Source organism: Megascapheus bottae, chromosome 14, assembly GCF_031878675.1.
Source record: "Megascapheus bottae isolate mThoBot1 chromosome 14, mThoBot2.hap1, whole genome shotgun sequence".
Classification (NCBI taxonomy): Eukaryota; Metazoa; Chordata; class Mammalia; order Rodentia; family Geomyidae; genus Megascapheus; species Megascapheus bottae.
The window spans coordinates 29201860-29459431 of NC_143522.1; the positions used below are offsets into that span (position 1 = coordinate 29201860).

Consider the following 257572-nt stretch of genomic DNA (forward strand, 5'->3'; position numbering starts at 1 on the left):
GACACCGGCCAGGTGCAGGGAAGGGGAGACGTGGTGAGCATTCTCTGACCACAGCAAGCCACCCCGCACCCTCACTGTCTTCGGCAAAGACCCTGGGAGAAGAGTCGAGGGTGCGCAGGACTCCACGTGCCGCCCGCAGTCCCGCCCGCCTGGCCCCGCCCCCTTCCCTTCTCTTCCAATCTCCGTGCTTCCCTCTTGACTCCGCCCCTACGGACTCCCCCTTCATAGCTCCACCCCTCGACCTTCCTCTGGGTCCCGGCCCATCCACTCAACACTATCCCTTCCCTCTAGGCCCCACCCTCTTCCTCCGGGACACGCCCACTGCCTCCAGTGCCTTCCGCTCTTCCCGGCTCGGCCCCGCCCCTCGCAGGCTGGGGCTCCGCCCTCCTAGAGGCGCGGACTGTAAACCCCGCGCCTTTTGTGTGGAGCTTCAACGCCGCGCGCGCTCATTTTTTTTTTTTTTTTACCTCAGCGGCCCCCAGGCCGGCGCGCGAGTGCGCGCAGTCCCTCCGCACACGCAAGCTTCAGCTCCGCCGGCGCGCGCGTCCCCGACGGCCCGACCCCCTCAAGCTCGCCCCCTCCCCGGGGCTCCGTCAGCCGGACGCCGGGCACGCGCACGCGCCGGCCCGGGCACGCGCGCCCGCCAAGATGGCAGGGGCCGGGGCCCGGCTGTCAGTCGCCGCCGCCGAGGCCCTTCCCCGCAGCTAGCGGCCCCGACGCCCGCCCGAGAAGATGAGCCCCCGCCGTCCCCCGCAGCCCAGCCAGACGCGGAGCCGTCGCGCCCGGGGCCGGCTCCCCCGTTAGCGCCCGCCGACGCCGCCGCGCCGGGTCGTTCCCAGCCCCGCGCCCGCCCCGGCCGCGACAATGAGGTGAGTCGGCGTCCGCGCGCGCGGGCCCGGGAGGCAGGGCCCCCGGCCTGCCGGGGCGGGCGGGCGGGGAGGCGGCTTCGCGGAGCGCGGGAGGGGCGCGAGGCCGCCGGGGCCCGGCCGGGAGCGCAGGGGCGGCGCCGACCCGGGGCTGGCCGCCCCCTCCTCCCCCTTCCCGTCCCCCCCCCCGTCCTTCCTGGCTGCACGCCCGTCACTCACCACCCAGAACCGACCCGGGTCCGGCAGCGACACCTCCCCGGCGCCAGTCGCCACGTTCCGGGTCGTGACTTGGGGGGGCAGTCGGTTGCCTTTTCGACGCAGTTTGCCCTCGAACCACACGTTCCGTGTCCATTGAACCGTCTCTAGATGCAGGCTGGCTGCCTGGTGAGCTCTGCACCCACGGGAATAGAATAGATGGTCTTTTGTCCGCGGCGTCTTTCATGGGAAGAGTGTTGGGGATTTCTGTCTTCCGTAAGGAACCCCCGCGCCTTCCATCCCGGGAACAGGTCCTCGGGCATCCATTCCGCTGTGGGTAGATCCTGGTGTTCTGCTAGCGTTTGGTGTGTGTGCAGCGCTTCACGGCGCGTCCATTTCTCTTGGGTCTACGTACCTGACAGAATTTTTAGGTCAGACTGTATGCATAGCGTTCAGCTCTAGCGGATGACAGCGAGTGTGAGTGGCGGTAGCATTTTGGAAACTGAAATTTAGTGCAAATCTAACGTGATTTGCACAACTGCCACCAAGTTAGGGGAGAGTCCTTTACCTCCTCGACAGCACTTAGTGTTGTCTGCCTTGTATTTTAGTCATTCTGGTGACTGAAGTGGGATATCACTGTGGGTATGAATTTGTGGTTCCTTGTTGGCTGATGAAGCTGATCCTTTTTTTTTTTTTAAATGCTTATTTGGTACCCTCTTTTATGAAGTACCTGTTAAAAAGATCCTACCCATGTTTTTACCTGTCTTCCTAGTTTGTATTTGTTTCTATTCTCAAATAAAAAAGAAAATGGTTTCCTAGCATACCTTCTAGAAACCTCACCGTTTTGCCTGTCTCATTCAGGTAGATAGTCCATCTGCAATTGATTTCTAGTGTGGTATGTGATTGTTTCATTTCTACCCAACATTATGTATCCATCACTATTTCAGAAAGATCTTTTCCCCACAGTTCCCAATGCCACCTTGTCCCCTTCCATTCTTGCATGGGAGGTCCCATATTCTTTATATTGAAAAAGTATCTTTTTGTATTCTTTTAGTGGGGGTTCTACTGGTGACAAATTCTTGGTTCGAAAATGTCAGTTTTTAGCCTTCATTTTTTTCTGCTTTGTAAACAGACTTATTGAAATGTAATTCACTCCATAAAATTTATCCATTTAAATATACACTTGGGGTTCAAGCATAGCTCAAGTGGTAGAATGCTTGCCCCAAAAGATCAAGTTTATTATTTATTTTAGGATATTCAGATAGTTTTGTAATCATTATGACAGTCTTCATTTTAGAACTATTTTTTTTCTGTTTTTGAACTGTCATTAGTTGCAAGATTTATGATTTGCCACTATTTTCTTTTAGCATTTCAAAGCTACCTTGTGGTTTATAAGTTTGCCATTTCTGTTGAGAAGTAACTTTAGGACTCTTTTGTTCCTTGGAAAGTACTGTCTTTCTCTAGCTGCTTTTAAAATAATCTTATTATTGATTTTCAGTATTTTTTTCTATGAATCTGTATGAGTTTTTAAATTTGTGATTAAAGTTCTTAGGGCTTTTTGAATCTGTGGCTTCATATCTTTCATTTGTTTTTGCAACTAGTTAATTAATGCTTTTCCATTTTCTTCTACTTTTCCTTCTGTGACTACAGTTATACATATGTTTCTGTCTCTTGAATCTTCCTCTAGTGTTTTTCATTTATCAAATTGATTCATTCTAAAGATATCACTCATCTCTCTTCTGCAGTATGTAATCTCATTAAAATTACTTACTTTCAGTTAATTTTGCTTTTAATTTCTATTTGGCTGACTTTTATGGTTCTTAGTTATCAGCTAAAATTATCAGTCTTGTCTTTTATCATGTTGAATATGCACAGTTATTTTAAAGTCTGCTTCTAATAATGGCAAAATCTGAGTTGCCTGGCCCTGGTGGCTCACACCTGTAATCCTAGCTACTCAGAAGGCTGAGATCTGAGGATCGCAGATCAGAGCCAGTCCAGGCAGGAAAGTCCAAGAGACTCAGCTCCAATAAACTCCCCAAAAAGCCAGAAGCGGAGCTGTGGCACCAGTGGTAGAGCCATAGTCTTGAACAAAAGAAGCTCAGGAACAGCATCTGGGCCCTGAGTTCAAGCCCCAAGACTGGCACACACACACACACACACACACACACACACACAAATAAAATTTGAGTCATTTCCATGATCTGTTTCTTTGCAGAGTCTTATTTCTCCTCTCCTTCACCCCCCTCCCTCTTTCCCTGTTACCCTCCCTTTCTCCCTTTTCCCCTTTTCTCTTTAAAAATATGTGCTGGCGGTCTGGGAGTTTGGCCTAGTTGTAGAGCACTTGCCTAGCATGCATGAAGGCCCGGGTTCGATTCCTTGGTAACACATACATAGAAAAAAGCCAGAAGTGGTAGTGTGGCTCAAGTGGTAGAGTTCTAGCCGTGAGAAAGTCCAAACACAATGCTCAGTCCCTGAGCTCAAGGCCCAGGACTGGCAAAAAAAAAAAAAAAATGTGCTAGCTATTATATTTACTACAAAATTGTTTGTAGACATAATTTGAGGCCTGAGATGCTGTTTTTGTTTCCCAGAACAATTTCACATTTGTTCTGAAATTTCTCCATTCTATTTTAACCCTTGTGTGCTTATTTTCATTGATTTACTGTACTCCATAGAATAAAACATCATTAATTCATGTTTTGTTTTGCCAGTCCTGGGGCTTGAAGTTAGGGCCTAGGCACTGTCTTTGGGCTTTCTCAAGGGCAGTGGTTTACCACTTGAGCCACAGTACCACTTCCAGCTTTTTCTGTGTCTGTGGCACCAAGAAATCGAACTTAGGGCTTCGTGCATGCTAGGCAAGCATTCTACCACTAGGCCATGTTCCTGGCCCCTAATTCTTTTTTTTTTTTGTTGGTAGACGCTTGAGTTGCAAGTCAGGGATGATCACTTACAATCTAGGGTCACATCAGTCCAGTTTCACAGATTGAGCTCTTTGTAAGATGAGCTTCACTACTTGTGAGGCCATGCCTGCTCTTTTCATTTCAAGCTGGGTGCTCATGGCTCAGGCCTATAATTCTAGTTGCTCAGAAGGCTGAGATCTGAGAATCTCAGGCCCTGGCAGAAACATCTATGAGTCTTTTGTCTCCAGTTAACTAGCTGGAAATTAAAGCATGGCCCATGTGGAAGAGCAACACCACGAGTGAGAACTTGAGGTTCTGAGTTCAAGCCTTTGCATATAATGGTAGGTAGGTAGGTAGGTGGGTGGGTGGGTGGATGGATGGATGGATGGATGGATGGATGGATGGATGGATGGATAGATAGATAGATAGATAGATAGATAGATAGATAGATAGATAGATAGATATTGAGTCCCTTCAGAGTTGCCAAATAGTCCTAGGGAAATTAACCTTTCTGGCTTCTGACATGCTCCCCTAACACTCCCAAATTCCCCCCTCCCCACTTTCTAATGGTGAACTATAGCAAGGAGATATTTGTTACTTTTTTGTCTCCAGCTTTCCTAGTTCTCTATAGCTAAAGAATTCTGATTTACACAGTCCGTAGTTACTAGAGAGAAAAGTCCCTGAGTTTTGCATTATCAGGGATAGTTTGACCCTTTATTTAATCTGAAGATTTGTGGAGACCTGTGACTTTTTTTTTTCTGGTGTTCTAACTGTATTAGACTGCCAATTTATTAAAAGTTCATGGATAATTTTAAGAATAAATCTTTAATTCTTTTCAATACATAATTAATTGAAAAGTGATAGTTCAACTTAATCATTGTAAATCTAAGGATTGGGGGGGCAGATGCCCTTTTCTCTCTCTCTTGTGCTCATTTATTTCTCCTGTTTGGGTTTCCTTAATAGTTTATATGATTTTTTAAAATGACTCTTTAGCCTATCCTTTGCAATAAAATATTTAATTTTTTGACCAACAGCAGCATGATTATAGAAATAAAAGTTCTTAAATGATTTTTCTAGAGTAAATTATTCATATACTTTTCCCTTAAGTCATTTTTTATACAGATTTTCAAAAACACTGCTAGCTGTTTAATTGGTTCTTTGTTGAGACTGCTTATAGTTAGACACCTATCCATGTATATTTACTTTCCATCTGAAGTGTTTGGCTTTGGCAGATGGTGAACAAGTTCAGGAAATATATTTGTTGTCCCTGTTGTCAACTACTGATTTGATTTGATTACTTCCAAGTGTGGGAAAACAAATTTTATTTCCTCTGCTCTCATCACAACAGTTAACACCAAAGAACTGGCTACTGTGGCATACAACTATAGTCTTTGCTGTTGGGGAGTCTGAAATGGGAGAATTGCCTGAGTCTAGAAGTTTGAGTCCACCCTAGCCAACATAGGGAGACACCATCTCAAAAAAAAAAAAGAAAATAGCATTTAAGTGGTAGAGTGCCTGCATTCTGGCAAGTGCCAGGCGGAGAGTTCAGTCCAAGTGCTGACAAAGCAATAGAAACCCAAAAAGAAATAGCGAAGACTTCTGTGACCTGAAAAGGTATAAGAGTTTCTCCCCTCCAGCAAGCAACCAGTTCTGCAAAAGTGTGCTCTAATCTAATCCTATAGGCTAAGAGCTCAGTTCCCAGGACTCTTCCTCCCACTCCCCCCCCCACACACAAATAATCACATACCTAAAAGATTTATATAGAAATCTATATGCTATCATTTCTGTACCTACTTTTAAAAACCTACCTCCTTATACCCAATACAAAATGAATTTCGGCTTACATAATTTACTCATTTATCTGTTAAGAACCTTCTGTGAACACTTTTCCAGTTGTCTTTTCTCTTTAAAAATTTAGTGTATAAATTAAATTTTTAGCCAGGCTGGTGACTGTAACCCTACCTACTCAGAAGGCTGAGATCTGAGGATCATGGCTCAGAGCCAGGCCAGGCACTAAAGTCTGAGAGACTCTTTTTTTTTTTCTTTTTTCTTTTTTTGCCAGTCCTGGGGCTTGAACTCAGGGCCTGAGCACTGTCTTTGGGCTTTTTTCTCAAGGCTATCATTCTGCCACTTGAGCCATAGTGACATTTCTGGCTTTTTCTATGCATGTGGTACCAAGGAATCAAACCTGGGTCTTCATGTATGCTAGGCAAGCACTCTACCACTAGGCCAAACTCCCGTCCAAGAGACTCTTATCTCCAATTAACCACCAGAATACCAGAAGTGGAGCTGTGGCTCAAGGGGTAGGGCTGTAGCCTTGGGCTGAAGAGCTTAGGGACTGTGCCTAGGCCCAGAGTTCAAGTCCCATGACGGACCAGAAAGAAAAAAGTGCCCGGGATTGCCTGGGCTAGCTTTGAACCGCTATCCTCAGATCTCAGCCTCCTGAGTAGCTAGGATTGCAGGTGTGAGCCACCTCGCCCTGCAAAAGATTAAATCTTTATGTGATTAAATCATTTAGGATAGCATTATTCTAAAAGTTTGCCTATTAAATTTTTTTCTCTATATAAAAACCTTTGAAGATGTGTTGCTCAAACTGTCTGCCCTATGAGGTAAGGAATGAAATTAAGCTTTTCCTTAGAATTGCTGGTCAAATAATTGATGATGTCTATAATTTTACTTCAGAAATTATCAGCAGTATTTTCTCAGTTAGATGGTAGTACAAATATCTACCAAAATCCAGAGATGCAACAGATGATGTCGGAGTTAGTGAAGATCATTTCTGATCATACAGCTGAATTACCCCTGCCAGGGACAGCCTACATGCGTAAGGCATGGCCAGTCTAGCCTGATGTGCCAGGAAACCACTTTATCTGGACCAAGGATACTTTATCAGTTTCAATTATACAAAATGCAGTGTGATGATAGAGTACAGTATAAGAGGCATAGGCACAAACAGTCCTTGTTGATTACCCTGGTTCTCCCCTCTTTACCCTCCATCCCCTTCTTCCCCTATCACAGTTGACCCCAAGTATGTTTCTGAACCTGTTATTGTAGGTGGGGCATAGGGGAACATGTCTTGAGATGGTTTTGGAAGTTGTGTTAAGACTAGTGCAGAGGCCAAAGGGCCTCTGGATATGTATGTGTATTTCTCTTGGCTCTACACCTGTTGTAGTACCAATATTATTTATATTACCTTGTGAACAAAGATTTTTTAAGCTACTACCACCATATGCACATGTGTAGCATGTAGAAGGGCTCTAGCTTCCATCCTCAACATTGTACAATAAGTAAGTAAAACAAAGGTTATAAGTAATCTCACTTTGAATTTTGCTGGTTTGAGGGTTTTGTTTGAACTTAATACACAGATTTCTTTGTTTATCTAGTTCTATAACAAATAACATTTAAATTTAGTTTTTAATTATGTGCAAATATATATACATGAAATAAACTACATAATATTGTTTTATTAAGGATTTTTCCCCTTTAAAGGGAATCTGTCTATCCCCCAGGTTAGTGAACCATTGCAGTAACCCATGAACTTAATGAAGAGACTCTGAGTTGTTAAGTGAGCATATTGTAAGTATTGAAATAAGGGCATAAGTAAATTCAAACTAAGTCCTTCTAGTTAACAATATTGGAGTGCTAAGGTAGCTTTTTCAGACAACTTGAAGTAGAATTTCCTCCTTCATAGTATATAAGGAGAAGCTTTTCCTGGAAATAATTTTCTGGTAGAAAATTTTTCCTGCCTTTTAACAAATGGCATTCTTTTCTGATTTAAATATAGTATGTGCTGAAAATTCAGAATTTGAAAAGAGAAAGGTATGAAAAAAATGATAAAAACCAGCATCAATCCTGTTATTAACAGATACCATATGAAATATGATGGAGTTCCTTTATCTTTTTCACCTGTAAGATAACATTTTCACAAAAATGATAGAATATTATTTGTCAGGCAGTTTACATTTTACATATATTTTCCATTTGACATAGATGTATTTCCTCTTTGAATAATCTTTAGAAACATTTGAAATCATACAACATGCATAACATATTTATTTACCAATACCTCAACTTTAAGGCAACTTGTTTATTTTTTATTCTAGGTGATAATGAAGTCAGGGTGTGACACTAATCATTTCCTTAAGATAAATCAGTGAATAATTTTACTTGGTACCAAAAGGGTATTTACACATATTATCAGAATGTTAATTTTAAACAAAATTGAAAGAGATAAAACTAATGAAAGATAGTTAAGTAAGATAGGTAAACTTGGAGCTTATTCCCTAAAAAGCCAAGGAAGAGCTAGGAAAGACATCAGAAAGGAGAAATAAATGGAGGAAGAAAGGAAAGGGGGGGGAGTTTGTTTGTTTTGGGGTTTTTTTGTGGGTCATGGGGCTTGATCTCAGCCTGGGCACTGAGCTCTTCAGCTTTAGGCTACCACCCTACCCTTGAGCCAAGCCCCACTTGTGTTTTCTAGAAGTTAATTGGAAATAAGAGTCTCAAGTCCTTTTGTGTCCAGGCTGGCTTTGAACCTTGATCCTCAGATCTCAGCCTCCTGAGTAGCTAGGATTACAGGTGTGAGTCAACACACCCACCTGGCATTTCTGTTTTGAATGGTGTAGTTGTGCTGGGTGCCAGTGGCTCTTGCCTGTAATCCTAGCTACTCAAGAGACCCAGATCTGAGGATCTCAGTTCAAAGCCAGCCCAGGCACAAAAGGCTGTGAAACTCTGATCTCCAGTTAACCACCAGAAAACAGAAAGTGGCACTGTGGATCAAGTGATAGAGCCTTGAGCTGAAGAGCTCAGGGACAGCTCAGACCAAGAATTCAAGCCCCACAACCAACCAACCAAAAAAATACAAGCAAAAAAACCCCAAAATCCAGAATTGTGTAGTTGTATCTGTTCACCATGGGAGGGAACCCAGTTCCCCATAGCTGTTGTCTGTGCTGATGGACTGTCTTTTTAGAACTCTGTGAACAACATCTATTCTTATTTGCAGTTCCATTGTTATGTGAGTGAACTTAATTTTTTTTGTTGTTGTTGTTTAGACTTTTTAAGTTTTGAGCTTTATTTACCCCCTGTGTTCTCTCTTCCCTCCTCTCCCCCGCAAATCAGTCATGGGGCTTGAACTCTGGGCTTGGGTGCTGTCCTTGAACTCTTTAGCTCAAGACTAGTGCTCTGCCACTTGAGCCATAGTACCACCTCCGGTTTGGTGGTAGTTAATTAGAGATAAGAGTATCAGGAACTTTTCATGCCCAGGCTGGCTTTGAACCTCAACCCTCAGATCTCAACCTCCTGAGTAGCTAGAATTACAGGTGTAAACCGTGGGCACTCAGCTTTTAACTCTTGTATTCTAAGCATCCTGAATTTTAAAGTCAGACAGACCTGGATTCTGCCCTTAGGTGACTAGCTCACTGATTTTGTTAGCAAAGTGTGTGTGTGTGTGTGTGTGTGTGTGTGTGTGTGTGTGTGTGTGTGTGTGTGTGTACGTGTGCATGTATATATGTGCGTGCATGCAGGTACTAGGGATTGAACTCAGAGCCTAGGCCTTGTCCCTTAGCTTTTTTATTCAAAGTTGGTACTCTACTCCTTGAGCCACAGCTCCACTTCTGACTTTTTGTTCGTTTTTTGGAGATAAGAATCTTGTGGACTTGGGGCCGGGAGTTTGGCCTAGTGGTTAAAGTGCTTGCCTAGCATGCATGAAGACCCGGGTTCGATTCCTCGGTACCACATACATAGAAAAAAGCCGGGAAGTGGTGCTGAGGCTCAAGTGGTAGAGCTCTAGCCTTGAGAAAGTCCAAGGACAGTGCTCAAGCCCTGAGCCCAAGCCCAGGACTGGCAAAAAAAAAAAAAAAAGAATCTTATGGACTTTATTGCAGTTCTTAAATCAGGGGTTTTGTTGTTGTTGTTGTTGTTGTTGTTGTTTTCCATTTTGTAGTACCAGTCCTGGGTCTTGAACTCATGGCCTTACACTCTCACTTGGCTTTTTTTGCTCCTGGTCTGGCTCTCTAAAACTTAGCTGTAGCTCCACTTTCAGCAAATGGTTAACTTTTGTGATTCTCTATTTTTCTGGAATTCGAATGAGGACAATCCCACTTCCTTTCCAGGGTTTTGATCAAATGAGATCAGTGAGAATATGTGAAAAGTTATTAGTTTACATCTGATGTTTAATGAAAGTAGTTATTTTTCCCCACCCCTGCCCCAATTTGTTCTATCTGTGAGGAACATATCTAGGATAATTCTGATTTCCAAGACTCGGCACTTTTATCAGGTCACTATATAACACTTTCATACATGACCAAATATTTTAAGTTTTGATTGTAATCACTATTGATGCTTCAAATTCTAAAAAAAGGATTTCAGGACATTCTCTACCAAAGTCACAAAATAGAACTATTGAAATAATGATAAAACAGGAGATGTTATTTCAGAGTAGAGAATATAATTGAACTAGAAGCGTAGATGATGAAAATGTCACTGGCCAGCCCGCGGTAGGCTCACACCCATAATCCTAGTTACTTGGGAGCTAGGGATTAGAAAGATTTTGGAGTTTAAGACCAGGCTGGAAAAAAAAGTTTATGAGACTTTCATCTCAAGCAATAAAAAGCTGGTGCATGTACTTGTCATTCCAGCCAGCTATCCATGGGAAGTATAAATAGAAGGAACATGGTTTAAGTAGCAAAAGTACAGATATGAGACCTTATCTGAAAAATAAGCTGAAAAGGGCTGGGGTGTGGTCCAATTAGTAGAGCATCTGCTAGGCCCTGAATTTAGCTCCAGTACTGCTCCCTCCCTACCCCCCCCCAAAAAAATGGTTACTATAATTTAACATATTTTAGCTGTGAAATTCATAGAAGCCACAGCCAAAAAGGAAGCATGAGTCAGTTGTGTGAAAGAGAGACATATTTTGGGACAGTGAATGCTGGCCTTACAAGAGCTTGATATGGCAGTCTCTGACACAGCTCTAGTCCTCTTGGCCTTGTCTTTAAAAGCCTTGACTTTTTTTTTTTGGTGCCAGTCCTGGGCTTGAGCTCAGGGCCTGAGCACTGTCCTTGGACTTTCTCAAGGCTAGAGCTCTACCACTTGAGCCTCAGCACCACTTCCGGCTTTTTTCTATGTATGTGGTACCGAGGAACCGAACCCGGGTCTTCGTGCATGCTAGGCAAAGCACTCTACCACTAGGACAAACTCCTGGCCCTCTTCACCCTTCTTTCTCAAAGACTCCTTAAGCAAGAAAAGCTCTGATGAACTAAATCATACCATTGACCAGCATCTCACCACTTCTTTTTCTTTTTCACATTGCTTACTTCTTAACCTTCAAATCTGAGACTAAACATGCCTTCCTCAGGAAAGCAGTCCCTACACCATAGCTTAGGTGAAGGCCCTACCCTGTTAACTGCCTCTGTGCTCTCTCATTTCCTTTTCTGTAACTGTTTATGTTTAGTATTCCCTGCTACACTGTCAATTCATAAAGGCAGGGATTATGCCTTTTTCTATCTTTTCTGGCTTACACAATAACTGACACTTGGTAGATGCTTAATAAATATTCATACTAATGCCTATAAAGTGGGCTTACAGCCTTCATTCTATGGTGACTTAGGTCCTTCAAAGTATGACATTCCGGGAAACTACCCTGAATTGGTAGAAGCTGGCACCCAAGATGAAAACTGTTTTAATGTACTTAGTGAAATTAATGCATTGCTGGGGCAACAAGGCTTTAGTCAACATTTTTTTTTAATCAAACAGTTAATTGATTTTTTTTTTGCCAGTTGTGGGGCTTGAACTCAGGGCCTGAGCACTGTCCTTGGACTTTTCTCAAGGCTAGAGCTCTACCACTTGAGTCACAGCACCACTTCTAGCTTTTTTTTCCCCTTCCTATATATGTGGTACCAAGGTAAATTGATTTTTTATTGCAATCTAGAAATGAAACTTCTCAGCATTACTTTCCCATTATATTATTCTCCAAGCCATGGGAAGCGCTAAGGAAGAAAAAAAAATGAACACATATAAAAAGTTGATGTCCCTCACAAAAGATGTAAAAAAATCATATCATATTTTATGTTAGGCTTTCAAAATTGGGGAACATAATTACGCCTCAAATTGTGAACATTGTTTGATTGTAATATCTCTTTTCAAGTAGATTCTACTAATTCCAGATTTAGAAAATTAAAATGTGTTCATAGAAGCGAACAGAGCAAAGCAGAAGAGAAAAAAATAAAACCTTAAAAGCTACTTGAATGGATACCTTTGGATCTGTGCATATGAAATACATTATTAAAAGGGGGTTGGGGGCGCTATTCTACACTGTTTTTCTATACAGCTGTTGTGAGCATGATTTGTTTGATGATGTGTGAATATTTTTTTTCCTGTTGTTCTTTAAGAATATTGTCCTTTGTAAGGACTGTAACACTCAGTATCCCAGATGTTCCTTTAATGTGTGTGGCAATTGCTGAAGCAAGGCTATGTCCATGTGTGTCCTTCCAAAATAGAGATCCTACACCTTATCCTTCAGAAGGGAGGAATCGATTGAGATTTTCCCCCTGTCTCTGACCTTAGTAAACCATTTTAGAATTGTAGAGAAATTGAGCATGAATTAGAGAGTTCCCATGTACTATCCCATAGGTGGTTCTCTACTGCTGATATATATTTATGATATATTATCATTGATTCATTATAACTAGTTATATTACGTAGTTTATTAAAGTTTCCTTTGTTTTTAATTAACCTACGTTTTCTGTTCCAGCATGCTCACCAATACTAAATTACTTTAGTTGTCATATCCCTTTGGGTTCCTCTTGACGCAAGAGTTTCTCTGATTTTCCTTATTTTCATGACTATATGACTATTTTGGAGAAATACTGATCAGGCATATTCCAGGACCTCCCTTTATTGGAACCTGATCATTTTCTCATGATTAGACTGGGTTATAAGCAGGAGGAGGAATATCACAGAGGTAAAGGGCCGTGTTCATCTGTTACCTTGAGGGTACACTATCTATGTGTGACCTATGATATTGACCTTGATTTGGCTGAAGTACTGCCTGTTAGGTTTTTTTCACTATTAGGCTACTTTTCTACCTCTTATTGTACTCTTTCGGAACAACTTATGGTGAATATTTTTGACATGTTAAGATCATGTATTTGTTTTAATGTGTATTAGAGAAAACCAGCTCATCAGGTCCATGGTGTTTTCTAAAAAGCTGTACCTAAGACCAGGGCTTATGTGAGAGAAGTTTGAATGGGAGTAGTAGTTTAGGAAGCAGAAATGAGGGAAAAGTAGGGAAACAGACTAAGAAGAGCCAATACTAGCGTTTGTGGATTAGGACAACTGTAGAAGCCAACCTGGGCCACAGGCCCTAATATCTTGAAAAAAAGAAGAGGCAAGAATGCCTCAGCTTCAGGTCTGGTAGTTTGGCCTAGTGGCAGAGTACTTGCCTAGCATGCACGAAAACTCGGGTTCAATTCCTCAATATCACATACATAGAAAAGCCGGAAATGGTGCTGTGGCTCCAGTGGTGGAGCACTAGCTTTGAGAACACCCAAGGACAATGCTCAGGCCCTGATTTCAAGCCCCAGGACTGGCAAAAAAAAAAAAAAAAAAAAAAGAGTGCCTGAGCTTCTGTCTACATTTGTCCAAGGGAGGACATTGACCACCTGAAGATAACAAGGGGGCAGGCTTGACAGAGCAATAGTAGAGAAGACAGAGCAGGTTCTTGGAAGTAGTTGTTTATTATTGTTACTAAATAAGCAGTGGAGCCTATGGCTCACACCTGTAATCCTAGATAGTCTGGAGGCTAAGATCTGAGGATCAAGGTTTGAAGCCAGCCCAGGGAAGAAAAATCTGTGAGCTTTTTCTTTTTCTTTTTCTTTTTTTTTTTGGTCAGTTATGGGACTTGAACTCTGGGTCTAGATGTTGTCCCTGAGCTCTTCAGCTCAAGGCTACAGCCCTACCACTGGAGCCACAATACTACTTCCGGTTTTCTGGTGGTTAATCGGAGATGAGTCAAACAGACTTTAGTGCTGGACTTTAGTGTCTGAGCTGACTCTGAACCACAATCCTCAGATCTCAGCCTCCTGAATAGCTAGGATGACAGGAGTGAGCCACCACACCTGGCTGTCTATGACATTCTTACTGACCAAAAACCCAGAAGTGGTGGGATGGCTCAAGTGATAGAGGGCTAGCCTGAAATCAAAATGCCAATAAGAGCTTGAGACCCTGAGTTCAAGCCCTAGTGTCAGCACCAAAAAAATAAAAAAGGAAAAACATTTCCTTATGTTCAGTCCTTTCATTTGTTGCTTCTCAATTTCCCAATGTATCTAGAAAGTTTTTCCACTTCCAGGTTGAAGTCAGCATTTCCTTAATTGTTATATGTTTCTTCAAGCATTTATATTTATTGCTCATTTGGAATTTAATATGTGGCTTGAGAGATGGGTTCAATTTTTCAGTTCTTTCTCATGTGATTATTACAGTCAAGGCAGCCCTCTGCCCTCACTTTGCTTAAACATGTACATACATACAAGTATGAATTAAACCCCATCCCCTAAAGCCAAGGCCCTACCTCAGGTATTTAATCATTCTAAGGTCATACGTTAGTTTAAGTTTCCAGATACTTAAGTGTACAGCCGGAGTTTAGGATTTCTGACCTAGACCTAAGGCTAATGCCCTGATGGATTAATTCAGTGCTGTAGTTCCGCATCTACTCCTGTAATCCTAGTATCAGAAAGCAGAAGCAGAAGAATCAGGATGTTAGGGCCAGCTTGGTCTGTATGGAAAGTTTCAGGCCAGTGTGAGTTAAATAGTGAGACTTTGTCTACCTTGTCTTAAAATTCTTTTTTTATCTTTTTTTTTTTTTTTTTTTTTTTTTTTTTTTTTGTGGCTCATAGGGCTTAAACTCTGGGCCTGGGCGCTGTCCCTGAGCTCTTCAACTCAAGGCTACAGCCCTACCCCTGGGCCTGGGCGTTATTCCTGAGCTCTTCAGCTTCAGGCTACCACACTACCCCTGGAGCCACAGCCCCACTTCCCATTTTTTAGTGTTTAATTTAGTGCCGGGCTGACTTTAAACCATGATCCTCAGATCTCAGCCTCCTGAGTAGTTAGGATTACAGGCGTGAGCCACTGCTTTTGGCTTCTTTTTATCTTTTTTGGGGGGTGGGGGGCAGTCCTGGCCTTGAGCTCAGGGCCTGAGCACTGTTCGTGGACTTTCTCAAGGCTAGCACTCTACCACTTGAGCCTCAGCACCACTTCCAGCTTTTTTCTATGTATGTGGTACCAAGGAATTGAACCCAGGTCTTTGTGCATGCTAGGCAAGCACTCTACCACTAGGCCATACTCCCGGCCCTCTTTTTATCTTTTTTAAGAATAATTTTATTGTTATTACTAAGATATATAAAGGGGTTACCATTTTATAAATCAGGCAGTTGAAGAGAGTGGTCTTTAGAACTCTTATCTTTTAATGGGTAATGCCATCGCGTCTTCTAGCCATACATGACATAACCTAACAGTGGCCTTTTTGAAGACTCTTCCTTCCACTAAACCTGCTAAAATCTATAAGTAATTGAGAAATGGTCATTAAAGTTTTATTTCAAGATGCTCAGACAGGAGGATTGTGAATTTGAAGCCAGGTTTGACTACGTAGAGGTTGAGTCTAGCTTGTGCTAAATAGTGAAACTGACTCCCTCTTCTGTGCCTCACCTCCCACCCCAAAAATCAGACAAGCCAAAAAAAAAACCCTAAGACTTTGTCTTGAACAGAGTAAGATATTGGTCCTGGCACACAAATGAAACCCTGTACACAAAGCAGAAACTCACCATACTTTGGAACCTATTGGCCCATAGATCAAAACCAAATTGTCCACTGGCACTGTTTTCTTGTACAGCTGAGATTCTAACTGAGCAGCCTCAGGGGCCTGTTTATAAACATTTCCTTTCCTGGGAAGAAGGAAATTGCTTCCTAGATTTGTGTCACTAAACAACATAGAACTGTAAGCAACAGACTGATCAGATAGAGCGAACCAAATGGAAGAGCAGCACTAGAAGGAGACCAGCTGGTCCCTTCCCAAGAGCAAGAGCGATGTGCCTTCCAGTGTCAAGTCTATGGGTTGATGAGACAGTTTCGTTTGAATCACACAGATGGGCCATGACTCACTAGATATTTATTGACTTCATTAAGCTGGTTCCTCGACTGTGCATTGATGACACGGTTCTATTCCCATGTAGCTCAGTCCAGGGAGGTAGAGCAAAGGGACTTCAGGTTCCACATGTCTAAAACTAGATGCATTATGCCTACACCTGAGCAATTCATTTTCAGCTAGGGAACCCAGACAATTAAGTAGGACAACAGAGTATATACATACAAAATAATGAAGATTAAACCCCTTACCTCACACCATACATATGTAAAAGTGAATTATAAACCTAAGTGTAATAGCTAAAACTTCAGTGCTCTGGTAGGAGAAAATATAAGGGTAAATTTTGTGACTTTAGATTAGGTAGTAGTTTATTAGAAATGGCACCAAGATAACCAAAAGGAAAAGAATAAGACTGGAGGATAGCTCAGTGATACAACACTTGCATAGCATGTGTGGGCCTTGGATTTGATCTGTAATACTGAAAGGAAAAAGGTAAATTGAATATTAGTGTTAAAAAGTTTATATTGCAAATCAAGAAAATGATTTTAAAAAACCTTGTAATAGGAATAAATATCTGCAAATTATATTATCTAATAAGGGATTTACAGCTAGAATGCATAAAAAGAATTCTCAGTACTTGCTGTGGTCTGAAAGTAAGTCTGTTAGGAAACCCTAACCCCAAAGTGGTGTTTTTTTTTTCTCTTTAGGTGTTATTCAAACCCAGGGCTTCATGTATGCAAAGCTAGTACTCTACCACTAAGCCATATTCGCAATCCCTCTACTTATTCTTGGTTTGTATTGGCTTCTTGGAAATTATTACTGATTGATCCAAGTTTCATATAGCTAAAATAGCACCTGAAATTTAGACTACCTCAAGCAGACTACAAGTCATCTCTGCCCTAAGCTAAACACAGCTCATTTGAGCTTAATGCACTAGTTTGCCAGTGTTTCTTACAGTCCAGATGTATGATATGATCAGTGCAGAAAACGGGGTATATCTCCTCTCTTTCTGATATAGCAGTCCCAATCTTTGCAAAAGTCAGTGTCAGCTGGGAGCTGGTGGCTTATGCCTATAATCCTCGCTACTCAGGAGGCTGAGATCTTAGGATCAAGGATCTGGGCAGTCTTTGAGACTCTCATATCATATTTGTTACTTCTCTGTGTATTTGTCCTTTCCATTTACCAATTCATCCTGTTTCTTTTATAAAAGTTAACATTTTTAATGACTTTGTAGTACTTTATTGACAGGATACATCTGGATTGCTAACCTAATGCTCATCGTTGAAATTTTATTACGCTTTGCCTAAATCCTGCTTAGGAAGATTTTCTCTTATGTCTTCTTCTGAAAAGTTTATCATTTTAACTATCAAACATAGTCTATGATCTACTTGGAATTCATTCTTATGTATAGTGTTAAGTAAAGCTCTTAAGTTCATTTTTCAAAATGAATTTCCAATTACTTCAGCATCATTTGTTGAAAAGATTTCCTTCCATATTGAACTATCTTGGCACCTTTGTTACATTTTTACTACAGCTAAATCTCTCCTTTGTGTTTTATTCCTGATGGCTTCACTCAACAAAGCATTTTAAAGTCTACTTCCCATGTAAATAAATTTCTTTTTCTTTTTCTTTTCTTCTTCTTCTTTTTTTTTTTCTCTTTTTTTGCCAGTCCTGAGCCTTGAACTTAGGGCCTGAGCACTGGCCTTGGGCTTTCTCAAGAGCTCTGCCAATTGAGCCACAGCATCACTTCCAGCTGTTTTTCTATGTATGTGGTACTGAGGAATCAAACCCTGGTCTTTGCGCATGCTAGGCAAGTATTCTACCTCTAGGCCAAACTCCCGGCCTCCAAGTGAATAAATTCTTAATTGTTGTTAATAAACAGCATAGAAGGGGAATGTGGAGAATCAGGAAAATATAGACATGAAAGTACCCTGTTCCTATTTTTTTCTCTTTCCCAGCCTAGAAAAGTAAATGCTAACTAGATGTTTAATCAATGAAACCTTCACCAAAGTGGTTGAATAGTTGCTTTAACTATGAAAGAAACATATCTGATCTATACTAGAATATCAGCAAAATTTACAATACTTTAAAATGAATATAAGCTGAGCACCATGGCTCGTGCCTGCAATCCTAGCTGCTCAGGAGGTTGAGATCTGAGGATTTCAGTTCAAAGCCAGCCCAGGCACTAGTCTGTGAGACTCTTTATCTCCAGTTAACCACTAGGAAATGGGAAGTCACACTGTCCTTAGGTTTCCTAAGGCCCTGAGTTCAAGCTCCAAGATTGGCAAAAAAAAAAAAAAGTTAAAATTCAAAAAAGGGGCTTAAGGTAAGGCTTAGTAGTAGCCTGCTGCCTAGTAAATATAAGGCACTGAGCTCAAACCTAGTACCACAAAAACAATTATGATAATGATGAAGAAGGTGATGATGATGATGTTTGATCATAAAAATAGAAAATCATGCTATAGTCAAATGAATAGATTAAAGTTCTAGAAATTAAGCCTAAAGAAGCAGAGATAGATGAATTATCAAAGGATTGCTCAATTAACTGAAACGAGCATAGATATATAGCAAAAATAAAAACAAGAAAACAACATAAACAGTAAAAATATTAACAAAGAGAAAGTATGACTAACTAATTAAATTCATGAAGGGTTGAAAGCAAGGGAGAAAACCTCATAAGAAAGATTCAAAAGCAGACTTAACTAGGCAAAAGAAACATAAAGGTGATCTCGAGATATTTCAACTTATTGGGTCAGAAGGGCAAGAAGAAGCTGGGCATGGCAGTGTAACAGCCCTTAGGAGGTAAACAAGAGGATGAAGAAACAGGTCGGGGAGGCCGGGAGTTTGGCCTAGTGGTAGAGTGCTTGCCTAGCATGCACGAAGACCCGGGTTCGATTCCTCGGTACCACATACATAGAAAAAAGCTAGAAGCGGTGCTGAGGCTCCAGAGGTAGAGCTTTAGCCTTGAGAAAAATCCAAGGACAGTGCTCAGGCCCTGAGCTCAAGCACAGGTCTGGCAAAAAAAAAAAGAAACAGGTCTGCCTAAAGCTACAAAGTGAGGCCTGTCTCAAAAAGAAAAGAGGTAGGTGGTGGGCAAGAAGAAAAAAGAACAAAGAAAAGAGAGTACTGTCAGACATCAAGCCCAGCTTAGAAAGGTTTTCTCATTGCTTCGTTTTTTTGTTTTACTACTTAATCTTCTTGTTTATCTTCCATGAATTTTGCTACAAGAATTTCTTTAGGAAAAAATGTAGTCTACCATTACTAGAAATGGGAAGTCACTATTTCTTTTTTAAGACTACTCTTTTTATTATTTGTTTGCTTGTTTTGGTGGTTCTGGTGTTTGAACTCAGAACTTTCTGCTTGCTCAGCTTGTTTGAATTCTTTAAGTATGAGACATTGAAAATAGTTAAGTATTCACTTTTTTTCATGGTAGAATATACCTTTCAAAAAAGACTCAGTTCCAAATGACCAGTGACATTAGTTATCCATTAGATCTTAATCATTTTATCTTCATCCTTATCCTTGTTAATTTAAATATTCTTTAAGAATTCTTTAAGAATGAGACATTGAAAATAGTTAAGTATTCACTTTTTTCCATGTTAGAATATCTTTCAAAAAAATCAGAATTCCTAATGGACAGTGACATTAGTTATCCATTAGAAGGTCTTAATCAGTTTATCTTCATCCTTATTCTTGTTAATTTAAATATGGTGGTAGTAGGTTGGGTGTTGAGACTTTTTGTGAGAAGTAATATAAACAACACTAAAAGACTGAAGGAGGTGAAATACAAATAAAGCTCTTTGGGGAACCAAGAATCCAGTGCTATTTTGGTGAGGAAAAATAACCACCTTCTAAGTTGGGTAGGTGCAGTAGCTCACGCCTGTAATCCTAGCTACTCAGGAGGCTGAAATCTGAGGATCAAGGTTCAAAGCCAGCCTGGGCACAAAAGGACCTGAGACTCTTATCTCCAGTTAACCTCTAGAAAATGAGAAGTAGGGCTTGGCTCAAGCCTTGAGCTGGAGAGCTCAGGGACAGTGCCCAGGCCCAGTTTAAGCCGCATAACACACAAAAAACAACAACAAAAACTGCCTTCTACATTTTAGTAGGAAAGCAGAAATAGAGAAGCCCTGATTATCAGAAGTGGAATGTGAGAAAGAAAAACTGCCTTCTGAAGGAATAAAACATTTATTTAATGCAAATTTCTCAAATCACAACTCTCTCAAGCCTATATTTGCACAATTCCTATTTTGGATATTTTAAAATTTTTATTATTGAATAGTTGTATAAAGAGGTTACAATTTCTATAAGTCGGGTTATAAGCACCGTGCATCTTGATCAGTGTCACCCCTTCCATCATTCTCTCCCCCGTTTTCTTCTTTTCATCCCTTCCCTCAAGTCATATAGTTCAGTTTTTACATAATGTACCTTGACTGTGACTGCATTTTACTCACCCTTCCTCCCTCCATTTGTACAATTTCTTTATCTTTGTATCTGCCTTTCCTCATTAAACTCCTTCTGCAGTTAGAGCATATCTTAGTGTTTGTGGATACATGTCAAGTATCACTGTGTGTCCTAACCTGGCCTCAAACTGGTAATCCTTCTGTTTCTACCTCCTGAATACATACTGGGAAGACCTTAGACATTCAAATAATAGGAACTAGTGCTCTCTTCAAGAACTGTATAGCTCCCTCAAAATTGTGTGGTCGCATAGATTCAATAAACTACTCAGAAAAATCCAGGAGTGGCACTGTGACTCAAGTGATAGAGTACTAGCCTTGATTACAGAGAGGCTCAGGGACACAGCCTAGGCCCTGAGTTCAATCCCCATGACTAGCCAAAAACAACAACAAAAAAAGTAGCAAGAAGTTCAATGGTCTTTATATCGCAGTTGATGTCACACATTCTATCTTTAATTACTATGTTGTCAAAAAATGCCTACTTTAAATACAAATATCAAGTTTATTTCTCTTTAAAAAAATGTGTGGTCTCACTTCAGATGTTCTTATCAGTACTGCTACTTGACTTCCCTACCTTCAAAATAACACTGTCTTTTCCAGTACCCTGGTATATGCCTACAGTCCCAGCTACCAGATAGTCTGAGGTAGGAGGTTCAACTTGAGTCTCACAAATCGGACACCATCCTAGGATAGCATTGTTAGTTTGACTTCTTCCCATCTCAGACAAAGTATCATCATCCTTCTCTTGCCAGTAGATACCTGAAATTCCTACCATGTTCTTTCATTTGATCTTTATTTCTAAAAACTCTCACTGAGCTAGTCCCCCCAAATTTCCTTTCCTGGTTGATTTATTGAAAGGCATTTTAAAAAGGCTTTGAAATCTACTCAGTTTTCCAATTTGTTAGGTTTAATTGTTTATGAAATTATTCCAATTCCTTAGCCTCTATGGAAAATACAATTATATTTAAGATATACTCTGAACCTTCTTTGGTTCTATATTTTTCTGGTTAGTGTAAACTAGATTTATTTGTGCTTCTGAACATTATTTTTGTGTGTGACTTCTAATAAGTATTGTTATATTAGGAAGGGGTGACATTGGATTCATGAAAACTAAGAAATTAGCATTGGTTATGGCAAATGCCTTAGAATAATCAGAGCTCAAGAAGTTTAGGAGACCTATGTTCATAGATTTCATTTTTCATCTTTAGGGACCCATAAGTGAGATAGAATAAAGAGAAGTACCAAGGATTGAAACTTTTGGAAAATACCATTCAATCCCAGATTTCAAGATGATCTAAGAAGGCTAAACAGTTATTTGTAATTAACTTCAGTCATTTGAGAGATTTTCACAAATAAAGACTATAAATGAGACAGAAGTAAAAATGAGCCAGAGAAGAAAGAACTTAGTGAGGAATTCACTGGAATAATAAACTATAGTTAGCAATTTTAGTTATATTTTAAAAAAGTTCTCTAAAAGTTGGGGAAAGGCAAAAATTTTATTTTGTGCCTTCATTTGTGTAGCAAGCCCACTGGAAAGACAGAAATGTTCTTGGACAAGTAATAAGTCTTACTTTTGATTAGCTGTAGACTCTGTGTAGTTAGATGGTAGTTCGTAAAAATAATAATAATAATAATTGATAAAGTAGCTAGGCCCTGGTGGTTCACACATATAATCCTAGCTACTCAAAAGGCTGAGATCTTAGGATTATGGTTCAAAGAAAGCCTGAGCAGGAAAGTAAGTGGCACTGTGGCTCAAAGTGGTAGAGTACTAATTTTTATTTTGTTTTTGCTGGTTCTGGGGCTTGAACTAAGCACCTGCTCACTGTCCCTGAGCCTCTTTGTGCTCAAGGCTAGTGCTCTGCCACATTGAGCTACAGCTTTGTCTGAGTAGTTTACTGGAGGTAAGAGTCTCACAAACTTTTCTGCCTGGGCTGGTTTGAACCACAATCCTCAGATCTCAGCCTCCTGAATAACTAGGATTACAGGTGTGAGCCACCAGCACCTGGCTAGTGAAATGGTACATTTGAATTGAAGCAGAAAGAAGAGCTAAGATTACTGCTAAGTAGAAAATCTAGTGGCATGGCTTCAGATACCTAACAGGTTGATTTATCATGGATATCCTTTTAGTTTTGTTAGCATATGAGATATGTTGTATTTTCTTTGCTATGACAAAATATCTGAGAATATCAACTTGAAATGAGGGAAGATTACTTTTGCTCAGTTTCAGAGGTTTCAGTCCACGTTCACCTGACCCCGTTGCCTTTGGCTTGAGGTGAAACAGTATATTTAAAGCTAGGTGTAAGTGGTTCGTGTCTTTGATCCTAGCTACTCAAGAGGCAAAGAAATGAGGATCATGGTTCAAAGCCAGCTCATTAGGAAAGTCCAAGAGACTCATCTCCATTTAAAAAGCTGGAAGTGGTAGAGCACCTTGAGCAAAAAGGCTAAGAGATGTCACTGTCTTTAAGCAGAGCCTCCTGTCACAGAGAGACAGGGACAAAATATAGACAAGCTCCTTGCCTGAATGTAATACAGATGGCCCCTAGTCCAGTTTTCAAGAGCTCTCACTTCCATCTGAAGCCTTATCTGCATACCATTTTTCTGCATTCCTATCCCTTTTCTTGTCTTCTGAATCCTCACAAGGATTGACAATTAATCTCTGATTTATAGCATCTTATGCTTTGTCTAACCAGCTTCTACAAAAAAAAAAAAAAAAGTCTTTTCCATCCTCCTGCAATCCAATTCCAAAAATTTCTGAACTAAAAGATCAGGTCTAGTCACAACAATGATTTTTCTTCTGGTTCCAGTTTGCCTTGTTATCTTTCCATTACTGTGACAAAACCATATGAGATAGCTAAGAGGAAAGAATTGTTTTGACTCTGTATAAGGTTACTTGGTTCCATTACTTTGGGCCATAGACAGCACAATATACCAGTAGAAGCATATATAGTGGAAAAGGTGAGAGTAGGAAGAAAAAAAGAGCCAGGTTCCCAATATCCCTTTTAAGGACAAATCCACAATGACCAATGTCATGACCAAGCCTTGAACATATTATCCTTCAGGAGACATTTATGACCTACCACCATATCATGGTATCTGTTGCTAGCTGTTGGAAAGGTGTGGAGCGTGTCTTCCCTCCCCATTCAGGCATATAGCACTACTAGCCTTATAGCAGGTGTTCAGTAAATAATGTTATTTTATGTGTTCTATATTATTTCATTTTGCTGACTCTCCACTCTATTCCTAAACCCATTTTCTCGGCAATTTTTATTCTATCAGAGAGACAGTGAAACAGCCATACTTGCTCATTCAAAAGGAAAAGATAATCTGCCCCATTATTTGATGTGTCCACTGGAAACAGAACTGCTGACTTAATCTAATTTCTTCTTATGAAGTCTCTAAGTGCACAAACCTGATTGATTAACTCACCAGATTTTTTTCATCTGGTGTATGCTAGGCCTTGAGACTATGGCAAGATGAAATACACTTCCTTTGTCTTCTTGTAGTAATGATATTTTTAGTTTTTCTAAGAATATTTAGAAAAAAAATTAGTCTTCCCCTTCTCTATTAGTAATCTGAGAACATCATGAAACAATTGAATGTGAAAAAGATTCTCCCCAACACATGCCTGCTATTCAGCAATTGCCTTATATGTGGCTGGGTCCTTGAGTCCAGACTCACTCATCTGTTCCCTGAATTTCCACACTAGTTTATAAACTGGTCACTCAATTTCGTTCTCATTTTAAAAATGAAGATCAAATTACATTATTCCCCTACCTGATATCCTTCACTGGCTTCTCTGGCCAATAAAGCCTTGCTTACCTTTCTGTCTTCATCTCCTCTGCTCTCCTCACTTTGTTTAGTCCACCTTTTTCCTCTTATTTGAGACTATTGTATTAGCTATTTCTTCTGCCTTCTAGTGATTTTTCTCTGATATTTGCATATCTTGTCCCTTGTCATTTAAATCTCAGCTTAAATGCCACTACTTTAAACAGTCCTTTTCTATCACCTATTCTAAATTTACTATCCCATACTTGCTGTTTGGTACATAGCCTATTTTATAATCTTATTTATTTGTCATCTTACTTTTTTCATTGGAACTGAAGCAGACATGGTAGTACATACATACGAACCCAGGACCAGGAAGGCTAAGGTAGGAGGATAGTGAGTTTGAGGCCAAATTGGGCTACATAAGGAGTTTCAGGTAAGCCAGAGAGAGAGAGAGGGAAAGGGAGAGGGAGAGGGAGAGGGAGGGAGGGAGGGAGAGAGAGAGAGAGAGAGAGAGAGAGAGAGAGAGAGAGAGAGAGAGAGAGAGAGAGAGAGAGAGAGGGGAGAATGAAAGAAAAAATGGTGATCACTGAAACTAAAGGCTTATGCTCATTCACTGATCTTGGTATCACCTAGAATAGGTATTTGTGGAGTAAATAAAGGGTAATTTTCAGTAAGATGTTTCTGTAAGATGTTTACAGAGTACTAATTTGATGGAAGAAATTGTTATAGACTGAAATGTAGAGATTACTACCAATAAACTCCTTTTGAGCAATGACAGATTTAAAAATGTATTCTAGTTATGTTTGCTTTATAGTCGATTGCTTCTTTTGATAGCTTAGTTTAAATATATTTCCTCAAAATAGAGGTAGGCCATGGTTTTATTTTAAACTTGCATTTCAAGGTTAAATATCACTCTAGAAGTTGGAACTACGTAAATTGGAGAGAAACTTAGTTCAGAGTGCAGAATTCACGCATTTCTGTTCTATTCAAGGTATGTTTTTGAACTTTTAGAAAGGGTAATTCAACTGGAGTTCAAGGACAGTCAATGAATTCAAAACATGTCAAACCAGAGATCTCCCATAGCAATGTTCTATGCCTCTGAGAGTTTAACCAGGACTTTAAAACAAAAACAACAACAAAAAGGGTCATGGTTAGTAGCTATTTCAAAATAAAATTTGGAGATGGCCCCAAATTATAATGGATTTCTCTTGAACATGTATTTGCACAGCAATTTGCTATCTGTGTGTTTTCCTGTGATAAGGACCAATGTGATATGAGTTATACAAAGCTGAACTGTTCGGGCCTCCACATCTATCCCCTTTAGTCCCATATCCAGTAATACCTATTCAGTCAGAGGCCTAAGGTATGTACTGGACTAAGTAACTCAACACATTCAATACATAAGATATATTTTTTAAAGTTGTGGATTTCTTATCAATTTCGTGGTGTTAGAAATCAGTTGTAAGCTGGTTTTGGCCAAGAGGACAATTCAGTGGTGGTTTGAAGCACATGTGGGATTAGCTGCCATTAATTGTGGTTACTGGGTGCCAGGTATTTCACCTCTGCAGCATCCCCACAAAATATGCTGTGAAGGGAATATGGCTTGGCCTGGTAAGAATTTGCCCAAAGCTTTTCAAATGGATAGCAATAGACCTAGATTTAGAAGCCCTCCTCTTTACAACGTCTTGAGGAAAGAAGGCAGAAAGCATTGTAGACAGAGACCAAGCCAGTTGAGGTACTATATAAATCAGGGGCCTAGTTTTGCAGCACTGGAAAATTCAGGTTGGCAGGTGGGAAGTAACTGAAGCAAAGAACAGTAGGATTGCCCACCTGGGGAACTGAGACTTCATTCTGCAGACAGTGGAAAGGAACCGTTGGGTTTTGAAGGCATAGGGGTTTGAATTCGGCTTCTTATGTTTCCTAAGCAGATGCTTTACTAACTACTTGAGCTGTGCCTCCAGCCCTTTGTACATTGGTCATTTTCAAGTTATAGCTTCATTCTATACCTGAACTGGCCTGGATTCTGGATTTTGAGTCTCCTAGTTATGCTTCCCCATGTTTCTGGGGATAACAGATTCATCCCAGTGAAGCTAACCTAGCCATTGTGCTGCTCCATAGCTGAGATAACATTGTGTACCTCTGTGCATTACCATTGTTGAGATGAAATCTTAGGAACTTCTTTTTCCCCCTGCTGCCTTGAATTGTGGTTGCTCAATCTTCATTTCCCAAGCAGCTATGATTACAAGGTTTGAACTGCCATGCTTGGTGTTGTTGGTTTTTAACTAGTTTGATATCTGTGGACAGGGGTATGAAAGGCAGGGAAATGAACAGGATCTTATTAGGCTGGCAAAAGTAAGACTAGAAGAAGCAGGCTTCTAAGGATACTAGTAAGTGCTTCTTAGTCCCCTACTCACTGGAAACATCCTTAGTTGGGCCATGAGAAAAATAGTTTTAGTCGTAACTATAGATGGTTTCCATTTATGTCTCCTATTTCATCTCTACACAGGTCGCTAGTAAATGTGCATATCTATAAACATCAAAATAAAATTCTTTTTTTTTGGCCAGGCCTGAGACTCGAACTCAGGACCTGAGCACTGTGCCCTGGGCTTTTTCTTCAAGGCTAGCACTCTACCACTTGAGACAAAGCACCACTTCTGGCTTTTCCATTTATTTGGTACAGAGGAATCAAACCCAGGTCTTCATTCATGCTAGGCAAGCACTCTACCACTAGGTCAAACTCCCAGCCCCCAGAATAAGATTCTTGTCTTGCTTGAGTGATACATCAGATTCTGTTCATATGTTTAATTCTTACTTTGTGGCACATACATTGGGGCTATGTGCCTACAACAAAATAAGTGGAAAAGGAAACAGTTGTCCTGTCAAATCAATAGGACATCAGATCTAACAGTGTCCATTTGTCCATCTCCAAGGATTTATATTGAGATTGAGTACCAACAAATCAGAAATTTGCTTTCTTAGAAAACTGACCGTTGCATATTGACGGGGTGTGTGGCGGGGAGACACACAACTAAGATGCATCTTAGCTACTGAGGAAGCTGAAAACTGAGGATCACGGTTTGAAGCCAGCCCAGGCAGAAAAAATCCATGAAATGCCAATCATCCACCAAAAACAAAGCACAAATCAAAACAGAAGTGGAACTGTGGTAGAGTGCTCAAGTAGTAGAGTGCTAGCCTTGATTGAGCACAAAAGTTCAAGGGCAACGCCAGAGTTCAAGCCCTAGGACCAGAAAAATAAAAATAAAAACCAAACAAAACCCAGGAAAATTCATGTTAGGCTAAGCACACTTGTTTAAAATAGTCTCCTTGAGCTTTTGTAAATTGTTGGGGACATTTTCTCTTACAGCTTGGGTTTGTATCTAGCCTTTTACGTTTCTTCTCTGGAGCATTCTAGGAAGCTTGGTGTCCAATGGCTGCAGAATAATCCTCTGTTGACAGCTATGACCAGTCAGGAGGTTTGTAGTCTTTGGAAAGAAACTAGAAAAAGGAAGGGAATCCAGATTAAATGGGCAAGGGAGAGATGATGACTTCTAGTATGGGGAGCCTTCCAGAAATAAGCACTGACAGAAATTGCCAGAGTCATGTAGGCCAGACTTTCAAGGCTGAACCTGGTCTCTGTCCCGGTGGAAAGAGGGAATCCCCCCACAGCAGACTCTCTAAGGGCTTCTCTACTTTTCTTCAGCCAGAACCTTCCTGCTTTTATGTTTTTCTTTATGTTAACACTTCAGTTGAAATGTAATTTTCAAAAAGTGAAAAGTTATAGGTTAATGCACCTCTCCCTTCATAAGTTTTTGGGTTTTGATTTGTTTTTGGTTTTCTGGTGATGCAGTAGTTTAAAACTCCAGGCCTGTGCTCGCTTGTCAGGCACCCTTAGCCTTGCCTATTACTTCCTGGTACAAAGAGGAATTAAGTCTCAGAATAAGATGTGTTGTCTGAGCCTAAAGTCTTTGGTAGGTGATCTGGAATGACTTTTATTTTTGTTTGTAAGATCATGTTTCAGAGAAGTGCCCTTTTGAGGCCAGGAATGTGGCCTAGTGGTAGAATGCTTGCCTAATAAGCACAAAGCCTTGGGTTCGATTCCTCTGTACCACATACACAGAAAGAGCTGGAAGTGGTGCTATGGCTCAGTAGTAGAGCACTAGCTTTGAAAAAGCTGAAGGACAGTGCGTAGGCCCTGAGTTCAAGCCCCAGGACCAGCAGAGAGAAAGACTATGAGAGATAGTCCTAGAAACTCCTGACCACCTGTAGTCTTACCAAAGCCCATGGCAGACAAATTTCCCCTCATGGAATCTGCTTCTGGCCTGGGAGAACAGTTAGGCTGGATAATGCCCAGACATAAGCCACCTGCCAGACAGCTATCAGCTATAGGATCAAATGGAAGAAAAGTCCAGTTACTGATAAAAACTGAAAAATGCTGGGGCCGGGGGTTTGGCCTAGTGGTAGAGTGCTTGCCTAGCATGCATGAAGGCCCTGGTTTGATTCTTCAGTACCACATAAATAGAAAAAAGCTGGTAGTGGTGCTGTGGCTCAAGTGGTAGAGCTCTAGCCTTGAGAAAAGTCCAAGGACAGTGCTCAGGCCCTGAGTTCAAGCCCTATGGCTGGCAAGAAGAAGGAGGAGGAGGAGGAGGAGAAAAATGCTGAAGGCAAGAACGAAGAAGTAGGTATGAATGATTGAGGGGAGATTGGCCTCAAAGGATCTTTCTGAAGTAGATTCACAATTAGTGACTGATTATATTTGCAGGAAAAGACAAATGACTCACATTTTTATTTGAGATCATTCTCCCTTATTTTATAAAGTGTTACAAGCCATGTGTTAGCTTTTCTTTCATGGCAAGCTTCTGTGGACAACCTCGGTCTACTCGCCAAATCTTGCCAGCCTGGGCTTTACAAACTGGTAAACATCTCTCTTTTTTGGCGGGCATCTCATTTCCTTTTTTTCTTTTCTGTTCTGAAAGTATTATAGGTTTTTTTGGGTTTTTGCTGCTCAAGAAACTGATGAGAGCCTAGCTCATGATTTGAACCCAGTAAATGAATAATGAAATAATCTTAACAGTGGACACCTACAAGGTCAAAGTAGCGACATAAACTGTGACCTTTGTGATGCTGGTACAGCTTTTACATAGATGTGCATAAATAATGTTTGGTAGTGGACAGTAAAATACTGGATTTGGAGGAATTTTTCAGTACTCTGGATGGCCATGAAATAACTGAGCTATCTGTATACACTCTGCTCATTTACAACAGGGTTAATGTTGGATTGGATTGTTGAAACAGCAAAGACTAGAGGAAGATGAGGTCATTAGCAGATCACAATAGTTCTGGTTACATTCTCATTCCTTTAAGCCTTCTGCCATTTGCTCCAACCTATGCTATTCTAGCAGAGGGTAGGATGTGTTACGTGATTTACCCTGGATCCTGGGTAGGCGTGCCCTGGGTTCGACTTATTTTTCTAGCTTAATCCAGCATCCAGCCTGGAGCCTAAGCATACACTGCATTAATCAGACTTGCTGGAATGATCACATGGTTTTCTAGCTGCCTCCCCTGTTAGCTGCCGCTTGTCAGCAGCTGGCGGAGCTGGAGGCTGCAGGCCCCTGTCTGCAGAAAGCCTTTTACTTCAGAATATTGGGGGGTGTGAAAACCCCGCCTCTTATTTTCTGCACTTTGCAACATCTGACTAACTAAATGATTGCCTCTCGTACCAAAAAGGCTACTATACAGTCTAAGGAAATTGTCTCTGACTAGGTCATGTTTGCATTTGAAGAATTCAGGTATGTTCGGGTTTTCTGTATCAGTCTGCTGCTGGGTTTTTGTTCTCGTTAGGTTTTTGCTGTGTAATGACAGCTTAGGCTCTGGCTGTTTTTCATACACACAAAAAATGGTTCTTTGGCTGCATTTGGTGGGGTTTATCCCAGTCAAGGGAGCTGTGAGTGCAGAGATGGTGCAGGTCAGGGGTATTTACTGCATTTGAAAGTGCAGTGTGGATAATTGATTTGATTGTGTATTAATTTGTCGAGGACCCCACCTTGTGCCTCATATGAGCTGCTTTTGCTGGTATAGAGTTATGAATACAAAATAGCAACTGTTTTTCCAGAATGAGTCTCTTGCGGTCTTTTGTGGTTATTTTTTCCTTTGTCAAACTCATGCAATCTATTGCTCTTTTATAAAACCAAACAAAAACATGAATTATAGCAGTGAAGCTGCAAAATTCTGCAGGTCTATCTGCATAACTGAAATTTGATTTGGGCTCCGATTTTGCTCATTATTGTTATAGCAGTCAGTAGCTGGGTTGATTTCTGGGAAGCGCCTTGATAATGTTTTGTTAACATGGTTCTTTGCTTTCACAAGGTTTTCAGCTGGTGTAATTATTAATGCTCCAAATTAAGTCTTTGTGAATCTTATTTCTTCTGCTTCCTCCATCTCTTCTTCAGGAAGCTGTCTCTGAGTACCCATGTGGGAAGGGACATTCCAACAGAGATATGTCTAAAAAATAAAAATAAAGGAGGTGGAACTGAAGGCGATCAGATCATTCTTGTGTCTATTTCCACCTTTTGGGGGCATATGGACAAGAGAGACAACGATAGAGAAAGAGAGAGACAGAGAGAGTTTCTGACCTCTGACAGCTTCTTAATTTTCAAATGAAATTTCTCTACATTTTAGAACCGAGCATTAATGCCATGTTGATAGGCGGGCAGTGATTGTTCAGGACCTCATCTCTAGCTTTCCAGGCCTTTTAGTTCCCTCTAAATGCAGTAGATATTGAGTGTTAGGAGGCATACCATCCTTCATTATTTACAAGATAAACTAGAAACCTTTGAGCCAATCAAGAGAGTAGATGGGAAGACCATTTCCACAAAGACAACTCTGGCTAGTCCCCGCCCTTTTCTGTAAACTTGATGCTTTGGATCCAGGAAGTTATCCTTTGTTCCAGAGCATATCACTGTGTTGTTTCTAATGGAGTGGCCTTGTAAAAAGAAAATTTTTCCCTTGTAGTAACATGCTTTAGTGATGTGGGGCCTGTGACTTTTCAGAGTGATCAGATGCTGTTTTAGAGTAGCTTCATTAAGGAAGAGGAATTTATTTAATGCTTGTCCTGTTACAGTACATATGCTTTTAGTGAATTAACTAAGAGTCCTGGATTTTAGCCTTGGTTTCAAAAGTAGCTTCTTTGTATCCTGTGAGAGTATGGGTCTGTGAATTGTAGAATAGAGTACAATTTGAAGTTTGTATTTTATTGTTAGCACTTTGCCTAGATAGAGTAAGCCTTACCTACCCCATTGAGCAGAGCTTGGAGTCTTTTACTATGTTTCATAGTTAGGGAAGTAAGATATATTTACAAACCTTTTTTTGGTCCAAAAGCCAAGAGCTGGTTGTGATGAGATAGAAATTAGAGACCTTCACATTGATTACTGAGAAAATGAGGACAGCATTATGGAAAGTAGAAAAGAAGTAGGAGGTCTGTTGTCCCCTGCTGCAGACAATCTGCCCAGATTGGCCCTAAAGAATCTTTCTGGATTGCATTTTTTGCTGCTGCATAGTACAAGACAAATGACTTCTTTAGTCACAAGGTTTGTGTGTGTGGGAGCTAGCTGATCATGGTGACACAGACTAGAACATTGCTTTTCAGCTTAGTACAGGATGGTTCTCAAGTTTTACCATTACCTCAGAAAAGGATGGAGGCTGAGAATCTACATTCCTTACATATTCCCAGGTAATTTTGATGTTGCGATCTAGCGAGGAGACTTTCAGAACCATTGGATTAGGAGACACAGACAGAGGGAAGTAGTTCAAGTGCAGTATCCTTCCTTATCCACAGGTGGTTGGTCCTAGGAACATGCTAAGATACCAAAATCTACAGATGCTCAAATCCTCTGTATAAAATTGAATCATTTGCACATGATCTTGGCCTGTGCCCCTGTATACTTTGCATGACATACAATGTCTAACACAGTATATAGGTTACAAAGTAGTTGTCGCACTGTATGATTTAGGAAATAACAAGAAGGAAAAAAAGCATGTACATGTTTGATTCAAATGTAGTTTTTTTCCTTATTATCTTTTCACTCTAAGATTGGTTGACCCATGGATAACCAGCTATATAGGCAGACGAACTGGAGCCAAGCATGAGGAAGAGGACTTGATTAAACTGTGACCACGTTTCAATTAGACACATAGGCCTCCTTCCCGAGGAGGTTGTACAGAGAAATATTGGGATAAGAACCAAAGAACTTGGTTTATAATTCTGGGACTGCCTTATATCACCTATATGGGTTCATTACATCTCTGGATCTTTTTAGTGTCAGTTTTTTCAGCTGAAAAATAGGAATACTGATTATTGTCAAGAAAATTTATAATGTTTTAAGAATTAAGTGGAATAACAAATTTTACAAATTCCACCAGACTTTTTTACAAGAATATAAAGGGGAAAAAAGTGAGTCTGTGACTGTGGCTTAGCAGTAGAGTGCTTGAATGAAGCCCTGGGTTCAAATCCTCACTATCACATAAACAGAAAAAGCTGGAAGTGATGCTGTGGCTCAAGTGGTAGTGTGCTAGCCTTGAGCAAAAAGAAGCTCAAGGGCAGTACCCAGACCCTGAGTTCAAATCCCAGGACTGACTAAATAAATAAATGAGGGTGGGGAGGAAAAGTGGATTCTGGGGCAATTCCATTAGGTTATCTACACATGCTTTTAGGCTTCATGTGTGGACACATGCATACCAAGAGCCACATTCATTATAAAAGGAAAATATGATATGGATACCCAGTGTTAACATACCATTACTCTTTTTGGGGACTATTAATTGCTTGAGAACTTATACAAATTGTGAATATGTGCACACATGCGCCAAGCCTAAGGTTTGAACTCAGGCCTGGACACTGTCCCTAAACTTTTTCACTCAAAGCTAGCACACCACCTTTTTTTTTTTCTTTTTTTTGGCCAGTCTGGGGGCTTGAACTCAGGGCCTGGGCACTGTCCTTGGACTTTCTCAAGGCTAGAGCTCTACCACTTGAGCCAAGCACCATTTCTGGCTTTTTTCTACGTATATGGTACCGAGGAATCGAACCTGGCTCTTCGTGCATGCTAGGCAAGACTCTACCACTAGGCCAAACTCACGGCCCCCACACCACCATTTTTTTTTTTTTTTTTTTACCAGTCCTGGACTTAAGCTCAGGGGCTGAGCACTGTCCTTGGATTTTTCTCAAGGCTAGAGCTCTACCACTTGAGCCTCAGCACCATGTCCGGCTTTTTCTAAGTATGTGGTACCAAGGAATCGAACCCGGGTCTTCGTGCATGCTAGGCAAGCACTCTACCACTAGGCCAAACTCCCGGCCCCACCACACCACCATTTTGCCTCAGCTCTGCTTTCAGTTTTCTGGTGGCTGATTGGAGGTATGAATCGCAGGGACTTTCCTGCCTGGGCTGGCTCTGAATCAGGATCCTCAGATCTCACCCTCCTGAATAGTTAGGATTATAAACTTGAGCCATTGGTACTCAGCTTCATAGATCTTATACTCATCTCTATGCCATGCATATGGCAGTGTGATCTCACTGTGAATGCATTCTGTATGATGAGTGAAGATCAAGGTTATCTTGGTCACTTTGTATCATCACCAACTGGTAGCATGCTGTCAGCTCTAGTAGGTAGTATTGGATTATTGCTAACAAAATTTGAATTAAACAAGCCACAGCTGCTAACTGTGAGGAGCTTGTTATGGTTATTCTCTTTGATCCCCTAGAACCTTTTAGAATGTGCAACTTCAGGGATCTCAAGGAGGTGACAGTAGGAGCATCTGGTTGGAGGACTTGGGGGCCGGGGGACATAAGACAGAAGAGCAAAGAACAGAGAAGGATCTGCAAACTTCATTGACTTAACAGGTTTATTCATGTCTGTCTTACTACTGAGTGCCATTTTTTGGCAACACACAAATTAGCTGGCAGGTTGGCAAAGCAGAAAATGCCAGTGTATCCTCCATTATTAAAAATGTATCACAGTGCTTGGTGAGTTTTACTTAAAGAGGCAATGTTGTAAATCTGGAATCCAAAAACATCTGTGACCATGAATAAGTCATTTTATTTATCTTGGCCTTGATTACCTCTTTTATAGGAAAAAAAAAAGACTATTTTGAGGAAATGTATGAAAGAAGTATATAAACAAAAAAATATTGCTATGCTTACATATTATATTTGGATATCAAGGCAAACTTAATAACGTTTAGTTGGTTCAAATGTTACTTTTTTTATTTTGCCAGTCCTGGGTCTTGAACTCAGGGCCTGGGCACTGTCCTTCAGCTTTTTCAAGGCTAGTTCTCTACCACTTGAGCCACAGCACCACATCCAGTTTTTTTCTATGTATGTGGTACGGAGGAATCAAACCCAGGGCTTTGTGCATGCTAGGCAAGCACTCTACCACTAGGCCAAACTCCTGGTCCTTCAAATGTTTCTTTTTAGAATAGTCCATGGCAGGTACTATCTCCATTTTTCTTTGCTTAGTGTAATAGTAGTCTCTTATGTTAGAAACAGTAAAACTAAGAGGGAAGAACATAGCTGGACTCATTGCTTTGAGGAATGAGGTGAGTCCTAGAGCATTCTAGAATATCAATATCACTTTAGGACTAGAGGCATAGTTTTGCTGTAGAATACCTGCTTAGATGGAGGGTGGGGTGGGATACACACACACACACACACGTACACACACAAATAGAATTCTACTTTGGATCCATATGACTCTTGCTTGTGACTTAAGGGATAATTCTAGAATTATCTTTAGTTATGTGAATTCAGAAAACTGGCTATGACTTTTTTGTGGTAGTGGGGTGGGGGCACCGGGTATTCCTGGGGCTTGAGCTCAGAACTCAAGCTATGTCCCTCAGATTTTTTACTTAAGGCTAGTGTTGTGCCACTTGAGCCACAGCTCCACTTCTGGCTTTTTGGTGGTTAATTGGAGATAGGAGTCTCATGGACTTTCCCACGGGGGCTGGCTTTGAAATAGGCCTCAAATCTAACACTCTAGAGTAGTTAGGATTACAGGTGTGAGCCACCAGTGCCTGGCCTGCATATAAATTTTTGGAAGTGAGAAGGCTTTTTGCTATTAATATAGCATTCATGAAACAAATATTTTCTAAGCTACTATTTTCTAAAAAGCTACAATTAAAAATGCATGTGCAGCTCTACCTCCAGAAAATTACTACCTTAAGAATTGCTGAATAATCAGACTAAAAACTGGGGTGGGGAGAAGCCAAAAGGAGAGGGCAGAATATAAAAGTGCTAGGCTGGAGAATTAACAGGGATGATGAAGAGGAGGTGTGTCCTGATGAAACCTGAGGAAGACAGATTTTCTTAACCTTCTCAGTGTGTGGCCCTAGTTTGTATTATCTTTTCCTATGACAAGTGACTTCTCTCTGCCCTGAGGTTCACTGTCTTGTACAGGCAAATATTTTTGTGGGGGTGGAGCGTGGGATGGATCATAGGGCTTTGAACTCTGGGCCTAGGTCCTGTCCCTCAGTTTTTCAGCTCAAGGCTAATCCCCTACCCCTAGAGCCACAGCCCCATTTCCGAACTGGAGATAAGAGTCTCAAGTTCTTTAGTACCCTGGCTGGCTTTGAACTATGATCCTTAGATCTCAGCCTCCTGAGTAGCTAGGATTATAGGTGTGAGCCACGTGCCGGCTAGAGGCAAATAGGTTTATCTTTAGAAAGTAGTCACCAGAAACCCTGCTAAATGTTTTCTAGTGCTAGTAACTTCCTTTTGTTTCTTTGAGCTAAGTTATTGAAGTTCCTCATGCTTTAGTTTCCCTATCCATAGATGGGACTGTACCTACCTCTAGGGTGTGCTTAAATGAGACTACTTACATAAGTGAATAGTTTAATAGATACGTGGAATTTAAAAGACACTCAATAAATTAATTCATGTAATTTACCTAAAGCATTAGAGCATTTCCTTAGAAATATCCTGTATTTGAAAGTATTAAAAGTATACAGAATTTCTAATAGCACTCCTTTCCTGAGTGGCCAGATTCAGAATGTCAAAAATCAGTTTTTGAAAGGTAATCCTGTTTGCTCCTGAAGTATTTATGACACAACAAACCAAACATTGGGTGGCCAGAGAGCTTGGATCTTGGCTTTGTTAGCATTTTGATTCACTGGTCTGAGAGATTAATTAGGTTCCCCGAAATTAAAGTAAGTGGATCATATAGAACTTTGTGCTCACAGTACATCCAGAGCCTACGATCAAGGGTTCATGGTTACTGCAGCATACCCTCAAGGAGACCTGAGTCTGCAGTAAGCACTTGATACTCAGTCCATTTTTATCTCCAGAGCCTGGTATCATGAGTAAATGTCCAGTGAACTAATTTGGACAGCATTAGACAGGTATGAGATGTCTTCTATGTATGAGCCCTTCCAATAAGAAGAAACTATCATATACTTTTTCTTTTTGCCAGTCATGGGGCTTGAACTGGTGCCCTATCACTTGAACCACAGTATCACTTCTAGCTTTTTCTGTCTATGTTACCAAGGAATCCAGCCCAGGCTTCATGCATGCTAGGCAAGCACTCTACCACTAGGCCACGCCCCTGGCCCCTATCATACTTTATGTGGTAGTTTTTGCAGACAGCAGGAGGAGCTACTGAATAACTTTCAAGAGTAACCTTCAACTTGGGAATCCTTTGTACTTGTTCTTAACTGGGTGAACCATGTTCACCTAAATACAGTTTCCCCACCCTAACTTTCCAAATCCATGCATGTAGGGTGGAAGCCAAGCTTGTACACTTTTTAAAGCTCCATTGATCATTCTGAGGCACTCCCTTAGTTAAAAGTGTTTGCCGGGTGGGCACGGTGGCTCACGCCTGTAATCCTAGTTGCTCAGGAGGCTGAGATCTGAGGGTCACGGTTCAAAGCCAGCTCAGGCATTAAAGCCCTGGAGACTCTTATCTCTTAATTAACCAATAGAAAATGGGAAGTGGCACTGTGGCTCCAGGGGTAGGGTAGTAGCCTTGAGCTAAAGAGTTCAGGGACAGTGCCCAGGCCCAAGAGTTCAAGCCCCATGACTGAAAATAAATAAATAACATAACATAACTTGCCAAATGCCAAGGCAGATCTTGTGCCTTCTTGGAGACTAGCTTATCCTCCATCTTTATCATTCCAAGTGTTGAAAGAGAGAAAAGAATACTACTTTCACTTGTTACTAGAGCCCTGGAAACTTAAAACTCTTTCATCTTGTGTGTGTGTGTGTGTGTGTGTGTGTGTGCGCGCGCGCGCGCGTGTGCGTGCATGCGTGTGTGTGTGTGTGTGTGTGTGTGTGTGTGTGTGTGTGTGTTCATTGGGCTGGGCGCTGTCCCTGATCACTTCGGCTCAAGGCTAATGCTCTACCACTTGAGCCACAGCGCCACTTCTAGTTTTCTGGTGGTTATTTGGAGATAAGAGTCTCACAAACTTTGATGCTTGGTCTGGCTTTGAACTGCAATCCTCAGATTTCAGCCTCCTGAGTAGCTAGGATTACAGCCACTGGCCTCTAGCTAGACTCTTTCATCTTGAATGATCTCTGGGCTGTAATACATAGGTTTCAGAGCAGGCATACCACAAACAGCACCAGGAGCAGGACTAAGTAGATGCCCCTTTGCAGGACTTTATTGCCCAATTTTTTAGGCAAGAAAAATGTGGCTCTGTATTCAGTAGATTAGACAGCTGATTATAAAGTCTAGATAGGGTCTCTTAAGGGAGATGAGGAGGTAGATAGGAAAATGTGATAAGGATGAATATATGAGCAGGACAAAAATCCAGTGATTTAAAGAATTATATATAGTGATGAAATTCCTTCTCTTGGAAAGAAGATACATTTATAGTCAAAGGCTCCTTCAATCACTTTCAAAGCCACAAAATGAAGGCTGCATGGTTATTCTTCAGTTTATTGAAAAGTAAAGTGAGTAGAGATTCCTACAAAAGAGGCAGACATATTTGCTACAGTTTTTAGAAATTCTTATTGGTTATTCTGGGCTTGGTTGAGACATTTATGGTTATATCTCTGGAAAGAGCCAAGTATGAATCAGCCCATAAATGAAATGTAAATACACCTTGCTTCACCAAAAAGAGAGAATGGGAAGAGTGGATCTTGGTACTTTGGGAACCGCCCTTCCTCAAGTTATGATGTTGAACAGTCCTGAGAAGTCCCAATTCAAGGCCACCCTGAGCTATAGAGTTGAGACTTTGTCTAATGACAAACAGAGATCCCATTTTAGCTATGGATCTGCTCCCTATCACTAACCCCTTGTTTTTCTTAGTCCTGTGCATGAACAAGACTTCAATAAACATTTTCCAGCCTCTGTAACTACATCTGTTTATCCTTTCTCTGATTTCAACAACAGGAAATATGTAACATACAATCTAATACGTAATTTTTCTCAGTCTTCTTAACTTGATTGAGGATTATGGAAGACTATAACATTTCACACACTTGTATTTCAAGTCACTTGAACAGAGCTGGATACATCTAGATTTTACAGTGGTTTTTGTTTACTCATTTGGTTGCTTTTTTAAAAATCTCTTGCCATGTGCCAGACACTGTAGGTCCTAGAAAGAGAAATGACAGGAAAGGGAACAGTTGTTGCCGTTTTGATGCCTGATCATGCCTAGGCATTGAATGTCTTTGGGGGATTTTGATTGGGATGCTGAATTTAGTGAGCAAAACCTGTTTGTGGATGGGCAGAATCTGTCCAAATTATAAGATGAGCAGAAGAGTCTATATAGGCTGTTTGGTAGATTTTCAAAGCTACAGGAATTTACAAAAAAGGGTTTGAGTTGTAAAAATGCATGTGACATTAAAAGTCTTTGAGTTTAAATGTAGCCTCTGATTCTTGTGTGTAGGTGTATCCATTGTGTTCCAGATATATGTTATCAGAGCTAATTTTTATAATCCCTGTGAGCAGCAATTAAAGGCAGATTCCAAGGTTTGCTGGTTAAATTGTTATCATTTTATCTACCAGATACCTAAAGTTCAGAGACCTTGAGTCTGTCTCAGAAACATACTGCTTAAATAGCAATCCTGATTTGAATCTATCTTCTAACTTAAAAAAGAAAGAAGTCAATTCTAATATATCATTTCATTTCTGCCTCCCACTCTAATTTTATAAAAGGAAAATCTGGTATGTATTTTAACATTTTTTGTTTTATATGCTATCTTACTGAATAAATGAATTTCTCATACTTGTTGGCCCTTGTCTGTGCTCAGTGTAACCTACTAGGCCCTTTGAGTACTTTTGTCCTAAGAACCTAGGAAGTAACTTCTTTCAGATGAGGAAACATGTATGCTGGTTGAATAACTTATCTAACATTACTGAGAACTGGAATTTGAACTTAAGACCATCTTGATTCAAACTTGTGCTTTTGACTGGTCTCTTAGCCTCTTTCAGGAAGCTTCAGGGGGTTAAAGTTAGGTGTTAAATGGTCAGTATTACAAAATCCCAATTCTGTTTTAAAAAAAAAGAAAAGGACAGTGCATAACACACTAGTATGAAGGCTCTCAGAAGAGTTGCAAGTGGTGGAGCTTTGCTTCTTGGATTTCTCACATATATTCCATGAATTAACCTTTTATTGCCTAACACTTTTTTGCCTAACACTTTTTTTTTGTCTGTCATGAGACTTGAACTCTGTGACTGAGTGTTGTCCCTAAGCTCTTCAGCTAAAGGCCACCCCCCTACCCCTTGAGCCACAGCTCCACTTCCCATTTTCTGGTGGTTAATTGAGATAGTCTCATGGACTTTAGTGCCTAAGTCCTAAAGTCCCCCGGCTGGCTGGCTTTGAACCTGGCTGGCTTTAAATCACTCTCCTGAGATCTCAGCCTCCTGAGTAGCAAGGATTACAGGTGTAAGCCACTGCACTGGCTTCCTTATTCTTTTATTGAGGCAGTATAAATTGTTTTATTCTTGCCTCATCTGTCATAAGGCTGTTGTGAGGGTGTGTGTGTGTGTGTGTGTGTGTGTGTGTGTGTGTGTGTGTGTGTGTGTGTGAAAGCTGCCTTGTAAATAGAAAAGCTAAAAGTTGCCTTTTGAAGTTATTTACCAAGGTTATTTCTGCCCTATTATCTGGTATTGCATTTACCAGCTTTTAAGGGCAATTAATATATGAATAATTTGGAGCTTAGGATACCATTCAGTCATAGAATACTTGTCTAGTGTGTTTGATATACTGGATTTCATTCGCAGGATTTTTGAAAAATTAATAAGAATAGTACAGTTTAGGAAATGGATGAATGAATGAATTTTGCTTTCTATAGTTCCAGGTTCTTTAGCAAATATAGTGCTGATTAAGACACTGTCCCTGAGCTTTGGAGCTCAAGGCTAGTGCTCTACCACTTTTAGTTCTGGTTTTCTGATAGTTAATTGGAGATAAGGATCTCTTGGGACTTTCCTGCCCAGTCTAGCTTTGAACCATGATCCTCAGATCTAAGCCTCCTGAGTCACGAGGATTACAGACAGATGTAAGCCAATAGCACCCAGTGTGGGGGTTTTTTGTTGTTGTTTTTTTGTTATATTTTCTATTACCTTGTTGGAACTAATTTAGGACCTGCCATACAGGGTTTTTCATAAAGTCATTCTGGAAACCAGTGGCTCACACCTGTAATTCTAGCTACTCAGAAGGCTGAAACTTGAAAAATATGATTCAAGGCCAGCACAGGCAGGAAATCCATGAATCTCTGATCTCCACTTGTCCAGAAAAACCAAAAGTGGAGCTGAGGCTCAAGTGGTAGAGTACTAGTGTTGAGCAGAAATTCTGCTCAGGGATAGTGTATAGGTCCCAAGTTCAAGCTCCAGGACTAGGACAAAAAAAGAAAAATTATTTTTTAAAAAGTTTCTTTCAATGACCAGATGGGGATGCCAGTGTTGAGAATGGAAATGAATACCCAAGGATGTACAGGTTAAAGCAAAGATGAGAGAGTTCATGTCTCCTGATACACTGATCAGAAGCCCTTCCACTTCCTTGTCCCTTCTCACAATTCTTGTACCTTATCAAAGCTACATGATAAAGTTAAAAGAATACCTCCCAAAGGTTCACTCTTACTACCTGTTTAATGAAACCAATAAAAGAAGTAGTGTAAAAGACAGAAGAAGTGAGGGGTGAAACTGAAAGACACTTTCTGGCATGAAGGTATGTACACTTAGACTAACATCTTCAAGAAATAAAAAAAGAAACACAAAAGACCTCATATATATATTTTTTTCTTTTTTTTTTTTTTGCCAGTTCTGGGGCTTGAACTCAGGTCCTGGGCACTGTCCTTAGGCTTTATCAAGGCTATCATCCACCACTGGAGTCACAACACCACTTCTAGTTTTTTCTGTGTATGTGGTACTGAGGAATTGAACTTAGGGCTTTGTGCATGAAGCACTGTACCACTAGGCCATGCTTTCAGCCCCCTTCTTATATTTTAATAACTATAGTTTGTGTCTGCTACTTTCCATGACAGAGTAATCATAATGACTTTTGACAAAAACAATTATGAAAATGAACATGGTATACAAAGCAACATATGTAAGAACATAGAAGTTTGACAGAATAGTATTAATCACCTTAACCAGTTGACCTTTTTTTTTTTTGCCAGTTCTGGGGCTTGAACTCAGGGCCTGAATGCTGTCCTTGGGCTTTCCTCAAGGCTAGCGCTCTACCACTTGAGCCACAATATCCCTTCTGGCTTTTTCTGTGTATGTGGTACTGAGGAATCGAACCCAGGTCTTCATGCATGCTAGGCAAGCACTGGGCCAAACTCTCAGCCCTTAATCTTTTTAGAACACTGCTCTCAGTTTCGGAATACACATTATGTCCTTGTGGCCATGTTACATTCACCTTGGTAACCTTCTAAAACAAGTTTCTAAATGTAAAAAGATTGCCTTCTCATCAGGAAACATATAAGGAGCTTCACTGATCCCAGGAAAATTAAGTGAGAAATAAATCTCAACAGTAGGAAAACAAATATTTTGAAATCAGAATTAAATAACAATTTCTTGATCCATTTGTCCATTGAGGGGCATATGGGCTGATTCCATTGGACCTTGAAGCACTTGAATAGTGCTTCAATAAGCATGCTTGTGCAGGTGTCTTTGCTGTATCCTGATTTATAATCTTTTGGTAAATGCCTAAGTGTAGAATTACTAAATCTTAGGGTAGGTCTATGTTTAATTTTTGGAGGAACCTTCATACTACTTTCCAGAGTGTTTGAACAAGTTTACATTACAGTGTATTAGAGTTCCTTTTTTTTTGGCTGCATTCTCATCAGCATCTGTTACTGTTTGTTTTCTTGATAATGGCACTCTAACTTCATGGCCAGAAATGTTGAGCATCTCTTCATGTGTCTATTGGCCATTTTTACTTCTTCTGAAACGACTCTCTTTAGCTCAGTAAATTATTAACTGGGCTGTTGGTATAAAGGGGGGGGGGAGATGGAGGGAAGGAGGGAGAGGAGAGAGAACATGTCAATACTTGTTGGGAGCCAGAGTGGAATCAAACTGTACCTTGACTTGCATCAGACGATGGCTTTATTGTCTTATTGTTTTCTGGCCCTATTCTATGTAAATAACCTGAGAATTACCATATGAATGTAACACCTGGAGGTTGCCTGGGTCTGGAGGAGGGAAGAAGTGGGAGTGAAAAATAAACGGCAGTCTTTACCTGGACTGCGGACCCGGTGTGTCTGTCTCTCTTCTATTTCTTCCTAGTCCTTGCCCCCGATTTCAGGAACCCCAATCTGCGAACCCTGGTTTGCTGCCGGTTGGCCCCGGCAAATACTGAAGGTTTAAACTCACTTGTTAAGCTGGCATTCTACCAATTGAACCATGCCTCTGCATCTGCTTTGCACCCAGATGAGTGCCTGAACCTTGATCCATCTACTTTGGCTTTCCTGTGTTTGAATCACATCTTCCTTCCATGGAGATGGAGTTTTGAGGACTTTTCTGCGCCCAGGCCATCCTAGAACCATTATCATCCCAAACTTAGCCTCCCAAATAGCTTGAGAAGACAGACATAAACCACTGTGCCCATCCATGTGTTGAGAAGAGATTTCCTGCTCAGGCTGGCCTCTAGAAATGATCTTTCCATTCTCAGCCTCCCAGTTCACCAGGGTTACAGGTGTGAACAACTGGTATCCAGCTCAGATCTTGCATCCTTTTTATTTAGTTGGTTGTAGGACCTGAACTCAGAGCTTATGTGCTGTCCCTGAGTTTTTTCACTCAAGGCTAACATTCTACCACTTTGAGCCACAGCACCACTTCCAATTTTCTGGGGGTTAACTGAAGAAGAGAGTCTCATAGGGACTTTTCTGCCTGGGCTGGCTTTAAATTGCAGTCCTCAAATTTCAACTTCCTGAGTGGCTAGGATTGCAGGCATATAGCCACCAGTACCTGGCCCAACACCAGATCTTTCTTTGATATTGTGTTTTGCACAGCTGCTTTTCAGTATTTCAGCAATAACATTTTAATGTACCTACCTACTAACAGATTTATCTCTCCCTTTTTATTTTTAAACACAGAGTCTCATGCTATAGCCCAGGCTGGCCTGAAACTTGGAATCCACCTGCCTCCACTTCCAGACTGCAGTGTTGGCAGGGGTATACTATTACCATGTTCAGGGGCTCTCTTCACTTCTAAATTGTGAAAGCACTGTGAGGACAATTTCTGCCAGTCCTCAATGTTTTGTTTCTCATTTCTAACATAATACACAACTCTTGTTTAGTTTTCAGCACATTTAAAAGACAGATTGGGAATGATTTTAATCTTTCTGAGATTTCTGTAGAGCTGGGAAAAATAATTACCCTAAGCAACAAAAGAGAAAACAATAGAGCAAAATGTAATATATGCATGTCGGAAATACCATGGCTAAACACAACAAGAATGACAAGGAAAAAGAAAAATCACAGTAAAACAAGCAGACTTGAATGGAGAGAGAAACATGAAGAAAGGCAAGAGTGAATGAAGAGGGTGAATGAGGATCAGTATGAAGATCATGTTTGAAAAAGGAGTGATGGAATGTGTTGAACTCATTTTAAGAAGCAGGGAGCGGGATCTCGAGTAATAGAGAGGGTGAGATCGATTGGAATATGTTGCATACCTTTGTAGAAGTGTCATAGAGAAACCATCTGTACAATTAATGCTGGTTTAAAAAGCAGAGGGGAAAAAAGAATTATTAACCTCATTTTGTAACCAAGAAAATTCAGTCTGTATACTCACTTAATGAATAGAGATAGAGCCAAGTTTCCTATAATCCTAAAATGTTTCCTCCAGTCTCTAAATTATTGGCTGAAATATCCATGAGAAAGAAACATGTGTGTAGAAATATAGATTTTTACTCCAGAGTCAAATGTTCAGCCTTTACCAGCAATCAAAACACATTATATTAAGGTCTGTTCTGGGAAGATCAACCAGGACTCTCTTGTATGCTTGCAGCCTTCTCATGGGGGCCTATAGGAAGTCATCTGTGCTGACCCTGCAGCTTCTAAAACAAATGACCAGACCTAAACAAATTGTGGCCAGACCCTTAGCTGCCTTTGACCTAGACAACACTAGCGCTACTAGACTCTGGTGGAGCCATCACCATGGCCTGGTTCTCACCTCCAGCCCAGGCTTCATGCTTTGTTGCCCTTACAGGAAACTCTTAGAGCCTTAGGTTTTGTGCTCTGGGGGTTTCAGGCCTATGCAATGCTCTGCTCTCTACCACCCACACTGGGGCCCTGCCCTGTTAGCTTGTTGCTTCTCTATTTTCTACCTAGGGTTTCAGTTTTTAACTTGGGTTTGTTTCCCCTTTGTCTCTGGTTCAGCTTCCTTTTCCTGTTTGGTTTTAAGTAGAATCTAAAAGTCAAGTCAGTGCCTTCAGAGAGTCTGTGGTCTTCTGATCTAGATAGTGTGTAAGTCTAGGACTCATTTTCTCAGGGTTCCTGTGCTGCTGCCTGTCATGGCCCCAGGGTGAGTACTGGGACCCATAGGGGACAGCGGGATGCCAAAAGTAAACCTAAAATCTTAATGGTAGAGTGACTATCCCAGGCTGGGCACTGGTGGCTCATACCTGTAGTCCTCTCTATTCAGGAGGCTGAGATTGCAGGATCACAGTTCAAAGCTAGCACAGGTGGAAAAGTTTGTGAGACTCTTATCTGTAAATAACCGCCAGAAAGCTAGAAGTGGAGCCTGGAGCCGTGGCTCAAGTGGTAGAGCACTAGCAATGAACAATAAAAAGCTTAAGGACAATGCCCAGCCTCTGAGTTCAAGCCCCTAACTTGGCACCAAAAAATAAACAAAATCCATCCTTGGTCCCCTTGTAAAACCAGTCAAGGATTAGAAAATTAAAGACCCGAGGGCTAGGGACTTACCCAAAGCAAGATTGTGACGTTACTCTTCATCTGCTGATCTTTCCATTCCAAGATCTCTTGGATGGACTGGAAGGGTGTTATTGGGCCACCTGTATGACAGAGGCTATTTAGGCTCTGAAAAGCTTTGGGCTTGATCAAAAATGCCCTCTTGATTGAGAAAGGACTAGAACTGCAGCCCCGTGTACCTTGCCAAAAGATTTTCCTGAGACACCAATAGGCTTGTGTGTATGTGTTGGTTGTGGGACTTGAACTCTGGGCCTGGGTGTTGTACCTATGCTCTTCAGCTCAAGGCTACTGCCCTGCCCCTTGAGCCACAATGCCACTTCTGGTTTTCTCATGATTAACTGGAGATAAGAGTCTCACAGACTTTAGTGCCCAGGCTGGCTTTGAACCACAATCCTCAGATCTCAGCCTCCTGAGTAGCTAGGATTACAGGCATAAGCTACAATACCCAGCCACTAGGCCCTTTAGACTCATTTAGTAATCAATTGCTAGAATTGGCACAAGTAGGACCAGTTTGGCACAGGTCTCATTTCCTAGTGGCATGCAGTTTCTGCCAAGTGCTAAGTTTATTGCCTCTAGACTTGCAGTTCAACTGGGACAGAAAAATAACATCAATTTTGTTGTTTAGGTGTTTCATGGTCTATTCCTGTTTGTAGCCAATTATGTGTTATTTTAGTAATTTCCCTTTAGATTTAAGGGATTTGGTAAAACTGTGGAAAACAATGTTGTTTCAGAGGCATGTTATTTTAGGCTGTGAAATGTTCTGGGTAAAGTTGAGGCTGGGGAGGTAGCTCAGTGGTAGAGTACTTGCCTATCATGGGCTTAGTCTTCAGCACATACATTTAGGGCTGGGATGTAGCTCAGTGGCAAAGCGCTTGCCTAGCAAGTGCAACATCCTAGGTTTGATCCCCAGTACCAAAAAAGAAAAGACAAAAAAAATACAGTTTAAAAAAAAAACATGCATACATTTAAACATCTATTGGCAGTTTACTGATGACACAAACTAATATCAAAAGTGAATTCAGAGGAAGCATAGCATTCTTTTCAAAGGTCTTAAAATTTAGACATCTGAGCAGTCTCCATCTGTAAAGAACCTTGGAGACCAGCTACATAAGTCATCCAGATTAATAGGTCCCCTTATTTACCATTTCTGCCAGAATAATTCTGCTTTCAGTTTTTATGTATTTTCCTGTGTTTTATTGGGAAAGAGCCTTTTGTATTGCTGAGGATGATGAAGACTGAATTTTTTTTTTTTTTTGCCAGTCTTGGGCTTGAGCTCAAGGCCTGAGCACTGTCCTTGGACTTTCTCAAGGCTAGAGCTCTGCCACTTGAGCCTCAGCACTATTTCTGGCTTTTTTCTATATATGTGGTACCGAGGAATCGAACCTGGGTCTTCGTGCGTGCTAGGCAAGCACTCTACCTCTAGGCCAAACTCCCAGCCCCTGAAGCTGAATTCTAAGTCTTGCTTCAATACAGCTTTTATCTAAGTGTTGGATAGAACATGTCCATGGAGAGTAAGATAAAAGCCCAGAATTTCTAGTGTGTTCCTCCTATATCAAGGCTGTGTACACTGTCCATGACAGAGGCCCATGGGCTGATACTGTGGTGGCCATGGGGAAGAGAGGGAAGCAGAGTCCATGGAGCTGTGCTACAGCAGTTTCCGGGAAGTGTGCCCTTCATGTGGGGATGTAGTGATGTCTACAGTCCCAGCTTACCATAGTGCCTGTGGTTTGGCTCCTAAGAGCTTCTTACCATGGAAATAACTCAAGTCACCGGCTGATGAAGAAGTCTTTTCTGCTGGACACCAGTGGATCCTGCCTGTAATCTTAGGTACTCAGGAGGCTGATATCTGAGAGTCAAAGCCAGCCCAGGAAGGAAAGTCGATGAGACTCTTCTCTATAGAAAAAGCCAGAAATGGTGCTATTGCTCCAGTGGTAGAGTGCTACCCTTGAGCAAAAGGAGCTAGGGACAGGGGCCCAAGCCCAAAGTTTCAAGCCCCAGTACTGGCAAAATAATAATAGTAATAATAATAATCATCTTTTCTAAACACCTAAACAAGAACAGAGCTGGAATTCCCTTCCACTTATGGTAATATATAGAACACTGTCACTAGCATTGCTTTCCATTTCATTTTATTCTTAAAGAGAAGGGAGCCCTTCCAGGGCTCTCCTTCACTCTCCACAGGTTGGAAAGTGAGCCTCTAAAAAACTGACAGTGGACAGATTAGCAGAAGAGATTTACTGTCATTCACAGGGGTATAACATGAAGAAAAGTAAGCACCCAGTATCCAGTAAAACTCAAAGGTTTATATGTCATCTTCTCAAGGGAAAGAAGAAAGGGATACATAAGCCACCTAGGGAGAATAAGTAATTCCAGAAGGAGGATGCATAGCTCCCTGGGCCAGTTGTGAGTCCAGCATCTTCCCCCTGTGGCATGTTGAATGTCTCTGATGGGAATCCAGGCAGGGTTATCCAGGACAACTGGTTTTGATGGACAGCCAGGGAGATCGCCCTCTTACACATCTGCTTCCCTGCATGTCATCCATGAACCAGGGTGGCGTGTTGGAGGATTATACAGCTCCTGAACTTCTTTGTGAGTATTTGTTCACAAGTACAGTTAAGTTTCATAAAGAAAGAAACCAAGATAACTAAGAGAAGAACTTAGAAAGAAACATAGCCAGTGAGGGATAGACCCAGGCCTGGACTTAGTAGACAAAGTAAAAACACTGCACTCTTGGAATGAGAGCTGGCATCTATCCTTAGGCAGAGTAGGGGAAACAGCAGTTAGAGAAGTGGAGTGTGAAGGAGACCACATAGCATAGATAATAAGCGTAGACAGCAAGAGCTGGAAAGTTGAGGCTGTCAGGAAAGACTTCAAGAAGTATGTAGACTCAGATGAACTGACAGGGAGAATTTTTTCTCATGAGGGACAAAGCAGGGCTTTCAGTTATCCTGGGGCTGTTCTCCATCCTAGAGACAAAGGTAAGACAGAGGGACAGTCTCATCCCTAGGGTGTCCTGGGGGACACATAAAGAAACCAAACTAACGCTGCAGTAAAGATCAAATAGAATGCTGTGGCAGAAAGTGGCTGGGCCACTGATTTAGCTGTCCCTTCGAACATTCTCTTTGAGACCCAATGTTGACATGAAACACTGGGGAACAGAGAGGGGCAACAGATGTCCTAAAATGAGATCAGAGAAGGAACAGGGAGGACCTGCAGCCCGAATATGGGAAGAGCAGAGAGAGGGAAGGACAGAATGATTTACATCTTTATCACATAAACTAGTTGAAGTCTTACAGAACTGTGGGAAGCCTTTGGTGGGGAAGATACCCAAGAGCAACCTGAGAAGAGTTACCCTAGCTGCTGTGTGGGTAAGGGTCAATAGCGTGACAGGAAGATCCCTTGGAAGGTTGCCCCAGCCACCCATTTCACAGGTGGTTCAGACCAGACCAGCTATGGAGTAGTGGCAAGATAGAAGGGGTCCCTAGACACAGAAAGGACTGGTGAGTGTCCATGTTAGGTGGGAGTAGTTCCTTTTGCCACTGGAATAGAGCTGGATACAGGCAGGTGGGAAGCTGGCTAGAAGAACGAGGGGGAGGCAGGTTAGCCTACGTAGAACAGCTCCCCAGTGACTGTCAAGTGACTTGTCTGACTTAAGAAGGACCTAGTCATACACAGTGCAGCCACAGAAACAATATGGATAGATAACTCATTTGTCTACCTTGATGTCAGTCCCTTCTGTAATCTCCCCATTGTCTTTCTCATCTTTGAATTTTTGCCTAAAGGCACTCATCATTTGCTAACATGTAACTTATTTTTGTATTATAGACATCTGTTTTCTAATTTACTTTATTGTTGTTTTAGAGGTAACATACAGCATTATTACCTTTATATGTGTCAGGTAATAAATACGTTGTCTTTCACATCGTATCATCTGTTCCCTCATTCCCTCCCTCCCATCTCCACCCATGAATTGCATAATAGTTCACTTTTGTCAATGTCCAGTGCAGCCAGTGTGCTCCAGTGCTGCACTTTTTCACCCTTTTTCCTCTGATTCTGTGCTCTCCCCCAACCTTCTGACAGATGTGTACATGAATACACCATATATAAGGTAAAGAATACAGGGTCTTCCAAAAAAGAAAAAAAAAACTAAGAAAAAAGTCCTTTGTTTCCTATCTTTAGAGTTCTTTTCAGTATCTATATTATTTTACATACATATGAAAATGTACTCGGGTATTACAACTTTTCTGATTTTCTCCTAAGACTACCTTCTTTTGGTCTCACTGTGTGCGAGTTTCTAGGATCCTGTGTAATTTGTCATACCCAGTGCATTTTAGATCTAACTTCTTCATGTCAGGGAGAACGTGCACTGTTTGTCTCTCTGCTCTTGGCTTACCTCATTTAACATGATTTGTTCTAGTTATATCCATTTCCCTGCAAATGACATTATTTTATTCTTTGTAATGTCTGTGTAAAAACAGTACCACTCTGGTGCCAGGAGTTTGGCCTAGTGGTAGAGTACATGCCTAGAGAGCATGCACGAAAACCCGGGTTCGATTCCTCGGTACTACATATATAGAAAAAGCTGGACGTGGTGCTATGGTTCGAGTGGTAGGGTTCTAGCCTTGAGAAAGCCCAAGGACAGTGCTCAACCCTGACCTCAAGCACGGGATTTGGAAAAAACAAACAAGAAAAAAAAACACACTACCGCTCTTTTTAGATCCACTCATCTATTGTGGGACATCTGAGTTGTTTCCATATCTTGGCTATGGTGAGTAGTGTAGCAGTGAACATGGATGTGCAAGTGTCCTTAGCATATCCTGGCTCATGCTGGTTAGGGTGAATGCCTATGAGTGGTATGGCTGGGTCTATGTTTAGCTTTTTGAGGAAACTCCAGACTGCTTTCTAGAGTGGCTATATTAGGTTACATTCCCACCAGCAGTGCAGTGGGGTTCCTTTTTCCCTCCATCCCCTCCAGCATTTGTTGTGGTCAGAATTCAAAATGTTGGCCAATCTAACTGGGGTAAGATGCTTTTTGTTTTTTAACCAGTCCTAGGTTTGGACTCAGGACCTGAGCACTATCCTTGGGCTTTCTCAAGGCTAGAGCTCTACCACTTGACACACAGCACCACTTTTGGCTTTTTTTCTATGTGGTACCAAGGAATTAAACCCTGGTCTTCATGCATGCTAGGCAAGCACTCTACTACTAGGCCAAACTCCCAGCCTCTTCTGGTGTTTCTCTTGAAATGTTGTCCTATATCTGAGCAAACACTGGGATATTATGTCATTCTCAGAGCATACTTCCCTAGATATGTAGTTGAATCACTTAGAAAAAGTCAGAACCTTCCTCCTTCTCCCTTGCTCAATCTCAAATGATCCAGGGGGGCCCAAGTTGAGAAACTCTGATGTAAAGATTCTGGGTTACTCTCAGGAGAGCATGTTAGGATTCTCAGGTACCAGACACAAAGCAGTTGAGAAGTAGCTAAGCCCTGTGACTCACTTTGGCAACTGGATCCACAGAGCAGGTATAACAGCTGCCGTTTTATGAGTGTTTGGTGTCCAACATTATGCTAGCTACATGGTCTATGATGGATGTAGTTCTCATCCTCTGAAGTGCCGAGTTCTTTCTGCATTTAATCACACATGGGCAATGAAGTTAAGAGGCTTGCTCTAGGTCATGCTAGTATTATTGCTTGGTAAAGCTGAAGTGTGAAGCCATCCAGGGTCTATCCTCTTAGCTATAGCTTCTCAAATAAACTTGCCCAAAATTTCAGTCAAGAATAGAATCAGAATGAATCTCCATCATTAGATTCTCCCCATTACAGCTTTGCCCCTGTTGCCCTTGCCTCTTGCTCCTTTCCTCCTGTTCCCCCTTTCCCTTCCCTTGTGTCACTTGCACCCCCTGCATGCCTCCATCTTGTGCAGGTTGGCAGTATCCTGTCCCCAAATAAACTCTTTTCTGCCTGAAAAAAAAAAAAATAGGATCAGAGGCTTGGTAATATGGCTTAGTGGTAGAGTGCCTGCTTAGCATGCATGAAGCCCTGGTACCACATAAACAGAAAAGGCCATAAGTGGGACAAAAACATGAAAAGGTGTATCAATGTGTGAGAAATAATGTTTCCACTACCTGACTAATGTAACTGTAATCCCTCTCTACATTACCCCAACAATAAAAGAAAAGAAAAAGAAGAAAAGGCCAGAAATGGTGCTGTGGTTCAAGTGGTAGAGTGCTAGCCTTGAGCAAAAGAAGCTCAGGGACAGTGCCCAGGCCCCTAAGTTCATGCCCCAAGACTGGCAAAACACACACACACACACACACACACACACATATGTATGTATATATTACAATATATAATGTATTACAATATATATGCAATTATATACTATACATTATATATATATATATATTAAGGTTTGCCAAAAGGAAATTCCACACAGTTCAAGAGAAGAGGGTTTATTGAAAGAGGGAGAGAGAGAGGGAGAGCGCGCGTGAGCGAGCGCGCGCGCAAGAGAGCGCACAGACCTCCAGCCACAAAAGATGAAGTCAGGTAGAGGAAGAGAGCTTATGGTGGGAAGTAAGAGATTATGTAGGGGGAGGGGTATGGCCACAGCTGAAGCAGATGTGATCTCAGGATGGGGAATTACCTCAGACTGGGGGACCTCCTACTGCCCCCAAGCATGCCACTTGCCAGGGTTACAGGTGCTGGGCAGGGATTTCCAGGGTGCAGGGGGAGAGAGCCAAGGGAAGAAGTCATTTCTTCCAAGCGGACCTAACGTGTGTGTGTGTGTGTGTGTGTGATCAGAGCCTCCTAATCTGTTTTAACAACCTGTCTTTTCACTCTGTAACTACCTCAGAGACAAGAAAGAGATTTCCCTTGAGTTCCTGTAGTATCTTTTTCATATCTATCAATGATATGTTTATTCCAGATCTCCTCTTTCAGCCTATAGAGCTTTTTGAAAGCAAGGCACTTGTGTTACTTACTTTTATCTCTGTCTCTAATACACAGTATGTAATTGTTTCAGTGTAGTTAGTCATTGATATGAGCCTAGGAAGTGGTATGTGGCTTTGCTCGAAATGATATGATATGACTGCACATTTCCCAGACTATGTGGCAGGATCAAAAAGAACCATCTTCTCTCTCACAGGCTAGGAGACTAACATAGAGATTCCCTATATTAAGGCCTGGAGTGGTCTACTATCTCTGTAGTGGACCTTCATGACAAACCCCAGTTGAGTTCTTTCTTTTTTCTCCTTGAAGTTGAAAGAACAAGCAGTAAAGACAACTCCACAAGTACACACAGAAGGCCGCATCTCAATGACTCCACCTAGAGGCTTACTGTATGTAGATCTGCATTTATTCACATCAGCCTTTTCCTTGTCAGTAAACCACTCTCTGGCCTATCTCCTCAGTCTTATTTGCTATCCAGTACATTTAGAAGATAGTTTGGGGGCCAGAAGCACGGCCTAGTTGTATCATGCTCACCTAACATGCATGAAGCCCTGGGTTCAATTCCCCAGAACCACATACATAGAAAAAGCCAGATGTGCTGATGTGGCAGAAATGTCCAAGGACACTACCCAGGCCCTGAGTTCAAGCCCCAGAACTGGCAAAAAAAAAAATTTTTTTTTTGTTTATAAAGCTTGACTTACCTCCCAGGATCCAAGGTTGTGAGTTTCTTCCCTTCCTTCTTCTGTCTATATGACAGCGTTTTAAGTTACCTCTGCCTAGACCTTGCTTTCTGGTGCCAGCCATATTTTTAATGTTTTTTTCTGCCTCACTCCTGCAAAAGGCACTAGTCAGAAAAGGTGTAGTTTAGAGAGGAGCCATGCTAATGTGTGGCAGGAGCCAATAGGAAGCTTGCAAATGGTAGGCCAAGAAGAAGGGAACAAGAGCAAGTGTGAGATCTTAGAGGAGGCAGCTAGAGTAGAATGATGAAAGGACCAAAGGGATCATTTGAGTATGAAGTGAGAGGAACAGAAGTAAAGGCTTCCTCACAGAGTCCCAGTGCCCATTTTCTCCCAGTATTGCTACCTACAAGTCAGAATGAGATAAATGGATCAATGACCTCAATTGTTTTGTTTTTGTTTTTTGTTTTTGTTTTTTTGCCAGTCCTGGGACTTGAACTCAGGGCCTGAACACTGTCCTTTGGTTTTCTCAAGGCTAGAGCTCTACCACTTGAGCAACAGCACCACTTCCAGCTTTTTTCTGTGTATGTGGTACCGAGGAATCAAACCTGGGTCTGCATGCATGCTAGGCAAGCACTCTACCACTAGACCAAACTCTTGGCCCCCCTCAATTGTTTTGACTGCCCATGAAATCACTCAGGCTTTCACCTTACTGTGTGTGTGTGAGAAAGAGACAGACGGGTTTGGGGGGGAGACAAACAGAGAGGAAGAAGGAGAGACAGACAGACAGACAGACAGACAGACAGACTGAGAAACTCCTGTTTACTTTCCCATAGCTTCTTATCCTGGTTTGGCAAGTGAGACAGCCACTCAGCTGTGACCTGAAGCCACCTAAACAGGCTTTAGGAGCCTCTGTGTTCTCTGTGAGGCTGCTCCTTATTGATGGTCTCAGACACTTTCTGAGTTCACTAAAGTTACTTGTATGTTGAAAGTAAACAAGTCATGGCCTCAGGAGTCTGGATTTGTTTGTTTGTTTAATTGTTTCTTCTTGGCTTAGGAACCCTCTCTAGGCCCCCTCCCTGTTCCCCCCTTGCTGATTTCTTTGTTGACCACTGTGCCTAAGCTTCTGGGTGAGGGCTCAGATGAGGCCTACCCTCAGGATGCTTACAATCTCAGGAGGTGGATAGACTCTCTAAGTAATTTTCATGAAAGTTCCAGAGTGATCAGGAGCCAACACAAACCTACTGCTGTGAGTGCAGTAGTCAAGACATCACAGGGCTGGGAATGTGGCTTAGTGGTAGAGTGCTTGCTTAACATGAAGGAAGCCCTTGGTTCAATGGAAATAGTTCTGTTCCACAAGTGATGGAGTGCTAGCCTTGAGCAAAAGAGGCTCAAGGACAGTGCCTAGAGCAGCAAAGTTCCAGGGCAGATAAGTTTCCTGAGATCAACATTGGGATATGCCCTGTTGTCTTGGACCTCCAAAGGTAAACCCAGTGGGAAGGAATTACAACCAAAGAGCGCTAGCTACACATCAGGGAGCCTGTCTGGATATCATGACCTGCAGGCATTTGGCATCCAGCAGAGGGACAGTTGTGGCAGTACCCCTCAGAAGGAGTGACTGAGAGGACACCTGGAACATAATGTGGAGGTGGTTGCAAGTCCCTTCTGGACACCTGGCATCAGTGACTTCCTGTAGTCAGCCCTCTTCCATTCTATGCAAAGTCCATTTGCCCGTTAGGAATTTCCTCTCTGCAATGTTTTGTAGCAAATATGTTGAAAAGCCTGAACAATGTCCCGGAGTTTAAAGAGATGCCAGGCAGCTGTGCACAGGAAAGAACAGGGCTGGGATGGATCTGAAAAGCTCATTCCTGGCTACACAAGAAAGGGTGGTAGAACGAGTGCTGGACTGCTGCACTTGTTCAGGAAGATTAGAGATACCAAAGCTGGCTGTAGAATGCCATCACCACAGGGCATACACTGTAGGGAGTTCTTTTCTGTCTTTGGGTTCTATCCCTAAATGCATTAGTGAGTGAGTTCTTAACTTTGGGAGCAGAACAAGCCATGCTCAGGTGTCAGTTGTATGCAGAGTGTGAGGTATGCTTTGTGTTTATTCCTTCTAAAAGAACAATTTTAATAGATAAAGTAGTCTACGATATATGGTCTAAAAAAGTTAACTGACCAATCAACCATAGACAAAGTCTGTGCCTTCTCCTTTCTTCTTTACCACACCTTTGCCCTATGCTAGGCATAGTGGAAACTCAGCCAGTAATACTCACCATTTGTCAAGGAAATTGTGAGGTCAGAGGACGTCCCTGAAAATACAAAGAACAACAACAAGGCCCAGCCACACAGTATTTTTCCGTGAAGCTGACAAAAGTACAATCTAAAAACTTGTTTGAGTTTTATATCACAGTGCCATTCAGAGGAAATTACAGGTTCTTTTTTCGCCTCCTTTCCAAGTAGGACTTGATAAGCTATTCTGGGTAATGTTGGAAAACCGTCAATCATATTTATCCTCATTCCTCTTTCTCCTCCCACTGATACCCATCCAACAAAAGACAGAGTCAGAAATTTTATACAACTACAAATACCCTAACGTGGGTCAGAATAACAAAGGTGACAGTGGAATTGTGTATTTGTTCTAAAAGATCCTTCTCCCAGGATAGAAGCTCTAGTTGGACATACTTCTCAGATCAACCTATAATTTTCCAGGGGAAAAAAAAGCTCATTGAGGTGGTAGTTTAACACCTTACAGAATAAATTAAACCATATATATTTGACTGAACACACACACATTGAAAGTGATTATTATGATCAACTTCATCTTTCCTGTCCAGCTTCATATGGTTAATTTTCAGACAAATAGTTTTGTTTTGTTGCGTACCTGGGATAGAACCTGAGGTCTTGTACATACTGGGCAAGTACTCTACCACAGAACTATATCCGATTTGGATGGTTTTCATCAAAGCCACAACGTGGGGAGCTGAGACCCTGTGCACACAGGCCTAGCTTATACAGGACTTCTTGGGAAGGAAATATAAAGTCATTTTTATTTAGTAAAAAGTTTTGTATTTATGTGCTTTTAAAAATAGCCATGCATCCATTTATTCCATAACTAAGGCTTTTTAAAAAGACTTTCAGATAGAGCTCCAGCCATGAACAAAAAAGCTAAGGGATAGCACCCAAGCCCTGAATTCAAGCCTCAGTACCAGAAAATAAATAAAAAGACACTTTCAGATTTTCACAAAAGATAGCTGACTTGAGCACAGTGTGTTTCTGATGGTGTCAAGTGAGTGTGTCATACATACAGTTTTGAGTGAAGATGCTGAGAAGACAGTGGAACACATCCAGCTCAGAAATGGTAATAATTTGATAGCAGTCAAGATTTTATTAAAACAAAACAAAAACCTCCAAAGGGATCATCCTAAGTTAGCAAGAGTGATCTTAAATAAAATCATGCGTATTTTTTTTTTACATTTGGGTTTTATAAATGGAAATATAATATGAAGGAACAGATGAATACTATTCAAAAGGTAATTGTGTCAGTGCTGAGTGTGGGAATCCAGGAGTTGTGGTTAACCACAAGTTTAATTTGAGTCTGAAGTGTTAATAAAAAAAAAAAGAACCTGTTGATTATAATTGCTATACCCAAAATAGCCAGCCATAGGTGTTAAAATATCTAGAAGGTGGCAGCCCAGAAGGAGGTGTTATCTTCTCTGTTCCCAATACCTCAGAATGGTATGCGGAGTGCCCCCGGGGTATCCTGCACTGCCCTTAAGGGACTGCAACCCTCTGTTTATCCTGTAGTTCTTGCCTCTGCCTCTGTCTGGGCTGCCTAGCTCCTCTGCTTAGAACCCACATCCGCATCCTCACTTGTCTAGCCGTTGAACTTCATCTTTAAGATCAAGCAGCCTTTTTTCTTCAGAAAGTCTTCCCTGGCTTCTCCAGCCCCTCCTGGGGAGGGAAGGGTTGTAACTATTTGTCTTAGCTGTGAGCTCCCTGTCTTGAAACTGTAGTTATCCACACTACCCCATCCACAATACCTGAGCAGTAAGGAGGGGTGAGGAAGCTCAGCCCTGTGCAGTGCTTTGGAACTGACTACATTGATCAAGTTTCGATCTGGGTCAAATCACTGAGGACAAAGCTTATAAAGCCAGGGGGAGCAACAAAACTGGAGATAGGGCTCTTTCCCAAATCTTGTGGCAACATGAACATAGGGTGACTTTCCCACCTACTTGGGCCCATTGTGAAAACTGTCCATTACCATTCACATGTGGCTCCTGTTAATTACCCCTAAATGCTTGAAGTTTGTTTGCAGTTCATCATTGTCTTTATGCTGCCTCCTTTTCTGACTAATGCTGTTCTCATTCTTGGCAGTGTATCTACCTTCAACAGCACTTTGAACATTTGGGGCGGTGGGCCAGTGTTGGGGCTTGAGCTCAGGGCCTGAGCATTGTCCTTGGGCTTTCCTTGAGGCTAGCACTCTACCATTTGAGCCATGACAGGATTTCTGGCTTTTTTCTATGTATGTGGTACCAAGGGTCTTTGTGCATGCTAGTCAAGCCCTCTACCACTGGGCCAAACTCCTGGCCCACTTTGTACTTTTTTTTTTAATTCAGCAATCCTGATTTACTAGAGGCTAGGGGGTATTTAAGATTACTGGGTTCTTGTATAAACAAAGAGCCAGCAAGCTCTAAAAGACCACCCCCAATACAGAAATCATTCTTTTTGTCTATTAATTTGACCTTGCTGGGACTTCCCCTGTTTTTCTATCATATTCTAAGCAGAAGTTGTTGCTTTACTATGTAAATATCTTCAGGAAAGTGAGATGCAGACATCTGTTTATTCTAATGTATGCTATTTTGTTGTTAAATTGTCTAACCATTTCATGATGTGTGTAGCTTATTGTCTGTAACTTATCTGATGCTACCCTGTTAAGCTATCATAAATTTAGCATTGCATTGAGTACTACAAAGAAGATTCTTCATGTGATATTCTCTAGTTAGACAGAACTGGATGGAAATCCCAGCTTCATCAATAAATATTTAATGGTATGAACTTACAACAGTCTTTTCAGTCTCTTAAGTTACTCCTTTCCTATCTATTAGAATGAGATTAATAAGTAGTGACAGATAGGGGCTTTGAGCATTGGCTTATTTAGCATAGTGGCTTACTTCTGTAATTACACTACTCAAGTAGGTAGAGACCAGAAGGATTACGGTTTGAGACTAACTGGAAGGAAAAAGTTAGCGAGACTGTTCTCAATAAACAAATGAGGTAGGAAGACATATGTCTGTGACCCTAGTTAAGCAGGAGGTATAAGTAGGAGGATTGCAGTCTAAGGCCAGTCTTGGAGAAAAAGTAAAGACTATCTGAAAAATAAACAGGAATGGGAGCATGACTCAAGTAATAGAACACCTCCTCGTAGCACAAGTCCCTGAGCTCAAACACAGTACCTCGAAAAATAAGACAGTGCCTTAAATATTGTAGCTACTTGGCAAATTGTGTAATTCCACTCTCATTCGGACTCCCTTTCCAAACAAAAAGAGGAGTCTTTTCCAGTCTACTCACACTTTCTACACAGAGCCTCCTTTTCACCTGTCAAGAATAAAAATCATCAGCTTTTAGTGCAGCCCTACTATATAGTTGGGAGTTGTGTCAGATAGAATTTCTTTATGTCAAGTAGCCTTTGGCCTATGATTCAGAAGAGTCAAGTCAGCTCCTCTCTCAAATGGCTAAGGCTGACACTCGTCTTTTCCCCACTCTGCAGTGAACAGAGTATCTGCCAAGCCCGGGCTTCCGTGATGGTCTATGATGACACCAGTAAGAAATGGGTACCAATAAAGCCTGGCCAGCAGGGATTCAGCCGGATCAACATCTACCACAACACTGCCAGCAACACCTTCAGAGTCGTCGGAGTCAAGCTACAGGATCAGCAGGTTAGTTCTGGAGTCACAGATGGCACCTTTGGGTCCTGACCTTCCCTACATGTGCACAAGGAAAAAAGGTCTGAAGAAAAGGTCAACATTTGGAACTAGAGATTGGGATTCCAATTCTTTTTTGTAAAATTATACTTTTATTATCTCTAAGTAGCTATACAAAGGAGTTCTCATTCAACAGATCCATTCATAAGTACAATACATTTCATCATTCCCTCCATGGATTCTAATTCTGGCTCTGTAGTGTTATACTCTTAAGATGTGAGACCTCAAGTAAACTTCTATTCTAGACTTCAGTTTTCACATCTGGTCATATGGAGATGATAATCTAGTCCTGCCTAGGTCACTATTATTGTCAAATTTTTTTAAAAATAATAATAATGGATAAGAAAAGGCTTTGAAAGGGGCCGGGAATTTGGCCTAATGATAGAGTGCTTGCCTAACATACACGAAGACCCAGGTTCAATTCCTCGGTATCACATACATAGAAACATGGTACTGTGGCTCAAGTGGTAGAGCACTAGCCTTGAGAAAGGACAGTGCTCAGGCCCATGGCTCAAGCCCCAGTCTGGCGGGGGGGGGGGGGGGGGGGAAGGCTTTGAAAAACATATACAAGTATTTTCATCTTGATCTGTATTTATACTGTCTGTATGTAATTTGCTGTTAAGAATTTTTTTCCGGGGGGGGTGGGGTGGGGTGTGTCATGGGGCTTGAACTCTGGTCCTGGGCTACTGTCCTACCCTTGAGCAACAAGACATTATATTACAAATGACTGACATGTAACTAAGCCATACTAGTCTGATGTGATATACGTTAAAATCAATTTGCAAGCTGGTACAGTGGCTCACGCCTATAATCCTAGTAAGGAGGCTGAGATCTAAGAATCAAGGTTCAAAGCCAGCCTGGCACAAAAGGACTTGAGACTCTTATCTCTAACCTCTAGAAAATGGGAAATGGGGCTTGGCTCTGGGGTAGGGTGGTAGCCTTGAGCTGAAGAGCTCAGGGACAGCACCCAGGCTAGAGTTCAAGCCCCATGACCCACAAAAAAAAAAAAAAAAAAAAAAAACAATTTGCAGAGAACTAGATTAGCTATCTGCTAAGACAATGACCTTGTGAGATCCCCAGCACTCCCTCTAGCCCTCTCCTTAGTAAGAGAGGGTGGCCAGGACACTTTTAGCAATGAAGTTAACAGATGTTGTTCACTGTTTATGAAAGTCTATTTTAGCTGGACCCCTGTAATTCTAGATACTCAGGTGACTAAGATCTGAGAATCAAGTGTGAAGAAATCTCTCCATAAATTTTGCCTGCTTCAGATACTATATAACAACAAAAAGTGACCTAATACACGAATATACTGCTGAAAGATACAATGTGAGCCTATAAGACTAGCTAGTGGGGGCCAGGAGTTTGGCCTAGTGGTTAAAGTGCTTGCCTAGCATGCATGAAGACCCGGGTTCGATTCCTTGGTACCACATATATAGAAAAAAAAAGCCAGAAGTGGTGCTGAAGCTCAAGTGGTAGAGCTCTAGCCTTGAGAAAGTCCAAGGACAGTGCTCAAGCCCTGAGCTCAAGCCCAGGACTGGCAAAAAAAAAAAAAAAAAAAAAAAAGACTAGCTAGTGAGAAAATTCTAAGAAACGTTCTATCACTGGGTAGCAATTTGAATGAGATGATGCCTTAAAAGTTTTTATCAGTCTATTTTATGATTTTTGGATCCAAATAAATACATAATAAATATAAATAAATACCAATCTAAAGAGTCTGAGAAATAGACAAGCTCAAAAGCATATTTAGAGTATCTGAGCATGCATGTAAGTAACAAACTGAACAAGTACATAGTAATGAGTTAAGACATAAAAAATAGGAATAATTTTTTTTTTTTTTGCCAGTCCTGGGCTTGAGCTCAGGGCCTGAGCACTGTCCTTGGACTTTCTCAAGGCTAGAGCTCTACCGCTTGAGCCTCAGCACCACTTCTGACTTTTTTTTTTTTTTCTACATGTGGTACCAAGGAATCAAACCTGGGTCTTCATGCATGCTAGGCAAGAACTTTAACCACTAGGCAAAACTCCCGGCCCCAGGAATAATATTATTAACCAACTTGACTAACATATATTTGTAGAAACTGCAATTAATAATTCTACAGTGTAGTCTTCTCAAGTGCACACTCTCAAATTTAAAAAGATTAAAACCTTAAAAAGTATGTTCTTTGACAATAGAGCTCCCTCCAACTCATTTACATTTTTATTTCTTTTTTTTTTTTTTTTTTTTTTTTGCCAGTCCTGGGCTTGAGCTCAGGGCCTGAGCACTGTCCTTGGACTTTCTCAAGGCTAGAGCTCTACCACTTGAGCCTCAGCACCACTTCCGGCTTTTTTCTATGTATGTGGTACCGAGGAATCGAACCCGGGTCTTTGTGCATTCTAGGCCAGCACTTTAACCACTAGGCCAAACTCCCGGCCCACATTTTTATTTCTTTAAACAAATTTCTCTTTCTTTACTCCTGTAGGTTGTAATCAATTATTCAATCGTGAAAGGGCTGAAGTACAATCAGGCAACACCAACTTTCCACCAGTGGCGAGATGCCCGCCAGGTGTACGGCTTAAACTTTGCAAGTAAGGAAGAGGCAACCACATTCTCCAATGCAATGCTGTTTGCCCTGAACATCATGAATTCCCAAGAAGGAGGTAAGCTGGGCTTTGTTTTGGCTTGATGCCAAAACCCTCTCCTGTTCTGCCAATGCCCCACATCTCTAGCTGTCTGGCATCCTAGCACTGTCATTTCATTGAGTGACATTACATGGGTCCTCAGGAAGCCTGCTGCCTGGCTCTGGGTTTAGAGATACTAACCATGTGAAGGAGAAACAATGACTGTGTGTTTTTGCCAGCTGTGATAGCAGTTCATACCAACATGCTCTGAAAGCCATTAAGTCCAGGTCTGTTTCATGTTGTCCTCCTTCCCTATCTAAAACATGCATTTGACAGGGATGGGAAAGAACAATCAATAATTCCTGAATTCACTTTCTCATATGTTTAACAGATGTTAAATATTTACTAAACCTAAGGGGACCAGCTAGGTAGAATAGATAAGTAGAGCATCTCGACTACTTCAGACATAGTCCTGCAGTTGTTGGTGACAGTTTGACCTCGGTAGAGCATGGTGGTTAAGAACTAGGCTTGGAGCCTGACTGCACAGTTCAAATTCTGGTCCAACTGGGGAACCACTGGACAAATTACTGAAGTTTTCTGTGCCTTGGTGTCTGTGTCCATAAATGGGGATAGATAGGGTTGATTTTACATTTAAGTGATCTAGAAATCTGGCACTTTATCATCCTTGCAAATTAGAATTTTGTTTCTATTATTGTTGTTATTGTTACGTCTGTTGTTTTAATATATTATTTCAGTATCCAGTCCCTAACACAAAAGCTTCTAAGGTCCTTGGGGTTGCTAGCAACCCTTTTGAGGCCTGAAAGTTTAGCTCAGCAGTAGAGCCCCTGCCTAATATGTGTGAAGCTTTGAGAGCCAGCCAAGTGAGAAGAATTAGGGAAGTCAGTCACCAAGGTCTTCTATGTAATTTGTCCCTGATGGAACCTCCTTAAAATGTAAACAAAGCGGGGGTCAGGAGCACCTGACCACAGCTGGGAGAGTGATGCAGCCCAGTCCATGGAGAAAAGTCCAGTTCTGTAATTAACCCTATGTACTTTCCATTGCTATTCGTTTTTGTCCTTTATAATTAGCATAGCGTTGCCCTGGATAGTATCATTTATCATATCAAATCATTAAGATGAAGGAGGAGACATGTGGGCAGTTTGTAGATGAATCAGATAGCGTGAGTAACCTGGTAGATACTCTTAATGACAGATAGCTTCACTTTATCCCTAGATCCAAAATATTTCTATTGCACCACTGTTTGTGCTGCCAGCTTAATATGGCCATTCTGTAATCATCTCTCATTCTAGAAGAGCAGGCCCCAAGATGGTGGCATTGGCTTCCAGGTAAAAGAGAATTGTAAAGAAACTTGTAAAGGCACTCAAGCCTTTCCTGGTATAGATGAAAAACTAAAACTGGTGAGGGGAGAAACTACACAGGGCTACAAGAGTCCAGGCAGAGCTTGGCCACACCCTAGGTTTCCCTACTCTTCCAGGAAATATAGGTGAATTAGAAATGAGGTGGTTCTCCTGGCCTCTTAGAACACACAGTGCTATGCCTTTCTCTTACTTGTCCTCCTTGTGATAAAATCATTGGAAGTTTCAAGGTATGACTCTACTAATTAGTGGTGGATGACAAACGTTTGTTCAGTTTCTCCAGACCCAGCCATCTCCTTAGTCTATGCCAGTGATCCACTGGCTACAACATGAGAAAGAACCTAAGAAGGGGACTTCTAGATATAGAGTAAGTGAAAAATGGGCCCATTCTGTTTCTTCATTGAAGAAGGCAAAAGCATTGCTAAGCCTCTGTTCCTTGGAGTTGGGCTGAATTTTATTCATAATAAACCTCTTTTTGTGGGAAACTATCCTTTTACCTCCAGAGAAAAAGAAATACTAAACTATCTACATCTCCCTGGCTGTGAAACTGATAACACCCTGAATATGCCTGTGGGCTTGGTATAGGGAAGGTCACAGGTTGCTCCAGGCCTCCTTTCCTCCAAGTCCCCAAGCCCCTGGCAGCCATCTTCCAAACTCAAGACACATCTGTCTTCTGACTGACCTCTGTTCTTGAAGGAATGTGATGTTCACTCACAGACTGCTGATTCCGACAGGGCCTTTAGACTTTTAAGTGCCAGTAGTTAAACAGATCACTGGATTCTGTTCAGGCTGTTTTTATCTTGAACGCCTTTGGCTCTTCATTTTTCCCAATACATTCTTCCCTACCGTACCCATACTAAGAGTTGAACTGAGTGTTCACACTTGCTCAGCTTGCTGGCTTGGCTGAGGCTCTACCATTTAAGGTAAATTTCCAGCCCAGATTTGTGCTGGTTATTTTGGTGATGGAATTTAATGGACTTTTCTACTGGACTAGCTTCAAACCACAATCCTCCAGATTTCAGCTTCCTGAATAGCAAAGATTATAGGGGTGAGCCACCAGCACCTGGCCTCCCCCACACCTTGAAAATTATACTCATCTCAGTGTGTTACAGAGTTGTCTTTTTGCTTCTACCTTAACAATGTGCACCACTTGTGCCTGAATTCAGTCAGGCTGGAAATTCAGGAAGTGTCCTCCTTATCTCTAGAATCTCAAAAAACCGCTTATCTAGTCAGCTAGGAGACCAGACCATCACATAAGGGCATGTGAGGCCTAGAGCTTGTTTTCTGGCTCTGCCCCAGGCCCCAACTTTATTTCAAGTATTTCTGTGTATGTTGAGGCATGTGTGCTGAGTTGTCCTGGGACACCTCTGCCATGTTATTGTCTCCTACAGTCACTACCTCAGCCCCATAAGCTCACCTCCCCTGAAGTGTCGAAGCAGTACTAACTACCCAGCTTTCCCTTCCCTTCTGTCAGGCCTCCCTGCTGGTGTGAGCACCCCCTGCCTGGATCTGCCTTCACTTAGGTTTGTTTCATGCCTTAGGGCTACTCTCTCACCCCTCAGCCAGGCTGCCCTAGCAGTTCCTGGGCCTGTCTCCTGGCCTGTTAGTGGCTCGATCTTTTCATGGCTGTTCTGAGAGATCGTTGCAGGGGTACAGGGAATAATTCTGTGGCCCAGACTCTTGGTTGTGTCGTCGTGACTCTGTGTTCATAGGGAAAGGTGCCTTTTTACATCTGCGTATCACATCTTTAGAAGAGACTGCTGTGTGAGCATATTAGTATGCATGAATTCTCCCCCTCATTCAGCCTGTGTCCTGGTGTGTGCTTCACATGCCTGGTGCCCCCTGCTCTTATACCCTCCTATACAGAGCAAGACAGAGTTCCTGACCCAACACCACCGCTCGCCAGCCAGCCTATGACATTGGGCTCAAGGTGAGGGGTGCTATCTGTGATTGAGGGACATGGTCAATGGAATTGTCTCACACAGAAATCGCACCCGTCACCTTGGCCTGCTGATCGTCGCTGCAGACCAAGGACTCGCCTCCATCTCCCAACATCCCTAATGAAGGACCATCAGCTGTTTATGTGGGTGCTGCAGAAGGAACTTCAGATGTGGACCTAGACAGATCTGGGGTCAGTCACCTGTTGGCCTAAGAATATGCCCTGGAGTGGGTCACAGCCTGTCCGAGACTGTTTTTCCATCTGTAAACTGAGTTTTCATACCTAACCTCATAGGATATTATGAGAGCATAAAATGTTTGTAAAAGTCCTGTTTTCTAAAAATAACCTTAGCAACTTAAAGTTACACTTTAAACCCCAGAAATGACCTGCGGAGGTAACATCAGCTTCCACTCCTGTGGCAGTGCCGAAGGAGCTGGAGGAGGCAGGATGATAGGGAGGGCTCTGGGAGGGGAGTCTGTGGTAAGAAGCCAATCGTGGGTAGGGGTGAAACATGAGGTCTAAGGAGAGGTTCTGCCTGGTCTTTAATGTGTCTCTCTGAAGCCACTGTGTTTGACTCAGGGGACTCTGGTTTCTGAACATTTCACCCTTGTCCTGCTACTGTCACCTTTTGTAGTTTACATTCAAGAAGAAGAAGGGCCCCTCCTGCCACCAGCCCAAGGTGCTCTTCCCAACACTAATGGCAGCATTCTTTGGTGACTTCATCTTCCACAGTACAGCATGGACCCCATCTGCCCTGTTAGGCTGCAAGAAAGTGAACAATCACTATGGAGAACAGCCGCTGTAGCATCTGCCTGATGCATTCCTGGTGGGATGCTGTCCCCATGGGACTGGGCAAGCAGCCAGCCCCAAGTGCCACCTAGATTAGCACAGGTGATGCCAGGGGCATAGATTGGAGATGAGATCAACGCTAGCTATACTTATCTGCTCCACATTCTGCCGTGTGTAGCAGATGTGAGACCTAGAGTAAGCCATTTTCTCATGCTAAGCTTTAATTTCTCACCTTGAAAATAGATATAATAACCACCTCATAAAGTTGTTGTGAGATTTGAAGGTATGATAGATGAGGATATGACCTGTGGAACTAGATGTGTGGCTCAGTTCGTAGTAAGCCCAAGGTGCTGACACACCTTGATAACAAAAAAGAAACATGAATTTAAATTGTGTTGTTCCTGGAACACGGTGTCTTAAGACACTGGCCTGGGAACTCAGCCATCAGCACACTTCTAGAGCAACACCCCCAGAGCTGAGTTACTACTCCTTAAAGAAAAGAGTAAGCCTCCCTCTACATGCCGGTGTACATGGTGCTTAGCTCCCGGAACCTTGACAGCATCACCCTAAGATTGTCAGGAGACACTGGATATGTTGGATGAAATAAGTCTGCCTCTCAGTAAGGTGCTGGAGGCTCACATCTTTACTCCTAGCTGTTCAGTAGACTGAGATCTAAGGATTGCAATTTGAAGCCAGCCAAGAAAGAAAAGTTCATGAGACTTTTATGTTCAGTTAACCAGCAAAAAGGCAGAAATGGAAGTATGACTCAAGTGGTAAAGTGCTAGCATTGAACAAAAATGCCAAGCTAGAATATGAGGCCTTGAGTTAGAGCCAAAAAACAAAATACAAAAAAAGACTGCCTCTCAAAAGATATTCTACTTGACTAGTAGTCTGCCTGATGTCAACCCAACTTGACCAGAATACATTATGAATATATTCCTATCTTTGTAGGCAAATACCCAATGAAAGTGAATGAAAGATTCATATATGTCCATATATTTTTCTTTCATAATCCCTAAAGAACAGTAATTTCACTGGGCACCAGTGGCTCAAATAGCAGAGCACTAGCCTTGAGCAAAAAAGTATCCAAGGACAATGCCCAGGCCTTGAGTTTAAGCCCCCAGGACTGGCCAAAAAAAAAAAAAAAGCCATCTCTGGTAGGAAAGTCTATGAGATTCAGCTCCAATTAACCACCAAAAAAAGGCAGTGGAGCTTGTGGCTCAAGTGGTAGAGCACTGGTCTTGAGCAAAAAATCTCAGGGACAGTACCCAGGCTCTTGAGTTCAAGCCTCAATCCTAGTACCTTTTAAAAAAATAAAAGTGGAGGGACAGGAGCATAGCCTAGTGGTAGAGTGCTTGCCTAGCATGCACGAAGCCCTGGTTTCTATTCCCCGGTACCACACACTCAGAAAAAGCTGGAAGAGGTACTGTGTGGCTCAAAAGGTAGGGTGGTAGCCTTGAGCTGAAGAGCTCAGGAACAGCGCCCGGGCTAAATAAATAAAAATTAAAGTTGAATTTAAGATCAATACATTACAGTTCCATTCCTGGTCTCAATTATTGCACACTTTAGCACATACAGGATAAAAGCCAACTCAAATAACCATCTCTAGGACCTAGAGAGCTAAGGGTTGAATTAGAGATGAAACTTTTATTTTCTGGTATGGACAGGGAATGTGCGCCTAAGGCACTATCCCCCACCTTTTTGTCTGCTGCCTGCATTCATCCATTTAGGTATCCATTCCACAAACAACTGAGTTTTACAACAGTTGCCAACTCAGTTTGCCTGCTTTGACACTTAGCCTTCTCAAGTTTCTTCTCTCCACAGCAAGCAAATCAATTTTCCTAGGGCAGTCCTTGCTCAGCTTTCAAGGACTTCAGTTTTCCTCAGAAGGAAGTTCATTTACTTTCTGAAGCCTGTATGCCCCGCTGGGTGCTCCGGCCTGGCTGCCTTGCTGACTTTGCTTCTTCCTACTCTGCTTATGCTTCTTGGTTTCTACTCATACTGGCCTCCTCACCATTTCCCAATGATGCCTGGCAGGTCCTGACTTGGGCCTGCTGTCCCTTATGCCCTCACATCTCCTTCCCTCACTTCAGTGGAACCTCTACGTCACCTAATCAGTTACTCTGTCTTAGGTAGGGCCCTCACTCAGCCTACCAAAATTTGCTGTTTTTCTTATGTGCTGTGTCTGTCTACCCTCTGTAGATTGTAAGTTCCAAGGAAGAAGTTTGTATCCATGGCCCATAATTCTTATCACAGTGCTTTTTGTTTGGCAAATGAATGAGCGAGCAGCATCTGTGACTTACTGAGCATCTATTCTGCACTTTGCACACAGATATGACTAAGATTTGATCTCTGCGATCACAGATACAGGGTGATGCTATAATGGAGGGAATTATGGTACCCACCAAAGCACAGGCTGTGGTAAAGGAATAGGTCCTTGGGAGAGCTTTGGAGATGGGCATGTATGTTTATTTTTCTGCCACTGAGACAAAATACCTGATGAAAACAACCTGGAGGAAGAAAGGTTTGTTTGGCTCACTTTGTCAGAAGTTTGGGTACACAGTCACTTGGCTTCTGTGTCTCAGCACATGTTATGGTTGAAGCAGATGAGAGCTGCTCACTTCAGTGCATGCAGCTGGGATGGGATGCAGGGTACAGGGGGGCGCAGACATACTTCTCAAAAGCACATCCCAGCAACTTTCTCCTTCCTCCAACTAATCCCTACCTCCTAATAACCCACTGCCCTGTGAAAACTGCTCAATGGATGAATCCATTGATGAACTAGAGCCTGTGATCCAGACACCTCTTAATAGCACCAGCAACTGGGAGTAGGCCTTCAATACACGAGCCTTTGGGGAGATATTTTATCCATACCACAACAGCATGGCTTATTTGAGTCTTTAAGGATGGTTACAAGTTAGTGAGATTTAAAGATTAGTACAAAAAGAAGCAGCAAAGCATCATAAAATAGCAGTGATATGTTGGAGCCTCCTGCTGCCCCTGGGAGCACTGATGATGCTGGCACATGTGGGAGGGTCGAGGGGAAGTGTGAGGAGTAGACAGGATCAACCTGGAAAGGCAGGCTTGCTTATGAGATTCTAGGGCTCAGAACTTGTGGAACTTAAGTGAGGTTGAAGAGTACCTGATCGATCAAAGGTGGGTGCTGCTCTGCACTTCACCATCTCCCTCATGCAGACCCTGGGGCAGGAAGGTTAAGTCCTTGGGGGGTGAAAAGCTATCCCAAGAGTACAAACCCAGTAGGACAGCTCTGTGGACCCTGCAGGGAGAAATGCAGTAGGCAGGATAGTTATGAGCTCCACGCAGGAAAGAAAGCAACTCATGGTCAAAACTGGAGCTGGGGTTTCCTTTGAAGTCCAATGAGGTGGCTGGGGGGGAGCTGTTTGTTTTTTGGTTTTGTGCTGTTTTGTTTTCACACATATTTGGGATATTTGCAGTCAGTTCCAGAGAAGTGTGGAGAGAACAGTATGTTCCTCTGGGAAAAGACTATAGGCAACTTAGGGTCACTTAGGAAAGAGACAGGAAGCAATGAGACCAGGCCTGGAAGTTGGCATTTAGTTGTAACCTCTCAAGGTAAGGATTTCCCATACAAAGTAAGAACGGCAGGAAGAGCTGTTCTCTCTGTTGTTTAACTTGTAAGCACAGGCTTAAGAGGATGAGCCTAAAACAAAGAAACTTAGTTAGGGGCTGTTGGAAATCCCCCAAGTAAGTATGTGAAGCTCAGATCTAAATGGACCAGAGAGGATGCACTGAGAGAATTTTCAGGAGAGCATTTTATAGTATACTAGTAGAGGCCAAGAACAAGAGAAACCCAGGTTAGATACTGCCTTTGAGAGCAGGTGTTAATTTGGCATTCCCACACACAATTTATTCCAGGCCCTGTGCCAAGTGTGCAGAGAAAGTTAAGACATCTCTAGGAACAAGTAGAAACTCTTAATGTGGGTTGGGAGCAGTGACTTAGGTCATATGCAGAATTCTACGATGATGGAGAGGAGAGAGAACAATTACCATGGCTTCTTGAGGATAATGGAAGATGCCACAGGGCAAAGAGCGGTGTGCCCAGGGTTTTTTGATACCAGGACTTTGTCCATCATTAGGTCACAGACTAACCTTGCACGTAGAAGGCATGGTTACTGCACTTACAGACATGATGACACTGAGGTCCCAGGATGTGCTGCCTGCCAGTGGCAGGGGGCCAGGGTGGTGAGAGAGGAATGCTTGCTGGCAGGTCCAGGATTGATCTTACTTAAAACTTGGAATTGATTTGCCTGGGGAAGAAAGTAAGAATGGCAGGAACAGTTAGGAGAGAAAATAGATGTGATGGTGAAGAATAGGAAATAGAAGGCCAGGAGGCCTTTGAGGACAGAGAAGAACAAGTGACTAAGCTGCACAGTGCCCAGGAATCTGTTTGCTTGGCCAACATGCGTCCTCTGCCTACCCATCTATCCTGGTTCCATCCCCTTCTCCCAAGGTGAGAGGAGTGCTGTGGTGGGAGGCCCTTCTGGCAACACCTGGTGTTTCCAAAGCTTGTGGGCTGGGCCCCACAAGGGGTCTGGGTGATCCTCCAGGTCCCCCAGAGCTTGAGGGAATCAGATAGCTAGGGGTGTTCTGATAGGTTAACTGGGGAAGCTTCATTAAAGATTGATGGGTAAAGCCCATCTGACAGAGGGACAGCATATCTGTTACCACTGCACCAGCCAGGCAGCTGAGGAAGAGGAGGTAAGTGGGCAGGATGCAGAGGCGCCTCACGGAGTGTGTCGAGAAGCCCTGCCCGTCATGGTCAGCAGGGAGTGGACCTTCCACTGCTTCTGCTTCTGCCACTGTGCCTGCACCATGCTTTGCAGAGTGACCTGTAGGTGATGGAGCGCCTCCTCCTCCCTTCTGCTCCTCCCAGCTTCTCTTCTCCCTCCCACCTGTTGGGGCAGGGCTGGGGCGGGGGTGTTGGATCTTGCGGGTGTCTCTCATTGCTGATGGCAGGGGCGGCATAGAAGTAGCAGTCTCAGCTAGCATTGGGAGGGCCTAGGCTCCAGCTGCACTGCTTGTTAGATGCCCAAGTCGTTCATCCTTTTTGAGGTGAGCTTTAGTTTCCCCATCTGTAACGTGAAGCTAATAAGCCCTACCCTGAACGAGGGGGCAGGGTGATCACCAAACATTCTGCAGAAGTGCTTTGTGAGGAGGTGGGGCTGTGGCTCAAGTAGTAGAGCACTAGCCTTGAGCACAAAGAGGCCTGGGGACAGCAGCCAAGCCCTGAATTCAAGCCCCACAACAGACAAAAGAAATGCTCTGTGAACCATAAAGATGACATTGTTTTTGAAGTTTGCTCCGTTTGAGGTTCAAGATTTATGTCTTTACATGAGCTCATTAGGAAAGGAAAAAGATTTTACTAGAGAAACAGCTTGCCTGAGGAGATGGCAAGCCTGTGGGGTGGAGTGGGGCGCTGTGGTCCTGGTTCTGCCTCCATGTTGCTCCCTGTGAGTGTGATCCTGGGCAAATTTCTACCCTGTCCCTGGGCCTCAGGACCTCTCCGTGCAAGGAAGAAAGTCATCCACCGTGGCCCCATGCCTGAAGCTGTCATGGCTAAAATGAGAAGAGAGCCGTTCCTCCTTGGTGAATCATTTTTGAAGAGTAATTACAAGGGCTGAGCAGGTCTTCACTCACTGATACGTGGGCATCACCCCTCTGTGAAGGAATCTTATCATTTACAAGAGGTGTTGTTCCACTCCACGAGGCCCTTACTGTCTGTCCCAAGGTTAGAGCTCAGGAATGGGGTTCTGTCGCTGAAATTCAGTGACTGGCAAGTCACCTTGTACCATTAATGCTAGTACAGAGTGTCATCCCCCTGTTTGCTAAGTTCATCCAATAAGGACGAGGCTGAAAAGACTGGAAAATTCACACAGGGTTTCTTTAAGCAAGCAGCTGAAGCAGCATTAAAATGTGAGAGGGATGACAGTCAGGTAACTGTCAACTCCTAAGCTGATCATGGGAGATTCCTTGGCTATTTGTTTAAATATGATCATTGATGTGCTCCTAGTCTGGGAGACATTTGTCCTGGGCATTTGTCCCAAATCTGCCACCAGTTCCAGTATGGCTTTTTCCAGGTGACCCTAAGGCTAATAAGGACAGTGGCCAAACAAGAGTTGACTCCATTCCTGTGTAGACACTTGCCTGTCTAGAAGTAGGAATAGTACTTTTGAGAAAGGCAAGGCCTTGACAGAGGGGAAGGCCTACTGAAATCTATGTCCTAGAAGCTCCAGTCCAGAAGGGACCACCTGGAAATAAAAAAAGAAGCCACGGGTGGGGGTGGATTCAGGAAGCCTTGGGATTCTGCCCAGCGCAAACCAGGTGACTGCCGTTCACAGACCAGGAATTCCATCAAGCATCACCGAGCCGCTTCTGGATCCTTTGTCTCTAGCATTCCTAGGATCTCAGGTTCCATCTTTTCAGGAAGCCAGGGGATGCCTTCCCTAAAGAGATAAGCTGGAAACTTAGTCTCAGTCCCCTTGTCCCCAAGGAGCCTGAGGCTGGTGGCCCAGAAGCTTATTATATGTGGGGATGGGCTAGCAGGAGGCCTTTCTTAGAAGCAGGTATCAGCTTTGCCTCCTTTGCCTACCTCGGGCTGTCTAAATTAAGATGCAGTGTTTCAGGTAGGAGCCCTAAGGCCTCATGGGAGATGCAGTCACAGAGGAGCTGCCCTTTATAGGAACACTTGATTTTTATTTATTTCAAAGCTAGTTCATACCACCAGTGCATAATTTGGAAAATCCCACTGTTAACATTTGGTATGTTTCCTTCTTTGTCCTTTGATATAGATTTGTTGCTAAATGACCCTTGGTTCCATCCTCATTGAATAGGAAACTGGGGCCAGAGAGCAAAGAGACTCTCCTTAGCACTTAGTGGTGAAACTCCAGCAAAGTTCTTCATGAAGGGGCCAGATGTGGTAGCACTTGGGGGGCTTAAGACAGGAGGATTGCAAATTTGAGGTCAACCTAGTCTTTTTTAACAATACTCTATCTCAGAAAAGAAAGAAACCAAAATACTACTCTGAAGGGAATTTCTGTAAACATAAGCCAGGGGTGAGAATAGGATGGAAGGCAGTATGGAGGCGGCTGCTGGGAGGGCCAGAAGGGTGCAGAATGTGGTTCCCTGTGCCCAGAACTACCCAGCCTATAGTCCTGGTCCTCACAGATGTCTGAAGGCAACCTGGCCAGACTAGTTTCAGTCAGTAGAGAGAAAATATTCTGCCACTGAGAATTTCCCTCCCAATTAAGGCCCATCAAGCACACAAGGTCAGATCATGTGGCACTTAAGACTATGTAGAGCCCTATGTGTCATCTTTCTTCTAGGTCACCTCTCCTAGGTACCCTACAGATGGGACATGGGCAGTGAAGTCAGCAAGTGCTGAAAGACCATGACAGAGGCCACACACCTGTCTAAGGAAAGGAGCCAGTCAGGATGCCTCCTCTGTGCTCCTATCCCTTTCCTCTTCCTACCTGCTCTGTCCTCCAACAGCAGCAGCAGCAGCAGCTCAGGGTCTGGAGTGCAAGAGAAGGAGGAGGAGGAAGCAGCTCACTGCAGAAGAAAGAAGAAGAAGGAGGTGGGGGGAGAGGAAGCAACAGCAGTAGAAGCTCAGGGTCTGGCGTGGAAGAGGTCAGCTCTCAGATCACAGTGATGAGGGAAGAAGCTAGGCGTTTCATGGGAGACACATGGATGAGGAGAAATGGAGACAAGAGTGGGACTTGAGCGGACTTTATGGCAGGGGGAGACTGAGAGGTGGGCCTAGAAACCATAGTAGGAGAAGGTATCCAGGTGGAATGCTTAGTCCCTGGAACATGAGATCGGGAGCCATCTGGGGGCAGGTTTGGTAGGCCAGAGCCAAGCCTGAGGAGTCTCGACTCTTATTAGGGTCACCTGCAAGGATCAGTTCCAGAAGCCACACAAGCTGTAGTGTCCATGTACAGGGCAAATCTGGAGTCATGACATGGGCAGAGGCAAAGGGTAAACCCAGGCATGGGTCTAAGAAATATTCAGAGGCAGCCAGGAGTAGATGGAAAGACCCAGGGCTTCTTGGGGGCAGTGTCCATAGAACCAGTAAGAGTTGGTGGAGTGGGAGGATCAAGGTTCCCCTCCTGCCCATTGCCCTGCACCCTGCAGGGTCCCATCTCAGCTCAGGAGGTGAGAGGTGACTTGTCCTCTACTTTGGCCTCTAATCATATGCTACAGGGAAGACATCAGCATAGTTCTGCACTGGGACAGAGAGGCATCTGATTACTAGTGGCTGGAGAGCTTTCTTGTGTGCAGCTGCTCCTGCCTGAGAAACTGAATCTGTGATAAAGGACCACCCAGCAGTGCACTGTTGCCTGGGGCCTTCCAAGGAACCAGAGACTGCTATACAAGGATGGACCTTCTCCCGTCCCTCCTGAGTTTCTGCGTAGGGCAACGTGGGCAGTTGAGAGACAGTGGACATCGTGGAAGGCCCTAACAACGAATGCTATCTTTTCTGATCTCCAACCAACTTTGAAGTATGTCTGAAGTGTTGGATCCAGGCCTGGGAGAAGCTGAGGCTCCTGGCCAGCCTTCCCTCCTCCACTGGCTGAGATGTTGGGAGCAAGTACAGATCAACCAGAAGAATGGGGAATGCAAAGCAAGTAACTGCATCAGACCACGGGGTGGACAGCTAGCTGCTACCTGGAGGCAGAGACAGTCACACTGACCATACCAGACAACAGATGCAAATGAGCTTACAGAAGCACGTGTAGCCCAGGCATCCAAGGCCTTGGCCCTGGGACAAACCAAGCCCCAGATCAGAAGCTACTCAGTCCAAGAGGCTTAGCAGCTTTCTCCAACCCACTCTGTACTGGGGCTTGAACACCACAATCTCATATCTCAGCCTCTTGAGTAGCTAGGATTACAGGTGTGAGGCACTGATCACTGGCTGGTAGCTCTTTTGGTAGCTTGTGAGTCACTAGGTTTATTCTTCGAGCTAGTTTTAATCTGATACCACAGAGAGACTGTAAGTTAAGAAAGGGATTGTTTTTGACCAAGCATGTAAGGACATTCTGGCTCATGTCTATAGTCCCACCTGGTTAGATAGCAGAAATCTGAAGGATCACAGTTTGAGGCCAACCCAGCAAAAGATTCAAGACCCCATCTCAATCAGTAGCCAAGTGTGGTGCTTCTATTTGTTATCCCAGCTACATGTGAAGCCATAGGTAGGAAAACCTAGCTAGGTCTGAGACCAGCCTGGCAAAATTATTATCTGAAAAATACGATTTTATATATACGTGTGTGTGTGTGTGTGTGTGTGTGTGTGTGTGTGTGTGTGTGTGTGTGTGTGTCTGGAAGTAAAGCACCTAATATAATAGATACGATGCCCTAGGTTCAAACCCCAGTACTGTCCAAAAAAAAAGGGGTGGGAGGTGGGCGCCACTGGCTTACCCCTATAATTCTAGCTACTCAGGAAGCTGAGATATGAGGATTGCAGTGAAAAGCTAATCCAAACAGGAAAGTCTGTATGATTCTTAACTGTAATTAACCACCAAAAAGCCAGAAGTGGATCTGTTGCTTATGTGGTAGAATATTCATACTGAGCAAAAGACATTTCAGGGACAGCACTGAGACTCTGAGTTCATGCCACAGAACTGGCGCGCGCGCACACACACACACACACACACACACACACACACACACACACACACACACACACACACACACACACACACACACGGATTGGGGGAGGAGAAGAGAAAGGAGCCAGATGCTGCTGTTGGCTAATGCCTGTGGTATCAGTTTCTCAGGATGTTGAGATGTGAGAATCACAATTGGAAAACCAGCCCAGGCAGAAAAGATCGTGAGACTCTCATTTCTAGTTAACTAGCAGAAACATCCAGAAGTGTGGCTCAGAGTGGTACAGCTTTATTTTGAGAGAAAAAGAAAACAAGTGAAAACATGAGGATCCAAGTTCAAATCCCAGGACCACCAAAAGTGGGGTAGGGGGGCAGAAGCAGGTGGCATTTTGTAGCTGGTGTGTCTTCACCTCTCGTTATAATAAGACTTTAAACTAGTCATTTTCATTTTGGGCTTAGTTTTCTCGACCATTTCAAGTTTCCTGAATCATTCATGAGGATTAGAATTCAAATGAAGGAAGCAAATGCCTGGACACCACTGTAATAAGGCTCGTGTATCAATTGGTTATTTCCTAAGAACAAGAAGGCAGAGGCCTTTAACACCCTAAGCCTCTGAGGTGAGATGCCCACATGTCAGTACAGAGGTGTTAGCTTTGGTGTTGCTGTCACCTTAGGTTTGCCTACAATCTGTCTTCAATTTTCTGTGGTACTCTGTGGTTTCCACAGAATACCTGAACTGTCAGAACCATCAGTTCCTTCTCAGGGTTGGGACACAGAGTGGCACAAGCTCCTAGTACCAGCCCTTCTGTGAGCACAAGGTTTGACAGCAGATTGGACCTTTTAAGATGCTGAGTGAGTGTGATCTGAAAGACTCCTTGGTAGCTCAGAGTAGAGTGATGCCAAAACTTTGCTCTTAGCTGCAGAACCTAATGCAGGCAACGTGAGGCAGAGAGAACCCTCTACCACTATACCTAGACATGAGTTCTGTCACTCTGATGTACACCTGCCATAGGTGTCAGTTCTGTTCTCAAATGTGTAATAAGCAGACTGATTGGTTTTAAGGCCTTTGTCAGGGGTTGTGGGAACAATGAGGAGTAAAGAGGCAGAAATATCAAATATCGCTTCAAGGGAATGAGAGAGGTGCCAACAGCTAAAAGTTTGGTTTGGCAAGGAGTGTGATTGACTTGAGTGGGAAGGGTAGTGGACAGGTGGGGGGAGCCCACTGTTAAAGAGACACCAGGATGGGCCCAGGGTGGGAGTTGTAGTCATGGTTACTTGCAGGGCTTTCCTTCCCTCTGCTGACTGCTCTATTCTGCTTCTCTGCTCCACAGGTCCCTCCACTCAGCGTCAGGTGCAGAATGGCCCCTCTCCTGAGGAGATGGACATGCAGAGAAGGTAACTTACAACTGCCAGTATGATACCTCCTCAGAAGTGCCAAGGGGAGGGACACTTTGCACCTCTTAGGGGCACATACTATGGGTAAGGGCAACAGGTCAGACCAGAAATGAAGGGGAGTTACTATAAGTAGCCCCTCCTGGATATGGAATCCCGGGTGGCCATGGAGGTCTCTGTGTTTTATAGCGAGCATCCCAACCTCTGGTATATAGTCCTTGTGCTGAGACTGACAGTGTGTGTGTGCTGGTCAACCATCATTTAAATTTACCCTTCCCAAGTGCCAGAGGAGGAAGTTATGACCTGGAGGGCATAGCCTGCGGGGGGGGGGGGGGCAGCTTCCTGGACTGGACTATGGTCCTTCCCTTGCCTAGAAGGAACACTGTGCTATGTCCAGAGATCATAAGAGAGGTCTGGAGCATCTTCCCCAAGGAAATGCCCCCAAACCCAGGTCTGCCATCTCTAGGCCTGGTGATCTTTTGACAGCCTGTGACTCAGGTCTGAGAAAGCTTGTTGAGGGAGATGAGGCCCCGCCCAGGCTATATCCACCCAACTCCAGATGTGTGGGCCGGTGCCATTCCAGGCCTAAACAGCAAAGAGTTGGTGCCGGCCACCCATCAATTGATGTGAGATTTGACACATTCTTTTGCTTGGCCTCTCCCAGGTGCCTTAGGGCAAAGGATTCCTAAGCCTTCTTTCTCTGACATAATGTGTCATTTTACTGGGCAAGCCATTGTTCTTATCCTGTTATCTTACTTGAACGTTCTATTGGCCTTGCTTTGCCTGAGGTAAGCATGTGCCTCCTAAGGTGCTTGCCTACTTCCTAGTGTGCTTTTGTCAGTTCATAGGTGTTCACTCATCTGCAGGTGTGGCTCTTAAAATTATAGCACTTTGCAATTTAGGAAGATTTTTATTACTTTTATATTATTTTAATTCTCACATTAACCTTAGGGGTTGCTATTACTGTTACCTTTTCCGAGATAAGACAGCTGAGGCTCAGAATGGAAATGGCTCACCTCCAAACAGCAGGAGGCTGAAGCAGAATGTAGCCTGAACCCAAGGCCAACAGCCAAATCTGACTTCAATCTCAAGTCCCTGCCAGATACCGGGAAGCCTTTTCCAGAGCAGGACAAGGAGAGGCAAAAATGTAGAGAAGAATCTAGGTCCTTCCACTAAACACTCCCCAAGGTGGGAGGCAAAGAACACACACCAGACCAAAGTGGTCCCTCGTGGTCAGGCTTTGACCTGTAGCATCCAGAGCTACAGTTCATTTTCCTGGAGTGAGCTCATAATACACACAATGTCATAACTTCAGAAGTGATTTTTTTTTTTTTGCAGTCCTGCAGATAGAACCAATGTCGTATACATGCTAGATAAGTACTCAACCACTACACTACATCCACAGTTTAACACCTGATTTTTCAAGGCCCTCATTTTACTGTGGAGTGGCTCTATGGAGGAAGTTGGAATTTAAGCAGTTTGAATATGGAGCTGATGCTGGTGGGAGCTCTTTCACATACCCACATAACACTTGCAAGAACCTGTGACAGGCTATGGGCTTCGTTTTATATGCACGCCTTTACGAGGCCCATAATGGGAAATGACTTGTCTATGATCATGAAGCCATGAATCCCAGAGCAGTGACCAAAAAGCTTCTTTTCTAGATGAGATTCATGTGTTTGTCCTTCAGACAGCACTGACTGAGCACCTAGTGCATGCCAGAGACCCAGAACTCACTGTAGACCAAGGCTTCTCACTGTTGCAGAGACACAGCCTGCTTTCAGCAGAGCTGGCCTGAGGACACTCAACCCTGGGTTTCAGTAGCACACAGTGGGAGTTTTCAGGCCTGCTATCATTCCTAGATGATTTCAGAAGGCCTCTCGTGTCCACCACCTCACCCGCTGGACTCGGGGAATGTCCTTAGGGCTACTTACCTGCTGAGAATACCTGAGACCATGGGAGTACTAGGATATTGGTCCTCGTTGAGGCATATGTGTGTCATTGGACAGCAGAACCAAGTGCCCTCTAAATAGGGCTGTCCTGCAGTGGGTACACAGTGGAGATGATATGGCATGTGGCCTTTTCCTGACAAGCAATAATGCCTAAGAATTGTCCGACAGGCATTCCTAAGACAGGAATGGCTAGGGATCCCTGGCCTCAAGGAAAAGCTTGAGCAGTCTCAGTTCAGTGAATGAAATCAAGTCAGTCAGAAGTTCACCCAAGCTGTACAGGGCTCCCTGCCAGTATGCCAGAGCTCTGGAGACTGCCAGGCCTCCCCAGGTGGGCACATGAACCTGATGTGTCCCTTCTGTTTTATGGAGGCAGCCACTGCAGTGGCTGTGGGGGAGTAGAGGAGTACTGAGAAATCAAGTCTGTTTTCTTCACTGGTACAGATGGCCCAGGGCATGTTAATCTGGACACAGACAAGTTAAGCCATATTCTGTGGTTGTTTTTCAGACAAGTGATGGAGCAGCAGCAGCACCGCCAAGAGTCTCTGGAGAGAAGAACCTCGGCCACAGGTGAGAGCTCCTCTGAGCCCCCTTCCCCACCCATGCTCCATGAAACCCCTCAGAGGGGCCCCAGCTGCTCATCACACCCCGTGACCGTCACTTAGGAATGGATTAGGGAATGGACACAGATGGTTACTGGGTCTTCTCAGGCTTGTCTGGCTTTTTCTGCTCAGCCCTCTGGGCCTCCCATCACTCCTCCAAGAGGACACACATCTCCTGTGTGTCAGGCACCGTGGTGAGGGCTGGGGCACACCATGGACAGAGCAGACTCAAGTCCCTGATTCCAGAGAGCCCACTATCCAGCTTACGAAGACACACACCCTCCCCAACACAAAGTACAGGCCGTGGCCGCAGTAAGCGCAGAGGGCTGGGTCAAAAAGGACTACTCAGGGCAGTGGTCTCCAAGCTTCAGCTCTGAGTGCCAAGAGGAACTGAACCCACCAGAGAAAGGCATTTGCCACTCACTGATAGGCATAGAACTTTCTCATTGCCAAGTACCTGTACATCTCTATCTGCTTAAAATTGTTCAGATATGCTCTCTGAAGTAAGCAGGAAAATATTGTCTAGTTTTACTGATGTGAAAACAGGCTTGCTGGTCTCTGAGCGCCCTGAGCTCATGGGCTGTAGCCTCTCAGTGCCTGTGCCCGCCATTCACGCCTGGTGCACGTTGAGTCCTGCTGGTTCCAGGCCTTCCCCTTGTTCCTCAGTTCTGCTTTGGAGTACACCTGCTGCCTGCCCTGGACTCTGCTTACTTCCGCTGTGGCAAGGGGCTCTCTTTTCTACGCCCAGTCCTCACCCTTGCTTCTCCTTCCTAGCTTAATGCCTGACTTCAAGGAGGGGAAGTTCTCTGAAGAGCTTTCAGCCGAGTGGAGCCCTGCTTCACAGGCACTGCAGCCCCATGAGCCTGCTCCTGGCAGCACTTGTCAGTTTGCCGCAGCCCCTGTTCTGCATCAGTCCGTATGATATGCTAACTTGCCCCACTAACCTGTGTTCACCGTGAGCACAAGGCTGCACGACCTGGCAGCATCGAGGCTCCCACAATATCAGGTGGGGGGGTGGCTGCATGGAAGTATAATGGGCCCAGCGCTGACCCCCTATCCCCTCCCCCTGCCCCAGTACTTCTCGAGGAGCAACTTCCAGTGATTCTAGCATAGTGCTGAGTACTTAGAAGTAACTTTCTCTCTCACTGGGGGAGACTGGCTGGAGCAAGAGGAGGTTCATTGAGCTCAAGGAATGTTTAGCACTTGTGTGATGTTGAGTCCATCTGGGCCCCAGATGCTAAATAGACCCAGAACAGGGCGTAATTGTGTCAGGCCAAGTTCATTCCATGGGGGCTTCCTGGAAAAAGCAAGCCTTGATTGACCTCGTCAATTTGCAGTCCAGGCTGTCCTCTGTCCTTCCTGGGGACCAAAGGGGGACCAGCAGGCTGGGCAGCAACTGCAACCCCCTTCCCCAATTGTGTTTCAGGGCCCATTCTCCCACCAGGACATCCCTCATCTGCAGCCAGCGCCCCACTCTCCTGTACTGGGCCTCCACCCCCGCCCCCGCCCCCAGTCCCACCTCCACCCACAGGGGCCACTCCCCCACCACCACCACCCCTGCCAGCCGGAGGAGCCCAGGGGGCCAGCCACGACGAGAGTTCTGCATCAGGACTGGCTGCTGCCCTGGCCGGGGCCAAGCTGAGGAGGGTACAGCGGGTAAGAGTCCAGGCTCTGTGGGCAGGTTGGTCTCTTACTCTTCAGAGCTTCTATGCCATGCCATCAGATGCCGTCTTTGATATGCCAAGAACCAGCCTACCCCAGCTCTAGCTGACTTGTGCCAGTTGCACTGAAAGAGGTCCATAGGGCAGTGCTTTGTAAATGCTAAGGTGCCTTACATTGAACCGTTACTGTCCTCCCCTTCACCTTCAGAAGTGGAGCACACAGATCTTCCTCTACAGATGAGGAAACTGAGGCACAGTACAGTTAAACAACCTGTTCAAGTCATGCAGTTTATAAATTGCGATTTGGACTCAGGCTCCATGTCTTCCAAGTCCTTGGCTTTCCACTGCTCTAATTGTCTCCCAACTGTCCCAGCCTCCCTCCGCCCCCGCCAGGCCTTCCTTCCCCATGTGTATGCTCTTGGCAGTGCCTCGATGTGGGTCACTTTAGTTTGGTTCTTTCCCACGGAACTGTGCCTTCCCCCTCTCCTAATGTTGCCGCGGGTGCTAGTAAGGGCACTGGCTCAAGCCTGTACACCCGGGAGAGTGACCTGTTCCCTGGGTTGGGGATGTAGTTAGAGGGCCCAGCCTGACAGGGCACTGCTGCGGGGAGAGTCATTGGTGTACACCCTGCTTCCCCTGGGCGAGGGGCTGCCGTCTCTCCTGCCACCACACCACCGGCTGAGACATGTCTCCTTTATCCTCAGCCAGAAGATGTGTCTGGAGGCTCTAGTCCTAGCGGGACCTCGAAGTCTGATGCCAACCGGGCGAGCAGTGGGGGTGGCGGCGGAGGCCTCATGGAGGAGATGAACAAGCTGCTGGCCAAGAGGTGTGTCCTCATCACCAGTCTGAGGAACCCAGGGGCCCTCGGCAGCTCATGGAGTGATCCTTTGTCACCAGATTTAGCCAAGAAAGTGATAGCGTAGCTTCAGTGTTTCCCAGTCGAGGAGTTCATCTGAGGCCTGAAGCTAGACTTCTAAACTTCTCTTCCTTTTGAGTGTTCCACGATTTAATGGAGCCTTTGCTGTGTGCCAGTCCTGTTCTGATAGGGCCAGATCTGGAGATCAATTCAGAGATGCACTGGGGGTGAGGGAACCCAGCGGGAAGAGGGAGGGCCTGCATTTGGGACTACCTGTACAGCCATGTCACCTAGCTTTCTGCGGCTCATCGTGGAGGCTGCAGGAGAGGAGTGGTGAAATGGCAAGAGCCCAGGTGCTACTCTGAAGACATGAGGAGTGGAAGTTTCCTTTGTGTCATGTTTGGCTCTGAGCCTTCAGGGCCATCCACATTTCCAACCATATCAGGTATAGCTCCAGCCTGCCTGTGGCCACCAGTCTGGCTCTTCTCTCCATAGAGGAAATATGAGCAGGTGGAGAGATGGTGTGGCTCTTCTCAGAGAGGTGCAAAGCTTGCGTTTTTCCTTCTTTTCCTTCCCTCTGTTCCGACACCAGGAATGTGCTAACCCAGAGTGACTTGAGCTGTTGGTGAACCAGGTACCAGAAGGATAGGAGCAGACTCTTGCCAGAACATGCTCTGTTGTGTGAATAAAGCACATGGCACAGAGGAGCCAGGCCTGTTTCCTCAGCCCCCATTGCTTCTTAGTCTCCTGGCATTCCTGGCATCCTGGCTACCTCCCAGGCCACCCAGCCTGAGTGACCTCTGTGCTGCAGTTGCGCGCTGTTGTCCTGATCACTGAGGGAGGCTCTGTGGAATAGAGTGAGGAGGCCAAGGCCCCGGGCAGGGCAGCCTGGGCTCTTGCACAGAAGACAGGCCTCGCGTGAGGGAGCGGTGGGGCGATACACACACCTCACTGGGGCTGGGCAGACAGTAATCGCCCAGACCTAGATACCTTCACAAGGCAGTGAGTGCAGTCCTGGGAGGGATCTCGAGGAGGCACCCGAGGAGGGTCCTTCCTTCACCCCTGGAAGAGCTTGTGAGGCCAAGGGAGGTTCCTTCAGGTAAAACAGCAGAAGGGTAGAGCCGTGTTCAGGCAGGCACCTAGGAAGGCTGAGAAGCTGCTGTGCTGAGGACCGGACAGGGAAGAGAGGGCCCAGAGCTAAAGCCGGAAGGGCCTCATCTAAAGGTAGAAGGTGGGGGCACCAAGCTATCAAGTGGAAGGCCTTCAGTTCCAACCCCAGTGCTACTGAAACACACTTGAGTGTACTTGTACACACACACACACACACACATACACGCACACACAGTGCAATGTATTTTGAAAAACACACTATCAACACCTTGCCTGAGGGATCGCGTGTGTCCAACACGAAGGCAGCCAGGGGCTGATTTGTGTCTTTTTCCTCCCTGTGTTTAGGAGAAAAGCAGCCTCCCAGACAGATAAGCCCGCTGACAGAAAAGAAGATGAGAGCCAAACGGTAGGCACTTCCTCACCACCCACTCCTGAGGCTGCCCCCAGCATAAGCAAAGCTACCAGCTTTGGACGTGCATGGTGCTGTACTTCACTGGCTTGTGGGGCAAGGCAGGAGGTTCTCTCCCACTCCTCCCAGCATTCTGTGTAGCAGACAGAGCCCAGTCCTTGGAGCTGCAGCCCTGCATAGGAGATGGGCTGGGTAGAAAGGCCAGAACCACTGGGAAGTTCTGAGAGGAGCCTAGAGCTCTCAGGGTCCACCTCCCGTGTACCCCAGGGTGCTCAGACACACTGTCCTCAGCAAGGGACTTGGGGGTCGGAGTGCTGCTATAACAGGATTCTGGGCGTCGCTGGGATGGGTTTTATTTTTGTGTTATTCCTCTTGAGTTCACTGAGTACATGGGACTATCTGGTGAGCCCGGGGGAAGGGGGGGATGTATCCTGGAACTCCAGGCTCTTCTCGTTGGTGGGCATCCTGGAGGCTAGCATGCTAGCACAGCACTCACATCAGGGCATTCAGGGCAGTCTGTTCCTCTTGGTAAGCACTAGTAAGTTCAATCTCAGGTTTAAGTGCACCTCAGTGGCAGAATGAGAGAGAACACAGGGGCCAGGGAGCCCACCGCATCCTCCCCATCAAGTCAGCCAGGGAGGGGCCCAGGCTCTCCTCACGTTGTCTTGTGTGGCTACGCTGGGCCTGACCCACTGCACTTCCCCTGCCTCTGCCAACCAGCTTTGCTCAGCCTGCACTTGTATAGGAACCCTGATCCCAGAGCCAGCCTCCCGGACCCCAAGCCCAGGAAGACCCCTTCACACAATCTGGCTCTTCACCTAGGGTGCTTCTTAGCCCTACACACCGGCAGGATGCCAGGCAGACACCCTCTCCTGCCAGATCACAGACCAGAGGCCCAAGCTGGACCCTCTCAGCCACCATGGCGGGCACCCACGACAGGGTACTTACATGCTTCAGGAGCAGACAGCCACATTCCCTGGGGCAGCTGCAGTGCCCTTAGGTTGGTGCTGCCATTTCATAGTTGGCTGCTGACAGCCCCAGCTTCTCAAGCCACAGAAGAGGATCTCACAACTGAGGGATTCTGAAGCCCTCGACCCTAAGATGGAGCTCTCTCACTCATATTCCATCTTTTCCTCCTTTTTCCTTTTGCCCACCCCTCCCCCATCTCATATGACTTTTTGTCTGTTTTTCAAGCACAGTCTTCTAGGCAGCATATGCCCTTTATATGTCCTTGAACTCAAGATTGATCCTTATGCATCAGCCTTCCTATTGGCTGGGATGATGGGCATATGCACCACCACCAGCTGCCTCTTCTTTTTTAATAGGTCCTAGTCCCTGCAGCTTGTGTCTGTCTGTATCCTTCATGCCTCCAAAACATAGTCTCCTGCAGAAGCACCGTACAAGTACTAAGTGGAAAGACACATTGATGGCCAACTTATACCTTTTTTTACTTTCAGTATTTTCTGAATTCTATTCAGTGAATTATAGTAATGGAGGAAAAAAATGTATATTATATAAAAGAAGAAAGGAGCCCCAAAACTGGAGTCATGGGTGACACATGGGTGATCTTGCTGGCTGGTAGCCAGTTACATAACCACTCCAAGGACGAATTCTACCCCCATGAAAATGCTAGCCCAGGGCTCCCCAGGGTCATAGGCTGCGTGGCTGATAGGTGGGTGGTGCACAGCCTCTTTCCCAGTGAGAAGTCTGTGTGACAATGCAAGTAGGCCTGGACTGGACTGAGGGCTGAGGGAAGCTCTGCTGTCCTCTGGCTACCTCTTCCTGTGGAAGCACTGTGAACAGTGAACACAGCTCAGTGAACCCAGCCAGATTTGGGGAGTTTGTTATTTGATGTGAGACGTGTATGTTGAGATGATTTGGGATTAGGTTTGTAAATGATCCTGCCCCACGCCAAGCGGCCTTTCCAAGCAGACTAAGAACACTTTTTCCTATTTTAGGAAGAGCCTAACACATCCCCATCTCCAGGGACCCGAGCCTCCAGCCAGCCACCCAGCTCCTCAGGTAAGAGGTGCCTGCCCACTGAGGCCAGAGGTCATAGAAGCAGAACACAAGGACTCTTGGGGGAAGCTTATCTGATCCAAGTAGCTCACTTTACATGCGTGACTGAGAGGGCCAGTCCTCAGAAGCCCAGCTTCAGAGACTGCCCAGGCCTCTCCCAGGAGACCAGACAGCCAGCCAAGAGGCTGAGCAGAAGCACAAGAAGTGCCTGAACAACTGGCTGTCAAGCCAACCCTGTCCCCAGGACCACCCAAAGGAGGCCAATTGCCTGACAGGATCCAAGCATGCTGGAGATTACTGCTGGGGCTTGGGCTTGGATGGGTCTGGTGCGCAGAAGGAATGTCTGTTTGCTGTGAAGGCTTTTTTCTGCAATACTGGGGTTCAAACCCAGAGCCTCATGATAGGCAAGCACCCTACCACTAAGCAAACCCCTGACCTAAGAAAAAGGTCTAATGTCAGGATTCATGTTTCCAGTGCAATGCCAACTTAACCAGATGATAAAAGGTCACTAGTCAATCTAGTTCCACCAGAAACCCAGCCCCTGCCCTGCCCTGGTCATTCCAGATAGCTGCAGCAGAGGGGAGATGGTTAGGATAGTGATTAGATTTAGTAGTGGGAGAAGTGATCTATAATATCTGAAAAACCCTCTAGTCCTAATCATTTCAGATCTAGGACACCCAGCCTAAACCACCTAACCTGTGTCAGTTCTACAGTCCCAGTGGATCTAGCTACTGCAGAGCAGGTGGGAGGGGGGCAGACCCACTCACCCTGAGACTGAGGAGTCACTGACTCCATTGACTGTGCTCCATGGAGAACCTCGCCATGGCTAGAGAACATGAAACCCCACCTCAAGTCATGGAATGTAGAGTTGAAGATGGGGTGACCACGGGCTCGTGTTCAACCCTAGAGGGGTGCCTTGGGCCAGAGGAGCCAGATTATAGCTCCGCTCTGAGCTCAGCTCCCTCAGAATAGACAGGCACCTTCAGAGGGTGGGGCTGGCATGGCCCTGCACCCTCAGCTCTGTGGCTCTTCATGATGCACGCAATGGATCAACAGAGGCTGGCCGGAAGCCCTGGGAGCGGAGCAGCTCGGTGGAGAAGCCTGTGTCCTCACTGCTGTCCAGGTGAGCTGCCCTGTGGAGGTTCATGAGGTGACCTGGTGGGCAGAGGCGGGGCACTGGTGCACAGGTTCACATGTCTGTTTCATTCCATTGCCCTAGAACCCCGTCAGTGGCAAAGAGCCCCGAAGCTAAGAGCCCCCTTCAGTCGCAGCCTCACTCTAGGTACCGAACAACCCTCCTGCCTTCATATCTCCTGGCTCGGAGCCTGCTCTATTCCCTATCCCTGACTAACAACCAACCCAGCCCTGTCTCACACCCTGGCATTAACAGCTTGCTCTGGGAAGGGTGGCCTGTTCTCAGAGCAGGGACTGGGGAGCTGGAAAGACTTCGCTATCGATTGAGTGGGCTTCTCCTTCCTCCTCCCTATAAAGGGGAAACCAAGGGCCAGGACAGAGTTGGCATCTGGGGAGGCAGGCAAGTGGTGGCACACAGGCTGGTCGAGCTGGCTCTAGGCAGCTATGTAGACAGCTGGCACGAGGAACTCGTTGGCCACAGCTGCTGCCCTCAGCCCTTACCCAGCATTTCACCCCTTCAGTCTGGTCTTGGCCCACTTCCTCTGTCTGCAGCACACCTTGCCAGTCTTCCCACCCAGCCTTTGACCATGCTTCCCAAACCAAAAGCTTATGGGACAGCAGGTAGAACATTTCAGAAAGTTTGCCCAAAAAGTCAGAGACAAACAGTCCACAGTAATGAAGACAGGTGTGCCCGAACTACAGGGGACTTCAGAACCTACCAAGCAATGTCTCCAGTCTCCACTTTTTTTTGTTTGTAAGCAGCTCCTAGCCAGGCGCAGTGGCTCATGCCTATAATCCTAGCTGCTCAGGAGGCTGAGATCTGAGGACCGTGGTTCAAAGCCAGCCCAGGCACTAAAGAATGTGAGATTCTTATCTCCAGTTAATCACTAGAAAACAGGAAGTGGCCACTGTGGCTCAAGGGGTAGGGCCGTAGCCTTGAACTGAAGAACTCAAGGACAGCACCCAGGCCCAGAGTCCAAGCCCCACAACTGAAAGAAAAAGAAAACAAAAAAAGCAGCTCTTGTCAGGTGCTAGTGACTCACACCTGTAATCCTAGTTACTCAAGAGGCTGAGCTGAGGATCGAAATCAGAGTCAGCCTGAGCAGGAAAATCTATGAGACTTATTTCCAGTGAACCATCAGAAAGCCAGAAGTAGGGCTGTGGCTCAAAGTGGAAGAGTGGTAACCTTGAGCTGAAGAGCTCAGGACAGCCCCCAGGCCCAGGGTCCAAGCAGCTCTTGTCCCAGAGCACAGTGTGGACAGTCTTGCAGAGGACTAGCAGGCCTGGTTATAGTGGATGTGGGTGGACAGCGAGCAGTGTCATGGCCAGCCAGGGATAGTCCTGCCCCGTGGAACATCAGGGAGTCCTCAGCCACTGTGAAGAAGGCACGGAGGGCCATGTGGTGGCCACACATAGCGGCCTGAGGAAAGGGGCTGGATGGGGATGGGGCCTGCTATGTGGGGGATTAGCGGGACAGCCTCCAAACCTAAGGGACAGAGGGAATGATGCCCTGAGCCCTAACCACCCTGGCACGTTCAGAGAGAAGCCAGTGTAGTGTTGTGTTCTGTTCAGGAAGCTTGAGTACTTCGGAGCTCACAATAGCTCTAAGAGGAAAGGTGACCCAGGTCGACCAGAGGCCAGCCCACAGTCTGGAGGCGGCTGGCCTTGCCTGCTACTTCACACACTTGGCTGCCGTGCTCTAGTGCCTTTTCTTGCACGGGAGCATTATCGGGACTCTTCCCACTTGGAATGAGGTCTCTTTAGTGAAGGATGCCAGTCTCAGGAGGCATGGGGTGCCAGTCACTTTGCCAAAGCACATGAGTGCTCATCACAGTCATCTTGTTGGGTACAGTGGGAGAGGCGGGGTGGCTAGCCCAGCTTCCCCCAGGTATGCTAAGCCACAGCCTGCAACCTGAAGGGAAGGCCTCACCCGATTCAGAACCACTCAGGATCCTAAGTTCATCTCCAGAGGATATTGGGTGGGGGGGGCAGTGTATCTAGGGCACTACGTTCATCATCCACACTCCTCAGCTGCAGGGCACTTGGCTGCTTCACCAGCCAGTCCTAATCTGGGTAACTCCTTTGCAGCCAGGCTGGCCCTGCCCAGTGAATGTGTGCATGTCCCTGGCACTCCCGCTCTACCTGACTAGGGCAGTTTGTTTCCCTGGCACTGTAGGGCTCAGCAACCATTCTCTCAATGGTATTCTGAAAGACCCAACAGTTAGACAAGTATTGGGCTGAGATTTTCCAGGGAGGTCGAAATTCAAGTCAGTTGACCTTAGTTCTCAACCTTTCACATGAATGGGACTGGGAGACAGTGAAGGAACAGAAGCTCCTGTGTGAAAGGAAAAGTACACATTACCTGAGTCATGTCATTGTGATTCCTCTGAATACTCCCTCAATAATAACAGGTAAATAATGATCACAATAATAATAAAAAAAAAAAAAAGACAGAAATTGGCCAGGTTCTGCCAAAGAAAGACCTGCCTTGAAAGAGCAAACACAAGTCCCAGGACTTGTACTGAAGGCGTGAGCTACAGGCCTTTCCAGCCAGCCCAGGAATCTGCTCCGGGGTGGGGCTGAGCTTCGTGGTGTGCGTGCATAGTACCAGGAGTAAGAAGCCCACGCCAAGGAAGCTTCTGGTAGCTGCTCCCTCCAAGGAGGCAGTGGGGGCTCGGAGCTGCCTCCTGTCCCTCAAGTCAGAAGACAGCTCCTTGCCAGCCTCCACTCCCAACTCTTGGGCTGGGAAATGTAGTCTCTGTGTCTGTGGAGAGGGTGCTCACATCCATCAAGCCCTGGAAGTGGCCCAGGAAGGTCCAGGGAGAGGCAGCCCAAAGCCCTGCTGCCCTCTCCACATTGCCTTTCCTCTCCCAGGGTGAAGCCTGCTGGGAGTGTGAATGATGTGGCCCTGGATGCCTTCGACCTGGACCGGATGAAACAGGTGAGTGTCCCTCCCTCGGTCGCAAGCGTCTGTGGTCAATGTACACAGCATGCCAAATCGGGTACACATTTGACTGCCCCACAGGCAGGAAGCCAATGGTTAGAAAATTGGACACAAGCCCATCCTTGCACCATCCAGAACAGAGGCAGCTGTGCCTTTCTGGGGGTTCCCCTCCCCTGGGCAGCCGTGGTGTTAGCGTGGACCTGGGTGACAGCGAAAGCGGGGTTTCCAGAAGGGCTGAGAACCGAGTGGGAGTCCTCCAGACATCCGTCCTGTGGATACTATCCCCAGCCCCCGCCCACCCCGGCTGTCACTGGATCCTCTGCCCCGCAGGAGATCCTGGAGGAGGTAGTTCGTGAGCTTCACAAGGTGAAAGAAGAAATCATTGATGGTGAGTGGGACCACACTGGCCTGGGTACAGCCCGGGCTGCTACCAGCAGGGCTTCAAAACAAGGAGGCTACCTCAGAGTGGCATCTGGCCAGGCAGTCTGCAGTTTGAGTCGTCTTCCCACCCGCCCTAATCCCTAGCTGTGAAAACAGGCTCAGGAAAGTCAAATGACCTAGCTAAGAATACGTGCCTCCCTGAGGATGTGCCTCCCTGAGGATGTGCTTTGAGCCTGAGGTCCCCCACCCATTTCCTCCAAGAGGGAAATCGGTGAGCATCTTCTGAGTTTCTTCTGTTGCCTTTCTCATCCATTGCCTTTCTCATCCCCCCACCCCCAGTGACAGGCCTCAGAGCTGTGATAGGATTCCTGTTTCTCAGAGGTGTCAGGTTCACAGCTCGCATGATCCTGTGCGGGAGAGGGGCATAGTGCTTCCCCCACGAAAGAGACTCTGGCTGTAGAGAGCAAAGCTGTGGCCCACACATCCTATCCATGCTTCCGGACCTACCAGAGCCTCTGAGGGAGCCAGCTCAGATCTGCAGCCAGAGGAAAGGGAAGGTTTGGGCAGGGCTGGCTTGTCCAGGCACAGGCAACAGTCACCCATCCCCCTTACCCCTGACTCCAGAGGAGAGCCCATCCCCCCAGGGGGATGGAGCTGGGAACCAGCTCCCAGGCCTCCTCCCCCAACCTGGCACACCATTGCTAGCCAGAGCAACAAGTCCCTGTCAGTTAGTTGGGCTATGAATCAGGCAGGGCAGGAGAGATGGCATTAATGAAGGAGGAGAGTGAGCCAGCTAGAGCCACCTGGCAGATATCGGGACTTTCTTTTGAGCATCCCCAGCCTAGGAATGCTTTCTTCTAGGCCAGAGCCAAGTCAGAGCCCAGTTCAGGCCAGAGGCAGGGCTGCCAGCCAGATGGCTCTGTGGAAGCCAGCCAGGAGGAAAGCCTATGGTAGGAGCCATGGGTCCCCTGGTCTGTCACTGCCTGTGAGCCCTGTGGCTCTCCTGCAGCCAAGAATCCACAGGAAGGTTGGCCAGTGCCTGCTCCCAAAACACCTCTCCCTTGATAGTGGCCACCCCCTGCCTCCTGGTGGCTGCAGCCTCCAGAGATCTTTCTGGAGCAGGATAGGGGAAGCCCTGAGGGCCGGAGAGCATGGAGGGGGTGGGAGGGAAGTGTGGGAGTGGGCAGGACAAGTTTAGGGAGAGGCTGGGAGAGAGCAGGAAAAGGCTGTAGAGAAAGCCCTGCCCTTCTACAGGCTCTGTGCCACCACACAGCAGAGCCCATCCTCCCCTGTATCAGGGAAGGTCTCACAGGGACTCCAGGCAGACCTAGATGCCCACCTGTGCAGACCTGACCTGTGCGTCCAGGCAGGCCGGTGCTCACCTCCTACAGCTGCTCTGAGCCTCCCTAACCCCGCTAGCACCCCTCTGACAGGGACTGGCACAAACCAACCACGAGACCCACTAGAGCTGTCATTTCCCCAGAGGTATGTGCCAGGCTACACAGGGCTGGGCACAGAGAGAGAGGGAGGGAGGGAGCACAGACTGGGTTAAGGTGCTTCTAGGAGTCCAATCAGGGGAGGACAAATGGCAGACAGGTTGGCAGCGGAGCTCAGGGGCAGGAGGTAGTGGTCACTGCTGCTCTGAGCTCCCTCTCCCGTCTCGCCCTCAGCCATCAGGCAGGAGCTGAGTGGGATCAGCACCACATAAGGCGGCCACCAGCCATGGAGGACGGCGAGGGGCTCTGAGGCCCCGGGCCTCCTGACACACGGAAGGCTCACCTCCCGCTGAGATGTGCTTCGTGTAAGCGTCTCAACCTGTGATAAAATAGCAAAATGAGGAACAGAGTTCAACTCCTGGATTTTTTTAGCTTCTACCTGACACAGAACACCAGGTCTATTCTTTTTTGTATTTTATATTTGCTTATTTAAGTGTATGTTTTTTGGTTTATAGAGAGGACACCTTGTCACCTGTTCCATTAGATGGTTTTTCGAGTTTCTTCCTAGGTGACAGTGCTGGCACCTGAGCTAGCAGTGAGCCGATGGCATGGCGTGGCCTTCCCACGCAGCCCTGCCCCCCGGCACCATGTTAACAGTCTGTCCACACAGTGCGTGTTCTGTCCACACAGTAATAAACCGTTTCCAGTCCACACACAGGTCCTGGCTCTGGCTCTCCTTTTGTCTTGCTAGCTCCTGGATGCCCTGTGAGCCTTCGCCCGAGAATTGATCACGGTCCCAGGGGACAGAGCTGATGTCTGCACACAGCTCAGCTGCTGCAGGTCACTGGCTGACCACTGGCATTCCCTAGCCCAGCCCTCTGCCCTTCAGTCTGGCCAGATGCTCCCATCAGGAAGAGAAGCTGAGAGCCCCAGCTCTAAGTGGGCTGGCCAGGGTACCAGGTCCACAGCTTGACAGCCTCTGCTTCAGGGCACCTAGGGCTTCATGCCCTGCTCTAGACCTCCTCTACATGGCATCCTACTCTTAAGAACCGCCCTTGAGCCCAGGCTGGCTGGTGGTAAGGCTTGGACTTGGCCCTTGGGCTGTCTTTGGGGAAGGGCACTGGGACACACCCAGGAGCTCCCAAGGTCAGGGTCAGGCGTGGCAAGTGCTTCTGGGCTCTTCCCATCTGCTGGACTGGCCTGTGTTCATAGGGAGGGGCTGCCCGCCTCAGTTCCAAGTCCTGTCTCAGAATCTTCTGTGCTGTGGCACTAGTCAAGGACTTGGGGGCATAGCACCAGAGGTGCCTCCCCTGCACAGAACCCTGCAGCCTTCCCTTTCCTAGGTCAGTGCCAGCCCTGCCGCCTCCACCCGTGGCACTCATCATTGACCAACTCTGCCCTCAGCCCTGGGTCAGGGCTGTGATGACCCCTGCACAGCTGGCCTGCGCCCAGCCCTTTCTGACAGGGAGGGACTCACTTAGCACCTCACTGCTGCCTGTCCACTCTGGACACCAACCCCAGCCCAGATCCCGAAGGCTACCCCGCTGACCAGAGGCTGCTGACCAGAGGCTGCCTGCTGTTGGGCCCAAGGGCTTCTGCAGAACTTGGAATGAGGGACTACCAGCTGCTCCCAGAACGTCCCAGGTATGGAGGGACCTTCTACCCATGATCCTAGAGGCCACCATTCATTCTGGGCAGAGCCCTCAGGAGTTGGAGCTGCCTCACATCCTGGCAGCCCAAACTCCAGCCAAGACTACCCCTCAGAAGCACAGCGTACTGAGCACAAAGCTGAATTTAATCTGGGGCCCGAGAACAGCAGAGAAGCCAGTGCCGTAGAGGCCACAGGCTCGGAGCACTGACCACAGTTGGGCAGAGCCAGGCTTCGCCCAGAGAGGCTTAGAAGAGTCCAGGTAAGTCTGTGCAGATGGGACTGCTCCGGGCCTCTGGCTGCTTTGGTGGGCAAAGCTATGATGGCAACTCCTGGGGCTCAGCAGGACCAGAAGTAGCCTAGGGGCGTGAACCAGCACAGCCAGACCAATTCTGGGGCACGCAGGGTGAGGGCCACAGTGCTGAGCTGGCAGAGGGGCAGGCAGCTTCACAGGCGGTCTTCTGCCAGCTTGTACACCCGCTTCACCCTGGCATAGGGCCCCAGGGAGTCCTCAAACACAAAGTCCCAGAGCACCTTCACCCACGAGTGGTGCTGCGGCAGGTGGTCATAGTACTCGGGCGCAATCTTCCGCACCTGTGGAGAGGGGCCAAGGTCAGGGCCGCGCCTCAGCCAGCATGCCCGGTGTCGCCCGCCCCCACCGCTTACACCCCTCCACTGCTCAGGTGCCCTGAAGCTGCTGCCGGGGTTCCCCCTGCCATATTGGGGGGTCCAGTCTTGTGCGAAGGCTGGGAAGACAATGAATGGTCCGAGTCCCTCCCACAAGTGGAAGTGGAGTTTAAAACTCAGTCACTTCTTCATCCAAGGCTGAGGAGGAGCCACGGGCACCTCCCACCATCTCCTGCAGACTTCCAAGACACAGCCGGCCTGCACCCCACTCCCAAGCCCCAAGCTGCAGCTCCCAACAGTGATTCTCAGCCAGCTCCTCACCACATCTTCCTCTCTGCCTGCAGCCCAGTGCCCCTGCCAGCACCTCCCCACATCTTCCTCTCTGCCTGCAGCCCAGTGCCCCTGCCAGCACCTCCCCCCCCCCCCCCGCTCCCGTGGCTTCCCCACTGGAGAGAGCAGGATGAGAGATGGCAGCCGGGCACCAGCAGGCAGCCATCTCTCCCATCACTGGCTGTAACCATAGATGCTCTTGATGGCTGCTGGGTCCACACTCTGGCACTGCATTGCCTCCCCACAAATGCCTCCCTTCTCCCAGTGTCCCCTTGTTCTCTGTCCAGGGGGGAGGGCTTGTGGGTGGGGCCAGCACAGGGGGTCTTGGAACCATTACTAGAGATGAGTTTGCAGTGATGCACACCCCCAGGCACCCAGCCTCCCCGTGGTGGCCTCCTCTGCCCCTGTACTGCACATCTGTGCAGCGGCCAGATCCATGGAAGGGTCAGACCTGACTGGGTGATGGCTGGGGGCACCCCTGTTTTTCCTCCCCTTTCCTCCTTTCCCTCACTCCGTCACTCCAGGTCCCTGGAGCTCAAGCCAGGCCCCTAGGTTACCAGAGCAAGGCCAGCTCTGGGCTGAAGTCCCTATTGTGACACAAAAAAGCACGAATCAGGAGCCGGGAGAGAGAAGTCTTCACAGGTGTGCAGTACTCCTCGAACAGTGCCTGTGCTTCCCTTATGAAACCAAGCGCTCTGGATTCAGCCTCATTCTCCAGCCAGGCACAGGCCTGGGTTCCATGAAGGAGGAGAGGGAAAGCCCGGGGACTAGGAGGGATAGTAGCCCCTGGCCAGTTCCAAAAGGAAAAAGCAAGCTCCGCCGCCGCCCTGGGCCCCTCATCCCTGCCGGGCCCCCCCCACACACATACCAGAGGCAGGTTGCAGCCCGGGATGCTGGGGAAGTCGTGGTGCTCCATGTGGTAGCCCACGTTGAAGGTGATCCAGTTCAGGGGGCCGTAGTAGGAGTAGGTCTCGTAGCCCTTCATGAACATGTAATGCTCTGCTACGAAGTGGCCTGAGATGGGGTGCAGACCCAGGCCCAGGAGGGTGCTCGCCAAGAGGTAGACCATGGGTTTTATCCCCCAGAGGACAAAGATGGCGCCGTCCACCGCCAGCTGCACCAGGGTGTTGAGAATCTCCATGCCGGAAATCGCCTTGGGGTTCACATAGAGCGGCCGCAGTGAGTAGACAAAGGGCTGCAGCACGAGCCACATCAGCTTGCGGGCTGGCGTGCAGAAGAACCAGCCCTCCAGGTGCGTGGGTATGTCCACGTCCAGCCCGTCCCCGCCCAGGTAGCGGTGGTGGTCCACGTGGTACTTCTTGAAGGCGGTGGCATAGGGCAGGCCGATGGGCAGGTTGGCGAAGATGGCAAACCAGCGGTTGTAGGCAGGGCAGCTCGTGCCGAAGGCGGTATTGTGCGAGATGTCGTGGATGGCTAGGGTCAGAGAGTGGTTCACGCAGCCACCAAACACATAGGCCCAGAACACAAGCCAGCGCCATGCCAGCCCACGCACCAGCCAGCAGGCCAGCAGCTGGGACAGCACCATCCCTAGCACTGTCCACTTGATCCGTGGGTCTGGCCGCATCAGAGCCTTGATGGCCGGGTACTTGGCTGCAGGAGAAAAAAGGGAGCCAAGTGAGGCCAGGCACATTGCCTCTTCCTCCTTCCATTTGGCCTTCTGCCATCTGCCGTCCTGCCATCTTCCCTTCCCCCATCGTCGTCCCCCAGGCAGAGCCCTGGAAATCACTCAGCTCTTACCCAGTGCCACACCTACCCCCTCAAGTTCTTCTGATAACCTGACACTGGCCGCTCACACTACTCTGCAACTGAGGAATCCTCTGCAATCTGAGGATCATTTCCAGTCAGCTCAAAGACTCATCTCCAGTTCACCACCCAAAAGGTGGTGACCCAAAAGGTAAAGACCCAGTACTGGCACAAGAAAAGAAAACATGGACTGCCCAACAACCTGCAACAAGCCCCCCCCCCCCCGCTCCCACCACCTGGAGAGACGCCTCAGACTGTGTGCAGGGTCAATTGCCAAGAGTAAATCAAGACCATGTGACTACAGGTCCCAGCAAGAGGCAGCCACAGCTGCATGTATACATCAGATAAGCTTAGAACTCGCCAAAGCAGGACCCCAAATTCCTCACGCATCTGGGGGTGGCCAAGGAAGGAGAATGTAAAGAGGTCTGGCTTTACCTCAAGTGTTTCAGTTCTTAAAACAAGAAATGCAGGAAATACGATAAAACACTGAGCTCTTTGCTCCTGGAGGCAAGTATTTGTTACGGTATCTTTTGTACTTTTCTGTATTTTGTTTTGCAGACAATGCTAGTGGAAGTGAGCCAAGCTACTCATGTTGGCCAGAGCAGCTGCCTTACTGAGGCAGGTTGTACTGGTGTTGGGGGCTGGGCCTGGTGGGACAGCTGTGCCTTCTAGAGCCTGGTAGCTGCTCCTAGGAGGAGCTTGCAGGTTGTAAAAACAGGACAGGAGCCCCTCATGTACCCAGAGAGACAGCACCGTATCCCCTGACTCCCACAGAGGTGGAGCCAGCTGTGCAGATGGAGAAACCGAGGCTAGCAGGGCAGGGACTCATCACACAGCACCCTGGGTCACCCTCCCCAGGACTCCCAGCCCCCAAGCCAACCAGTCAGGCTAAGGTAGACTCCCCCACCATGTGTGCGTACACACACGAGCGGGTGTGAGCATGTATGTGTGTGTGTTGCAGTTTGAACTAAGTCTTAAGATCTTCCTGAACATTCAAAGCTGGAGCTCTACGCCTTGAGCAACACCTCCACTTCTGCTTTTATACTGGTTAACTGGAGATAAGAGATTTTTCACATCTGTCTGCCTAGGCTAGCTCCAAATCCTGTCCTCCAATCTCAGCCTCCTGAGTAGGTAGGATTACAAGTGTAAGCCCACTGGCACCTGGTCTGGCTCCCCTTCTGTGCCCAGGGTGGCCCTTCTCCCCTCCGCTCACAAGACACAGCGTGGCTAAGTTGTGCAGGAACTCGGAGGCCAGACAATGCAGCTAGGGCTTATCCTTAGCCAACAAGAGACGACAAGCTTCATCCTCTGGTCTCTCCAGCAACTGAAGACAAACGGTGATACCAGAGGTGACAGCAGGGTGAGGCCCAGGCCTGAGACACGTCCGCCCGAGTAGCCCTATTGGAAGGATATCCCCAAGGCCTGGGAGGGGCTGGGCAGGAAGTCGCTTCATCTACAGCCACTGGCCATGTCTTCCCAGGAAGACCTCCGAGCCTTTGCCTTCACCTGCAGCTACAGCCTAAAGCTCCACACCAAGTGAGCAGCAGCCTGAGAACACCCAGCAAGTGGCTCGATGGGCCTCATCCACCAAACAGCGCCAATGCCAGGTCCAGCAAGAAGGCAAACAACTCAAGTCAAAAATGGCTCAAAGTGCTAGCCTTGAGCAAAAGAGCTCAGGGACAGGGCCCAGGCTCTAAGTTCAAGCCCCATAACAAAATATATATATATATATATATAATATATGTATGTATCTCCCCATGACAAAAAATATATATATATAATATATGTATGTGGGAATGGTTGTTCATTCCTGTAATCCCAGCACTTGGGAGGAGGAGATAGTAGAATTTGGATTCAAGGCTGACCCTAGGCAGAAGCTTGAGTCCCTTACTATGAGAAATATCCAAAGCAGAAGGGCTGCCTAACAAATGCAAAGATATAAATTCAAACCCTAGTACACAACAGTGTGTCAACAGACATGTTCAAAGAAATAGAACCAACAAACAGTAAGATGCTCAGCATCTTACCGTGAACAAACCAAATCCAACATCAAATCAAAACCACTTCTTTGGCTTGGCCACTGAGCCAGGCCTCTAGCCCCTCTTTTGGTGGTGGCTTAATTTTAAATAGGGTTTTGCTCTCTGTCCAGGAATACACCTGGACTGTGATCCACCTGTTTTAGGCTTTTCATCACAGCTAGAGTGACAGGTGTATATTATCACATCAGCTTATTGATGATTCATCATGATCTCATGAACTTTTCCACTGGAACAGACCTTGAGCTTCCCACATCTCAGCCTCCCTCGTAGCTAGGGTGACATGCATGAGCCACCAGCATCCAACCAAGCCCAGGACTTGAAGGGCAGCCTAGACAGTAGAGAAAGCATTTGGATAATACACACACACACAGACACTCACATCCAGCTTCAGGGCATCTGGCATCAAACCCAAACCCAGTGTTGTGTGGTCTTCAGCATGATGTTGAAATAAACTATGGAGGCAAAGTTTACGTCAAGCTGTCAAAGGTGTTCACAGAAGTTCCTGGTCAATAGGATGCTTTGGGGAAAGGTGCCGTAGATAATGGTGATGGAGTATCTGATGATGTGACTTCGGGCTCTGTGCACTTTGCTTCACCACAGCCAGATGTGTGGGAAAGCCTAGCTGGTGAGAGGAAACCTGGCTAGCTCCAGGTTACCCTCCAGGCACTGGGACAAGGACACCCATTTTCAAGATGGAAGAGGGCAGTTTCACATCTGTGGTGAAAAGAATAACTGGCCCACATCCTAATCCTAGAACCTGTGCCCTCTGTCGGTGACAAGGCAGGAAAACATGAGGGGCAGGCGGCACACAGTCTGCTGCTCAGAGCACCTGAGATAGACACCAAAGGTCATGGCTGCAAGAGGGTGGCTGGAAAGGAGGAGCCAGGGCTGTGACCTGAGACAGACTGCTCCTGCCAGAGCTGCCAGCGGACGCAGAACAAAGAGCTGCAGAAACCATGTGCAGCCCTCCAGAGGCCAGGAGAGATGAGGAAATGGACTCGAGCCTCTGAAGAGATGAAGCCTATCAACCAGCTTCAGCCAGCTATCTCCCTGAAGTGGACTTACCTCTCAGCAAGTGCACAGAGCCCAGTGGGACTCAGCCCAGCCTCTGAGGGCCCCGCTGCCCACCAGTCCTGGAGGGGAACATGGGAACCCCAGCATCCCCTCTCCAGGCTCGGCAGGGCGTGGCTCACAGGGGCAGGCAGAGGCCTGGGCAATGCTGAGGTAGCTGGTGCCCCCAGTGTGGTGGAGGGAAGGGGGCGGGATCAGGCCTCACCCCAGCTTGTTGCCTCCCCAGCAGAGGCCAGAGTCCATGGGAACACCTAAGAGGAGAGCCTTTGTGCTGCCTGGAAAGACTGTGGAGACACTGGGGAGCAGACCTAGGCCCATGACAATGTCAAGGAAGTCACAGGTAAAATTCCTGTACCTGTGCATATGTGGTGATCAGGGGGAGACAGGGGATGCTCCCTTTCATGCTTTGACTCGTGGCGTCCCTAGGGCAATGACCAGCTCCTTCCCTGTCCATGCCCACCAGCAGCCTCACTAGAGCGAGCCACTGGCTTGAAGCGGCATGTGGCCCCTGCTACCCCTTGGAAGAAGGCCAAGCCTTGGGACATGGGCAGGGCTGGCCACACCTGTGTCAATCAAGCTCTGGGCGGAAAAGCCCCAACCTTAGCCCCTAGAGATAAGAGCAGCCTGTGACCTTGCACGGTGCCTCTTGCTAATGCCATCTGTTGAACACAGATGCAAGTCCTGTCTACAGGGTAGGCTGTGGAAGCAAATCAGGATTCACATGGGCACCCCTCCCACCTGCACTGGCCTTGCTCAGAGAACGCTCCCCCTCCCCTGCCCAGCAGCCCCGCTGACCTCCTCATCCCTTCACCTCAGAGGACACACACACTACATGGAAAGACAGTGCCCTTTCCCCACCCCTCCAGCCTCTCTGACCACCTAATGGGGCCACAGAGCCCCTGGAATCTCAGAGCAGCCACAGGGTGCATTCCTGTAAGTCTCCAGCTCAGCCTGGTCCACACTGGCTGTCTGTCCAGGAGCCCCACCCCAGCCTGCTGCCTCATGTGGGAACTGGGCCAAGGATTTAAATCCCCCTAGGCTGCAGAGAGCCAGATAAGGGTCCAAACCTATGAAGCAAGCACTCCATAACCTGAGTGGTCGCTGTGGTTACTGCATCCAGCTTTCTGTCTGAGGGAACCATCCCTTCCTGAGGGAGCGAGGCCTCTGCTCACAGCCACAGAGAGACCCAGGTCCCAACCATCATACTGGAGGCCACTGACAGATGGGCCAGGTGGACGTCAGCCAGCTGTCAAGGTGGTGTGACCCCTGAAGAAGGGACAGACAAGAGCCCTGAGGTGACCTGCCTAAGGACACCATCTATAGCCGAGGGCCTGGGGTCCTGGCACCCCTGGGGTTTCCAGCAGCCCCTGGAGCTGAGTCCACAGGAAGGAGAAGGAGCCTTGCCCACAGTGCATGTTCCAAAGGCCTTGAGGTGCTCCCAAAAGACTCACAGAACAGCTTGCAGCACTTAGAATCCAATGGGGTCTGGAAGCAGCTCAGGTAAAGCCCTCACTGTGCTTCCAGGGGAGTCCCTAGAAAGGCCCGGTCAGCTGCTCTGAGCCCAGGTGAAGTCACCCCAACAACACCTGGGTCGGTGGACTCCCCAAGTCCCTCAACTCTCACAGAACTGCCAACACCCATCACTTCCAGACTTCGGAGCGGCCAGCACTTGCTCAGAACGTACGCCAAGCCTTCACTCGTCCAGCTGCTTGGGGTCCAGCAGGATCAGGACCAAAAGACAGGCCAGAAGCCCACTGGGTTGGGCAGATCACAGGGAGATAGTGAGAGCCATCTACAGCAGCAAGGCAAGGTGGCTCAGGGCAGGCCGGGGACGGCAGCAGAAGCAGCCTGGAAGCAGGCAGGCCAGCTGTGTGTATGACAGGAAAGGGGAGAAGAATGAAGGATAAACAGAAGCAGCCGTGGCCCTCACTGGACACTACTGAAAATGAACTACACAACTTATGGGTGGGGATGGGAGGGAGAATCTGGGAGAGAGCAAGGGAAGAGGTGAACTGTCCACAAAGAAACGCACTTTCCGCCTGGCTTAGGTAACTGTAGCCCTCTATAGTTCTTTTTTTTTTTTTTTTTGCCAGTCCCGGACTTGAGTTCAAGGCCAGAGCGCTATCTTGGGCTTTCTAAGGCTAGAGCTCTACCACTTGAGCCACAGCACCACTTCTAGCTTGTTCTATGTAGATGGTACCGAGGAATGGAACCCAGGTCTTGGTGCACACTAGGTGAGCACTCTACCACTAGGCCACACTCCAGGCCCACAATGTAAATTTTTTAAGAAACTGGGAAGAATGATGTGGCAGAGGCGGAAAGGGATCCTGCCTGGCAGTCGAGCCCTCTTCCAGGAGCTAAAGGAAAGGCAACAGGCAACAGGTAACAAGTGAACCAGGACCCTCTGGGGCCATGGCCAGGAGTTGTGTCTCCCCCAGGCCCCGGGAGGAGTTGGGAAGCCCAAGAAAAAGACATGAACCCCCTTTCTACAGACATCAGAAACTGTGGCTGGCTAAGCTCTGAAGAACATAGTTCTAAGCTAGCCCATACAGGAAAGTATGGCAGACTCTTATCTCCAATAAACTAGGAGGGAAGGAAGGAAGGAAGGAAAGAACGGTGGGTCAGAAATGGAGCTGGGGCTCAACTGGTAAAGCACTAGCCTTGAGCAAAAGAAGCACAAGAACAGTGCCCAGATCCTAAGCTCAAGTTCCAATACCTGCACAACACAACGCAAAATGAAATCCCAGGCCCATGTGTGCCCGGTTCCATGCTGCGTAGACTACCAGGCAGACCCAGCTTAGCTGCCTATGCCCTTCTATGGGTGCCCTACTAACCTAAGGTGGTGTGAGATTCCCAAGCAGGCCTCCAGGCAAGATGGCATTGCATGAATGCCATGAGGGCGAGATCTCTCCTGGGGTTTGTGTGGAGAAGGGGAGCCTGTGCCAAGTGGAACCAAAGACAAACGTTCATGCAAATAATTTCCCAACAGAGGCTCCCAGGTGAGGCCCAAGGCAGCTAGACACATGTCCATGGACTCTAGCCATAGCTTGAACTCTCTGTGTCCAGGCAAGACAGGCAGGAGGGTGTGAAGGCCCAAGGAGGACCTGATGACACTTAGCGAAGTCAACGGCACCAAGATTTGAACTCAGCCCCAAATTCAGGCCTGCACAATGCTGGATAGCCCCTGTGCCTTCCAGGCCCACCAATACCCAACACACGGTAAGGTGTCTTCTCTGCTCGGAAAGTGATGCCGCCACCTCCCCCCATCTCAGAGATGAAGAAACAGCCCCCACCAGCGGGAGAGGCGCGTGCTGATGTCCACTGGGCCTCCATAAAGGAAGAGATGCCACCCTGCAGTTGCTGCACCCCAGGAGCCAGTGCCAAGACTGCTGTGTGTCCTTGGGCAAAGTGCTGCTCTCTCCTGCCTGCTCGAAGGCAATGGCTCTGACAGGCCCCAAGGCTGCAGCATGCGGAGCTGGGGTCTCCCCTGGGGACACCTGGCCATTGATATTGGCAGAGGAGGAGGCAGCTGAAGCGTGAGGCCTGGTGGGACACCATGAAGCAGTCCACTGTCCCAGAGAGCAGGATCACCAGACGCCCGAGCAGATGTGGTCAGCTCAGTCACTCTCTAGCTCCCATGGATATACTTGATCTTGTCCAGCATCCTCCCGAGACATCAGATTTGCCATGGTGTGTGTGTGTGTGTGTGTGTGTGTGTGTGTGTGTGTGTGTGTGTGTGTGTGTGTGTGTGTGTGTGTGTGTGTGTGTGTGTGTGTGTGTTAGATGCCAAGCAGGGCGATGCTGCCTTTTACCTGCACAAGCAGCAGACCGTCACTTACACCCTACACCAGAACCCCTGGCCAGCCGCAGGCTATGCTGCAGTCCCACGTCCCCAGGGACTGGCAGTGACATGGGTCACTCCTGCTAGCGAGCCATGACTTCTCCTCATTTCTAGACTCTACTCAGGAGGCTGAGCGCAAGCACAAAACAGTTATTCTGTGGACCCGGGCAGTGGCTTTCTCTACCACCACCACCACCCCCCAACGCCACTCCTGCATCTCACAGGTTTCCCAGCTCCCACCACCAAGCTGCTTCCCGCCCACAGCAGGAAGTAGTTGGATGGGCTCTCTGTCCTTCCCCTTCACCAGGGTCTCACTAGCCCTTCTTCATCAAGACCCCCAATGTCCTCTTGATCCCCGCCCCCCACCTGCCTTCCTCCAGCTCCGCTCAGTCCTAATGCTGTGGGGCTGTCTTCCAAGCTCCGTTCACACCTTGGTTCTGAGCCAAAAGGCCATCTTAGCCCTGGTGCATGGAAAAGGTACTCTAGGGACTCTGTTCAACACAGGAAATGCACACAGTGGTCCAAAGTGCCTTTAAGAGTCCCTGCCTCCTCCAGGCCACTTGCTAAACCTGCTTCTCACTCTGGTGACAAATACGTGCTGAAGGTCCCTACAGATTCTGCTGACGACAGAGGTGGTGGAGCAGGCCAGCCTGCAGGAATGCTGCCATGGCCAAAGACAACCAGGAGAGAGACACAGCAGGCTAGACACTCAGTTGGACGGGGCTGCTCAAGTGGAATGGGGGGAGGGAACAGCTCGAAGACTGATGGAAATATTATAAAACTGAGTTATGAACCCTACTGAAAAGCACCGGACCATGCCCCTCACATGAACAATTGCATGGCACACTAATCACACTGCAATAAGGCTGTTAAAAATTAAAGGAGGAACATGGAGTCAGGTACAGAGGCCAGGACTCAGGAGAAAAGGGGTGCAGGTGTAAGGGAGCCTATGTGAGGAGCAGAGAATGCTGGTCCTTTTGTACCAGCACAACCACAGCAGCCAAGCCCTGGGTGTGGCTGGGTGAGATCCTGTTGCCACCTCACCACCAGACAACGTGAACGGGTGGCTTTCCTCCACAGGGAGTCAAGACCGAGAAAGGCCTGTGAAACAAAGAAGACTACAAAGATGAAGATGAAGTAGCAGAATCCAGAGAAGGAGAAGCAGGAGGAGGGGAAGGAGGAAGAAGAAGGCTCCAACTTGACAAAGGACAAAATGGCTTTGTTCTGCTCCTCAGTGTCCCTCGAAAGTTCCCTGTGTGATGAGGCAGGGGAAGTGGCCTGATGAGATCTGTGGGCTCCCTCACCCCTTCTGCCACATGAGGACACAGCGAGAAGACACCATCTGGGGGATGGGAAGGTAGCCTAGCACGATGCCCTGGGTTCGATTCCTCAGCGCCACATAAACAGAAGACACCATCTGTGAGGAAGGAAGGAGATTGCAAAGGCTTTGGGAAGTATCTGCTGCCTCCATCCTGCCAACTTGTGAGGTGGCACAGGAGCAGTGAGCCAGCCGCCTGAGCATCGTGTGACAACCTGCCGCAGAATGACGCCTGGGGCTAGAGGAAGACCTGCTCCATCCTGAGGGAGAACAAGAAAGTTCACTGGGGATGGCGGCCGCATGCAGGTCCCGGGGGCTGACAGACCTATAGTGGAAGCCTCTCCCTGTTCCGCCTCAGACTGCACTGCACACGGTAGCTGGACCTGGCCCTCTGGAAGTATTTACAGAGAGCCAGTGGTTGTACCAGCATGATAGTGTGTGTGTGTGTGTGTGTGTGTGTGTGTATGCACACATGCCATGTGCTTCTGGAGAGCATTTCTTTGGAAATACTATATAAGCTGAGATCTAAAAGATGCACATGAAATGGATGAAGGAGGGACAAGAAAAGAGAATTCTAGAAGAGGTGGTGGGGGGAGAGACAGCTCAGTGGTAGAACATTTGCCTTGCATGTGCCAGGCCCAGGTTTCTGTCTCCAGCCTGAGGGAATAAGAACACTAACCAAATGCCAATGGCTCACACCTGCAATCCCCACCACCGAGGAGACAGATCTGAGGATCCTGCCCAGGCTGGAAAATCTGGAGACCCTTATTTGCAATTAAGCACCAAAAAAGCCAGAAGTGAAGCTATAGTACAAGTGGCAGAGCACTAACCATTCCTGCCCTGAGTTCAAATCCCAGAACTGGCACATATACAAAAAAAAAAAAATTCTAGCAGAGGAGTGCTTCTAGATGCCAGGGTGTGGGAAGCAGCTGGGATGTCCACCAAGTGGGGTGAAGAAGACAGGAAAAGGGGGCGGGGGCTTGGAGGGCTTAGGGGGCCAGAGCAGAGATCAGATTTTAGTGGAGGAGTCTTCGGAGGCTGTGTCAGAGGAGGGGAGAATCAGGACGGGGGAGCCGGGAGCTGCTCAGGGCCCTGTCCTGCCCATGTGGGTGGGGCTGCCCCAGCACATGGCCCTCCTCTTTTCTAGGCAGGGGCTCCTCTTGCCCTCACATAGGCCACCTCTGCTGCCCATCACAACGGCAGCCCAGAAACCACTAAACCGCTGGTCCCTGGGGTAGGCATGAAGCAGACATACTCCTCTCTACTTTCCATGACCAGAATGCCGCCCAGGCCTGGGCACCTCGGTGGCTGGATGAAAGTCTACAAATTCCCCTCATAGCTCAGGCCAGTTCTGCTCCGGAATTTTTCTGGGCCACCGAGAGAACAGTCACAGCCATTCCTTTCTGAGGCAGAAATCCAACCATGACAGAGGGCTGCTTCTGGTGTTCTTGGTTTGATTTGAATTGTCTTTAACCACGTTTGTCCTGCTTTCACAAACATCACAAAAGTATTTCTTTTCTCAGTATGGCAATTCTGCAAAAGACTAAACATAGAGCTCCCCTATGACCGGCAATCCCACTCCTTGGCATTTACCCAAACGTCCAGAAACAAGGACATACTAAAGCCACTAGCACAACAGCATAACGATGTCCACTGCAGCATTACTCACCATAGCAAAGATATGGAACCAACCCAGATGCCCCTCAGTAGATGATTGGAACAAGAAGACGTGGTATTTATACACAATGGAATTCTGTGCAGCCATCGGAAAGAACGACATCGCCCCATTCGTAAGGAAATTGAAAGACTTGGAAAAATCATATTAAGTGAAATAAGCCAGACCCAAAGGAGCATAGGCTCAATGGCTTAGCTCATTTGTAGTAATTAGTACACATCTAGGACTCTCTAGCAGAGGACTACAATAGCTCAAAACCTAGGTACATAAGGTCATATGTGAAGAGACTAAATGAAAGGATCTCTAGGCTATGGAAACAAGAGCTTTGGATCGTGTGATTGTTGTTCTTAATGTACTATGTTAGGTCTCTTCTCTTTTTTTGCCCTTTGGTGAATCTCATATTGTTACTGTATCTGACTTTGTTACCTGATATATTGTATATACATGTTTGTTTGTTTATTTGAAATAGGAAAGGGAAGAGGGGAAAACAAGATGACTGGAAGGGGGTAAGGGGAGGGAAATAGGGAAAAAAACATGAGAAGGAGTATCAATGTATGAGAAGTAATGCACCTACTACCTGGTGAATATAACTGTGACTTCTCTATATGTTACCCCGACAATAAAAAAATAAGATAAAATAATTTTTTTTAAATATTTGCTTTCAAAGTAGTACACCAAGCCCGTCGCCTTGCCTGCCTGGCTCCACACGCCTGGTTCCATCCAGACCCACCCAGTGATCAGCCCAGACCTGGGAGACCATGGCTCTTGGTGGTTTCCCTGGCACCCAGTTTTCTCGGATGCTGTGCCCTGGAGAACGCCTCCCTGGCCCAGGAAGGAGCTACAAATGGACTTTGGCCCCATTCATGGAACACCCGTAACCAGCCTCTCCTGCAGGGGCTCACTGGGCCTGGACTCCGAGATTAGGATGTTAACCAAGCACCCATTGGTCCTAGAAGCCAGTACAAGCTGCATCAGCTAGCTGGGTGGGGCCCAAGAAGGTGTGGGCACCAAGAGGCCTTCTGCTGTGTGAATCTGAGCAAGTTACTTCTCCTCTCCTATCCCCACTCTACCTCTTCTGAAAAGACATAGTGCAGTGGAGCAGAGCACCTCTCCTAGGGCTGGGAGCAGCAGAGAAGGAAGACAGCCCTGTCTTGAGATGTTCATAGCACCGCTGTTGCCAGTGTGTGTGGTCCCCGGCGAGGTGCTTCTGTCACAGATTACCAGCCAGCACCACAGGAGATACCATTACTAATCCTTTACCTTGCTAAGCTTTGGCTTCCGTATGTGTGCACTGACTCACCCATCGCTTACAAATGACTGTGGGAGTTCTGGCTAGATCAGACCCACAGTCTCAAGACCTCTGCCCCAGAGACCAAAGCACGGCCATTAGAGCCTGGGAATGGACACTCCCAGAGCAACCCTCGCCAGGGGAGCCCAGAGCCGGGCTGGTGGCTCAGGGAGTAAGGCAAGGGCCTGGCACATGCCAAGTGCACCTCAGACAGAACAGGGCACTGTGGATAGGAACAGCCTGGCCCCTGGGGGCCTGGGGGTGGGGAGACGCCTCCCTCTCCGATGAATCCTCTGAGCTCTTCTAGAGCCAGGATGGTCATAGGAGCAGTGGCTTCCCCTTTGAAAGAGTTGCTTCTGTGGGCCTGGAAACAGACACCTGTAATCTCAGCACCAGGGGACTGAGGAAAGAAGCCCGGAGCCAGCCTGGACCCCTCCGGGTTTCCAGTACAGAAAAGAGCTGGGCATGGTGGCTCACGCCTGTCACCCTGGCTGTTCAGGAGACTGAGCTCTGAGGATTGGGGTCCAAGCTGGCCAGAAAAGTCCCCTAACCACGCAAATACCAGAAGTAACACTGTCACTCAAGTGGTAGAGCACTACCCTTGAGCACAGGGGTTCAAGAACAGCGCCCTAGGCCTTGAGTTCAAGTCCCACGACTGAAAAGGGAACGAAAAAGAAGAAGAAAAACCTAGGTCCTTAGGCGTGTTCTAGTGTCCGTGGGACCTCCCCGCCTCCGCCCATTCTCCCTTGCCGGGCACCGCAGGGCAGCATCCTGGCCCTCGGGCCTGCCTGGAGCCCGGTGATCAGGCACTGATCAGGAGAGGAGGCCTGGACTCGCCCAGCTTTCTCCACCTGGGGCCAGGTGTCTGGAGAAGAGCCGGGACTGCACAGCCCCTGCCCCAGCCTCAACCCTGCCCCGCGGTGGGGGAGACAGGGGCCGACCAGGCCCCCCCAGGGCCCACGTTCACGGACGGGAGTCCTGCTCCTACCCTGAGCCCCTCACCACGGTGGGACGCTCAGCCAGGTGCCTCCCGGGTGTCAAGACCATGCTAGGGACAGCTCGGGGGGCGGGTGAGGAGAAGACCCCCACCACGAAAGACCGAAGGAGAAGGCCGACCGAGTCCGTGGCATGGGAAGCGGGCAGGCCAACGTGGAGACGCGGGGGCCACGACGGCCGCGGGAGGGGCCGAAAACCCCGCGGATTAAAATGGCAGCCGTCACAGACGGCGCAGGGAACCTGCGGGAGGAGGGGCGGGCGGCGCAGGTGGCCGCGCAGGTGGCCGCGCAGGTGGCCGCGCGCCCGGCGCCGCCGCCGTCGGTGGACCCGGGCTGCGTGGCGCGCTGGGGCGGGCGTCGCCCCCTCCCCGAAGCCGACACCCCGCGCAGCCGCCCGCGCCGGGCCCGCCGGGCTCCCGCGGTCCAGGCCGGGACCCGCCAGACGCGCAGCCTCCCCGGAGGGAGCACGGGGCGGCGGGCAGGGGGCGCGGGGATGCCCGGCTCCGGACGGGCCCCGGCGGCGCCCACCCCGGCCGGGCCCGCGGCCGCTCACCCAGCATCTCCTTGCGCCGCTGCGTGTGCGGCTGGTCGGTGTAGACCCACTCGAAGTCGCTGCGCCCCGCGCAGTTCCCCATGGTGCGGACGCCGCGGCCAGGAACGAGCGGCCCGCGGCCCGCCGGGGTGGCTCGGGGCTGGGCGGGGCGCGCGGGCGGGGCCGGGGCGGAGCCGCCTCCCTCGGCCGGCCCAGGCGCTGCCCACCCGGCCCCCCGGCCCGCGGCGCCGCGGCGGCCCCGACAGCCACACCTGCCCGGGCGCGCACACCGGCCCGGCCCCGCTCCCCGGCCGGGGCGGCGCCCGGGAGGGAATCGCGTCCTCCCCGTCCTCCCCGTCCTCCCCGTCCTCCCCTCGGCGCAGGTGAGTCAGGACGGCCGCCAACGCGGAGCGCACGTCCCGCGCGCGGCCAGGGGACCCAGCAGACGCCGGATCCTCGAGGGATAAGTGGAGGCTGAAAGGGGAAGGGGCTGGTGGAGCACTCCAGGTCCTCCCGACGCTGAGCCTGCGGCATTAAAAGTAAAGCCTGCTAAAACATGGAGGAGAGCAAGAAAACACAGAGGAGGGGGCCGGGGGGGAGGGGGCGCAGGGAACCGCAGCTGTGATGACAGCCAGGATAGCTCGCCAGGATAGGGATCATGGGGCCTGACCTCTAGCTGTCACCAACCTGTCCTTCTACCCAGGACAGAGGTCCAGAAGCCATCCCTGCCCTTCACCTGCACTGCACCTGTCTTGAGGAAACCGGCCCAGTGCTCGCCTTTCACAGACGAGGAAACTGAGACTAGAACGGAGGCGAGCTGGGTTTTCAATCCAGTGAGCGTGCCAGCGGACTCCAGTTCCTGACCAGTGTCCTTGTCCCAGCCCACAGGTCCCTGAGGTCAGCTGGGCCACGGAAACGCAGTCACCGTGAGGAGCCCGCCTGCGCCCAGCCCAGGCCTCAGAGGAAAGAAAAGCTGGTTTCCTTTGGAATCTGCAACAGAGAAACGCTGGCCGGGCGCTGCAAGCCTGCCGCTGTGAGGCTGAGAACTTGGGGACCCGCTGCAGGAAAGCTGTCCAGACCCTCCTCTCAGCCCACAGCTGGGTCCGGTCCCACCTGCCTGTGATGCTGATTAGCAGTCGGGGGCCACTTGGGTCCCACCCAAGTGGGGCCTGAGAAGTGATGTTTTTTTTCAGTTGCGAGGCTTGAACTCAAGACCTGGGCTCTGTCCTAAGCCTCTTTGTGCTCAAGGCTAGTGCTCTACCACTTGAGCCACATTGCCACTTCTGGTTTTTGAGTGATCGATTAGAAATGAGTCGTAGGGGGGCTGGGAGTGTGGCTGAAGTGGTACTGTGGCTCACGTGGTAGATCCCTAGCCTTGAGAAGGCCCAAGGTCAATGCCCAGAACGTGAGTGTATGCCCTAAGACTTGAAAAAAGTAAATTAATAAATTTTTAAAAGATTTAAAGGCCAGACACCGGTGGCTCACACCTGTAATCCTAGCTACTCAGGATGCTGAGCTCTGAGGATCGAGGTTCAAGGCCAGTCCAGTCAAAATAGTCTATGAGACATCTCTAATTAACCACCAGAAAACAAGAAGTGGCGCTGTGGCTGTAAGTTGTAGAGCACCACCTTTGAGCTGAAGAGCTCAGGGACAGCCATCAGGCCCAGAGTCAAAGCCCCATGACTGACCAAAACAATAATAATAATGATAATGTGTGTTGAACCTGGCGCCAGCGGCTCATGCCTATAAGCCTAGCTACTCCGGAGGCTAAGAGCTGAGACTCAAGGCTAAAAGGCAGCCTGGGCAGGAAAATCCCTGAGACTCTTATTTCCAATTAACTACCGAGAGAGACAGAGACAGAGACAGAGACAGAGACAAATGGGGGGTATGGTTCAAGTGGTAGAGCACTGGCCAAAGCTCCGGGACAGTGCCCAGGCCCTGAATTCAAGCCCAGAACTCACTCAGACAAACAAGGCAAGAAAGGAAAGGAGGGAGGGAAGATAAAAGAGAGAGGAGGCCAGGAGTTTGGCCTAGTGGTAGAGTACTCGCCTAGCGTGCATGAAGACCCAGATTTGATTCCTCGGTACCACATACTCAGATAAAGCTGGAAGGGGTGCTATGGCTCAAGTGGTAGACCTCTAACCTTGAGAAAGCCCAAGGACAGTGCTCAGGCCCTGAGTTCAAGCCCAGGACTGGAGAGAGAGAGAGAGAGAGAGAGAGAGAGAGAGAGAGAGAGAGAGAGAGAGAGAGAGAGAGAGAGAGAGAGAGAGAGAAGGGAAAAGGGCCAGTGAGGAAGAGACTCAGGACTACTGGGTGAGGCAGAGAAGAGAAGAAACTATAACCTAGAACTGCCTTTTTCTTCATGTAAGAACCATACTGTCCTCTTTGTAACCATAATATATAATTATGGCTTTGCCCTTCTGAAATAAATTAGCCAGGACATGTCTGTGTATAACCATGCATTGCTTAAGCTTGGGGACCAGGTCTGAGGAATACACACCCCCACAGTGACCCACACATCACACTGTCATGTAGTGTCCATGTAGTCAGCCTCCCAATGCAACAAGAGCTGCCTGGAGTAGGTCCCACAGGAGGGCAGGCCAGGACGTAGCTGGTCCTGTTCCACAGAAAATTCTGCTACAAGATTCATGAGCAGAGCCTGTGATCAGGCACCGGGAGCTCATGTCTGTTACCCTTGCTAGCCAGGAGGCTGCGAGCTGACGCTCTCCATTCAAAGCCAGCCTAGGCAGAAAAGTTCCCATGAGACTCGTTCTCCCGTGAACTACTCAGAAAAAGCAGGAAGTGGCACTGTGGCTGAAGTTGTAGAGTGCCAGCCTTGGGCACAGTGAGGCTCAGGGACAGAGCCCAGGCAGTATGTTCAAGCCCCAGGACTGGCCAAAATTTAAAAAAATAAGGGCCAAGAGTGTGGCCTAGTGGTAGAATACTCGCCTAGCATGCACAAAGGTTTGATTCCTTGGTACCACATACATGGAAAAAGCTGGAAGTGGTGCTGTAGCTCAGGTGGTAGAGCTCTAGCCTTGAGAAAGCCCAAGGACAGTGCTCAGGCCCTGATTCAAGCCCCAGGACTGACAAAAAAGTTAATGGGCCAGGTGAGATGGCTCACATCTGTAATCCTAGCTACTCAGGAGGCTGAGATCTTAGGATCACGGTTCAAAGCCAGGCTGGGCACTAAAGTCCAGGAGACTCTTATCTCCAAATAACCACTAGAAAACTGAAAGTGGCACTGTGGCCCAAGGGGTAGGGTGATAGCCTTGAGCTGAAGAGCTCAGGGACAAAGCCCAGGCCCAGAGTTCAAGCCCCATGACTAATAATAATAGTAATAATACATTTATGATGACCAAAGTTTAGCAACAGGTAGGCAGGCATACTGTACACTTTTCTACACTAGCTGCAAAGTAGGTTGGTATGGGGCAGAGCCACCAATACTGAGTTTTATTGTGACATAATGAGACTTTGTCATAATTACACATAGTGTCACTTAGTGACAGGAATTTCTGAGCTTTGTCATCTTCCTGGGGGAGCTCAGTGACAGATGCAGGCTGCCTGGGAGTAAAACATCTGAATGTGGTGCAAGACTGTGTTTCCCACAGGTCAGCCCCACCTCCCCCGAGCCACTCTCAATGCCTGAGACAATTCTGGCCAAGGAGTTGCTCTTACTAATGGTGTTCTGGTAAGAGAAGAGTGACTCAGGCAAGCAGTAAAGGTGGGATCTTCACAACAGAAGAGACCCAAGTGTCCACACTGTTGTTTTTCAGCAACATCCATCTCATGGCCCAGGTTTGTCACATGGCAAGAAATGGACATGGCTGCCCAAAGTCAAGAGCAGCAGAGGCAGAGTAGCCTAACCAGGAAGAGCCAAAGCCTGGGGCCAGTGCCATGTCCACCAGCAAGCACAGATTGACAGCTGTTTTTGTCTCTGCATGATTGGCAACAAAAATGGAGGAAATGTCAATTGGGGATGTGGAAGGACCCGGCCTGGACAACGGACAGCACAGAGAAATCCTGCCTCAATTAATACACAAAATAATACACAACAAAATGGATACCAGGAAAGTAGAAAGGCTCTATTGGGACAGGTAGGTACCAGCAGAAAAAAAGAGACTGAACAGGCGGAAGGGGGCAGTGACAGGGTGAAGTGTTTATTTGCATGCATGGAAATAGAACAATGAAACCTGTTATGCCTGGTCCAGGGAATGGCGAAGCATCTAGGGGCTGAGTTCAGCGGGATAGCATGTACGCATGTATGGAAATGTCACAATGAAATACCTCCTTACACAACTAGTGTATGTAATACAAAAATAATCTTACCATAAACAAAACAAAACCCAGCCAGCCAGGTGTGGGAATCCATGCCCATACTTCCCTGTCTTGGAGTTCAACCCCTGCTGTGCAAAGTAAGGAATCCAGAGCCACGCCCAGCACTTCCCCTCCCGCCCCTCTCAGTGCTAATGTCTGTGAGGTCTGGTCACGTAGTGTCCCGAAAGTACATACCTCAGGATGGCCCTTCCACCCTGTCCTCGACGCAATGTCGGTGCTCGACTCTCCCTGTGTACTCTTCCCCGCTGTGGCCTCCAGCCCCTGAGAACCGTGGACCACTACCTTGGCACCCACTCTCTCTCCTGACCATTTGGTCCAGCTGCAGCACCACAGAGACTCAGCTGGGTGAGGCAGCAGAGCCTCCTTCCCCGTCTGCTCCTGTTGCTCAGAATTCAACGTCACAGGGCCATCTTGTGGGCCCAGAGACACATTTTGAAGCTCAGCGTTCTGGGAGGCATTACCCAGTGGAAATACCTTCCAAGCTAGAGCTAGTCCACAGACAGAGGATGCTGGCAGGGATTAGGAGGAGACAGGTAGACTCAAGTCGCTCAGCAGCCCCCTCACAACTTAGATGTGGCCTGGGTGTCTATTCTGGGTTAAAAATGATTTCAGGTTCAGAATGTAGTCAACAATCACACATCCCTAGAGGGTCCCCAAAACCCTGAGTGTGTGTTTGCCTTCTCCCCACTCTGCCCTCACCTATTCCTGAGGTGTGGCCACGCCCCAAGCCCACAATCCCAGCACACCACATCACCGACGTCACCGGCAGCCCTCTGCCTGATGGACTGGTGGTGTTCCCCTCACAGCTGGCAGCCTGGGGGGGGTTCACCTTCCCATGGGGACAGCTGGAGATGGCACAGCACCTCTCAGTGGTGACAGGAGTGAGGAGTTATGGATGCCAAACCTGTCAAAGGGCACAGAGATTCATCACTCAAGTTTGAGTCTGATCAGCAGAAACACACTCAGAGCCTGAACTACCCTGACAAAGGTCTTTCTATCATCGGGGTGTGTCCCCACTGTAGCTCTGTGTGTGTGTGTGTGTGTGTGTGTGTGTGTGTGTGTGTGTAAGTTTTATATGTGTGTGTCTGCCTTTGTCTAAACATACCTTTGTGTGTGTCATTTTCCTGGAAGCTGGGAAGATGGCTCTCCAGCGGGAGACACAGATTACTTGTGGGACGGGATTTTCACTTTAAAACATCTGCCCTGTTTAGGTTTTAGACGTGTGAATCACTGAACGTATACAAATTATCTAATGATTATTATGTTTTAATTCGTGGATTTCTCTCACCCAGCTTCCTGGGGCCTGCCCTCTTCCACCAGTCCTGCTGCCAGTGGCCTTAGGGGGACGACGAAGCCTGGAGATTTCTACCTGGGGCTTCGGAGCAGAACAAGGGACGTCCTCGCCCTGGAAGATTGTCAAGGGGCATCTTCTGTGTCTGGCTTCCTGGGACCACACCTCAGACCTCAGCACTTAGGGGGATGACGAAGCCTGGAGATTTCTACCTGGGGCTTCGGAGCAGAACAAGGGACGTCCTCGCCCTGGAAGATTGTCAAGGGGCATCTTCTGTGTCTGGCTTCCTGGGACCACACCTCAGACCTCAGCACTCACTGGGGGAAGGTTCAGCTATGGAGGCAGACGGGGACCAGGCGTGTGTCCTGCACAGGAAGCAGAGGGACAGGGTGTGCTGCGAGGTGCACAGCCACGGGTCTAAGCTGCCCTCGGGTCTTTATGACCTGTTTTCAGGTCTTTCTGAATAAGAAAGCTAAATGACAGCGACCAAAGCTGGCAAGGTCAGCACATCTGTTTCCTGATTTGCATCTTCCAGAGTCTCTTCATAGTGGAAGAGACTCAGATCTCACCGTAGCAGAGAAACATCTGACACGACTCGCTGTTGATTAATGTCCTGTCAGGGGTCAGACCATGGAAGTAAGTATGATTAATAATGCAACACCCAATAAAAATAACAATGTTGAGTAAGAGAAATTAGGTCATCAAGAATACATAGCACTTGATTCATGATTTAGAGAAAGCAGGACACTGGACTCTTGTGCCTATTATCCTACCTATTCAGGATCCTGGCTGAGATTTGGGGATTGTAGTTCAAAGCCAGGCCAGGCAGGAAAGTCCCTGAGACTATTTTTTCCACTAAACTACCAAAAAATATGGAAGTAGACCTGTGGTTCAAGTCATGAGTGCTGGCCTTGAGCAAAAGAAGCTCAGGGGCAGCACCCAGGCCCTGAGTTCATGCCCTAACTCTGGCACATGCACACATACAAGAACAGAGCAGCAAAAACCAATGTTGAGTAAAAGGAAGCACATACACAATCCTAGTACTTAGTGTTGCAACCTGCCGTAAGGACCGGGAGTAAGGCTGGGACAGCAACCAGATTGTGAAACTAATTCGGGGAATCAGGGGGCCTGTGCTTCTCAGTAGCAACAGAGGCCCCACGACCCCATTAATAGAGTCTTTATTGATTTGGGGACAGGAGTGCACATGCTGAAATCAAGGCCACAATCTTTTTGAAGATACAGACACAGCATGTAAAACAATCGCAGGATGAAGGACTTTCTTATCTTAGGAAGCAGAGGAAAGCAGCAAAAAACCAAATTTGTATAAGCCTCTAACTCCAAGGTTTAGAAATGTTTGAGCTCTGATTAACTCACACTTAAGATAGAATCTTGGGTCTCTAATGGTAGGAAGGGCAGATCTTTCAGATGGGGCCACTCTCAGCTTTCTGAGAGTCAGAATGGCATTCCATTAGACCTCAGAGCTCAGCATTCACAGATGGCCACCACTCAGGAGGCTGAGATCTGAAGATTTTGGTTTGAAAGCAGCCTGAGCAGGAAAGTTCATGAGACTCTTATCTCTTATTAATCACCAAAAAGCCAGAAGTGGAGGTCAGCTCAAGTTGTAGAGCTCCAGCCGTGAGCAAAAAGGCTAAGGGACAGAATCCATGGAACTCAGGGGCCCTGAGTTCAAGTCCCAGTACCACTGCAAAATAATAATAATAATAGTCTAGGAGTTTGTTCTAGTGGTAGAGTGCTTGCCTAGCATGCACGAAGACCTGGGTTTGATTCCTTGGTACCACATACATAGGAAAAAGCTAGAAGTGGTGCTGTGGCTCAAGTGGTAGAGCTCTAGCCTTGAGAAAGTCCAAGGACAGGGGCTGGGGTGGGGGGAGGGAAATGGGGACCAAGACATGAAAAAGGGTATCAATGTATGTGAAGTAATGCACCGTCTATCTGGTGAATATAATGTAACCTTCTATTAATTACAATAAAAAATATGAAAAAAAAGAAAGCCCAAGGACAGTACTCAGGCCCTGAGTTCAAGGCCCACAACTGGCATCATCATCATCATCATCATTTATACAAAGTAGAAAAAAAGAAATACTCATTTATGGTAGAGTTGTTGTTAGGAGGACTTCTGAGGGTTGGCGATCTCTGAAACTTGTCTGAGTTATAGCTGCAGTCTATCTCAAGGAAATTCAACCAGTCATTCACTTAGTCTAACAATTCACATTAAATAAAAACACCAATATGCTACTATGATAGTAACATACCATGAGTACGTAACATAGGTCCCTATGTTTTCCATGCAGGTACGCTGGACTTTCCTAATGCTGTGTCCTGCATGCTGAGCCCAGGGCTCTGTCTGCCAGTCATCCATGGACTTCATCGTGTCCCCAGTTTACAACTGTGGAAATGGCTCGGTGCAACCTCGTTTTGTGTAACTCCAAAGCTCTTCCCAGAAAGCTCTGTGGATGTCCGAGCTCTGACCACAAAGCCCACGTTCAAGGAGGAGGCAGAGATGGAAGAAACCTGAGCTGCCTGCTGTGGAACCATACCAGCTACAGCTACTGTGCCCAGGCTGGAGGAGCACTTGAGGAGCTGATGCACTCCACAGGAGAATCGTGCTGAGCTGAGCTGGAGAGGATGGGTGAGGTCCAGACCAGTCCACAATGGAGAAAGGGTGGCGTCCCAGGAGGAAGAAACAGCTGTAATGGCAGGAGGGAGAAACCATTTAGGTGTTGAACAGATAAGAGTGTCTGGTTGGAGAGGAGCCCAGGAGACTCAGCCGAAGGACATGGTTCTCTCAGCTTCAGGCTGGCACCAGGCAAGGCTGGGTTCTTCCTGGAACTCTGAGATTCGAGATCGGAAGAAGGCTGAAGGCTGCGAGTTTGACCTAGTGGTAGAGTGCTTGCCCAGCATGCACGAAGACCCAGGTTCAATTCCTCGGTACCACATACATAGAAAAAAGCTGGAAGTGGTGCTGAGGCTCAAGTGTAGAGCTCTATCCTTGAGAAATCCCAAGGACAGTGCTCAGGCCCTGAGCTCAAGCCCAGGACTGGCAAAAAAAAAAAAAAAGAGGGCTGAGAAACATCCAGAATGTATTAATAAGGTAATTGCGCTGGACGCGGTGGCTCACACCTGCAATCCTAGCTACTCAGGAGGCTGAAATCTGAGTATGGAGGTTCAAAGCCAGCCCAGGCACTCAAGAACATAAAACTCTTATCTCCAATTAACCATTAGAAAACGGGAAGTGGGGCTGTGACTCAAAAGGTAGGGTGGTAGCCTTGGGCTGAAGAGCTCAAGGACAAGGCCCAGGCCCAGAGTTCAAGCCCCATGATCCCCTCCCCGACACACACTCATACAAAAAGTAATAGCAAACATAATTTGCCTTTTGAGCAAGTGTCAGGTCATGAAAATTTCACACAGGTGCTGAAGAAAGGGGAGGAACTAACAATACAGATCTGATGTCCCTCAACTACAGCCTCCTGAGTCCTCAAATCCAGAATGTCACAGTCCCAGAAACCCTTTCCCAGGTGGCCCCACCAAGACACAAGCCATTGTGATTACTGTAGACACTGAAAACTTCCTTTGGAAGAAAGGGAAAGACTAGATCTAAGTAACTCACCTTGCTTTCACAGCCATCCTGGATGCTAGCCAGGTGATGGGGGCTCTCCACCCAAATTCCAAGGCCTAGAGGTGAGACAAGCCATCCTTTGAATTGCAGATAAACCATGTAGTTTAGACTCACTGAAAACATGTAAAAGGATTTTTGTTGTTCAGTCTCAGGGAGGCCCTGCTCCTGGTGCCTCTCATTCACGTTGGGCCTTTGTCACTACCCAAATACGTGGCCTCTGTCTTTAAAAGCTCTGTTCTAGGCTGCTGGTTTTTGAGACAGGAATCTATTATACAGCCATGCAGCCTTTTAATAAAGACTCCTGATTGGATCGTCCAAAACATGGCTTCTCTGTTTTCCCACTATACAAATCAGTGGTCCCAGTGAGATCTCAGTGCCATGGAGGGTGTCTGGGTTACTTGAAGCCAATGGCAGATGGCTTTGGCAAGCTGGTTGCCAAGGAACAGAAACTTCACAGAGAAGGTGTTCCCCTGAGATGTTCCAGGACCCTGTGGCCTTTTTGCCACTCTATCAGCTGGATCATGGACACCAGACATGCCACTAAATATTTCTGGAGTCACTCAGAAATCTTCCAGAAGTCTCTGTTTCTCTGTCCTTTTGTCTGTAAGTTTTTATGGATTCTGGGGATCGATCCATCCGGAAGTTGAAGAGGTACGAGGAGCAGATGTGCTCAAGACCTACCTTTCTTCCTCCCACACTGATGAGGTAAGGAGGTTCTGGTTCGCTAAGTGGAAAAGGCCCACTTGGCAGACTCACACTAAGGAGGGTTCTGCAGTGCCCGTCTGTGGATCAAGGCCCACCCCGCTTACTCGCACACAGAAGAGGGGTTCTGGTTAGGACTCAGCTGGGGGCATATTAGGCCCCAACTCAACCTTCGGTTTTGTCTGTCTTGATTTTTGTGTTTTTGGGTTCTTTTGCCAGTTGTGGGGCTTGAACTCAGGGCCTAAGTACTGTCCTTGGGCTTTCTCAAGACAAGAGCTCTACTACTTGAGCCATAACACCACTTCTGGCTTTCACTATGTATGTTGGTTTTGTGCATGCTAGGCCAAACTCCTGGCCCTGGTTTTTTGGTTTTGTCTTATGTTTTCTTGTGTCTCTATGGAGGAAATCTTAGCCTTGTAGTCCCCTCAGTGCAGCAGCAGGAGGGTGGGGCATGGGCAGCTGAGGACCTGCTTCAAACCACTAGCTAATCTTAGCAGAATAAAGTGTAAAGTGCAAAAGACATTCTGGACATAATTGGGGCTGAGAGATTAGCTTCAAGTAACCCCCTCCATTTTTCCAACTGAAGGTATTCAAAGGCTAATTGGTATGATAATGTGCCTTGCTTAACAAACAAGCCCTGGAGAAATGGGGATGAGGGATGCTAAGGTGATTTATTAATCTGTTAGCAAAGTTTTGTCCTAAATCATGGTCATCTGCAAGAGTAAGATTGACAAAAATATCTCTTGCCACGAAAAATTCCAGAAAATGTACAACTGATATTCATAGAGTTGCTTAAAGATCTTTGTGCACAAGTGTGTGTGTGTGTGTGTGTGTGTGTGTGTGTGTAAATATGTCCAAGAAAATCTAGCATTTTAATGCATACAGCTGTTAACACTGTAATCAAGAGTTATCTGGCTTAACAAAAATGTAAATCTCCTGAGAACTTAGGGTTTATTTCCCTCCACTGTTAAATTTGGGCTAAGTATGAGAACTGTGAGTTTAAAAGGTTGTTTATCACTGTTAAAGACACTTCCCATTCTGCTTATCTATTTGGAACTGCTTTGGTTTTTATCTCAGTCAGAAATCAAAAGGAAAGGACAGGAAAAAACTTAGAATGGGCCAGTGGGGCTGTGATCCTTGGGACTGAAGGGTGATCTGAGAAGGTTCAGCTCAGCTGGCCCACACATGGTGAAACAGGCCCTGGAGGAGCCCACACAGAGTGGATCAGGCCTTACAGGACACCACACATGGTGGAAGATGGTAAGCTGGCACAAAGACAGTTCATCTAACCCTAAGGAGTGGGATGGGTATATGCCCATTCTATAGGATGAGCCAGGTGGCTCATCTTTGCTTTGTCTCCTTTCCTTGTAATCTGACAGTAAAAACACAATGGTAAAATGGGTGGTGTGACTGATATCTCTAAAACTGCCCCTTGGGGCCAGGAGTTTGGCCTAGTGGCAGAGTGCTTGCCTAGCATGCACGAAGACCCAGGTTCGACTCCTGGATACCACATACATAGAAAAACCCTGGAAGCAATGCTGAGGCTCAAGTGGTAGAGCTCTAGCCTTGAGAAATCCCAAGAACAGTGCTCAGGATGTGAGCTCAAGCCCAGGACTGGCAAATACAAAACAAAACAAAACAAAAAAAACTGCCCCTAGCGGTGATCCAAAAAAAAATATGGTGGGTCATGGGGCTTGAACTCTGGGCCTTGGCATTGTCCCTGAGCTCTTCAGCTCAAGGCTACTGCCCTACCCTTGAGCCACAGCCCCACTTCCCATTTTGTAGTGTTTAATGGAAATACAGAGTCTCACAGTCTTTAGTACCCAGGCTGGCTTTGAACTGGGATCCTCAGATCTCAGCCTCCTGAGTAGGATTACAGGCCTGAGCCACCACACCTGGCTAAAAATTTAAACAGTTTTAAAAGAGAGTTATAAAAGTTAATCTGTGATTTAATTTGGTTTCTAGGCTGTTTTGCAATTAGATGCATTTCGGCAAAAAGCAAAACAGTGCTGTGAGGTTTTTGGTTGTTGTTAAGTCTGAATTCTTGGTGCAGCGGTGGAGGGAAAACCTGCTATTTTAATTTAAAGGTTTTCTAAGAGAACTCAGGCTGCAGAAAGGAAAAAAAAAACAAACACAGAAAAACAAAAAAGTTGGCAGCTGTAAATGTTAGGAAAATGAAGGAGAACAGAAAAGGCACAGACCATACTCAATTGTCAACAGGCAAGGACTCTTTATTGCCAACCAGGGGCACAGGCTTTCCTGTAGATTTGGAGGCTGTGCAAGGGATTTGGGGGCCGGGTTTTTATGGGCCTTACCAAGGAAACAGAGTGAAAATCAGACGGTCATCACTGGGGTGCTGGGGATGGGTACTTCTGGTGATGTCCAGAGTGAAAGGTCCTGCCTGGGGTGCTAGAGACTTCTGGCTGGGCCCAGGTGGGAGTGACCTGCCCACAGGCGAACAGGTGAACACACCTGGTAGTTTGTTTCACCTAGGGAGATGGGATAAGAATCAATCCTACTTTTAAAAATGAGCCTGCCAGGAGAGAAAGGTGTTTCAAGGTTTCACAGGGTTATTCCAACCTAAAATGTAAAATGGTAGAGGAGAAGTCAGTAAAAAAAAAATTTAAAAAAAAAGAGGGGGGGCCATGGGAGTGTAGCCTCGTGGTACAGTGCTCACCTAGCATATACAACGCCCTAGCTTGATTCCTTGATACCACATACACAGAAAAGGCTGTTGTGCCAAGATTGTCCCATGTTCTGGGAATGACCCCCTCTCCCCCCTTGCTCAGGGCCCATGTACTTGAACCCCAGGTGGCAACAGCTTGGTGCTCAGTGGTTAGACACCTGAGCTCTGATTCAACCAGTGGTTTGAGTTATCAAATAGCCAATCAGGTAATTGTAATTCCCCTATAAAAGCTGTGTAAAGTTCTTGCTCAGGGCCTTTCAGCGTTGCCAGCTACGGGTACACAGAGGCCCGAGTCTAGACTCGTAAATAAACGACCCTTGCTTTTTAGCTTTGACTGTGGCCTCTGGTGGTCTTTTTGGGGTTCTAGGAATTCAGGTACAACAAGGCCAGAAGTGGTGCTGTGGCTCAAGTGGCAGGGCACTAGCCTTGAGCAAAAAGTGTCCAAGGACAGTGCTCAGGCCCTGAGTTTAAGCCCCAGGACTGGACAAAAAAAAAGGAGGGGGGGAGCTTTGGAAAGGAGATCAACAATGGGTTCCTGAATGTAAAAATGTGGAAGTAAAAATTGCCCTAAACATTTGTTTCAAAGTAGAGAAAGGAAAAATTAGGACTACCAAAATGACTTTATTTGCTATTCTAGTTTCCCTTATAAGACTTCTGTGGCAATTACAGGCAGGCCCACAGAGAGACAATGATTCTTACAAGCTTGTCAGAGGTAACTTTAGTCCTTACTAAGTTAAATCCATCCTGTTTAGTACCAGGGAGGCCCTGCTCCTGGTGCCTCTCTGTTGCCTTTTGTTTATGTTGGGCTTTTCTCACCACCCAAACCTGTGATCCTTCTCTTTAAAAAGTCTGGTGTAATTTCAAATATAATGTAAAAATCAATGCTAACAAAAATAAAGCCTCTCTTGGGCCAGGAGTTTGGCCTAGTGGTAGAGTGCTTGCCTAGCATGCATGACGTCTTGTATTTGATTTATTTGATTCCTTGGTACCACATACACTGAAAAAAAGCTGGAGCTTTAGCTCAAGTGGCAGAGTGCTAGCTTTGAGAAAGCCCAAGGACAGTGCCCTGAGTTCAAGTCAGATCGGGCAAAAAAAAAAAAAAAGCTTTATGTAAGCTCTGTTGGGGGTTGCAGGTCTTTGAGACATCTGCAGAGACTGGTGCTCCAATTTGACTCTCAAAAGGTGGCTTCTGCTTCCCTGCTGTGTAACATTCTGTTTCAAGTGTGACCAATGTTAGACCTCAGCAGAGCCTGTGGAATAGGATGGAGTTTCATTTGCATTCAAACAATTTGCATTCCAATTCCAGCCTCAAATAATTCTTACCCCAGTGGGGTAACTCCTCCATTTATGCCCCTCCTCCTAACCATCCAACCAGTTGTGGTATCCATTTATCACCACCACAGGATTAAATCAGCTTCAATTAACTGATGGGATCAGAGACCTCAGCTTCTAAGGACTTTAAAACAAAATCAGGGCGTAAAGGCGATAAAATCTTAAAACCTATGTAATAATACACACCTATAATCCCAGCACAGAAGTTGCTTAACTTCATGTAAGACTCTGCGCCTCAAAAACAACAACAAAAAAAAACCAGTGATAACAACGACAAAACACATACTAGGCTCATGTCTGTAATCCTAGCTACTAAGGAGGCTGAGATCTAAGGATCTCTGGCTTGAAACCAGCCTGGGCAAGAAAGTCCAAGAGACTCTATTCTCCAGTTAGCGAGCTGTGGTTCAAGCTTGAGTGACAGAGAGAGAGCCTTGAGGAAAAAAACAAAAAAACACGATTGATAACCAGACCCTGAGTTCAAGCCCCATTATCTAGAAATAAATACAATTTTTTTTGTCAGTCCTGCAGTTTGAACTCAGGCCTGAGAACTGTCCTTAAGCATTCTCAAGGCTAGAGTTCTAACACTTGAGCCACAGCACCATTTCCAGCTTTTTCTACATGTGTGGTACTGAGGAACTGAACCTGGGTCTTTATGCATGCTAGGCAAGCAGTCTATCACTAGGCCAAACTCCCCGCCCTCAATTTTTTATTTACATAATTATTTCAAGCATCAAGCTGTAGTCATACAGCAAAAATATAAGGAAGAGAAAACATTGTAAGGTAACTTAAGTCACAAGGTAACAGAGAAGCCACATATTTTTTTGTTTCGTTTTTTAAATTTCTATACTGCTTACAGGTTACTTGCCTCTGCCCCCACATCAGACTGCACATCCATGATAGATTCTTTTCTCTGCTAAGTGGCTTCTGACAAAACAGAAGCAGCTGTACATGGGGAGAGGTCTGGGCCCCAATTCTCCAGCCCCCTGTTCTCCCTTTCACTGAGGGTCCCTTAGAATAAAAAACCTCTAGACTAAGTGGGGAAACTGAGCCAGGAATTTGACTTCTTACTGGAAACTTATGCTATAAAACTGCAGACCCTGTTTTCAGAAGAATGTCCCCTGACCTCCTGTGGAGTAATGTGAAACTACCACTGTAAAAGTCCTTTGTTTCAAAAGAGCTGATGTTGGGCCAGGAGTGTAGCCTAGTGGCAGAACGCTTGCATAGCATGCACGAAGCCCCCGAGTTCAATTCCTCAGTACAGCTGGGCGAGGAGGCTCACGCCTGTCATCCTAGCTACTCAGGAGGCTGATATCTGAGGATCAAGGTTCAAAGCCAGCCTGGGGCACAAAAGGACCTGAGACTCTTATCTCCAATTAACCTCTAGAAAATGGGAAGTGGGGCTTGACTCAAGGGTAGGGCCCTAGCTTTAAGCTGAAAAGCTCAGGGACACCATCCAGGCCCGGGGTAGGGTGGTAGCCTTGAAATGAAGACAGCACCCAGGCCAAGTTCAAACCCCATGACCCACAAAAAACAAACAGGAAAAAAAAAACACACAAAAAAACAACCCACAGCACAGTTGTAGATCAAAGAAAGTCCTATACCATCTCTACAGCTCTTGGAATTGAGTGAAAATTCTCCATCTATTAACATGCCAAGATGGCAATGAAGACAAGATGATGTTACTTAGCACTAATATCCATATTTTAATACATAGATAACAATAAAGGGGGGCAGATAGACTTAGGATTCATCTGACTTTATTTTTTTCTTTTCCAGTCCTGGGGTTTGAGCTCAGGCCTGGGCCCTGTCCCTGGACTTTCTCAAGGCTGGAGCTCCACCACTCGAGCCTCAGCACCACTTGCGGCCTTTTCTAGGTGTGCGGTACCGAGGAATCGAGCCCGGGTCTCCCGGGCCTTCGTGCATGCTAGGCCACACTCGGGGCCCTGAGGGTGCACTTTAAAGCTGCCACTGTAGCTGGGGGAAGAAGCACCTGAAGTGCAGCCGCGGGGTCCCCACCCCTCCCTCAGGGGCCAGGCGCGTGGCCTGGAGGCCGACGGGGGCCTGGGACAGTCGGTTCCGGGACCTGCCAGGCTCCACCGCGCTCTCCCCAGGTCGCCTGGGCCTCGCCCTTCGGCGCCCCGCTGGAGTGGACCTGGCGGTGGTTGAGACTGTCTGTGGCTCCTCGCTCAACCTCCCCACCGCGGCGAGCCGCGCCGGCACACATCAGGCGCTCACGCGGGACGCTAACCTGCACGCCGGGACCGGTGCCGGGCGCGTCCTCGGCCCGCGCACACCCCGGGCAGGGGCGGCAGGCCCTCCCACCCCGACCCGCGGAGACGAGCGCGGCCCGCAGGCCGCCCTGTGCCGCCCCCTGCCGGCCGCTCTGTCAGCGACGGGAGGACCGGGAGGGCGGAGCTCCGGAACCTGAGAGCCAACCCTGCGCGCGGCGATTGGTCGTCGTCGGTCACGTGTCTCGTCGACTCCACTGGCTTACGCGGGCTGTGGGCGTGGCCCGCTGACTGACACCTCCGCTTTAGGTGGCCTGGCGGGTCGAGTGGGCCGAGACCCCGCGCCCACCCCAACCCCCTTTTCCGTTCGGGGAGGCCCCGCTGTCCCCCTCCCTCCTCTTGGCTCTAGTAGCCACGGCGTTCTGCCACAAGCCACTCGGATCTGGACACCTGCGGCGCAGATACATTCCGAGGCGCTTCTGACCGGAAGTCCCGCCCCGCGTCCTGACCCTCGACGCTTCCGGACACGGCGGGACTGGGCGGTGGGCGGGGCCGGGCGTCGTCCCCGTGCCAGCGCCGGCCGCACCGCGCAGACTCGGGCTCCCCACCCGGTGGTCTGGAGCGTCGCGGGCCAGGCTGCGCGTGCGCGTCCGTGCCGGGCATGGGCCTTGAACCCGGGCCCGTGGGCTCGGCTCGCCCGCACTCCGCCTCTCGAGCCGGCCATGAGCGTAGCTGACCTCGCTTCCTTCCGAGCTCCTTCCTGTCGATCGTGGGGCTTGAACTCGGGGCCTGGCGCCGTCCCCCTCGGGGTTTTCTGGTGGATAAGGAGGTCTGAGTCTCCTGGGCTTCACTGCCTCGACCCTCAGACCTCAGCCGCAGGCCTGAGCCACCGGGCCGGGCTCCTCCCGGCCTCTCGGCACGACCCGCAGATCTCAAGACCCCCGAGGAGCCGGGATTTCAACAGAAGAGAATGTGTGTGTGTGTGTGTGTGTGTGTGTGTGGTCCTGAGCTTTAACCGTCCATCAGGCCTGGCACTTGCTAGGTAGGTGCTCTGCCCCTGCAGCCATGGCCGCAGCTCTTCCATTATTCTTCAGTTAGGGCCTCATGTTTTACCCCAGTGTGCCTGGACCACACAATGTATTTATGCTTCCTCTGCAGCTTTGCACTGGTTAAGAAAGGGTCTTAGGAATCTTCCTCCTCCGGATTTTAGCCTCCCAAATAGCTAGAATTGAAGGTGTGAGCCACTCTGCCCGGCAGCAAACTTTTTTTTTTTTTTTTAATTTTGCTGGAAATAACATTACCAATACACAAAAGTGTATTGGGGCAGGCGGCTCAGGCTTGTAATCCCACCTACTCATGAGGCTGAGATCTGAGGACTCCCAGTTTGAAGCCAACCTAGGCAGGAAAGACCATGAGACGTCTCTTTCCAATTGAACACCTAAAAATCTCAAGTGGAGCTGTGGCTCCAAGTGGTAGAGCACTGTCCTTAAGTCTAAAAAGCTCACTGACCAGGCCCAGGCCTCGGCCCTGAGTTCAAGCCCCATTACTGACAAAAACCAGAAAAGTAGATTAAGGGGGCTGGGAATGTGGCTTAGTGGTAGGGTGCTTGCCTAGTAAGCATGAAGCCCTAGGTTCAATTCCTTGTTCACATCAACAGAAAAAGCCAGACTGATGCTGTGGCTCCAGTGGTAGAGTGCTAGCTTTGAGCACAGAGAGGCTCCGGGACAGTCCCAGGCCCTTAGTTCAAGCCCTGGGACTGAGGAGAAAAAAAAAAAAAAAAGATTAAGGAGCCTAATGAGCTTCCAGGGACTCACTGCACTGAAACAATCCCCCAAACACAGTCTTATGGGTAACTACCTTTATTTTCTTCCTTCTACTGGTGTATGTACGTGTGTGTACACCATCACTGGAACTTGAACTCAGGGCCTGGGCACTATCCCTGAGCTCAAAGCTAGGAGTGCTACCACTGCTTAATTGGAGATGAGTCTCTCAGTGTTGGGGACCGACTGTGGGGTCAGTGACCTTAGACCCACACAATTATGTACACAAGGAAGTAGTTCTTATCATGATAACTTTAAGCAATGTCAATCACTTCTTATCAAGATGACTTTGGGCAATGTTAATCTCTTCTCATTTATCCTATTTGTGACTTGATTACTGTTTTGTATGAAGGTAGCCTCTGGCAGTTCCCTAAGAAGAGTATTTAAGGTGGGAACTTGAAATAAGCTGGGCTGCAGTCTTAGGCGCAGTCTGGAGCTCGCAGCCTTCTTGGGCTGCTGACTTGGGCTGCAGTCCTCCCGAACCCCATCTGTCTGTCTCTCTTCTATTTCTTCCTAGTCCCTGCCCCCTATTTCAGGAATCCCAATCTGCGAACCCTGGTTTGCTGCCGACTGGCTCCGGCATCTTAGAAGCTAGCTATACTGGAGTCTGAAATCTGAAGCTTTCAACTCAAGCCCAGCCTGGGCAGGAAAGTCTGTTTCTTATCTCCAGTGAACCACCAGAAAACTGAAGTGGCACTGTGGCTCAAAGTGGCAGAGCACTAGCCTTGAATGAAAAAGCTCAGGCCCTGAGTTCAAGCCCCACGACCCCCCCAAAAGAAGTCTCTTAGAATGTTCCCGAGTTGGCTTCTTTCCACCATCCTCATAGCTGAGCCTCTTTGTATGCAGGCACGAGCCACCAGCATCTAGACCTGCTATACCTTTTTAATGTAAGTGAAAATGTTTGCATTCTTATCTTGAACTCAAGGCCTAGGCATTGCCCCTGAGCTTCGTTACCTAAAGGCTAGCATTCTACCGCTTCTACCACTTGAGGCACGCCATTTCTGCCCTTTTCTGTTTATATGTTACAGATGGATCAAACCCAGGGCTTCATGCATTCAAGGCCAGAGCTCTACCACTTGAGCCTCAGTACCACTTTCCGGCTTGTTTCTATGTAATGGTACCAAGGAATCAAACCCGGATCTTTGTGCATGCTAGGCAAGCACTCTACCACTAAGCCATATTCCCGGCCCCCCTCATCTAATTTATGTAAGCAATGACATAAAAAATATACAAACATCTAGTGTTTCTGAAGAAAACTCCACAAATGTAGATCATCAGTGCAGCCCTGTTGATAGAAAACCTGGGATCTGAATAACCTCCATCTCCCACACTGCAGGCTCCCTGAGGGCTGAACATGTAGACAGCAGAGATAGAGATCTTTTCATATACTTTTTTTTTTTTTTTTAAACTGAGGGCCTGGGCACTGTTCCTTAGCTTTATTGCACTCAGATTTGGTGCTCTATCATTTGAGCCACAGCTCTACTTCCCTCCTTCGGGGTGGTTAATTAGAGGTAAGAGTCTCAGAGATTTTCCTGTCTGGGTTATCTAACATGGATCCACCTACATCTCAGACTCCAGAATATCTAGGTATACAGGTGTAATCCTAGATACATGTGTGTGTGCATGTGCACACGCATGTGCATGAGTCCTGGGGCTTGAACTCAGGGCCTGGGTGCTGCCCCTGAGCTTTTTGTGCTCAAGGCTAGCATTCTACCAAATGAGCCACTATTCCATTTCCAGCCTTGTTAGTCAATGGGAGATAAGAGCCTCATGAGACTATTTTTTGTCAGTGCTGGTTTTGAACTGGGATCCTTAGATCTCCACCCCCTGAGTAGCTAGGACTGCAAGTGTAAGCAACCAGTGCCCAGCTTCCTACATACTTTTTTTTACAAGTCATTGAGGTGCAATTCTCAACATTTACCTTTCCAAAATGTCTCATTCTAGCAGGGATGTAGCTCATTGATAATGTCCTTGCCTAGCATGCCAAAGAAGATGTGGCTCATGCGTATAATCCTAGCTACTCAGGAGGTGGAGATCTGAGGATTAAGATTCAAAGCCAGCCTGGGCATGCAAGTCCGTGAGACACTTATCTCCGATTAAACACCAGAGAGTTGGAAGTGACACTGGTTCAAGTGGTAGAGCTCTAGCCTTGAGATGAAGAGCTCAGGGACAGTGCCCAGGCCCAGAGTTCAAGCTCCATGACTGAAAAACAAAACAAAACAAAAAAAAGCACCCAATTCGGTGTTTCATATCTTTACAGCTTATGCAAGCATCTCACTTTAGAACACCTCAACCATTGCTTATGAGATCAGCAGTGGTCCCCGGTACCCCATCTCCTTGGGAAGTGCTGGTTTCTTTCTTTTCTTTTTTGTTGGTCATGGGACTTGAATTCTGGGCCTGGGTGTTGTCCCTGACCTGTTCAGCTCAAGGCTACCACCCTACCCCTGGACCCACAGCTCCACTTCTGGTTTTCTGGTGGTTAATTGGAAATAAGAATCTCATGGACTTTAGTGCCTAAGCTGGCTCTGAACCTTGATCCTTCAGATATCAGCCTCCTGACTAGTTAGGATCATGGGCATGAGCCACTGGGCCCAGCAGTGCTGATTTCTTTCTAATATGAAGTGACGTATCTAAGGTCTCTGGTATGTTAATCCTGGGAAAGATGTAAAAGTCGAATTGCTGGGCCAAAAGGCATTTGACATCTTTTTGTTTTTATTTTATTATTATTATTTTGGCAGTTCTGGGCTTGAGCTCAGGGCCTGCGCACTGTCCTTGGACTTTCTCAAGGCTAGAGCTCTACACTTGAGCCTCAGCACCACTTCCAGCTTTTTTCTATGTATGTGGTACTGAGGAATTGAACCTGGGTCTTCGCGCATGCTAGGCAAGCACTTTAACCACGAGGCCAAACTCCCTTCAGCCCTCTTCAGATCTCGAATCTCAGAGTTCCAGGAAGAACCCAGCCTTGCCTGGTGCCAGCCTGAAGCTGAGAGAACCATGTCCTTCGGCTGAGTCTCCTGGGCTCCTCTCCAACCAGACACTCTTATCTGTTCAACACCTAAATGGTTTCTCCCTCCTGCCATTACAGCTGTTTCTTCCTCCTGGGACGCTACCCTTTCTCCATTGTGGACTGGTCTGGACCTCACCCATCCTCTCCAGCTCAGCTCAGCACGATTCTCCTGTGGAGTGCATCAGCTCCTCAAGTGCTCCTCCAGCCTGGGCACAGTAGCTGTAGCTGGTATGGTTCCACAGCAGGCAGCTCAGGTTTCTTCCATCTCTGCCTCCTCCTTGAACGTGGGCTTTGTGGTCAGAGCTCGGACATCCACAGAGCTTTCTGGGAAGAGCTTTGGAGTTACACAAAACGAGGTTGCACTGAGCCATTTCCACAGTTGTAAACTGGGGACACGATGAAGTTCGTGGATGACTGGCAGACAGTGCCCTGGGCTCAGCATGCAGGACCTGGCCTGAGTGTTTTTGCTGCTGTTGTTGGTGGTGGTTTTTTCTTTTCATGCCAGTACTGAGCCTGAGCTCAGGGCCTAGCCTGTGTCTTTTAGCTTTTTCACTAAAGTTATAACTGTAATCACTTCAGCCACAACTCTATTTCTGGCTTCTCAGCTTTTTGGTGGTTAAGTTGGAGAGAAGAGTCCACAATCCTAGCTACTCAGGAGGCTAAGATCTGAGGACTGTGGTACAAAGTCAGCCGAGGCAGGAAAGCCTGTGAGACTTTTTTTTTGGGTCTATCGTGGTCCCTTTGAGCCACAGTGCCACTTCTGGTTTTCTGTGATTCACTGGAGATAAGAGTCTCACAGACTTTCCTCTCTGGGCTGGCTTTGAACCTTGATCCTCAGATCCCAGCCTCCTGCATGGCTAGGATTCCAGGTGTGAGCCACTGGGCACCTGGCTAGCACAGGCTGTGGGGTGAGAGGTGGAATGGGGAAAGGGGAAAGAGAAGCCCAGGGTGGGGACCATGTAGTGGCAGGGCTCTTTGTGGTAAACTACCAAAAGCTACTGTAGTCACCAGGAGGTGACTCTCAGAGGTGAGCTGGGAATCAGGGAATCCTGACCACGAGGGTAAAGTGGGGGCCAGTGACACCAGGCGAGTTCCTATGTGCAGCTGTACAAGGAACCATGTGACCAGGGCTATATCACTGCCCCCTGTACCCAGAACACTGAGGCACTCCATGAGCTAATACTGGGAAAGTTAACACCTTATTTCAGTCTCCAAAATTGCCAGCTACTTGTTGGAACCCAGTTCACTGTGGAATTCCAGAAGATATCAGGAGAGGTGCGGTGCCTAAGGGGAACACCTTCCTGTCCAAGCAGAAGGCAAAGCCCCACTGCTTGGCTGGTACCACAAGGAAGAGAGGACTGAGAGGCCCCATCTGGAAAACAGGCAGAATTCCTTGCAAGCCAGGGTGTGGACCTAACCCTAACTTGTGCAGAGAAATGCATTAAAGCTCATAAATAACCAAACCCCAAACAATGAAAAAAAACAACTGAAATTCTTTAAGAGGACGAAAAAAGCTCAAAAGCACAGCTACTGGTTCTATTAATACCATACAAAGCCAAGACCAATAAATAGAACACGTGTGAAAATTAAAGCTCTGCTAGGAGGGAGGAGAGAGTGAAACAGAGCAGAGGATGGAAGATAAGACGAGGAAAAGAGAAAAAAGCTTGGAGAGGAAAGCATAGGAATTGGAAGAAAGATATAAAAGAAAGGAGGGTTGGGGGGAGGATGGAGGGCAGAAGGAGAGGAAACACTCTTGGGCCTGGTTACATTCAACACCAGTGGGTGTGAAACTTGTTCTTTCTCCTTGCAAGTAACTGTTCAGGTCACGCCTGTAATCCTCATTACTCAGGAGGCTGAGATCTAAGGATCCAGTTTGAAACCAGCCAGAGCAGGAAAGACCCTGAGACCTTATCTCCAGTTAATCACAGAAAAAGCTGGAAGTGGAGCTGGAGTTCAAGTGGTAGAGTGCTAGCCTTGAGAGGGAAAAAAAAAAAAGGAGCTCAGAGACAGCACCTTGGCTCAGAGTGCAAGCCCCATGACAGGAGGGGGGGAAGGAGGAAATAAGAGAGAGGGGAAGATACACTATGCTTCTGGAAGTGGTCTCCAGCTTACCTGCTCTGGGCCCCTGACATCAGAAGAGCTGGCAGAGCCAGCCTAGATGCTCCTTCTCACTCTGCTCCCTAGGGAACCAGACATACATAGCCCAGCCACGCCAGGTTCCTCTGGTTCTGAATGAACCACACACATGGGGAAATTCCACAGCCAAGTTCTGCTCTCCTTCCTTATTCTCCCCCTGCCTGGCCCGAAGGAGCCATTAGCTGATGAGTATAGACTCAGGCCCAGAAAGCAAATGAATTTGGAGGCTCAGGTGGTACTGGAAGACTAAGGTGTCATCTGATGGGGAGACGGAAGGGCCCAAGTATGCAAGGCAAGGGGTGAGGAGAAGACCTCCCAGAAGGCAGGCTGGTACGAGGCACACATCCTTGGGCCTTGATGGGCAACATGTATGACTGCAAGATGGACACCTGGTAGAGGAATTATGGATGGCAGAAGCTTGTGAGTAGAGGAAGTGGAGGCTTCAGAGCTCACTTGAGATGACAGGAGTTCATTTCAGTGGAGGATGGACCCAGATAAGGACAGTTCACCAGAAGCCTAAAGACTGCCTGAGTGTTAAGGCTGAAGGTTGGACAGGAGCAGTTGCAGGTTCTCGATTCCTACTATAGCAGACACTCCAGCACTGAGACACCCCCCACCCCGCCCCCGGCCTTCCCCCTCCCAGGCCTCTGTTTCCACAGAGTGAAGCCTAGAAAGGAGGCTGGCTCCTCACCCAGCTCTGTACATCAGCAGGGGATGCTGGCTTTGCAGGGAACAACTTCTGAGCTGGAGAAGCCAAGATTTTAGATGAGAAGACACAGGTGATGAGAAAATTCCAGAACTTACTTCTGATAGAAGGGAAGCAAGGAAACAGTAAGAGAACTTGAACTCAGTCCAGCACAAAACAGTTAACACTTCATAGTGTTATTAAAAAGGGAGCCAACATCCCCTTAGAATTTTCCTTCTCATGTGAAAAACTTAACAATTGGCTAAAGTGGCCAAAAGACCTGAGACAAATGAGAAGTGATGGAAAAGAACCCATAAATTCGAAATTGACATTTTAGCTTCCACAGTTCTCATTTAGGTTTTTTGTTTTGTTTTGATTTTTGTCAGTCACGGGGCTTGAACTGTGGGCTTGAGCACTGTCCCTGAGCTCTTCAGCTCAAGGCTATCACTCTATCCCTTGAGCCACAGCCCCACTTCCAGTTTTCTGGTGGTTAACTGGAGATAAGAGACTCACAAACATTTGCGCCTGGGCTGGCTTTGAACTGTAGTCCTCAGGTCTCAGCCTCCTGAGTAGCTAGGATTACAGGCGTGAGCCACCACGCCAGGGTCTCATTTAGTTTTTTTCTCTCTCCTTGTAAATAAATTTCGTGTATTCTTTTACACATCCACTGCCACATTGCTCATAATAGCTAAAACATAGAAGTAGCTAGTGGTAGATTTGTGAATAAGCAAAATGTGATATATAGACACAAAGAGAACGTGATTCCAGCTTTTTTCTGACATGTTACCAGACAGATGAAGCTTGGGGACATGAAGTTAAGTGAAAATAAGTCCATTACAAAAAGCCCAAACTGTCTCTCTGTCCTTCACGGTCAAAACCAGAAGGAGTATGCTGGTTGTCAGGATCATGGGAAAAGGGGGATGATGGAATAACACTAACCATTCAAGGGTTGTGTTTGGTTGGTTTGGGGGGTTTTGTTGTTGTTTTTGTCTGTCCTGGGGCTTGTTCTCTGAGCCTGAGCACTGTCCTTGGGTTTTCTTAAGGCTAGAGCTCTACCACTTGAGCCACAGCACCATTTCTGGGCTTTTTCTATGTATATGTGGTACCAAGGAATCGAATCCGGGTCTTTGTGCATGCTAGGCAAGCACTCTACCACTAGGCCAAACTCCTGGCCCTGTTTAGTTGGTTTTTGAGGCAGGGTATCATGTAGCCAAGGCTGGCCTCTAATTCACAGTCCTCCTGTCTGAGCCTCCTGAGTGCTACGCTTAAAGCCTGTACCACCATGCCTACCTTTCTAGTCCCAGTTTTACGAAAGAGAGACAGCATTATAGCTGCATGATTTCAATGTACAGAAATACATTCAAAGATGGGATAAGATGTGAATTTGTTAGGTATATTTTACCACATATTTTTTAGATGTATGTGTGAAATATTACCTATAAAATATACTGTAAAGGAGCTGGGAATGTGGCTTAGTTACAGAAGGCTCGCCTAGCATACATGAAGTCCTGGTTTCGACTACTCAGTACCAAATAAACACAAAAGACTGGAAGTGGTGCTGTGGCTCAAGTGGTAGAGCACTAGCCTTGAGCACAAAGAGGCTCAGGGTCAGAGCTCAGGCCCTGTGTTCAAGCCCCAGGACTGTCAAAAAAAAAAAAATGCCAGGCGCAGTGGCTCAACCCTGTAATCCTAGCTACTTGGGAGACTGAGATCCGAGGATCAAGGTTCAAAGCCATCTCAGGCACTAGTCTTCAATTAACCACTAGAAAACCGGGAGTGGCACTGTGGGTCAAGGTATAGGGCAGAAGCCTTGAGCTGAAGAGCTCGGGGACAGCGCCCAGGCCCAGAGTTCAAGCCCCATGACTAACAAATAAAATAGCCGGGTACAGTGGCTCATGCCTAAAATCCCAGCTACTCAGGAGGCTGAGATCTGAGGATCGTGGTTCAAAGCCACCTCGGGCACTAAAATCTGTGAGACTCTTCAATTAACCACCAGTAAATCGGGTGTGGCACTGTGGCTCAAGGGTTTTTTATATATATATATATATATATATATATATATATAAATTTTATTATATATATAAAACAAAATTTACACCCCAATTTTCCCATACCTTTTCAAAAGTAAGTTGAGCCGGGTGCCAAGGCTCATGCCTATAATCATAGCTGCTCAGTAGGCTGAGATCTGAGGATCAAGGTTGAAAGCCAGCCCAGGCACAAAAAGACCTGAGACTCTTATCCAATTAACCTCTAGAAAACAGGGACTAGAAAACAGGAAGTAGGGCTTAGCTCAAAGGTAGAGTGGTAGCCTGGAGCTAAAGGATTCAGGGACAGCACCTAGGCCTACTTCAAGCCCCAAGACACACAAAAACAAGCAAACAAAAAACCAAGTTGAGATTATACTACCTACAACAGATACTATACAATTGTGCTTCCTTATATTTCATGTGAATCACTGTGTCACCGGATGTAGTTCCCCTCGAAAGGTAGGCGCTCTTCTCATAGTCTGACTTTGACCCCAGAATAAGAATTTTTGAACTAGGGCCAGGAGTTTGGCCTAGTGGTTAAAGTGCTTGCCTAGCATGCATGAGGACCCGGGTTCGATTCCTTGGTACCATATACAGAAAAAAACTGGAAGTGGTGCTGAGGCTCAAGTGGTAGAGCTCTAGCCTTGAGAAAGTCCAAGGACAGTGCTCAGGCCCTGAGCTCAAGCCCAGGACTGGCAAAAAAAAAAAAAAAGAATTTCTGAACTAGTCATAATGGTAAGAAAACTTGGCAAAACTATATTAAGTGAGCCAGCAGCAGGCAAGCAGAGACTCTCTTAACAGGATGTTAGTGCCTTCAGACGGGGAGAGACAAAGTGAGCTCTTTGACATTAGGGGTATTTACAGGATAAAGGCAGGGGTGGCTTAAAGTCATACAGATAGGTGTTTATTTTGGGGCTTGATAATTCTTGGTGTTACCACTGTTGCCACTTGGGCTCAGGGTCTCTGAGATTGACCTGTACTATATGAACAGTATGTTTAAGCATCTCTTTTGGGAAAGAATGTATTCTGCCATGTATTTGAGAACTGGTGTGTACCCTTGAGGTAGAATGCATCCTGCCACAAATATTTACCCTTTGAGACATTCCTCCCAAGTGTTTGCTTCTCCAGCATATGTGGATTTTTAATTGGGGGTAAGAGTCTCACAGACTTTAGTGCCAGGGCTGGCTTTGAACCCTGATCCTCAGATCTCAGCCTCCTGAGTAGCTAGGATTACAGGTGTGTGTCTTTTTTATAATAACCTTTCTCCTTTTTAGGGCACACTAACTGTTCAGGGCCAACAGAAAAGGTCTGATAAAGTTGATCTTGCTCTTTCTCTCCCCCACTCCTGTACTAGTTTATGAAGGAGAACAAGGGATAAAATAGGGAAGAGAGTGCTGTTTCTGTTTCTGTCATTCACCTTATTTTCCCTAGTCTATCCTGCCTCAATGGCACCTATAAAATCTATGGTTTTAGAGGGGATAATCCCATCCAACAAGATAGGATTCAACAGCATAAGGAATCTCAATGCAGCTGCTGATCAATGGGGAACAAAGAATGAGAAAGTAAGAGGCTCACAGCTGTAATTCTAGCTATTCAGGAGGGTGAGATCTGAGGATCAAGGTTCAAAGACAGCCCAAGCACTAAACACCATGATGAGACTTTTATTTCCCATTAACCACCAGAAAACTGAAGTGGCCCTCTGGCTCAAGGGGTAGGGCAGTAGCCTTGAGCTGAAGAGCTCAGGGACAGTGCCAGGCCCAGAGCTGAAGTCCCATGACAGCAGAAAAAAAAAAAAGTAATAGAAGATTATTCTGATTCAAACATATACACTACTGGCTGGGAGTTTGGCCTAGTGGTGGAGTGCTTGCCTAGCATGCATGAAGCCCTGGGTTCCATTCCTCAGTTCCACATACACAGAAAAAGCCAGAATTGGCACTGTAGCTCAAGTGGTAGAATGTTAGTCTTGAGCACAGAAAGGTTTGGAGATAGAGCCCTGAGTTCAAGACTCAGGGGAAAAAAAACCCCAAAAGACATCATGTGTTCCACCAGGCCCTCCAATTCCACCAGGCCACTGAACTGGGCCACTAAAGAGGATGGGGATATAGGCACGACAGATTTGTTAATAACAGCCTCTGCTGAGCAAAACAGTGGAGGGGATTGTGTTAAGACAGGCAAAAACTAATTTCCTATTTATTTCTTTCCTTAAAGTACAAGAGATGGAACTCAGTATCTTACACATGCTTATGCAAGCGCTCTACCACTTAGCCACACATACCACCCCTGGCCTCTTGAAAATATTTTCAAATGACAGAAAACAGTCAGCTGGAGATGGAGCCATGAATAAGCTGTGTGTGGGGGGTGGGGTGAGGTGGAAAGCTACTTACAGGATTTCAAAGTAGCGAGACAGAGGTGTTTGATCCAAAGGTGGTTTATCAAATATATGTAGGATGAGAAACTGGGGATGCTGGTGATCACGAGGAGTTTGTAGTCTAGGAAAGAAAGAGGGATTAAAACACTAAAGAACTTGGGCCAAAATAAAGGGAGTACAGGCCATTGGTAGTTGAAGATTTCTAATGTGGTGTTCTGCGGCATAAAGACCTGGGCTGTAAATGTAGCCCCAGGTCGAAAGAGACAGAAGACCGCCTCCTTCCTATGCTTTGGTCACAAAAATCACTAGACAGACTCAGACACAACCTTCTAGCTTCAGAACACAACAGTGATGTCATTAAACAAAATAGCCCGAGGGCACTTCTAATGCATTCTCCAGGTGAAAAATCAGTTACCATCTTGTTGAGATATGATCTCACTATATTGCTACAGCCTAATTCCTAGGTTCCAGCAAACTGCCTGCTTAAGATTCTCAAAGAGCTGGGACGAAGAACAGGCCACTGTACTGGCTACAATTTTGAACATAATAAAGTCCTTCTCCATTCCATTCTTTAATTCCCAGGTTATGAGACTGTCTCACAAGATTGTCTCCTTTCCTTGCTTTGCCATTCTGGGCTTCTGTTTCTAGGTGGTGGTTGTAGAGTTCCAACATGAAAATGACCATGTAAGGGCTTTTTGGATTTACCCTGTCCAGACAAAGCATGTTTGTAGCATAGGGATAAAGGTAGTAAGACACTACTTGCTGGATTGCAGATTCAGAACCACTTCCCAAAGGGGTCCAGTACTAGTAAGTTGATTGACACAGAGAATCCTGATTCAGGACTTTAATTCTCTCATCTTACTAAGTAGTAATCTGCCTAGTTCAGAGAAATAAAAAACCATTTTACTAGCATAGCAAAACTTTTTTTTTTTTGGCCAGTCCTGCGGCTTAAACTCAAGGCCTGGATATTGTCCTTGGGTTTTTCTCAAGAATAGCGCTCTACCACTTAAGCCACAGCACCACTTCCAGCTTTTTTTGTGTGTATGTGGTACAGCGGAATCAAACTCAGGGCTTCGTGCATGCTAGCAGGAACTCTACCACTAGGTCACACTCCCAGCCCTAAAAAAAAATCTTTTTATTGTTATTATAAAGGTGATATCAGAGAGTTTTCAGTTACATAAGTCAGGTGAAGAGTGTATTTCTTTTGGACAATGTTGCATCTTCCCTGTCTCCTGGTTTTCCCCTCCCATCTGCACCAAGTTGCATGGTCCATTTTCAACGTCTATTGAGTACTATTGCTACGTTTGTTCACCTTTTGTCCCATTTCTGTGCTTCCCCTTACAATGTCAAAGTCATATAAACCAACAGAATAAGAAAACAAGAACAGCAAAAAAGGGAAAAAAAAGTTTACCAAACTTGCTTCTCTTTCCTGGAGGTCATTTTGATACATATAATTTTGTATGATCAGATGCACATAGCCATGAGCACTTCTGTTCTTTTCCTGAGTATCCTCCTTTAGTCTGTGTGTACATGCCTGGAGAACTGTATGATGTTTCTTTGTATTTTAGATTTAGCTTCTGCATGTAGGAGAAATGTGTTGTTTGAGCTTGGCTTAACTCACTTACCATGATTTGTTATAGGTCCATCCATTCATTTCCCTGTAAATGTCATATCCTTTTCTAATGGCTATGTAAAATTCTATTGTGTGTAAATACATTTTTTTTGATCCACTCATCTATTGTAGGGCATCTAGGCTGTTTTGCAACTTGGCTATTATGAATGGAGCAATGAATATGGATGTGCAAGTGTCTTTCTGGTGCCCTGGCTTGTAATGGTAGAGCTGGTTTGTAGGGAAGACCTATGCTGTTTTTTGAGGAACCTCCAGGCTGCAGTCCAGAATGATTGTACTAGAGTTCCTTTTCCCCCACATCCTTGTCTATGTTTGTTGTTTGAATTCACAATATTGGCTAATATAACTGAGGTGAGATGGAATCTCAGGGCTGTTTTGATTTGCATTTCCCTTAGACAGAGATGGTAGGCATTTCCTCCTGTGTTTTTTTTTGGCAGTCCTGGGCTTGAGCTCAGGGCCTGAGCATTGTCCTTGGACTTTCTCAAGGCTAGAGCTCTACCACTTGAGCCTCAGCACCACTTGCGGCTTTTTTCTATGTATGTGGTACCGAGGAATCAAACCCGGGTCTTCATGCACGCTAGGCAAGCACTCTACCACTAGGCCAAACTCCCGGCCCTCCTCCTGTGTTCTTTGCCATTCGTACCTCTTTTTCTGAGAACTGTCTCCTTAGCAAACTTACCCAGTTAGTAATTGGTTTATTAGCTTTGAGAGGGGTTAATTTCTTGAGCTCCTTGTTTATATTGGATATTAGGCCTTTGTTTGATATATTGCTGTTAAGTATCTCCCAGTCTACTGGCTATCTTTCTAGTTTAGTAACTATGTCCTTTGCTGTACAGAAACTTTTTAGTCAGATGTAATCCCTATGCCTTGAGTTCTAGTGTTTCTCCTTGCAGTAATTTCAAAGTTTCAGGTCTGATGTTGAGGTCTTTGATCTACTTTGAGTTGGTATTAGTATATAATGACAAACAGAGATCCACTTTTAGTTATCTGCATGTGGATGCCAGTTTTCCCAACACCCATTATGAAAGAGGCTATCTTTTTTCAAAGTGAATCTCTTGAAACGAAGTGAGCAGGAACCATAAGACTGGTCCAAGTTGGCAGTGCTAGAAGGCAAAACACAGATGTGAGGCTGACACAGGTGGACACAAGCCAGCTTAGCCAGATTGAGAAGGCTGGAAAGGAAGTGGAACCAGTTCTGGACCAGATAATACCTTGCTTCTTTCTTATTAACTCAGTACACAGCAATTGAACCATTTTACTTACCATAATTGCTCTCTATAACCTTCCCCCTGCCAAGGGCTGGCATCATTCCTTTTTATAGCTGAAGATGTGAAGAATTAAGAAGTTATAAGCTTTCTCTGAGGATCACACAGTTGATAAAGGGTAGAACCAAGGTCTGGGCCAGAATTTTTTTTTTTTTCCTGTTGATAGTAGGGCTTGAACTCAGAGTCTGGGTACTGTCTTGAGTTCTTTTTGCTCAAAGTGAGCTACAGAGCTACCTCCCTGTTTTCTGCTGGTTAATTGGAGATAAGAGTTTCAAAGAGGGTAGCTTGCCTAGCCTGCACGAAGCCATAGGTTCAATTCCTTAGTATCACATACACACAAAAAGCCAGAGGTGGTATTGTGGATCCAGTGATAGAGTACTAGTCTTTAGAAAGCCCAAGGACAGTGCCCAGACCTGAGTTTAAGCCCTAAGACTAGCAAAAAAAAAAAAAAAAAAAAAAAAGTCTCAAGGAATTTATGCCAGAATTTTTTTATGACTGCTCTTCCACTTACCAGTTTCATAGTTAAGTACCTTAGCAGCTTTCTAAGGCCTGAAACTCCAAAACCACTGACACTTTTGTTATAGTGGTAGTGGCCCCCCCAAGCCTACTGCTTACTAAACCCATGCTCCACCCACAGAGCTCTGAGCATGCCAACTCAAATGCTCCACCCACAAGGCCTTGTGCATGCTAAGTAAATGCTCCACCCACAAGGCCTTGTGCATACTAAGTCAAATGCTCCACCCACAGAGCATTGTGCATACTAAGTCAAATGCTCCACCCACAAGGCCTTGTGCATGCCAACTCAAATGCTCCACCCACAGAGTCTTGTACAAACTAAGTAAATGCTCCACCCAGAGAGCCTTGTGCATGCTAAGTCAATGCTCTACCCACCCACAGGGCCTTGTGCATGCTAAGTCAAATGCTCCACCCACAGGGCCTTGTGCATGCTAAGTCAATGCTCCACCCACAGGGCCTTGTGCATGCTAAGTCAATGCTCCACCCACAGGGCCTTGTGCATGCTAAGTCAAATGCTCCACCCACAGGGCCTTGTGCATGCTAAGTCAAATGATCCACCCACAGGGCCTTGTGCATGCTAAGTCAATGCTCTACCCACAGGGCCTTGTGCATGCTAAGTCAATGCTCCACCCACAGGGCCTTGTGCATGCTAAGTCAATGCTCCACCCACAGGGCCTTGTGCATGCTAAGTCAATGCTCCACCCACAGGGCCTTGTGCATGCTAAGTCAAATGATCCACCCACAGGGCCTTCTGCATGCTAAGTCAAATGATCCACCCACAGGGCCTTCTGCATGCTAAGTCCATGGCTTGCTAAATCCAGGCTCCACAACAGAGATGTACTTCCAGCGTGATTGACATTATTAATTTCCATGTTCAAAGAAGATGGAACATTGAACAAAAAAGGGCTCATAAAAACTTGACACTAGTTATCAGCTGCTGAGAGAAACTCCGCTGTCTTTAATAGCATGCAGATTCAATGGATTAATGAGTATGAGTGTGTGTATGTAGCAAGGGAATTTCATTGTGACATTTTCATACATGCAAAATATGTATTTCATCAACCTTAGGCCTCTGTCACTCTCCCTTACCATTCTTTTTTCTTAAATATTTTAAATGGATCTATTCGTTTATTCATTTCCCAGTCCTGGGCTTGAACTCAGGGCTGATGCACTGTCTCTGAGCTTCTTTTGCTCAAGGCTAGTACTCTACCTCTACACCCACAGCACCACTTCCAGCTTTTTCTGTTTATGTGGTACTAAGGAATCGAACCCAGGGCTTCATGCATGCTAAGCAAGTACTCTAACTCTAAGCCGAATTCCCACCCCGTAAACCAGTTTTATTATCCTATTTTTATATTGTGGTTTGAATTCAGGACTCATAATTGCTAGATTGAAGCTGCTTTACCATTTGAGCAATTCCCTTAGCCTGCTCATTGCTAGTTTTTTTTGTTGTTGTTTTTTTGTTTTTTGCCAGTCCTGGGCTTAAACTCAGGGCCTGAGCACTGTCCTTGGGCTTTCTCAGGATAGAACTCTACCACTTGAGCAATAGCACCATTTTCAGCTTTTTTCTATGTATGTGGTACCAAGAAATAGAAACAGGTCTTTGTGCATGCTAAGCAAGCACTTTATCACTAGGCCAAACTCCCAGCCTTTTTTTTTTTTTTCTTGTCATAGAGCTTGAATCTGGGCTTGGTGATGTCCGTGAGTTCTCTGGCTCAAGGGTAGAACTCTACCGCTTGGCCACAGCGCCACTTCCAGTTTTCTGGTGGTTAACTGGAGATCAGTCTCACGGCTTTCCTGCCCAGGCTGGCTCTGAACCTTGATCCTCAGATCTCAGCCTCCTGAGTAGCTAGGTTTATAGGCATGAGCCACCAGTGACCAATTGCTAGTTTTGTTTTTTTTTTTGGCGAAAAGTCCTGGGGATTGACCTGAGCACAAGCTTTGGGCTTTCTCAAGACTAGAGTTCTACCACTTGATCCACAGCACCACTTCTGGCTTTTTCTATGTATATGTGGTACCAAGGAATTGAACTGGGGTCTTTGTGCATACTAGGCAAGTACTCTACCACTAGGCTAAACTCCCAGCCAGCTAGTTACTTTTAAGAGAGAATTATTCTTTCCAGGCTGGCTTCAAACAGGCTGACCCTAGCCTTTCAAGGAGTTAGGATTACAGGTGTGAGCCAGTGGAACTGGGCTACACTGTTATTTTTCTTGGTGCCAATCCTCAGGACCTCAGCACTGTTTTGAGTTTTGTTGTTCAAGACTAACAGTTTACCACTTGAGGCATACATAGCTTCACTTAGGCTTTTTTGGTATTTAACTGGAGATAAGGGTCTCGTGGATTTTCTTGTCTGGGCTGACTTCGAACCATGATCCTCAGATCTCAAGCCTCCTGAGTAGCTAGGATTCAGGTGTGACTGGTTACTTTTGAGATAGGGTCTTGCTTCCTTTTCCTGGCATGCACCTGTACCCTGAACCACCCGTTTTAGGCTTCCAGATGTAGCTGGGGTCACAGGCCTGTGCCACTTCTTTCCATCTGAGGTGAGACTACAACCATGACCCTGCTAACTTCAGCCTCCCATGAAGCTGGCATGACAGTCACATGCCACTGTTCCCAACTATTGATTGAGAAGGCTTTTGTGTGCATGCCTGGGCTGAGCCTCAGCCATATTCCTCCTGATGTGATCTAGAATTATAGGAAAAAGCCAAAGGCATGGAGTTTCATTTAGCTTTTTAGAGGAACACTGTACTGACACAGTAGAAGAAAATGAAAGCTAACTTATTCTAAAGATTTTAACTTCCCTTATAGTTATGACTAATAATCAGAGTCACTCATTATGATAAACCACTAAGCCTAAAAGAAAATATTTGACCAAGGACTTATATGTATAACTGATGCTAATTTTTTATTTCTTTTTCTTGTTTTGGCCAGTCCTGGGGCTTGAACTCAAGGCACAGGTGCTGTCCCTGAGCTTCTTTGGCTCAAGGCTAGTACTCTACCACTTGAGCCATAGTGTCACTTCAGGCTTTTTCTGTTTATGTAGTACTGAGGAATTGAACCTAGGGTTTCATACATGCTAAGCAAGCACTCTAACCCCTAAGCTATGTTCCCAACACCCATGAGATTCTTATCTCCAATTAATGATGCAAAACCCAAAACTGCGTTGTGACTCAAGTGGTAGCCTTGAGCAGAAAAAGCTCAGGGACAGCATCCTGAGTTCTGGCTCTGAGTTCAACCTGCCTGCCCACCCCCCCCAACAAACAAATTCTGAACAAAGCCAGGGCAGAATGGAAGCAGGTAGTTTTCATTTTTTAAAGCACACACAGTTTGACCAACATCTTTTACTCTTCTGCCACCTCTTATGTCTTGTCTTCCAGTATTCATATCTTCCTAAACTATGTCTCTGAAACTCAAGTTTGAGCAACAAATTTCTGAAAAAGAACCTTTGGGAAGTGACAGTTTCAGAGACATAAATGAACAGTCTACAACTTTATTCTGCTGCTGTCCAGATGTCCAAAGGACACATTCTTCACAGGAGATCTGTTGTATCTCCTCAGCTATTAATCAGCTCTAAAATGTCTTACAAAAGTGTTAGTGTTAGGATAGTTCCAACATATTCTCTTCTTCAAAAGTTATTGACATGTATTTTATCAGTGAGATTTGTTTTAAAAAAGATGAGCTTTTTTACTTAGGAGGCTGAGATCTGGGGATTGCTGTTCATAGCCAGACAAGGCAGAAAAATCTTAGACTCTTATCTCCACTTAACCAACAAAAAGCTGAAAGTGGCGTGTGGCTCAAGTGATAGAGAGCCAGCTTTGAGTAAAAAGCCAGATGAGAATTCTGAATTCAAGCCCCAGAACAGAGTGAGAGTAAGAGTGAGAGACAGAGAGAGAGAGAGAGAGAAAGAGAAAGAAAGGAAGGAAGGAAGGAAGGAAGGGCTGTAAATATTTTTTTTTTTTAAAAAGAGCATTTGAAACATGTGAATGGCAATGACTAAGAAATGGTCAAAGCTGGGCACCAGCGTAATCCTAGCTACTCAGAGGCTGAGATCTAAGGGTGGCAGTTCAAAGCCAACCTGGGCAAGTCTGTTTAAGATCCATCTCCAAATAACCACCAGAAGACTAGAAGTGGCACAGGAACTCACATGGTACAGCACTAGCCTTGAGTAAAAAATAAAATCAGAGACAGCTCCCAGCCCTGAGTTCAAGCCTCAGGAATGGCAAAACAAAACAGACCAAGTACTGTAAAAAACTGACCTCTGAACTGATCACAAGTTCAGCTTCAACCCAAGGTCTCCCAGAAATAACTGAGTATGACTTTTTAAAAAAATTTATTGTCAGTTGTAGGGCTTGAATTCAGAGCCTGTGATACACAGCAAAACTCTCCCTTAAAGAATAAAAACAAAAACAAATTGGGTGATGGTGGCTGATACCTGTAATTCTAGTTACCGAGGAGGCTAAGATCTGAGGATGGCACTTCAAAGCCAGCCTGAGCAGGAAAATCTAAGACTGAACTTCTCAGAAAAAGACTAGAAGTGGTGCTGTGCTAAAGTGGTAGAGCACTAACCTTGAACAGAAAAGTGCAGGGACAGTTCATCGCCTAGGCACTGAGTTCAAGCCCCATGACTGACACCCCCCCCCAGCAAAAAAAAGCTAAAACAAAAATCAAATAGACTCCAGGAGTTAAGAAAAAATACTCATTTCCCCAATGCATTTGCTAAGCTATAAAACTAAAAGCAAAGAGATTATGATTGCTTTAAGTCTCATGGTTCTGATATGAAAATTTCATTTGTCCTTTTAAATTGATTTGTTTCCTTTAGCAGCAAATATAAGTAAGCATCAAGAGGCGACACAGCATGTACCTTGCATATGCAGTGATGAGACATCACCTGGCTGGTGTGGATGAGACATCACCTGGCTGGTGTGGAAGTGAAGAATATCACCTACTGGAGAAAACTGAAGTCAACTGAACAGTTACAGTTTACCTGCAATAAGTTTCAAAAGCTATTTCTGAGCAGGTGCTAGAATTGTAAACAGGAGCACTTTCATGTTGTCTTATTCTTTGGGACTATTAAAAAACCCTCCTTGCCTAGCATTGGTGGTCTCACACCTATAATCGGAGGGTCGAGACCTGAGGATTGAGTTTGAATTGAATTAACTGGGGTAGAAAAATCCATTAAGACTTATCTCCAATCAACTACTCAGAGAAAGCTGAAAGTGGCACTGTGGCCCAAGTGGCATGGTACTAATCTTGAGCAGAGGCTCAGAAACAGATCTAAGCTCTGAGTTCAAGCCCCAGGATTGGGAAGAAAAAAATCAAATGAACAAAAACAACAAAAAATCCTTGGAGGGGAAAATCAGGAAAGAAAAAGGATGACATTGACTAAGAAGCCTTGAACTCATAATCTGATTTGTTCAATTGTAACCCTTTCATATATCTACTTAATATTAAAAACAAAAATCCCAGACTCTTATCTCCAATTAACCACTAGAAAACAGGAAGTGGGGCAGCGGGGCTCAAGGGATAGGGTGGTAACCTTGAGCTGAAGAGCTCAGGGACAACAACCCAGGCCCACTGTTCAAGCCCCACAAGGATGGAAAACAAATATAAAACAAAAAAACCCTGTCTTTGAGCTAGGTGTCAGTAACTCATGTCTATAGTCCTTGAGATCCGAGGATTCAAATTTGAAACCAGCACAGGGAGGAAAGATGCCAATTAACCACCAACAGAAAGTTATGTACTTTTGCTCTTTCTTCTGGACTTTAACTGTCAATGAAGTATCAACCACTTGCCACTAATTCATTTATCAAATACTTATGTAGAATTTGTAAGCTATGAAGCCATAAATGGCTTACTAAATATGATTGGACAAGTTGTGAAGGTGTTAAGACTACTATAGGAACTACTCAGGTTTTAAAATCAAAAGAAAAAAAAATGTAAATTCTCACTCCCCATACTCAAAAACCAATCCCATGAATTCAACATCAGTACTCCCAAATAAACACAAAAACAAAAAAACAAGCCCAACTAAATTAGAAATAAATTTTAAAATCACAATATTAAAATACTCACACCGGGTTCATGCCTGTAATCTTAGCTCCTCAGGAGGCTGTTTTGAGGATTGAAGTTTGAAGCCAACCAGGGGAGAAAAAGTCCCCGACACTCTTATCTCCAATGAACTACTCAGAAAAAGCCACAACTTCGTAGCTCAAGTGGTAGAATTCTAGCCTTGAAAAAAGAATCTCAGGCACAGTGCCCATACGGAGTTCAAGCTGACACGCTCACACACACTCTCACCCCAAACTTCCCCATATAAAAACTGACTTTGCCAGGCACAGGTAGCTCACACCTGTAATCAATCCTAGCTAATGGGGAGGCTGAGATCTGAGGACCAGAGTTGGAAGCCATGTGGGCCAAGAGTCCGTGAGACAACTTTAACTGGCAACAGGCTGGGAAGTGGAAATAGGCTTCAAGTGGTTAGAGGGCTGTCTTGAGCATACAAGTTCATGCACAGCACCAGGCCTGGTACCTTAAAGGAAAAAACAGTTGGATGTAAGACCAGCGTATTACAGTTCAGATTGTGCTCTCCACTGGGTGAACACAACGCCAAGAGACGGGAGCGAAACTCGGAGAACAGGGCGGTAAGTCTGCACAGCGAGCACAGACACTTCTCCTCAAGCTATTCTTTAAAAAAAAGAAAAATCAGGGGAGCCGGGAGTGTGGTAGCGTGCTTGCCTGGCATGCACCACGTCCTGGGTTCAATCCCCAGTACCACGTACATAGAAAAAGCCGAAGTGGTGCTGAGGCTCCAGTGGTAGAGCTCTGGCCTTGAGAAAGTCCCAGGACAGTGCTCAGGCCCTGAGCCAAGCCCAGGACTGGGGAACCAACAACAACAGGAAATGTATTTCTATTGCTTTAACCAGCCGTCACACCGACTGAAAACACGGGCGAGAAAGAGCCTTATGCGACATCGTTTAATGTGTGCTTCCGAATCCGTGCCGGGACACTCGGGCTGCCCGGCGCTGCAGCCCACAACGACAGCGGCAGAGGAAGCGGCGGCCACGGGGACCTCCCGGGGCCCTGGCGGCGGCGGCGGCGGCGGCGGGAGACGAGCCGGCCGGGCGGGCGGCCGGCCGGGCGGGCGGGGAGGCGAGCGGGAGTTCCAGGGAGCTCCGCGCCGGGCGGCCCGCGGCCCCGCGCCCCGGAGCCCCGCGGGGAAACAGGCACCAACGGTGCCGGCTGCGGGTTTCCGCGGGTCCCAAAAGAATAACGGACCTGCTGCTCCCAACGGCGGGCCGAGCCCCGCGCGCCGCTTCCGCCGCCGCCGCCGCCCGCCCCGCGCGCCGCCCGCCCGCCGCGCCTCCCCGCGCGGGACCGGGCGCCGCCGGCCTCGCTTCGCGGGGTCCTCGGCCCGCTCGGCCGCCACCGATCGCCCGAAACGGGACGCCGACAGCAAACGCCGCCCGACGCAGAGCAACGCAAAAACGAAGCCCAGGCGTTTCTGCTCACAACAGACTTTATTGGGCGACGCAGCCGCCAGCGCGCCGACCGCCCCCGACGCGGCCTCCGGGCACCCTCGCAGCCCGCCCGCCCGCTCCCCTTCCGTCCTCCGGCCCCGGCACGTCCGGGCCGCGCACACCGCTCACCGGCTTCCGAGGCGTAGGCTGCGCCGGGGACCCCCTAGCTGCCCGGCCCCGAAGGGCCGTTCCGTGTCCGTCGCGCGGAGTGGAGCTGGTGCTGCGCGACGCGGAGCGCCGGGAGGCGGCGGCGGCGGCGGTGGCGGCGGCGGCGCCGCGCTGACGTCACGCGCCGCGGCGGCCCAGCCAGTGCGCGCGGGGGCCGCCCGACCCCGGTCCCAGCGGCCCCTATCGGGGAGGAGCCGGGGGAGTGGGCGGGGCCGCCGCGGCGAGGACGGCGGTCCTATTGGCCGAGCGCGAGCAGTCAGGGCGCGGGAGAGCGAGTGAAAGCGAGGTGGGGGCGGGCCGAGGCCAGCGCGGAAGTCTCGCGAGGCCGGACCTGAGCGGAGTGTGGTGGCGGCGGCGGCGGCGGCGGCGGCGAGATCTGGGCTTGGGTTGAAGGAGTTGGTATTTGTGTGGAAGGAGGCGGAGGCAAGAGAAAGAGGGAAGCGGAGAGCCGGCCCGGAGGGCGGGAGGAGGCGCGGCCAGGGCGGGCGGCCGCGGCGAGGCCGGGCGAGGCCGGGCGAGCGAGGCGGGCAGCGGGACGAGCAGCGGCCGAGCGAGCGCGGGGCGCACCGAGCGAGGGAGGCGGGGAGGCCCCGCCGCCGCCGCCGCGCCCGCCCCTTCCCCCGCCGCCCGCCCCCTCTCCCCCCACCCCCGCCCGCTCGCCGCCTTCCTCCCTCCGCCTGCCTTCCCCACGGCCGGCCGCCTCCTCGCCCGCCCGCCCGCAGCCCCGGAGCCCAGGCCGCCGCGGCCGTGGCGGCGGAACTCTCAGCCATGGCCTCGGGCGACACCCTCTACATCGCCACGGACGGCTCGGAGATGCCGGCCGAGATCGTGGAGCTGCACGAGATCGAGGTGGAGACGATCCCGGTGGAGACGATCGAGACCACGGTGGTGGGCGAGGAGGAAGAGGAGGAGGAGGACGACGAGGACGGCGGCGGCGGGGACCACGGCGGCGGGGGCGGCCACGGGCACGCCGGCCACCATCACCACCACCACCACCACCACCACCACCACCACCCGCCCATGATCGCGCTGCAGCCGCTGGTGACGGACGACCCGACCCAGGTGCACCACCACCAGGAGGTGATCCTGGTGCAGACGCGCGAGGAGGTGGTGGGCGGCGACGACTCGGACGGGCTGCGCGCCGAGGACGGCTTCGAGGACCAGATCCTCATCCCGGTGCCCGCGCCGGCCGGCGGCGACGACGACTACATCGAGCAGACCCTGGTCACCGTGGCGGCGGCCGGCAAGAGCGGCGGCGGCGGCGGCGGCGGCTCCTCGTCCGGCGGCGGCCGCGTCAAGAAGGGCGGCGGCAAGAAGAGCGGCAAGAAGAGTTACCTGGGCGGCGGGGCCGGCGCGGCGGGCGGCGGCGGCGGCGCCGACCCGGGCAACAAGAAGTGGGAGCAGAAGCAGGTGCAGATCAAGACCCTGGAGGGCGAGTTCTCGGTCACTATGTGGTCCTCAGGTGAGCGCCGGCCGCGCGCCGCGGCCGGGGATGTTTTTGTTTTGAAGGGAAGCCATGTTTTATGTGTGTGATGGGCGCCGCCATCTTCTCCGCCCGGGCAAGTATGGCGGCCCCAAAAGATGGCGGCGGCGGGGGCGGCGGGCCGCGAAGATGGCGGCGCGGGGGAGGGGCGGCGCCGCCCGGCTAGGCCGCAATGGCGTAGTTTGTGCGCGGAGCGGCGGCCGGCGGGGGAGGGGCCGCCCCGCCTGCCCCCCCGCCCCCCCAACGGACGAGCCGCCGGCCCGTTGCGGGCGCCGCCCCGCGCCGGGCCCCCGACGGACGCGGCGGGCGTTGGCGGAGCCGCGGCGCGGGCCGGGCGGGACGCGGCCGGACGCGCGCCCTTCTCCCGCCGTCCTCTGGGGGGCGTCGCGGCCCGGGGGCCCCGCCCGGCAGCCTCGGAGGACCTTCCAGGAGGGGGCGGCGCCGCGGCCGCCGGCCCCGGCCCCGCCGCGCGGGGTCACGCTGCCCGCCCGGGGCCGGCGCGGCCGCGGGGCGGGACTTGGTGCGCACGCAGGGCTCGCGTGTGCGGGCTCGGCGGCGGTTGGACCCGGCGCCGCGCGCTCCCCGCGGCGGCCGCGGGCCGCGGGCGGCGGGCGGGCCGGCGGGCCGGCTGGCCGGCCGGGGCAGCTCCGCGCCTCGCCGCGCGCTCTGCGCCCTCCGGGGCCTCCGGGCTGGGGGCAAGTGCCGTGAGCTTTCTGTTGAATGGCCAGGCTCCCAGCACTTTGGTTGGCCTGGCTGGCAAAGCTGTGGATGTTTGCCGCCGGACTAATAAAGTGGAGTAGTGTAAGCCTCTGTGTGGTTTTTAATTTGTAAGCAGTCCTTAATCTTCACCGTGGGGGGAAGATGTTTCGTTTTGTAAGCCAGTGTGTTGTGCGTGCGTTTTACTATTCTGAGCGCTTATGGTGCAGATCAGGAAAAGTAGGACTAATCCAAGTCTTAATCTGCATGTGTAGCGACTTTTTCACTTAGCTCAGAAGGCTGATGTAGGCTATTCAGCCGGGGTCTAGCCTGCATGGCCGGGATACTGGAGAATTCTACCTGTGCTAGCTAATTTAGCACTATTTCGCAAGTTCTCGGGATCGAGCTTCAAAATAGGACTTGGTTTTGAAGGCTAAAGCATTGTCAGGATTCAGAAGGATGAATGGAATAGAAGATGACGCGCTGGACTGCAAAGCTGGCCTGGTTAAACCAGCGTGCAAGAACTAAAGCTGGCCTGTCTGACTGAGGATTGAGCAAAGCGGAAGCCTAGTAGGAAATGCCTGTTCCTCCTTAGGCCCCTTGGCAGTTTGAGGTTAGCGGGAACTTTTGTGTTTACATGAAACAGGAGTAGCCAGTGCCCAACAGGTACAAACAATACCTGCTATGTATGTGTTTTTGTTCACAGTGGCTGCCCACTGTTGGAATTAAAGGCTGTAGTTTTTCACTGAAAGGATTGAAGTGAAGATGGGGTTATTGATTACTTTGCCAAAGTAAGGTTATTTCAGTATTCCTACTTATATAAAGGTATATTTATTGACTTACGTAAAACTAAGTGTAACCCATTATGTTGGTTTTACAGTGAGTTAGAAAACAAGCGTGTTTGAAGTTCCCCATTTGTAGTCTTCCCAAGTTATTAACCTGCTTTTGCAAGCCTGGAACATTTAGCTGGTTAAGTAGTGTATGGAGTCTGGGGTTAGAGGAGAAAGGGACTGATTAACTGGGTTAATCTATAATTACATCAGGATTTAAAGTCCTAACTTCCCCTGTGCAAATCTGTTTTAGACTTGACGGCCTGTGTTGTGTGATGTGTTAAGAGTCCACAAAGGGGGTTGGGTGGTGTTTGATGGCAATATGAGTGGCCTGTTTGCTCAATGGTAGGGGTGAAGTCTTTCTTGGCCTGTGATTTGCAGTGATTACCAAGGAGAGAAGCTAAGTAGTTTGTAGTCAGCTATGCGTGTTTTAAGTTCAAATCCTGAAATTTTAATCTTCAGAATTGAAAAGGGATGAGAAATGAAAAAATCAAAACAGGTTAGTTGGTTTGCTTTTTTTTTTCAGCTACACTGTGTGCGCGTGCGTGCGTGCTGTAAACTACTTTGCTTTGGTGGGTTTGACTGGATCCTAGGTATGAGACCAAGAACAGCCAAGGATTAGGAGTATGTCCTGTATGATTTCAGGGACAGGAAGTTCTCCATTCACTGAATTAATCCCTTAGATTGGAATGAATTGTGAAGCACTAAATGTATTAACCTGAAGTCCTTATAAGCATAATTACGCAGCTTGAGTATATGTAGGATATACTCGACATTGGTTAAAAAAAAAAAACAAAACAGCGGGGGCTGGGAGTTGGGCCTGGTGGTCGATGCTCTGAGTTCCATTCCTTGATACCACATACACTGAACTAAGCCAGAAGTAGTGCTATGGCTCAATTGGTAGAGCGCTGGCCTTGAGGAAAGCCCAAGGACAGTGCTCAGGCCCTGAGTTCAAGTCCTAGCACTGGCAAAAAAAAAATTTTTTTTTAAAAAATAAAGGAGTAGTGATAGTAATAGGAGTCAGTGCTGTTCTCTGGAACAAGATTTGGCTTTTTGAGGATTTCTGGATATTTGAATGAAGCAGTAGCATGTTTGTCCAATCACCAGATAATGCAGCTGATACTGCTATCGCTCCCAGCCCTAAAACACTTGCTATCTCAGTCACTTCCCATCTCCCTTCCTCCCATTGTGGTCATGGGGTTTGAACTCAGGGTCTAGGGCTTGCTTAGGTAATTACTCTACCTCTTTCTAGACATTTGATACAGTTATATGGCCTTTGTGTCTCGGAATTGTTTTCAAGTGGTCCTGGTGCTTGAACTGTGGGGCCTAGGTGCTAGTACTCTTGATTCACAGCTTCACTTGTGTTTTTTGTTAGCTAATTGGAGATGAGACTGAAACCAAGATCTTCAGGTCTCAGCCTCCTGAGTAGCTTGGATTTACAGGTGTGAGTCAACCTGTTTTTACTTCGTGTATGAGTCTGCCTTGGGGCTTGAACTCAGGGCCTGAGCTTCCTTTCTATTTATGTGGTACTGAATAATTGAACTTGATGCATACTAGGTAAGCGCTCTACCTCTGAGCCACATTCCCAGCCATTTTTATTCTTAATTAATTACAATTGGGCAGGTGTTTGCTTTGGGATGTATAATTGATGAACATTTCAATGCAGACAGATTTAAAGTACAGTGATAATATATATTTTCCTTAGATGTTCATCACATCAGACTGAATTCGCTTTAGTTTATAATTGGCACTAGGAAATTCACTGAACTAAAGCAATGGTTTGAATAGGAAAGCAGCTGTCAAAGCTGAGTATTTAGATTTTGAGAGAAACATACAGGGCTTTAAAATCTTGATCAAGGATTTGTACGGTCAGAAATTATGGTTTTTAACATTGTTTTTTGTGTTTGGTTGAGTAAAAACATTTTAAGACCTGAAAATTACTTTGTCTCAGTTCTGTACATTCAGTAAATTCAAGTTGACTGGTCCTGACTGCAGTTAATGTGTGGCATTTTTTTTCCTTATTTATAATGTGATAAATAGATTACTGAGCAGAGATACCATAATCATAAATTTCCATGAAACAAAGCCAAAAAAGCTCAACCACATGGCCTGCATCCACAGGGCAGCCTTCGTCTTAGGTCTTGATCTGGGAGCCTCATGCAATGTGAGACTTTTCCTTTTGGGTTACCAACCTTTCCTTTTTCCTCCTGGCAGAAAAATCCTACCAGGAAAAGGTCAGGCTTCTAGCACTTCAAGCCTGTGTAAAACAAAAAGCCATGCTTACCCCTACCTGTTTTAGAAGTTTGTTTTTGTTTTAGCAAGTTTATTTAAAGCTAGGACTAAGAGGGCTCATAGCAGTTTTAGCAAAAACAGTTAATATACTGAGCACCTTTTTGGGACGCAAGGAGGGAGGTGGTGGTGCTAGAACTAGGGCCTGGGCACTGTGTGGGGCTTTTTTGCTCAAGCTAGCACTGTATCACCTGAGTCACTTCCAGCTTTTTGGTAGTTAACTGGAGATGAGTCTTTGCTGCGCAGGCTGCCTTCAAACCTTGAATCTCAAATCTCAGGGTATCTAGGATTAGAGGCTTGAGGCACCTGGCAGCATTGAGGGGTGTGTGGGTGGTGGGGGGGGGGGTCATGGGGCTTGAACTCTGGGCCTGGACACTGTCCCTGAGCTTTTCAGTTCAAAGCTACCACCCTATCCATGAGCCAAGCCCCACTTCCCATTTTCTAGAGGTTATTGAAGATAAAGAGTCTCAGGTTCTTTAGTGCCCAGACTGGCTTTGAGACTTGATCCTCACATCTCAGTCTCCTGAGTAGCTAGGATTGTAGGCGTGAACCACCAGGCTTGGCTACTGAGCATTTTTAAGACCTTCGTTCTTGAGCCAGGAGTGGCCTGGTGGTTGGGTGCTCTCTAGCATGCATAAAGCCCTGAGTTTTATTTGTTGGTACCACATACACAGAAAAGGCCTGAATTGCTGTGGCTCAGGTGGTAGAGCACTAGCCTTGAGAAAACTCAAGGACAGTGCCCAGACCCTGAGTTAAAGTCCTGGAACTAGTGGGGGGACGAGGGGACCTTCATTCTGTGTTCTTACTACAACCAACAGAGTAAATTGAATATTGATAATAGAATACTGGTAAATTTGGAACCCAGGACTTCATGCATACCAGGCAAGCACTCTGCCACTAAGCCACATTCTTAGAATACATCAGGTGGACCATTTCCTGTTCTAAGTGTCACATGTTAGCAGGACCTGTGTAACAGCAGTGTATTTCCTCTAAAGGCACTTGGCAAAGTATAAGATCTTAGCACAGCCAAGTGAGTGGCCCACGCCTGTAATCCTAGCTACTCAGGAGGTTAGAGGTGAGTAAAGAACTCACCACTAACCGTCCAGTTACTTATGACTTACATGGTGATTTGTGGTCTGGCTATTTGTAGATGATTAGAGTTTGTCATTTCTTGTTTAAGGATAAGGATCTTCTGTTGGAGTCTTTGGTCTGCCCTCTTCAAAAAAGAATTGAACTGAATAGTTCTGGAGGTATGAGTGAGTGAATGGATGAAAGTTACACTGTGGGGTAGAATCATGGCATAGAGACTAGTTCCGTTGTACATAGATGAAAAAAAAAAGAGGTAATACAGATGTGAAAGGTGGAGGATTCTTGTCTGAAAAGAGTGGCTTTTACAAGCCCTAATGGATTTGAATCCCACATGTACCTCTTACTGTGTTTGGCACTTCTAAGGCTCCAGTTCTTCAGCCAACACTGTAGAGTTTGATAGGTTAAGGATTTTGTTTGCATTGAGAATTGTGGTAGTCGCTAGCACTTAAAAAATAGTTTCCCCTCCCCTCCCTTTTTTGGTTGCAGTTTTGGGCTTAAACTTGGGGTAATGTTTTTGGTTGGCCCTGGGGCTTGAAATGTGGGCCTGGGCCACTGTCCCTGAGCTCTTCAGGCTACTACTGCTGCTCCACAGCTCCACTTCCAGTTTTCTGGTAGTTAATTGGAGATAACATTCTTTAGTGCTCAGGCTGGCTTTGAACCTCCATCCTCAGATCTTACTCTCCTGAGTAGTTACGATTATAGGTGTGAGCCACCATGCCCAATATGTCTAAGCTTTTTTTTTTTTTTTTTTTTTTTTTGCCAGTCCTGGGCTTGTGCTCAGGGTCTGAGCACTGTCCTTGGACTTTCTCAAGGCTAGAGCTCTACCACTTGAGCCTCAGCACCACTTCTAGCTTTTTTCTATGTATGTGGTACCGAGGAATCGAACCCGGGTCTTCCTGCATGCTAGGCAAGCACTTTAACCACTAGGCCAAACTCCCGGCCCCATGTCTGAGCTTTTTTGTTAAAGGCTCCACTCCACTTCTGGCTTATTGGTGGTTAGTTGGAGTCTTGTGGAGTTTCTGTCTGGCTGCATGGAACCAGGATCCTTAGACCTCAGCTTCCTGAATAGATAGCATTACAGACATGAGCTATTGGTGCGTACCTGGAGAATCTTTTTTTTTTTTTTTTTTTGGCTAATCCTGGGGCCTGAGCACTGTCCTTGGACTTTCTCAAGGCTAAAGCTCTACCACTTGAGCCTCAGCAACATTTCTGGCTTTTTTCTATGTTTGTGGTACCCGAGGACGGGTCTTTGTGCATGCTAAGCATGCAACTCTTAAGTGGTAGAGTGCTACCCTTGAGTAAAAGAGCTCAGAGACCGTGCCCAGGCCCTGAGTCTAAGCCTTATAACCCCCCCACCCAAAAAAAAAAACAAAAAACAGAATGGCTTAAGATGGAAAACATTGGGAAACAAAATCTAGCCTACAACGTACAGACTTTAGTTCCCGGGCTGACTTTGAAGTGCAGTCCTTAGATTTCAGCCTCCTGAGTAGCTAGTCTGCCCAGCTTGGTTTCCTTAATTTTTACCAGCCTATTTATGTACATAGGTACGTTGTGGTATCTCCAATTAACAACCAGAAAACCGGAAGTGGTGCTGTGGCTCAAGGGCTAGGGTGGTAGCCTTGAGCTGAAGAGCTCAGGGACAGCACCCAGGCCCAGAGTTCAAGCCCCATGACCAACAACCAAAAAAAAAAAAAAAAAAAGAAATCAATATCACAGGAAACAGAAGTAAGTGTTAAAAGTGCTAACATATTGAGCTTCCTGGCAATCAAAATTTAAAAAGGGAATAAGGAACAAGAGTGGTTTGGCACCTAGCAAGGATGTGGCTCTGAGTTCAAACTCTAGTAACCTCAAACCAAAAGAAATTGTACCAAGATGTAAAAAAAAAACTTTTAAGAAGAGTCAAATGTAGTGTCACACACCTGGGAAGAATGTGGTCTGAGGCTGTCTGAAGGAACTGGAGGTATGGCTCAAGTAGTAGAGTACCAGCTGTAGGAAAAGAAGCCACGTGGTGAAGAGGCCTGAGTTCAAGCCCCAATACCAACACACACCATGGAGCTTTGCTTACAGAGGTTGATGTATCACACCTACCTTGGTAGTCTGTGGTAGGGAGTTTGGGTATAGGTGTAGCTTAGCAATGGATTCCCTACCTGGCCAGGCCCCAGGTTCTCCAGAGCAATGGGAAAGGAAGAAGATAACCATGCCTCATATAGGAAAGGGACCCTGATTGGCACTAGTGTTGTGTTTCCCAGTGCTGTCTTCAAGTTGCCAAAGATGTCTAAAAAATTTAAACCTGAAAGATAATTATTGGAAATTCATGATTTTTCCATGTTTCACGTGATTACTGATGATGTGTGATTAAGAAGATAAAGAGTACTTTCCTAGCATGCACGAAGACCTAGATTCAATTCCCTGGTGCCACATATACATATATAGAAAAAGCCAGAAGTGTTGCTGTGGCTCAAGAAGTAGAGCTCTAGCCTTGAATAAGCCCTAGGACTTAGGACTGTCTCCCCCCTCCCCCGCAAAAAAAAAATTTAAGTACATTGTTTAAGGTTTAAGAGGTAGGGGGAAAGGGCTGGGAGTTTGGCCAGTGGTAGAGTGCTTTCCTAGCATACATGAAGACCCAGGTTCGATTCCTTGTTGCCACATACATATAAAAAGCTGAAAATGGTGCTGTGGTTCAAGTGGTAGAGCTCTAGCCTTGAGAAAGCTCAAGGACAGCGTTCAGACCCTGACTTCAAGCCCCAGGACTGGCAGAAAATTAATTTAAAAAAAAATGGTCCAGGAGTTTGGCCTAGTGATAGAGTGCTTGCTTAGCATACAAGAAGACCAAGGACAGTGCTTAGGCCCTGAGGTCAGCCCCAGGACTGACAATAAAATAAAAAAGCCCAAACCCTGAGTTCAAGGCCTAGCACAGGAGAAAATAAAACTACTTCATTGAATCTGGTAGGGCTTTTCCCCTCCATTTTTCCTTTTCTTTGTATGTGGTACAAAGGATTCAAACCCAGGGCTTCATGCATGCTAGGCCACACTCCTGGCCTGTTATTGCTTAGTTTTTGCTCAAGGTTGGTACTCTTACTTTTGAACTGTAGCTCTAGTTTCTGCTTTTTGGTCACTAATTGGAGAGGTCCCTTGAATTTTCTATCTGGTCTAACTTTGAACCTAGATTCCCCAAATCTTCTCCTCCTGAGTAAGTGGATTACTGGCATGAGCCACTAGCACCCAGCCTCCATCATTTTTAATAGCCCCAATATGCCCAGATCCTAACTTCGTCTGACCTTTGCATGTAATCTTACTTACAGGTGTGATAAAACTTAGGCTCGAAGTGGGTAATGGGTCTTGGAGTATAGTAGGCCCTAAATGTGCTCTCACAAGTGTGAGTGTTCTTTTATTCCCTAGAGACTGACTGCAGAAGAGGAAGTAGTAGGTGGAGTGAAGATGATTGGAGGTGTTGTGAGCTGAGGAATGTGGGCAGCCTTTAGCTGCCAGGAAAGGCAAGGGGCCAGGTTCTCCCTTAAATGGCCCCACATGACTAGCTCATGCAGATCCTCCTGATCTTGAGAACTGTAAAGGAACAAATTCAAGTTGTTTGATGGCATCAATTGGTGGTGGTTTGTTACAGGAAACTAAGATATACTAGCATCTCTGTGTACTTTCACCTGCAGGTAGCTGGCACATTTCTCTTTACATTCCAGGCCTGAAGTCCTTGCCAAACCGTCTTAAGATTTTACTGTTCCTTCTCTTAAACCTTGGGAAAGGGAGAGAGAATAAAGATTTGGTTGCATACCCTACTCAATTTCCCAGACATAATGGTTGCCATTTACCATTGCTGTCTGGGTTATAACCTAGGTGTTATTCTTGTTTTTTGGTCCACCTTGGGGCTTGAACTCTGAGGCTGGGCATTGTCCCTGAGCTCTTCAGCTCAAGGCTAGATCTCTACCACTTGAGCCACAGCACCACTTCCAAGTTGGGTGATGTTCTTATTGTTTAATGGATGAAAGAACAGCTGAGAACCAGAATAAGGGACAGACCTGTGGAAAGAGAAGTCCTGGTTTGGGTGTTGGAAAGTGGGTTGAGGAAGCAGAAGAAATGTGCTTGCTAGATACCTGTTACCTGGCTGTCAGAGAACCTGTTACAATCAGTGTGCAAAGACAGGAGACTCCAGGATTTCTTTTTTTTTTAATGTGGCATCTGGATCTGTAGAAGACTCCCCTAATGGTGGAAATACAGTTGACCTTTTGGGTTGTACCATATGTGTAAAGATGCTTCATATAAGAGTAGTAGGAATCCGTGATTTGAATGAGTGATTGTCTTGCCTTGTTTATAAATGATGTTTAGATTGTGTTTGTCTGTCTTTCTGTCTAAAGCTATTTAGCTTTGTTCTGGTTCAAGGTACGTTATTCCTTCACTGAAATAAACTAATCCACAGTTTTGCCTTGACGTTCCCAACAGGACATGCTCCCATCTCCCTCAATCCTGGAAATCCGCACCCCCGGCCCCCAATCAGTGACTTGCATTCTCAGCTTTTTTCTTTTATTTTTTATTATCGAGGTAATGTATAGAGGGTTACAGTTACATTTGCCCAGATAGTGGGTACATTACTTGTCACACATTGATACCCCTTAATGTTTTTGTCCCCGTTTCCCTCCCCCTCTCAGCTTTTTTTCTAAGGGCCTTAGTTAGTTCTGGCCAGTTGTGTTCTGGTAATTATATACACACTAGGTTGCACTGGTTTTAGAAACCCATTGCAGTGAAGCTGCAAATAAAAGTACTGCCCTAAAAGGAACTCTCCCACGAAATAAGTTTCAAAGCAGGCTTAGATATTATGTTTCCTTAATGTGTTTCCCATTGTAGTGGATAGAAATAAAGAGCATTCAAAGTGGACCACAGCCATCACAATAAAAGGAATGTAACACCTGTAAGGAGGAGGAGAAGGCAAGCAAGATGATGATGAGTTTGTACCTTGGATATATGGTGTGAAACTGTCTCAAAAACAGTCCTTTAAGTTTTTTGAGACAAAAATCCTCCTCCCTCCACCTCCTGAGTGCTGGAGTGATGGGGACATCATAACAGGTATGGGCTTATACCTGTAATCTTAGCTACTTCAGAGGCTGAGCTCGCTCTGAAGATCACAGTTCAAAGTCGGGCCGGTCACAGAAGCCAGTGAAACATACTTCTTCTGATTAACCGTCAGAAAACCAGAAGTGGTGCTGTGGCCTAAATTCAAGCCCAGTGATGGGCCACAGCAAAAAACTCCATCTCAAGTCAGGACTGGTGGCTCAGATGTGTAATCCTAGCTACTCAGGAGGCTGAGATCTGAGGATGGAGGTTCAAAGCCAGCCTGGGAAGTAAAGTCTCCAGACTCTTCAATTAACCTCTAGAAAACAGGAAGTGGGGTAGTGCTCAAGGGGTAGGGCAGTAGCCTTGAGCTAAGGGCTCAGAGACAATGCCCAGGCCCAGAGTTCAAGCCCCATGATGGACGGACGGACACACCAACTCTATCCCCAATTAATCGTACAAGATTTGGGCTTGGCGGATGGCTCTTGTGGCAGAGCCAGTAAGTTTGAAGCCCAGAGTTCAACCTTCAGTATTGTCAGGGAAAGAAAAGGGGGGAGAGGGAGCAAGGTAGAGAAGAGGAATTGGGGGGAAAAAGGAGAGAGGTGCCGGGAGTGTTTACCTGGCATGCACAAAGCCCTGGGTTTCAATTTCTGGGTATCACATACACAGAAAAAAAAGCACGAAGTGGTGCTGTGACTCACGGTGTGTGGAGTAAGGCACTTTTGCCCAGGAAGTTACTCAGGTAGTGATGACTATTTAGCTGTCATCCTTACAACAGAAATGCTAACTTGCAGTGAAGAAAAAAGTGCTTCCCCAGCCCTCCCCATGTGACTCTGTACCACGGCTATGGTAGCAGTTGTACTAGGTCAGAGGAATGGAAGAAAGGGGAACAGCAGGCTTGGGAAAGGGAGTAATGTGAACCAGTCTAGTGATGGTGCGGAGTACCAGCCTTATTCTTAACAATCAATAACTACCAGTTGTTCTCTTTACTATATCTCCATCTATTTCATTAATGCATTTTTTTTTTTTTTTTTTGGTAATGGGGCTTGAACTTGGCCTGTGCGCTGTCCTTGAACTCTTCAGCTGTAGGCTACTGCCCTACTCCTGAGCCAAGACCCACTTCCCGATTTCTGGAGGTTAATTAGAGATAAGAGTCTCAGGTCCTTTTGTGCCTTGGCTGGCTTTGAACCTTGATACTCAGATCTCAGCCTCCTGAGTAGCTAGGATTACAAGTGTGAGCCGCCACACCAGCCATCTCATTCATTTTTGTGTGCATGATAATCTGGAGTGCGTCATTCCTGGTATTCCAGTGTGCTTTTTGTCACTGGAGTTAGCTTTCTGAGAGTTCATTACTGTCACTTACTAACTTCTGTGTTTAACATTCTCTTCAGTAATAAAGTTGTGTTACTAATTTCATAGGGTGATGTGGGCAGTAATTAAAATGTTGCGTACAAATAAACATTCAACTACTGCTAGGCCCACTTACATGTGTACTAACAAAATGTAACCTCCTCTCTACTCTGGGGGTGTGTGTGTGTGTGTACGCGCACATGTGCTTGTGTGCATGCATGCACACACGTGCTGATACTGGGGCTGGCTTCGAACTGTGGCCCTTATATCTCAACCTTATTAGATGTGAGCCACCAGTAGCAAGCCTTGTTTTGTTTTGTTTTTGTCAGTCTTGGGCCTGGATGCTGTCCCTGAGCCTACTGCCCTACCCCTTGTGCCACAGTGCCACTTCTGGTTTTCTGGTGGTTAATTGGAGATAGAGTCTCAGGACTTTCATGCCCTGGCGTTGGCTTTGAACCACAGTCCTCAGGTCTCAGCCTCTTGAGTAGCTAAGATTATAGCTTGAGCCACTGGTACCCAGCTGCTTTCTTTATAATGACTAGGAAGAAGAATCGTGGGAGGAGTCATTTCAGGTTGAAAAATTGTATCTTGTGCTTTTTGTTATTGTGAGTGGTGAATTTAATAATGGTTGCTTGAGTCCATTGAGCATCATTCTAACTTTGTATGTTCTTTTTATTTACATAGTTTTTGGTAGTGTCCTTAATTGTAGGTTTTGCTTTATTTTGTTTTAGGGTTGGATTTGTGTTTTGTCTTTTAAATACCTGGTAGAAAGAGAAAAGGAAATAAGAATTGGATGAGTCAGTTTATGCTTTTGAAAGATGTACTTCATGAAATGAAGCTTATGACAAAGCTGAAATTCTAGCATTTAAAATTATGAGCCATTCGTTTTCCACTTTCAGCATCAAAGCGGTAGAAGACTGTATTTGACCTGGACACTTCCCCTCTAGCTTGATGCAAGACCAACAAAAATTCAAAGAGTGATTTAGAATCTCTTAGTCTTATTATCAGTAAGTAATCTAGGGATTCAGAACAAAGGTAAGAATGTAAGGCAGGGCTGATGGAATCATTAGTCCCCTAGAGGGCCTATATTAGGGAGAAGGGGGAGGAGCTTACGGAATGCCTTCTGCCAGGCAGGCACTTGTAAATTAACCTGGGAAAATATAATTCAAGACTGAATGTTAGGATGGAACTGGGCAGTACAGCCCGAAGACCATATTGAGGGCAGTGCCATAGGTGATGGACAGGATCCCATGTGTAGGACGTAACAGATTGTTTATATGGACCAGCATTGCTTTTAAACCTGTTGGCTTGGGAATATAGAGAGACATATACATAGACATGTCTGTCGTATGCTCTTTGACAACACATCTACTGATGTAAATTTTGAGAAAGGTCATGCTTGTGAACACATGGGATCAAAACTGACTTCTCGGTATTCTTAGAGCCTGCAGCCTAGTGGGAGACGTTGCTGGGTGGGCCATAGTGCACTGGAGGAAGGAGCAAAGGAAGGCTGAAGGACTAGGAGCTTGCAGGCCCACTACAAGGCACAAGCTGGGAGGCCAGAGTTCATCCAGTGGTAGGTACCCTGCTGGTAGTTAGGAATGTATGCAACAAGTAGAAAGCAGAACTGTGAGAAATGAAGCCAGTTAAAGAGTGCGCTGAGCCTGAAAAGTAAAAAAGATGAGACACTAATGGAGCTGTTGAGTCTAAAGTTGAACACAGCTGTGAAAGTCAGTGGGGTTTTGACATGGGGTACAGACTATTTCTAGGGAGGAACAGAAGACCAAAAAAGATGGAGGACAGAGAAACAGGCTCAGAAAGTAAGGGGGACTGGACATGGTGGCTAACTCAGAAGTCTGAGGTCTGAGGATCATGGCTCCAAGGCAGCCCAGACAGGGAAGTCTATGAAACTTACCTCCAGTTAACTACCAAAATAGCTGGAGATGGAGCTGTGCCTAGAGTGCTAGCCTTGAACACGAAAGCTCAGGAGCAGTGCTGAGATCAAGCCCCAGGACCAGCATGAAAAGACAAAAAGAAACTAAGCTAATAACTATAAATGCCTTTTGGAGAACACACCCAGTAAAAGCAGTTTTTATACTTCAAAATTTTTCTCATGTATTTCAGATGAAAAAAAAGATATTGACCATGAGACGGTGGTTGAAGAACAGATCATTGGAGAAAACTCGCCTCCTGATTATTCAGAATATATGACGGGCAAGAAACTCCCTCCTGGAGGGATACCTGGCATTGACCTCTCAGATCCTAAGCAACTAGCAGAATTTGCTAGGTAAGTTACAAAACTTCCCTTTCTTATCATATAGCAAGTGCTTGAATCTTGCTAGCTGTCACAATGGTGAGTTGTATTCTTTTTCTAGGGACAACTAGGAAAGGCAGCCAGCTTTACTCATATTAGTAACTATTCCGTTAATGGAGTGGTAGCATTTAAAGTCCTTATAGACAATGAGGCAAATATTCCAAAATTGTATCACTGACATTGTTAGTAACACAGTTGCACACAATTTGTTTTGAGGGAAGCACCCTTGCTGCATCAGTGCAGAGGCCAGGCTGTATGTACCCTTCATTAAATCCTAACTGGCTGCAGGACAGAAAGGACTGCACCCGTTTGTTTTAGTTTGTCATCAGCTAAGCTCTTGTGTTTTATTAAATTGGCATGACAGGAAGTGATCAGATATTCTTGGCTAGGACTCTTGGAATTGCCCTGTGAGGGAGCAGTCAAGAAGGTCTGGACCCTCTAGATGTATTTGTTTTGTTTGTTCATTTTGCTGAAAACAGACTGGATTCCTATAGAAACTTTTGGGGGGGCAGCGGTCATGGGGCTTGAGCTTGGGGGCTTGGGCACTGCCCTGAGCTTTGCTGCTCATAGTGCACGACCACATTGAGTCACAAGGACATTTTCGGTTTTCTGCTGGGTAATTGGAGATAAGCGTCTTGTGGGCTTTCCTGCCCATGCTGGCTTTGAACCATAATTTTCATATTTCAGCTTCCTGGGTAGCTTGAGTTATATGTGTGATTTACCAGTACCCAGCTTTTTTTTAACTCGGCCTGAGCACTGTCTTTGGGCTTTCCCAAGGCTAATGCTCTAGCAGTTGACCATTTCCAGCTTTTTCTATGTGTGTAGTACTGAGGAATTGAACCCAGGTCTTCATACGTGCTAGGCAAGCACTCTACCACTAGGCCAAACTCCCAGCCCCATGCACATTTTGATTTAAGAAAAATTTTATCCCATTCTCCCCTTCTGTACTCAGAATTGAGTGAGGATGTATGTGGAGCTGAGGGATCAAGGGGCAGCACTGTACAGTGATTGGCATTTGGTTTGAGTTTTGATAGAGATGGACTTTTCTTGCAGGCCCCAGCAGCAGAACCATGAAAGGCATAGACTCCATGTACTGTTGCACCTGGGAGATAATTGGAGTAGAGGCACACTGGAATCGTGTCCATGGGTCCATGTTAGGCCAACATGTGTGGAATTGAATTAGTGTGCAGCTGCTAGAGCTTTTTAAACAGTGTGGAGGGAAGGGGCTGGGTGGTGAGAGCTTTCAGGTAGAAAGGATTACTATACAGCTAGATTGATGTCTCCTTCTAGGACCTGGGGTAGGACTATGAATAAGAGCAACTGGAAGCCTGAGGTAGAATGGTGGCAGTCATATAGAAAAGAAATTACAGGCAGTGGAGGGAAGATTTCGATGCAGATTGGTTGTGTGTTTGGTGGGTAGGAATAGGGCAGATAAGGAAAAAACAAAATAGTGAGTCTTCCCTCACTGGGTAACAGGGAAAATAGTTCTAGTTTGGGGGTTTCAGGGTAGGCAGTGAGAGTTGGAGATACTGAGAAGGCATGTAAATTATTTTACAGAAGCAGGGCAGTAGGAGACCAGAGAAGGTGCAGCACGCTGATAGTAGTAAAGGAGGTGCCAGGGGTCCAGGAAGAGAAGGATTTGCCCATTTATTGTGAAGTCTTTTCAGTGACAGGGTAGATGACGGAAGGAGAACTTTGAAGAGAGAGGTGCCCTTTGGGTAGTGAGCAGTACAAGTACTTGGATGTATATCAGTGACCCTTGGTCGTCTTGTTCACCCTTCCTGGAGAATGGGAGACTAGGATAATTTCCTGCTCTGCCTCGCCCTCGTATACTGAAAAGAAAATGCAGGATATGTGGCTATTGGGAAATGACTTGACCTCTCTGTGTCAGGGTTGTCTTAGAACATTCTTTGTAGGAAAAAGGCTTCTCTTGGAGACTGGGACCATAGAAGTATTCTTTTGTGACATTTCAAAAAAAACTTGCAGGGAGAAAGGCTGTCTCCAGAAGAATGGTAGACCTGAATGACATGCCTGATTCCAACAGATGACTAGAAGATGATATACACATTTTAAAATGTTTGTCTTGCTGGGAATGGAACCCAAGCGCTTGGGCATGCTAGTCAATCACTTTACCGCTGACCTATAGGCCCAGCTCATAAAGGTAGGATTCTTGATCCAGCCAAGCTTTCAGTCAACTACAAGTACAGAGCAACAGTTGCAGAAAACTAGTGAAGATTCTGTATTGTGCCTGTCCACTTTCTGAGGTGGTTACTTAAGGGCACAGCAGAGCAGGTTTAGAAGGCAGGAAGAAGACTTTGTAGGCAGAAAACTGAGGGGCAGCTGAAAAAGTTAGTGAAATTCCCATGTCAAGAAACCCCTTGGATTTCCCAGCTACAACAAGAAGCAAAGTAAGAGGATTGAGGTTCAGAGGGCCTCTTTTTCGTGGTACCTCTTAGGCGTTTGGCTGCATGAAGATGAAGCTGAGACTGGCACCAGTGTCTCACACCTATAATCCAACCTATTAGATTAAAATCTGGAAGTTCTCTGTTTGAAGCCAGCCTGAGCAGAAAACTTTGAGACTTCATTTCCAAAAATAACGGACACAAAGTTGGGCTTGGGGGTATGGCTCAAATGGTAGAGTGCCTGTGGAGCAAGCAAGTTGAGCAAATTTGAGGCCCTGAGTTCAAGCCCTGCTGGTGGTGAAATGAAGCGGAATATTCTTTCCAGCCACTGGCTGGAAGTTCACTGGAGTGGATGATGAACACAAGCTTGGTACTTTTTACGAGACGCCTGTGGCTATGAAGTTAATGTTACTGCTTTGGGTGAAGAATGGAAGGGTTGTGTGCTCCATATCAGTGGAGGGAAGGACAAGGTTCTTGGTCCATGGATGACTTGCCTACTGCTGGGAATAGACACTCAGGTTGCACTCTTAAGATCTGGAGAGAAGGGAAAGTGTTGAAGTTTCATTGTTGTTGCCAGTCTGATTGTTGTCAGCTTGATTATTGGTTCAAAGCGGGTTAGGAGAAAGAGAAAAGGATATTCCTGGAATGGCAGTTCTTGGGCCCCTAAAGAACTTAGAAAAATCTGCAAACTTCAATCTCCCTTTGAGAGGACGATGTTGGTCAATACCTAGTCAGAAAGTCTGAACAAAGAAGGTAAGAAACTCAGGACCAAAGTACTTAAGAATTGAGTGTATAGTTACTCCATGTGTCCTGCAGCACCGTCTAAAAAAATGAGGAAACCAAGGGTATAAAAGAAGCCAAAGTCAAATCTTTGAGTAACCAATAACCAACCCTAAATACATAAGTAAAATAAAAGGGCTGAGCACCACGGCTTCCAAGATGCCTAGCAAATGGGAGGCCCAGACCCTGAATTCAGAGCCCCAGTACTGCGGAAAGAAGAAAGGAAAGAAAGAAAGAAAGTTGACTAACTCTGAAAACAGAGAGAGTGGAGCTTTAAAACCTCAGCTAAGCTGGGCGCCATTTGGTGGCTCACGCTGTACTCCTAGTTACTCAGGAGGCTGAGATCTCAGAATCGCTGTTTAAAACCAATCCAGGCACGAAAATCTATGAGACTCTTACCTCCAGTTAACCACCAGAAAACTGGAAGTGGTGCTATGGCTCAAGTGGTAAATGGCTAGCTTTGAGCTGAAGAGCTCGGGGGACAGTGCCCAGGCCCAGAATTCAAGCCCCATGACTGACAAAAAAAAACAACAACAACAAAAGCTAAAACTAATAATTTTGATGGAGAGAGTGAGTTCATTGACCCAGCTCTAGGTAAGTCCTCACTTCAGTAATTGTGGCTATGCTGTTGAACTTGTAAAGTCATAAGTGTGATACAGTGTATATTGTAAGGCCAACATTTGGATAATCACATCACACTTCTGTAAGCAGCATTTATTTTTCTTTAATAATCAGCCTTGCACATTGCATCTTGTATCTAAGATAGGCTAGCACGTTGCTCATTTTGATGGCATATAAAAAGTAAAGTTGTGGGCACAAAGATGAATGGAGGACTGGAGAGGATGTTAACCTAGACACCCCTCTAATTGGGTAATGGTGGAAGAGGGAAGTACTTGAGCCTAGGTGCCTGTTTAAGAATATGAAAGCCTAAATGTGTGTAACAGTTGAACAGGACTTCCCAGAGGTCCCAGAGTTGGTGACTGGAACCCCAACAGTTGGAGACATGAAGTTTCAGTCTGATGGGTACTAAACCACATCTTCTCCACTGAACTTGTTTTTCTGGTCTCACATTTCCATCCGCCTCTGTTCTCTTTCCTGGAGTCACATTTGTTCTAGCCCTGAGTTTTCAAAAAGCCCATGGCAGAGCACTGGTTGGTTTTCTAGTGAAACTAACCAAAGGCTGTTTCAGTTTCCGTCACACTTCACCCATACTTTCCTCCTGTGAATAGAGATACAAGCTATAATGACATTCATTTGAAAGTCCTGCCCTTGGTGAGGTGGGCCTATATAGAGAGGGCACTTTATTTGTTCTTGGAAGTGAGTGTTTAGTAAATGTTTGGAAAAGTGATTGGTGAGTAGAACCTGGCAAGTTCTGTTGTTTGAAATAAGTATTTATGTGTATTTCATTAACTAATTAGATTTTTTAAAAATTAGAACTTTGAAAATATTTTCTAAGCCAGGCTTGGTGACCCTGCCTGTAATCTTAGCCCTTGGGAGGGTGAGACACAGGTGCTTTTTCAAGTTCAAGGCCAGCCTGGGCTACATGGTGAAGTCATGTCTCACAGAAACAAAGAATGGACTCATTTTAAACTTGGGCCCATGTAACATATGCCAATGGTAATAACAGCTGTCATTTCCCCAGGTGTGTAATGTTGACCATATTTGAATCCTGGCAGTTTTAAAATAGGAGCGGTGTACCTGTTTACAGAGTAAGAAACAAGAGGCCGAGAAGATGAGTGGTCTGCTCAAGGTCATGCATCTAGTAGGCGTCAACTCCAAGACACATCCATTCTGTCTTGTTTCATAGTGCCTGTGCTGTTGTCTTCAGTGTTTCTGGGTCCACAAAGTATGACAGTCAGTGACTGGATAGTTTGGGAATTTGGGAGGGTCCTGAGATACTCGCAAGTAGTGTTTGATTTTAGTATTTTAAAATTTCTAACCTCAGTGCTGTTTTGGGGAAATTTACCACTCAGTAGTGCAAAGTAGTGTACAAGGCTTCTGTTCAGATCTTCCATTGACTCCCGGAATCCAAATGCTTTGAAGTTTTTATTCTGTTATTAATTAGACTGCTAAGTAGTAGTGTATGTGCTGGGCTTGAATTCAGAGCCTCTCACTCCCACTTGAGCCACATCTGGCTTTTTGCTAGTTAATTGGAGATAAAAGTTTGACATATGTTTCTGTCCAGAATGGCTTCAAATCTTGATCCCCAGCTCTCAGCCTCCTGAGAAGCTAGTGTTACACATGTGAGCCACCAGCACCTGGTTTGTACATATTTTTGAAGATGGCAAATTTTATTTTTATTCTTTATTTTTTTTTGCAGGGGGTGAGGGACAGTCCTGGGGCTTAAACTCAGGACCTGGGACTGTCCTTGTGCTTCCTCAAGTCTAGCACTCTTACCACTTGAGCCACATCACCACTTCGAGCTTTTTTCTGTGTATGTGGAGGAATTGAACCCAGGGCTTCTGGGGGCTAATAAACTAGACTTGGAAATCCATGGTCAGCTTAAGCTAATAGTGTGTTCTAGGCTAGCCTGAGATGTAGAGTTAGATAATTTTGTGTGTGTGTATGTGTGTGTGTGTCATACATATACAGAGAGAGGGAGAGAGGAAAGAAATAGAAAAGGATAGGAGAAAATGAAAAGGCCACACTAGTGACTCTTACCTGTCATCTTAACTACTCAGGAGGCTGAGATCGGAAGATCTAGGTTCAAAGTCAGCTTAGGCAGGAATGTTTGAACCTTTTGACTTTTTTAGTGGTTAATTGAAGATAAAAGTATAGCAGTGGCCCAAGTGGCAGAGCAAAACGCTGAGAGACTGTGCCTAGGCCTGAGTTCATCCAAGGCCCAGGACCAGTACACACATTTTTTTTTCTCCCACTGAAAAATCTATCCTCTAAAAATGTAGAGCATTTTAGCAGGTTCATCAAATCTACTTCTCTCTCCACCCCTGCCCAAGGCCTGGGTGCTGGCCCTTAGCTTATTTTGCTGAAGGCTAGAACTCTACCACTTGAGCCACAGCACCACTTCCAGCTTTTTCTGCTTACGTGGCACTGAAGAATTGAACCCAGGTTTCATGCATGCTAGGCAAGCACTCTACCACTAAGCCACATTTTAAAATTACTAATACTTGAGAGAAATAGAAACCTTTCATGAATTACTGTTTCTTCCATTAATCTAATTCCAGGAGGTTCAGTGACACAAGCTTACGTGTTACTTTGAGCTTAGACCCAAACTCCAAGATATAGTAATATTTTATGGAAACAGAACCCTGTGCATAGCAAGTTCTTTTAAAAAAAAAAAAAAAAGCCAAAAAATGTCATAGCTGACATGTGGCTCATGCTTATGTCTGTGATCCTAGCTGCTCAGGAGGCTGGGGCCTGAGAATCCAGGTTCTCAGCCAGCCCGAGCAGGGAAGTCCATGAGACTCTTACTTTTAAGTTACTCAGCAAAACGCTGGAAGTAGAGCTGTGTGATTCAGGTAGTAGAGCTCCACCCTTGAGAAGAAAAAGCTAAGAGGCAGTATCCAGGCCCCAAGTTGAAACCCCAGTAAGTCTCTCTCTCTTCACAAACTACCTTGCTGGCTGATGTGGTAATGAGTATCTGTGTGGGGGGTAGGAGAGTGTTCTAAGAGATTAAAGTAGATGTCTGTGTGGTCTTCTTCATCTACACTGAGATAAGGGATGGTCCCAGGCCGTGGCCTGACCGGCCCCTGGTCATGAGTCAGGCTCTGTCATTTATAATGAAGAATGGCACTGTTAATCTTAACTGAGAGATGATAATCTTTTCTTTTTTTGCCAGTCGTGGGGCTCAAGGCTAATGTTCTACCACTTGAGCCAAAGCACCACTTCCAGCTTTTTTTTTCTATGTATGTGGTACCGAGGAATCAAATCCGGGTCTGCGTGCTTGCAAGGCAAGCACTAGGCCAAACTCCTGGCCCCGAAAGATAACCTTTCTTTTTTTTTTTTTTCCATACATTTATTTTATTAAGAAGATCATAATGAATACACAGTTACAGCAATCATGTTCCCTTTTACAATGTCATAAAAAGCAAGCTCTGTACCACAGTTTGTAAAGTATTCAATTTACCTCAAGTCCAAGCTGCATCTCCCTAAGACACTAACCTTTTGTAATAGGAGTGGTGGTAATGGCTACTGATGGCACATGCCTATAATCCTAGCTACTTAGGATCCCAGTTCAAAGCCAGCCCAGGCAGAAAAACCCTCCCTTGTCTACTCTCTTGGACTAACCACTCAAATTCAGAAGTGTAGCTGGGGCTCAACAGGGTACAGCACTAACCTTGCGCAAAAGAGCTCAGGGACAGCACCGGGCCCTGCGTTCAAGCCCCATGCCCAATCTCCCCCCCCCCCCCCCCAAAAAAAAAGTGATGGTAAATACTTTGTCAATATATAAGAAGCTGTAGTTTATTATGAGCCTTTGGGGAGAGGTATCAGATAGCAGATAAAGTTTCAGAGGTTTGAGCTTTAGTTTTTCTGGAAATTTCTTACCCTTTAGAATCTCTGACCCCTCTGCCATATATAGTTTTTAGGATATTTGGAGAGAAAGTTCTAACAGAAAAGCCAAAAGTTAAATTCAGTAGAAGTAGCAAGTGGATAAGTTAACAAATCAATCACTTCTACAGGGCTTCTCAGACTGCCCAAATGAATGAATTATTGGGAAGGAGGACCCTGTGTGCTCTGAAACTCCCAGCCAGATGCACACAGCAAGCCATCACTGTTACCAAAACAGTTCTTGCCAGAGCACACCTATACTCCTAGGTACTCTGGAGGCTGAAATCTGAAAACTGGGGTTCAAAAAGCCAGCTCAGGCAGAAAAGTCTGCTGATTTTATTTTTATTTATTTTGTTGTTGTTGTTGTGGGGCTTGAACTCTGGGCCTGGGCACTGTTGCTGAGTTTTCAGCTCTACCTCTTGAGCCCCAGTGTGTCACTTCCGGTTCTCTGGCGATTAAGTGGAGATAGAAGTCTAACGGACTTTCCTACCTAGGCTGGCTTCAAACCACAATCCTCAGAGATCTCCGCCTCCTAAGTAGCTAGGATTACAGGAGTGAGCCACTGGCACTGATTTCTGTGAAACTTTTTATCTAATAAACTACCTCCCATGAAAGCAGGAAGCAAGGCTGTGGCTCAAGTAGTAGTGCTAGCCTTCAGCAAAAAAGATACGGGATAGCATACTCATAAAAAGTCCTTTTAGGGCGGGGAGTTTGGCCTAGTGGTTAAAGTGCTTGCCTAGCATGCACGAAGACCCAGGTTCGATTCCTTGGTACCACATACATAGAAAAAAGCTGGAAGTGGTGCTGAGGCTCAAGTGGTAGAGCTCTAGCCTTGAGAAAGTCCAAGGACAGTGCTCAGGCCCTGAGCTCAAGCCCAGGACTGGCAAAAAATAAAAAATAAAAATAAAAGTCCTTTTAAAAACTGACTTCTTAGGCCAGGAGTGTGGCCTAGTGGTAGAGCGCTTGCCTAGCATGCACGAAGCCCTGAGTTCAATTCCTCAGTACTACATACACAGAAAAGGCTAGAAGTGGAGCTGGATGCGGTGCCTCAAGCCTATAATCTTAGCTACTCAGGAGACTGAGATCTGAGGATGACTGTTCAAAGCCAGCCCGGGCACTAAAAAGTCCTAAAATGTCTGTGAGACTCTTCTCTTCAATCACCAGAAAACCGGAAGTGGTGCTGTGGCTTAATAGGTAGGGTGGTAGCCTTGAACTGAAGAGCTCAGGGACAACACCCAGACTAAGGTGTAGGGCAGTAGCCTTGAGCCAAAGAGCTCAGAGATAACACCCAAGTCCAGAGTTCATGACCAACAAAAAGGAAAAAAAGTGCTGGAAATAGTGCTGTGGCTCAAATGATAAGAGTGGTAGCCTGACACAGCTCAAGCCTGACACAGCTCAAGAGCAGGGCCCAGCCTGAGTTCAAGCCCAGGGACTGGCAACAAAAGAAAATCTCTTCAGACTACCAAAAGTGATCTGATAAGAAAAAGTCTGTTCATTCCCACATATTCACTGTTTTCTCCAAAGTAGCATTTGATGGTTTTCTGTGTTTCCTTTGAGATTTCTTTTCCTGTACATTGATGTAAATACTGTTTACAGAGTGTTCTGTACACTTTTTTTTTTTTTTGGCCAGTCCTGGAGCTTGAACTCAGGGCCTGAGCACTGTCCTTGGGCTTTTTCCTCAAGTATGTGGCCCTGTTCACGTTTTTATAATGCCATTAAAGATCATTTAATTACAATGGTGACTGTTTTTGTGTTCTAAGCAGTTGTGTAGAGGGGGTTTTTTGTTGCTTTTTTTGCCAGTCCTGGGCACTATCCTTGAGCATTCTCAAGCCACAGCACTACTTTTTGCTTTTTCTGTATATGTGGTTCCAAGGAGTCGAACCCAGGGCTTCATGCATGTGAGGCAAGCATTCTACCACTAGGCCACACTCCCAGCCCTTATTTTTGCTTGTCTTTTGTTTTATCTTTTTATTATTTATCTTAGTGGCACTAGGATTTGAACTTTGAGCCTTGTAGTTAGCTTTCTACCATTTGAGCCACACCTCCAGCCTTTCTTTTTGCTAGTTGTTTTGGAGAAAGAATCTAGTAAAGTTTTCTGCTTAGCTTACTTCAAACCATGATCTTCCAAATCCTAACTATTTGAGTAGCCAGGACTGCAGGCGTGATCCACCAGTGCCTGCCACCACTTGTCTTGTTCCCTTTCAGAAAGTACCTTTGCCATCTCAGCAGCTGCTTTTGATAGGTACTTTGCTCTGCCTGGCAGTGGAAGAGCCTGGTCTATGAGTTTGTGGGCTATAGATTTTTGTACTTTATTTTTTTAAGGGTTTAGAAGAAAGAACAAGTTGTGAGGCTTTTTTGGGGGAAGGGAGGGGTGCAGTCCTGGACTTGAACTCGGAGCCTGGGCACTGTGTTGGGCCTTCTCAATGCTAGCATTCTACCACTTTAGCCACAGCAGCAGCACTTCTGGCCTTTTCTGGGTATGTGGTTTTCATGCTAGGCAAGCACTCTACCCCTGTTCCTTTTGGCTGGTCATGGGGTTTGAACTTTGGGCCAGGGCACATGTCCCTGAGCTCTTCTGCTCAGGGCTGACACTCTACCACTTGAGCTACAGCTCCACTTCTAGCTTTTTTTTTTTTTTGTGGTTAATTGGAGATAAAAGTCTCAGTCTTCCTTCCTAGACTGGTTTTGAACCATGATCCTTAGATCTTAGCCTCCTGAGTAGCTAGGATTACAGATACGAGCACCAACTGGCAAAATGCAAGTATTTGAACCACCCAGCTCAGAGTGCTATTCTGAGGTGCAGCTCACTGGCTGTGACCTACAGATAGCAGCGTGACCTTTCCGAGCAGCACCCCCCGTTATGGGGAAGGCAGAGGAGTGTGCCTGGCAGCCATCAGTGCCGGGCTTGTATGTGCAGCCTGGCCCTCTCCTCACGGGAACAGACTGAGCTTAGCATTGGTACCTATAAGGAGATATTTCAGGGACTATTGATTTATACCAGTTGAGTGTACCCAGTCCTACAAATCTGTCTGTCTGTCTCTTTCTCTCTCTCTCTTTTTTTTTTGATAAGAATGAAGCCAAGAAAAATTAAAGAAGATGATGCTCCAAGAACAATAGCTTGCCCTCATAAAGTAAGTAATGCTAGGGGGAAAGTGTTGATTAATCTGTTAATGGAGTTATAGAGAGTTTATAAGATTTGCGCTTCTAGTTCCACTTTTAAGTTGCAATAATACAGTGAGGAACTATATCACCTTGTATTTCTTAAGCTGAAGTTGGTTGTTCAGTACAGGACACTTAGTGGGTCTACTGTAAGGAGCCTATAGTTTTAGTATATATATTAACTGACTCTGCTATGTTAGGATTTAGTTCTCTTTTGGACACAGACCTCAGTAGTGTACGACTGAAGTTCGGAAATTAGTTTGGATATTGATAAAATGAGGCAAATAGTTTCTAATTTCCTTTATAATTTTCTTATTTGCCTTGTAAATTGTGTTACTAGAATGGTGCTTAAATGTTTTCAAATGTAACTTGTCTTTCAAATGAAAGTTCGTGGGAAGTATTGCTTGGGGTCTATTTACAAGCTCTCATTGACTACTAAACCCAGAAGAGAAGTAAGCTATCAAATAGATCCAGAGAGACAAAAGAAGACAAAATTATGAATGGAATAAGAATTTCTAAAACATCAACAATTGGAGGATAAGTCTGGAGCTGCCTCTCTTGAAGACCAGGCACTCCTGCTTTAAAAAAAAAAAATCCTTTTTAATACTGTTAATGTGGGGCGGGGCAAGAACAAGCTTATTTCCCTGGGGATCAAAAATGGCATTTGAAAACAGTTAAGCCCTCAGTGCCCATTATCTCTTTAGCTTCTCTGTATACTTCTGAAGTTCCATTTTCTAAATGGAAGTAGAACCGAGAGGTCAAGGTGACCAAACTGGCTCTCCCCTCCCTTTTGCCTGTGAAGCTGTCTAGTGGTGGCCTGTGCTGTCCTTCTGTCATGCTGTCTCACCATTCCCCATTCCCTCCATCATGGGCAACAACTGCAGAAGAAATTGTAGAGGACATGCTGCCCTTGGCCCACCTCCACCTCCTCCCCTCGCTGGTATCGCTTTGCCTGCCTCTGCCTTTTCCCAGTGTCTCACCAAATAAATTTCTTCTGTAGTTGCCATTCCTTGGAGACCCTCTTGCTTCTTTCTCTGTCAAGAAGGGGAAAGAGGCAAAGAGAGAAGAGGGAACAGTAGGCGATGGAGAGTGACAGCCCATTGTCGCAGCACAGAATATGGGGCCCACCAAAGGTAGTGGTGGACTACCGTCATTTTAACTCCGTTCATTTCTCAGTGCTTCTGTTACTTCATCTGGGGGTGTAGCTGGGTGAGGCAGCTGTGGTGTAGCTGGAAGCCGGGGTGCTGGGTTCTACTCCCGGCATGGCTACTACTAGTAGTGTGACCTTGGGCAAGTCTACTTCAAGATGTCTCTAAGCCTCAGTTTCCTCATCTGTAAAACACGGGTTTGCAGTAAATGACAAGGCCTTTCTCAGCTGTCTGTTTTTTTTGTCTTAAATAACTTACTGTTCTGTAATGCTAAGTGGGGGCTAATGAGAGAGAGGGGTGGGGGAGGTCATTTTGTTCTAGCTAACATGTCAGTGAAGGCTGTTGAGTGGTTGAGGCCTTACTTACCGCCTGCAGTGTGAACCACTAAGCTTCTTTCTCTGTTTCAAGGGCTGCACAAAGATGTTCAGGGATAACTCTGCTATGAGAAAACATCTGCACACCCACGGCCCCCGAGTCCACGTCTGTGCAGAGTGTGGCAAAGCTTTCGTTGAGAGCTCAAAGCTAAAACGGCACCAACTGGTTCATACTGGAGAGAAGCCCTTTCAGGTAGAGCCAGTTTCTTCTCCCTCACACCGCTTTGCTGTCCTGTCCCCATGGTGCAGGCTAGCTGTGCTAAGTGGCACGTGACAATGCAGAAGCCACAGCCAGTGTGTGGGGCACCAGCTTGTGGTCTGTGATGACGCGCCGCGGGCCTGCCCTGGCCTGGCTCCCGGTGGTATGCTGTCCTGTGGGTGGTGTTTATGGAGAAACTGGATTGTTTGAGAGCAAGCCCACAGAAAACTTCCAGTGCATTCACAAGGGTGCGAAAGAAGGCCTTGTCCGATTGATTGGTTGATTAGTAGTCAGTTTTATAGAGAATACATAATACTTTGTCTTCTTTTCAGAAGCCCATAGATAGGTTAATGAACGGCTGTGTGGCTAATAAATTTAACATGACCCCAGAACACTTTTGTGATTATTTGTATTTCACAGAGGTACACGGGTAGTAACTTGACACACATGGCAATTCTGGCCATTTTGCCACCGTATGCAGAGTTAGAGATCCCTGCCAACTAATTTTAGAATCTATGTGGAATGTTGTGCCAAGGCAGAAAGGAAAGTGTGTAGGGTAAAAGAAATGGGCCCTGCCAGGAACGTGACCTAGTGGTAGCGTACTTACCTAGCATGCACAAAGACCTGGATTCGATTCCTTGGTACCACATACACAGAAAAAGATGGAACTGAAGCTGTGGCTCAAATGGTAGAGCACTAGCGAGCGTCCAAGGATAATGTCCTGGCCCCGAGTTTAAAGTCCCAGGACTAGCAAAAAAGAAATGGGCCCTGTCCATCATCGCAGTGAACCACCAAATCCTGGGTGAGGGCATGCTTGCTGAGTGGTTGACGTCTAATCTTTCCTCGACAGTGCACATTTGAAGGCTGCGGGAAACGCTTTTCACTGGACTTCAATTTACGCACGCATGTGCGAATCCACACCGGAGACAGGCCCTATGTGTGCCCCTTCGATGGTTGTAATAAGAAATTTGCTCAGTCAACTAACCTGAAATCTCACATCTTAACACATGCTAAAGCCAAAAACAACCAGTGAAAAGAGAGGAGACCCTTCTCGCCGGTGGGAAGCATCTTCAGGAGTGATTGGGAATCCACACACTTCTCCTTTGTATATTATTTCTAGGAAGAATTTTAAAAATGAATCCTACACACCTAAGGGACATGTTTTGATAAAGTAGTAAAAATTAAAAAAAAAACTTTAATAAGATGACATTGCTAAGATGCTCTATCTTGCTCTGTAATCTCGTTTCAAAAACACGGTGTTTTTGTAAAGTGGTCCCAGCAGGAGGACAATTCATGAACTTCGCATCAAAAGACAATTCTTTATACAACAGTGCTAAAAATGGGACTTCTTTTCACATTCTTATAAATATGAAGCTCACCTGTTGCTTACAATTTTTTTAATTTTGTATTTTCTAAGTGTGCATATTGTACACTTTTTGGGGATATGCTTAGTAATGCTACGTGTGATTTTTCTGGAGGTTGATAACTTTGCTTGCGGTAGATTTTCTTTAAAAGAATGGGCAGTTACATGCATACTTCAAAAGTATTTTTCCTGTACAAAAAAAAAAGTTATATAGGTTTTTGTTTGCTATCTTAATTTTGGTTGTATTCTTTGATGTTAACACATTTTGTATAATTGTATCGTATAGCTGTATTGAATCATGTAGTATCAAATATTAGATGTGATTTAATAGTGTTAATCAATTTAAACCCATTTTAGTCACCTTTTTTTTCCAAAAAAAAAAAAATACTGCCAGATGCTGATGTTCAGTGTAATTTCTTTGCCTGTTCAGTTACAGAAAGTGGTGCTCAGTTGTAGAATGTATTGTACCTTTTACCACCTGACGTGTGCATCCGTGTAACAGAAAGGGCAACAATAAACTAGCGGTCCTACAGAGAGAACATGGCAGAAGAAGATCTGTAAGCACAGTCTTATTTTCTTTTATTGTCCAAAATACTTAAAATTCTTGAGCCTCCCAGAAATTGGAAGCTTAAATAAAGCAACTCAAGTTTCCTTTATTTTGCACTCAATTACAATGACTTGTGATTAACTTGATGCATGGATCTATCCTAATCCTCCTACATATTCTGATTAAAAGATTGGTAACAGATATCCCTAGTTAAAAAACTACCTCAGAGCACCCCAGATTGGCCCGTGGGTGGTGGGGTTGCCCACCCAGTGAGTGGGGATGACACACTGTGCCAGACCGAAGCCTTCTGAAGGTAAGGCAGTCACTGGCAATGGGTGCGCCGAGGAAAATCCAGGCCTCTCTTTCCATCACTCAGTCTGCCCACAAAGGCAGCCCCAGTGGCTTATCCAACAGGAAACATGGTTATTGAAATTCAGAGCCTCTTTCAAAAGAATTCTGTCTAGTGAAATCTTTATTAAATGCTAGCAAAAAGTGGCCGTTGTAGCAGTACCTTGATTTCCATGCTTGTAGGTGGACTTGAGTACAGATTGGCAAGGTGATTCGATTACTAGAGAATTGTACTCAGTGAGTACTTATGTCTCATGTTGTGACCTCTTCAATGTATAATTTTTGAATTTTACTTAATATCAGAATATCAGACTTGTTAAATATTTTATAAACTGCCATCATACAGCAAAATCCCATTTAGTCCAACTGCAGACATAGTGTGATGTATGTCTTTTTGTGATACATTCTTGACTCTGCAAGGTAAATGGCAAACTAGCTAATATCAGGTGTATTTATAGAGTGGCCAGGACACCATTTGGTCAGATAGGGTCCTACAGCTCACTTAACCAGGCAGGCTGGTGACAGGCCCCTGGGCTCTGTGGGATTTTGAAGTGCCTTCTGAATTAAGTGAAAAATGTAACTCCAGACGTGTAGTTTTATTTGTCCAGAATCTGGTGTCTGTTGAGTAGTTGGATGGAACTGAGTTTATCAGGATGATACACTAGACCTTGCTGTCTCTGGCAGTCAGGGTGGATGGACACAAGGCCATGGTGGAGCCCTTTCAAGCTGACTGTCCTGGGCGACTCCTTTCCAGACCCGCCTGGGCAGAGCCTCCCATTTGGTGCCCTGGTCAGCGCCCATGCCTTTGCTCCTCTTCCCGCCCCACCCCCACTGTGGCCATGCCGCTGTGCCACTCGAATTGGTGGCTGTGGCAGGAGTCTGGAGCCACAGCACCCTCACCCAGCTTTGTGCCGCATTCTAGCTTGGCCCTGGCACTGTCCTCAGGACCCTTCCCCGGGGTCCCACAACAGAGCTGGGGAAGCCCAGCCGCTGGCCCTGAGTGTCCTGTTCCCCTCAGGAGCCATGCCCCTATGGGGAATGAGGCCCCTCCTCCTCTGTGCCTTGATGCCTCCGGGGGCCACACACCCCGGGTCGTCTCCCCTTCCGTCTGAGTAGAATTGTCGCCACTCTCCTTGCCCCTGTATGTTTACGTCTTTCTCTGAGTCTGCACTTCTGTAAGAAAATTAGGGATTTAAATAAAACTTCATGTGCGGTTCCTTTGTTGACCTGGTGCCCTGAAACTTCACAGCAGTAGTGTAGGAAGCTAGTAAAACAATGTAAAGACTAGAGGTAATTCATGACATTGGGTTCGACTTAAGCCCATTTGCTTGTTAGACTTGATAATTTTGTTAATTTTGTTAAAGATTAATTTACTAAAATTTGAAATGGTGTTCTACTAGTTCATTGTCTTTAATCTGATTTATATGTAATATGGATAGACATATTTTCTTACATCCAAGCAGAAATAAGTGCATGTTTCTAGCATATGTAACATTGAGAGAGGAAAAGGAAAAAAAAAAAAAACTCCAGAGGATAAGTTTACACTTAACAAGATATTGTTTTCTATTTTTGAATTTCCTATTATTTCCCCCTCTTTGATAGTGAGGTGGGGGGCATGATATTTGTATAAAGACCTGTCGCCCTAGAGTGACATTTATTTTCCAAGGTGACACTGAGCTCATGCTGTTTTCATACAGTGTCTGTGCTTTGCCTGGGCTCAAGGCCTGGGGAGTTGAGAAAAATCAAGATTTTCGTTTGTTTGGTTTTCGCATAGTTTCTTCGTCAAGTCACTTCTTCTGGTCATTTGAGAGTAAGGATCTTGAAGCCGTGTGCGTGCTGCTCCTGCTCAGCAGAGTCCTGTCGAGTTCCTATCTTCACAGAGATGAGAATCATCTGCTCTGCATTCACAGAGCTCACCTGTGCCAGTGACCGTACCTCATTGCTGGCCAGTTAGAGTTTATGTTCATGGCCCTTGAAATAAACGAGCTGGTTTTATCCGTCTCCACTACCAGCAGCTAGATCTGATCGGGCACAGGACATCTGAGATCCTCCCTAAAGACAGGTCAGAGAGGGCCCAGCTGAGTTCTCCCTGGACTCACGTAACCTGGTGACCATGCCGAGAGGCCTCAACTTGTCTTAGTTACTCTCTGGCTGCTGAAGTTAGGTCCTTGCCAGGCACTGTGTTGCTTTGCTGCACGCTGGGCATTAGGGTAACTCAGCACCTCCCCTGCATTCTGAGGCCCTGGAGAACTGGGCAGGTGCTTTTCATGCAAACTCAACTCTTGAGTGTTGGTGACTCTGGCCCTGTACTTGGCAGTGAGCTCTGCAGAGAAGGGAAGGTTGGTCTCAGCCTCCAGAATGAATGGCTGGCTAGAGCTCATTCACACCAGATGACTGACCTTGGACTTGTTGCTGCTCAGGTTGTGCTCAGCTGCTTTAGTTGTTTGAGAATGGCTTAAGTGCAGGTCCGTCGGGCATGCAGCATCAGCTAGAGACATCCCACATCCTCCCGGGGCCTGAAGAGTCAGTGAGGGTGCCAGGAAGCTATTTGAAGTTGGGGCAGTGCCCTGGTTTGATAGGAGCAGTGGGTGACAGATGTGAGAACAAACACCACACACTCCCTTTATAAAAGCAAGAGGGAGTGCTGGCACTGTACATTGGCATGAAGTCACTGGGCACGAGGTGTGAGCTGCTGCATAGGGTTTGTGGCTAGCCTGGACCCTTGGCCCCACATTCCAGGCCTGTGTGTGGCACAACTGCTTTCGTCTCCAACTTTGTGCTTGGTCTTCCACAAAGTGATGAGATAAATGGGTATACCTTTTCCTTAAGGACCCCGAGGACACCCTAGAACAGCATGGGGCCTTGGGGCAGATAGCTGGCTTTGCTGGATCGGCTGCGCCTGCACCGTGGAGGGGAGACGACGGGTACCCATGAGAGTCACCTCTTCCTACAACGCCAGCAGCTGTCAGGCTGTTAACCTACAGATGATGTGGAAATTTCTGTTGTATTCACTTCATTTTTTTTGTAAACTTGTGTAGGCGCTGGCCGGGGGACTTAGCATTATGTCTCATGTACATCTTTTCAAGTGGTTTTTGTTTTTTTTGTTTTTGGTTTTGGGTTTTTTTGTTTTTTTGTTTTTTTGTTTTTGCTGTTTCTGGAATTGTCCTTGATTTTCTCCTTAGCTCATAGATCATAGACGCAGACATATTATAGTATTTAAGGCACCTGCATCAAGCATCGGATGGCTTTGCATCCAGAAAAACATTGATAACTCAGTCTGAAGCACTAAGCATGTGTAACATGGCTCTATAAAGTATAATAAATGCATAATGTTAAGCTTTTGAATGCCTATGATTCTTGTGTGTTGCTCAATTTGCCTGATTCATTGCACATTCAGCCTGAAGTTCCCATCTGAGGTAAGGATTCCCAAGTTCCCTGGGCCAGATTCTTGAGGCCTCCCTGCTCACAGCAGATGTGCTCATAGTTCTGTCCCACTGGCAAGACTTGCTTCCTCATGTGACTTGTGCCTCCTGTGGGGCTTTTCAAAATCGGGAGTTCTTACAGTTACCTTCTCTGCTTTCCAGAAAGTACAGCCAAAAGAGACTCCTATGCAGCTGGGTGTGGAAACACCAGTGTGGGCCCCAAGCACTCCAGAGCTAGGGAGGAAAGCTTACAAGCTCGGATGTACTCATAAAACTTGGTAAAATAGACCAAAAGTTGCTTAAGATTTAGCCAGAGATCGGATGTAGTACACACTTTTCTCCCCTGACTGGGGCCCTGGAATCTAGGTTTCAGGGGAACAGGTTACCCTTTTCTAGTACTTGTGCTCATAAATGTGGCTGCTGGCACAATGTTGCTGAGGCGGCAAGACCCCAGACCCCTGGGAAACTGGAACTGAAGGTCATAGGAGGCTCAGAGAGCAGCCCGAGTGAATACCCACGCATTCATCCCCGGGTTGTGGAGGGAAGGCCTAGGGCCTCTTCATCTTTGTCCCCAGATAAACACAGCCAGTACTTAGCACTTCCTGGGCCACAGTGTACTAGCTGCCCAGGGCCTTCTTAGTCCCTGTGAATCTGCCATCTTTTTCCCCATTCATCAGAGCAATTGGAGCATTATCACCGTGAAGGAACAGGCCTAGAAGCTTGCTTGCAAGAGACCAGACAGCTAAGGTTCTAAGTCCGGGCCTCGGTTGCATTGCTGGGACCCCGTTTGCTTGTTTTTGCCTGCGTGACCTGATTCCAGTCTGTGTTCAGAGAAGCCCTGGCTAGTCTTCGCTTGTGGAGACCTGAGCCTTGCGCTGCCCACTGGGCACCTCTGCTGCAGAGTGATGTGCCTCCTGGCCTCCTTTCCTGCCTCCCCAGTGGCCGCCCCTCTCTCCCTCTTTCTGTTCTTTATTTCCAAAGCTTCCCAGACTGGAGTTCCCAGATTCACTCATTCCTGAGAGGTTTAACCATCAGGTACTAAAGGCTCGGCCCTAATGTCACCTGGGTCACACCTAAAAAAGACCTGAAAGATTAGGGTCAAGTGTGATGCGTGAAAGAGACTTAGGAGCAGGGAGCTGGGCAGGAGCTGCAGGGCAGGCCTGGCACAGGCAGCTGAACCAAGTCTGGGGGGAGGGCGTGCACTGCCAAGCAGCAGCGGTTCCCACAGATGGGGGAGCAGTGTGCACTGTAGGGGTACCCTCCGCCCAGGAGCTGCAGGATCCGGGATCTGTTCTGGACACCCCTCAGCCCATGGAGAGGAAGGGACCAGCGAGGCACTGCTGTGAAGGAGTGCTCCCGGAGCACTGTCTTGCACCTGAGCAATGTTAAAAGTTGAGAAGTGGTTTGGCAGGGGGGTGGGGGTGAGGGAGGAGGTCTGAGGAAAGAAGCCCTGGCCCTGTGCTGCTGTCCATGGTTGTAGAACTGCCCAGCATTGGAGTGTGCTTCTGCCACATGGGGGGAAGAGGAAGGGGGCGCACGCACAGGTGCGTGTTTGTTTAATTCGGGGTGCCTAGTGTGGCCCAACCATAAACTCTTCTTGTTTTTGTTTTTTGTGGGTCATAGGGCTTGAACTCGGCTTGGGCTGCCCTTGAGCCAAGCCCCACTTCCCATTTTCTAGAGGTTAATTGGAGATAAGAGTCTCAGGTCCTTTTGTGCCCGGGCTGGCTTTGAACCTTGATCCTCAGATCTCAGCCTCCTGAGTAGCTAGGATGACAGGCGTGAGCCACTGCACCCGACCCACAAACTCACTCTTGAACTCATCTTCCTGCCTCAGACTTCCAAGTCCTGGGAGTTTAGATGGGCCCCACCACTCCAAGCTTCAGTCTGAGCTTCTGATAGGAAAGAAGGGAAACTAGGTGCCCAAGGCTCACTCCTGGAATCCCAGCTACTCAACAGGCTGAGATCTGAGAATCATAGTTCAAAGCCAGCCTGGGCAGGAAAGTCTGCAAGACTCCTATCTCCAGTGAACCACCAGAAAACCAGAAGTTGAACAGTGGCTCAAAATGCTAGACACTAGCTTTGAGTGGATAAAGCTCAGGGGCAGCAGCCAGGACCTGAGTTTAAGCTCCAGGACCAGCCAAAAAGAAGAGGAAGGAAGCTGGGAACGTTAGATGCAAGACTGATGGCCAGGGTAGGCCAAGACACAGCTGTATGATCCGGGGCTGTAGCCCTCTCCAGACTCATTCCCCTCCCTGACTTCACACACACACACACAAAACCCTCCTGACGTTCCTACCTCCACCTCAGACCTGGGCTATGTGTGTTCCCTTACCTACAGCCTTGCCTGCCCCCTGGCCCAGCCAGCTGCTGCTCTTCCTGAGATGACTCAGCTCAAACATCTAGTAACTCTCAGACTCAACACATCAAGGAGCACTGGCATGACGAATGCAGCTGTTAAGAGGCATGTGGTAAGGAAGAACCAGAAACCCAAATCGGGCACTGGTGGCTTGTCCCTGTCATGCCAGCTACTTTGGAGGCTGAGATCGAAGAATTGCATTTCAAAACCTGTCTGAGCAGGAAAGTCGGTGAGAGTTCTCTCCACTAATTAAAAAAAAAAAGCCAGAAATGGAGCTGTGGGCTCAAGTAAGAGTGCAAGCCTTGAGCAAAGTAGCTCAGAGACAGTACCCAGGCCCTGAGAGTCACCCCCTCCCCCCAACACACACTAGAATTCCAGGGTCTTTGGCCATGTTTTCATGTGGTCAGACTGGAGTATGGTTGGGCCTTTAATCCAATTCATAGCTATTAGCCTCAGAAAAAAGAGAGGAAGACACCTCTCTCACAGGGGGGAAGGCCCCATGAGGACAGGCAGGGGCTGGAGGAGACAACTCAGTAGGCCAGGGGTTATCAAGAAGTGTCTGCCAGCAACACCCAAAGCAGGAAGAGCCAAGGCATAGCCAAGGGTAACCCTCAGAGTTGGAAACCCTGCGGGTACCTGGGCTGTGGACTCCAGAGTAGCCAGGGAAGCCTGTGTGCTCGGCCACACCATCTTACAGGGTTTTGTTCCATTCTCACCATCGAAGTGATAGGAGCAGAGAGCAGCCAGGCACTGTGGCTCATACCTGTAATCCCAGCTTCTTACAGCCAAAAGAAAAAAAAAAAGATAAGGCTAGGAGAGTAGCTCAAATAGTCAAGCCCCAAGGACAGGATGATAAACGTGGCTGTGCTTGGTGGGGTGCTGGGATGGGCAGACCTGCCCAGACCAGCCGGAAGCTGACCTTGATCCAGAGCCTGGCTCGGGGAGATTTCTTCCACACTGGTTTTGCCTGGAGGCATGGCTCACGTGGTAGAAAGCCTGCCTAGCAATCATGAAAGCTTGAGTTCAAATCACAGGGCTTGGACAACGTTGGACAACACTTGTACTCATTTCCTTATGGACATTAACTGTAATCCCTCTGTACAACACCTTTACAATAAAAAATAAACAGGAGAATGTTAAAAAAAACCATCAGGACGCCGACGTGGGTGGACAGGAACTTCACGCAGAACTTCCTAATAGTTCAACTCAGAGAGAGAATAAAAGGTAAAATGGATTCACTAAGTCACACCTCGCTCTCCACCCTGGGTTTGTGGGTAATGTTTAGGTGGAGGTCGGGGACTCTTCTTTATAACATTCGCGGGTTTCTTTGCCGTTTTGAGCTGTTGTGGCTCTGAGCTGCCTATCTGCAGTCATCGACCTCCGTCACAGCACCCCTCAGGGAACCAGTCTGTCCACTGCCCTACCAGGACATGTTCAAGGCCCCCCGACCAGGAGAAGGCTCTCCCCTTTGCATCCTCCACCCTGGGGGCTACCCGCCAGCCCTTCTTTCCGGCCCTGGGCATGAGACGAGTACAACTTCATGGGCTGACATGGGTCAGGCGAGTGGGGTGCTTCAGGGATGGCTGGTGCACTCTGCCCAGGATGCTGAACTGGACAGTTCCGCTGACACCATCCTTTCTGTCCTTCCTGGCCTCTAGGACCTGGCCACTGTGTCCCCCTCCCAGGCATGCTGGACTGCCACCCATCGTCATGTCGCAGCTCACTTTTGGGGGCTTCACTATCACAGGTTAAAAAAAAAAAAGTGTAGAGTCACTGTCCAGCCATGGCAGAAGCTATGCTCCAGAGACGCCTGCACACGAGAGCGGCCACTCTAACCCTGCTGCAGCGAGGGAGGCCTTTTCACCTGCCGCAGGACCTCGGGAGCAGAACCCCGCCACAGGTGAGGGATGGCTGCAGATTCACCTGCCACCCCCCAGTCCCATTAGCCCATTCTGCAGCCGAGCAGCCTGAGCTGCCCCAGGCCTGCCAGCGGGGGCACAGACCAGAGCTGTGTGCCAAGCACAGAGGAGCCAGCCAGCCGCACTCACTCAGGAACAACGGAGACTTTATTTCCTCTGGGTTTCTCCCCAGGAATGAGCCAGGGTGTGGAGCTGGAGAGCAGGGGGGCACGACGGCCACACTGTGCCCTCTCTGGGGCTGCCTGGCATGGGGAAGGCCTTCCGGCTTGGCTTGGTTGTCCCAGCTTTGCGGCCTGGAGAAGGGGCCCCACGATGCCCTGGGCACCCCCGGGGAGCCCTGGCTGGCAGGAGGGACGTCAGCCGACCTGTCCTTCTGCAGCAGGGGGCCTGAAGCCCAGGGGAGCCTTCTCTCTCCAGCCCGGGCGTTGGTGGATAGAAGTCTCCACAAGGCTGGAGCAGGGCCCTGCAATGAGAGGGAGCCGCGGGGCACCCAGGCCCGGGGCAGCGCTGGGGCGCAGCAGGACCGGGCAGATTCCGGGCCTCACAGGCCGGAGGGCTGGGCCAGCGCCGGCCGGGCCTCGTCGCCCCGGGCGTAGGTGAGCACCGCGGTGACGGTGGCGAAGGTGGCGGCGTTGACGGGGAAGGCGCGCAGCAGCGTGGACGCGAGCCCGCGCGTGAACACGCGCCAGCCCTCGGCCTCGTAGCTCTGGCGCGCGCAGTCGAGGATGCCGCGGTAGCGCGGGGCGCCCTGCACCCCGTCGGCCTGCAGCCGCGACTTCACCACGTCCACGGGGTAGGTGGAGAGCCAGGAGGCCAGGCCCGCCGTGCCGCCCGCCAGCAGCAGCTTGGGCACCAGCAGGCGGTCGCCGGGCTGGCAGCCGAGCGCGCGCGCCAGCACGTCGTAGGTGAGGAAGTAGACGCCGAAGCTGGGCGTCTCCCGCAGCAGCGTGGACACCATGCCCCGGTGGACGCCCCGCAGCCCCTCCCGCCGGTAGATCTGGGCCAGGCAGTCCAGGGAGCCCTTGTAGGTGCGCGCCGGGCCGGCCGCCTGCAGCTGCAGCCGCGTCTTGGCCAGCTCCATCGGGCAGCAGACGACGCACTGCACGGCGCCCGCCGCCGCCCCGGCCACGAACTGGTGCAGCGGAGAGTCGTGGCCCAGCACCCGCAGGGTGTTGCCCTGCACCCCGAACACCAGCGCGTTGATGAAGGTGAGCCCCATGAGCGGCGACCCCAGGCCCTTGTACAGGCCCAGCACCTGCGAAGACACAGCCGTCAGAAGCCACCCAGCTAAGGCCCCGGGGCGCCCAGGCCCAGGAGCGCGGCGCAGCCCGGCCTCGGCTCCTCCTGGCTTTTGAGGATTCAAGGCCTGGGCGCCGGCTCTGAGATGTTTTGCTCACTTGAGCCACAGCTCCGGCTCTGAGATGTTTTGCTCACTTGAGCCACAGCTCCACCTCTGGCTTTTTTTTTTTTTTTTTTTTTTTCACAGTTCTTTGGAGAAGAGTGTCCTGGACTTTCCTGGCCAGGCTGGCTTTGAGCCACAGTCCTGGGATCTCAGCCTCCTGAGCAGCTAGGAGCACACGGGGGAGTCACCAGTGCTGTCCCCCCCGCCCCGCCCTTTCTTTTTCCTCCCCTTCTGGGTCTTGGTCTTGCAGAAGCAAAGCCATCTACAAAGGCAAATGGCTCCACAGTGGCTTGTTTTTGTTTTGGTGCCTCTTCTTTTCTCTTTTTTTTTTTTTGCCAGTCCTGGGCTTGAGCTCAGGGCCTGAGCACTGTCCTTGGACTTTCTCAAGGCTAGAGCTCTACCACTGGAGCCTCAGCACCACTTCGAGCTTTTTCTACGTATGTGATGCTGAGGAGTTGAACCCGGGTCTTCGTGCATGCTAGGCAAGCACTCTACCACTAGGCCAAACTCCCGGCCCCTGTTTTGGTGCATTTTGAGTTTTGAACTCAGGGCCTGAAGGCTATCCCTGAGCTTTTTCACTCAAGGTTGTCATTCTATCACTTGAGCCACCGCTCTACTTGCAGCCTTTTGATGGGTCATTGACGATTAGAGTATCATGGACCTCATGCCTGGACTGGCTTTGAACTGTGATCCTCAGATCTCAGCTTCCTGAGCCATGGTGGCCCAGATCCAAGCAGGTGTTCACTAGACGCGAGTCCTCCGTCGGGGCGGCCAAAGCCCTGGCTCCTGTCAGAGGTCCTGGGACCTCTCACCCCATGTGCCCCAGGCCACTCACACTCTCCTGCTGGATGATGGTCCGGAAGCAGTGCAGGGTCCCTCTGTAACGGGGCTTCTCTGCGCTCTGCACCTGCAGCCGCACCTGTAAGGGCAGCCCCGTGAGCTGTGTCCAGCACGACCACGGCACCCACTTCCTCTGGCCTGAGGTGCACTTCCCCGGGGGCATCTGAGGAGGCCTGAGGCTTTGGGGAAGGTGGGGCCGGGCTGGGTATGAGTGGGCAAATGGCTACAGCTGCACACAGCCAAGATCTCAAGAGGCAAAGCCTTCGTTACCCACCACACATCTCGTATGGCCACCCTGCCCTTCAGGTGACATCACGGAGTGACCTAGGTCCCAGATCAAGGCTGAGGCCACCGAGGCCTGGTGTCTCTCCACTGACCTTCCTCATGAGGACGGGAGGCAGGGCCATGGTGTCTGCAGGGGTGGCTTGCTTCCTGCCAGGAGCTCCTGGTAAGGCTCCATGCCATACACTCCGGGACCTGGGGACACTGGCCAGAGCCTTGTGCGATCAAAGCACTCTCTGTTGAGCAGAGCCTGCCCCTGTCCCTGATTGTGATGGCTGGGGTGGACACAGTGCCCAGCGGCAGGGCCCTTTCCTGACTACAGGCTGGGTGTCACCGGTGGGGAATCTGGGTTAGACCATTCTGAGGAGCTGGTTCCAAGCTAGCTCTGAGGGGATCGTTGTGGCACCCAGGGCCTAGGGCAGGCGCCTCAGTACTGTGGCACCGGGCACAGACAGGGCCTCACACTCATCCTCCCTGGTGGGGAGTGGGGTTCCCGGCCCAGGTGGGTCCAGGTCCAGGTGGGGAAGCTGAGGCTCAGAGGCTGTGTGACGTGGCCAGGGCTGTGCTCCAGGGACAGGCTGGCTGTGGTGGAGGCGAGGACGAGGCGGGTGCTAACGGGGCCTGGACACTATCCTCTCGCTTATCCACTCCAGGGTATCCACCACTCGTGCTAGCTCCATTTCCAGCCTTTTGGTGGTTTGTTGGAGACAAGATCCTCACAGATTCTCCTCCCCAGGCTGGCTTCAACCTGCACTCCTCAGATCTCAGCCTCCTGAGCAGCCAGGACTACAGGTGTGAGCCACAGAGCCTAGCTCCTTGTGCAATTCTCAACACCAGTATGGTGGACCTCCTAGAGGGCAAGCATTAGGAGAGAAAAGAATCCATCTCTGCACACAGGGACCTGCACGGGGACAGGTGGCCCTGGAGGCCATTCTCCCAGTCCCTTGCCCAACCTGCCTGTCCAGCTTTATCTGGACCTGATAGGGGGGCAGATGATTCCCAGAGAAGAAAACCAAAACCCCTCCGTTTTTTTTGGGAGATACTGTGATGTGAGGTTTCTTTCAATGTCCTGGGGCCTCCGGTGGGACATCGGTGGCTGGTACCCAGCCTGCCCTAAGAGCTGTTGGGAGGGCTGCTGGGAGGCAGCGCTGTCTCTTCTGTCAGCGTCCATGGCATCCAGGTAGTGACTAGAAGTCCCCGCAGGTCACGACAGAGTGCCAAGGTCAAGCCAGCATGGACATTGGGCTTCGGCTGAGCCCTGCTGGAGTATCAGCCCCTGCTCTGTGCCTGAGCCCAGGGCTGTGTCAGCCCTCCCTTCTACAAGTCTTGGGGGGGGGCTGGTAAAACAGTCCTGTAATACCTAGCACTGAGGCTCTTGACATTTTGGGGTTACCAAAGCTCCTCTAAGGATGGATAAACGTTCTTCCTCCCCCAAAGTAGTGATTAGCAAGGTTTCAGAGACACCCACACAAAGACACCCCCCTCCCCAAACTCCAGAGGGGCCAGAGTTTCTCCATCTGCCCTTCCCGAGCCCCCAGCCCAGGACCTGTGAGGCCCGGTTGGCCCCGTGCCCGTCCTGGACTCTGGAGGTGGGGTGCAGGCGAGGACCAGGCGAGGGCACCTGTCTGTACTCACTAGGGCTCCCAGGTGAGGCTTCCAGGCATCTGCAACAAAGTTGCACTTTGCTACTGACTGGTGTCGCCTAGCTCAGACAGCAAAGCGGTTAAAGAACACACAAATGTCAACATCACATGCAGCTGGCCAGCCCGGCCCCCCCTCACCCTGGGACAATGACTGGGACACCATGTCAGGTCCTGTGAAAAGGTCAGAAAAACACCTCCCTAAAGAAATGAGCAGGGAAGGGGGTGTGGCCCCCGAGACCACGTAGGAGTCTGGGCTCGGCTGAGGAAAACCAGATTTGGTACTCTCTAGGGTGATCTCGAGGTGCCAACCACAGGGAGGCCTCTGGCCACCGAGCGGGGAGGTTGGGACGACAGCTCTACTGACGACCAGAGGACTCACTGTCGGGAGTTAGAACAGGGTCCTGGAAGGCCAGAGGCCTTCCTGCAAGGGGAATGGGGTCCCCAGCTATGTGACAGGTGACCATGCACACACCTGATGTGTTTCCTTGTCTTGGTTATTGCTTTGTTTTTGGTGGTCCTGAACTCAAGGCCCTGTGATTACTAAGTGAGTACTCTACCACTCATGCCACCCCACCAGTCTTCTTTTTTGCCAGTTCTGGGGCTTGAACTCAGGGCCTGAGCACTGTCCTTAGGCTTTCCCAAGGCTAGTGCTCTACCACTTGAGCCACAGCACCACTTCCTGCATTTTCTACGTATGTGGTATCGAGACATCGAACCTGGATCTTCATGTATGCTAGGTAAGCCCTCTACCATACACCAAACTCCTGGCCCTCAGTCAATTTGTTTTTTTGGGGGGACAGGGTCTGGCTTCAACCCTCCTACCCATATCTTCCACATGGCTGGTGTTACAGGCATGAGGCACAGCCCCTAGCTGTTTGTTTTTGGAGACAGGGGACTGACTGCACAGCTCAGGCTGACTCTGAGCTCTTGATGCTTCTACTTGTGTGTCTTCTGAGTTTGGGGGTTGGAGGTGCACACTCCGTGCCTGGCTTAGGATATGCACCCTCTCCTACATATGTGAAACATTACTTTAAAGTAAAAAGAAGGGTTGTGGTGTGCCTCAGAGGTACAAAGTTTGTCTAGCATGCACAAAGCCCTGGGTTTGATCTTTAGCACTATGACAAAACCAACCAACCAACCAACCAACCAACCAACAAGAATATCATCCATTCAGGAAAACCTGAACATTATTGCAAACACACACACACACACACACACAGTACCCACTCCTGCCCAAAGCAAGGAGTATTTTAGGCCTAGAACACTGCTGTGTATCACAAGGGAAAGGCTAAACGAAGACTGACTTTTTAGTTTTGTGCATCTCAGTGATGGCTCTTCTCTTAGACCCTGTATAATTTTTGTTTTTGGGTCAGTCATGAAACTTGGACTTGAACTCTGGCACTGTCCCTGAGCTCTTCAGCTCAAGACTACCGCCCTACCCTTTGAGCCATGCACCACTTCCAGTTTTCTAGAGGTTAATTGGAGATAAGAGTCTCAGGTCCTTTTGTGCCCAGGCTGGCTTTGAACCTTCATCCTCAGATCTCAGCCTCCTGAGTAGATAGGATGACAGGCGTGAGCCACCAGTGCCCAGCTGACCCTGTAAGATTTTTGTAAGAAAAAGCCAATAAGGAATGTGCATGGCCAGTACGGTGGCTCACACCTGTCATCCTAGCTACTCAGGAGGCTGAGATCTGAGGATCAAGGTTCAAAGCCAGCCCAGCATAAAAGGACCTGAGACTCTTATCTCCAGTTAACCTCTAGAAAATGGGAAGTGGGGCTTGGCTCCAGGGTAGGGCGATAGCCTTAAGCTGAAGAGCTCAGGGACAGCGCCCAGGCCCAGAGTTCAAGCCCCATGACCCACATAAAAAGAAAGAAAAAGAAATGTGTGGTATCTAATGATTAAAATCCATTCAGAAGATATGAAACATAAGCCTGGGGCATACTCCTGTAATCCCAGCACTCAGGAGGTGAAGGAAGCAGATTCCTGAGTTCAAGGCCAATCTGGGTTATATATCAAGTTAAGTAGCTCAAAGCAAAACAACGGTGTCTCACTGGCTTCAGGGCCTGAAGGCAAGCTAAAAAAATGTAAAGTGCTTGGGGAGAGGAGTGGGGAGATGGCTACATTTCACAATTTTCTTTTAATGAGAATGCTTAAGGATGGACTTTGACAGAAAGCAGTAAAAACAACAGGGCCAGACATGGGTGGACATTGCATTATATCACCTTATAAAGGAACCAATGTCACACTGGGGGCAGGAGGGAGGAACACAAGAGCCAGGGGTCTCTCTTCTTCAAAAAGAGCTTAGTTTCTTAAAGTGGGTTTGCCCAAATACAATGCGGGGGGGGGGGGGGGGGAGGGCTTCTGTAATGGAGGAAAAGAAAGCATGAAAGGGTTTTCCCAAGGTCCACTGGGCACTTGAATAACTGTAGGGTGTAGCCATGGGCGTTTGCAATCCTTTGGTGCCAGCGGGGAACCTCCAGAGGCCCAGTCAGCTGAGGAGAGCTAGCCTCTGCAGAGCTGAGCAGAGGAAGTAAGTTCTGGGCTCCTGGCTGGACACAGCTGGGAGGCCCTGGAAACAGATAACCAGGAGATAGAAACAGTGCATTGTGGGTGCAAGGCTTCCCTTGCTGCTGGGGGGGGCGGGCAGGCAGAGCATGGGTGTGACCCTTTAGCTTCATGGCCGGCACTGCCAGGGCCTCACTCTTGAAGGCCCAAAGCTTATCAAGAAAGCCTGGCCTTCAGCCTTCTTTCTCCCCAGGCCTGCCTGCTGGGTGAGGAGATGTGTGCTTTCCAGAACTCATAGTAATTGATCACATGTTATCCTAGGCCTTGGTTATCATACCCACCCGCCCTTTCAGATGAAAACACTTGGGCCCAGAGCCACAGCAGCTAGTCCAAGCAAGGTCAGGCAGCAAACTGGCTGGCAGAGCAGTCCTGGACCAGGAACAGAATTTTTTAAGGTCAAAGCCAGTGCGTGAGGCTGGCTTCCCACACCCATGCTGGAAGAAATCCAGCCCTAAATTAATGAGTTAATACCTGGTCAACTGGAAAAAAAAAGAAGAGAGAGCAAGAGAGGCAGGAAGTTCACCTCATCTCAGCTGGGGTGACGTGTCTCGCCTCTAGCTCTGCCTTTACCCAAGTGGGAAAAGGAGCCAAGTTTAAGGTTTGTAGCCAGGACAGAAAGCCTGGACTAGAGTGCTATTGCCTGCAGCCCAGGAAAATGGCAAGGAATAGTGGTGTCGTGGACATTGTGAACATGTCAAGCCCCGCCACAGCAGAAAGCGAGCAGGGGACTTTTCAAAGCAGGACCCGGGTCTCCATGCTCCCTGCTCTGGGTGTCTGGGAACCTGGAACTCTGGTTCATAGAAGTGTGGGGAGGGTGGATGGGAAATGACTGCGCGTTGACCTCAAAGCCTCTGCTCCTCCAGGCCCTGTAACAGAGATTCTCCTTAGATCCTAAGCCACAGAAGACACCTCAGAACAAATCACCATTTCATAACCCTGAGTCATTGTTCCATGAAGATCATGTTAGAAAAAGTGACCGTGTGTGTGTGTGTGTGTGTGCGCGCAGTTATTAAGACTTGAACTCAGGTCCTCATGCTCTCACTTGACTTTTCCCACTTAAGGCTTGTGTTCTACCACTTGAGTCACACTTCCATTTTCAGCTTTTTGGTGATTCGCTGGAGAGAAGAGTCTCATGGATTTTTCTGCTCTGGCTTGCTTCAAATAGTGCTTCTTACATTTTAGCCTCTTGAGTTGCTAGGATTACAGGTATGCCTGGCTTTGTGGGTTTTATTGTTGTTTGATTTCGAGATGGAGTCTTCCTATCTGACCCTGACTGCCCTCCATTGCTTAAACCTCTTGGATGCTGGGACTTAGACATGGATCACTGCACTGGCCAATCAAGTTGGCTTCCTCCCCCAGTCTTTCAAGATGCTTGGGGAGTTTTGTAACAGGATAGAATGAGCTTCCTCTCCCTTAGCGAGTAGGAGCTTGACCTATCAGTCCTTACAAGCTAATCCTGAGAATGAACTTGGCTGTGAACCCAACATCTGGTTTTGCCCCAGCCAGGAGTGGTAAAAACAAGCCCGGAAGGAAAGTCAACTGCTGCTGACCACCTGGGCATCCTGGAGAGCTCTCATTCTGCCTTCAGAGACCTGGGGATGACCTTGAACCTGGTCCCAGAGTAGCAGCCCTGCAGGTCTGCCTCCAGCGCACGAACCTATGTAAGGGTCTGAGAAAGGAAACAAACGTCGAGGAAACTCACCTTGACAGTGTCAAACGGGTGTCCCACAAGCACACCTGCCACACCTGCAGGGAGACAAGAAGACAGCTGATCTGATGCCTTGGAACCCTGCTGAGTGCAGGGGCTCCTGCCAGAGAGGATGGGGCAGGAGCTCAGGTGGGGGGAGACACTGACCAGGGACCCTCTGGTGAACCGAGGTGAAGCCCAGCTCCGTGCTGGGTCCCTTCTCTGGCCCCGCAGCCAGCTGCAGGGGATGGGGCACTTGTGGCATGTCCCATTGCTGTAAACGCCCCCTGGCATGGGGGGGAGGCTCCGGGAATGTTCACACTGGGGGTGAGCCTGGTGCTGAGATTGGAATGTCCCCTCTACTTCTCACCAACTCCATTGCCTGGGTTGGGGGTGAGGCAGGCCTTCTGACCTCCTCAGTGACTGTGGAGAGGGGATCAGATCCAGGCTCCGGGAAGCGCTGCCTCCCGGCCTGCTGCTCAGCACCTTCTGACCCTCCTCTGTTTCCTTCCATGGCTGGGCCGCCTCCAGTCCAGGGAGGCAGCCTGAGGTTTTGCAATCGGTCATGGCTATTTGTCAGTTCAGGGCCCCACCAAAGATCCAGACCCCCTTGGAAACAAGGATCCACCCCTCCCAAGCCTTTCTCATTCCATTCCTGTGTGTCCTGCAGATGGTAAAGGGAGCCTCTGGGCTTTGTCTGTATTTTGAATTATGGTCTCCCTGACTGGCCGACTGGCCGACTGGCCTCCTGCCGTTCTGAGTGGTGCGATTACAGATGTGAATCCCGCTGCCCAGCCGCCTCACCGCCCCTTTCATGGAAGGAGACACTGAGGCTCATGGAGGTCAAGTCACTGGTCCTCACTCCCAGGCGTCTCCCTTGAGGCTGGGGACATGGCTCAGCCAGGCAAGCTCACCCCAGGATGCCTCCCAGCATGCATGAGGCCCCACGTTTAACCCTGAGCACTGAAGAACAACACAAAACAAAAAGCTTCTCTTATCGCTTGTGCTTATTTCTAATTAAAATGGCCAATATTTTACTGCAGCCAGTCACATTACAATCTGATGATTCCTTCTTTGAACATACCCTGTCCCTCCCTCTTACGTTCCTGATAAAGGACTATTAGCTCACTTTACAGATGAGGAAATGGAGGCAAAGACAATGACTGCAGGAAGTGAGGGACGAAGCTGAGTCTGGGCCTGGAGTCTGAGGCTCATTTCTCCATGGATTACCTCAGTCCTCAGGGTGATGGGCACTGTAGATCTGAGCCTCTACCTCTAAAGCAGACTTTGGCATGGCCTTTGTGGCCTGCTTTCCTTGTGGGTGCACCTCACAGAGTTCTGTTTTTTTTTTTGAGTCGGGGTGGGGGTGGCGGCGGGTGTGTTGGGATTTTAGAGCCATACCCCCTGCCTTTCTATTTTAGGTTCTCAGATCGAGTCTTAGGCTTTTGCCTGGGCTAACCCTGGACGCTACTCCTCCTGCTCTACTTCTCAAGGATCTGGGGGGGGGGGGAATTGTCACAGGTTTGCACCTCCATGGCCAGCCTGAGTTTTGTCCAGTTCTCTCTCTTTCTGCCAGTCTTGGGGTTTGAACTCAAGGCCTGAGCACTGTCCTTGGACTTTCTCAAGGCTAGAGCTCTACCACTTGAGCCACAACACCACTTCCAGCTTTTTCTATGTATGTGGTATCAAGGAATGGAACCTGGGTCTTCATGGATGCTAGGCAAGCACTCTACCACTAGACCAAACTTGCAGTACCCAATTCTTTAAATCTTTGGTTTATTTTGGGGCTTGGAACACTGTGCCCCCCAGCTCCTGTGCTCAAAGCTAGCTCCTCATTCTAGCAAGCCTGCCTTCCCTCTTGGCGTCCATCTGGGTTTCTGGTCCTCCCCCATGGGAAATTTTGTTTCTTCCCTTTGATCCTCCCTGGTTCTCCCCTCATGTTTTGAATCTTCCAGGTTTCTGTTTGGATTTGTTTGGTGAAGGGGGTTGAATCCAGGACCATATACATGCTAAACAACTCTTCTACTGCTGAGTTACGACCTCAACCCCAGCTGTCTGTCTGCATTTTCTGACTTTGCCAGTTCTAGTCCCAACATCTCTTTTCTTGGGATAGTTTTGGAATTGCATGGGGTTTGGCAACCTAGCACCCAGGCCTCATGACTCTCCACAGCCAGGCCCCACTATAGGATTTCCATCCTATGGGTAGCAGCCACCATTTTGCCCAAGTGCCAAATAGATAGATAGATGAGGATGTGGTGAAGGAGACATCCCTGGGGTGACTGCCTCCTGCGGTGAACAGATCAGGAGACACAGAGGAGAAATGCCACCAGCAGCCACCAGAAGGGTCCAGGTAATGGCCTTTGGGGGTCAGGTCCCTCCAAAGCATACGTGTTATCTGGCCCTGGACAGTCCCTCTGAGCAGGGCTGCCTGAGTGGCCATGCCAGAGTCACTGGGTGGTAGCCTCTCCCCCTTCTCACCCCCCCCCCCTCTGCAGCAGCCCGGACCCCTCATAGAGCACAGGGAATGATTTTGGTGCTCTGTGTACTTTTCTTTCCACTGGATACCTGGTGATTTCCACCTCATTTACCTGAGATGCTCAGGCCCTGCTCTGCACAGACAAGCACTTGAAGACCATCCTGGTCTCATTCTCAGCCCTGGAGCCTGAGGCAAGGATGTAACCTGCCCCAGGTAGGCACCGGGAGGATGCATTCCAGGGAGGGGGAGGGGGCTGCCTGAGCCAGAGCCCACAGAGCCACTGAACACTGTAGAGGGGCTGGTGTGGGTTCATAAGAGGCCTGGCCAGGACGAGTGTGCTCCCTCTCAAACACTGACAAGCTTGTAATTATAGAAGTGTCCTGGCCCTAGGGGAAAAAGCCACCCCCCAGGAAACTCCCAAGGGGGCAGTCCCCACCCTGAGCACTGTCCCAGCACATAGGCAGAGGAGGTTAGCAGCCAAGCCTGGGTAGGACAGGGCAACGACAGCAGGACTGCAGAGGCCACGCCATGTCCTGTGTCCCCTGGGCACCCAGGGCTTGGGAAAAAGCCCCCCACCAACTTACAGAAAGCTCTGAGCTTCCCTTCTGATGTCCCAGAGTCCTAACTGGATAACAGACTGGGGAGATCTTAACCGCCTTCAACAGCCTCCTTATGCCAGCCAGGCAGGGTGCCCAGCCTGCCTGCAGGCCCAGGAGGAAGCCAGCACTGGTTAAACCGCCTGGCCTCTGCCAGTGTTCCTCGCTCTTCCCGCAAAGCCCTCTCCTCCAGCAGCCACGGAGGGAGGTCTGTGCCAGTGCCCGGCTTGCACTCGGGGCCCGGGCGCTGTCCCTGAGCTCTTCTGCTCCAGTCTGGCACTTGGCCACTGTGAGCCACAGCTCCCGTCCTGACGTCTGCGGGAGTCAAACAAGCAGCAGATGAGAAGCGAGACAAGGATGAAGGAGGAGAGGAGCAAGACTGGGCCCTGGCGATAGCCAGCCAGCCTCACCCCAGGGGAGGCGCGCGGGGGCGCGGCGGGCACCTCCCTATCCCAGCAGGGAGCAGCGGACCCCGCGTCCAGGCGAGGAACCAAAGGGCTGAACCGGTCTGGTGCCCAAGCGGGGTCCCAGGTGGGACGCGGGGTCCGTGCACGCCCGCAGCGGTTGTCGCACGGCCCCCGCCCCACGACAGGCCCCGAGACGGCGGAGGAAAGGGGGAGCGAGGCGAAGCGTGGGGTGGCCGGCCGGCTGGCAGGGGAGCGGGGAGGGAAGCAGAGTCAGCTCCGGCGGGACCGGGGCCCCCGCGGCCTCGCGCAGGCCGCCCGGGGCTGCAGCCTGGCGTCGCCGTCCCCTCCCGCGCGCCCCGCGCCCCGCGCCCCGCGCCCCGCGCCTCCTTACCCCCAGCGCAGCCAGCCAGGAAGTCGAGCGCCATGGCCCGACCCCGCGAGGCCACCTTCCTCCTTCCCGACAGGTCCCCGTCGGGGCCCCGGGCGCGCCTCCTGGCTGCAGAGCCCGGGCAGCCGGGGCCGGCGTCGGGGGCGGCGGCTCCGCCGAGAATCGCCCGCCCGCTCGCGCCCGGCCGGCGTCCGACCCCGGGGGCCGCGCCAGCCCCGCCCCTCCGGGGTCACAGCGCAGCCAATGGGCGCTCGAGGCGCGGACACACCCCGGGCGCGGCGCGCCCCGGCCGCCTCCCATTGGCTGAGCGCGCCGGAGGGGCGGGGCGGGGGGGGGTCGGCGAGGGGGAGGGGGCGCGGGAGCGGCAGACAAAGACTGTGCTTGGCGCGCCCGCCCGCGCCGGCCGGGGAGAGGGGCCGCGGGGCGCCCGCCGCGGACCGGTAGGGCTCGGCCGGGGGCGGGGCGGCGCTGGCCGGGGTCCTGAGCCGAGCTGGAGGTCGGACGCGGCCGGGTCCCCCGGGACCGGGGCCGGGACGCCCCGGGCTGGGCGCGGCGAGCAGCCCCCGGAGGGGCCGCGGGGCCTCGCGTGCCTCCCCCCGGACCCCGCGCGCGGGGGCCCCGCCACCCCTGGGCGGACCGGGCCCGGCGCGCTCGCAGCCAGGGTCGGCGGCAGCCCGAGGTCGGGCCCGGCCTCCCGCAGGACCGAGGCGGGGCGGGGGGGAGTGGGGGCGCTGCCCTCGGGACCTTCCTTAAGAAGAGACCCAAACCCCGGGCTGCTGACTCCTAGTCCAGTGCTCGTGCTATGGCTTGGGGGCCCTGAGCTAGGGGTCTGGAGGCCTGGGTTTGCACCTCGCCAGCCTCTGAGCCAGCTGGCACTAATGCAGCAGGTGTAGGGGAGAGGCCTGCGAGGAGACCTGCCCTGGGCCGACGAGAAGCGGCTGGAGACCTCCTCCTCCTGCTCCTGCGCCTCCTCCTCCTCCTCCTCCTGCTGCTCCTCCTCCTCCTCCTGCTCCTCCTCCTCCTGGTCCTGTGCCTCCTCCTCCTCCTCCTCCTGCTCCTCCTCCTCCTCCCTCTCCTCCTCCTCCTCCTCCTCCCTCTCCTCCTCCTCCTCCCTCTCCTCTTTCTCCCTCTCCTCCTCCTCCTCCCTCTCCTTCCTCTCCTCCTCCTCCCTCCTCTCCTCCTCCTCCTCCTCTCCTCCTTCTCCTCCTCTCCTCCTTCTCCTCTCTTCCTCTTCCTCCTCCTCCTCTCTTCCTCTTCCTCCTCCTCTCCTCTCCTTCTTCCTCCTCCTCCTCCCTCTCCTCCTCCTCCCTCTCCTCCTCCTCCTCTCTTCCTCTTCCTCCTTCTCCTCTCTTCCTCCTCCTCTCCTCTCCTTCTTCCTCCTCCTCCTCCCTCTCCTCCTCCTCCCTCTCCTCCTCCTCCTCTCTTCCTCTTCCTCCTCCTCCTCCTGTCCTTCTTCCTCCTCTTCCTCCTCCTCTCCTCTCCTTCCTCCTCCTCCTCCCTCTCCTCCTCCTCCTCCCTCTCCTCCTCCTCCTCCCTCTCCTCCTCCTCCCTCTCCTCCTCCTCCTCTTCCTGCTCTTCCTCCTCCTCCTCCTCCTCCTCCTTTTCCTCTTCTTCCTCCTCTTCCTTCTCCTCTTTCTCTTCCTCCTCTTTCTCCTGTGGTTAGGTAACAATCCTTGCAGTGACTTCCACATGGATGACAGGTTGTCCCGGGGTCTCCCGAGGACTCTGGTGGGACCATGCAGGTCCCTGCACACCAAGGGCTTCCCTGTTGGTGGGGGTTGGGGTGATGAAGGTCAAAAATGGTCACGGGTAGAAAGCACTTGGTGACATAACCGGTTTTGATTTTTTTCCTTTTGTGTGTGTGTGTGTGTGCGCGCGTGCGCGTGTGTGTGTGTGTGTACTAGAGCCTGAACTCAGGAGCTCCTTCCCTTAGCTTTTGCATTCAAGGCTGACTCTATACCACTTAAGCCACAGCTCAACCTTGAGTTCTTTTGCCCCTAGTTAGTTTCGAACCAAGATCCTCAGATTTCTCCCTCCTGAGTAGCTAATGTGAGCCACTGATGCCAGCTTGGTGCTGCGGATGGAACAGGCCCAATAGCTTGCCATCAGTGGCTCACACATGTAATCCTCCCTACTCAGAAGGCTGAGATCTGAGGGCCAGAGTTCGAAGCCAGCCCAGGCAGAAAAGTCCCTGGGAGATTCTTGTCTCCAATTAACCACTCAAAAGCTGGAAGTGTTGATGTGGCTCCAGTGGCAGAGTGCTAGCCTTGAGCACAACGAGGCCTCAGGGACAGCTCCCAGGCTCTGAGTTCAAGCCCTGCAACTGGGGGGTGGGGAAGAAGGAGAAAAGAAGAACCGTGGTAGAGCACTAGCCTTGAGCACAAAATCTCCCCCCCACACGTGTGCACATGTGCCTGTATGACTGTGTGCGTATCCTGGGACTTGAGCTCTGGGCCTGGGTGCTGTCCCTGAGATTTTGTGCTCAAGGATAGTGCTCTACCACTTGAGCTACAGATCTGCTTCCAGACTTTTGATGGTTAACTGGAGATGAGAGTCTTAGAGACTTTCTTGCCTGGGTTGGCTTCAAACTGTGATCCTCAGAGCTCAGCCACTGAGAAGCTAGGGTTGCAGGCCTGAACCACCAGGGCCTGGCAGAGCTACTGTTTCAAATTCGCCAACCCAAGGAGACTGTCCTGCAGAAATCTCCCAGCCCCCAAAGACTCCAGTCTTCAAGGGCAGGAGAAGCCCAAGGTCAGAGCAGTAAGATCATGGCAGTGGAGATGCCAGTGTCTCCCTGAGATGCTTAGAAGTGGTTTAGCTTTTAACTTCTTTTATAACCTCTTACATAAGGCAGGTTCAAAGTGGAGACAGAATGGCCAGAGGGCAGAAGGAAAAGGGAAATCTCTTCACACTGGGATCTCTTAGGGCTCTCAGTCCATTCCTATCACCCTGTCCCATTGTCTGTTGTGGGACTTGAACTCTGGGCCTGGGCATTGTCCCTGTGCTCTTCAGCTCAAGGTTGAAGAGCCCCTTGAGCCACGGCACCACTTCCGGTTTTCTGGTGGTTAATTGTCAATAAGAGTCTCATGGACTTTAGTGCTCAGGCTGGCTTTGAACCAAGATGCTCAGATCTCAGCCACCTGAGCAGCTAGGATTACAGACGTGAGGCCCCTTCCCCCCACCTTTTTTTTTTTTTTTAAGAATTAAAATAATCAAACTAGAGTTCCTCCCTACTGTCTGTAGTCAAATGTAGAGAGGTGAAGAGACAGGAAGGAGGTTATGACTCTCCCAGGGATAGGGACGGCTCCCAACTTGGTAAGGTTAAGTCCAGAGGCTACTGCCCTGTCCTATGGGGCTGTGGCCAAGGGTGTCTCTCTCCTGACCATTTCTATGGGAACCAGCTGAGGGTCCTGCATGGCTGTCTCTAGTGGGACAGCTGAGAAGACAAGTTTCCAGCCCAGCCCAGAGCAGGTGGGCAGGCCCTGAATGTAAGTCAGCCGTTTCTGTGGCCAGAGGAGTGGACAGTGGCTTGACAAAGGCTCCCATTCAGTTTTGTGAAAACCTCAGCTCTCTCCTGGCTGCGTCCTTTGGTCCTTCTCTGCCTCTGGTGGTGTGTGACATGGGCTGGGGCGGGTTCTGGGGGGCCTGAGCATGGAGAGCAGGGACAGTATCTAACTGAGGCCGGCCTTCTGGTACAAGATGCTCTGGCATTGCAGGCAGCGGGAGATAAGAGTTAATTTCATTAGGTGGGAGTAGCGAGGGTTTCCTGAGGTCATCTCCCTCTGTCTGGACTGCCTAGCCCCAGAGTTGGGCCGGTGGTGGAGTTCTCTTTTATTTCTGTCCATGTCCTCTGTGCTAGCCCTAAGATGACTTTTGCAGCCTCCTGTGCTGATGGGTGCCATTCAGAACCCGAAGAGGCCAGAGGGAGGCTCAAGTCAGGAGACACCCAGAAACTCAAGATCAGGCATGGTATAAATAGACATGGCAGATGTTTCTGGAGTAAAAATAGAGCAGAAGGGGGCCTGTCAGGGGGCCCGGAGCCAAAAGGCCACAGGGGGTCTCCAGAGGGGGTCCGGGCAGAAGGTCATCACGTAACAAGCATGTGGACTCTGCCTACTTCCCATCAGCCCCTCGAGATATGGTCTCCCTGGCCACGGAGGTGCCCGGATGAACCGGCCAGCCTCAGCCTGTGGTCAGTGTAAACAGGCCTTGGAATGCAGTTGCCAGAGGAGGGCACTGTGCGGCCTGGCCTGGAGCTGGTGCGTGGAAGTGTGGTAGGCCAGCTGGATGGGCAGGAGCGGGAGGGGTGGCACACACTGGGCGCAGGGCTGGTGCCCATTATACCCAGATCACGGCGTGCTGGGCACCCCGACACGTCCTAGCTTCATCAGCAGACAGGAGGCTCGGGGTAGGTGCTTAGTGTCCCGGAACCAGGAGCCTTTAGAAGTTCTCTGGGACGGGACTTCCTGTTTTTCTGGCAGGAGGGAGGGACCTTAGGGCCACCTAAGTCCCAGGGCTTCCTCCATCTTCCTGCCAGTGCCCCGCAGTATCTCCCTGAGGCACGGGACAAGGAAGAAAGCCTCCCTCTGTGCCAGCCCTGTTATGTCCTGAAGTGTGGTCCCAGCTGTGCCCACGGCCTTCTCAGTGGATGACCCTCCAGCCAGCCAGCTGCTAGGTTTGTCTCCAAGGTGTGCTCCCTGCACAGTGGCACCATGCTGTCCAGTAGAGAGCGACAGGCAGCTCTTCTTGGCCCTGAGCCTGTGTCACAGCACAGCTCTGTCAGCCAGCGCCAGCCAGCAGAGGCCTTCAGAGGGGTCCTGCCTCACTCCGCCTCTCCCCTTGTGCTAGCTCCCTGTCTTACCTCCCAGGGCCCCCAGCCATGCCACCTTTGCTGGCTGGGCCGTGGGTACCTGTTCCAGGCCCTTCCTCATCCTGACCCACATTTCCTCCTCCCCTTTCTCCTGCAGGCACATGTCCATGCTGGGCTGGAGGCCTGTTCGGGCCCACACTCAGGCTGTCTGCCAGTAAGTCCCTACTGCCCCTTCAAGTCCACTCAGCTTCTTTCCCAGAGCCTCTACGATGCCAGCCTGAGCTGCAGGAGCTGCTCAATTTACCTGCTATCCTAATTGAGGTGATTTGGAAATGTGCCTTAAAAGTTTTGTTTTTCCCCTGCTGGGCCTTGAACTCAGGGCCTGGGTATTGTCCCTGAGCTCTACCACTTGAGCCACAGCTCCACCTCTGGCTTTGGAGATGGAAGTCTCAAGGACTTTCTTGTCTGAGCTGGCTTTCCACTGGGATCCTCAGATTTCAGACTCCAGAGTAGCTAAGGTTACAAGTGTGAGCTACCGATGCCCAGCTGGAAATAAGTCTGTAAAATCTTTTGACACTCCCTATTTAAAGGAAGGGAACCAGAGGCTGAAGCTCGCTGGCGAGCTTGGAGTCCCTGGCTTTGGGGGGGTGGAAGTCAAGCTCAGAGTTGTGAGATCCTGTTGGGGTCGTGACATGACATCTAGCCAATAGCCTGCAGCTGAGTCACCCTGTCTCTGGCCTTCATTTGACCAAAGCTGAGAGAGAGAGAGACAGAGAGAGAGAGCAGGCAGTGAGAGAGGGGAGGAAGGAGGGCGGAAATAAGAGAGGGGTCTCTGAACCAGGGATAACTAACTGAACTGTTTCTGGTGTCTGACCCTAACACTGTAAGATAATGTTTTGCGTCTGTTTTGTGAACTAGGGTAGGGGCCTGGGTGGTATCTTTTGCTATTATTATTATTATTATTATTGCCCTTCCTAGGGCTTGAAGTGTCCCTGAGCATCTTTGTGCTCAAGGCTAGCACTTGAAGTACAGTGTAGCAGCGTCACTTCTGATGTTTGGGTGGTTAACTGAAGATAAGAGTTTCACTGGGACTTTTCTGGCTTCCAACTGCGATCCTCCGATCTTAGCCTCCTGAGTAGCTAAGGTCTCAAGTGTGAGCCATCAGTACCTGGCTGTCTCTTGCTTTGGTAGCTCAAGGCTGGTGCTCTATCACTTGAGCCAGTTCCACTACTGATTTTTTGTGTGTGGTGTTGTTATTTGTCAGTTGCTGGGCTGTCCCTGGGTGCAGCCTGGGTGCTGTCCCTGAACTTTTTAGTTCAAGGCTAGCGCTCTAGTGCTTTGAATCACAGCAAGATGGTCCAGTTTTCCGGTTAGTTTCCTGGTGGTTAATTAGAGATGAGAGGCTCACAGACTTCCCTGCCGGGGCTGGCTTTGAACCACCATCTTCAGACCTCAGCCTTTTGAGTAGCTATGATGATAAGTTGAGCTAGCAGCACCAAGACAATTTTTTGTTTTATGACAGCTTCTCCCTACGTAGCCCAGGCTGGCCTCAAACTCTTGATTCTCTTGCCTCAGCCTCAGAGTGCTAGGATGACAAACTGAGCCACCCCCGCATCCTAGATTACCTACTGCGTCAGACTTCCCAGTGCTTTCCAGCCAGTGACTCCTGGGTCCCCCCAACCTCCTGGTGCTGGGTGACAATTTCCATGTCACAGCCAAGGAAACAGGCCCAGGTGGGGACAGCTTTTGTCCAGGTGATGCCTTTAGAAACAGCAGAGCCAGAGCTGGGCTCCGTGGTTGTCTTGCTCAGAGCCCTGGGCTGCACATGATGGGTGCTTCTCACAACTTGGTGTGCTGTGCACATGCCTAGGTTCTGGGGTGCCGAGGACCTAGATGACAAAAGACACACAGTGTATGGGAAATGGAAACAAACTGCAAATCGGTATAAGAAAAGGAAACATCGGAGACTGGAATCCCTCTATAAATTACCTTTATAATTACAATTTAAAATTTAAGCGGGGCGCAGTGGCTCATGCCTGTAATCCTAGCTACTCAGAAGGCTGAGATCTCGGGATCGAGGTTCGAAGTCAGTCTGGGCACTAACGTTCATGAGACTCTTATCTCCAGTTAACCATAAGAAACCTGGAAGTGGCACTATGGCTCTGGGGGTAGGGCAGTAGACTTGAGCTGAAGAGCTCAGGGACAGTGCCCCAGCTGAGTTCAAATCCTGTGACTGACCAAAAAAAAAAAAAAATTAAATTTAAAAAAGAAATAAAAGTAGTAGCTGATTAAAATCAAGAGACCCGTTTCCTAGTTAAAGAACATTTTCATGACTTGAAGTCCTTGTATGATCTTTTCTATTAGCTGTGACCACTCTGTTTAATTTTGAATTCATAATGCACTTACTTTTTGCTAGATAATATTTACACCTCAAAATTATACCAGTCTGGGCTGGGAGTTTGGCCTACTAGTAGAGTGCTTGCCTAGCATGCACTAAGACCTGGGTTCGATTCCTTGGTACCACATACATTAAAAAAAAAAAAAAGCTGGGGGTCAAGGAGGGGAAGGGAAAGTGGGAGAAAAACATGGGAAGAGGTAACAATGTTCAAAAAGTAATGTACCCACTACCTGATGAATGTAACTGTAACCTCTCTGTACATCACCCCAATAATAAAATAAAAATAAATAAAAATTTAAAAAAAGAGGGGCCGGGAGTTTGGCCTAATGGTTAAAGTGCTTGCCTAGCATGCATGAAGACCTGGGTTCGATTCCTCGGTACCACATACATAGAAAAAAGCCAGAAGTGGTGCTGAGGCTCAAGTGGTAGAGCTCTAGCCCTGAGAAAGTCCAAAGACAGTGCTCAGGCCCTGAGCTCAAGCCCAGGACTGGCAAAAAAAAAAAAAATTAAAAAAAAGATAAACAAGGCTGGAAGTGGTGTTGTTGTTCAAGTAGTAAAGCCTTGAGAAAGCCCAAGGACAGTGCTAAGGCCCTGAGTTCAAGCCCTGGGGCTGGCAAAAAAAAAAAAAATTCTACCACTCAGTTCTGCATGATTATGAACTTTATATAATAAAGTTAAGTTATCCTATATCTATATTAAAAAAGAGTTTGAGGCCCACCTGAGCTACCTAGAACAGCCTTGGGAGAAAGAGGAAGAAAAGAAGACCCACTGGAAGACAAGTTCCCAGGGCTAGCTTGTGGACTTTGCTTTCTACCTGGCTCTGGCTCTTCACCTGGATGGGTTTTCTCTTTCAGAGAATTTGGGATGTAGCCCAGCTCCTCCGTAGAGCCTCAGCCAGAAGCCCACACTCTCTACAGGAGGCCTTTGGCGTGGACTTGGTGTGGGAGGCGATGGCCGACCCCTGGGTATGGTGACCCCAGCCTCTGCACATGCGGGGTTGGGCCCTGGCAGGGGATGCCTATACTATACCCCAGCCCATTGGAGGATGGCCCCACAGGGAGCCCGCAGCTCCACCTGTTGAAATGCCGACTGGAAAATCAAGACCGAAAGAGGACATCCTACTAGTCCAAGGTCACTCAGTGGGGAGGGCCAGATCTTTACGCCATACCAGACTGAGGGCACCTGCCAAGCATGCAGAGGCTTCTGCCTGCCTGGCCACCAGATGTCCTCTTTGCACTTCTTTTTGTTTGTTTGTTTAGTCAGTCATGGGACTTGAACTCTGAGCCCTGGCGCTGTCCCTGAGCTCTTCAGCTCAAGGCTACAGCACCACTTCCCATTTTCTAGGGGTTAATTGGAGATAAGAGTCTCACATTCTTTAGAGCCTGGGCTGCCTTTGAACCTGGATTCTCAGATCTCAGCCTCCTGAGTAGCTAGGATTACAGGTGTGAGCCACCTCGCTTGGCTCAATTGTTCTGTTCTTACAATCTCATTGTTGGTTTCATGATCTCCACCACAAATGCCTCAAGAATCATTTGCACTTCTCTCAGCCAGGGTCTCACGGGGTCCCTCCCTCCTCTCTTTCACTTCCGTCCTCCTGACCTTTCTCTGCCTACCCCTCTCCTGTCTGTTCATCACTACCTGTCCATTCCTCCATCCATTCACCTTCCCTTTGTTTGTCTTTCCTTCCATTCTTCCATCTGTCCATTCCTGTATTGTTTCTAGCTATAACACGAGCTCTTTTTTCCTCTATGGTCTAGGCTCTGCAGGTGCTCTCCCTGAGCTCTGTAAGGCAAAGTGGGTATGGGAAAGACCAGCACAGCTCTGCCTGCCAGCAGGGAGCTGTCAGGACACGTGCTGAGCAGTGCAAACAGTGAGGTGGCATGTTTTCCGTTTCCACCACGGGGTTGGGGGACACTGGGCATGTTTATGCAGGACACAAAGGGCAGGTGAGGCGTAGCTGTGGTGAGGTCCGTGCTTATCTCAAGGGACACCTTTCCCAGCTGCCTGATGCACCCCTCGCCCCATCCCCTGGAACTGGGGCCATCTGGATTTTCTGTGTTTTCTGGGGTTCTCCATCTCCTTCCTGGCACATCAGCCCTCCAGGGCTTGGTTGTGTTTGTCAGTGAGTCTCCACGCTGGGCATCTGGCAAGTACAGGCAGTGTTGGTTGCAAGTGTTGGGAACATGGACAGGCAGGCTGCTGTCCAGGAATGATGTTGGTGATTCGGGCACCAAGTTGATGGCCCAGTGACTCTGGACGCAGGGCACAGGGATAAAGTGTTCAGGGAAACTTCTGGGCTTTTGGCTCCAGAGCAGGATGGGTGGGGCTTACTGTATTAGAAATATAGGACAATACCAGACACTGGTGGCTTACTCCTGTAATCGTAGCTACTCAAGAGTCTGAGATCTGAGGATTGCAAGTCAAAGCCAGCCTAGGCAGGAAAGTCTGTAAGACTCAGCTCCATTAAGCACCAAAGCAAAACAAAACAGAAAAAACAGAAACTGGAAGTAGAGCTGGGGTTCAAGTGGTAGAGTTGTCAGTCTTGAGTGATAAGGTGCAGGGATAACATCTAGGCCCTATTCAAGCCCCAGAACCAACACACAAATAGAGGAAAAAGAAAAGGAAAGTGGGACTTAAATGGGTTTTTGTGCTCTCAAGAACACCTAAGTTCCTCATTGTCTGAGGCACTGGCCTTTTCATTGTCATGTTCGCAATTCATGTTCAGAGCAGACCATTCCCTCCCTCCCTCTACACTTTATGCTCTGTTTTAAGGAAGCCTTAGCATTTTGGTGCTTTCCATTCCACAGGGCCATGCCTGAAGCTTGCCCTGAGTAGGTGTCTTTGCCCACGACAGATGTTGGTTTCCTTCCTGGGGCAGAAATGGAGGTTCTCCAGCTCTGGAACCATGGAAGGCAGAGCTGGGATTTTAACGCAGGCAGCTGGGCTCTCAACCACAGACTGGGCTGTGTCTTTCTCCAGGCCAGGATGGACATCAGGGCTGGCCTTGGACTGGTCATTTCCTGCCCTTTGCCCTCTGATGTGGCAACTAGCCCTGCCCACAAACAGACTGGCGGTGGGGGGGGGCACCCCTTCCTCAGTTCCCAGACTGTTCAAGGCCAGCTTGTCACTGCCTGTCAGTGGACAGGAAAACAGATGGGCACGTGGCCTCTTGTTGTCCTGCCTTGAGGGCACAGGGACAGTGTTGCTGGAGGACAATCATGACCCCTGACCTTCCCCTCTCTGCAGCTTTCTGTTGGGCAGGCCATAGCAGCTATGTGGACTCAAACCTATAGGTCACCTCATGGGGCTGGAGCTGAGGGACCCAGCAGTAGAGATGAGATGTCCTTTCCTTCCTGAACTGGCTGTGAAGGGGGCAACTTGGTGAGAGTCTCTTGATCAGAGCCCACCCCACTGAGTGATCTGGTAATGGACCCCTTCTGGCCAATGGCTCCATCTCTAGGTGTGGCCAGGGTGCCATCCTGTTCCCTCCCGGGCAGGAGATAAACCATAGAATGAACACACGTTTGAGAGCTCACTGCTTTTATGGCTAGCTTGAGTGATCAGCATAGACACGCTGGCTTCTTGGCTTGGTCAGAGGCTAAGTCTCAGACCTGTAGTGGCAGCACTGCTCCCTCAGTGCAGGCTGAGCACAGAGGGGGCACGCTACCTCCGTGACCTCTCACACACTTTCCTGACACCTGGGTTCCCCTCCAGGGCATTGACACTGCGTCCTGTGAGTTTGTGTGGGGTAGGGGAGTCCAGGAATAGGAAGCCTGGGTGTGGCCATCGACCCATCTGCTGCTGCTGCACAGCTCGACCTCTGCTTTGGCCACTCACAGGCACTGGCTTCCGGTCCCCTGCCCCCAGCTCTCGCCCCAAAGGTACTTAAGGTGTGAGAGACGCTCAGAGAAACTGTTGAGGCCACCTGGCCCATAAGAGGCAGATTCTCTCAGGCTTCCCTGCCTCCACCTCCTGAGCTGTCCATGGATTTTGTTGCTGGGGCCATCGGAGGTAAGGGAGGACAGGGGAAGCTGGACCAGCCAGTGGTGCTGTGTGTGGAAGTATTTGGGGGTACCCCGGGGGTGATCTGGGTCTGCTGTAGGCTGTGGGGGACCCACAAGCAGGCAAGCTCCTGAATGCTTCCTGGGATCTGGGAGGATGGGGGCTGGATTAGGAGCAGAAACTGAGTGCCATCAGGCGTGTGTGTGTGGGGGGAGACCAAGGGAAGGTACAATTCTCTACCCCCCCCCTCCCCCCAGCCAGAGACAGGATAGGGCCCAACAGAGGCTGTGTGCCCTGGAGGTGGGGGAACTGGCTAGGCTCAGTGCTGTGGGCCGCCGGTATTTTTCCTTCCTGGATCAGGGGCTGGCTTTGCAGGTAGCTCTGCTCCACCCAGGGCATCGATCTGTAGCTCAGGATCTATTTTGAGTGAGGTGTCCTTGGCTTGGCTTGGCTTGTGCAAGAGCATTGGGCGGCTCTTGCATTCTTCTGGAACAGTCAAGGGGGGGGGTGGAGGGAGGGGGAAAAACCCCCTGCCTGGGGAAGGACTTGGCTTCACTGTTCCAGCACTGGCTGGAACTCTGCTATTATGTGCCAGCCCAAGTCCAGTGGCTTCCGTAAATACTAGCACCCAAAAGGGGAGGCCCAGAGGAAGGCTTGGCCTTGCCAAGAGCAGGGTGAGAGGACCTGCTCTGTGCCTGGCTTTCGTCATAGTGTCCACGATGTGGGCCGTGTCCTCAAGGGATTGTTACTCTGGAGGTGGTGGGTGGCATGTGAGGCACAGAAGCCAAGTCATGTGACAAAGACACAGAGAGGCTGCCCAGAGTCCCGAGTTAGGGAGGCATTCAGAGAACAGGTGATGCTGGGCTTTGATGGATAGGTAGGAGTTTGGTGAGGTGGGCACGGAGAGAACTCTACTGGAATCTCTCAGTCAACCTCATCATCCGCTTCTTCCACGCCTACAGCTGGTGTTTGTGTGTGTGCGCACGTGTATATGCACGTGAGCCTATGTTGGATGCTGTCCCTTTGCCTTTTCTTCTCATGTCTAGTGCTATACCACTTACCACTTCCACCTCTGTGTTGTTGTTGTTTTCTGGTTACACTGGAGGTAAGAGTTTCACTTGTGGGAGTGGGGGATAATGCTGTCATAATATTCAATATATATCCTGTGAAATTAAGAAAACTGAGGGGAGGGGTTGGGTTGAGCTGGGAGGGATGAGTGAGAATAATGAAACAGGTGATATCATTAAGATGCATTGTCATCATAAACTGATTTGTTGAATGCTAAAAGATAATAAAAACGTAATTTTAACAGGTCACTTTCCTACCCAGTCTGGCTTTGAACCTCAATCCTTAGGTCTCAGCCTCCTGAGTAACTAGGTGATTACAGGATTACAGCGCCCACTTGACTCATTCTCACTCTTGTCTATTTATTGGCTCCTGGGACACACAGGAAATGGAGCACAGCCTCATGGCTTCCCTTCCCCCACCCCCAAAGAAAGGCCAGGAACCTGCTCTGACCACTCTTCACCCAGGGCAATGCTTGGCCCTGGTGTCAGGAGAGGGAGGACCTTGGCAGAGGGCCTGGCCACGGCCTGATTCGAGAGTGTGTGTGTGTGTCGGGGGGAGAGTGGGGGTTCTGGAGGTTCCTGTGGAACAGGTGGCCATTGCTTCTTCCCACGGAGGAAAAGAAAGGGTCTGGGATTCCAGTGCCTTCCAGGAGCATGGCCCCGCCAGCTAAGGGCCTCCCACTAGGTTCCATGTCTTACAGATTACTCTTCTTCCCAGTGATGCTGGGCTAGACCCAGGCTCAGGGGCAAAGATGCCACATTCTCCTGGACCTTGATCATAGCAAAAATGAGGACGAGAGCCAGGTACAATTGCTCACGCTTGTTATCCTCACTACTCGGGAGGCTGAGATCTGAGGATCACAGCTTGAAGCCAGCCTGGGTAGGAAAGTCAGTAAGATTCTTGTGTCTAGTTAGCCATCAAAAAGCTGGAAGTAGAGTTGTGGCTCAAGTGGTAGAGCACTAGTATTGAGTGAAAAAGCTAAGGGATGTCCTCAGGCCTGAAACTTAAGCCCTAGTATTGGCATTTGTTTGCAACAAGTAAACAAGACCCAACAAATAAGTAAACAAATCAAGACCCAGATTGGCTGCAGTCAGGAGGAGCTACTGTGGAATTTGCGAGAGGCAGGAGTTCATTTGGGGTCACCTCTCCTTCTGGGAGATGAGTTCTTGCTGCTGGCTGCCTGCCTGCTGCACACACCCCTTACCCGTGCTCCCCTTCCCTTGCAGGCATCTGTGGTGTTGCTGTGGGCTACCCCCTGGACACAGTGAAGGTAGGGCAAGGCCCAGCCCCCTCTCACCCCCAACACACATCCATGGCCATCTGAATAAGCAGTGTCATATGCAGTGTCTCCTGCTCTAGAACTCTGGGTGGTTCCTGTGGTCCCTGGGGATATGCCAGGTTCTCTTCCTCATCCCCACAGAGTCCTTGACCCTGGCCTCAGGGTTATCATCTTCAAGAGGGCTCACTGTCCCCACTGTTCCTACATCAGCATGCCTGTGACTGTGGGGCATTCCTAGGGCCCACTTGTCTCATACCAGGTGTGGGGCTGACCTTTTCTGAAGTTTGCCTCACTCCTAGGTCAAGATTCAGACAGAGCCGAAGTACACGGGCATCTGGCACTGTGTCCGGGACACATATCGCCAAGAGCGGGTAGGCATGGGATCCTGGGAAGATGGTCAGGGATGCTGGGGTGTCCATCCTCAGGCTTGCCTCTCACCAATTAGCCTTGAGTTGCTGGTTCTCTTTGAGTCTGGCCTCTGTTTTCACTCAAAGGGAACCTCTGTGCCCATTGCTCTGTGGATCAGAACCTGGACATCTGCCAATCAGGAGCAAATTAAATCCCTGTGTCCAGGAGAGAGTCTGGAAGGACCACGAGGCTTCCTCAAGGCCTGGTCATTCATGTCTGTGCCATGCCAGTCCTGTGGCATCAGATTGCCACGAACTCAGAGCTCCATGCAAAACAGGCACTGGAACATTGAACCCAGTGACCCCAATACAAAACCCAGCACTCATGGATCATGCTAGTGCATCCCAGCATCAGGCTGCACTGGGGAGCCTGAACCTCATCTCTTCAGTCCCCCCAGTTCCAAAGATTAAGTGCTGTGAGTGTCCCTTGCAGCTGAGGCAGTGGCCGGGGGAGTGTGGCAGGGCCTGTGGGGTGGCTGGATGGCCTGCGCCCCTGGGGTCCGGGGCAGTCTCCCTGTCTGGGTCTCTGTCCTGACTTCGGCCCTGCCCCCCAGGTGCGGGGCTTCTACCGGGGCCTCTCGCTGCCCGTGTGCACAGTGTCTCTGGTCTCGTCCGTGTCTTTCGGCACCTACCACCACTGCCTCACACACATCTGCCACTTCCGGTATGGCAGCACAGACGTCAAGCCTGCCAAGGTCGACGTCACACTCTCAGGATGCGCCTCTGGTCTTGTCCGGGTGAGTAGGCTGAGGAGGGTGGAGAGGACCTCAGAGAGACAGAATCCCCTCCCCTACCCTCACCCCTACCCCCCAGTGGGCGGAAGCTGAGGATTGCTGAGGGTGAATCCTGGAGTGAATGATGGCTGTGATGGTGAGCTGGCGTCCCGCTGGTGGGGTACACACAGCTGCTCCTCAGTGTCCCTCCCAGCATAGTCCTGAGGAGAGCTTCCTGGCTACAGAGTGGGGACCCCAGAGGTGACCTGATTTGGCAGGGCCTAGGGCATTTAGGTTCTTGGGTTTTCCACTGGCTCACAGACCATATTGCTAGTAAGGGCTCCAAGATGCCTGAATACCATCCAAGTTACCATGGAAACCTAGCATCCCTTCATCCTCAAGTGCCCTGGCCTGGCAGACTGGTCTCCTGGTAGGAGAGACCAAGGCAGCGAACATCTGCCTTCCTGGAGCCCCCACGTGGTGAGAAGGCCCAGTGACATCCCTGCCCCTCACAGCTCAGAGGGCAATAGCCTGTCCCTGTGGGCCTCACCAGGGCTTAACTCTCAAGTTCTGACTCTTGCTAGTCGAGTGCCCTTCACCATGCTAGAGAGCATGGCTAAGCTCTTATCTTCATCTGTAAGAGACTAAGTGAGATTAGTGGGTCAAAGACCCCAGCACGAAGCTTGACATGTAATGTATACCCAGAAAAGGTCAGCTGATGCTATTAGCAACACGACTATATTACTAGTAATTATATTACGTTTAAAAAAATGAGGCCTCTAGCCAGGCATGGTGGCTCACGCCTGTAATCTTAGCTACTCAGGAGACTAAGATCTGAGGATCATGGTTCAAAGCCAGCCCAGACACTAAAGTCTGTGAGACTCTTATTTCCAGTTAAGCACTACAAAACTGGAAATGGGGCAGTAGCTTAAGGAGTTGGTGTTAGCCTGTTAGCTAAAGAGCTCAGGGACAGCACCCAGGCCCAAACCCAAAGTTCAAGCCCCATGACTGACCAAAAAAAAAAAAAATATGGTTCTGGGCTGGGCACTGGTGGGTCATGAGTTTCCTAGATACTCAAGAGGATGAGATATGAGGATGGTGGTTCAAAGCCAGCCTGGGCACGAAAGTCTGAGAGACTCATCTCTAATTAACCACCAAAAAATGGAAATGGCGCTGTGACTCAAGGTGTAGGGCTGTAGCCTCGAGCTGAAGAGCTCAGGGACAGCACCTAGACCCAGAGTTCAAGTCCCACAACCAAAAACAAACAAACAAAAAAACAACGGTGGTAGGGCTTGAACTTAGGGTCTGGATATTGTCCCTTACCTTTTTCACTTAAGGCCAGTCTTGCTAGTGTTCTAACACTTGAGCCACAGCACCACTTCCAGCTTTTTGCTATGTATATGGTACCAAGCAATCGAACCCAGATCCTCGTGCATGCTAGGCAAGCACTCTACTACTAGGCCAAACTCCTGGCCCCCCTGAGCTTCTTTTTGCTCAAAATGAGTGCTCTTCCACTTGAGCCACATCTCTATTTGACTTTTTCTGTGATTAATTGGAGATAAGAGTCTCATGGACTTTTCTGCTTAGGATGGCTTTGAACTGTGGTCCTCAGATCTCAGCCTCCTGAGTAGCTAGGATTACAGGTATGAGCCACCAGTCACAGAGGATGTACCATGCAGTCTTCTGTGACAGGAGACATGATTGCTGAGGGCAGTGGCAACGCTAGCTTTGAGCCTTGTACCACCACATCCTAGGGTTGCCCTGCAGCATCTTGTCCTAGATGGCACAAGGCAATGGGAGGCCAGGAGTGGGAGTGTGTGGGCAGCTGGGCCAGGTCCCATCCTGCCTTTTCTGTGTCCTAGGTGTTCCTGACATCACCCACTGAGGTGGCCAAGATCCGCCTGCAGACACAGGCGCAGCCACAGATCCAGCAGCGGCGGCCTTCAGCCTCGTGGCCCTCAGCTGCTCTGCCTGTGTGTCCTGCACCCTCTGCATGTCTGGTATCTGGGCCCAAGTACCGTGGGCCACTGCACTGTTTGGCCATGGTAGCCCGTGAGGAGGGCCTCCGGGGCCTTTACAAGGGCAGCTCGGCCCTGCTTCTTCGGGAAGGCCACTCCTTTGCCACCTACTTCCTTTCCTATGCCATCCTGTGTGAGTGGCTCACCCCTGCTGGTCACAGCCAGCCAGGTGAGTAGTCTGAGCCAGAAGGTGAGTGGGACTGAAGGATCTGCTGTCCTGCTCCCCTCCTGGCCCCCTCAGTTCTCCTCTGTTGACTGCGCATGGGCCAGGTTGTGCTCCAAGTCAGGTGGTGTTGTCTCTCCTGCAGATGTCTTGGGTGTGCTGGTGGCTGGAGGCTGTGCAGGGGTTCTGGCCTGGGCTGTGGCCACCCCCATGGATGTGATCAAGTCACGCCTGCAGGCCGATGGGCAGGGCCAGCAGCGCTACCGGGGCCTCATGCACTGTGTGGTGGCCAGTGTGCGGGAGGAGGGTCCCAGGGTGCTCTTCAAGGGGCTGGCACTCAACTGCTGCCGTGCCTTTCCGGTCAACATGGTGGTCTTTGTTGCCTACGAGGCTGTGCTGAGGCTCACCCGCGACCTGCTCACTTAATGGCTGGTGGCGGTTTGTTAGCAGCTTCCGGAGGAGGTTGCAGCAGCTAGAGGAAGCAGAGGACCATGTGGGTGGGGTCGAGACCCCCCAAGCCTGGCACTGGACAGTGGGGACCTCCCTGCAATGACTCAGCTGAGGCCTGAGCAAGTTCTTCCCAGCTACTGACCAGAAGGTCAAGGGGTGGCCTTGCCCTCTGCTCAGGGCTGACCCAAAGGTCACGAGTCATAGGACACATCAGGCTGTCATCAGTCAGTTGCTCATCCTTGCTCCCATGGTCTCCCTTGCCCCTTCCCCACGACTTCAGAGAACACCCTCCATCAGTTTCTCCCTCACCATCCCTCTGCAGGCTCTGCTAGTGACTCAGGGGCACCGAGGTGAAGGTGGCAGGGAGGTGGTCCCACCGGAACTTTGGTCCTCTGCTGGTTGCCATCTTATAGCCTCATTCTTCTTGTGCACACTGTCCCTTGTCACGTGAGCCCCCAAAGACTTGGTTTCGAGCTGTTGTCAATAAAATGTTTGGCGATGCTCACTGGTGGTCTCCGTGGTCTGTGGGGCTGCTGAGTCATCTGCCTGCTTGGCTTCTGAAGGTGGGAACTTGGTTTCAAACCATCGCAATGGATGATTCTGTGCAAAGTGTGGCTTTGGACCAGTCATGCTCCTGAGGCCTCACTGCCAGCTCCCGCGAACCCGAGACAGGCCCAGCGCCGCGTCCCCTGTGGCGTGGCTTGCCACACAGCACCTCTGAATATCCCACTCTCTCCCCCTGAAAACCAGGACAACACTGGGCTGGGACAGAGAGCCAGCACCAGGGGTAAGGGTTTCAGTGAAGCCTGAAGGAAAGGGTTCCTGGGTGCCTCTGAGCTGTGGGGTCTCTAGCCTGTCCCTCCCTTCCCTATGTGCTCCAGGTGTAGCACAGGCCGAGCAGCAAGACCACAAGCAGGTCAGCCTTTCTCACAGAGACTGCCACACAGATAGGAGCAAAGGAAGTTTATTTTGCTCATGAGCAGCATGAGGGACAAGTACTTGAGAGTGGGCTCTGTGCCTTTGAAAGGGCAGACACTTCTGACCAGGGGCTATCCCTGAGATATGGCTTCTCCTTGGTCAAGACTACATGTGGCACGTGATTAGACATGGCCCACCCACAGGGAAAATGCCAGGGCAGGGAGGGCAGGGTTCCACCTGTGCTTTTCTCTCTAGCTACATCCACCAGCCCAGGACATGACCAGGGCCCTGGTCTGTGCTGACTTCAGTCAAGTGTCAAAACAAAAGGATCTGCAAAGGCAACAAACCGTCCTTAGCTTCTTGCAGAGGTTAGAGTGGTTAGGGTTGATTGAGCATGGAGGATGGCATCTGGCAGGAAGTTAGTATGGGAAGGGCTAGGGGAGTGATTCCTGGAGTGGACAGCATGCATGGTCTGGAGTTCATTAAGTCAGCTGTCAAGTCTCCCCACAAGATCCAGGCTAGTAACACTGCCCCGTGCTGGCTGCATCTGGGCTACAAGTAGTATTGACGCAGGGGATGGAAGCAGAACCCCAGGCATGCCGAGTCCCTGCTCTTCCACTGCGCTATGCACCCAGCCCACAGCTGGGGTAGTTTCTTGCCAAGTGTTAAACAAAGCTATCAGTTCTTATTTCTTTTTATTTTTTGGGGGGACCATATGAGATGAAACCTATCTTTTTCTTACTTAACTTTCTAACGTAAGTTTTTCATAGCACTTTTTAAGTTTTACAACAATGACATTTTGGAGAGTTCAGGCTGGCCTGAACTCCTGATTTTCTAATCAGTTTTCTTAGTACTGGGATTACAGGCATGAACAACCACACCTGGCTTAGAACACACTTCTCTACAGAGTAGATCCCAGGTGAACAGGCCTCTGTGGGTCACAAAGGCTCCAGCCTGAGCTCCTTGTGGGAGAGACTCACAGCGGGGTTTTCTATCTGACCACACAATGCTAGCAGCATTGCACTTGGCCAGTCAGGAAGGACAGACATCACTGAGATAAACAGAATCCTGGACACATATAAGGTAAGGCTCACAGACGCAGCTTGGTAATTACTGTGTGACAGAAGCCTATGGGAGTGTGATTCAGAGGGCTGGGATTATAGAGAAATTACGCCTATAGATACGCAGATAGAAAACAAGTGTTACTGAAAGTGGAAGGTCAGCTGTCGAGGTGTCATAAACTCCTTCACCATCTCATCGGTGACCTCCTTGCGCCGGGCCTGGTGCTCAGCTATCAGGGGCTGCAGGACATCGATGAGGGTCTTCTTGAGCTCACCGGTGAGCATGGCTCCACTGGTGTAATCCTATGTGAAGGAATAAGAGGCCATGAGAAGCAGCTCCACACCTTCCACCATACCCTGCCCAGATCCAGTTCAGTCCCAGACAGTTCTGGCCACTGTTGTCATCTCTGTCCCTTAAATGATACTTAATATGACCAGAGGCTGGCTCTGCCCAGTAGTTGTGGCTCACCTGCGAGCTAAGAGTGTCCTGGACTTTCGAGTCCAGCCTGGCTTCGAACCATGATCCTCAGATGTCAGCCTTCCGAATAGCTAAGATTACAGGTATGAGACACCAGCACCCTGCTGGAGCTCTAGTCTCCCCCCCCCCCCCACCACATACCCTAGGCTGGCCTGGGACTTGTGCTTCTCCTGCCTCTGCCGCCTAAGTGCTAGGCTTACAAGAGTACAACACTGTACCAGGGCCATTCACCAGAATTCTATTTTGTTGTAGTCTCTGAACTTTCTGCTACTACTGTTTTCACTGTCCCTGTGTGGAAAGCCTTTTCTTATTCTGTGGTGTCTCCTTGGAGAAGATCCTAAGAAGGGGAAGGTCTGAGGTGATGGTCCTGAACTGTCTCTGTCTCTGCTCCATTGGCCTGCTGCTCACTGTGTGGGGGCCCAGTGCATCTGGCTCATTCACTGGAGTAAGGCACAGCAGTACAACACAAGCTAGGCCAGTTCTGCTCATGTCTTTGTTTTAACATACATTTCTCTAAGAAGAACTCCTACCCACTTTATTTTTCTGCCTTGGTGGGCATTCAACCACAATCCTCAGATTTCAATTTCCAGAGTAGATAAGATTATGGATGTGAGCTGCCTAGCTGAAACTTTTCGCGAAGTATCTCTTCATGTGATTCTTAGCACATGGTTAAGAAACACAGTGAGTCAACTGAGTTTTGTTTAAAAAATTTTGAAACAACGTCTCAATATACTTCCCAGGCTAGCCTGGAACCCCTGGGCTCCAGCAATTCTCCCATCTCAGCCTCCTAGGAAGCTGGGGCCATAGGCTCGGTCCAAGGTGCCCAGCTCCTGCTCCTCTTTCACCTTCTTTCAGTTGGATGCCTATTATTAAGGCAAGGCGACTGAGGAAGCAGGATCAACATGCAAGGCCCAGAGGCCAGGCCTGGGACCCCACCTCACCTTTCTGATCTGCTCAAGCTTGTCGTCATCCTCCAGGAAGAAGGTCAGGTACATGAAAGATACATCCACGTCACAATTGCCCCCAAACTGCCTGTGTTCTTCCACAGTGTCTCTTCCTCCAGAAAATGCATGCTTGTTGACCTGTGTAATATAGAATGGCCCATTAGACCTGCCCTCTTGCACCTGGATGTTGCTGGCCAGGTATCCACATGGATACCTAGGTCTTGAACTCAGGGCTTAGACACTGTCCTTGAGTTTTTTGCTCAAGGCTAGCACTCTACCATTTCAGTGACAGCTCCACTTTCAGCTTTTTGGTGATTAATTGGAGAAAGGATTCTCACAGATTTTCCTGCCCAGGCTTGCTTGCAACAGAAATATTCAGATCTTGAGCTGAAATGTAGTTCAGTGTCAAAGCACTTTCCTAGTAAGTGCAACGTCCTGGGTTTGATCCACAGTCCAAAAAAGACAAAAAAAAAGGGGGGGGGGCGGGAGTTTGGCCTAGTGGGAGAGTGCTTGCCTAGCATGCACGAAGACCCAGGTTCGATTCCTCAGTACCACATACATAGAAAAAAAAAAAGCCAGAAGTGGTACTGAGGCTCAAGTGGTAGAGCTCTAGCCTTGAGAAAGTCCAAGGACAGCGCTCAGGCCCTGAGCTCAGGCCAGGACTGGCAAAAAAACAAAAAAAAAAAAAGGAAGACTCAGATCTCAGCCTTCAGAGCAGCTAGGATTATAGATGGATAGTTTAAAACTTAATATTGACTAGGCAGAAATCTAAGGAAACATCTGAAGCGTTCTTAGTATGAACTTCAGGAAAAAGATGAGCTGTAGGCACTCTTCAGGAGACTGGCTGAGCAAACAGTGGCTGTTCTCCCAGCTCCAACACAGAGATGAGCAAAGATGCCTGAGAACAAAACCAGAGTGAGAACTCTGCCAGTAGGAGGAGGCAGGAAGGGCCCACTGTAGAGGCAGGTCATTACTTCAAAACAGGCAAGTTACCGGGACTGAAGAAAACTCAGAAACTGTTACAGTGCAGCCTGGCAAGGTAGCTCCAAATCTGTTTCCGGTGCTCAGGAAGGTGAGCCTAGGAATTCCAGATTAGCCCATGTTTCAAAACAGACAAAATAATAAATAAGACACCAGGGGCTGAGAGCTTACATTGGTAAGTCTGGCTATTCACAAGGCTGAGATTTGAGGATCAATGTTCAAAGCCAGCCTGGGCACACAAAGAACTTTTATCTCCAATTAACCAGCAAAAAGCTATAAGTAGAGGTGTTGACCAAGTGGTACAACCTTGAATGAAAAAGCTAAGTGAACTGGGTGTGGTGGCTCATGCCTGTAATCCTAGCTACTCAGGAGGCTGAGATCTGAGGATTAAGGTTCAAAGATAGCCTTGGGACTAAAGAATGTGAGACTCATCTCCAATTAACCTCTAGAAAACTAGAAGTGGGGCTGTGGCTCAAGGGATAGGGTGGTAGACTTGAGCAGAAGAGCTCCGGGACAGCGTCCAGGCCCAGAGTTCAAGCCCCATGACTAACAACAACAACAAAAAAGCTAAGCAACAGTGTCTAGGCCCTGAGTTCAAGCTTCAAGTACCAGCAACATGAAAAAACCCCAAGCCATAGGAATGATCAAAATGGGTTTTAAAAAACATTGAAGAATGGTTCCTGGGAGAAATCGGGGCAAGTCCAGTACGAATGAACATCATCTTGCTTCTGTTTTGTTGTTATTATTATTACTGTTGCCAGTCCTGGTCCTTGAACTCAGGGCCTGAGCACTGTCGTTGGGCTTACTCAAGGCTAGAGCTCTACCACTTGAGCCACAACACCACTTCCAGCATTTTTTCTATGTATGAGGTGCCGATGAATCGAATCCGGGTCTTCGTGCATGCTAGGCAAGCACTCTACAGCTAGGCCAAACTCCGGGCCCCTCTGTTTTGTTTTTAAATGGAGGGAAGGGCAGGTAGAATTTGTACTTGTTCATGTTCTGAGTTGATTACTTGGAAAACTTTCCCAAAACTCCCAGAATGGATTACTAAGTGACTATACCTTAGATCTTCTTCTTTTTTTTTTTTTTTTTTGCCAGTCCTGGACTTGAGCTCAGGGCCTGAGCACTGTCCTTGGACTTTCTCAAGGCTAGAGCTCTACCACTTGAGCCTCAGCACCACTTCCGGCTTTTTTCTATGTATGTAGTACCGAGGAATCGAACCCGGGTCTTCATGCATGCTAGGTAAGCACTTTAACCACTAGGCCAAACTCCCGGCCCCCAGATCTTCTTCTTGTGGTAGTGGATGAGTGCTTGGGGCCAAGTCTTCAGCAAGGCCCTTTCAGTCTTGCTGAAGGACTTCTCCCTTTCTGGGGTACTACTAAGCAAGCCCCAGGTCAGGGAGAGCTGAAGCTGAGCTATGGGTACAGTGTGCCTTGGTGCGGCGGTGGAAACTAAAAGATGGAAGGCCACGATGAAAGTTTGCCTTTACCTTCCTTAATTAAGAACAAAGCCAAGGCAGAGGCGGTGGGCTCAATCCCCAGCAACCCCTAAAAAAGAAGCCAGTGCTGGAGTGTGCGAAAGGCACGAGGGACCATAGGTCACACTCCTGGCCTGACTGAGCAGCCCTCCTGCTGGAGAAGACTGAGGATAAAGTGCTAGCTCTGAGAGCCATTTCACAGGGTGCCAAAAGGGGCCTGAGTGTTGCTCAGCAGCACAGTGCCTGACTGGCATAGCCATGACGTAGGCCCTGGAATCATCCTAGCACTACAAAACAAGGAGACAGACAAACAAGTAAGTGTCCAATGGAATGGCCCAGGCAGCTCCCTGTCCTGGCTGAGACAGGACCAAAGTCTACAGCGTGGTGCCAGGACGGGAGAGAGTCAGTGCCAGGAGGCAGCCATGGCCTGTGAAGCACAGAGTATCTGCCCCCCAGAGTCCCTAGGCAGGACAGCTATGACTAATATTATTCCAAGCAATTCGGGTATTTTGCTTTCTCCCTTACCAGTAAAGTGAGTGAGGCACAATGTCAAGAGCCTGCTATAGTCATGGGGCTTGAACTAGGCCTGGGTGCTGTTCCTGAGCTCTTGAGTTCAAGGCCACCACCCTATCCCTTGAGTTATAGCCTCCCTTTTGGTTTTCTAGTGGCAAATTGGAGATAAGAGTCTCATGTTCTTTAGTGCCAGGCTGGCTTTGAACCAATCCTCAGATCTCAGCCTGCTGACTATCTGGGATTACAGGCATGAGCCATCACGCCCGGCCCACCTGTCACTTTCTAAACAAAAACCTTAAAACTCATGCAAGCCCTGTCTCCAGGTGGTGAAGCCAGCATGACTTCCCAGTCCCTAAACAATGCCTGACAGCCCAAATGGGTTCCTGAGTGATGAGAAACTTTGTCAGAATATTTTGTCTAGTTCGAAGTTCCTAAGACCCAAGGAACCGACTTGTTTCAAGCCTCCTTTTTGTTTTGTGCCAGTACTGGGGCTTGAACTGAAGCTTTACACTCTCACTAAGTTGGCACGTTATCACTTGAGTTATATCTCCACTTACGGCTTTTTGCTAGTTAACTAAGAGATAAGAGTTTCTCGAAGTTTTCTGCTTGGGCTGGCTTTGAACCACTATCTGTATATTTAAGTGTTCCAAGCAGGTAGGATTACAGGTTTGAGCCACTGGTACCCATTTTCCAGCTCTTTTGATCACACCTGAGTTGATATGAATGAGGTTACTGTTGGGACACCTAGTCTGCCTCAGGATGGGACCAATCACCAGGAAGACAAAGTGATGAGAGCGTTAAGAGAGCTGGAAACCCTGCTCCACTCACTACCTCCAGGAGCTAGTCAATAAAAACTCCCGTGGTAGAGTACTTACCTAGTATGCACAAAGCCCTGGGCTCGATTCTTCAGTACTACATACTCAGAAAAAACCAGAAATGGTTCTATGGCTCAAGTGGCAGAGTGCTAGCCTTGAGCAAAAAGTGTCCAAGCACAGTGCCCAGGCTGGCCCTGAGTTTAAGCCCCAGGACTGGCATAAAAACAAACACCTCTTGGAACTGGGCCCTGTGGTATAGTGCCCGCAATCCCTGCACCCAGTAGGCTGAGACATGATGGTAACAAGTCTAGGCTTCTTTGAGCAGAGTTAACACCTGCACATCTGGGCAGAGGTGGACCTGGCTCAGTCCTGGTCCACTGCTTTCACAGCACACATATCTCGTTGAGCCTTGTCTCTTCCCTATGAAATGGTCTCAGCTGTGGTGACATAACCCAGCTTCGGGACAGGCTGTAGCACGTCTCTCTTTTGCATGTGTATGTGCTGGTCCTGAGGCTTCAACTCAGGATCTGGGCAGTGTCCCTGAGTGGTTTTGCTCAAGGCTAGTGCTCTACCACTTGAACCACAGCTCTATTTCCAGCTTTTTGGTGGTTAGCTGGAGACACTTCATGGACTTTCTTGCCTAGGCTGGCTGTGGAGAACCATTCTTAGATCTGACTCCTACGTGGCTAGGATCACAGGCGGGAGCCGCAGGCTCTCAGCTGTCCCTCTTCTCAGTGTGGAGACGCTGTATCCAGCTCTTCCTGACCTGTTTCTACAGGTTGCCTATGATCCTGCTGAACCTCTGTAGTTTGTTTCCCTAGCCTTGGGCCCCTGCTGTTTCTAAGCAAATGTTCCAGAGGCAAAGACAACTTTAAAAACAACTTCTCTACAGGCATTTCGAGCTCAAATGGTAGATTGCAACCAAGCAACCAAGCGTAGCAAGCTTGAGGTATAGACTTTAAATCTTAGTACCTCAAAACAATAACGAAAAAACTTCTTAAATATAAAACCATTTTTCTGCTGGCAAGTCCCTCTCCCCTCTGTACTTCCTGCTCTAGAAGGTTCAGCCAAAAGTGAAAGAGAAAGAAAAATCCCTGATTATACCAGCTTCCAAGCATGAGGAAGGGCAGTGGAGGCCACTTCCTGAAGGTCTGGGTTATGAAAAGTCCCCACTGTCAACCAGAACTAGTTTGGGACTTTCCAGAAGGTCTGGGGATGGGTGAGGACTCAGACGACTCTATTACATGCCTCAGAAGCACCCTACTGCAATCTTCCAAAGCACAAACACATAATAAGAGCCAAAGGCTACATCGGTGGTTACACAGATTTATGCAACCATTAAGAGTTACAGGGATACTAGCTGCTCAGCACTTAGCCTCGGAGCAGGCCCTGAAAAATAAAGAAAGACACAATAATCTGTATTTGTAGTTTTCCCAATGACTTGCAATATTCTACGAGCGGCTGAGGCATGCTCAGCAGGGCACAGAGGACACTGGAGGCTCAAAAGACACTGTTGTCTCTGGGAAACAGTGTGCCAGAGAGATGCACTCTGAGTCTCTGGAGCAAACCGGGCCAAGATAATGATTCCCCTCAGCCTCACAGCGGAGGTATTAGCCACCACCAGCTACTGTGAGGGAGGAATGAAGAACAGAAAATACAAGCACTTTACCTGGTGTTTGGGTCTCTGAAAAAGAGGCAAATCCTTTTAATGCTCTGTGTGTGTGTGTGTGTGTGTGTGTTTGTGCGTGTGCGTGCGTGCAAGCACGTGTGCTGGTACCAGAGCTTGACCTCGGGACCTTATATTCACTGGCCTACTTGCTCATGGTGGGTGTTGTATCACTTGAGCATGCCACCAATCCATTTTTGCTGTTTAATTGGAAATGGAGTCTTAAAGACATCTGCCTGTATTGGCTTTGAATTGCGATCCTCTAGGTCTGGGCCTCCTGAGTAGCAAGGATTATAGGCATGAGCCACCAGAGTGAGAGCTGAGGCCCTGATGGCATTTCTATTACTTGAGTCATCTTCATTATGATTAAGGAAATTGCCATGGCTCTGCTTCCAGAACAAAGTGTTGGTACAAAAGAAAACAGAAAACTCAGATTTTTATCAAAATGTAAGGGAATATCAATAGTGAAATCATCACTACCACCACAGGTCTCACATTTACCCACAGTGTGGGAAGCTAGCTACTAGCTGTGGAGCTGAAGGGTTGCAGACCAGAACAGGAGAGAGAGGAAGAGAGAGAGGGAGGGAGGGAGGGAGGGAGGGAGGGAGAGAGAGAGAGAGAGAGAGAGAGAGAGAGAGAGAGAGAGAGAGAGAGAGAGAGAGAAAGAGAGAGAGAGAGACAGAGACAGAGACAGAGAGGGACAGACAGACAGAGAGAGACAGAGAGAACACCTTTCTGCTCCTGTAGGTGGGGACCTGCTTACCTTGGTCTTGATCTGCTTGGCTGTGTCCGTGAGGAAGATGGAGGAGTTGGGGTCACTGGCACTCATCTTGGTCTGGGCGCCCTGCAGGGCGGGGAAGAAGGTCGAGTGCAGCAGGGCAGGTTTAGGATAGCCGATTCTGGGGGCGACGTCCCTTGTCATCCTAAAGTAAGGGTCCTGTGGGGAGGGAGAGCCCAAATGAGGATGCTGAATCAGGGAAGCTCTGGCCAGTGAACAGCTCTGGAGGATTTTGGAGGGAGACTCTCCAGCTTCAGGTTAATTTCAAGACAACCCTTCCTCCTCCCTCCAGCACCATACCCTTCCCACTCACTAATGAGGGAGTCCCGGAAACCTATTGCCAGCCCCAGCTCTGGTCCACACCTGATCAATGGCACAGGGGATGAGGCACTGGATGTCCGTCCGGTCTCGGAAGATCTGGGGAAATGAATTGCTGAAGGAGGGAGCAGCCTGGATCGCAGGAAAACTGATCTTCCCTGAAATCAAGGAAACATGGCTTCATATTCAAGGCCACCTGCTGCTCGCATTAATTAACAAACTGAAAAGAATGAGGAAGGATAGGTCTTTCCCTGTTGCAAAAGTAATAATTACTAAGAGAAAAACTGAAAATACAGAAAGGGAGAAAAAAACCATCAGGAGCTCAGGGCTGGGAATGTGGCTGAGTGGTAGAGTGCTTGCCTAGCATGGATGAAGTCCTGGGTTCAATTCTTTACTACCACATAAACAGAAAAAGCTGGAAGCAGTACTGTGGCTCAAGTGGTAGAAAGCTAGCCTTGAGCAAAAGCAGCTCAGGGACAGTGCCCAGGCCCTGAGTTCAAGCCTTACACTGGGAAAAAGAAAAATCAGAGCCCAGATTTGTATCTGTTGGCTTTCTATATTTCCCTCTATGTACATTGGTTGTATTTATAGCTGGTGTTTCTCTGGCCCTTTTTTTTTTTTTTTTTGCATCATGATGGGTCTGAGGCTGGCCCGGGCAAAATCATGAGCCCCATTCATAAAATAAAGCAAAAATGGCTCAAGAGTTAGAATAACAGTCTTAGTAAGCATGAGGACCCAAGGTCAAATGATACTATCACAAAGAGAAGACTGAGAAAAAGGCTTAGACACAAGTCTCAAGGAAGTAAGAGCTCATAAGCCAATAGGCTGTATGGAGAGGAATGTAAACTTGTGCACCCAGCAGTCCAACACCATGGCGCTTCAACACCGAGCACTTCAGTAGGGGAAGAGCCATAGAAGGAAGGAAGGTCTGGAAAGAAAGTGAGGCAGGAGGTGGGAAAGGCTTTGCAGGGCAGCCAGCCTAAGACCTCAACTCACATTAGGGAGATGAGGGTCTAGGAGGCAAAGACTTGGTGGCTCCTGCAGTGAGCAGTAGAGCCTCCGGCCCTCCACTGAGCCCCAGGGGATGGGCAGCCACAGTGTGTGAAGAGCTCTACCTCAGCCCTTCCTTTCTCTTTCTCCAAAACCTTAAATCCGACTGTCTGAGGCAATCTTACAACCCACACTTCAACCTCAATAAAGTGACTGAACTCCATACTAGCTCTTTACATTCCAGGGAAAGTCTTCTCTGGGAGTCTTCTTTAAATAGGTAGAATGCAAATGCTAAGGTCTCCCAGACAGCTCAACTTCTGGGAACAGGTACTTTATAAAGCCTCAGCTCATTTTACTGGTGAGGGGTCCCCAGGCAGCTGGCCCTCACCAATGCAGTCGCTGTCCGTGAAGCCGAAAATGCCTTTCACTTGGTTGAAGGTGACATGCTTCTGAATTTTCACCACGTTTTTATAGAAGCCTGGGCTCTGCCTGCAGAGACAAGAAACTCCAGGTAGAGGGCAACTTCCATGAGGACAAGGTAGCAGATATTAAAACCAGATATGGGTTGGGCCCCATGATGACAGTGTAGTCCTAGCTACTCAGCGCAGAGATTGGGAGATTGGGTTTCAGGTGAGCCCACGAAAAGAGTTAGCAAGAGCCCATCTGAACTAACAAACAAAGTGTAGTGGTATGAATCTGTAATACAAAGGAAGGAGAATTATGGTCTCAGTCTGGCTCCAGGCAAAAATGTGAGACAATCTGGAAAATGATATCAAGCAAGAAAACATGCAAATAAACAACAAACCCCACCCAAGGATGGTGGCCGGGCCCTGGTGGCTTACAATACCTGTAATCCTAGCTACTCAGAAGGCTGAAACCTGAAGATCATAATTTGAAGCCAGCTTGGGCAGGAAAGTCTTGGGCAGGAGACTCTTATCTCCAATTATCCATCAGAAAACCAGAAGTGGTTCTGTAGCTTAAAGTGGTAGAGTGCTAGCTTTGACCAAAAGAGCTCAGGGACAGTGCCCATGCCCTGAGTTCAAGTCCCCCAAGACCAAAAAAAACCAAAAACCAAAAAAAAGGTGTGAGGAAGCCACCTGCAGGCAGGTATTAGCAGCAGTCATATGTACCCGGGGAGCTAACCTGGAACGGCAGGTTCTAGCCAACCTGGAAGAGACCTGCAATGAGGCTTAAACACAGCCAGGCACAGATGGCAGGGTAAACATGGAAAGTGTATTTTTCTGTCTTTTGCCAGTCTTGGGGCTTGAATTCAGGGCCTGGGCACTGACCCTGAGCTTATTTTGCACAGGCCTAATGCTCTATCACTTGAGGCTCAGTGCTACTTCTGGCTTTCTCTGTTTATGTGGTACAGAGGAATTGAACACAGGGCTTCATAAGTGCTCGGCAAGCTCTCTACCACTAGGCAAAACTACCAGCCCAAATAAACAAAATCTTAATGTTTAAAAGAGAAAGAAAAACATTTACTGCCATTTTAGACGTGTTAGGTTTCACTTTGGTCCTGACGGTATGAAATCTGCACATACTCATTCAAAAGGCAGCCAGAGGGGCTGGGAGTTTGGCCTAGTGGTAGAGTGCTTGCCTAGAATGCATGAAGACCCAGGTTTGATTCCTCGCTACCACATGCATTGAAAAAAGCCAGAAATGGTGCTGAGGCTCAAGTGGTAGAAGAGCTCTAGCCTTGAGAAAGTCCAAGGACAGTGTCAGGCCCTGAACTCAAGCCGAGAACTGGCAAAAAAAAAAAAAAAAAAAAGGCAGCCAGAGAATTATTTCCTTCTTACCCCATGTACTCCAGGTCAGAGAAGATGAAAGTTTTGTTAACATCAAAGCCGCAGGCTACGATGTCCTTGGCATTCTCCAGCGTGTAGCTGTACGCCTGATCCAGCGTCAGGTCCTTCCACAGGTACTTCTCATCATCAGACATCTGGATAACCAAGGGTACATTGAATACATCCTGCAGCCACCTAAGGAACACAGGAGAGCAGAGCACAGTGAGCCCATGCTGTGCCCATGTTGAGCATGGTTGCAGCCACGTAACCAACATGGGAGAACACAGGGTGTGCTGACCATTGTGAACACAATGTAAACATGCCCAGTGGCCACCCAAGAACACAGGAAGATGGAGGAACATGGAAGAATATCACTTCCTGTGAAGATGTAAATCACAATGTATTATACTACAACCGACTGTGAGCAGTGATAAAATTTACCAGCATATACTATGTGTGTCAACTGATTTCACAACTTTTAGAGCCTTTCCCTAACTTTCCAAGCTAGGGGTCCTTCTTCCCACTGAGTAGATGAGAGATCAACTTCAGGGATATAGTGGACACAGGCCACCTGAACAAAGCACAGGGAGAGGGAAGGAGGCCCGGCTAGCTCCAACATGGTGCTCTCCCATCATGCACCACTCCTCAGAAGTACCTCAGAAGCTGGCGTGGTGGCTCACGCCTGTCATCCTAGCTACTCAGAGGCTGAGATCTGAGAAGCAAGGTTCACAGTCCATCCTGGGCCCAAAAGGACCTGAGACTCTTGTCTCCAATTAACCTCAAGAAAATGGAAGTGGGGCTTGGCTCAAGGGAAGAGCAGTAGCCTTGAGCTGAAGAGCTCAGGGACAGAGCCCAGGCCGAGTTCCAGCCCCATGACCCACAAAAAAAAAAAAAAAAAAAAAAAAAAAAAGAAGTACCTCAGAGGCCATAAAAAGAAACAGAAGCTCTGACCCCTTGGCTTCTTGGCCAACAGGAAATAGCATTGTTTGGCCAGTTATGTTTAAAAGAGTGCCTGTAAGTGCTAATGGTGATTCACTAGCAAATGGACAAGAGTTGAAGAATTACTTACTTTGTGAAAATAAATGGGATGAGATGACCAACATGCATTGCTTCCGAAGAGGGGCCCCTGCCCGTGTACAGATAAAATGGCTTTTTGTTTTCATAGGCATCGAGGACTTGATTCATATCCCTAATGAGAAAAAAGAATTAGGAAATCATTATCAAAGCCCTAAAGTTAATTTGGCAATGAAAAATAAAACAGGGACAAAATAATGTTAATAGTTATCTTTGAAAAACAAAAAACAAAAAACAAACAAACAAACAAAACAAAACCAAAGACAACAAGAAAAAAAAAATAGTTATCTTTGGTGTTACAGTATAATAATGATAGGAAAACTCCTGGAATGGTTTTTGTTGTGAAGACTTGTTTGAGAAGGATAAGACATCCAGGTTTGGAATAAAGGATCCAAAGCATGGGTGCAGCTGGGCAGACGGACACTGGGACTCGATGCCGGTATCTACACTCTGGGCATCTCGTGAGGGACACTAGGCTAGGAACATACAATCCTGTCTCAAGGTTCTAGAGACTCAGTGTAAGAAACTACAGGATTTTATTTTATGCAGGCCTGAGCTGGGGAAGAAAGGCTCTTCAAAAGCCCCTAGGCTAGATATCTGACTTGAGAGATCTCGGCCAACTTGAGACTTGGGGTCTTTATCTATGAGCCATTTGGAAACCCCCTCTTCCTCTTTTGGGATTGGGGTACACAGACAGCACACATAAAGGTGTTTCTTACTGGCTAAGCATTAGCAATATGCCTTAGAGCTGCTGGGCCTCTGCCTGGAGATTCTGAAGTCTGAGGTGATACTTGGGAATATACATTTTACTTTGTTTTGAGGCAGGGTTTTGCTATGTAGCTCAAGCTGGCCTTGAACTCTCAGTCTTTCTACTTTAGCCTCCCTAGTGCTGGTTTGTGTATGTGCGTATGCGTGTGTGTGTGTGTGTGTGTGTACCACCACACTCAGATGAATTTGTACATATAATGAGCTTCCGAAGGGTTTCTGCTCAGTGAGCTTTGAAGCCAACCGATACTCCTTGTGTGTGCACGCTTTTTGTTTCTGGACAAAGTGTCCCAAATAAGAGAGGAAAAGGTGTTGGTGGTTCATGTCTGTAGTCCGAACTACTCAGGAGTCTTCAAACCACCATCCTCAGATCTCAGCCTTATAAGTAGTGAGCATTACAGCCCTGAGCCACTGGTTCCCAGCTTTAGGTAGGAGATTTTTCTTGGGTGATGAGGATGTTTTAGAATTAGGAAGTTTGTATAGCCTTGTGAGTATACTGAAAAATCACAGAAGTGTATACTTAAAACAAGTGAATTTGATGATGTATGAATTAATTGAATCTTAGTTAAGGAAAACACTAATTATATTTTGCCTAGGAAGTAGGCTGAGCAGGGCTTAGAAAGCTGGTGGAAAGCTGGGTTCTGTCCTGGCTGCTCTCCTGTGACCATGATAATCATGCAGGACAGAATGGCCTGACCTTAGATCATAAATTCCATAAATAAAGGCTAGAAAATGAGCCTGGCCCAACCCTACAATCAAGAAATAGGAGAGGCCGAAACTGTTTTGGAACTTGTCCATGCCTTGATGCTTTCTGTGTGGGATTTCTGGTTGAAGGTAGGGGCTCTCTGTTCCATGGCCCTGCTGCTTCTCTTTTGATATCACTACTGCCAGTATAATAGCAGGAAAAAAAATATGTAATTTTGGGAAGCATATTACTATTTATTTCATGAGAAATATAGAACTTGGACACAGGAACTTCCTGCTTTCATGAGTTTGTAATTTATAGCATATAATCAGCCACAAATTAATTTAATCTCTATGAGGCAGGTAGTTAATAAATCAATAGAAATTAGGTCTGATAGTGAAGGGTCAGTTCCACCATGAGTCACTGATGGCACGGAAGAGGGGTTGCAGGCTGCTGGCAGCCTGGTTCCACTCAGTCATGACACAGAACAGTGTGAGAGAGCTGTACTTGGTAAACTCAAAGCGGAAGAAGGGTCCCCACCTGTGTGAGAAGAAGATGCCTCTGCGCAGGAAGTGGTGTGGTCTCTGGCCAGTGGCTCTCTCTATTCGGTTTATCAGCTCCTTGTCAATTTTACTGCTGCCAAATTGAACTGAAAAAAAAAAAATAAAGGGAAGGTGACAAGAGGCTTAGTGAGCAGATATTATGGAGATAAAGGAGAAAAACAAGTGATCCCTGCACAATCTAAGCGACCCCCTCTATTCAGGCTTTTGGCTGACGGTTCTCTCCCTCTCACAAAGTACACATTTTTTTTGTATTAAAACAAAAGCTGATTGTCCGGGAGTTTGGCCTAGTGGTAGAGTGCTTGCCTAGCATGCATGAAGACCCAGGTTTGATTCCTTGGTACCACATACAGAGAAAAAAGCTGGATGTGGTTCTGCAACTCAAGTGGTAGAGTTTCTAGCCTTGAGAAAGCCCAAGGACAGTGCTCAGGCCCTGGGTTCAAGCCAGGACTGGCAAAACAAACAAACAAACAAACAAAAAACCCAACAGTTGAGGGTCAGGAGTCTGGCCTAGTGGCAGAGTGCTTGCCTAGCATGCATGAAGACCCAGGTTCAATTCCTTGGTACCACATACATAGCTGTAAGTGGTGCTGTGGCTCAAGTGGTAGAGTTCTAGTTTCATTGACTGTTGTGAATAGAGCTACAATAAACAGAAATAAACTCTTTTTTTTTTTGGCCAGTCCTGGGGCTTCAATTTAGCACTTTGGTCACTATTCCTGCGCTTCTTTTGCTCAAAACTACCATTTGAGCCACAATGCCACTTCTGGCTTTTTTTATTTATGTATTACTGAGGAATTGAACCGAGGGCTTCATGCATCTTACATAAGCATTCTACTGCTAAATCACATTTCCAGCCTCACAAGTGTTTCCTTAACATAATTTCATTTCCTTTGGATGTATATGATATTTTTATTTATTTATTTTTGGCCAGTCCTGGGCTTGAGCTCAGGGCCTGAGCACTGTCCTTGGACTTTCTCAAGGCTTCAGCTCTACTACTTGAGCCTGAGCACCACACTTCCAGCTTTTTTCTATGTATGTGGTACTGAAGACTCGAACCTGGGTCTTTGAATCAAACCTGGGTCTTCGTGTATGCTAGGCAAGCACTCTACCACTAGGCCAAACTGCCAGCCCCATATATGCTATTTTCAAAATTGAGTCTAATCATAAATAAAATGAAGTTTCAATACTAAGGAAAATTGATCCTCAAGCTTTTCATTGTTTTACATTATAATTTATATATCTAAAATATTATCTTAAAAATAACAATTTCAGCCAAGTGCAGTGGCTCACACCTGTAATTCCAGCTACTCAGGAGGCTGAGATCTAAGGATAGAGGTTCAAAGCCAGCCCCGGCACTGAAATCCGAGAGAGACTGATCTCCAATTAACCACTAGAAAACAGGAAGTGGGGCTGCAGCTCAAGGGCTAGGGCAGTAGTCTTGAGCTGCAGAGCTCAGGGACAATGTCCAGGCCCAGAGTTCAAGGTCCACTATTGACAAAAATATATAACAATTTCAAACTAATCTGTAATACGTAGTTATCAGGCATATAGGCACGCGCACACACACATGCACGCACACACGCATGCACGCGAGCGCGCACACACACACACACACAAATTTTAAACAATTCAGAACTTGGGAAAGGCCTGGTGAATAAGTATCTTTACTATCATGCCCTTCTGTGTCATCTCCTTGTTTATTCTATTGAGAGGATACTCTGAGGTAATAGATGATTGCCGAAGAAGAAATAACTAGAACATTTTCATCTTAAATCATGACCATTTTCCATCTCAAAGTATAGTTGTCAATGAGGAACAGTCTGCTTGGGGACAGACATGAACTTAGTCCAAGGACTAACTTATAGCTGTCAGTGGTGCATGTTATACTAAATGCTATGTGTACATGTTTCCATGACTACATGAATGTGTTTGTTTCTCACCAGAATCCAGTCAGAGGTAATTGCTTTATTCTATAATTTGATCCATTTTGCTGTAATCAGCTTTTTTTTTTGTCAGTTGTAGGGCTTGAACTCAGTGCTTGAGTTTTGACCTTTAACTTTTTTTGCGCATAGCTAGCCCTTCACCACTCTGAACCACAGCTCTACTTCTTATTTTGGGGTGGTTAGTTAGAAATGAGTCAGTCTTTCCTGCATGGGCTGGCTTTGAACTGTAATCCTCAGATCTCAGCCTCTTGAGTAGGGAGGATTACAAATGTGAGCCACAAGTGCCCAGCAGCTTTTTATTTTTTAATCCCAGTACTGGAGCTTTAATATAGGGCCTGGGCACTATCCCTTAACTTCTTTCCACTCCCAGCTTTTTGTTCAGACTCCTTTGAATCATGATCCTCAGAACTCAGCTTCCTGAGTGGCTTGGATTGTAAGTGTGAGCCACCAGAGCCTAGCACCAGTTGTTTTATTTTTATTTTTTGCCAGTCCTGAGGCTTGAACTCAGGGTCTGAGCACTGTCCTTGTCATTCATCCACTTCTTTGTCCAGATGAATGGAGAAAGAAAATGTGGCCTGTATACATAATGGAATAATACACAGCCATAGAAAGAAGTTGTGATAACATAGATAAACCTTGAGGGCAAGTTCAATAAGCAAGGCACAGAAGGACTGAATGATCCAATTATATGTGGAATCTAAAATAGTAGATCTAGAAGATTGAGTAGAATAGAGGTTACCAAAAACTGGGAGGATACAGTGGGAAGAAAACAGAGTGGCTGGTTAACAGGTCCAAAATTATAGCAAGAGAGGAAAAATTCTGGTTTTCACTACAAAGTAGGGTGACTAGAGTTAACAATTATGTACTGTGTATTTCAAAATAGCTACAAGAGAGGATTTTTGAATCTTACTACAAAGAAGTGATGAATATTTGAGGTTATGAACATGCTAATTAGCCTGACTTGGTCATTATGTAATATGTATTTGTATGAAAAATAATACTGTGCTTCCTAAGTATATACAAATACCATAGGTCAATGAAAAATATAAATGAAATATGTTAAAAAAATTTACTTGCAAACACATAAATATATAAACATTGATAGAATCAACTCCATGGAATCACTACTAAATGCCTATCATACCAATGAGCTTGTCATAGTCGATGCCTTTTGCACTGCTTGTCCGTACTGTCCAGGGGTCCACAAAATCCTCTCCAGTTTCTGTGGCATCTTGGCCACTGTCTTTTTCAGCTTTTGGGTTGTTCCCTGGAGGGCAGTCAGCCTTGTAGTCCTCCCCCATGGCGGCTTTGTAACTTGTTTTTAATGACAGTAACATCTTTACTGCAGAATCAATTTCATCCTGAAAAAAGACAAGTGCCAGCTGTGAGTGAAAAGAAAGGAAAGGAAAAGAAAGAATTTACAGGCATGAGCCACCAGTGCCCAGCTAGTTTAGGTTTTGTTGGAAAACAACTTATCCTAATCCACTGAGCCCTGCCTGTAAATAATCATTCCTCTTGCAATCATCTGTAAATGAATTATTTGGACATTACTTTCAGTACTATCTTTTAAAATGTAATGGTTTATTTTGAGTTAAGATAGTCAAGGTAAACTACTGTGATAGATGAGAGAAGGCTGGACCGATCCAGTGACAGGAAAGATGTTTGAGAAGACAACAGTAGAGGCAGGTGCCTATAACCTAGCTACTTATGAGGCTGAAATCTGAGTTCAAAACCAGTCTATGAGGCTCTTATATCCAGTTAACTACCAAAAAAGTCAGAAATAGAGTTGCGGCTCAAGTCATAGAGCACCAGCCTTGAGCAAAAAAGTTCAAGGATAGCACCTAGGCTACCCCCCCCCCCCCCAGTTCAAGCCCCAGGACTGTCAAACACACACAAATAGCAGAATGGAAAAGTATATATGCATACTCATGTGGGTGTTGGGAAAGCAGCCAAAAACAATGGACCAGAGAAATGAAGTGTCTGCTTCATTACAGATGAACACTCACTATGCTCCCAAGGCCTAGTACATCAGAGAGATCTTTCAAAAAGGCACACTACCACAAGGACAAAAAATAAAAAATAAAAAAAACAAAAAACCAAAAAAAATCCACCAGGAAACATGTCTGTAATCCTAGCTACTCATGAGGCTGAGATCTGAGGATCAAGGTTCAAAGCCAGGCGGGCACAAAAGGACCTGAGACTCTTTATCTCCAATTAACCTCTAGAAAATGGAAATTGGGACTTGGCTCAAGGGTAGGGTGGTAGCCTAGAGCTGAGGAGCTCATGGACAGTGCCCAGGCCTAGTTCAAGCCCCATCACCCACAAAAAAGAAAGAAAAAAGGAAACAGGAGGACTACAGAAGCAATACCCACTGGCAGGGAGCTTGGCCTAGTGGTAGAGTGCTTGCCTAGTATACACAAAGACCCAGGTTCGATTCCTTGGTATCACATACATAGAAAAAGTGGGAAGTGGTGCTGTACTCAAGTAGTCGAGCTCTAGCTTTGAGAAAGCCCAAGGACAGTGGCTCAGGCCAAGTTCAAGCCCCAGGACTGGCATAAACAACAACAACAAAATACCCAGAGGCTGGAAAGTTGGCAGATAATGGTGACTAACTGAACACACCAGAAAAAACAATGCTAATAAGGCAGGAAAAATCAAGAAGAGGAGGTAAGAGGACAACAGCAGCCAGAAATTCAGTCAAATACTGTACTAATGAATTACTTGATTAAAAGCACATAAGCACTATTTTCTTTGCTCTAAGTCTTATACTCCCTCATAAAACGCAACGTTTAATAAAAAAGAAAAAAGAGCATCTTTCTTGTTCCAACCTTGTCCACTAGTCAGCTGATTAGCTTGCTGTGGGACTGAGCAAGGACATTTGAAAGAAAAAACATATTCTGGGGAGGAGTCTCCCCCCAAGAAGACACACATACACTTTGGAAAATGATCCTTTGGCAAAAAAAAAAATGTTTAAAAATAATTATCTTAAGGATGATCACCTGTCTTAAAAGGAGTATGGGAAAATCCACCCTTGTTTGCAAGTTGAATGAGCAGGCCAACCTTGGAGTCTTTATGCCAAACTGATAAAACAATCAGACAGCATGTACCAGGTAACAAAACAAAGGGGAGTGAACAAGTTTTTAAAGGTGAATCTGAGCCAAACCCCGACTTACAGTTTCACCATAAAGCACTCATTGTTCTTGCTATCAGATGTGCCCATACAAGTCAGGATGATGTATTATCTTTTCATCTTCCCTTCCCTTTTCTTTCTTTTTATTAAAGAATTTATTAACATTGATTTTTACATATTTCAAATGTCACGTTTAGCAAACAAGTATTCAAGAAGGGAATCTCTATATACAATCACTGGCACTTAGATTTTAGAACATAATTAAAATTAAGCTGAGGATTTGTATGTCATAGGTACATATGTGGGTCATGGGGCTTGAACTAGGCCTGGGCGCTGTCCCTGAGCTCTACAGCTCAAGGCTACCACCCTACCCTTGAACCAAGCCCCACTTCCTGCTTTCTAGAGGTTAGTTAGAGATGAGTCTCAGGTCCTTTTGTGCCCGGGGTTGGCTTTGAACTTTGAACCTTGATCCTCAGATCTCAGCCTCCTGAGTAGCTAGGATTATAGGTGGCTTCATTTTTTTGTAGGTCCTGGGACTTGAACTCAGCCTGGGTGCTGTCATTGAGCTCTTTAGCTCAAGGCTACTGCCCTACCCCTTGAGCCAAGGGCCACTACCCTTTTTCTAATAATTAATTGGAGATAAGAGTCTCAGGGTCTTTAGTTCCCCAGGCTGGCTTTGAACTGCGATCGTCAGATCTCAGCCTCCAGAGTAGTTAGCATTTCAGGCATGAACCAGTGTGCCTGGCTTCATTCATCTTCCCTTTTCTATAGTAATAAATTATTTCTTTATTTATTTTTGGCCAGTCCTGGGGCTTGGGACTCAAGGCCTGAGCACTGTCCCTGGGCTTTCCTCAAGGCTAGCATTCTACCACTTGAGTCACAGCACCACTTCTGCCTTTTTCTGTGTATGTGGCACCGAGGAATTGAACCCAGAGCTTCATGCATGCTAGGCAAGCATTCTACTACTAGGCCATGTTCCCAACCCTCATTTTTTTTTACCTTGATGTGTTCTCAAATTCTTTGTGACAACACCCTAAATTTGAGTACACAAGGGCCACCCAGAGGCCTTCCTCCTTTTTTGGAGACTCTTCTTTGAACATCCGTGCTCACTGCTGTAACACCTGCATCTCTCAGGGGATGGTGCTAAAACTTAGTGATCAGTGCCTTTGGGAGCCATGATCTTGAATGGGGTGGAATCCATTAGAAAAACAGAGCTTGGAGCTGGTAGTTCACTTCTGTAATCGTATCTACTCAGAAGTGGAGATCTGAGGACTGGAGTTTGAAGCCAGTCCAGAAAGGAAAGTCTGTGAGACTCGTTGATTAACCACCAAAAAGCCTGAAATGGAGCTCTGGTTCAAGTGGTAGAGTGCCAGCCTTGAGCTAAAACAAGGACAGCTCCCAGGCCTGAGTTCAAACACTTGTGCACCGACATGTGGAGACGCATACACACACACCAAGAGGAACAGGAATGGGCCGGGAGTTTGGCCTAGTGGTTAAAGTGCTTGCCTAGCATGCATGAAGACCCGGGTTCGATTCCTCGGTACCACATACATAGAAGAAAGCCGGAAGTGGTGCTGAGGCTCAAGTGGTAGAGCTCTAGCCTTGAGAAAGTCCAAGGACAGTGCTCAGGCCCTGAGCTCAAGCCCAGGACTGGCAAAAAAAAAAAAAAAAAGAGGAACAGGAATGCTGGTTCATGTGTTCAGAAGCAGTGTATGAGTTGGTCTTGCTCTGGCTCAGAGTGCCAATCCTGTCCAGAGGCTTCATTCAGGTAGGGAGAGGACTAAATTGCAAGCATCTGAACTGGGGCAGTTCACATGGTGGGGACAGGTGCCACACTGGGCTTAAAGATGTGTATAAATTATGTATAAATACTTCTGTTTGACTCCTTTTTTTTTGGGTGGGGGTGGGTTATGGGGCTTGAACTCTGGGCCTGGGCGCTGTCCCTGAGCTCTTCAGCTGAAGATTACCACTCTACCCCTAGAGCCACAACCTCACTTCCCCTTTTCTAGTGATTAATTGGAGGTAGGGGTCTCACAGTCTCTAGTGCCTGGGCTGGCTGGTTGGCTTCGAACAGCAATCCTCAGATCTTAGATTACAGCCGTGAGCCACAGTGTGTCCAGTGGTTTTATTCTCAAATAGAGTCTCACTATGTAGCTGAGGCTGGCCTCGAACTCAATGTTCTTTCTTCAGCTTTCTGAGTGCTGGGATTATAGGTGTACACTACAATATTTGGATAACAAGATGTATTAAACAGACCTTTGGGCTTTCATGGATTTTGGTATTCTTCAGGGTCTTAGAATCAACTCTCTGCAGATACCAAGAGATAGATGTATTTAAAAAAGGTTTTTAGAACCATGGCTCTTTTGACCACAGGCATGATGATAATGTAATGGAGAATTATAGTCAACTACCTCTGTGGTTGAGGGAAAAGACTGAGATGCATGTGTTGGGGAGCCCAACACAATCACCTACTTTTGATGCCTTTCCAGCTTTCAGATTCCTCACGAGCTCCCCTTGAGCAGCAATGCTGTTGAACAGCTCCAGTGGAGAGGCGCAGGGCTCACCATTGAGTATGTCCTCCATCTTCTAGGACCTTGTGTCACAGCTGTCACTCAAGATGAACACTGTAGTAGAGAGAAAGAAATTGGGTAGAGGTAGAGATGGAATTAGCAGACCATGGTAGCTATTCCCCTTGTATCCAGTCTTTCTTTTAGAAAAAGATGGTTATAATAGAGGAAATGGATAACATGACATTGATAAAAAGACAAACAGAAATTTGTGGTCATGAAAAAGAGGATAAATAAATGCTGTGATGAAAACTACAGGAGTTGCTATGACTTGAGTTAAGCAAAGATATTCTCTCTCTTTCTCGTCTTGGGGATTGAACTTACGAGTTAGTACTGTCCCAGAGCTCACTTTTGACTCTAGGCTAGTTTTCAATCACTTGAGCCACAGCTCCACTTCTAGCTTTTGGGAAGAATCTTTCAGACATTTTTGCCCAGGCCATCCTCCGATCTTAGCCTTCATAGTAGCCCCTGGTGGCCAGAAAGTCCCTTATCTAGCTCTCAGAACAAAAGAATGATGAGATTTCCTCAGAGGACACGCATAAAAGTACTGTAAGCCTATGTACCCTGGAGCTAAAACATTTGGCAAATCACTGCCAGTTCTTTATCTTACCTGACTTAGAAACAAATTCTCAGGCCTTTGAAGCCATAAACTCTGTTTTCAGATACAGAAAACTCTGTGGAAGAGGACAGGACCTTCATCTGTTTCCGGTTCCAAACAAGTAAGGATTGTGGCCTGACTATTCCACATGCCTGCATTATTAAACTGCAAACCTTAGAAGAATGTGGGCTGGACCTTCCACCACAAATTATTTTCTTATCTTTAAAAAGGTGGGATATGGTAGGCACAGGTTGGGCCACCACATGCCACCTTTTCTGGGTCTATCATCACTTCCTTTTTCTTAGTATTATAGTTTTCTCATCTATGAACAGGCATCACCAGGAACTTTTTCACCTACAAGTAAACATTAAAAGAAGTAAATGGGTAAAACATGACAGAGGAGCACTGTGTAAATTTATCTATTTATTTATTTTTGTGCTGGTCTTGGGTCTTGAACTCAAGAGTCTGGGCATTGTTCCTGAGCTTTTGTGCTCTAGGCTGTGTGGTCTACCACTTGAGCCACAGTACCACTGGGATTCAAAAATTTCAGTCTCCTGCATATCTAGGATTACTCATGTGAGCTACCAATGTCCACCTTATATTATTATTATTATTGCTTTTAATGACTCAAGTAATTAAGAGATTAAGAGAAACTTAATGAAAGCTGAAGCCAATCAATAACATATTATTTTCAATAAAGATAAAAAGGTTCAGTCTCAGAAGTTTACACCAAGCTGTTCGGTGTCTCTCTATTTAAATGCTAAGTTAGAAGGCTCAGAGACCTAAGTGGGGCTAGCTGTCTAAAAATGTCTTCTCATTTGAAATGGTAAAAACTTGGTAACGCTTTGTAAAATCTCAGAAAGAATAAAGGCAGCAGGTAACAGCTGCCAGTTTGAGTCTTTAACTCTCATTCTCAGCATATAGAGCCAGAAATGCTTGTGTGTCTGTCTCAGTCTTTTTCCTTTAGCCTAGGTCTTGAGATATCTAGCTAGAGCCCAGCATTTCTCCTAATGGTACTAAGCTCCTCACTTTGATACTTTACATGTGCGTGTGCGTGTGCGTGTCTTCATTCAATACTTGGTTGAAAAAGCTAAGAATCTGGATGGTATCTTTACCACTCAGACCACTTCTACTCAGCAACATAAACATAAATACCTTACAGACCCCAACACCAATTCCCTTGAGCCTTACCAGAATTCTGTGCCAGTGATACAATTGTTCTTTCTGCTTCAGAGTAGAGGTAAAGAGTGTTAAAAAGCTTGCTCAACACAAGCAATTCAAGTAGTTTGACTTTTAACTTGTGTCTTATAAACTTAATTTTTGGAGCCAAACACCCAAATGTGAGGTGTAATTTATCTACTTGTTCAATATTTGTTTAAGAGGTTTGTGAACTTTACAACTACCTTCGTACCTTCAATCTCTGAAATTGCAATATGAAACCAGGATGTGAGGGCAGCCAGTCTCTTAATTGCAGACAATTTTAATTCTGAGAAAGAGAGACTCACTGGTGTAATAAGGTATTCTCAATCTAGGACAGCCTATAAGAAAGAGTTGGGCATCAATAGTTTATGCTTGTAATCCTAGTTACACAGGAGACTGAGATCTGAGGATCTCAGTTCAAAGCCAACTCAGGCAGGAAATTTCATGAGACCTTTAAAGAAAAGAAAAATTCCAATTAATTACCAAAATGCTGAAAATGGGGCTGTGGGCTCAAAGCACAAGCCCTGAGCATAAAAACTCACAGACAGTGCTCAGGTCTGGAGTTCAAGCCCTTGGCGGGGGGGGGGGGGGGGGGGGGGGGGGGGGGAGTACTTTTTTCTTAGTGCCACAGAAGAACAGAGCCCTAGCAACAAGCTGATGGAATTACTCCTTTCTTTCTGGGGATATCTGCTCTTATCAGATGATGAAGAAATTAACTCAAACTACTTCTAGCCACAAATGATCCAATATCATACCTAGACATTATACTCCATCCCAAGTTTCCTGGCTTCAGGGATGACTCCTTTTTTTCCATAGCAGTCAGGAGGCTGATAGTTCAGGGAAATCAGGCCACCTTTCTTAGCCCCAATGCTAGGGAATAAACCAAAGTCTGGTGCTAAAGCCCCTCTTGGGTCTTTAAGAATTCCAGATGAGGGCCGGGAGTTTGGCCTAGTGGTTAAAGTGCTTGCCTAGCATGCATGAAGACCCGGGTCCGATTCCTGGGTACCACATAGATAGAAAAAAGCCAGAAGTGGTGCTGAGGCTCAAGTGGTAGAGCTCTAGCCTTGAGAAAGTCCAAGGACAGTGCTCAGGCCCTGAGCTCAAGCCCAGGACTGGCAAAAAAAAAAAAAAAAAGAATTCCAGATGATCCTTAGTACACAATGGCTTATCTTCCCTTTGCTGGGACAGAATTCAAACTTTTTCTTTCCCTTCCCTTTCTCTCTTCCTCCCTTCTTTCTCCTTCCTTCTTTCTCTCACTTTTGTGTCGGTACTGGTGTTTGAACTCAGGGCTTGGGCTCCTTTAGTTTTTTTTGCTCAAGGCTGGTGCTTTGCCATGCAAGTCACAGCTCCACTTTGGCTTTTTGGCTGCTTAACTGGTGGTAAGAATCTTAGGGATCTTCCTGCCCGGGTAGGCTTTGAGCCCTGACCCTCAGATCTCAGCCTCCTGAGTGTTAGGTCTGCCTTGGAGTAATGGTCCCATTTCTTGGCTCTCCCCTGTGCACCCTAGAAGTCCTGGCCTACCACCTGTAACCCAGGCTACTGGCATGCATGTGGGCAGTGGGAAGTCCCCCAGACTCCGAAGTATTTCCCCATCCTCTGAGGTCACCTCTACTTTAGCTGTGGCCACCCCCCCGCATATAAGCTTTCTTGCTCCACCAATCTAGTTAAATTCTAAAAGGTAAAAATGATGGAGTTAGGACTGGTCTAATGCCATTTATCAAAAGAATGGTATTCGTCCATTATGCCTTGTTCAACTAAATCTCTCTTAACCTGGGTGCCTGGCTGCTGCGGCCAAATTGCAAAATTCAGCTCCTGCCTCAGTGTTGCCTTGCATCTGACCTTACTTTCCCCTATACATCCTTAAAAACCCCTGAGGCTTTAAGAGAGGCACTCTTTTCTCTCTACTTCAGTGAAAAGAGTTTCTTTCAGGTTTGCCCTGAATAGATTTGCTCTAGTCATTGATTTCGTTTCAATTCTATTTCTTCTGTCTCCTTTCTTTTTCTTTTTTCTTTTTTTGCCAGTCCTGGGCTTGAGCTCAGGGCCTGAGCACTGTCCTTGGACTTTCTCAAGGCTAGAGCTCTACCACTTGAACCTCAGCACCACTTCTGGCTTTTTTCTATGTATGTGGTATCGAGGAATTGAACCTGGGTCTTCATGCATGCTAGGCAAGCACTTTAACCACTAGGCCAAACTCCCAGCCCACTACTCTATTTTTCTTAAAAGAAAAAGAAGGATAATTTAACATCATAGATTTCTAGCTTGGAGTCTCAAGCTTCTCAAATGACATAATTTGCATGTGCACTGGATTCATTCCCCACCCCCCCTTTTTCTGTTTGTGGTACTCAGGAATTGAACCCAGGGCTTCATGCATGCTAGGCAAGCACTCTACAACTCAGCCACATTCCCAGTCCCGGATATTCATGTTTCTAAAGCAAAGTATCCAAATTTTCTTTACCCTTTCAAAGGAGTCTGAGATGTCAAAAGGTTAAAGGTTCTTTTCTTAAGGGTTTATCACATAAACTACCAATGAAGAGTTGAGTTTTGTTAAGGAAGGTCTATTTACTTTAATCTATGTAATAGCTGATCCAATCTGGAAGCAGGAGATGGAGTTATAACCATGATATAATCTACTATTTCTAAACTATATATATACTATTTCTAAATCAAGGCATTAGGAGTATAAATTACCCAGCTGCTTACTCTTTAGCAGATGTCTGACAAGAAAGTGATGAGGGGTTTTTGTTTTTGTTTTTTTTGCCAACCCTGGGCTTGAGCTCAGAGCCTGAGCACTGTCTTTGGACTTTCTCAAGGCTAGAGCTCTACCACTTGAGCCTCAGCACCACTTCCGGCTTTTTTCTATGTATGTGGTACCGAGGAATGAAACCCAGGTCTCTGTGCATGCTAGGCATACTAGGCAAGCACTCTAGTCCAAACTCCTGACTGACAACCTTTTTTTACATTCCAATTTCCTTTTTTCTGGAACTTGAATCTTGTACTCATTTGGAAAGACGGTCTTTGCTCTATACAGAAATAACAGGCTTTTACAGAAAATGGATCCAGTCCTGGGAGGAAAAGAAGGCTATATAGTGAAACCATCACAGACAAGACACAATGACTTTGAAATCTAGGGAAAGGTGGCATCGAAACACTCCATTCTGAAGCCAGGTGTCTGTGGGCTAGGCTGCCATGCTAGCTAGCTACTCCGGAGGCTGAGATCCGAGGATTCCACTTCTGGGCTAACCCAGGCAGACAAATTTGAAAGATTCTTATTCCCAATTAACCAGCAAAAAAGCTGGATGAGGAAGTGTGGCTCAAGTGGCAAAGCACCAGCCTTGAGCAAAAAAGCCAAACGAGGACGTGAGGTCTTCAATTTAGTATTAGCAATGGTGTGTGTGCACACCATTTCCCCTCCTTTCCTCCCTGCCCCACACACGCTCTGCAAGAAATTAAAAAAAAAAAGATCTCTTCTGAGCAAGCAATGTGCTCCAAATTTTGGAATAGATGATACCCTATGTATGAAAAGGTTATTTCATTCTTCTGATAATTAAAATTGTGTGTGTGTGTGTGTGTGTTTGGGGCTGGGAACTGAGTCAGCGTCTGGCACATGGTATGCAAGCACTGTAGAAACCGAGCTACACCCCTGGCCCCACAAACACTATGTTAAAGAGAACTTATACATCCCATCCTCCCCACCTCCATTCTCCATGGAAGCAAGAAAGCACCAGATTAAATAAAAAACAAAATGCACACCACCTGACTCCTAAGAAAGCCGATCCCCTGTCTTCTGAACTAAAGACTCCAACGGACCCCCGAGCACGGACACAGCCGCGGCAGCCGGGAGCCCGCGGGCGGCCGGTACGTACCTGGCTGCGGACCGCCGGGCGGCTGGCAGTGCCGGGCTGGCCGGGCTGCCTTTAAGTCTCCGTCCTCAGCCTTTCGCTTTCCTTTTCCAGAAATGCTTTCCCACCTCACCCCACGCCCCGGCCCCTGGCAGGGAGAGGCGTTTCTGGGAAATCGCTCGATTCTCAGAAACAGGGCAGCCGTCGGATCAGATTCCTTGAGGGCTCTGTCCCAAAAGAGGGCGGGCTGGAGGGGGGCGGCGGCGGCGGCGGCGGCGGGAGGGGGCGGGCGCCGGCCTCGAGGGGGCCCGGGCTGCCGGCCGCCGCACCAGCCACGCCTTCCCCCAGGCCGCGGGCCGGGCCCGCTCCCCGCCCGCAGCGCCGGGGGCGCCGGCGAGGGGCGGCCCCGGGGGGAGGGCGGCCCGGGAGGGCCGTGGGCACTGTCCTCGCCTCCCCGCCCGGCCCACCCTCCTCTCACTTACCCGGCCCCCCCGGGCGGGCCTGTCAGCGCGCACGGCTCACCCACGGGCTGCCTCCTCAGCGTCCGTGGAAACGCCGTCCGGGCGGAACTACTTCCGGCTCCGACGCGCCGTCATTGGCTGTTGGGGCCCGGGGAGGGGCGGATCCCGCCGCTGATTGGCTGACGAGCCGGGCTTCGCGGCGGAAGGCGACTGGGCGGTGGAGGGCAGGCCCGGCCGCCTCCGGGAGAACCGGGAGCTTCCGGCGCGTGTGGTGAGCCGCGGGGGCCCCGGGAGGGAGGGCGCGGGGGCCGGGCGGCGGCGGCGGCGTCCCGCGCCAGCGTCCCACGCCAGCCGGCGTGGACCTTCCGTCGTGGGGGTTCCGCTCGCTCGTCCTGCCCGGTTCCTTCTGGAAGCGCGGTCTTCGCGGCCATCCTCGCCCCTTCCCGTCGGGCCGCGCGGTGAACTTCTACTCATCCTTCAAAACCCATCCCTGGCTGGTGTCCCCTGCCTCGATTTCTACCGTTCCGTGACCCGTGGGGACACGATTCGAGATTTCTGTTGAATGTCTGCCCACACCACACCCGGTTTAGGGTCCGACAGCCGAGTAGGGAGTCAGAACACGTTTGTTGCACGGGAACGTCCTGTTTCACTACCCCCCAGCAGGTCCCCAGTTCCGCAGCGGACTCCGGGGATCCCCCCACCCCCACCTCAGGCCTGGAGGTCCTCTTTCTTGGTCGCCACGCCCCCTTTTCCATGAAAAAAAACCCCAACAATAACCGTTATCTTCTCTTTGCATCTCTCCCGGGGCATTGCGGTCCCCAGCCTCTCCCTCGCCGCTGGTGCTCCACCTGTCGAGTTGCAGCGCAGCTCCACTTCTGGCTTTTGTGGGTGGTTAATTGGAGAGAAGAGTCTCCCGTATTTTTCCTGCTCTGGCTGGCTCTGAACTGTGATCCTCAGGTCCCGTCCAGGGCTGAGCCATCTGCATGTAGCTGTCCTCCCTCCCTGCCTCCCTGCCGTCTGAGCTCCCGCTATCGGCCTCTCATGCGAGTCCATTACTAGAGACAGCTGTAAGGGTAAGAAGCCGTTCCCACCCTGAGCTCAGGCTGACTGGCAGGTGTCCCAGCTCAGTGTCTAGAGATCAAGCCGTTCACAGCATCGTTCCCCTGGTCTGTAATCAGTCTGCTGTGTTACAGTAGCTCCATGTGGCTGGCTGGTGTTCAGAGGATTATTTTGATTTTGATGTGGTTGCATGCACTCCCTGTTGCCTGTCTGGATTAGGCTACTGGCAGGCGTGGCATCCTTACAGCAACTGAATGCAGGTATTCATTGGATGTGACCCGACTTGAATGTTTGAGGAGCTCCTTAGGCAAATAGTGCCATTTGGGGGAAAGCTGTGTGACGGACTGAATGGTTGATTCTAGAGGACATTGGAACCTTGCATCTAGCCAGACACAATGGTATCTTTCTATAATACCAGCACTTGGGAGGCTGAGGTAAGATCGGGAGTTTGGTATCAAACTGGACTGACTTTGCCCTGCCATGCCCTCTGCTGGCTGAACCATGCCCAGCACACATTTCCCCTCCTGCTTGTACTTTTTTTTTTTTGTTTTTGCCAGTCCTGGGCTTGAGCTCAGGGCCTGAGCACTGTCCTTGGACTTTCTCAAGGCTAGAGCTCTACCACTTGAGCCTCAGCACCACTTCCGGCTGTTTTCTATGTATGTGGTACCGAGGAATTGAACCCGGGTCTTCATGCATGCTAGGCAAGCCCTCTACCACTAGGACAAACTCCCGGCCCCCCTGCTTGTACTTCTAATAGCACACTGACAACTAGCTGCTAACAATGTGTGATGGTTCAGAATTTCAGGAAGAATTTCTTCCTTTTCTTTTTGTTTAAAGAGACATCAGTGGGGGCCGGGAGTTTGGCCTAGTGGTTAAAGTGCTTGCCTAGCATGCATGAAGACCCGGGTTCCATTCCTCGGTACCACATATATAGAAAAAAGCTGGAAGTGGTGCTGAGGCTCAAGTGGTAGAGCTCTAGCCTTGAGAAAGTCCAAGGACAGTGCTCAGGCCCTGAGCTCAAGCCCAGGACTGCCAAAAAAAAGAAAAAAAAAAAGAAAAAAAAAGAGACATCAGTGCAGTGTGAATCTGTGCATTTCGGGCAAAATGGATGAGTTAGGATTACACCATCAGAATTGTCCCTTCTCTATGCTTGAGTGGCCTGGTACATGAGGATCTGGCCTCTTTTCTACCATGTGTTATGGGGCTGTGTCTCCCACAGGCTTCTGGCAGACATGGGATGTCTGTTCCAAGCAGAGAACAGAGGGAAGGACTAGCACTCAAGGCAGGTAAAGATGAGGGTGTTACATTCTCCCACTTGGTGATTTGGATCACATTTTTTTTTTTTCTTCTGCTCCTACTGGGGTTTTAACTCAGAGCTTGGGTGCTATTGTTTAGTTTTTGTGCTCAAGGCTGGCAATCTACCACTTTAGCCACAGTTTCACTTCTGGCTTTTTGGTGATTAATTAGAGATAAAAGTCTCTCAGATTTATGTCCCCGGACTGGCTTTGAACACAGATCTCAGATATCAGTATCCCAAGTAGCTACGATTGTAGCTGCTAAAATTAGTGCTACAAGCTTTCTTTAGACATTCTTTGTATCCATGTATTCATTTGCCCAATCTGCTGGTATTTATACTCAGGGCCTAGGCACTGTCCTTGGGCTTTCTCAAGGCTAGAGCTCTACCACTTGAGCCACAGCACCACGTCTGGCTTTTTCTATGTATGTGGTACTGAGGATTCAAACCCAGGGCTTTGTACATGCTAGGCAAGCACTCTACCACTAGGCTAAACTCCTGGCTCTATCGTTTGGTGACTTGACTAGTTAGTAGCTAGTCAGATGTTCCATAATTTGAGTCATGCCCCATTCCTAATTAGTTTTTTTTGTCTTTTAACATATCTTTTATTTTCTTCATGTAGGCCTCATTTTCTTTTCTTTTCTTTAAAAAAATATTCTTTTATTGTATTTAATAAAAGGGTTACATGATATTTGCCAGATAGAGGGTGGATTAATTCACATACATTGATACCCTTCCACATGTCTTGGTCCCCATTACCCTCCCCCCCACCCCCTCTCTTGGTTTTCCCCCCTTCCCTGTCTAATTTCAAGTAACCAAATACAAATGTATCCAATATATCAGATAACAAAGTGAGATATTGTGACAATATGAGATAACAAAGGAACAGCAAAAGAGATGAGAGATAACATAGCACCTTAAGGAAAGCGAAAGCAATCATTCGTTATATGGCTTTTGTTTCAATATCCTAGAGGTCCATTCAATTAGCTTCATACTATATGGCCTTATGTATCAAGTTTTTGCTCTATTGCAAATCTTTGCTATTAGAGCCCAAGGTTTCTACTGGTTATGATGAATGAGGGAAACCATTTCTTTTTTATCTTTTTTTTTTTTTTTTTTTGCCAGTCCTGGGCTTGGGCTCAGGGCCTGAGCACTGTCCTTGGACTTTTTCAAGGCTAGCACTCTACCCCTTGAGCCTCAGCACCACTTCTGGCTTTTTGCTATGTGTGTGGTACCAAGGAATCGAACCTGGGTCTTCGTGCATGCTAGGGAAGCACTCTACCACTAGGCCAAACTCCTGGCCCATTCTTTTTTATCTTGAAGATTTATTCCCTAACGTCATTAGTCTTTTTTTTTTTCTGTATTGATGGCAGTGGGATTTGAGCTCAGTACCTCATACTCATTTAACTTTCTTGTTCAGATGGTGCTCTACCCCTTGAACCTTGTCTGCAGATCTTAGCCTCCTGAGTTGCTAGGATTATAGGGGTGAACCACTGGCACTCAGAAGTTGTCTTCATTAAAACAACAAGAAAAAAAATACGTCTTCTGCTAGTACACTGGTAGCTCACATCTGTATTCCTAAATAGATCTGAGAATTTTGGTTCAAAGCAAGCCTGGGCAGATAAATCCAACTAGCCAGCAAAAAGAGCTGGAAATGGAAATGTAGCTCAAGTGGTAGAATGTCATTCTTGACCAGGAAAAGCAAGAGTGCAAGGTCCTAAGTTCAAGCCCTAGTGTGAACACACACACATACAGACATTCTAAGCCTGCTATATAGGAAAGTCTTTATATTTTAATTATTTAAAAATGTCTATGTTGAATAATGTTTAAATCAGACTAAATAGCCTTATCTCCTTAAAAATTTATCATCTCTAAGGGCTGGGAATGTGGCTTACTGGTAGAGTGCTTGCCTAGCAAGCTCTGAGTTCAATTTCTCAGTACTACATAAACAGAAAAAACCAGAAGTGGCCCTGTGGCTCAAGTGGTAGAGTGCTAGACTTGAGCAAAAGAAGCTCAGGATAGCACCCAGGCTCTGCGTTCAAGCCCAGGAGTGGCCAAAACACCACTACCAAGAACAAAAACCCCAAAATATATAATCATCTCTAAAGAGGTGTTTAAAATATTCAGAATCTTTTCATCCAGATTTTTTCCATTGTCAAAATAAACACACAAATATGTATGTATACATATATACATATACACATCTACACATACACACACACACACACACACATATATATACACATATATACAGTCATCTCTAAAGAGGTGTTCAAAATATTCAGAATCTTTTCTTCCAGTTTTTTTCCTTTGCCAGTCCTGGGGCTTGAACTCAGGGCTTGGGCACTGTCCCGGAGCTTCTCTGTGCTCAAGGCTACCACTTGAGCCACAGCACCACTTCTAGCTTTTTCTGTGAATGTGCTACTTGTGTGTTTGGTCTTGAATTTTCCAGATGACTTTTTTTTTTTGCCAGCCCTGGAGCTTGAACTCAGGGCCTAGGCTTTCTCTAGGCTAGAGCTCTACCACTTGAGCCATAGTACCGCTTTTTCTTTGTATGTGGTACTGAGGACTCGAACCCAGGGCTTCGTGCATGGCGGCAAGCACTCTACCACTAGGCCAAACTCTCAGCCCTGTTGGTTTGTTTGTTTATTAAAGTATGTAAGTGTTCTCCCATGCACAGCTGCTGACTGCTGGCCTTGCTCCCTTAGGTAGTTTGCCTTCCTTGGATCATCAGATTTGTGGCCCAATGGCCTCGCTGGTAGCATATGACGATTCTGACTCAGAGGCAGAGCCAGAGCTTCCGGGAGGTGTGAATGCTGCAGACCAAATGACAGATATTTCTGGTGTGGACAGACCTTCTGGGCAGGGGTTATCACCTTGTGCACCCGAGGTAATGAAAGAGGAAGCACAGCTCACACAGCCCTGTCCTGAAGCCCTCAGGGAAGAGCGTCTTCCGCTGGTTCGGCTCTGGAAAAACGACCCAGGATCCTGTCCCAGCCAGAGGCTGCAGTGGCCCAGGAAGGAGCCTGAAGTCCCCTTCCCCTCCAGCATGCCTCCTCGTCCTTCCTCCCTGTGGACCAGCCACGTTCCTGCCAACTATGTGCCCTTGGCAGCTGCCCGCCTGAAGCAAGTAAAACAATCCCCGGGCTCTCCCAAGTCCTCTTTCCATGCTCAAAGCATGTCTGGAACCACACCTCGGCAGACCAGCTCTACCCAGAGGAACAGAGGCGAGGACGGTGTGGTTCCCTATACCCCAAAGAGACTGAGGCAGCTACAGGAGCTGAGCACAGAGACAGTCAGGACTCCAGCCCAGGAACCACAGGGCCCTCCTGCAGACTGTGCTCCAGCCCCTCTCCGCATGCCCCCCGTGGTATCCGAGGTGATCCAGCCACATTTGAAAAGTCAGTTTCGGGAAACCAAGGTCCCCAGGAAAGTGCTCTTCCACCTTCGAGGCCACGGAGGGCCTGTCAATAGCATCCAATGGTGTCCAGTCTTTTCAAAGAGCCACATGCTCCTATCCACGTCTATGGATAAGACCTTCAAGGTAAGACCAGAATGACATTTGTCCTCAGATCTGCTGAGGACAAATTCCTGGGACGTATGTGTGGATGCTGATACTGAGGCTTGAACTCAAGGCCTTGAACTATTATTTAGCTTTTTTTGCTCAAAGCTAGTAGTACTCTACTACTTGAGCCATAACTATACTCCTGGCTTTTTGGTAGTTAATTAGAGGTAAGAATCTCATGGACTGGCTCTGAACCACGATCCTCAGATCTCAGCCCTCTAAGTAGCTAGGGGTTACAGGTGTGAGCCATTGTCACCTGGCTTCCTGGGGTGTTTAATTTATTAAGCTGATCTCAATTTCTGATCCATCAGTGCTAGGTTAAGCTGGGCATTTCTTTCTTTTTTTTTTTCTTGCCAGTCCTGGGGATTGAACTCAGGGTCTGGGTACCATCCTTGGCCTTTTCCAGGCTTGTGCTCTACCACTTGAGCCACAGCACCACTTCCAACTTTTCCTGTGTATGTGGTACTGAGGAATCAAACCCAGGGCTTTATGCATACTAGGCAAGTACCTTACCACTAGGCAACACTCTTGGCCCCAAGGCTGGTCATTTCTTTCTGGAAATTTTTGTAATTCTCCGTTGTATTCCTGAGGGCTCCTCTGTGGTCAGCCCTGATGGTTATTCCCTCCTGCTCTAACAGTTGTTGGCACTGCCTTGCCTGGAGCACCAGAGCATTAAATAGATTATAGCATGACCAAATTAAATATTTTATTGTATAATAATAGTGTATTATTTTGTCATCTGGTTATACCAAAATTCATTTATTTACTACTCAATTATTAGCCATGCACTTGGGCACTGTCCCTGAGTTTTCTGGCTCAGCTAGTACTCTACCATCTGAGTCATAGCTCCACTTCCAGCTTTTTGGTGGTTAATTGGAGATAAGAGTCTCTGCCTGGGCTGACTTCCAATTGCAATTCTCACCATCTCAGCCTCTGGAGAAGCTAGGATTATAAGCATGAGTTACTGGTACTTGGCTTAAGTACTTGTTAATAGCCCACAACCATACTATTGCAGTAAACATGGGAACTATTTCAGTTTTACTCACTGACCTGTTCCTGATCTTTGATCAGGATGGGTCTTTAGAAGCAGGCACCTTGGTGGGGCTCATGACCCTACTGAAGAATGGTATATGGGAGAATACCAACTTTCCGTGTGTTTGCCAGCTCTGAGTGTTAGTTCTTTTTAATCTTTCGATAATATATTACTGAATACTATGAGGAATAATCAGTACTCAAGACCCCCCCTTTTGTTTTGTGCTGGTACTGAGGCTTGAACTCCGAGCCTGGGTACTGTTCTTAAGCTTTTGTGCTCAAGGCTGGCACTCTGCCACTTGAGCCATGCCTCCACTCTGGCTTTTTTGCTGGTTAATTGGAGATAAGAGTCTCTGAACCAGGATCCTCAGATCTCAGCCTCCTGAGAAACTAGGATTATTAGGCATGAGTCACCAGACCCTGGCTAAATACTCAAATTTTGGCAATCTGGCTTTGGTGGGGGGCAGGAGGAAGGCAAGTAGAGAAATGTTCTGTTAAATTGGACATTCAGTAGGATGGGATATTTGTTTCTAAGAAATGCCATCTTATTATCTTTAAGTTCAAACTTGAACTTATAGCTTGCAAGATAAAGAGCAGCTCAGCCTGGTAGTACAGATAAGCTAAGTGGGAGGTAATTATTTATTGAGGAGCTCCATGTTACCTGCTCTTAACTAGCTGAACTACAGGTGCTTGCAAAGCACATGGCCTTGAATCAGGCTTGCTGCAGAGTAGCTGGTGGCTGACCCAAGCTGTCCTCGTGAGTCTGTCAGCTCATCTGTGGAAAGCGTAATCGCACAGGCATCCTCTGGATAACGCACCTGGTGCAAGACCTGGTGCCCCACGATGTCTAGGAAGTACTGTGTTGATTGCTCTCCCCTTTCCTCAGTTCTGGAACCAGCATATCTAATGTGTCTGCTGGGTTCTTTGCCCCCAGGCTCTCTGCTTGCCTCTGCCTGTGGGATGTCTATAGTTTGAACATGGTACCCATTCCTGTTGTATGTGAATCCTGGATGCAGGTCAGGACTTGCCCCTTAGCATACAGATGGTGACAGCCATGCTCCCAGAAATATGGCACAGAGGTAGGCTGGGGTTAGGATGGGTTGGTTCAGAGTCAGCTCCATCTCCAACAGCTTGGTGCCCTTGTGCTGGGCCTGTGAGCTGGTTGCCTGTGTGTTGTTTTTCTGCAACTGGCTGATCCTAGGCTGGCAAGAATGTAATGGAGGGTAGGTGTGGTTGCAGGCTTCTCCTTTGTAGGACCATGGGGTGAGAAGGCAGTCTGGAAAATGCTGGAAACAGAGACTTGCAGGTGGTAGAGGCAGCTTGCCATAGACTTGGGGCCTTCTACGTAGGGCATGGCTTCATAGAGAAGTGTGGGCAGTGCTCAGGTCCCTACCTGCCCACTTGCTCATACACTGTTGTCTCCTGACAGCAGGAGGCAGACCTAGACCCCTGTGGGGACTGGTTTCTACTTGGCAACCCAATGAATAGCTCAAATGTTTATCTAGCTTGGGTCCCAGTTGTCCAGGAAACTTTGGGTTCCTCTGATGGTTTTTAATGGGAGGCCTGTGTGGGAACATGGGTTCTGGGTGTCAAGAGCAGACATACAACGCCAGGCCTGCTGCCCCTGGGGCTGCCAGGAGAGATTTCTCCTGCCCCTGTGGACCAAAATCTTGAGCAATCAGCTAGTTATGACACCTCATGACCTGAAGAGGGTGCAGCTGGCACAGCCTGGCATAGCTGGAAGGCTTGCTCCTCAGCCTGTACCTGAGACTGTGGTGTAGGACTGTATTCTGGGCCCTGTTACTATGTCTCCCTGTCCTCAGGAGGCGAAGTTTCCAGGGAACAGTCCACTGTGTCCTCAGTCTGCCCCCCTCCCTCCCAGGCTCTGCTTCCCCGCACCACACACACTGGAGACCCCAAATGCAGACCACATTTGCCATCAGAGGACAGTGTTGAGCTAACAGCTAAGGTCAAATTTCTTTTGACCCTCTCTTATTGAGGTGTCATGAAATCAAGCCTTTTATAAGCCTCAGATGCCACCAGTAGGCTAGGGGCCTCTTTTTTTTTTTTTTTAAGATGTTTGTGACAGTTTTCAGTGACTGAGTTATTTAGAAAATTGGTTTTGGGCAAGTTGACCTTGAGTGATGTTCCCAGTATGAAAAATGTGTGTCAGGCACCTGAAGATCCAGAATGGGAGGACAGATTGGAGACCAGAGGGGGCTGGTGGGCATTTAGGGAGGGAAGTCCTGGCAAGGCCAAAGGCATTACTGGGCCTGCAGGTCCCTGGTGTCAATCAGAGAGGGGACAGCAGGTAATAAACAGCCTGTTTATTTGTGCTGTGGAGGTAGTTACTGGTGCTCTACTGTGCTTCCTATAGCAAGCGATGCTGTTGGTGATGACTCAAGCTGTTCCTGGCACTGGGCTGGCACTCAGCATGTGCTGGGGTCTCACTCTCCCCCACCCCCCTGCCCCACGAATTTGTTCTGTTCTCTGCTGGATAGTGGTAGTTTATTTTACCTGCGTAGCTTGTTAGGTTGAGAGCTTCTTGAGCCTGGGAGCCATGCCGAACGCATGCTCAGTCTCTGTAGCACTGGCACAAAATTTTATATGTGTAAAGTGATCAATAAAGATTTTAAAACATTTGCTGGGTTTTGTTGCTGGCCTTGAGGAAAGGATTGTTTTTATTTTGCCTGTGTTAACTTTTCTTGCCACTAGGGGGCACAGTAAGACCATCAGTGGCTCTTCAAAGCTTCTAGAATGTGAAAGAATCCTTGACTCAAGGTAACATTTACTGAGAGATGGTTTCTCTCTGATCAAGAGGAAAACAACACAATCCATCTGATTAATCTACAGAATGTGGAGTGCCAGTCCTTTCTTCTTCAGAAAGCCTAGCTTTCGAATTCATAAATTTTACTTGGGCACATTGCGGTGGAAAGATACTTATTTTAATATGTTCTAAATGTTCTGTGAGCTGTAAAATATGCTTATATTAGTTTTGAAAAATTTACAAGCAGAGCAATTAAGTAGAATAAAACAGTGACTCATAATTCTGCAGTGTTGCTGTGTTTTCTGTCCCATTGATCTCTTCCTGGGCTGGGCCCGGCTGGTTTTGTTTGTAGCTGTAATCCCCGCACGGGTAGCCTTTTCTAGAAGCCTTTCATTTTCAGTGAACGCGCTCAGCGTTACATGTTTGCACACCCATTGCATGTAAAGGGAGAATTCAGACTTTGATACAGGTTTTGAAGGAAAAAGGCAATGTGATTTGCTTTCAGCAAACACAGGCCGACTGGCTTTCTGCTGCCTTGTTTGTCTTCCCCGAGTGGAGGAGGGCGCTCTGTCAGGTTCTCTCGTGGGACTCTAGCAGCTTTAGCCCGTTTCCTGCTCCCAGGAAATCTGCTGTCCTTTCTCAGAAACTGGAGAGGCTTTACTGATTTAAAAATAATTTGCTGTAGAGGTTTTTTTTTTTATCAACAAGCTTCAGTAGAATGCTTTTCTTTCTGTCTTCAGACAAGGTCTTGTTATGTAGCTCAGGCTGGCCTCAAACTCATAGTCTTCCCATATTATCCTTTGAGTGCTGGGGTTACAGGCCTGTGCCAAAGGATCAGAGAAACAGTCACCCTTCCCCCACCCCAACCTTTCATTTATGATCATAAATGCAATCGATGCATATGAAATGTGAAGGAGAAAACAGAAATCATTGATAATAATCCTACCCTGTTAGCATCTCCTTCCTGACCTGGGATACCATGTTACTACATGCACACACACACACACACACACACACACACACACACACGTGAGCGCACACAGTGGCACTGAACTCAGGGCCTGTGCTTGCTGGAAAGGTACTGTATCACGTAAGCCATACCTCCAAAGCATCCTCCCTCCCCTTTTTTTCCTTGATTAACTGAATATGAAATCTCTGACTTTTTTGGATGGCTTTGAACTGTGACCCTCTGGATCTCAGTCTCCTGAATGGCTGGGATTATAGGCATGAACCATTGGCACCCAGCCAAACCTATCTTGTGTATTATTATTATCTGCAGGGGATTTTTTTTTTTTTTGCCAGTCATGGGGCTTAAACTGAGGGCCTGGACACTGTCCTTGACTTGAGCCAGCACCACGTCTGGTTTTTTCTGTGTATGTGGTACCATACACAGGGCTTTGTGCATGCTAGGCAAGCTCTCTGCCACTTAGCCACCCTCTTGGCCCAATTTTTTCCTCTTTAAAAACTTTCAGGATCGAGGGGTAGAGCACTTGCCTAATATGCACAGACCTTATATTTGATATTCATCTCCACCAGCAAAACAAAACCAAAAATTTCCCCAGACATTTGTACGCCTCACTCACATTTCAAACCTTTCTCTTCGATATTATTCCATAGTTTCTTGCTTCCATCTATAAGCAATGAGTACTGCAGTAAACATACCTATACATAAATGTCGTCTCTTCTGCTGCTTTAATGTGGTGAAAATGGGCTTTGATTTATACTAAGGCTTTCGCTAAAGCTCTGTGTGTGTGTGTGTGTGTGTGTGTGTGTGTGTGTGTGTGTGTGTGACTGTGACTTAAATAGATTGGCAGGCTTTCAGTGTTGTTCTGTTTTGCTGCTTGGTAGCTGTATGACTTTGGAAAGATCACTTAGCCACTCTGGTCCTCCAGTTCCTTATTAGTAAAATGGAATGATGAAGGGTAATGCTATAGATAAAAAAGAGGTGATCTAGCCTCATGCCTGACCCAAGTCAGGGGCTGCAGAAATGGGTTGCTGTTGCCTTGTGTCTGCACTGATCAGTTAAAAAACTACTGTGGAAAAGATGAACTAGCCAGCTCACGCACACTAACATAACTCTTACATCTGTGAGCGTGTCACAGTCCAGCTCTGTACACACACAGGTTTATTTATTTATTTTTTTGTCTTATTCTTCGTGTTAGTGAGATCAGTGTTTTGAAATTTTATAGAGGTTAGTGGAGATTGTTCGTACAGTGCCAAGTCTCTACAGACAGCTGAATCCAGGCACAGGGTCTATGATAGAAGACAAGCTTCAGCCCAGACTGGTAAAGTGGCCTCACTGTTGAAGAAACCCAGGAGGGGAGCAGCGCCACCATTCTGCAGTCAGGCGATGCCAGATTGCACCTGAAGGAAAGACCTTTGTGTCTGAGGCTGCAGACCTCTCAGCTAGAGCCTTCCTGCGTGGCATTCCATCTCTGTGCTCACTGATGGGCACAGAGGAAAGGACAGAGAGCTAGCCATTGCCCAGCTCTTACCAGTGCCTTTCTAAATCCCACCTTAGCAAAGGGTAGGGGTCTGGTCCAGCCATACAAGACAGTGCTGGAGGCAAGATGGGAGGCTGGTAAGAAGAGCTAAACTCCCTCCTGCCTGTGAAGGTGGGGGTAGGAGGGAGCATGCCTTCTCCTTCCCCATGGGGCCCACACTCGTCCAGCTTTAATTCTGGTGGTTGTGCTGAGGGGCAGGACGAGCCGAGATGATTTCCATGGTGGTTTGGATTTGCATTTTTATATATTACAGGACCCTGCTGATTTATCATTGTTAGCTGATCTGATTATATTACGGTATCTTAGACGTGCTTTGTAGAATGTGATATATTTCACATTCAAAGACAAGGAATTTATGGATCCAAGTGCCACAGCGAGGGTTTTAGTTCAGTTTGGAAAGAATTATTCCTGATGGATTTTACGAAATGCAATTGAGAGTTGATTTGGTGTGTGGAGCGAGGAGTTGTAGGCATTATGCAGATGGCGGGCAGTTTATTCCAGGCACGAGGCTGGGCTGAGCCACTGGAAGTGAGACACAGCTGGGGAGGGAGGAGGTTTCGTGATGGTGGTGGGCATTTGGTATTT

At 47.6% G+C, this 257572-nt stretch overlaps 7 protein-coding genes across 17 annotated transcripts in view; 4 read left to right on the forward strand and 3 right to left on the reverse strand.

Annotated features, from left to right (window-relative positions):
• The first annotated feature begins 617 nt into the window (after positions 1–617).
• Positions 618–92227, forward strand: Evl (Enah/Vasp-like). 5 transcript variants are annotated; one of them, XM_090344819.1, is made up of 14 exons: positions 618–869; positions 59064–59232; positions 61734–61911; positions 76949–77012; positions 79467–79528; positions 80987–81216; positions 81926–82047; positions 83533–83593; positions 85555–85618; positions 86672–86738; positions 86835–86897; positions 89624–89690; positions 90024–90081; positions 91745–92227. In XM_090344819.1, the coding sequence occupies exons 1-14, from the start codon at positions 865–867 to the stop codon at positions 91780–91782; spliced, it is 1248 nt and encodes a 415-aa protein (XP_090200945.1). In that variant the 5' UTR covers positions 618–864; the 3' UTR covers positions 91783–92227. The 5 variants fall into 5 exon arrangements, with proteins under 5 accessions (XP_090200945.1, XP_090200941.1, XP_090200942.1 ...); XM_090344815.1 differs by lacking the exon at positions 618–869 and adding an exon at positions 1344–1398; XM_090344817.1 differs by lacking the exon at positions 618–869 and adding an exon at positions 29998–30096.
• A 1075-nt stretch (positions 92228–93302) lies between these two features.
• Positions 93303–148076, reverse strand: Degs2 (delta 4-desaturase, sphingolipid 2). 3 transcript variants are annotated; one of them, XM_090344826.1, is made up of 4 exons: positions 147953–148076; positions 136912–137016; positions 94984–95726; positions 93303–93752 (listed from the first exon to the last, which is right to left on the reverse strand). In XM_090344826.1, the coding sequence occupies exons 3-4, from the start codon at positions 95698–95700 to the stop codon at positions 93606–93608; spliced, it is 864 nt and encodes a 287-aa protein (XP_090200952.1). In that variant the 5' UTR covers positions 95701–95726; positions 136912–137016; positions 147953–148076; the 3' UTR covers positions 93303–93605. The 3 variants fall into 3 exon arrangements, with proteins under 3 accessions (XP_090200952.1, XP_090200951.1, XP_090200953.1); XM_090344825.1 differs by lacking the exons at positions 136912–137016; positions 147953–148076 and adding an exon at positions 108660–108741; XM_090344827.1 differs by lacking the exons at positions 136912–137016; positions 147953–148076 and adding an exon at positions 108114–108158.
• Positions 148077–148285: 209 nt separating this feature from the next.
• On the forward strand, positions 148286–177705 carry Yy1 (YY1 transcription factor). Its single transcript, XM_090344824.1, has 5 exons — positions 148286–149453; positions 162911–163073; positions 173859–173919; positions 175504–175662; positions 176519–177705. The coding sequence occupies exons 1-5, from the start codon at positions 148760–148762 to the stop codon at positions 176699–176701; spliced, it is 1260 nt and encodes a 419-aa protein (XP_090200950.1). The 5' UTR covers positions 148286–148759; the 3' UTR covers positions 176702–177705.
• Positions 177706–186074: 8369 nt separating this feature from the next.
• Slc25a29 (solute carrier family 25 member 29) lies at positions 186075–198031 on the reverse strand. Of its 3 annotated transcripts, XM_090344831.1 has the most exons (6): positions 197914–198031; positions 194059–194102; positions 192479–192487; positions 189783–189839; positions 187861–187944; positions 186075–186878 (listed from the first exon to the last, which is right to left on the reverse strand). In XM_090344831.1, exons 1-6 carry the CDS (start codon positions 197945–197947, stop codon positions 186165–186167), a joined length of 942 nt encoding a protein of 313 aa, XP_090200957.1. In that variant the 5' UTR covers positions 197948–198031; the 3' UTR covers positions 186075–186164. The 3 variants fall into 3 exon arrangements, with proteins under 3 accessions (XP_090200957.1, XP_090200955.1, XP_090200956.1); XM_090344829.1 differs by lacking the exons at positions 189783–189839; positions 192479–192487; XM_090344830.1 differs by lacking the exons at positions 189783–189839; positions 192479–192487; positions 194059–194102; positions 197914–198031 and adding an exon at positions 188243–189128.
• An 11012-nt stretch (positions 198032–209043) lies between these two features.
• On the forward strand, positions 209044–215723 carry Slc25a47 (solute carrier family 25 member 47). Its single transcript, XM_090344836.1, has 6 exons — positions 209044–209129; positions 211415–211458; positions 211767–211838; positions 212429–212611; positions 214450–214774; positions 214914–215723. Exons 1-6 carry the CDS (start codon positions 209102–209104, stop codon positions 215192–215194), a joined length of 933 nt encoding a protein of 310 aa, XP_090200962.1. The 5' UTR covers positions 209044–209101; the 3' UTR covers positions 215195–215723.
• Positions 215724–216166: 443 nt separating this feature from the next.
• Wars1 (tryptophanyl-tRNA synthetase 1) lies at positions 216167–244873 on the reverse strand. 2 transcript variants are annotated; one of them, XM_090344835.1, is made up of 11 exons: positions 244788–244873; positions 238574–238725; positions 234116–234332; positions 231009–231117; positions 229014–229133; positions 227957–228139; positions 226546–226646; positions 225213–225325; positions 224835–225008; positions 218617–218757; positions 216167–217500 (listed from the first exon to the last, which is right to left on the reverse strand). In XM_090344835.1, the coding sequence occupies exons 2-11, from the start codon at positions 238682–238684 to the stop codon at positions 217339–217341; spliced, it is 1431 nt and encodes a 476-aa protein (XP_090200961.1). In that variant the 5' UTR covers positions 238685–238725; positions 244788–244873; the 3' UTR covers positions 216167–217338. The 2 variants fall into 2 exon arrangements, with proteins under 2 accessions (XP_090200961.1, XP_090200960.1); XM_090344834.1 differs by lacking the exon at positions 244788–244873 and adding an exon at positions 244330–244425.
• A 60-nt stretch (positions 244874–244933) lies between these two features.
• Positions 244934–257572, forward strand: part of Wdr25 (WD repeat domain 25) — a 127733-nt gene continuing 115094 nt past the window's right edge. The window contains exons 1-3 of one of the 2 annotated variants that reach the window (XM_090344833.1): positions 244978–245037; positions 245589–245839; positions 249828–250663. In XM_090344833.1, coding sequence (XP_090200959.1) covers positions 249866–250663 — 798 coding nt within the window. In that variant the 5' untranslated portion in view covers positions 244978–245037; positions 245589–245839; positions 249828–249865. Of the gene's footprint in view, positions 245038–245588; positions 245840–249827; positions 250664–257572 lie in introns of both variants that reach the window. The other variant, XM_090344832.1, reaches the window with a different exon arrangement.

Excerpts from the sequence above, each read along its gene's own strand:
- Slc25a47 (XM_090344836.1), top strand. The coding sequence starts at position 209,102 with ATGGATTTTGTTGCTGGGGCCATCGGAG. Across the intron at positions 209,130-211,414 it reads TGTTGCTGGGGCCATCGGAG|GCATCTGTGGTGTTGCTGTG; the intron begins GTAAGGGAGGAC and ends CTTCCCTTGCAG. Across the intron at positions 211,459-211,766 it reads ACCCCCTGGACACAGTGAAG|GTCAAGATTCAGACAGAGCC; the intron begins GTAGGGCAAGGC and ends CCTCACTCCTAG.
- Evl (XM_090344817.1), top strand. The coding sequence starts at position 30,074 with ATGTTTGCATTTGAAGAATTCAG. Across the intron at positions 86,898-89,623 it reads CAGTCGCAGCCTCACTCTAG|GGTGAAGCCTGCTGGGAGTG; the intron begins GTACCGAACAAC and ends TTCCTCTCCCAG. Across the intron at positions 89,691-90,023 it reads ACCTGGACCGGATGAAACAG|GAGATCCTGGAGGAGGTAGT; the intron begins GTGAGTGTCCCT and ends TCTGCCCCGCAG.
- Slc25a29 (XM_090344831.1), bottom strand. The coding sequence starts at position 197,947 with ATGGCGCTCGACTTCCTGGCTGGCTGCGCTGGGG. Across the intron at positions 194,103-197,913 it reads CCTGGCTGGCTGCGCTGGGG|GTGTGGCAGGTGTGCTTGTG; the intron begins GTAAGGAGGCGC and ends GTCTCCCTGCAG. Across the intron at positions 187,945-189,782 it reads AGCCTCACCTGGGAGCCCTA|GTGCGGCTGCAGGTGCAGAG; the intron begins GTGAGTACAGAC and ends CTGCCCTTACAG.
- Degs2 (XM_090344825.1), bottom strand. The coding sequence starts at position 108,741 with ATGGGGAACTGCGCGGGGCGCAGCGACTTCGAGTGGGTCTACACCGAC. Across the intron at positions 95,727-108,659 it reads GCGGCGCAAGGAGATGCTGG|CCAAGTACCCGGCCATCAAG; the intron begins GTGAGCGGCCGC and ends TTTCTCCTGCAG. Across the intron at positions 93,753-94,983 it reads CGGGCTGCAACCTGCCTCTG|GTGCGGAAGATTGCGCCCGA; the intron begins GTATGTGTGTGG and ends CCCTCTCCACAG.
- Yy1 (XM_090344824.1), top strand. The coding sequence starts at position 148,760 with ATGGCCTCGGGCGACACCCTCTACATCGCCACGGACGGCTCGGAGATG. Across the intron at positions 163,074-173,858 it reads CAACTAGCAGAATTTGCTAG|AATGAAGCCAAGAAAAATTA; the intron begins GTAAGTTACAAA and ends TTTTTTGATAAG. Across the intron at positions 175,663-176,518 it reads CTGGAGAGAAGCCCTTTCAG|TGCACATTTGAAGGCTGCGG; the intron begins GTAGAGCCAGTT and ends TTTCCTCGACAG.
- Wars1 (XM_090344835.1), bottom strand. The coding sequence starts at position 238,684 with ATGGAGGACATACTCAATGGTGAGCCCTGCGCCTCTCCACTGGAGCTG. Across the intron at positions 234,333-238,573 it reads AAGCTGGAAAGGCATCAAAA|GATGAAATTGATTCTGCAGT; the intron begins GTAGGTGATTGT and ends GTCTTTTTTCAG. Across the intron at positions 217,501-218,616 it reads AGCTTGAGCAGATCAGAAAG|GATTACACCAGTGGAGCCAT; the intron begins GTGAGGTGGGGT and ends TCCTTCACATAG.